Genomic DNA, 252,520 nt, shown 5'->3' on the forward strand with positions numbered 1-252,520 from the left:
AAAATACAATTAAAATGTGATAAATACATGAAGTGCAGTCAGTTTGTAGAAGCCCCAAGTCAGTTGGATTTAAAATGCCTTTGTGAACAATAGTGTCTTCAGGTGTTTTTTAAAGGTCTCTACTGAGTCCATGGACCGTAGGTGTGGGGGGGGTCAGTCCAGAGACACAGCGCCACAGCTTTAAAAGACCTGTCAGCCCGTGGGCTAAAACAAGTGCAGGTGCGGCCCTGAGGACCTCAGGCTGAGAGCCGAGCTGTATGTGACTTCTACCAGTAATCAATAGGAACTAGACTAATATCTGGAACCATTTACATGTTAGAAACCATCAGAATATGGATCATTAGAAGGAAAGGAACAGTTTTAATATTTAAAAAATGTGTCCAAATTTCAAAAATCCTAATTTCCAAAAAACCTCTGAGCAAATTTTGTGGACATTGGCCAAAGGAAGATACATATAAAATCTGAAATGAATCGGACCAGTACTTTAAGATGTTTGAAGAAATTGCTAATGAAGTTCATGACAACAAATAAGATGACTTCATGTGTTTATCGGCCGGTGAGCTACAAACACGGATCTGAGAAAGTCCAATAAAATGCCTGATCTCGTACCTTCTGACTGCCACAGATTTGGAGGTGCAGTTGCTGGTGATGATGGGGATGAGCCGTGGGTAATGTGTGTGCTGCAAAAACACAAGAGACTGAAGTCAACACCGGCTCTGAAAGAGCGAAAGACGGTCGATTATGACGACGACGCCGTCAGACTTACTCTGAGGATGAGGCGGATGGCGGCCACGCCCGACGTGGCCATGACTTTGGCACTGTTGGGGACCAGGTTGAGGAGGGCGGGCATGATGGCCTCGGCCGCGTGGTCGAAGCGACCGCCGAGCACCGACGACAGGTGGCTGCAGACGGGAGGGAGGAGCAAAGACTGGAGTTAATGGAGGACGATGGGAGGAGCCACAACACAGGATTCACAGAGCAGACACAGAACCCACTGTGGTCCACAGAAAGGTCTGACGGACGCCTGACACTTCACACTTTCACCATAAAAACCCAAACGTCCACCACAGACCCAGAGCATCTACTGATCTACACTGATCTAAGCTGATCCTAGAATACAGGACTGTCAAAGTCATTTTAGTTCAGTTCCACATTCAACCCAGTATGGTCTGAGGGGGGCAGGACCAGTACAAGAACAACAGTGAAAAAACTAAAATTAAATTATGATAATGTTTACGTCTACAAAAATCTGAATAACAAGAACAACTGGAAACATCTTAAGGAAAACAAGTGCAATTTTACAAATATTATGCCTCAGATTATTAGCTTATCCTTTACACGTGCTTTACAACTTACATTACAATTACAAATGCACAAAACATTTAATAACAGGCAGAATATTGGCACAATTGCAATTACGTATCTTAAGACATTTCGGGTTATTCACATTTTTTGTAAAAGAATAGTTTGTTGATATAGACATTTTCATGTAATTTTACTTTTTTATGCTAAAACAAAGAGAATATTTGCTGTTTTCATTATTTATAGGTTTAATATGATAGTATTTTACTGGTCTGACACACTTGAGATCTAATTGGTCTGTAAGTGGAATCTGAATTAAAATCATGTTGACATCCTTGATTGTTAATATCTTCAGTGCATTTTTTGCAATTTGCACAACTTCATCCTACGGGCCAGATTGGACCCTTTGGTGGGCCGCATTTGGCCCACCAAATTGTGCTTAATTTTCTTTAGACATTTCCTGTTGTTCATATTTGTTCACATTTTATTATTACAGGATAGTTTGTAAATGTCAATATTTTCATAATTTAATGTTATTTTTTTCAGTAAAACAAAGACAAACACTTGAAGTTGTCATTATTTATAGGCATAATGTAATAAAAAATTTTTCTCATCAAATCAAGAAGAAAATCTGCAGTCATTATTCTTTTGTAGGTTCTTCTGTTCTTATTTGACTGTAGATCATATTGGTCTGAATGTAGAACCTGAACTAAAACCAGTTCCACGGCCTTGACTGTGGAGGTTTTACAATTTGTAAATTCGTCCCACGGGCCGGATTCGAACCTTTGGGGGGCCGCATTTGGGCCCCGGGCTGCATGTTTGACACCCCTGCTTCAGAGGGTTCATACAGATCCTGATCCTGCTCAGTCCAGTCTCTTCCTGTGCTTTTAACCCCTTCAGCGCTCTTACCCCAGTGTGATGCAGGCCTCTCTCACCACCTGAGAGCGCAGGTCTTTGACGGACAGCTTGAACGGCGCCTCCATGAGTCGCAGCTGCTGCAGGAAACCGTCAAACTCCACAGCGCCGGCCAGGAGCAGCGAACGCACCTTCTTCAGCTGGAGGAAAAGTTAAAACAAAAAACAAACAAACAAAAAAAAACCCAAAACATTTAAATAACAGCCACAGCCGACCAGTGTATTCGGGCATGAGCACATGTGGACGTGGAGGCTTACGGCGGCCACTCGTAGCTCCCAGTCACGCTTATCGTCCGAAAGAACGTCTCGAATTTTGGTCATGGTCTCCTCCACCTCCCTGTTGGAGTAGATCTGGAGGAGAGAGGATGGAGGAGTTAGCATGGTATGTGTGGGAAGAAGAAGACTAAAAAGGAGGAGGAGAAGGGAAAGGAGGAGAATTAGACGTAGTCATAGTGGTGGTAGTAGTAGCAGTCGTACTAGAAGTAGTAGTAGTAGTGTTACTACATGTAGTTGTGGTACTAGTACTAGCAGTTGTAGTATTAGTACTCGTAGGTCATACCTGCAGCGTAGGCACATCGTCAAAGGACTGGATGAAGTCTTGTTCGTCCACGGCTCCAGCTCCACCTCCATCCCTCCCTGTAGACATTTAACCCAGTGTGAAACCATTGATCATGTGACCCAGCCAATGATCCAATGAACCAATGATCCAATGGACCAATGAACCAATGACAAAATGAACCAATGAATCAATGAACCAATGGACCAATGAACCAATGAATCAATAAAGCAATGAACCAATGAATCGATGGACCAATGATCCAATGACTCAATGATCCAGTTGGTCCACTGGTCCAGTGTGGTTTATTCAGATGAAGGAGGGTGGAGGAGGACGCTGCTGTGGTTCTGACCTGCAGATGTGGAGGTGGGCCGGCGGAACGAGCCCATGCTCACCGTCTTCCTCCCGGACAGCGAGGCTCCTTTGGACGACGACGAGGAGCGTCCGCCGTCCACTGAGTCGTCATCCTCGAAGGTTTTGTCTGGAGGACAGAGACGCAGACACACAGAGTACTGGTTAAACTGAGCCGACACCACGCCGAAACATCCCAGAAATGTGGAGTGGGCAGACGGACTCGGACATTTCTGCATTCTACCGTTCAGCTGAGTGGGACCACACGCATTCCAGCATGACGAGTTAACACCGTAAAAAAACAGAAAAAAAACCTGACAGTGAACGCAACACGATGGGACCAGGGTTCATTCCCACATGAGCCAGATTTAGATAAAAATGACAAATGACTCAATAAAAAAAGACGCAAAAACTCAGAAAGACCGAAACTGTCAGGAACACAACCAGACGAAACAATGTAAAAGAAGGAAAATGACATAAAAGATAAGAAAAAAATACAGTTACAACAAGGCAAAAGCAACATAAAAAATGCAAAAAGACAAAAATGACCTACAATACAGAAAAGATGAACAAAACAAAACAAAAAGATGACAAGAACTAAGTCATTAAGACAGCTAGTAAAAACAGTGGACACATAAGACGCATAAAGAAAACAATGGAGTAAAATCTAATGAGACGAAAAAGGCAAAAGATGTTAATGACGTAAAAACATTAAAAAAAACAAGATGTAAAAACACATAAAAAGACCAAAATGACATCACTAACAGACAAAAACAATAGAAAAAGATGAAAACAAAGAAAAAGGTGAAAATGACCCATCCAAAAAATGTAACAAAACAAAAATAAGATGAAATCCATAACACAAAAGCAAAATATATGACGGAAAAGACAGAAATTATGTAAAGTACAGAAAAAAACAACAAATAACAAAAAGATGTATAAGATAAAAACATCACAATCACAACCAGACAAAAAAAAAACGTTCAAGGATGAAAAATGACATAAAACGCAAAAAAGATGTATAAAGACATAAACACAAAAAAATGTCACAGACAAAATCAATATAAAAGATGAAAACTATATAAAAGACATGAGACAAAAGACACAAAAAGAAAAAAACCCAAAATAAAACATGTAAAAAGAACAAAAATGACAAACAATCTTGTGGAAGATGAAAACATGACAACACAAAGACATAAAAATGCATAAAAAGGCAAAAAGCGTGACGGCAAACCAAAGAAAAACACGTTAAACGATGAAAACAACATAAAGGATGTAAAAAGAAAAACGACATAAAACATGTAAAGAGACAAAAATGACATAAAAGACAAAAGATATGTTAAAAGACATGACAGGCTGTGCATCAGCAAGAATCTGTCGATACGATACAAATCACAACACTACGATTGCGATACAATATATCATGATATATCATGATAATGTTAAAAAGGCAATTTTTTTGTTTCTTTCTTTTTTTTAAAAGATTTCCTGAATTACACCTGAAATCTGCCCAAATACTAAACACATTTTTATTTGATCACAACAGGATGTAATGCTATATCATAAAATGTTCGTGTGTTCAAACTTCATTTATGTTTTATTACAGTTTAAGATCCTGTTCAAATGTTCATATTCTATTAGTTCAGAACTAACATCATAATATGATTTTTGTGCAATCCCCAAAAAAACTTAACATCTTTTAGGATGCTTCAAATTAGAGCTGAAACGATTAATCAACTCAAAGTGATCCAAAAAATCATTCAACCACAATTCTCCTGAGTCAAAGCTTTGTTTCCTTCATTTCTCTGCTGGTAAACATTGGTTCCACTGTTGTGTTTCACACGGACGCTTATTGTGACGCACATAGAAGCTTCAGTTCAGGAAAACTGCAATAGAATATTTCCCTTCAATCAATTTGAGTCAATTAATCGAATCATGAATTTTTGCATTCGCTTCAAGCACCTAATCGGTTATTTGGTTACAGCTCTACTTCAAATAACCATTATTTAATAAAACAGTGTTAAATGATAATTAATAAGATATAAACAAAGAAAAACAAAAGACAAAAATGATCAAGATACAATATATCAGGATATATCATGATACTGTTTATGTTTGTTTTTTTTATAAAAATGATTATTTCCTGGAAGAATTGAATTACAGCTGCACAAAAACTAAAAACATTTTTATTTGATCACAACAGGATCTAATGCTATATCATAAAATGTTCCTGTGTTAAAACTTAAATTCTGTTTTACAGACATAACAGTTTAAGATCCTGTTCAAATGTTCATATTCTATTAGTTCAGAACTACCATCTGCCTCTCAGACAGTAAAAAGTGCTTTTAGGATGCTTCACATAACCGTTATTTAATAACAGTGTTAAATAATAATAAATAAAATATAAATAAAGAAAACCAAAAAACAAAAATGAACCTCCGCCATATCTGCATTTGAATAAATACTTCAAAATATCGATTCAGTACTTTTCAATATTGATACAATATCATGAAATGAAATATTGCGATATATTGCAGAACCGATATGTTCTAACACCCCGAATGGAAACCACATAAAATAAGTGAAACATTTGGAAAAGAAAGAGAAAAAAAAAAGGTAATAAGACAAAAATTACGTTAAAAATCACCAGGATGTAAAAGATGTAAAGCCACATAAAGGATAAAAATAACAAAGAAATAAAGATAAATTATAATAATGGAGAAAATGACAAAAGGGACGCTAGAAATTAAATTAAATTAAATTAAATAGTGATGTTAGAGTCACTGACGTACAACAAATCCATCAAACCCGTTCTGTGATGTGATTTAAAACTGTCCATAATAACCACTGCTGTTTCACTGTCCGGGGTAAAATACAGAAAACCAAAGCCACGGGCTGTAAAGGCGAACACGTGCACGGTGGAGGACGCCACAGCGCCACCCGAGTCCCCAGAAATCAATCCTCCTCCATTATTCAGAGTTTGTACGTACACACACACACACACACACACACACATCCATCAACCGCCGTTTCAGCTGCACTTTTACCTCCCGTGTCACGAAAAACCAACCAAGGGCAAGGATAGCGTCTCCCGGGGAAACACCTCGATGACATGCACCGAGACCTGAAACATTTCTACAGTTATCCCCATAAACCTACAGAGAATTTAATTACTGTATATTTATGTACAGTAAATACTTAATTATTGGGTGAATTATTAAACTACGACCAGAAAACTATTATTAAATAAGTAGAATGAAATTAACTGTGGATAAAGATTAAAAAAAAACAACAACACAGTTCCAGTGTCCATGTATGTCAGCCTCTGTTCTATGTTTTTTTTTTTTAATAATAATTTCATTTTTCAAGAAAGTTTTACACAGGAAAAAAAAGAAAGAACAGAAAATAAGAACATTTGACAAGGGGTGTACATAATCAATTAAATTACAATAACAATATACAGGGAAATGCACTTCCTGAAAGAAAAAGAATATATAAATGAAAAATAAAAAATAAAATTTTACGTCTGTTCTGTGTTTGAATGTGTGAGGTTGTTCTATGTTCCAGTTCTGTGGTCTGGATGCAGATCAATCTAACTACTGAAGTGGGCGGGACTTTCACTGGAGGAGAACTCAACTCATCCAATCACAGTCCAGATATGACTTCTATCAGTGACCAATAGGAACTAGACTGATATCTGGAACCATTTACATGTTAGAAACCAGCAGAATATGGACCAGTAGAAGGAAAGGAACATTTAGAATATTTCAAGGAAGCTACATATTTTTTTTTCAAATGAATCCGACCAGTAGTTTAAGAGAAAAAGAGGTTTGAAGAAATTGCTATTGAAGACGACGACAAAGACAACAAAGATGAAAAAAAATGACAACAAAGACGATGAAGACGATGGCAAAGATGAAGACGGTGCCAACGAAACGACGATTGTGAAATCAACGATGACAAAAAGACGAAGAAGACAACGAAAGTAACATTAGGGCTAAGTCAAGGTGAAGTTAACGTCTGGTCAAAAAAATTAAATGACAATAATCTACACCACACTTATATTTTTGGGTTGGTAATTACTTATATTTTCAGGAAAATGTATTTTGAAATGAGAAAATTTTGTGGAAAAAAAAAAATGTAAGTAGTTTTCTGAGTGTGAATGTTTGTGAAGTGACACAGTTTTGAGTTCATTTTATAAACTCTATGAATAAACTACATTTATTCCAAATACATCGATATTTGACAATGATATTATTTATGTCACTTTCTAAACAGTGTTTAAAAGTAATACATGCATATATCTATATAAAAATACATTTGAATATAATGTTAATATTATTTGTATGTTGTAAATATTATAAATAAATGTATATGATATTGATAATTGAAATAAAAAGTGTTTAATTAAATATTTCCTTTTGTTGTCCATCTGTGATGCTGACATTTGTCTAAACTCTTTCTATTTAGGTTTGAGCTAATATTTTTTTCCTCTATAACCAATTATTAGGTTTTAAAATAGAGGGTTTAAGGTTTACACCGAATACATTTGAGGAGGAAAATGTCAGAGGAAATTCACCTCAATAAAAAAACCAACTTTTCAATCAAAGAAAAAAAAAGTGTTCAAATGCAATTTTTTGGATCTCAAATATTGTTTTGCATTCAAACACTTTTTTTCTTTGAAAGGTTTTTTTTTAATCGAAGTGAAGTTGTTTTTGATTGATCTTTTTTTTTTGTTTAAGGCAACTTTCCTTTTGATTAAATAATAAAGACACAAATTTACCTTCATACACTAGGCCTCAAAACAAAGCCACACACCAACCAACCAACCAACCAACCAACCAAAAAGCCTGTTTCGACCTTTCCTCAAACATCTGAAATAACCTGCGTCCTCTTCTCTTCCCGTACCTTCCTGACCTTAACTTTCCTCAGACACTGACGACGAGGCTGCATCACATCCCGTGCACCGTCGGCGCAACAAATCAGCTGCAGGAAACCATCCCGCTATGTTTACGCTCACCTCGACACGTTCCTACCGCCACCGCCACCCCCCCACCTCCACGTCCTGCCGTTCATCACTGATTACAAGCTCCAGTGTTTGTCACAGCTGCCGGTACTGGGCGTTCTCTTACAGGAGCAAACCCGCCTGCAGACCAGTTTCCTCAGCATGCCGGTGAAGGATCAGCAGGTCCTCGCATCTTATCCACCGGCTGAAGGCACAAAAGAGGGGAGGGAGGAGTCCCAACACATGCTCCGGTACAATCCTCCCCCTGTCTTCGTCCTCTAGAGCACTACAGGACTAGGATGGAAGAGGAGGGGGAGGGGGAGGAGGGGATGGAGAAAAGTGATGAGGCAGAGCAGGAGGAGAGCGGACCAATGGGAGGGGAGGGGCCGGGTTGGCGACAAACCCAGGAGCTCAGCCTGGAGGCAGAGCTGATGGGTGGAGCTACAGCTACAGGACCACCATGACTCAGGAGAGAGCGGGGGGGGTGGGGGGATGGTCGGAGCCGCCACCTCTTCATCCATCACACTACAGCAGGTGTTTAAACACAGCAAGGTCACAGATGTTCAACACATGCACAGGAATTAAACCCACCGCTGACCAGGAATTAAACCCACCGCTGACCAGGAATTAAACCCACCGGTGACCAGGAAGAAAGCCCACCGGTGACCAGGAAGAAAACCCACTGGTGACCAGGAATTAAACCCACCGCTGACCAGGAATTAAACCCACCGCTGACCAGGAATTAAACCCACCAGTAACCAGGAAGTAAACCCACTGGTGACCAGGAAGAAAGCCCACCGGTGACCAGGAATTAAACCCACCAGTGACCAGGAAGAAAGCCCACCGGTGACCAGGAAGAAAACCCACTGGTGACCAGGAATTAAACCCACCGGTGACAAGGAATTAAACCCACCTGTAACCAGGAAGTAAACCCACCGGTGACCAGGAATTAAACCCACCGGTGACATGGAATTAAACCCACCGGTAACCAGGAAGTAAACCCACCAGTAACCAGGAATTAAACCCACCGGTGACCAGGAATTAAACCCACCGGTGACCAGGAAGAAAGCCCACCGGTGACCGGGAAGAAAACCCACTGGTGACCAGGAATTAAAGCCACTGGTGACCAGGAATTAAAGCCACTGGTGACCAGGAATTAAAGCCACTGGTGACCAGGAATTAAAGCCACCGGTGACCAGGAATTAAACCCACCGGTGACCAGGAAGAAAGCCCACCGGTGACCAGGAATTAAACCCACCGGTGACCAGGAAGTAAACCCACCGGTGACCAGGAAGAAAACCCACCGGTGACCAGGTAATTAAACCCACCGGTGACCAGGAATTAAACCCACCGGTGACCAGGAATTAAACCCACCGGTGACCAGGAAGAAAGCCCACCGGTGACCAGGAATTAAACCCACCGGTGACCAGGAATTAAACCCACCGGTGACCAGGAATTAAAGCCACCGGTGACCAGGAATTAAACCCACCGGTGACCAGGAAGAAAGCCCACTGGTGACCAGGAATTAAACCCACCGGTGACCAGGAAGTAAACCCACCGCTGACCAGGAAGAAAACCCACCGGTGACCAGGTAATTAAACCCACCGCTGACCAGGAATTAAACCCACCGCTGACCAGGAATTAAACCCACCGCTGACCAGGAATTAAACCCACCGCTGACCAGGAATTAAACCCACCAGTAACCAGGAAGTAAACCCACTGGTGACCAGGAAGAAAGCCCACCGGTGACCAGGAATTAAACCCACCGGTGACCAGGAAGAAAGCCCACCGGTGACCAGGAAGAAAACCCACTGGTGACCAGGAATTAAACCCACCGGTGACAAGGAATTAAACCCACCAGTAACCAGGAAGTAAACCCACCGGTGACCAGGAATTAAACCCACCGGTGACAAGGAATTAAACCCACCAGTAACCAGGAAGTAAACCCACCGGTGACCAGGAATTAAACCCACCGGTGACCAGGAAGAAAGCCCACCGGTGACCAGGAAGAAAACCCACTGGTGACCAGGAATTAAACCCACCGGTGACCAGGAATTAAACCCACCGGTGACCAGGAATTAAAGCCACCGGTGACCAGGAATTAAACCCACCGGTGACCAGGAATTAAAGCCACCGCTGACCAGGAATTAAACCCACCAGTAACCAGGAAGTAAACCCACTGGTGACCAGGAAGAAAGCCCACCGGTGACCAGGAATTAAACCCACCGGTGACCAGGAAGAAAGCCCACCGGTGACCAGGAAGAAAACCCACTGGTGACCAGGAATTAAACCCACCGGTGACAAGGAATTAAACCCACCAGTAACCAGGAAGTAAACCCACCGGTGACCAGGAATTAAACCCACCGGTGACAAGGAATCAAACCCACCAGTAACCAGGAAGTAAACCCACCGGTGACCAGGAATTAAACCCACCAGTAACCAGGAATTAAACCCACCGGTGACCAGGAATTAAACCCACCGGTGACCAGGAAGAAAGCCCACCGGTGACCAGGAAGAAAACCCACTGGTGACCAGGAATTAAACCCACCAGTGACCAGGAATTAAAGCCACCGGTGACCAGGAATTAAAGCCACCGGTGACCAGGAAGTAAACCCACCAGTGACCAGGAAGAAAACCCACCGGTGACCAGGTAATTAAACCCACCGCTGACCAGGAATTAAACCCACCGCTGACCAGGAATTAAACCCACCGCTGACCAGGAATTAAACCCACCAGTAACCAGGAAGTAAACCCACCGGTGACCAGGAATTAAACCCACCGGTGACCAGGAAGAAAGCCCACCGGTGACCAGAAAGTAAACCCACTAGTGACCAGGAATTAAACCCACTGGTGACCAGGAATTAAACCCACCGGTGACCAGGAAGAAAACCCACCGGGGACCTGAGTGTGAATGTTTGTAAAGTGACCCAGTTTAGTGCCGTCATTCTGGATTCATTTTATAAACTCTGTAAATAAATTAATTTTTTTCCAAATACATTGATATTTAACCATTTCATTATTTATTTCATATTCTAAACACACAGCGTTTAAAATTAATAAATGCATATATCTATGTAAAAATACATTTGAAAAAATTGTATTATTTGTATGTTGTAAATATTGTAAATAAATGTATATAATATTGATAATTGAAGTAAAAACTGTTTCATTTGATATTTCCTTTTGTTGTCCATCTGTGACACTGACATTTGTTTAAACTCTTTGTGTTTAGGTTTGATCTAATATTTTTTTCCTCTATAACCAATTATTGGGTTGCAAAATAGAGGGTTTAAGGTTTACACTGAATACATTTGAAGAGGAAAATGTCCATCTGTGATGCAGTAGTTTTTGATATTTTTCATTTGAAAATATTGAAAAAGGTAAACGACACGCACATCCACAATAGGAGGTGTGCAGGATCCCAAAAAATTTAACCATGAAAAAATAAAGGAAGGTCCGCACAACCTGTGAGCTACCAAACCATTTATTCAGCGACGTTTCGGGCCTGAAACATCGCTGAATAAATGGTTTGGGAGCTCACAGGTTGTGCGGACCTTCCTTTATTTTTTCATTTGAAAATATTCTAAACTAAACGCTGCCCTTTGAGTCTGTTTCAGATGGCATTTAGACCTTTACAATTATGTGGAATATTTGTCTGAAACTGGTCTGGTTCTAAAGTTATGAATCATAAAGCAGTGGGCGGTCCATCTGGGACACCTGTGACCTCGCCTGTTTGTGGTCAGATACCAGGGTTCCTTCAACCATGAGGTGGTTCTTAGTCTAAAGCAGTAACTCAGTGATGCTTGGATACAGTCTCCATCGTGTAGGTGTGTCTGTTGACCTTGTGTACAGCCGCAGTGGCTGATCCAGAGGTCTGTGTCAGGCTTATTCGGAGCCAGATCAGCCCTGATGTCCACATTTCATCCATCATCAGACTGACAGAGGCCAAACATGAGCCGGGCTTCTACAAACGCTGAAATGGGATAAAGTTACAACAGCGTCCGGCCGGAACTCAACACTGGAACTGTCATGTTCTGTCATAAAGCATACGTAGACATGCACGGAGAGATCAGCTCCTTCCACAAGATGGTGCTGTTGCCACAAGTCTGCACTACCTTACAACCCTCGACATTGTCTTTGTCCAACACATGATGAAACATGGACACACAGCAGACGGTCCTGAAGCTTTGCATTAGGTCAGCAGAGGTTCTCTGCAGCTGGACGCCTTTCAGGAGCGTAAACCACAGCTGAAATCGCACAGCTGCCTCTTATACGTCAAGTCAAAGAGTCGTCCAGCTGTGGAGAATAATCCTCCATCGCAGACTTGGACGGAAACCATGGACAAGTCCTTTATGGTTGGTTATTTAACTCCCAAAGGCCAAATTTAACACGTCTACAAGTTTCATATTTAACATCAGTGAATATTCACAAACTACTGCAGTTCTACCAAGTTGCTGAAAGTGACTTGACAGTTTATAAATGAGCTTTTTGTCCACAATTAGCACAAGTTTTATATCATAACAAGGGTGGTTATGTTTTTAAAAAAAAAAAAAAAGACTAAAACTAGGAGAAAAGAGGACTTTGTTGACTGAAATAAAATAAAGACCCTAGAGATCTTTGGAAATCAGTGGTTTTGTGATTCATATTTGACGACTTGTATTGTTTCATCTGACCATTAAGACGTGAAAAACCAAAAAAATTACCTAAAACTGAACTTCAAATCCAAACCCAAACTGCAAGACCTTAGGAAACTCTCCAGCATCACATGACAAAGCACAGAATACGAGACGAATTTGACTCCTAAACTGACTTTAACGGGTGCGACTGCTCCAGTGACGACAGAATAGTAAAATCGGACATTGTGACTGCAACTAATTCTGCCTCCTGCAGATGCCAAGTCACAAGTTTTCCACCTGCTAGTGTACGATCGTCTTTGTGAGGATGGAGCCTGACGGAGTCTGACAGCTGACCCTCCCCCCTCCCGATGCAAACTCAGGAAAATGACAAAGGAGAGACGAGTTGTTAATAAGGCCCAGTTTACATGACGCTATCGGCTGAAAACAACTAAATATTTTCCCCAGCAGCTCAATTCCTTGGAATCGTTTGTCTGCTTAACAATTCTGCTTATCGATTCTGACGCTGCACTGTTTTAGTTCAGAACAAAGCAAACATGGTGTCGAGGCAGAAACACTCCACAGTCTGTCTATCCTTCTATATTTCTATATTTTGTGCATATTTATGACACATGACTAACCTGTTTCTACCTTATAATTTCATCATGCTTTTAGATGTAAAGCACTTTGGGCTTCTTCATGTTGTTGTAAAGTGCTATATAAATAAACTGTGATTGATTGATTGATTGATTGATTGATTGATTGATTGATTTCAGGTGTAAAGATGACACCAGAGCCACTGGGAACACTGGCAAAGCTTCCATTTCTTCAAAGGGGGAAAACACCTCCGATATGTTCAAATATTTCCAGAGCATGCAATTCATTTACAGAAATGTCCCATATTTGAGATGCTGCTTAGTGACGCTTATGAATCTAGCGGCAGAGTGAACACCAGGGCGTCATCCAGGCCTGGTTCTGGCGGGGGTCCACAGACGTCCTGTTCCTTCAATTAAAAGTTTCCAAAGGTAGGGGAAAGGAAAATGAGGTACACAACAGCAGTAGACAGAGGAATTAGTAAAGCGGATTAAGTTTCAGTTTCACTGCATGCCCCCCCTCCCCGGGTCATCTGTTCTTATTATTTGTGCATACTGTACATGTTATATTTTCTGTGCAGATTTAAATTTAAAAGACAGCTGATGCAAACAAACCCGTTTGTTCTCTTATTCCTTCACCCAATAAGAATCGATAAGGAATCAGATCAATAAGCAAAACAGATAATGGAATCGGAAATCGTTAAATTCTCATCGATTCCCATCCCTAATCAGATGTGCCATTTGTTTAGACAGCAACGGCATTTTGGGGGTTGAAAACACAAAAAAGTGAAACCACCTTCTAGCGTGGAAATCTTAAAAACACTAAAGGGTCGAAAACGCAAAACTGCATTTTCTCGTCGGGTAGAGTTCATCACAGGCATGCGCCAGTACAGGAAAACAACAATATGTGGGATTAGTTCCCTGTGTTGGACCTTCAAGTTGCCCTAACCACTGTAATTTACATCCAAGAGTCGTTTCAGCAATTGTCGCCAATTTTTAAAGACAGCAGTAGAGCAGAGGAGGTACATTGTGATTGTATTTGGCGCTAGCAGAGAACAGGAAGTGGAACAGTTCTTGGTCTTGGTGATGCCACCTGGTGTTCATACTACAGCCATAAATAAGACATTACACACACTTTTGCATCTCTGTCTGCATGCAGATTTTAAGATAAGATATACTTTGTTGTCCCGGGGGGGGAAATTCATAGTAGGCAATAGTGCACAGGGGCTGCAACGCCACACAGAGAACATAGTACAAACAAGAAGACATCTCAGTGCAGACACATAATAATAAACGAGAGGCACTCGGAGAGCGCAGACCTCCGCCAAGGCAGATCAGTGCCCATTCTACATCTGACGGGTCCTTGTCCCAGGTCTGCAGGAGTAAATAATAAACACACCAAACCAGACCGGGGTAAATGAGACGCCCATAGCTTGTTTGGACCTTTTCATGACTGTGTGAATGAGGCTGAAATGGGAAACACCCCGGCCTTTCTGCTGAGCGTTTAACAACAGCGGGAGGGACGTTCCCACAAAAAACAGCAGCAGATTAAACCCGGTCGAGCCATGAAACAAGTGAGTATGAGTGTCAGGTTACTGAAAACGTACAGGTGGGAAAAAAACGTTATCATCAGCCATCAGCCCGGAAAACAAACGGGTCGCAACATTTCACCTGAAACGTGTCGTCTTTGGCTTATGTGAAACAGACTGACTGAACAAATACTGAATACTGATGACATTAACTGTTTGTGCATGTTTAAAGAAAAAGCAGGAAGGAAACAGACGTCTACCTGGTAAAGCTTTAACGGTATTCTATGTAGTACTGATATTCCAAACTCTATGTGTCCACAGACTGTATCAGTCACTGAATAACCTCTGAAGCTCAGTGGTAAAATCTGAATAAAAGACAGCAAAACTACACTACTAAACTACACTAAAATATAGCAAAACCACACTAAGAGATGGTTTCAACAGACTAAAAAATTGGTCAAACTAATATAAAAGATGGTCAAACTGAAATAAAAGGTGGAGAAAACGATCTAAAAAATAATAAAACCAAAATAAAAGATGGTTTAAACAGATTAAAACTTGATAAAACCAGTAAAAAAGATGGTCCAACTACATTAAAACAATAAAGACTGTTCTATTCTATTCTACTCTATTCTGTTCTAGTCTATTCTGCTCTATTCTATTCTGTTCTGTTCTATTTTGTTCGATTCGATACTACTCTATTATATTCTGTTCTATTCTATTCTGTTCTATTCTATTCTATGCCGTTCTGTTGTTCTATTCTATTCTATTCTGTCCTGTTGTTCTGTTCTATTCTATTCTATTCTATTTTGTCCTGTTGTTCTATTCTATTCTATTCTGTTCTATTCTAGTAAATAAAACCTCGGAGCCTCTTCTAAACTAACCCTCCCGTTCCTTTTACTCGGTATCTTCAGATCTCATTAAATTCTTAAGACCAGTTGTGTTTTGTCCCATTTTTAGGGTTTTGTGTCACACTTCCTGTCTGCGTTTCCTGTTTCAGTGGACCGTTTCCTTTTGTCCTTTCCATGGCATCTCGTGTTGTGCAGAGGCTGAAGCCGTTACGCAGCCTCCACACACTTCAGCGTGCACACACACACACACACACACACACACACACACACACACACACACACACACAGGTTGTGCTTGGACTGGAACACCACACAGTCGGGCCTCTGTTGCTGTTGCTCTGTCTGTGTGTTTACCTCATCACCTCTCAGACACACTGCAGCATTGTGTGCTCTGGTCGTCGTGTCTTTTCGCACGGCGTTCATTATTCAGGAGGTTTCCGACTGTGCAACCCAAGCCCTGCCGCCGGCGGGTACCTGCCCAAACCCACGACACACAAACACGCAGCCAAAAGGACGGTCAGCGGCATTCATAAGAGCCGATAACAGTGACAAACGCACCCAGGAAGGCAGTCCGACCTGCATGTACGCAGAAAACATACAAGTGGGCGGTACTTTGACTGGAGGACAACCAATCTGATTAAATACAAGCCCACATGTCACTCAAATCATCATGAACCAGACATGATTAGGGATGTAAACAATTAATCGACTATCAATTAATGCTCGATAAGAATTTGCTCGATTAAATTCTTATTTGTCGGTTAACTGCCCTTTTCCACGGCGGGATTTGTGGTGTCGTCAGTAGGGGGCGCCACGGCCCAAACTAGGCTTCATTGCTGACGTTGAATAACACCATGGCTGGGATAGCCGGTCATGGAACAGGATCGTAGCGTTGATGAGTTTGAACAGGGCTGTCAAACTCATTTTAGTTCAGTTCCACATTCACCCCAATATGATCTCAAGTGGGCTGGACCAGTAAAATAATACCAGTGAAAAAAGTAAAATTACTTTATGATAATGTTTATATCTACACCGTTTCCTTAAAAATCTGAATAACGTGAACAACTTGAAATGTCTTAAGAAAAACAAGTGCAGTTTTAACAACATTCTATATCAGTTTATCATTTACACATGTGCGTTACAACTTACATTACAATTACAAATACACAAAACATTTAGGAACAGGTACAATATTGATAAATTGCATTTACAAGATATTTCTTGTTCATATTTTTTCAGGTTATTCAGTTTTTGTAAAAGGATAGTTTGTTAATGTAAACATTTTCATGTAATTCTTCTTTTTTTTTTTTTTACACTAAAACAAAGATAAAATCTGCAGTTGTCATTATTTATAGGTTATTATGATAGTACTTTTCTAGTCTGACCCAATTGAGATCTAAGTGGTTTATATGTGTCTGTATGGAACCTGAATTCAAACACGTTTGACCCCTGTGACTTAGAATGTCTGTATGGACATGGCGGAGCCAAACACAGATGGGCCCGTCTGTTTGTGGGAGCGGTGCCCCCCCACCTAAATACACGCACTAATGTGGGGTCGGTATCAGACCCTGGAGGTTGGTCTAGTCCACGGTCATCTGGAAGATCTGGGCAGTGAGACAGAAGTTAAAACATCCTCCAGGTTCCTGATCCGGGACACAGGTATGTATAACCCATTTTATGTCCTGCAGTCACCCCAGTGGACATGGGAAAAAAGCAGCGAGGGGGGGGGTGTGTCTCTGCTGAAATCTGGCTCTGTCATGTCAGTGATGCAAAGTCAGAAATGTCCATTCCTTCTAAACTGCCCCTCTTCAGATCCATTTATTTTATTGAATTTCTTTAGTTCTACTCCACAAATGTCATTGTCTGTTCTGTAAACAATGGTTCAGTAAATCAATCATTAAGGAATATGACATGCTTTTTTTTCATGAAGTACAGAAACAATATTTAACTTTTATTCTTATAGACCCTATCGAAAGACAAATTCAGGTTCTCAGGAAAATTGCCGCTTATCAATTAATCAATCGATAAAGTCAACCAACTAACGATTAAGGGATTAATCGATGACTTGCATCCCTAGTGATGTGTCCCAATATTTTTGTCCACGTACTTTATAAACAGCTATATTTCCTTTGAGATTAATGAGAGATTTTTCTTCCGAAGTGGGATGCGACAAAAGTAAAGTAGTAAGAAGTGACGTAAAAACTGTTGTTGAAATCTAGAAAACGGTGACTTTGAGCCTTCAAGGTCACAAAAGGTCAAAGGTCACGGACCCAAATGAAAGTCCATATATGACTTCATTTCACTAGTCACTTTTCCATTGACCCTCAAACTGCACGAATATAAGTGGGCCGGACCAGTAAAATAATACCAGTGAAAAAAGTAAAATGATATTATGATAATGTTTACATCTACATCGTTTCCTTAAAAAACTGAATAACGTGAACAACTTGAAATGTCTTAAGAAAAACAAGTGCAGTTTTAACAACATTCTGCATCACTTTGTCAGTTTATCATTTACACGTGTGCATTACAACTTACATTACAATTACAAATACACAAAACATTTAGTAACAGGTAAATATTGAAAATATTGCATTTACTTTTGTCAAGACATTTCACGTTATTCGTATTTCTTCAGGTTATTCACATTTTTTGTAAAAGGATAGTTTGTTAATGTAAACATTTTCATGTAATTTTACTTTTTTTACTCTAAAACTAAGATAAATCTGCAGTTTTCATTATTTATAGGTTATTATGACTCGGTTGAGATCTAATTGGTTATATGTGTATGTATGGAACCTGAAATAAATGATTTTTACACGAATGATTGATATCTTCAGTGTAATTTTGCATTTCACTAGTTCATCGTACGGGCCAGATTAGACCCTTGGTGGGCTGGATTTGGCCCCCGGGCCCGCATGTTTGACACCTGTGATCTAGACTGATATCTGGAACCGTTTACATGTTATAAACCATCTAAACATGGACCGCTAGAAGGAAGGAACATTTTTAATACTTTCAAAAATTCATCAAAAATCGAATTTGTCAAAACTGTCAACAGACTTTGTCAATGGATGATCCACATAAACTTAGAAACGAATGCGAGCGGTCGTTACTCTCACGTATTTCTATGCATTTCTTCTGGTGTTGTTGGAACTTGAACAGACGCTAACTTTCCTCCTGTTCCATTAGTTCCATGTTTCGTTTGTCGGCTCGTGCTGCGCAATCCATTTTTTTCTCCGACCTTCCAGAACAAATTATTTTTCCCGTCAAACCACATCAGCAGAATTAGGAGATCGACGATAAACAAACAAACACCGCAGACGCCTTTCACAAAAGAGGAGAAACCAGCCTGAACACCAACCCGAGCAGGAAACACGCGAGTCTGGAGGAACACGTTTCCATGGTAACCCAGTTCAGACACACTTGATAATCTTCCTCAAAACCAACCAGAATGAGTCCAGTTCTCTACAGTCAGACTGGTTTAACTGGGAACCATGGCGCAGACGATCAGACCAGGAAAAGTCCCAGTAAAGCTGCACAACCTGCCGCTGATTATGAGAGAACTGGAGCACAGAAACGGTTCCTAAACACACACACACACGCATGCACACACACACACACACACACACACATCAGATCGGTACAGAAGTGTGTTTACCTGCAGCGTCCCGGCCTGTGGATCTACCGGAGGGGGATCAGACTCCAAAAACTCAGCGCTCCGCCTCCTCCCTCCCACTAAAACCTGGTCATGTGACTTCAGGGACAACAGCTGATAGGGCTCCTACAAAATAAGAGCCCCGGGCTGCTCAACAGAAGCCTCTATTCACAGATTCTGGTCGTCCTGACTCAGCAGCAGCGGCAGCATGAATAATACTCCTGTAACCTGACAGACACAACTCAGGCCATATTTGCTCATTTTTCTTTGTTGGTTTCTGATCACTTTGTCTGTTACAGCTCATAGTATTAATATACACTGGATGTTTTCTCATATCATCTATATGTTTGATCTCAGTTACTCTTACAGGTCTATTATATACAACAGTGTAAATGCAAAAATGTGCAGTAAAAGCATCATATATTAATATTTTTGGGGCATGAATCTCTTAAACCACATCAGCTCTGCTCAAAACCAAAACCAAATCGTCGATAATTTTCAGGTTTTTAAAGATCATCAATTAAACTAATTTCATTGTATCAGTAGTTTCTAAATGAGATTTTAAAAAAATGGTATGAATGCAGTGAAATCAGTGTTGTTGCTGATGTCTGACGTGTCCACCACTCTGCAAAACCATGTATTAAATGGAAAGTATCTTTAATCTTTGTTGTTTTTTAATAAAACACGTGGCATCGTGTACTCAAACTGGCACCGAAAAGGTTAAAACCCTGAAAACCACTGAACTGTTTATTTTGTTTAGAGCAGAGCTGAACAGATTTAAGTGGTTTAACTACGGTTAACTTTACTTTTTTTTTTTCATCATAATTACTTCTTCTGGGTGTTTTCATTTTGTTCATGATTTTGTAAATTTTTGTTGCTTATTGCGTTCATTTTTTCCTCCTTTTGTTGATTATTTTGTACTTTTTTTCATTTTAAGTTTGGTTTGACAGTTATTTTGGGTTTTTTTGTACATTTTGATGATTATTTTGAGGATTTTTCCTAATCTTATTTAAAATTTTCTTTCTTTTGTTGATAACTTTGTACATTTTGTTCCATTTTAAGTTCATTTTGACAGTTATTTTGTTTATTTTCGCACATTTTGGTGATTATTTTGTAAATTTTTCCTAATTTTATTTATACTTTTTCTTTATTTTGTTGATTATTTTGTACTTTTTTTCCATTTTAAGTTCATTTTGACAGTTATTTTGCTTATTTTTGTATATTTTGATGATTATTTTGTATATTTTTCCTAATTTCATTGATTATTTTTCTTCCTTTTATTGATTATTTTGTATGTTTTTTTCATTGTAAGTTCTTTCTGATGGTTATTTTGTGTAGTTTTGTATATTTTAATGAAAATTTTGTTAATTTTTCTAAAATTTATTAATAATTTTCCCGCGACCCGGCCCCGGATAAGCGGTGGATAATGGATGGATGGATGGATATTAATAATTTTTCTTTCTTTTGTTGATTATTTTGCATGTTTTTTTTCATTGTAAGTTCATTTTGACAGATATTTTGTTTATTTTTGTACATTTTGATGATTATTTTGTATATTTTTCCTAATTTTATTGATTATTTTTATTCCTTTTGTTGATTATTTTGTATATTTTTCCTAATTTGTTGATTATTTTTCTTCCTTTTGTTGACTATTTTGTATGTTTTTTCATTGTAAGTTGATTTGGACAGCCATTTTGTTTATTTTTGTACATTTTGATGATTATTTTGTAAATTTTTCCTAATTTCATTTATAATTTTTCTTCCTTTTGTTGATTGCTTTGTAAGTTCTTTTCATTTTAACTTTATCTTGACAGTTATTTTGTTTATTTCTGTACATTTTGATGATGCAGATCCACAAAGATGAGGCAGTGACACTTTCCTCCGGACCAGGCCTTTCCGTCCTGCTCGGTTCTTTGAGCCTTCATGCTCCATTGTGGTGTTAAAATCTCCCACGTCCCCCTTTCATTCCAGGTCAATAATTGTGAGGCCTCGGTTTTAAAAGCCCCCCTCCCGCTCAGGTGACATCCACAGACATAAACCGTCTCTGAAGCTCCGCCCCTCCTGTCAGATGGTCTCTGTGATGGATCGGGTTTGTTTCTTCACAGGATGGGGGTCTCTTTTTTTTTTTTTTTCCTCCTAAGCCGAGGGGCCCTTTGAGGTGAAAGCTGATCCTCGTGACCACAGCGACTGTCAACATTCGAGCGCTGCGTAACACATCACATGATTTAACCGTGTACAGAAGGAGGCGGATACTTTGCCTACGCTTACACTTTATGAGGCCATTTTTACAACTTCAGAAACTGTTTCAGCAAAAAAACCTAGTCTCCAGTGTTCCTGTATGTGGTCGTCCTGTTCTACGTGAACCAGTCCCAGTTGAATGTGTGACGTCATCCAATCACAGTCCATATATGACTTCTATCAGCGATCAATAGGAACTAGACTGATATCTGGAACCATTTACATGTTAGAAACCATCAAAAACATGGACCGGAGATTGTTTATTAGTTCATTTTCTTCAATTTTCTTCATCATTTGCTTGATTTTTGTTCAATTTCTTTCATAATTGCTACATTTTTTGTTTGTTTTTGGTGCTTATTTTGTTAATTTTCTTCAGCACTTGCTTCATTTTTGTCCTTTTGGTAGTTTAATTTACTTAATTTTCTTCAGCATTTGCTTAATTTTTGTTGTTTTTTTCTGTTATTCTATTAATGTTCTTCAGTATTTGATTCATTTTTCTCATTTTAGTGTTTATTTTGTTAATTTTCTTCAACATTTGCTTCATTTTTGTCGTTTTTAGTGTTTGGGTTTTTTTTTTATTTTCTTCAGCATTTGCTTCATTTTTGCTGTTTTTACTGTTTATTTTGTTAATTTTCTTTAGCATTTGCTTCATTTTGTTGTTTTGGTGTTTATTTTGTTAATTTTCTTTAGCATTTGCTTCATTTTTGTTGTTTTTTTTTCTGTTATTCTGTTAATGTTCTTTAGCATTTGCTTCATTTTTCCCATTTTTAGTATTTTTTTTGTTAATTTTCTTCAGCATTTGCTTATTTTGTTATTGTTAGTGTTGTTTTGTAATTTTCTTCAGCACTTGCTTCATTTTTGTCCTTTTTGGTGTTAATTTACTTCATTTTCTTCAGCATTTGTTTCATTTTTGTTGTTTTTTTCTGTTATTCTATTAATGTTCTTCAGTGTTTGCTTCGTTTTTGTCATTTTAGTGTTTATTTTGTCAATTTTCTTCACCATTTGCTTCTTTTTTGTTGTTTTTAGCATTTGTTTTGATAATTTTCTTCAGCATTTGCTTCATTTTTGTTGTTTTTAGTGTTATTTGTTAATTTCTACAGCATTTGCTTCATTTTTTGGTGTTTTTATTTTTATTTTGTTAATTTTCTTCAGTATTTGCTCCATATTTTTTGTTTTTGCTCTTATTCTGTTAATTTTCCTCAATTTCAGAAGTCCAAATATGACTTCTATCATTGATCAATGGGCACTATATTGATATCTGGAAGCATTTACATGTTATAAACCATCAAAATATGGAAGGAAATATTTAACTTTTCTCAAAACTGTGAACAAACTTTGTGGACGTTTACCAAAAGAAGCTACATATAAACATCTCATCTCCTCCTCTTGGGTTCCGGTTCCTTATAAATCCATCCACTACCATCTGAAGTGACGAATGCTCCGGATATTTACAACAATAAAAGCTGAACAAATCGATTTAGGCTGAAGTTGAGGGTTTCGGTTTTAATCTTTCAGCTGTGCTTCTGTATGTTTCCAGTCGTTAAACGGACTGAGCTGCAGGTGGTATCGGATCACGTCATGTTCACAGAGGAATATTATGACACGGTGGAGATCCTTGTCTGCTAATCAGAGGCTTGTTTTCCAGCACGGACCAATCAGACAAATCAGATAAATCAGATAAATCACTGCTTGGAGGACTTCTTGGCAAGAACAAAAAGTGCAGAAATTCCCCCGACTAACATCCCTTCCAGGTTATAATCAGTTATTCTGTTGGAGCTGTTGGGAAATCCCACCCTTTTACACTCGTACAAAACCACATTTCATATCTTAGATTCATTTCATATGATGCATTTAGAGTTAAATAAATTAAGTGGGTATTTTCTTCTTTATATATTAGGACTAAATTCCTTCTTTGTGAGAACAATCCGTCCATTATGGCTCAGAACAGAAACACAAAAAAAAAAACAAAAAAAGCCAAAAACAATCTGTCAGGACATAAGATGACTGTCAGCTGATTTTAGTTACCACCATCAGAACAGGCCTAGATTCCATGGTGTTGTTTTTGCAATAAGTGTGTCAGAAAATGTCTTATTTTTTTGCATTTGTCTTTTGCACCTTTTTGTATCTTTCTATCTGTACATCAATTATCATTATTATATTAATAAATGCTTAAAACGGTATGTTACAGTAAAAAAAAAAAAGAACTTGAATTTTATCATATTTGTTATGAAAAACAACTGTAAATGTTCAGAACAAAATCTGATGAGATTATAGAAATAAACTTTCAACTATTCTGTCAACTATTGTGATAACTATTCTGTGTCCATGTTGTTGTTGTTCTTTTTTTTGGTTCTTTGGTGTCATTTGGATTCTGTGTGATCGCCCTGTGTTCACTTCCTGTCTAGTTGTAGACAGAGCCCCTCATTTCACTGACAAAAACATCCATCATCTGATTCAAACACACACACTGCATCTGTCTATGCCCTGGATAGATCTGCACAGAGATTTACACATATATACAAATATAAAGACATTTATAGAATATTTACAGATGAAACGATCAACTATACGAACCAGAAAAATACAAATGAAACAGCAACAAAACAACAACAAATCTCGACAAAAACATGTTAAAACACTAGTAGAACACTCCAAAACAGCACTATCACTATTATATACAATTATTTACAAGAATTCGGCACAAAAAACGCTGCTAAATGTAATAAAAATGTTCCATGTCTCTCTCACCGACTGCACTCTGCTGCTCTAAGCTCCGCCCACTTCCACCCCTCCACCCTAATGTGTTCCAGACCAATAGAAAGAATCCGATCTCAGCTAAAAGATGGCGTTTGGGTTTAAACGTTCAGGAGTAACAGTCACTTAAATGACAGTGGATGTAAAAACGTGACGCCGGCGGACACCTTCGTCTGAAAACGGTTCATAAATCAGCTGATGTGTGCTTTTGTTGTCAAACACTGAGCCTGTTTACATCCACACCAACATTCCCATCATTACCCGATTTATGGAGTTATCCAATTATTCCAGTGATCATGTAAACAGGACAATCTGATCGGCTTCATAAGATAACAGCAGTAATCTGATTATGAGAAACGGATTAACACACCTAGATTTGTCCCCACACTTCACACATGGACACAGGTTAATCTGATTTACTTGGTTTTACCTCCGCTAGGAGGTATTGTGATCACTTTGCTTTGTGTTGTTTGTGTGCGTGCGTGCATGTTTGCGTTTTTGTTAGCAAGATAACTCAAAAACTTATGGACAGATTTTCATGAAATTTTCAGGAAATGTTGATACTGGCACAAGAACGAAATGATTACATTTTGGTGGTGATCGGGGGGGGGGGGGGGGGGGGGGGGGTTGCAGATCTGTCTTGGTGGAGGTCTGTGCTCTCCAAGTGCTTTTCTTGTTTCACATCTGCGCATGTGTAAAAAAAAAAAAAAATATATATATATATATATATATATATATATATATATAATATATATATATATATACAGTACAGGCCAAAAGTTTGGACACACCTTCTCATTCTTCGCATTTTCTTTATTTTCTGACTATTTTCATTGTAGATTCTCACTGAAGGCATCAAAACTATGAATGGAACACATGTGGAATTATGTACTTTAACAAAAAAGTGGTGAAATAACTGAAAACATCTCTTATATTCTAGTTTCTTCAAAGTAGCCACCCTTAGCTCTGATGGCTGCCTTGCACACCCTTGGCATTCTCTTGATGAGCTTCCAGAGGTAGTCACCTGAAATGGTTTCCACTTCATAGCTGTGCCTCGTCAGGGTTACTTAGTGGAATTTCTTGCCTTATTGATGGGGTTGGGACCATCAGTTGTGTTGTGCAGAAGTCAGGTTGATGCACAGCTGACAGCCCTATTGGACAACTGTTGAATGCATATTATGGCGAGAACCAATCAGCTAAGTAAAGACAAACGAGTGGCCATCATTACTTTAAGAAATGAAGGTCAGTCAGTCTAGAAAATTTCAAAAACTTTGAATGTGTCCCCAAGTGCAGTCGCAAAAACCAGCAAGCGCTCCAACCAAACTGGCTCACATGAGGACCGCCCCAGGAAAGGAAGACCAAGAGTCACCTCTGATGCTGCAGATAAGTTCATCTGAGTCACCAGCCTCAGAAATCGCAAATTAACAGCAGCTCAGATTAGAGACAGGGGCCTCATGTACAAAGACTTGCGTGGATTTCATACTGAAACCTGCTCTACGCCCAAATCCAGAAAAGTCCGAACGCACAAAAAAATCCAGATGTATGAAACTGTGCGTACGCCCGAATCCAAGTACATTTCCTTTATACATCCCAATCAGCGTGGAATTGAGCGCATATGTTGGAGTACCTGACTCCTCCCTCTCCACGCCCACATTTAAATATGCAAATCAGCATAAAACGGGGTCTGCAGGTGGGGTTCCCTCTGGGATTCCCCTGTCTGCAGGATCAGACGATGACGTCAAGGTGGACGCGAAGCGGAGGACGAAACAGGCGGAAGAAGAAAAGAGACGAACTGAGACTGTTTGAGGAAAGAGTCGCCGATACTGTGACACTTTTCTCACAGGGCTGATGCGGATCACCCCCAAGATAAATATATATTTAGTATTAGTGTAAGTCACACATTAGTTCATTCTACGGGTCCTACACAGTCTGATCACAGACAAACAGGATACAGGTTCATGTGTGATCATGTCAGGAAATCAAAGAGGAAATCAAGACTGTGACTCATGTTTAATCACTCAAATTATTATTTCCAACAATGAGACAGCAGACAGTCAGACCCAGGCCATCCTCCTGTCCCAGAGGCTCCTGTTGCCTCCCCAGTGTTAGCCGGTCCTCCGGTCCGCCACAGCCCACTGCTGGTGCCCGTCCGACCGACATGGGTCTGTACTGACCCGAGTCACAAGAGGATATCGTGAGGACAATCGGCGGAGTCAATGAGCGACTGGACCGACTAATAAATGTTCTCACAGACATGAACACTATATTTATCAACCAATGAATTTTATGTCCTTGTCTCTTTGCTGTTGCTGAATGTCCATCCGGACAGGATTGGCATTGATGGATACAGGGTCTAATTGGTTCTGGTTCTGGTGGTGGATGTGCTGCTCTGACAGTAGGATGACGTGCCGGTGTGTTTATTGTTCTTCTGTGTATCTCTGATGTGCACATCAATTCGGAGGAATGACCTTTTCCACATTATTAACAGTTTCTCAGTGTCACCTCTAAGTGTCGCCAATGGTTCCAAAGCACTAGAAACGTGCGTACGCCAGCTATGGACTTGGCGTGAAGGACCGCACATTTCCACGGTCATTTCAGTCTTTATACATCTGAACGTGAGCGTGGAAAAGGGCGTACGCCGGGTTTTTGTGCGTACGCACGCTTCATACATGAGGCCCCAGATGAATACCACACAGAGCTCTAGCAGCAGACACATCTCTACAACAACTGTTAAGAGGAGAGCTGCGTGAATCAGGCCTTCATGGTCAAACAGCTGCTAGGAAACCACTGCTCAGGAGAGGCAACAAACACAAGAGATTTATTTGGGCCAAGAAACCCAAGGAATGGACATTAGACCAGTGGAAATCTGTGCTTTGGTCTGATGAGTCCAAATTTCAGATCTTTGGATCAAACCCGCCGTGTCTTTGTGCGACGCAGAAAAGGTGAACGGATGGAGCTACATGCCTGGTTCCCACCGTGAAGCATGGAGGGGGAGGTGTGATGTGATGGTGTGGGGTGCTTTGCTGGTGACGCTGTTGGGGATTTATTCAAGATTGAAGGCAACCTGAAGCAGCATGGCTACCACAGCATCCTGAAGTGACATGCCATTCCATCCGGTCTGCGTTTAGTTGGACCATCATTTATGTTTCAACAGGACAATGACCCCAAACACACCTCCAGGCTGTGTGAGGGATATTTGACCAAGAAGGAGAGTGATGGAGTGCTGCGCCAGATGACCTGGCCTCCACAGTCACCGGACTTGAACCCAATCGAGATGGTTTGGTTGAGCTGGACCGCAGAGTGAAGGCAAAAGGGCCAACAAGTGCTAAGCATCTGTGGGAACTTCTTCAAGACTGTTAGGAAACCATTTCAGGTGACTACCTCTGGAAGCTCATCAAGAGAATGGCAAGAGTGTGCAAACAGTCATCAGAGCTAAGGGTGGCTACTTTGAAGAAACTAGAATATAAGAGATGTTTTCAGTTATTTCACACTTTTTTGTTAAGTACATAATTCACATGTGTTCATTCATAGTTTTGTGCCTTCAGTGAGAATCTACAATGAAAATAGTCATGAAAATAAAGAAAATGCAAAGAATGAGAAGGTGTGTCCAAACTTTTGGCCTGTACTGTATATATTATATATATATATATATAATATATTATATATATATATATATAAAAGTTACGCAGCGGACACCATGAGTCCAAAGGAAAAAGGTAAACAAACAATAGTCTCTTTCCATCGGACATCTGCACAAAACTTTACCGATATTTACAAATGGTCAAAAAAAAAACAGCAGTGCATAATGTCGGTTTTTCCATTAAATCACAAATGCAATGATTTGTTTATCTATATCGTGAGACGACACGAGAAGTCGTTCCATAAACATGGCGACAAAAGTAAATATGGTGTTGATTTACAGATATATTCCTTATTATTATTATTATTATATATTACCCCTCTATCTCCTAATAAATGATAAAATGATTGGGTTTCCTGGTGTGTGCACACATACCGACACGTTTCTTTTAAAACTCTTCTTCTCTTGTTGTAACGTCCGTCAACATCTGTTTGTTTTTTTGTTTCAATTCACATGATTCTAGTTGTGGAAAAAGGTCTTTCCACTGCAGTTTTGTGTGATATACCATTTGCGCTTCGCCCAAAAAAACACCTTTTACCAGCACAACTTTTAATCAAAAAATGAGAGATTGGGTGGAATTGTGGTTTTTCCATTAGGTAAATTTATATATTCTATCCATACAAGTTATATTTGCGCAATTTGAGGGTCAATGTAAAAGTGACTATTGTCATTGTGTACTGGACCATTTGGCCGGTTTTGGCCGTCAGACCGTATGTTATTATTAGGTAAATGTTTATGCGCAAGTTATATTCACACACTTTGAGGGTCAATGGAAAAGCGTCTAGTGAACTGAAATGAAGGACAGCAGCAACATGTGACCTATTTTGTAGTCTTATTAGCTCCTCCCACGTTAGGACAGCTAGTGCTGACACTGTAGGCGTTGCCATGGTAACCAGACAAGACCGGATGTTTTGAAAATGACTGGAAGCGTACGTCTTACGTCGTAACGTACGCACATACTCCGACAGAACTCGAATAATGGACTGAAACATGGAAACCAGGGTTTTAAGATGATCACATTTCTGAAGTGCATGTATCGGATTAGTCCCACTTATGGGATGTTTACGGTCATGTAAACGGGCTCAGTGATGCGTTTGAGGAGTCAACAGGTAAGTCTCACCTGACAACGGCGACAGCACCATGTTCCCCGACCTCTGCACCTCGTCGAATCTGCTGAAGATGACGTTTAACCTGAACGGCAGAACGGACGCAGATGAGACCACGCCACAGCGACGGGATTAAACACACAATCACACACTTCCATTTATGAGCACCTGAACGCACCGTGACTGAGGCAGGCCTTTCTTCCCCAGGTCCATCCGCACTCGTTCGCCCACATGGCGGTAAATTTCTACGAGGCAGTTCATGGCTCCGTCACGCACCTAAACATCCAAGAAAAAAACACACAAATGTGAAAATGATCTGACCAGTCAAATAATAACATAATAATAATAATAATAACATAGAAATAAGGAGTATCCCAAATGTTTCAAAAGTCAAATTAAATTATGAAAATACTTACATCTACAAGCTATTTTTACACAAAAACTATGAATACCTGAAAAATTTTATAATGCTACAGAATAAAAAGTGAATTTTAATATTTCACCTCATTTATGTGCATTAGAGTATGTATGATAAAATAATCAACACTAATTCCACATCATAACGAAGAAAATAAGCAAGAACAATAAACTAAAGAATACACAAAAATGGAAAAATACAACAAAATAATCTAAATAAAAATGAAAAATGAGAACAATAACATACAAAACTCAACAAAGTACTGAATGAAAAGAGAGAATTGAACCAAATAATCATCAAAATGAAGACATATTAACAAGGAAATGAAGAAATTAACAAAAATAATCATCAAAATGTACAAAAATAATTGTCAAAATGAACTTAAAATGAAGGAAAATGAACAAAATCCTTAAAATTTGTAAAAATTAATGAAATAATAATGAAAATGTACAAATAGTAACGAAATAATTGTCAAAACAAACTTAAAATAGAAAAAAAAAAAGAATGACAGTCTTAACAAAAAAAAGGTAAATAAAGAAATTAACAAAATAATGAACAAAATTAAAACATGGGACATGGTAATCGTCATAAGGAGAGAAAAAAATTAAGAAAAATTGACAAAAAAACCCAACAAAAATAAACTAAATAGATGTTGAAATAAGTCTAAATAAAAACAATAAAATAATAAAATTCAAAAATGGGGGGAAAAAAATCCAAAGTATCATGAAAATGAACAAAATAATGAATAAAAACAGAAAAAAAGAACAAGATAATCCTTACAATTAGCAAAAATGATATTGTTTAAATGAATTTTGATCAATTCTTTACAATGATTTTCAAAGTAAATAAACTACAACAATAAAATATAACAATATAATTTATTTAATGGGGTTTTTAAGACCTTTGAGTGTCTGATTTAAGGATTAATTATCAGTTCTAAGGTAAATGTTCAATGGATGAAAATGAAATAAATTGAAAAATTTACAAAATAATGAACAAAATTAAAGTACGGGATAAAGTAACCATCATAATGAAAAAAAAATTAAGAAAAACTTACAAAATAAATTTAAAAAATTAAATAATTCCAAAAATAAAACAAAATAATTAATGAAATTGGTTACAATGAAAAAACAAAATAAAAAAAAAAATGAAAAAGTAAATAAATGATCACAGTAGATGAAAATGCAAAATTAACAAAATAAGCAGCAAAAGTAAACAGAACAGTCAACAAAATGAACATAAGACACAAAAATGAACTAAAAATAAAACAAAAATGGAGAAAAAATAAGCCAAAATAATCAGTGAAATTAGAAAAAATAATAAAAACTGTTAACTGAACTTGACTAATTTTTTACAAAAATTCCAAAGAAAATATAATAATTTCATGTATTTATTAGGATTTTTAAGACTTTGAGTGTCAGATTTAAGGATTGCCATCAGTTGAAGGATAATTCAGGCCGTAGATAAAAGGTTTGACAGGACGCTCGGCCTCCCTGAGTAAACCTGACATATTTAATCCATCTGAGTCAGACAGACTGTGGTGGAATCCTTCAGTCCGCTCTGACACTGACAGATGAGGAAAACCACCGGTGTTCGACACAGGAATGTGTGCGTTCAGGAAGTGCACTTCCTTCCGTGGGCGGGGCTTCCTGTGACTACGGCGCGACAGACTCATGGTTTGGCCTGAACCTGCTGAGCTGTAACGCCTACATCTGACCAGCGGGGGGCAGTGTGAGGCAGCATACTACACACTGTATCTGCTCGTGTGTGGTGTGTGTGTGTGGGCGTGTGCGTGTGTGAGTGTGTGTGTGGTGGGTGTGTGTGTGTGGGTGGGTGGGTGTGGTGTGTGTGTGGTGTGTGGGTGTGTGTGCATGTGTGTGGGCGTGTGGGTGTTGTTTGTCTGCCTGTTTTAATTAGTGTTTCAGTGGTTTAGTGGTGTTTCAGCAGTGTTTAATGGAGTTTCAGCGGTGTTTCAGCGGTGTTTCAGTTGTTTCAGCGGTGTTTAATGGTGTTTCAGTGGTGTTTTAATGGCATTTCAGTGGTGTTTCAGCAGTGTTTAATGGTGTTTCGGTGGTGTTTCAGCAGTGTTTCAGCGGTGTTTCGGTGGTGTTTCAGCGGTGTTTCAGTGGGTTTCAGCGGTGTTCAGCGTGTTTCAGAGGTGTTTCAGAGGTGTTTCGTGGGTGTTTCAGCGGTGTTTCACTGGTGTTTCAGCGGTGTTCAGTGGTGTTTCAGCAGTGTTTCGGTGTGTTTCAGCGGTGTTTCGGTGGTGTTCAGCAGTGTTTCAGCAGTGTCAGAGGTGTTTCAGTGGTGTTTCAGCGGTGTTTCAGCGGTGTTTCAGTGGTGTTTCAATGGTTTTTAGTGGTTGTTTAGTGGTGTTCAGTGGGTTTCAGCAGTGTTCAGAGGTGTTTCAGCTTCAGCTGTGTTTCAGCGGTGTTTCAGCTGTGTTTCAGCGGGTTTCAGCTGTGTTTCAATGGTTTTTAGTGGTTGTTGTTTAGTGGTGTTTCAGTGGTGTTTCAGTGGTGTTTCAGCAGTGTTTCAGAGGTGTTTCAGCAGTGTTTCAGAGGTGTTTCAGTGGTGTTTCAGCTGTGTTTCAGCGGTGTTTCAGCTGTGTTTCAATGGTTTTAGTGGTTGTTTAGTGGTGTTTCAGTGGTGTTCAGTGGTGTTTCAGCAGTGTTCAGCGGTGTTTCAGTGGTGTTCAATGGTTTTTAGTGGTTGTTTAGTGGTGTTTCAGTGGTGTTTCAGCAGTGTTTCAGAGGTGTTTCAGAGGTGTTTCAGTGGTGTTTCAGCGGTGTTTCAGCGGTGTTTCAGTGGTGTTTCAATGGTTTTTAGTGGTTGTTTAGTGGTGTTTCAGTGGTGTTTCAGCAGTGTTTCAGTGGTGTTTCAGCGGTGTTTCAGCGGTGTTTCAGCTGTGTTTCAATGGTTTTTAGTGGTTGTTTAGTGGTGTTTCAGTGGTGTTTTAATGGCGTTTCGGCGGTGTTTAGTTAGTTGAGTTAGTTGTGTGGCACTAGTTGCTGGTAGTTCTTCCAGCAGTGGCGTGGACAGAGCCACAGGTCAGTAAATGGACACTCAGCTCAGATACTGACACCACCCCAGAGTCAGTCCTTTTACTGACTTGACTTCGACTTTTACTGCTCGTACCTGACTGGTCGGATCTCCAGGAGGTTACAGATGTGAGGGACTATTTTACTCAGCGTCAGACTGGGACCCAAACCTGAAACGACAAAAACAAACATGTGGAACCCGAATGCAACACGGGGCAGAGGAAAACCACGGCACGGTCTGGAACATGTGATCCAGGGTTCAGTCGTTAGTCTAGAATGGCCTCCACACGTCTCACTGTAACGGACCTGGAACCTCCTGCAGCTGAGACAAAACAACAAAGAAAGCCTCCTGTCCATAACCCAACTGATCCTGCACCTACAGCTGTGTTTTTAATCCATTTTTTTTTTTGCTTTAACCTCTGACGTGTCTGTGGTGAGCGTTCTGAATGTATGATTTACTTTAAATATTCATAAAAATTCCACCGTTTGCTCAATGAGAAAAATATCAAATAATGCTGACAGAACAGACCTTGTTCTTTCCATAGACATGAGCATGCTCAGTGCACACCCCGCCGCCTGTATAAATGGGGGGGGGTGGGCAAAACACAGAGCAGTGAGTGAGATTACTGGCGTTTCCATTGGACATCTGTGCAAAACTTTACCAATATTTACTAAGTCGAAAAAACAGAGGTGCATAATGTGGGTTTTTCCATTAAATCACAAATGCGATGATTTGTTTATTATTGCAAGATGACACGAGAAGTCGTTCCATAAACATGGTGACAAACGTAAATATGGTGTATGTATGTGTGCACCTGCCCCCCCCAAAAAAAGACTGTAAATGAAAACATGGGAAAAAGTAATCGTAATGAAAAAAAAACAAAAAGGAAAATAACAATTACTAAAAAAAATAAAATTAAAAAAAACACTAAACACATGAGGAACAAAAAATATTACACGATAACAGATAAAACAAGATACTGAGAACGATAAGATCCAAAAATGGAAAAGAGTGGATGCTAACGTACACGTTCAGAGTTGCGATGAGGCACAGACACAGTCCTTCTCTGGTCCGGTTGTTTTGTGTTTAAACCTCCCATCATTCGCTCCCACACGAACTGAAAACACACAGACCAGCAGGGGTTCACTGTCACTCACAGCTTTAAGGGGGACATCAAAGAAAACAGCCTATCAGTAGATTAGGATGACAACTGTCACATTTATTAAAAAAAAAAAATATATATATATATATATATATATATATATATATAATATATATATAGAGAGAGAGAGAGAGGAGAGAGAGAGAGAGAGAGATATGACTGTTACTTCGATGTGGACTGTGTTACTGGGATGTGGACTGTGTGTTACTGGGGTGGACTGTGTTACTGGGATGGACTGTGTTACTGGGATGTGGACTGTGTTACTGGGATGTGGACTGTGTGTTACTGGGATGTGGACTGTGTTACTGGGATGTGGACTGTGTTACTGGGATGTGGACTGTGTTACTGGGATGTGGACTGTGTTACTGGGATGTGGACTGTGTGTTACTGGGATGTGGACTGTGTTACTGGGATGTGGACTGTGTTACTGGGATGTGGACTGTGTGTTGCTGGGATGTGGACTGTGTTACTGGGATGTGGACTGTGTGTTGCTGTGGACCTGTGGGTTTGCAGCCTGGTCCATGATCTTCAACAGAAGTGCTTGGTCCTGGTCCGGACTTGGTCCTTGGCGTCTCCTAACACGGTCGATGAGGCTCGGCAGAACTGAGCCGACACACAAACACAAATTTAACTTGAATGATGAAGGTGATAAAACATCATTTCAAAACTAGCAGGAATATAAACATAAAAGGTGAACAAAAAGGCAAAGACAAATGTCAAATTTAGACGGAACACTCCGGATATTGAGGCAATAAGTTACTCGCAACAAGTGGAAAGTGGGCAGAGCTTACTAATAGCCCCGCCCAGTTGCTCAACACTTGCCCTCCTCCTCACTGACGACCCAGGGATTCATTTAGGCTCCGTTCAGACTGCAGGTCTTCATGCAAAAGTCAGATTTTTTGGGGTGAAATCTGATTTTTTGTGTGGTTTGTTCATATTCCACATGAAATGCGACTTCTATCAGTTCTGAGTCTGAACTGAATGCGACCCTGAAGTGACCCACATGCGCAGAGAGGTCCTGATGTAATAGTGACCACGCAGACACACACTGTGATTAAGCTCCTCCTCTGGGATTCAGAATTGTAACGTTTGTCGCATTTCAATGACGTAAAGGTCGGAATAAACGCAAGCCTGGTCGTTCAGACTGAAGTGACATTGGAAAATATCAGACATGTATCAGATTTAGGACCACATATGAAAGTGGGTCGGGTGGTCCAGTGCGTCCACAGATGGACCGCCCACTACTGTTGGATTCATAACTGTTGAACCAGACCAGTTTCAGACAAATATTCACATCATTGTAAAGGTCTAATGCATCTGAACAGACTCAAAGGACAACATTTAGGTTAGATATTTTTAAATGAAAAATATCAGAACTACTTGCGTCACGGTTGACACAAAATTAATGCATATTTTTTACCAGAATTCCAAAGTTTCCAAAGTGAAGTTCCTCTGACATTTCATTTTCAAATGTATCTTCAGCGTAAACCTAAACCCTTTATTTTACAACCCAATAATTGGTTAAGGAAAAAAATATTGATCAAACCTAAATAGAAAGAGTTTAGACAAATGTCAGCGTCACAGATGGACAACAAAAGTAAATATCAAATTAAACATGTTTATTTCAATTATCAATATCATTTACATTTATTTACAATAATAACAACATACTAATAAGATTAACATTATATTTAAATGCATTCATTTTGCATAGATTATATGCATTTATTAATTTTAAACACTGTGTTAGAATATGACATAAATAATATAACAGTCAAATATCAATGTATTTGGAATAAATGTGGTTATTTGTAGAGTATATAAAATGAACCCAGAATGACGGCACTAAACTGGGTCACTTCACAAACATTCACACTCAGAAAACTACACACGTTTTTTCCACTAATTTTTTTCTCATTTCAAAATACTTTTTTCTGAAATATAAGTAAATAGAGACCCAAAAATAAGTTTGGTGTAGATTATTACCTCCGCCAAGGAGGTTATGTTTCTGCCGGCGTTGGTTTGTCTGTCTGTCTGTCCATGTTCAAAACAACTCAAAAAGTTATGGACGGATTGGATGAAATTTCAGGATATGTTGATACTGGCACAAGGAACAAATGATTAAATTTTGGTGGTGGTGGGGAGACGCCTGATCTGCCTTGGGGAGGTCTGCGCTCTCTGAGTGCTTTTCTAGTTGTTATTTAATTTTTCTGATCAGAATGTTAACCTTTCCTCGACTTCGCCCTTGAAAAAAATTGGCTTGTGCTGTTCAAACTGTCTTTAACAGATCGCATACAGGTCTCATACAGTATGGGCAAAAAAAAAAGTTGGATTTGGGCCACGTTCGCCTGCAGTCTGAACGGAGCCTTTGAGTCTTAACTTTGAATCTTTTTAAAACCTTTCATATATTTGTAAAAACACAATAAAAAATTAATAAACGTGTTGGAATTTGAAGAGGCTGGTGAATAATGTGCAGAGAAATAGAAATCAGTCGGACAAACATCTGGGACAAGACAGAACTCCTGGTGTACCTGGGCGGGCTGGGGGTATAGCTTAGACCGATTATTAAATATGGGATATTAAGGCTGTGTTCATGTCGAGCAGATTGAAATAATGAGTCCAAAAACTGGGCACAGATATTCTCAGGTGGGCGTGTCCTACGATTGTTCAGAAAGGGTTAAATGACCACGTACCTGTTCCCACCTGGGTCCTGAATCTGTCCTGGGTCGGCTGACCAGAGCAGACAGAAGGTCCATTCCAACAAAACCACCTGAACACACCAGGTCAAAGGAAAGATCGCACAATATTACCACATTTAAACAAAGTCCTGCACAAAGACAAGAGTTAAACACACAAGATAAACTACATGGACAAAAGTATTGGGACACATGTCTACAGCCGGAAGATGTCCTGTTCATGAGGATCTGACATAAAAACATTAATATTTCCTTAACCCTTAAAGACCCAAACATCCACCGTCGGCCAAAACCATCTACTGATCTAAACTATTTAATACCTGTTGATCCACTAATCCTATTAAACCGTGCCAATAACTGGTGTAAAATACATTTATTCATCTGTTCATGGTCATCAGATATGACCCATAAATGTCATAAATGATAAGCCACAAACTGAACTAAAGTGACGAAAACTACTTTAAAAAGTAAAGCAAAATAATAAAATGTACAAAAGCGAAAAAGAAAATGTACAAAATAATAAATAACAGAGAGAAAAATAAGCAATAAATGAATAAAAATGTAAACATTGATTCCCCAGTAAAACTCATGGAGTTGGATCAATGACAGTGGATAAAATGAACAAAAATTAAAAAAAAAAAAAAAAAAAACAACAACTACAAAATAATAAATGTCATAAATGATATGCCACAAACTGAACTAAAGTGAAGAAAACTATTTTAAAAAGTAAATGAGTAAAATAAAATCAACAAAATGTACAAAAGCGAAAAAGAAAATGTACAAAATAATAAATAGCGTGGAGAAAATAAGCAATAAAATGAATGAAAAACTGAAGCATTGATTCACCAGTAAAACCCATGGAGATGAATCAATGACAGTGGATAAAATGTACAAAAATGACAAAAAATTTGAAAAAATAAGCAAAGCAAAATGAACTAAAAGAAGCAGCAAAATGAAAAAAAAAAACAGCCTAAAATAATGAATAACATGAACAAAAACTAACAATCAATCAACAATGTACTAAGTAGCATGAACAAAATAAGCCACAAACTGAACAAAATTGAAGAAAAAAATTACAGACGTGTATGGACACACTGGGTTTCTGTTCACTTAATGATATATTTTACTGAAAAAGTCACTTTTTTCTTCAGTTTTCTCTGTTTCTGATCAAACAGCCGTGAATTTACTCCCAGCTTTTATGAACATTTACATGATCAGTGAATTAAATATGCAAAAGCACCTGATTTTCATTGAAAAAACACAAAATAAAGAGGAGGATATGACAATAAATGGTGATAAATCACTTAAGAAAAGTCAAATACGGAGAAAAATTCATTTGCGAAGTGCCACATATGTAGCTCTGGGTCTGTGTGAGTTAAAGTTTAATGGGCTGGTCTGGTTTTGTTTTTTTTATCTGTTTCTTGTCTATGTGTTTTTTTTTGTGGTTTTTTTTCTCTGTATATTCTGTCCATTGTCTTTTTTTGTCTACCGTCTTGGTTTCGTCTATTGTCATTTATCAGTTTTGGGAGGTTTTTGTTTTTCCCTCGTCTGTTTTTTTTTTTTTTTTGTTATTGTTTTGTTTTTTTTTATTTCTGGTGACTTGTAGTTTATTGTTGTGATTTTGTAAGTAAAAATAAAAACAATTATATTATTATTATTATTTTATATATTATTATATTATTATTATATAGTTATTATTTATTCTTAAGAAGAAGAAGAAGAACTATAATAAAAAGTTTAAAGGTAGATTTTTCTTCCTCAGTGAGATGTGAAGAAAGTCCATTGTCGTAAAAATAAATAAATAAATAAATAAATAAATAAATAAATATTTACAATCAGAGCAGGAATATATTTTAGAAATTTAGAGGAAAAACATTTAAAATCAGAGTCATGGATGGAAAAAAAAATTAAACTTGATATAAATTTACTGTAAACCATCTCTGAGTCATTTTAGAAGCAAAGATAACAATTTACCTCAAATTAACCAATGTAATGATATTTATCCCATAATATAAAACTATATTCTGACATTAGTTCTTATTGTTGTGTATCCCAGACCCATTAGAAAAGAAACACCTGAACTCAACGTGTCCACATACTTTTGTCCATATCGTGTATGTTAAAAATATAAAAAAGAATCAGAATAAATGTAAGACGTACTGAAACTGATAAAAACAGATCCACAATAATCGAATAAACTGCATCTAAAACACACCCAGAACATAAAACACATAAAAGTCACACATTTGCATTAAAGCCAGTACATCTTTATAAAAAAAAAAAACAAAACACAACTTTACACACCCTGAAACCATAAAACACAGCAAACGAGGCTCCTCCAATAGATTTCAATGTGAGCTGCAAAGGATTATGGGTAATCAGGATACAGTGCTGGTTTTCCTTTAAAAACACACAAACCGAGTGACGCAGCTGAGTATAAAACGGTGAAACGTGTTTGTAATCATTTGCTGATGTGTTCTGAACAGAAAAGCCACGACCGTCACCCCCCACCCTGACTGAGGGAGGGGGCCACATGTTACATAGTGGAGTGGACATATATACGTATAGCTTTCCTTGTCATGGGGTGGCGTGGGCGGCCCAATGAACGCGTAGTGAGGGTTCCCCTGCTGACACCATATCAACACAGAAGCACCACCAGAGCCCTGTGCTCTGGAACGGTGCAATTTTTGGAAACTCTCTTCATGTCTGAGAGAAAAGTCTGTGAAACGGTGAACGAAAGAAGCGCCCCCTGCCGCCATCTGCTGGACATAGACCGGTACTACACCCATAGAACGCATGCGTATCACAGTCAGTACAGTTCAGGATCCAACGTTCAGGAGGGTCGGACCAGTAAACAACATCCAAGCCTTTGGGCATCGTGGTCTCTACAGTGGACTGCTCGTCTGCAGCTGTTCTCTTGCTTTTGTTGTTTTATTTGCAACATCACCAACACACTCAAAACACAGTAAACGTCCCTCAGAGAGCAAACTTAACTGATCGCCACTTCAACATTTATGGCAGTATAAAGTATGCTCCTTGTTTTGGAAAAATCGCTTATGTCCAACTGAAGCACAGGTGTTAAAACATGCGGCCCAGGGGGCCAAAGCGGCCCGCCAAAGGTTCCAATCTGGCCCGCAGGATGAATTTACAAAGTGCAAAAATGCAAAATTACCCTGAAGATGTTAACAGTCACGGGCATCGAACTCAAAAATAACAGCATAATACCGAGAAATGACTGACTCCGAATTTTCTTGTTGGTTAATGTGAGAAAAATAATATGACATTATGCCTGTTAATGATGGCAACGCCAATTTTTTCTTTTTGATTTATTGCAAAGAACATAGATTCTGATCTCCTTAACAAAAAAATGTCAATAACCTGAACAAATATGAACAACCTGAAAATGTCTAATGAAAAACAGGTGCAATTTTAATAATATTCTGCCTGTTTTGTGTCTTTGTAGATCTGATCTGTAATGCATGTGTGGAAAATCTTACTTGAGGCATAATATTGATAAAATTGTACTATTTTCTTCAGAAATTTCAGTTTTTCCAGTTATTCACATCTTTTTTTTTGTTTGGATAGAATAGTTTCATCATTTAATGTTATTTTTTGCAGCTAAAAAATTTGGAGTTGTCATTATTTATAGATTATTCTGTTATTATTTACTGGTCCGGCCCGCTGCAGGTCAAATTGGGCTGAATATGGCCCCTGAAAGAAATGAGTTTGAACATCTGTGAACTAAAGCAAAAATGAATTTGAAAGTAAAAATGTGGGTCATTTAGCAACACCATCAGAGAGATTTCAAATACTGTTCTGACCCTTTAAATGCATCATCCCATACACGCAATTCACACCATGACTGCAGCTTCCTGTTGCTTGATGAACCTGATCTGCACTGACATATTTGAGTGTAAATAAATGTATAATTGTTGTCAGACTGTAATTAACATGTTTTTTTTTGTTTTGTTTTTTCACAAAAAGTTGTTTTTTTTTTTTGTTGCATATTAATCTGAGTGAGTAATAAATAGTATTATAGTTTGTTAAAAATGTGAGGAAAACATCAGATAGCAGCATTTTTAAAAACTTATTTCATAGTTTCAGTAAATGCATGTTTCTTTGCTTCAAAAATTCAACATATCGTGTCCAGTTGAGTGGACATTTTTGTAAACTCCATGAAAAATTGATTCATAAAAAACATTTCAGTCACATTGTTTTCTTCATGCATAAAGAGAAATAAAAACGAACAGGAATAAAAAATCTTGAATGAGGTTCTGATATTCATGCATGAAAGGGTTTAAAAAAACATTAAAATGATGAAACTACAATTTGTTTTCTTTGTTTTAATGTGAAACAAGTAACATTATATGAAAATAATTACATTTACAAACTATCCTTTAACAAAGAATGTGAATAACCTGAACTAGGGATGTAACGATTACCAGTATAACGATAAACCGTGGTAACATTGCCAATGGTTAGTATTACCGTTTAAATTCTAATTCTCATGATAACCGTGTTTGATTACTGCACTTTTTCAGGGAAAATACCTATGTAAAGATCTGCTTTTATGTCAAATATTTGAGTATAGTTTTTATTTATTACAATTTTAATTTTCTATACCTAATATTTGGAACCAATATTCACTTTTAAAGTCTGTGAAAGGTTCGTTAAGCATCTGTGTGTTATTTATGCAATACATTATATACATTTTTCAAATCAAATTTTATATATTTTTTGTGTCTTTTCTGTCCTTTTATGTTTTTATAGTAGGTTAAAGTGAAAAAATAATAGACAGATGATACAGATGAAGTTGTGCTGAAAAAACAGATCCAAACATGGGTATAGTAAACATTTGTTTCTATAGTATATAAAGGCCAAATCAAAAGAACTGAAAAACAGACAGAATAGACTCAGACCACTAAGGGTTAATATTGGAATGGTTCTGACACAGAAGGGACATTGGGACTATTATTTATTTATTTATTATTTATTTATTATTTTCAAAATACAACTTGGTAAATTATTTCAGTGTGTGTATCAGTACTTTTTGAACATTTTGAGCACAATTGCAATAATACTGCGATAATAATGATAACCGTGATAATTTTGGTCATAATAACTGTGATATTAAATTTTCATATCGTTGCATCCCTAACCTGAACAAATATGAAAAACCTGAAATGTCCTAAAGATAAATAAGTGTAATTTTAACTTCGTTTGTTAATTGTAATGAAAATAATGTGAATATGTTTAAACTCTAATTCATATAAATACTACATTTCTTATCTTTCCTTTATATTTTACTCTCACTTGTGGTTTTTTCCACCTGTCTTTCTCTTGCACTGGTGTGTTGTTTGTTGCTGCTGTCAACTGGGAAATTTCCCCGTGGTGGGATCAATAAAGTCTTATCTTATCTTATCTTAATGTTTCTCACATTTGTGTTCAGTTTTGTACACATTTTGTTCTTGTTATTCTTTATTTTGTTCATATTTGTTTTGTTTTTTTTCTGTTAATTCTGTTCATGTTTCTCAAACTTCTCAACATTACTAAATGTTCGGTGTATTTGTAGATCCGCTGTGATCTGTGCGTTCTAATGTACACGTGTAAATGATAAACAGAGGCAGAACATTGTTAAAATTACACTTATTTTTCATAATAAATTTCAGTTTTTTTCATGGTTGTTCTTGTAGATGTACACAATTATGTCGCGTTATTTTCCTTTTTTCACTGTAAAACACAGAGAAAAGTTTGGAGTTGACATTATTTATAATTTGTGATGTTATTATTTGACTGGTCTGGTCCACTTTAGGAACAGGAAGTGCACCCCCACCCCACCCGTCCTGCTTTGCACTGTCTTGGTCGCACACGGGGACTGAAACTGGGCTAATGGCGCTGGTAAAATAAGCTCACATCCACCATGTTCGCCTGGGAGCCTCGTCCCCATTACAGCCCCGCAGATAACGCCGGCACCAGGGGGTGGGAGGCCGCGTTTCCATGGCAACGCAGGAAGCTGCCGCGTGATTGCTGTATGTGCAGGGATGTGTCGACAGATGTCGGGTCAGCGCGCGGCTTCATTCCAGTCCCTTTTAAAATGATCTGAACATAACGGTGCCTTCATGTGCTGTGGGAATGACGGTAAATACTAGCTACGAACTTGAAAAACGGCACATGAACGCCCCGTCGTATTTTCCATCGGAGAACTAGGGAAAAAGTTTGATGTAATGAACGCAGAGTAACGAGGGAACCACGGGCGACCATGAACGATGCTTTTACTGACGTTCTGCTGCTGTTCGCTGATGGTGTTTGCACATTTATAACGTACACAATTTATGAACAAAAACAATGAAAGATGCCGTCATCGCTGAATTAACACAGTCTAAACTGTCGTGTGAACTGTGTGTCAGTCATTTGTCATTCTGCTACGACAACAAAAGCACTTGAACACAACGCACTTGCCATTTTGAATTCACAAGGAAAAAAGGTTTGTTTTTCCGACAGCACCTGAAAGCAGCATAAAACTCATGGTTGCTTTATTCACCCATTCATTTGGAACAGGTTTTTTTCTTTTCTTTCAAATCCTGTACTGATGCACATTCTACTCCATCAACGCAAATACAAAAATAAATATGATATGAATAAATATGATAGAAACATGAATACATGCAAATATATCTAATATATATCAGTTTATTCATTTAGGTTATTATTCTTTCACTTTAAAGGCCTTTCCTCATCCTGTTTACATGCACACTAATAATCCAATCATTATTAGCTTTCTGGAGTTATCAGATTATTCAAGGGATTGTGAATAATCATAATAACCGTTGAATTTACTCTGTGATTCAATGAACATCTACATGATCAGTCAGTTAAAAATGGGGAAAAACCCAACATTTACACAAAAAAAAAGCAAAATACACAGGATAATATTAGAATAAATGGTGATGAAGGGTTAAATAGATAGAAAAATTGATTTGGGAACTGACATGAAAGTATCACTGGGTCTTTATGGGTTAAAATACGTTACTGATCAAACATGTGGAGGCCACGCCCACCTTGAAGTTGCTGGAGTTGACCCAGGATCCGGCCACCGTGTCCACCATCCTGTCCAGCAGGGTCTGGTCCTGCTCCAGCTCGGGGAACTTGTCCTGGTCCGGGATCAGCTCCAGGATCTCCTGGCCCACTTGGATCCTCCTGCCCAGGTCCTTGTGCATGAGCTGCTCCAGCAGATCCTCCATGTTCAGGTCCATGGCTGCAGCTCGGACAGGAAACCCCCAGACCCTGGTCCACAACACACGGCTGCGTCCCTCTGCTGGCGATGCGTCCGAACACTCACAGATACGACGCCCCGTTTATTTATGCTGTTACAACGACAACGATAAAGCTCATTTCAAACATATAGTTCTGATGTTAAACTACAATTGGGATCAATATTGGATCAAAATGTGTAAATGATCCGTTTTGATGAACACAAATCTGTTGCGATACGAAGACCGCAGTACAGTCGTCAGAATAAAAGACTGAGTGGAACTAAAACACTACAAATATGATCATAAACTGTTCTTAAACAGACATATTACAACTGAAGCTATATAGTGGAGCATATCTGACTAATAACTGGATTGGACAGAACCTTTGAATGTTCATGTGCTGTTGAAGAATTAGTTCAACAGATTCACAGACTGAAAATATCACTGATACAAGAACAAATATTATTATTAAAGTTAATAGTACATTTACATATATGAGTGTGGAACAAATATTATTATTCAAGTAGGGATGTAACGATTACCAGTATAACGATAAACCGCAGTAAAATTGCAGACGGTTAGTATTACCGTTTAAATTCTAATTCTCATGATAACCGTGTTTGATTACTGCACTTTTCTGGAGAAAACGCTTATGTAAAGACATGCTTTTATGTCAAATATATGAGTATAGTTTTAATTTATTACAATTTTAATTGTATATACCTAATATTTGGAACCAATATTCACTTTTAAAGTCTTTGAAAAGGTTCATTAAGCATCTGTGTGTTATTTATGCAATAAATTATATACATTTTTCAAATCGGATTTTATATATTTTTTTGTGTTTTCTGTCCTTTTATGTTTTTATAGTAGGTTAAAGTGAAAAAATAATAGACAGATGATATAAATGAAGTTGTGCTGAAAAAAAAAAAAAAAGATACCAAACATGGGTATAGTAAACATTTCTGTCTATAGTATATAAAGGCAAAATCAAAAGGACTGAAAAACAGCAAAAATAGGTTTTAGACCACTAAGGGTTAATATTTGAATGTTTCTGCCCAGAGAAAGTGCATTGTACCAATTATTTTGTTTTTGTTGTTGTTGTTTTTTGTTTTTTTAAATACAACTTGGTTAAATTATTTCAGTGTGTGTACTAATACTTTTTGAACATTTTGAGCACAATTTCAACAATACCACGATAATAATGATAACTGTGATATGACATTTTCATATCGTTACATCCCTATATTAAAGTTAATAGTGCATTTACATATATGAGTCTGGAACAAATACTATTATTCAAGTTAATGGAGCATTTACATCTATGTCAGAAGTATACCTTTGCATAATTATATATTTTTTTTCTTCCAGAGATACAGGACTTTTGTAAACAGTTCCATAAATAGAATTGTAAAGCTAAAAAATGAGTCTATTTGAGAAACTGATTCTTTTTGACACTGATGTTGACTTTAACTGGATCTGATGTAAACCAGTGCATGTATGTGAGACTAGGTTACTGGTGTTCATGGATTCATACCAGGCTGGGCTGAAGGTGTGGGTCTGTCTGTGGGTCTGTCTGTGGGTCTGTCTGTAGGTCTGTCTGTGGACCTGTCTGTGGGTCTGTCTGTGGGTCTGTCTGTGGACCTGTCTGTGGGTCTGTCTGTGGGTCTGTCTGTGGGTCTGTCTGTGGACCTGTCCGTGGGTCTGTCCGTGGGTCTGTCTGTGGGTCTGTCTGTGGACCTGTCTGTGGACCTGTCTGTGGGTCTGTCTGTGGACCTGTCTGTGGGTCTGTCTGTGGGTCTGTCTGTGGGTCTGTCTGTGGACCTGTCTGTGGGTCTGTCTGTGGGTCTGTCTGTGGGTCTGTCCGTGGGTCTGTCTGTGGACCTGTCTGTGGGTCTGTCTGTGGACCTGTCTGTGGGTCTGTCTGTGGGTCTGTCTGTGGACCTGTCCGTGGGTCTGTCCGTGGGTCTGTCCGTGGACCTGTCTGTGGGTCTGTCTGTGGGTCTGTCTGTAGGTCTGTCTGTGGACCTGTCCGTGGGTCTGTCTGTGGGTCTGTCTGTGGGTCTGTCTGTGGACCTGTCCGTGGGTCTGTCCGTGGGTCTGTCCGTGGACCTGTCTGTGGGTCTGTCTGTGGGTCTGTCTGTGGACCTGTCTGTGGGTCTGTCTGTGGGTCTGTCTGTGGGTCTGTCCGTGGACCTGTCCGTGGGTCTGTCTGTGGGTCTGTCTGTGGACCTGTCTGTGGACCTGTCCGTGGGTCTGTCTGTGGACCTGTCCGTGGGTCTGTCTGTGGGTCTGTCTGTGGACCTGTCTGTGGACCTGTCCGTGGGTCTGTCCGTGGACCTGTCTGTGGGTCTGTCTGTAGGTCTGTCTGTGGGTCTGTCCGTGGACCTGTCTGTGGGTCTGTCTGTGGGTCTGTCTGTGGACCTGTCCGTGGGTCTGTCCGTGGGTCTGTCTGTGGACCTGTCTGTGGGTCTGTCTGTGGGTCTGTCCGTGGACCTGTCTGTGGGTCTGTCTGTGGGTCTGTCCGTGGACCTGTCTGTGGGTCTGTCTGTGGACCTGTCCGTGGGTCTGTCTGTGGGTCTGTCTGTGGACCTGTCCGTGGGTCTGTCCGTGGGTCTGTCTGTGGGTCTGTCTGTGGGTCTGTCCGTGGACCTGTCTGTGGGTCTGTCTGTGGACCTGTCCGTGGGTCTGTCTGTGGACCTGTCCGTGGGTCTGTCTGTGGACCTGTCTGTGGGTCTGTCTGTGGGTCTGTCCGTGGACCTGTCTGTGGGTCTGTCTGTGGACCTGTCCGTGGGTCTGTCCGTGGGTCTGTCTGTGGGTCTGTCTGTGGACCTGTCCGTGGGTCTGTCTGTGGGTCTGTCTGTGGGTCTGTCTGTGGACCTGTCCGTGGGTCTGTCCGTGGGTCTGTCTGTGGGTCTGTCTGTGGGTCTGTCTGTGGACCTGTCCGTGGGTCTGTCTGTGGGTCTGTCTGTGGACCTGTCCGTGGACCTGTCTGTAGGTCTGTCTGTGGGTCTGTCTGTAGGTCTGTCTGTGGGTCTGTCTGTGGGTCTGTCCGTGGACCTGTCTGTGGGTCTGTCTGTGGACCTGTCCGTGGGTCTGTCCGTGGGTCTGTCTGTGGGTCTGTCTGTGGGTCTGTCCGTGGACCTGTCTGTGGGTCTGTCTGTGGACCTGTCCGTGGGTCTGTCTGTGGACCTGTCTGTGGGTCTGTCTGTGGGTCTGTCCGTGGACCTGTCTGTGGGTCTGTCTGTGGGTCTGTCTGTGGACCTGTCCGTGGACCTGTCTGTGGGTCTGTCTGTGGACCTGTCCGTGGGTCTGTCTGTGGGTCTGTCTGTGGGTCTGTCCGTGGACCTGTCTGTGGGTCTGTCTGTGGGTCTGTCCGTGGACCTGTCTGTGGGTCTGTCTGTGGACCTGTCTGTGGGTCTGTCTGTGGGTCTGTCCGTGGACCTGTCTGTGGGTCTGTCTGTGGGTCTGTCCGTGGACCTGTCTGTGGGTCTGTCTGTGGACCTGTCCGTGGGTCTGTCTGTGGGTCTGTCTGTGGGTCTGTCTGTAGGTCTGTCTGTGGAGCTCCTCATTCTCCTGTTGGAATCAAACAAACACAAAAAAGGCGAAGTTTACCCAGATGTTCACCCCAGACTGTTGACTTTCAGGAGCCCCTCCTCACCTGCTCCTTCGTAGCTCAGTTTTCAGCCTAACTCGGCTCCCTCTGCCGCACCTACCTGCTCCTTTACCGGTTTCTTATTATTAAATAAACTACTGCAGCTTCATGTTCAAATATTCCAACCGTTTCTGTAGCCGTTAGCTTTAGTTGCTAGCTCCAGGCTCCTGTTATCCAGTGCACGCGCAGCTGTTAGCCAAACTAGCTAAGTTCGGTTCGGCGCTCACCTGGTCAGCGGCGGCTAACGGTACGCGTGACGTCACTCACCTGTTTCTGTCAGTTTAATTGATCGGTTATTGATCCGGTGACCGGTCACGGAATCACTCACCGGATGCACCGAGTAGCTTCGTGTCCGCCGCCACAAACTGACGCCAACTATTTCACGCCGCAGTCCCAAACTTCCATGTTTAATCCCGGGGGAATGTTCCGCGTGAAGCCGGCACCTGGACACAGCCGGGTCATCCGAACTGAACCCAGGGCGCACAGCCGTCAATAACCGCAGGAAGACCACGTGTGTCCCATCACGGCCACCGTACAGCCCGCAGCCACAGGCAGACGCCGCAGAAAGACGACACCTGGTGGCGACAGTGGTGTACTGGACCTACAATAGGAACACAATGACAGCAGCAGAACAAGGGTTTAATCAAGTACGGTGGCCCCTAAGGGACACAGCGGAAACAAATGACGGGTGACAAAAAGAAAAGCAACTTCTGTGAACTCTCACAAAAGTCGCTCTTTTCTTTTTTCGTAATAAATAAATCAACAAAAGCAACAACAAAAAATTAATTAAAAATACGTTATTAAAAATACGTTAAGTAATAAATAGTAAAATGAAGTAAATAAGATGCATAAACTTCACAATTAACAAAAGTAGTGTTTAATAAAATAAAATGAAGAAAACCAAAGAAAAATGAAGAAAATAAGCCATTAGAAAATCTAACACAAAATGAACAATGTAAGAATAAAATGAAAAAAAGTAAAAATAAATAAATAATAATAATAATAATGAAATAGCCTACATAAAATTAACAAGAATGAGAAAAATAATTACTCATAAATTAGTTTTTAATGAAAAAAAACAAAACACAAAATAACCTATTAAAAATAAAAACCCTCAGAACAAAACAGGTTTAATAACATACAAAATTATCAAAATAAGAATAAAATGAATAAAATATATGTTCAGCCCTGCGATGAACTGGCAGCTTGTCCAGGGTGAACCCCGCCTTCGCCCCCATGTAGCTGGGATAGGCTCCAAGAGACCCCCCTGACCCTGGTGAGGATAAAGCAGGTTCAGAAAATGAATGAACAAATGAATGAATGAATAAAATTGTAAAAAATAAATAAATAAAAAAGAACATTAATTAAACATAAATGTTGAGAATACAATTATAAAAGTCATTTAACCAAATAAGAGCTAAAGTAACAGACTGTAAAGTGCTGCTGTGTTCCAGTTTAAACTCACTGTCTTTTTACTGCTGTGTGTTTTACAGATCAGTGGTTTTCAAAGAGGGGGGTGCAGCCCCCTGAGGGGCTACCAGGGGGCAGTAGAGAGACCTCAGAAAATTGGAGGAAAGATGAGAAAAAAAAAAGCAAAACAACATAAAAACATGCTAATTATCAGTGATTATTAAGAATATACAGTGTGTAAACATTAGTTTAATATACTTACGCTAAACAAAGGTCATAATTATTGTAAAGTGAATTAAAGTAAGAAAACACATTCTAAAAGTCAATTGTCGCTTTTCCATTGGACATCTGCACAAAAACTTTACCAAATTTTACTTAATATCGAAAAAACAGAAGTGCGTTATGTGGGTTTTTCCATTAAATCACAAATGCGATGATGTGTTTATTTATTATCACGGGATGACATGAGAAGTCGTTCCATAAACATGGAGACAAACGTAAATATGGTGTTGATTTACAGATATATTCATTATTATATATTACTCCTCTATCTTGTACTAAATTAAAAATGATTCTAATTCCTGGTGTGTCCACATATACAGACATGTTTCTTCTCTTGTTGTAACGTCCGTCAACAACCTTTTTTTTTTTTTTCACCTGACTCTAGTTGCAAAACAGGTCTTTCCATTGCAGTTTTGTGTGATATACCAGTTGCACTACACCTGAAAAACCACCTCTTGCCAGCGCAAAAAAAAAGTTTTGGTGAAATTGTCGATTTTCCATTAGGTAAATTTTTATGCATAAGTTATATTTGTGCAATTTGAGAGTCAATGGAAAAGTGACTGGTGTTTCTTTACATATTTAATAGTATTGTGGATGAATTAAAAAAAAAAAAAAAAATTAAATTAAAAATAAAATAAAAATAAATAAATAATATTTTCAAAATAAAATAAAAATTAAAAAATTTATTTAAACAAATAAATAAAAATAAATAAATAATAAAAGAAATTATTTATTTATTTATTTAAAAATATCATTTAAAAAAATTTAAAAATTGTATTGTGGATGGGTTTGCCGGGGGGGGGGGGGGGGCCCGGCCAGAGGCTAATGACGTTGGGGGGTTGTGGCTTGGAAGCGTTTGGGAACCCCTGTGGTAGATGATGACAGGTGTGTGTTTGTGTCCGCTCAGACAAACAGGCTCATGCAGATGCTGTTGAACTGACCGTCCTCTACATTTCCCATCATCCCCCTCCCTTTACAGCGGAAATGCCCATATTTGGGGGGTGAACGCTGCTGCACTAAGCTGCCGTTGGACGGTGGGGGAGGTCCTTCTGTCAGCCGCAGGTGTCGGAAAACACACTTAAGGAAAACCTGTCGGCGTCAACAGGTTCATTTTCATTTGTGGGGCATGCCGCGTCCCCCAGGCTCCGCCATGACCACCAAAATCATCCACTTTCTGGTTAACGGACGACTGGAGCAGGCCGAGCTGGCGTCCGACTGCTCTGCTGCAGAGGTCAAAGGTAAGCGCTGGTGTCCACCACAGACTGAGGTTCATCTGCAGAGTCTCAGCTCTGAGCGCTGCTGCAGGTTCTGGACGACACCTGACCTCCATGTGGATCTGACAGCTCCACAGGATTATGGGGCTCCTGGAAAATCATGTGACGACCAGAACCAGGACCTTCAGACACCAAAATGGTTGTTATTTCCACATGAAATCTGTGCAGCGCAGGTTTAAATGATTTAGGTTTAATGACGTGTGAAGTAAATGCATGAACTTATGTTCATTATATAGATGAAGTCATGAAAACAGTTCCTTTACTTCATATATTTTAATCTGTAACTTCCACAACATGAATATTCTGAACAGCAGTGGAAGGAAACACGGCGAAAAACTGCAGCTTCTTTGGCTGAGTTTAGGATTTTAGGTTTTATTGCAAACTTTTTACTAAAATACGATTTTTCTGGTCATATTTATTTAATAAATACAGTCAAACCCAAAGATTTCACGTAAAGATAAGTTTTTTTGGGGAGTCATAATTATATCATAAATATAGCCAAAATCAGACTTCACATTAAAGATTAGATATTTTTTTAATATATATATTTATGTTATAAATACAGCTAAAAATCAGACTTCACAATAAAAATAAGATATTTTTTGGTCATATTTATATTATAAATACAGTCAAATCGACTTCTCATCAAAGATTAGATTTTTTTTTCTTTTTGTCATATTTATTTTATAAATCTGGACAAAATCAGACTTTAAATCAAAGATAAGCTTGGATTTTTGTTTTGTTTTTTTTTCCATGTCATGTTTATGTTGTAAACACACCCAAACTCACGGCTCTAAATCCACAAACCTATTTCCTTCTCATAACTCTGGACTGTCTGTCGGTCAGATCTGTTCCGGGCGGCGGCGGAGGCGGGGCCTCACCACATCCTGAAGATGTACGACACCAACGGCAGCGTGATGAACATCTCCCCGTGGCTGGAGGCCAACAGCCAGGACTCGTACTACAGGCTGGAGGTGGTGGCGGTGGACGTTCAGAGTGAGTGGACTGACGCCTCAACTCTTCTCGAAACCGTCCAGGTGATCACGCTGTTCCCGCTGTTTTTGACCAGGTGTTGCCATGCCGACGGAGCTGGATAACATGGAGTGCCGGCTGCATCATCTGGAGTCCAAGGTGATCGAGGGCGTGGGAAAAGCTCCGGACCTCATCTACGAACTGAAGAGTCAAGTGGAGTCGTTCAAGAGGAAACTGGAGGTGGGTCATGAGTTGGAAAAGAGCCAAGAATCAGAGGAACCAGGTTTAGAGCTGGACCTCTGTGGACATGTTCTCTGTGTGATGAGAGCTGCAGCTGAAGGAACCCTGTGTGGTCCTGGCAGAGCGTGGAGCACCTGAGCTGGATGGGGCTGTTCAGGGACGACGGGGAGCGCCACCTTCAGGCCAAGTTCACCTCCAAACTCCAGAGCCCTCCGATGAGTCTGCAGGAGGAGCGACAGAAAGTCCGCATGCAGTTCCTCAACATGAGGTCAGCCACGCCCACTGCACACGGAAAAAATAAAATAAAATAAAAAATTTCATAAATGAAATAATAAATTCATAAATTTTTCCTTTGACATTTGTAGAATAAAACATTTTATGTCCAAAATCAATCCTTTTAAGTATCATTTCTCCTGAACATGTAGTCACTCCATATACGGACATATTTAAAAATGTACAGTATGGACAAAAGTATTGGGACATGTTGAATTCAGGTGTTTCTTTTCTCACTGAGGACAAAAAAATCTCCTATTGGTGTTTCTAAACTATATGGACATAAATATTGGGACACATGTCTACAACTGTAAGGTTTCCTGTTCATGAGGATTGGACATAAAAACATCAGAATTTCACGAAAGTTTAAGTGAGATGTGAAGAAAGTAGATGGTTAGTTGTGATAGAAAATTATTATTTACAGCCAGAGCAGGAAAAATATTTTACAAATTTAGAGGAAGAACATTTAAAATCAGAGTTATGGATGGAAAAAAAAAATAAACTTGATATAAATTTAGTCTAAACCATCTCTGAGACATTTTAGAAGCAAAGATAACAATTTACCCCAAATTAACCAATGCAATGATATTTATCCCAGAATATAAAACTATATTCTGACATTAGTCATTATTGTTGAATCCCAGAAACACCTGGATTCAACGTGTCCACATACTTTTGTCCACATCATGTCCTTTTGTTGTCCTTTGTGTTGCCATAGTTCGCTGCAGGTGACAGAAGAAGTCAGAGAGCACCTGAAAACTCCCATTTTTGACAACTGGTGAGTATAAGCACACACACACACCTGGGTTGACCAAGCCCCGCCCACACCTGTGCTCCCGTGGCGTCGTCCCCAGGCAGTGGGAGGAGGCGGAGATGCTGGTTCTCCTCCAGGTGATGTACACCGACCTGGACTTCATGACGGCCTTCCACATCGAGCTGGACGTCCTGCAGAACTTCCTGTTTGAGGTTTACTGTCACTACAACAACATCCCCTTCCACAACTTCAAACACTGCTTCTGCGTCACCCAGATGGTACGAACCGAAATAACACACACACACACACACACACACACAATAAGTCAGTATCACATTAAATTATACAAATATTTACATTTACAAATTATCCTTCAACAATAAAATGTGAAGAACCTGAAATGTCTCAAGAAAATAAAGTGCAATTTTCACAATATTCTGCCTTTTTCTAAATATTTGTGCCTTTGCAGAACCGATCCATAATGCACATGTATAAATGATAAGATGAGGCAGAATATTGTTAAAAATACACTTATTTTTCTTAAGAAATTTCAGTTTATTCAGTTTATTCATATATTATTTGTTTGGATAGTTTGTGGATGTAAATATTTTCATAATTTAATGGGGGTTTTTGTTGTTTTTTTCACATTAAAACAAAGAGATAAAAGAGGAGTTATCATTATTTCTAAGTTACGATGCTATTATTTTCCTGGTCTGACCCACTTGGGGTTAAATCGTTCTGAATGTGGAACCTGAACTAAACCAGTTCAACACCACTGACTGTTTATGTCTTCACTGGTCGCTTTTCCATTGACCCTCAAATTGCACGAATATAACTTGTGCATAAAAATGTCCCTGCTGGTAAAACGACAATTTTGCCAAAAATCTCATTTTTCGATTAACAGAGGTGTTTTTTTGGGCACAGCGCAAATGGTATATCCAGGGTGCAATTTGTCAAAAAAAAACAAAAACAAAAACAGAGGAAGGGGATGATTTTTTCTTTCTTTTTTTTGTCGGAGCTGGGGGGGCAGTTATATACATGGGGGTGCAGTCCATAACTAACACTGGTGTGAAACTTTATATACTTTCAACGTCCGACTCCCAGCTTCTATTCCTCTATTATTCAGTGAATCATACACAAAATTTTCACACTTTCTCGCCTGTATCCCCTGGACACACAAATGCTGGGCCCCATGAATTTGTCACATTTACCCCCCCCCCCCCCCCCCTTTACAGCACCAAAGTGCATGGGGACGTTTGTGAATTCTGAGACTGCCGACAGTTGGGTTCAGGAGAATGTTAGTATCAGTAATGTAGAAAATAGGTGGTTGGTTGTAAGGGTGTAAAAAAAACCAAAAAAAAAAACACCGCCCCCCAAGACATCGCACCCTGGGTATATCACACAAAACTGGAATGGAAAGATCTTTTTCTGCAACTAGAGTCACATGAGTTTAAAAAAATTAATGTTGACAGATGTTACAAGAGAAGAAGAAGAGTTTTAAAACAAACACTTTATTTTTATTTATTTTTATTTTCTTTTTTTTTTAATTGATACCTAATACTATTAAATGTGTCAATAAACACCAATCACTTTTCCATTGACTCTCAAATTGCGCAAATATAAGTTTTGCATAAAAATCTACCTAATGGAAAATCAACAATTTCGCCAAAACTCGTTTTTCAATTAAAAGTTCTTGCGCTGGCAAGAGGTGGTTTTTCAGGCGTAGTGCAAATGGTATATATATTTTTTGCAACTAGAGTCATGTGAATAAAAAAAAAAACAAAAAAAAAAAAAGAATGTTAACGGACGATACATCAAGAGAAGAAGAAGAGTTTTAAAACAAACGTGTGTCGGTATGTGTGGACACACCAGGAAACTGAATCATTTATTAATTTAGTAGGAGACAGAGGGCTAATATATAATAATAACAAATATATCTGTAAATAAACACCATATTTACATTCATCGCCATATTCATGGAATGACTTCTTGTGTCATCTCGCGATATACAAATAAATCATCACATTTGTGATTTCATGGAAAACCCGACATTACGCACTTCTGTTTTTTCGACATTTAGTAAAAATGGGTAAAGTTTTGCGCAGATGTCCGATGGAAAAGCGACTAGTGTAATTTTACATTGAAGGGCCAGATTGGACTCTCTTGTGCGTCCAGTTCTGGCCCGTGGACCGTATGTTTGACAGCCCAGTGGTTCTGTCACTGCAGATGTACGGGCTCATCTGGCTCACGGACCTCAGGAACAAACTGAGCAGAATCGACCTGCTCATCATGTTGACCTCCGCCCTGTGCCATGACCTCGACCACCCCGGATACAATAACGTCTACCAGGTCTGTGGCTCCGCCCATCCGCCATCTGCCCCCCAGGGGGGCGTCGGCTCATCTGTCACCTTTTATCTCCACGCAGATCAACGCTCAGACCGACTTGGCTCTCCGCTACAACGACATCTCGCCTCTGGAAAACCACCACTGCGCCGTCGCCTTCGGGATCCTGTCCAAGGTACGGATTTAAGAGCGACAAATCATCACGTCATTCAAGTTTAAAGCCGAGAGAGAGTTGAAGAAACTCAAGGGTTATTCATGGTTTAAAACAATTTATAAAAAAGGAAAATGAAATGAAACTTTAACCCTTTAAGACCCAGTGACACTTTTGTTTCAGTTCCCAAATGAATTTTTGTCTCTATAAAACAACCAAAAAGACACAACATAAATAAAGATGCAAAAAGGTGAAAAAACACAAAAGAATGTTTAAATGTCACTTTATTTATTATTATTATTGCTATTTTTTGTCATTTTTTGTCACTTTAACAAATTTTTATATTTTGTGTCTTTTTTTGTTTTTCTATTGTATTTGATGTTTATTGTTTTGTGCTGCCGTACATTTAAATTTCCCCCTTGGGAGATCAATAAAGTATATCCAATCTTATCTTATAAGTCATGAAAATAAATACAACATGAATACCACAAAAAAATGAAACAACAGAAAGACAAAAACAACATTTAAGACCCAACTATAGAAAAATGACATTAAAGATGTACATGATGTGAAGGATGAAAGATGGAGGGGATGCAGAAAGACGCAAAAAACAAGCAAAAAGACCAAAGATGTGAAAGGATGTAAAAGATGAAACAGACTCAAGTAGATAAACGTGGTGTAAAATACACAAAAAGGCTAAAAAAACAAAATAAAACATAGTTAAAAAGACACAAGGACAACAATGTTAATGATGCAATAAAGTCCCACAAACCAAGTTAAAAACAAACTAAAAAAAAAAATAGATACAAATGTCAACCATCAGGTTTATTTTATCACCTGGATCAATTTGAGGTTATCATAAAAAAATGGTGAAACCAGAACGGTGCCACGGTTTCCATGGCGACTGACAGACTCCATCCCTGTGACCCATCTGCAGCCGGAGTGCAACATCCTGAAGAACCTGACCTGTGATCAGTACAAGCACATCAGAGGAGGAATGATCAAGTAAGACGCCACCCCCGCTTTAGCTCCGCCCACAGCAGCCACGCCTCCGCTTTACCCGCCCTGTTGATCCTCGCTTCCAGGTGCATCCTGGCCACCGACATGGCGAGACACAACGAAATCCTCAACAAGTTCAAAGTCATGCAGCCGGTGTTCGACTTCACCAACAAGGACCACAAAGAAGTGGTGACGACACCGACAACCCTCGCAAACACAAACCCCCCCGAAAACGCTGACAAACTAATATGAACATCATGTTACATTTGATTTTCAACAATTTTCAGAGGATTTGGAATAAATTCAACACTTTTGGATGGAAACTTCGTTACTTTCTGGAGAAATGATCACAATGACAGGAGTTGGGTTTCCATCCAAATGTATCACAAATTGTAACAGAATTATCAGGACATTAGCAACAGAAAATGCTAACAGATCCTTCAGAATTCTAACTGCTAATGCTAGTGGATGCTTAAAAATGCTAACTGCTATTGCTAAGCGATCCTCAAAAATCCTCACAACTAATGCTAACGAATCCTCAAAAATGCTCACTGCTAATGCTAGCGGATCCTCCAAAATCCTCACTTCTAATGCTAACAGATCCTCAAAAATGCTCACTGGTAATGCTAACGGATTCTCCAAAATCCTCACTTCTAATGCTAAAAGTTCATCAAAAATGCTCCCTGCTAATGCTAATGAATCCTCAAAAATGCTCCCTGCTAATGCTAACGGATCCTCAAAGATACTCACTACTAATGCTAATGGATCTTTAAAAATACTCACTGCTAATGCTAACAGTTCCTCAAAAATGCTTACTGCTAATGGTAACGGATCCTCAAAAATGCTCACTGCTAATGCTAACAGATCCTCAAAAATGCTCATTGCTAACGCTAACAGATCCTCAAAAATGCTCATTGCTAACGCTAACAGATCCTCAAAAATGCTCACTGCTCATGCTAACAGATCCTCAAAAATGCTCACTGCTCATGCTAACAGATCCTCAAAAATGCTCACTGCTAATGCTAATGGATCTTTAAAAATGCTCACTGCCAATGCTAACAGATTCTCAAAGATACTAATTGCTAATGCTAACAGGTCCTCAAAAAAATCTAACTGCTAATGCTAACAAATGCTCCAAAATCCCCTTGGGTTTTTTTCTGTGAATTAAAGCTGTGAATGAAGTCGTTGTATTTTTATGTTTTTGGGATAACGCCGCTCTGTTCTTACCTGTGTCTACCTGTGCCTCGTCGAGTCCAGCTGATGAAGATCATGGTGAAGGTGAGCGACATCTCCAACGAGGCCAGGCCCATGGCGGTGGCTGAGCCCTGGCTGGACTGTCTTCTGCAGGAGTTCTTCAACCAGGTTTTTACTGTCAGTTTACTCAGTAATACGCAGGAAGCGGCTGCGTTCAGCTGCGAACAGAACTGTCACCCTTCTGTAGAAACAGGACACACCGGACTGGAAGGAAAACCCTGACACGAGTACCTGTTGGTGTTCTGTCTGCAGAGCGACTCTGAGAAACTCAAAGGGCTGCCGGTGACCCCGTTCATGGACCGAGACAAAGTGTCCAAACCGTCCTCTCAGACCAACTTCATCAGATTCGTTCTGCTGCCTCTGTTCACCGAGCTCACCAAGCTGTTCCCCTGTTTGGAGGTAAAAGGTCACGGCGGCAAAATAAACTGCAGGTCCAAGGTCACTGGACAAAGGCTCCAACCGTGAGCAGTGGCTGAATGAGTTACAAAAGTATGAGGACGCGTTGAATTCAGGTGTTTTCAGGAAATCTGAGGAAAAAGGTTCTCAGAACAAGTGCAGTATCTGTCCATGCAGCAAGATCATTTCACTAGAATTCAGACTGATAAATCTAGAAATAAGCATGTCTACAGATGTATGCACACTTAAAATATGAACTCTTAAAACAAGATAAAATCACACACTTCTAAATCTGAGGTTTTTTTTCAGTTTGGGAAGAACTAAATAATTTGCAGTGTATGTGACCCCCTTAGAACATCACTAATTTCTGGTGACCCCAGACATTTTTTTACTAAAATTAATTTGTTTTTGATCATGTAATAGTTTACTATACTATGGGGTGTACAGTGACAGTGAAACTACAGACTCTTTACTAATGCCTCTGTTACTGCATTTCCACTACGTGGAACCGGTTCGACTCTGCTCGTTTCCTGCTGTTGTGCACCTCATTTCCTTTACCCTTCCTTCAGAAACTTGTATTTGAGGGGGGACGATGTTTGTCGACCGCACTGGAACCAGAACTGGGCCCAGATGACGGCCTGGTGTTCACTCTGCCGCTAGATTCACAAACACCGCTGAGTAGAGAATCAAATGAATCACATGTGGACAAATGTTGGAGCAGATTGGAGGGATTCCACCTTTAGAAGAAATGGAAGCTTTGACAGAGTTCAACTGGACCTGGTGTGGTCTGTTTGGTCTGTTTGGACCTGGTGTGGTCTGTTTGGACCTGGTGTGGTCTGTTTAGACCTGGTGTGGTCTGTTTGGACCTGGTGTGGTCTGTGTGGTCTGTTTAGACCTGGTGTGGTCTGTTTAGACCTGGTGTGGTCTGTTTGGACCTGGTGTGGTCTGTTTGGACCTGGTGTGGTCTGTTTGGACCTGGTGTGGTCTGTTTAGACCTGGTGTGGTCTGTTTGGACCTGGTGTGGTCTGTTTGGACCTGGTGTGGTCTGTTTAGACCTGGTGTGGTCTGTTTGGACCTGGTGTGGTCTGTTTAGTTCGTTTCTGCCTCAACACTATGTTGTCTTCGTTCTGACCAAAACAACGCAGTGTACGTGTGACATCATCGCGCTTGCACAATGAAGGCGGACTCCATAAGCAGACTCGTTAAGCAGGCAGGCAAATGATTCCAAGGAATCGAACTACTGGGATCCGGTTCTCAAAAAGAACCAGTTCTCAGTTCCCATCCCTACACACAGTACAATCAAAACTGTTCAATGCCTGACTGTTTGTCTCGTGTGTGGAGTCTGGAACAGACAGAACATCTCTTCAGACTGAGAACATCCTTCTGTGTTTACCCCGCCTTAGACGAGAACACATTGAGTTCATTTGCCTTCTACATCGCAGGACCTGCGATGTGACTACAGCGCATACGTACACTGCGATGACGATGCTCAAATGATATATTGTGCAGTTTTAGTCCAAATACACAAATAAATGAACCACAGACTAACAAAAGTGGGTTTAGCTAAATATGAGCCCTTTAAGTCCACTTTGTTATTCCTTCATATCCAACCTCTGCCCTCTGACCTTTGACCTCCTCCTTCTGAGCTTTATCCTCATTAGCAACTTCACGGCCGTTAGAGCACAGGTCCAGCCGCCTTCTGCCTGCACATCTGAATGCACTTCCATGTCTCCTGTACTTTTGTACCTGCTCTAATACAGTTTTCTTGCAGCAACATATTTTGGAGCCAGTGCGCCGGGCGTTGGACTATTACTCCACCATGGAACGAGCCACTAAAGGGGAGGAAGACACAACCAAAGCATGAGCGAGCGTCATCTACAACAATGTGTTCAAACATAGACGAGAACAGTGAGTGAACGACCTGGAAAATGATATTATTTGGTCTTTTTGTTTGTGATGAAAGTTATTACCGCTAGAAGAAGTTCACATATGTTGGTTTGATCTGATAATCACTGGTCTTTGGACTTTTTGGACTCTTTTCTAAAATGTTTATCATCGTTTTAAATGTTGTTAAATTCCAGTTCTTCAATGTTGTGGCGTTTATGTCTATGTTACACCAGTATTAATAAGCTAAACACATGTTAACCCTTAAAGACCCAAACAGCCACTAGCAGCAAACATCTACTGATACACAATGTTTAATATCTGTTGATCCACTAATCAGATCAATCCATGTCAATAACTGGTGTCAAATACAGTTCTTCATCTTTTCATGGCCATCAGATATGACCCATTTGGACATTCAGAGGCTCCGTAGTTACCATGGAAACGCCGTCATCTACTACAACACTGATTCACTAGTAAAACCCATGGAGTTGGATCACTGAGCCCGTTTACGTCCACATCAACACTCCAATCATTATCCTGTTTCTGGAGTTCTCAGATTATTCATGTAAACAGCATAATCTGATCAAATTTAACCCATAACGGCAGTAATCGGATTATGAGAAATCAGATTAACACACCTAGATTTCCCCCCAATACTCCGATGTCTTCACGCATGTTTACAGGTTCATCTGATTTCTTGTGTAAAAATAAATAAATAAATACATACATACATACATATGTAAATGGAAGTTACAAAGCAACACCATGAGCCTAAGGAAAAAGGTAAACAAACAATGAAATCAAATGAAGGATAGCAGCAACATGTGACCGGTTTTGTAGTCTTATGAGCTCCTCCCACATTAGGACAGCTAACGCTGACACCGTAGGCATTGCCATGGTAACAAGACAAGACCGGATGTTTTGAAAATGACAGGAAGTGTACGTCTTACGTCATAACATACGTACATTCTCCGAAAGAAATCAAATAATGTAATGAAACATGTAAACCAGGGTTTTTCAATTATCGCATTTCTGAAGTACGTGTAAACGCATCACATCTGATTACAGCAATTATCGGATTTCTCCCAGTTATCGGATTTTTGTAGTCATGGAAACGGGCTCAGTGACAGAAGTTGTGAATGTTTGTTTTTATGTTCATTGTTATCCTTTCTGAATGTCATGTTTTCTTCAGTTTTCTCTGTTTTGATAAAATAACCTTTGAATTTACCCGGAGCTTTTATGAACATTTACATGATCATTGAATTAAATATAGGAAAATACATGATTTACACTGAAAAAATGCAAAATACAGAGGATAATATTATAATAAATGATGATAAAGCACTTAAGAAATGTTAAATTCATTTGGGAACTGCCAAAAAAGTAACACTGGGTCTTTATGGGTTAAGACACTAAAGATACTAAAATCAAACAGAAATTAATCAAAGATGGTCAAGATCTGTAAAAATCAAAGAATAAAGCTGAGTATTATGGTTTTCATCAGGTTTTAAAGAATCCTGTTTTTGTGTTTGTGCCTACAAACGTCACATCCCTGATTCAAAATCCCAGATAAATCTTTAAAGGGTGATATGTTGTATTTGTAAAATATTAAAAATGAACTAAAATCATCACCAGAGTGTTTAGAATAAAGAGCTCTGAAGTTCTGCCAGAGATGCAGATGGACTGGATTATAGAGATACGAACGGAATTTATTAACAGTGATGAGCCGGGGATTTATGTGACCACTAGAGGGAGCAGTGAGTCACTCCAATGGTGAGGAAAGCTAACACCACAGGGCCTTTGACCAAAACATCAGAGTGACCAGAAGGAATCAGGTCCATTATAAATAAAAGCAAAGTTCATAAAAATTCAAAAATCTAAATGCCTCAAAACTGTGAACCAACTTTGTAAATATTGTCCCAAGGAAGATAAGATATAAAATTAAAAATGAATCCGACCAGTAGATTCAGAGAAGAACATCTAGACATTAACCTTGAAGGGTCAAACTCAAGGTCACCAAAGGTCCTGGACCCAAATCAAAGGCTGTTTCTCAACATCAAGAATGCAGAGTGTGGTCTTGCGAACTCAGTGAGTACGGTTTAGGTCAGAACGGTCCCAGAGAACAGACTTCCTAAGAACCACAGTCTATCTGTAATTGATCGGCTGGTACTTGCGACCTTTTCTTCCCGTCTCTGCTGTATTTCCGTCATTGGCTCCCAAACGTATTTCCTTCAAATCACCACAGTGTCACTCGATGATAATAAAGATGTATTTCTCGCAATTCTGCCTCTCGCTCGTGTTCTAACATTACATCACATCATCTATCTCGTTACGTTCATTTCTGAACTAAGTTTTGACAGAAGCTGCAATTAGCATTCGAGAGTAGGACGAAGTAATGTGATATCATGAACTGTGTACAGATAACATGCCATTTTTAATTGGCGTGTTATCTGTATGCATTATAAGTTTTCCGTGTATATGTTTATGCCGCGTAAAATAACACGATTAGTTGTTAGGGTTAAGAAGATTAGTGGCTAGCGCATTGACACGCCATCAGATGGCATTGAATAACAGGCAAAAGGATAAAAATGCGTACATATAGCACACCAAATGCAATAAACTGGCATGACATACAACACGATTTCATGAGATCAGTCTGTACGAAGTGCATCTTGGGACATTTTCACAGCCAGGTCTACACAAGTCACCAACCAGTGCATCTGTGGTTTAAGCTAGCAGACAAGAACAACATCCGGGTACTCCTTGCATTCTTGGTTTATGCAAACTTTCAAATGGAACAGTGCTTGGGCTGCCACTGATGACTTTTCACGAAAACAGAAGAACAGACAAGAACGCGTACTGAGAAACGGCCAAAGTCCATATATGACCTCTATCAGTGATCAATAGGAACTATACCGATAGCTGTAAGCATTTACATGTTATAAACCATCAAAATATGGACCATTAGAAGGAAAGGAACATTTAGAATATTTCAAAAGTTCGTCAAAATTGCAAAAATCCAAATTTGTCAAAACTGTGAACAAATTTTGTTAGCATCGTCTCAAGGAATCTACGCAAAAAATGGAAATGAATCCAACCAGTAGTTTCATGGGAGAAGATGTTTGAAGAAATTGCTAATGAAGATGACGAAGAAAGCGATATCGGACACAACAGCTCATGACCGATCGGCCGGTGAAATAAGAAGGAATTCCATGACTTATCCAAAAATGTAATCTGATTTCATGGCTTTTAATCACCACCTCGGGGAGTTAACGACTGAACAAACACCATCAGCTCTGAACGTCAACAAAAACAAAACCGAGTCTTTTTCATGTCCAAAAGTGGATTTATTTGTCAAGGTGCAACCATCTGTCCTCTGTTCCATAAATATTTAGTTAAAAATAAAAAAAGGAGGACAACACAGGGGTCAGCATTAGTGTTACACACAAAATGAGATTAAATTAAAAAAACTTCACAGAAATCATCCATATACACAAATGGTTTAAATACATTCTTTTGGCATTAAAAGAAAAAACATATGATTCAATAAGGAATGTGTGCATGTTGTACTTTTCTAACTCAAGTTTCCAGTCTAACAAAATGTTAAATACCACCGAACAGGAAATGACAACAGGGATGAAAACACTGGACATTTTGCTTTTTTTTTCCCTTCTTCACTTTATCATCCATGTTTGTAGTTTTTAGAGTTAACAAACCAACTTCCTGTCCTTTTCCTACAGTTCAGTTAAAGCAGGTTTGATTCGGTTAAATGTGAATCAGACGAAACTCCACGGATTCACATTTTGAGGCTCGACAATTAGACACAGAAACCTAACAGTACTGCTCAATACATAATATTTAGTGTTCGTGAATAAAAAACCTAAAAATCATTGACACAGGCAGCTGTGAAACAAACATGGCAGCAGGGCCAGGCGGATAATCTGATGACGCCGGATCGAGGAGAACCACGATAAGGACTGACGCCGAAAAAACCATGGTTGATTTATTAACAGAGGCTCACATTTACAGTCATGACGGCGTTTTCAGGTGACGCAAAAGTCTAATTAACAATGAGCATCCTTAACAATACAGCATCTTCGACTCCATGTCCTCAAATAATGCCTAGGCCTTTAAGTCTGTAACGTCCAGGAGGTACCAGGCCTTCATCAGGAGGTCTAGGTTTGTATTAGTCTGGCCTTCATCAGGAGGTCTAGGTTTGTGTTAGTCTGGCCTTCATTAGGAGGTCTAGGTCTGTATTAGTCTGGCCTTCATTAGGAGGTCTAGGTTTGTATTAGAGTCTGGCCTTCATTAGGAGGTCTAGGTTTGTATTAGTCTGGCCTTCATTAGGAGGTCTAGGTTTGTATTAGTCTGGCCTTCATCAGGAGGTCTAGGTTTGTATTAGTCTGGCCTTCATTAGGAGGTCTAGGTTTGTATTAGTCTGGCCTTCATTAGGAGGTCTAGGTTTGTATTAGTCTGGCCTTCATTAGGAGGTCTAAGGTTTGTATTAGTCTGGCCTTCATTAGGAGGTCTAGGTTTGTATTAGAGTCTGGCCTTCATCAGGAGGTCTAGGTTTGTATTAGTCTGGCCTTCATCAGGAGGTCTAGGCTTGTATTAGTCTGGCCTTCATTAGGAGGTCTAGGCTTGTATTAGTCTGGCCTTCATTAGGAGGTCTAGGTCTGTATTAGTCTGGCCTTCATTAGGAGGTCTAGGTTTGTATTAGAGTCTGGCCTTCATCAGGAGGTCTAGGCTTGTATTAGTCTGGCCTTCATTAGGAGGTCTAGGTTTGTATTAGTCTGGCCTTCATTAGGAGGTCTAGGTTTGTATTAGTCTGGCCTTCATTAGGAGGTCTAGGTTTGTATTAGTCTGGCCTTCATTAGGAGGTCTAGGTTTGTATTAGTCTGGCCTTCATCAGGAGGTCTAGGCTTGTATTGGTCTGGCCTTCATTAGGAGGTCTAGGCTTGTATTAGTCTGGCCTTCATCAGGAGGTCTAGGCTTGTATTAGTCTGGCCTTCATTAGGAGGTCTAGGCTTGTATTAGTCTGGCCTTCATCAGGAGGTCTAGGTTTGTATTAGTCTGGCCTTCATTAGGAGGTCTAGGCTTGTATTAGTCTGGCCTTCATTAGGAGGTCTAGGCTTGTATTAGTCTGGCCTTCATTAGGAGGTCTAGGTTTGTATTAGAGTCTGGCCTTCATCAGGAGGTCTAGGCTTGTATTAGTCTGGCCTTCATTAGGAGGTCTAGGTTTGTATTAGTCTGGCCTTCATTAGGAGGTCTAGGTTTGTATTAGTCTGGCCTTCATTAGGAGGTCTAGGTTTGTATTAGTCTGGCCTTCATTAGGAGGTCTAGGTTTGTTTTAGTGTCTGGCCTTCATTAGGAGGTCTAGGTTTGTTTTAGTGTCTGGCCTTCATTAGGAGGTCTAGGTTTGTATTAGTCTGGCCTTCATCAGGAGGTCTAGGTCTGTATTAGTCTGGCCTTCACCAGGAGGTCTAGGTCTGTATTAGTCTGGCCTTCACCAGGAGGTCTAGGTTTGTATTAGTCTGGCCTTCACCAGGAGGTCTAGGTCTGTATTAGTCTGGCCTTCATCAGGAGGTCTAGGTCTGTATTAGTCTGGCCTTCATCAGGAGGTCTAGGTCTGTATTAGTCTGGCCTTCATCAGGAGGTCTAGGTTTGTATTAGTAGTCATCTGTAGTTGCCACACTTGTCGTCCCTCCATCTTTTCTGATGTTCCTCTGAAAGATTTAATATTGTTCTTTGCCTGAACATTTATGCTATATTACGATATGATCCTCGTGAATTTCCACATAAAAACAAGTTTAACCCTTTGGTGTATCATCAACAGAGTAGTCTCCATCATCCTCAAACAGGAAACAGGCTGAATAAATGCATGGAGGAAACAAAAACATTTGGCAAATTACAGAAAATTAAAAACGCTGTTTTGCTCTGGACTAAAGGCAGGGTCATTTGTGATGGATGTTTTACTTTGTAATCACTGCTGAGGTGGTCTGACCTTAATCTCATTTGGTTTATCCATGTTTCTAATTTTCAAAAAAGCAGATGTTCACAGGTAACACTGACCTCCTCCCAATAGGACTGGAGCCCTGACCTTCTGTGGTTCTTATAAAAGACACACACCTGCAGCGGCTGAAATTAGAAACTGTCATTTCAGATAAGAATTACAGAACTACAACGTGTCAAAAATAGCAGCATTATATTATTGAATGTATTAAATTAAAGTTGTGGAAACAGCAAACCCAGCTTGTACTTGAGGAAACCCAGTAGGTTATGAAAAGACAGTTTCATAAACTAATCATTTAACATCTATTAGAACACAGGGCTGTCCCGCCCATTAGAGGGTTTAAGTTGAGCACACAAACCAAAAGTAACATCAGCTTTAAAGATGCTCTTCATTTGTCAAGTCCTGTTTGGAGCGGACACTAATGACCCTTTCAGCAGTCTACGAGTCATCGACTACTGCTCCGCTGGTCACTAGTGCACATGTGCAACAAAGGTTTGGGAAAAGTGACACAATGTCTCACTCTGACTTCAATTGGCTACAGTGAAATGTTGTTTAGCTTAGAATTGTACGCTGTGGAAACACGTGATGATGTCACTAAGGACCCGTCGACTACTAAATTAGTCATCAACTAATTTTGCCGTTGACTAGTCGTTGTAGCAGCAAATGTTTAACACAGATATTAAGGTTGCACCGATCCGATATTAGGATTGGATATTGGCGCCGATATCAACATTTTAGCTGGATCGGGGATCTGTAAAAGCAACCGATCCATAAGACTGACCCTTCCCCTTTAAAGTCTGGCAACACAGGTGACATCATGCATGCCGAACATGATTCTAAAAGGAACGCGATGGAACTGTATGTGGAGGAAGTCAAAGTGAGCTCCCCTCACCTTACCACTGACTACCTGCCAATGGGGGGGGGGTGAAGACAGTATACAACAGTAGTCGCCAACGCACCCGCGGTAGAATGTCTGTAGAACCTCTGCTCTAAACCAACAATGATATTGGATCGGTATTGGATATCGACTGATATGCTAGGCCCTGGCATCAGAACTGAAAAAGTTGGATCGGTGCATCCCTAACAGATATGATGATAATAATTAACGATTCTATTAAATGAAATCTTTCACATGGAAAACACACTACTCTCTTGTGGTAGGACCTCCAAAAATGTGCCTAAATCTTTCACAAAAATTTTTAATTCTACAGAAAAAAAAAGGAAAGGAACCCTCTGAAAACCAAGAGAAATCCCTGGAACATCTGAGAATCACGATCCAGGGAAATACGAAAACCTTCATGACTACCGCAGGATAGATCTTCATTTCAAGGTGCACCTGAATGCACTGTGACGTCCCCATCTTAGTGTGTTTTATACTTAAAAATAACAGAAGCAGCACACTGGTAAAATAAAAAAAAACACTATTCACCAGTGGAAAATGTACCTGGGCGTCCTGTTCAACACCTGGCTGAAGTCATCTTTAAACGGGATTGGGATAAATTTACCGCCCAGCCCTACGTGGCAACAAGAAACAAACAAACAAAACAAAACAAAAACAACTGTTGGCCCAAACACAAAGTGCAGCATTCCCAACGTGTCCCATGTTCTATTAAATCTTTGACAGTAACAGCAGGACTCCTCTACGACACATGATAATAGCAGCTGACATTTCACCAGCACATGCAGCTGATCTTTTCTGTTTCAGTTGTGGTGCAGAAACATTTTAGGTTCATTTTCTGATTTATAAACCTACCCATCCTCTGCCTTTCACTGGATTTTCTTAGGCTCCGTATTATCATTTTAGGAACTAAATGTATGACTGTCCGGAGTGCTTTTCTTTCCAATTTAGAAACGTTAAAATATTTTCAAGTTAAACCCACAGGCCTCATGCAAGACACTGCCACAGACCGCAGACTTGTGTAAATGTTGTGTTTGAGTCTGCGTTTTCGTTTCCTGTAGAAGCCAAAGCGACTGAAACGGTCTTCCTCAGTTGTCATGTCATCCGAACGTTTCAGTTAAGAATTCTACCGAAATGAAAACAGAATCTCTTTATTTCCGCTAACGCGATTACCGCAGCTCATTTCACATACATCATTTAAAAGTAATTTTAGTGAATAAAACTTCACTTTAGGGCAGGTTTCAGTTCAGGTTCCACATACAGACCAATGTGATCTAAAGTCAAACAGCATAATAACCTACGAATAATGACAACTCCAAAATATGGTCTTCACTTTAAGCCCGAATGTCAAATATACTTAAAATAAATTAATTAGAAAGCACTTAAAAATATAAGTTTGATGATATTCAGTATAGTCAACTCATTTGTAGATATAGTCGAATATGTGAATAAATTTAAGTTAAATGGATTTAAATTAATACGTTTTAGTTTGAACCACACCTCTTTTTCTTTTGAACATGACTGTATGCACATGCCAGTCTCAGCGCTTTCGGTAAACAGTCGCTGCTATCGGAGTTTCGGTGCGTTTCATTCAAGGTACAACTCAAAAAGTTCTAAGCGGCTGTCGACAATTGTTTGTTTTAACGGTGACAGGAATGTTTTGTTTTATTGTCCACCAGTTTCATCAACCTGTTCCACAAACATTTTCTCTTAGCTAGGTGTCCGCTATCGGACTTACTACTTTTCTTAGTGAGGGAGGCTGTACACTGTCAGCCCGGATAAGTTGAGTTTACTTTAAAAAAATTGAGAAAAAAAAAAAAAGTAATGATTAATGAATTTTTTAAGTACATTTAACTTAAAAGCATAAATTAAAAAAATAAAATACATAAATAAAAACAAAAATAAAAAATAAATTAAAAAATTTAAAAACTAAAATATAATAAAAAGTTTCAAAAAGTACATTTAACTTAAACTTTTTTTTTTTTTTTTTTATTTTTAGTTAAATCAACTTGGAATTTATTGCACTGAACTTAATTATTTAAGTGCAATAACTATGTCAAGTACTTGATATCGCAAAAGATTTTAAGTTAAAAGTAATTAAACAGTTCCCTAATCAGTACTTAATTTTTTAAAGGCAACCACTTTTCTCAATTTTTTAAGTAAACTCAACTTATCTGGGCTTACAGTGTTGGTTTAATGTGAAAAAAGTAAAATTACATTAGGGAAATATTTACATTTACAAACTATCCTTTCACAATAAAATATGAACCTGAACAAATATGAAGAACCTGAAATGTCTAAAGATCAGTGTAATTTGACCAATATTCCGCCTGTTATTAAATGTTGTGTATTTGTAGATCGTTTGAACACTATTAATAAACTGAGACATAATATTGTTGAAATTAACTTATTTTTCTTAAGCAGCATCAGGCTGTTCATGGTTGTTCAGGTTATTCACATCCTAATGTAAATGTACTTTTTTCACACATAAAAAACAGATTATTATTTAGAGGTTCTTCTGTAACTGTTGTACTGGTCCAGTCCACTTCAGATGATCCTGGGCTGAATGTGGAACCTGAGCTGATCTGAGTTGAGATATGAGACTCTTCCTGAACGTCAGGCGGACAGAACAGGCACTAACTACCACTATGACACTGCGGATGTTCTTGCATGAGGCGTGATGTGTGGCTGCAAAAGCGTCTCAAACACATGGAAGCTGCTGCAGTGGCTGCAGGTCGAGGACTTGCCTGACAGGAAGTGGGGGGGCAGCTGACAGGAAGTGTGTGTGTGGGGGGGCTGACAGGTTGCAGTACAGTAGATTTGCACCGGCTTTGCCTATTTACAACTGACGGAGTTAATTGAACATGATGGACTCCGGGTCCTGGTTCATCATCTGAGCCATGTGGCGTAAGACGTCCTTCTTGGTGATGATGCCCAGCAGACGCCTGCAGGGACACAGGAAAAGGTCAAAGGTCAAACCAGGTCTGCCTGGCAACTCTTGTGACAGCGCTAAGGACTGGATTTTGTTGTTGTAGTTTGTGATACAGTGACTTCCTCCTCCTATCTGTCCTCCTCTCTCCTCCTCTCTCCTCCTCTCTCCTCCTCTCTCCTCCTCCTCCTGTCTGTCCTCCTCTCTGCTCCTCCTCCTGTCTGTCCTCCTCTCTCCTCCTCCTCCTGTCTGTCCTCCTCTCTGCTCCTCCTCCTGTCTGTCCTCCTCTCTCCTCCTCCTCCTGTCTGTCCTCCTCTCTGCTCCTCCTCCTGTCTGTCCTCCTCTCTCCTCCTCTCTCCTCCTCTCTCCTCCTGTCTGTCCTCCTCTCTGCTCCTCCTCCTGTCTGTCCTCCTCTCTCCTCCTCTCTCCTCCTCCTCCTGTCTGTCCTCCTCTCTGCTCCTCCTCCTGTCTGTCCTCCTCTCTGCTCCTCCTCCTCTCTCCTCCTCTCTCCTCCTCCTCCTGTCTGTCCTCCTCTCTGCTCCTCCTCCTGTCTGTCCTCCTCTCTCCTCCTCCTCCTGTCTGTCCTCCTCTCTGCTCCTCCTCCTGTCTGTCCTCCTCTCTCCTCCTCCTCCTGTCTGTCCTCCTGTCTGTCCTCCTCTCTGCTCCTCCTCCTGTCTGTCCTCCTCTCTCCTCCTCTCTCCTCCTCCTCCTGTCTGTCCTCCTCTCTGCTCCTCCTCCTGTCTGTCCTCCTCTCTCCTCCTCTCTCCTCCTCCTCCTGTCTGTCCTCCTCTCTGCTCCTCCTCCTGTCTGTCCTCCTCTCTCCTCCTCTCTCCTCCTCCTCCTGTCTGTCCTCCTCTCTGCTCCTCCTCCTGTCTGTCCTCCTCTCTCCTCCTCCTCCTGTCTGTCCTCCTCTCTGCTCCTCCTCCTGTCTGTCCTCCTCTCTCCTCCTCTCTCCTCCTCCTCCTGTCTGTCCTCCTCTCTGCTCCTCCTCCTGTCTGTCCTCCTCTCTCCTCCTCCTCCTGTCTGTCCTCCTCTCTGCTCCTCCTCCTGTCTGTCCTCCTCTCTCCTCCTCCTCCTGTCTGTCCTCCTGTCTGTCCTCCTCTCTGCTCCTCCTCCTGTCTGTCCTCCTCTCTCCTCCTCTCTCCTCCTCCTCCTGTCTGTCCTCCTCTCTCCTCCTCTCTCCTCCTCCTCCTGTCTGTCCTCCTCTCTGCTCCTCCTCCTGTCTGTCCTCCTCTCTGCTCCTCCTCCTCTCTCCTCCTCTCTCCTCCTCCTCCTGTCTGTCCTCCTCTCTGCTCCTCCTCCTGTCTGTCCTCCTCTCTCCTCCTCCTCCTGTCTGTCCTCCTCTCTGCTCCTCCTCCTGTCTGTCCTCCTCTCTCCTCCTCCTCCTGTCTGTCCTCCTGTCTGTCCTCCTCTCTGCTCCTCCTCCTGTCTGTCCTCCTCTCTCCTCCTCTCTCCTCCTCCTCCTGTCTGTCCTCCTCTCTGCTCCTCCTCCTGTCTGTCCTCCTCTCTCCTCCTCTCTCCTCCTCCTCCTGTCTGTCCTCCTCTCTGCTCCTCCTCCTGTCTGTCCTCCTCTCTGCTCCTCCTCCTGTCTGTCCTCCTCTCTCCTCCTCTCTCCTCCTCCTCCTGTCTGTCCTCCTCTCTGCTCCTCCTCCTGTCTGTCCTCCTCTCTCCTCCTCCTCCTGTCTGTCCTCCTCTCTGCTCCTCCTCCTGTCTGTCCTCCTCTCTGCTCCTCTTCTTCTCTGCTCCTCCATCATCATCATTCATTTATCCACATAGTTGTGATAGTATTTATTATACAGTTCCATAGATGGTACAGGTTTATAGTATTTGTACTAACAGCTGCAGTAGTAGTATATCCACCGTTAGTACTTGCATTTGGAGTAGTAGTAGTAGTATATCCACAGTTAGTACTTGTATTTGTCGTAGTATATCCAGTGTTAATACTAGTATTTGTAATAGTACTATATCCACTGTTAGTACTTGCATTTGTAGTAGTAGTAGTATATCCACTGTTAACACTAGTATTTGTAGTAGTGGTACAGGGGTTGGACAAAATAATGGAAACACCTTAAAAAATCAACAAAATATAATTTCATATGGTGTACGTCTGCTTTTTGCGGCAATTACAGCCTCAATTCTCTGAGGTATTGATTCATACAACTTGTGAATTGTTTCCAAAGGAATTTGAAGCCATTCTTCAGTTAGAATACCCTCCAACTCTTTTAGAGACGATGGCGGTGGAAATCGACGTCTTACTTGAATCTCTAAAACTGACCATAAATGCTCAATAATGTTGAGGTCTGGGGACTGTGCCGGCCATACGAGATGCTCAACTTCATTAGAATGTTCCTCATGCCATTCTTTAACAATTCTAGCTGTATGGACTGGGGCATTATCATCTTGAGGTGAAGGTGTTTCCATTATTTTGTCCAACCCCTGTATGTCCACTGTTAACACTAGTATTTGTAGTAGTAGTATTAACAGTTCTGGGTATTTGTACTAGTTAGTGGTAGTTATACTAGTAGCAGTAGTTGTAGTTCAGTTTGCTGTGCATCCATGTGTGTTAGACCTGCTCTAAAAGTGTCATGTGATCACCTTTTTTCTGATGTGACGCTCTCTAAATAAATTTGACTGACTGATCGATCATACCCGCTCCTGGTGACCAGACACTGGCGCAGGCCCAGCTTGCGGAAGATGTCCACCACCGTCTCCATGGGCGTGTGGTCGGTGACGGTGAAGGGGCTGAGGTTGAGGATGCGGCGGAGCTTCAGCGGCTGCGGGTTACTGGCCGGCAGCTGCGGCGCGTCCTCGGTGAAGTAGACCACCGAGCTGCTCACCACGCCGTCCTGCTTCTGACGGGCGTTCTCTGAAAACAAGGGCGGAGACGCCGTCAGGTGGGTGGAGCCCCACATTTAGACGAGGACTGTCCCCCAGAACAAATATGAAGAACATCAGAGGTGTTCAGGTCCCACATACAGACTAATATGACCTCAAGAGGATCAGACCAGACCAATCAGAACAGAATAACATTTATATATACATAGAGTGCATAGTATAATATTATAACATAAGTTACTTAATTATTTAATAGTATTTATTATTATTTCTACGAGTACTTTCTGATGCACTATTGCCTGGTTTTTCACCACTGTTTTTATAGTTATTGTTACTGTTTTCTTGTAATATTTCTTATGTGTACATTAGTTGTGCTGATACTGGAACCTCAATTTCCTGAGGGATCAATAAAGATCTAATCTAATCTAATCTATTCTAACCTGATCTAATATAATCTGATCTGATCTAATCTGATGTGACCTAATCTAATCTGATCTAATCTAATATAATCTAGTCTAATCTGATCTCATCTAATCTAATCTGGTTTGATCTAGGCTAATCTGATCTAGTCTAATCTGATCTAATCCAGTTGCAACAGTAATAATGTTTTTTGGACTCATTTGATTGACGCCTGCATGCTCAGTATGAACATCTAATGAAGTAAAGGGTTCATCAGGGTCATGACCGTCGTACATAAACCAGGGCGTTACAGGTTTTCATTATTTAAAACAACAGGATAAAAAAAGTCCCATCAACTACTGCCGAACTGGGCGGGGCCAGGAGCTTTTCACGCTGCGTTCAGGTGTTCTTTATCAGGAGGTAAAGGTAAAAGGACGTCACCCCCGTACCTGGACTCCAGACTCTGGACCCTTGGACAATGAACCATCATGAACTGGTCTGAGGGACTTACTGATGGCCAGAGTCAGGTCTCGGCGCTGGACGAAGCCGATGAGCCTCTCCGACTCCCGGGAGACGACCACCGGGAAGCCGTTGTAGTCGGTGTCTTTGATGAGCGTCTCCACGTCCTCCACCGTGGTGGTGTCCTGGGTGAGGACGGCCAGAGGGGGGTCGTTCCTGCGGGGTCTCATCACGTCGGTGGCCAGCGTGCGGTGGGTGAACTCGTCCCTGACGTCCAGGTAGGGGTACCCGTTCAGCTGGATGTGGGACTCGTAGATGCCCTCTTTACCGAAGGCGTCCGCCACCCACTTACTGGTGACAGCGGCGGCCATCAGGGGGACGATGTACTCCAACCCGCCGGTGAGCTCGAACATGATGACCACCAGGGAGACGGTCATCCTGGTCACACCGCCTGAGGGGTCACAGTCACAGGTCCTTTAAACAGTCCACACTGAACTACTGACACTGACCAACACAGCAGACACACACTGGATCATCTATCTATCTATCTATCTATCTATCTATCTATCTATCTATCTATCTATCTATCTATCTATCTATCTATCTATCTATCTATCTATCTATCTATCTATCTATCTATCCATCCATCCATCCATCCATCCATCCATCCATCCATCCATCCATCCATCCATCCATCCATCCACCCACCCACCCATTTCAGGGACGTCAAACTCATTTTAGTTCAGGTTCCACATTCAGCTCAATATGATCTAAAGTGGATCAGAACCAGTGAAATACTAACACTGGTCTACAAGTCAAATGCTTCTAGAATAAAAGTAATTAAACTTAATCAAATTTGAGTCACTAATAAACAAAAATTCTGTCCAAAGTGCTGTTTGGTTGTACTTTCACAGATACAGTCTTGGGCCAAAAGGTGAAATTCTGAGAATTAATGTGAGACTGAGTTTTATTCAAAAGAAATATCAGTGTCAGACCTACCAGATCTACTTCAAAACACTGTGTGCACATGACAATACATTCACTGTACAGGTTCTATCAGTGGAACATTTATAAATCTACTGGATAAATGGACGTAAACCAGTAAATATGTGGAGGAACACACCATCATATATACTGAAAACATAAGCTACACAGCATTTTGGTCATTTGTTTTCTAATTCACCTTATTCAAATATGTGGGATTGAGCCCATTTAATGTCTGAAGCAGATAATTTCTAAGACATTGTAGAACAGTCTAACATAATATAAAATGTGAACAAATATGAACAACCTGAAATATTAAAGAAATGAAGTGTAACCGGACTAATATTCTGCCTCTTATTAAATGTTTTGTTCCTTTGTAGATCTGATCTGTAATGTACATGTAGAACTGATGAACTGAGATGGAATATTGTTAAAATTATGCTTATTGTTCTGAGAAAATGTTATTCACACCTTTTTTGTTTGGATAGTTTGAAAATGTACATATTTTCATAATTCAGTGTTACTTTTTTGCACTAAAACAAGGAGAAACATTTACACCCAATCATTTAATAATTTCGTATGAGATAGAGGAGCAATATATAAAAATAATGACTATATCTGTAAATCAACACCATATTTACATTGGTCACCATGTTTATGGAATGACTTCTCATGTCATTTCGCGACAATGAACAAATCATGGCATTTCTGATTTAATGGAAAAACCGACTTTACACACTTCTGTTTTTTCAACATTTAGTAAATATCTGTAAAGTTTTGTGCATATGTCCGATGGAAAAGCAACTAGTTTTTCACAAATTTCTTCATTAGGAAACAAATTAAAATGTACAATAATGCACTGAAAGAGAGAAAACAAGCCTGATGCGAAGATTCAGTGATGAATTATTTTGTTTTTAGGTCAAACGCTACCATCTAGTGGACAAACTGCATTACTGCCATCATTTCTTTAAATTAAAACATTGGATTTCAATTAAAACACGAGTATCAACAGCAAAGGGGTTGTTTCCCTGAGCCGTCTCAGCACACACCACCTTATGTTTCCATGGAAACCCAGTGAATGAGGGTGACTCACTCACCGAGGCAGGCGGCCGCTCCCACCATGGCGTAGAGTCCAGGTGTGACGCAGTCCGCACCGGGACGACACCAGTTCTTAAAGATGATCCAGTCGTGGTGGTGATACGCCATCTGCTCCACGGCGATGCCGACGATCCGCCCGGCGATGGCGCCCACCGCCATACTGGGAATGAACAGACCGGACGGGATCTGAGGAAACGTCCGAGGAAGACAGAAGGACAACGACCACATCAAATCAGAAACCATTAAACAGCAACTACACCCAAACACAATAAACCCTGTATTATTTATTTACTCCTTTGTCTCTACCAATACTTCTATCCTGTGATTATTTAAATAAATATATAAATATAAATATATATATATATATATATATATATACACACACACACACACATCTACATACTGTGCATACTATAATATTATAACATGATAAGTTATTTCTTATAATTATTATAATTATCACTACTACTTTGCCACTTGTTTCTGTTAGTACTTTCCAATGTGCAATGGTGTTTTTTTCACTACTGTTTTTTATAGTTTTATGTTATTGTATTAGTTTTTTTCTCATGGGGTTTCTCATGTGCATGCTCAGTGTTGAGCTAATGTTGGAACCTCAATTTCCTGAGGGCTCTGCCCAAAGGATCAATAAAGTTCTATCTAATCTAATTTAGTTTTTTATATACGTTTTTAGTTTAGTATTTTATGTATGTTTTCAGTTTAGTGTTTTATGTATGTTTTTAGTTGAGTGTTTTATGTATGCTCTTAGTGTGGATGTGCGGTTGAAATCCCTATTGTCTGTAGTTTGTGCTTCTGCTGTCTTTGTCACCTTCCAGTCCAATCCAACTTTATTTGTAAAGCACTTTAAAACAACTGCAGTGGACCAAAGTGGTGTACAGAAGAATAAATGAAAACCAAATTAAAAGAATAAAATACAAGAACAGATAGAAGACATAGAACTGTACAAAAAAAGAAAGAAAGAAAAAGGACCTTGACAATTCTTTTTTCCTGGTTAAATAAAGTCTAAATAAAATAATGATTGTACTGGTCTGACCTTTCGGGTTCATACTGGTCTGACCTTTCGGGTTCATACTGGTCTGACCCTTTTGGGTTCATACCGGTCTGAATGTGGATCTGAACTAATAATAATAATAATAATAATAATCTTTATTTATATAGCACTTTTCATACATTAAAAACTGTAGCACAAAGTGCTTTACATATCAGTTTAAAAATCAGTACCGCCCCCCACCCACACCCACCCACTCACCCGCACACACACACACACACACACACACACACACACACATATACATGCAAACCCACAAGCTCACACATACTTAAGAAGACAGCTAAGGTGGGTTCCACAGCCGTGGGTTAAAGTGTTTGTTTTCTGGCGTCTTTCTAATTTCAAAGTACATCTCACCTTCATGCCGAAGGTGAATATGGTGATGACGATCTTGAAGATGAGTGCGAGGGCGAGCTGCCACAGGGCGTTGTAGACCCCTGGTCCCGCCGGTCGGTCTGGGATGTCGTCGACGGGTCGGCTCATGTTGGGGTTGTTGATGTAGTCGCAGAGCTGCGACGACTCCAGGGCGCCGCAGTCGTTGAACAGCTCCGAGATCAGCTCGCTGGTGCTGCGGCGCGTGTACGGGTTGGGGTACGCCAAGACGGCGGTGATCCCTGTCACGGCGATGACCTCCAGGACCGGGTACTTCCCCAGCTGGGTGGTCTTCCTCCGCCGGCACCAGGCGATGTTGGCCCGGATGAACAGAGTCCCCCAGAGACCTCCGAACACGCCCAGGAGGATGAAGGGCACCAGCTCGGCCATGTACCACGGCGTATGGTACTCCACGTAGAACAGCACCAGGCGGCTGTTTCCGAACGGGTTGATGGAGCGCAGGGTGAAGGCGGCCACCAGAGCGGCGAAGAAGGAACGCCACAGGGTCTTCAGAGGGAAATAATAACTGACCTGGAGGACATAGAAACCGTTAGGACCTGGAACAGACAGGAACCCTGGAGAACAGGGTCCCAGTCAGGTTAGTCCAGGTTCCAGTCAGACCAGTATGATCTAAAGTGGATCAGAACCAGTAACATAAGAACAGAATAACCTAGAAATAATGACAAATACACACTTCTGTCCATGTTTTAGAGTCAAAAAAAAAAAAAAAAAAATTTTATGAAGAAAATGTTTACATCTATAAACTACCCATTAAACAATGTGAACATCACCAACCTGAAATGTCTTAGAGAAATAAGTGTAATTTTAACAATATTCTGCCTCCATTTATCATTTCCACATGTATGTTATAATGTACAGATCACAGTGGATCTACAAATGCAGCATTTAATAACAGATAATTACACTGACTTCCCTTTAGACGTGTAAAAGTATTTTTTGTAAATGTAAACATTTACTTTTTTTTTTTTTACACTAAAACAAAGAGAACAAGTTGGAGTTGTCATTATTTATAGGTTATTCTGTTATTGTGTTACTGGTTCTGATCCACTTTAGATCATACTGGTCTGAAAGTGGAACCTGAAATAAAATATATTTACCATAATTTATTGTTAATATCTTCAGTGTTATTTTTCCATTTTATTAATTCATCCCAGGGGCCGGACTGGACCCTTCAGGGCACTGGTTTTGACCTGCGGGCCGTATGTTTGACACCCCTGCTGTAGAGGCACATGACTAAGGCTACGTTCACATAACAGGTCTTAATGCACAATTCAGATTTTTTTGGGAAATCTGATTTTTTTTGTGTGCTCATTCATATTACACATTAAATCATATTTATCAGTTTGATAGAAGTGACCCACATGCACTAAAGAGGTCCTGATGTAATACGAGACCACGCAGGCACACACTGTGTTTACAGAAGGAAATATTATTTTTCCCGCCGTTCCGCCTCCTGGGACGCAGAATTGTGATGTTTGTCACATTTCAATGATGTGAAGACCAAGGTTATTATCGTTAACGAAAACTAACGAAATGACGAAAACTAGAATTGTAAAAGCATTTTCGTTAACTGAAATGAATAAAAATTATAATTAAAAGAAAAAAAACAATAACTAACTGAAACTGTATTGTGTGTTTCGAAAACTAAGTAAAACATAAAAATTATGGATAAAATTCCCTTCGTTTTCGTCTTTGTCAAAGTCGGATTGCTACGAAATCGATTAATTTCCCTCAAGCAATTTTAGCTGCTGGCACCGTATGATATTTAAGGGTCCGTCACTTGTGGTTTCCAGTCGTCTTCTGGTCCCCACTCTACCTGGAAACATGGAGACTAAAGTTGGGAGAAAGCAGCAGAGTCCTGTCTGGGATTTATTGGAATACGACGGAGAGGAAGAGAAAGATATAAAGAAACAAAAACTAAACTAAAATAAGCATTTAGAAAATAATGAAAGCTAACAAAAACTATCAAACCTGCTCTAAAAACGAACTAAAACTAACTGAATTAGAGAAAAAAAAAAGTCAAAACTAAATAAAACTATAGTGAAAAATCCAAAACTATTAGAACTTTGGTGAAGACGCAACCTCATTCACAATATAGCCGAGACAAAACTAAACATTTGAAATATACAATGAACATATCAGGAAAACAGAAAAGTAAAAGTAACAAAGACAAATTAAAAACAGAGGAGTCTCAGATAAACACGACCTGGCCGTTCAGATTGAAGTCTCATCGCAAAATATCAGATTCGTATCAGATTCAGGACCATATATGAAGGTGCCCCGGGTCAGATTTGAAAAAAATCGGCTTTGTGCTGTTCAAACTGTCTTTAACAGATCAGATACAGGTCACATATGGTTAAAAAAAAAAAAAAAATCGGAATTGGGCCACATTTGTCTGCAGTCTGAATGGAGCCTCAACTGTTCCGTCCAGTTTCAGAACGAACCTCTTCTAAGCTGAACAGGACTCCTCCGATGGGCGCTCCAAAGGCCACTGACACCCCAGCAGCCGCAGCCGCCGACAGCACCTGAAACAAGAAGACATGAACAGGGACGATCCACGACTAAAGGAACGACGACCAAACGGTTTCAAGCCCAATGAAGGTAGACAGAAACTAAAAGGTGAACCTCTCTCCTTTTTCCCTCATTCTTGCTGTATTTGGAGAAGAGGCTGCAGAAGAGGTTTCCACAGCAACAGGCCACGTGCACCAGAGGCCCCTCCTTCCCCAGACTGAGACCCGACGACACCGCCAGGACCAGGGTGACCGTCTTTATCAGCAGGGTCCACTTCCCCAGGTAGCCCCGGATGATGAAGCCACTGAGGATCGTCTTGATCTGCAGAGAAACACAAAACAGTCCCAGCTGAATGTGTGAGGCTGTCAGGTTCTGTCTCCATGTTCCAGTCCTGTGGTCTCAAACGAACTATACAAGTGGGCGGGACTTTCACTGGAGGAGAACTCAACTCCAAGTGGAGGAGTTTAAGTATCTCGGGGTCTTGTTCACGAGTGAGGGAAGGATGGAGCGTGAGATTGACAGACGGATTGGTGCAGCGTCTGCAGTGATGCAGTCGCTGTACCGGTCGGTTGTGGTAAAGAAGGAGCTGAGCCGAGAGGCGAAGCTCTCGATTTACCGGTCAATCTACGTTCCTACCCTCACCTATGGTCATGAGCTTTGGGTCATGACCGAAAGGACAAGATCCCGGATACAAGCGGTCGAAATGAGTTTCCTCCGTCGGGTGGCTGGGCGCACCCTTAGGGATAGGGTGAGGAGCTCAGTCACCAGGGAGGAGCTCGGAGTAGAGCCGCTGCTCCTCCGCGTCGAGAGGGGCCAGCTGAGGTGGCTCGGGCATCTGTTTCGGATGCCTCCTGGACTCCTCCCTGGGGAGGTGTTCCGGGCATGTCCCACCGGGAGGAGACCTCGGGGAAGACCCAGGACACGTTGGAGAGACTATGTCTCTCGGCTGGCCTGGGAACGCCTCGGGATCCCCCCGGAAGAGCTGGAGGAGGAGTCTGAGGAGAGGGAAGTCTGGGCATCCCTGCTTAGACTGTTACCCCCGCGACCCGGCCCCGGATAAGCGGAAGAGAATGGATGGATGGATGGAGAACTCAACTCATCCAATCACAGTCCATATCCATACCCAATCCACATTTATTGCTGGTATTATTTGTGCTGTCGTTCATGATATTTAGTTCATGTTTTCCTTTTCTTATATCTCTCATTTAATACGTGTTATTTACTTCATTTCATTGTAATTTCTTGTTTTTTCTCTTCTGCCCAGTTTACTCAGTTCTGGTTCTAGTTATTGTTAACATTATAATTACCATCATGGCTGTTATTGTTGGTATAGTTAATATTCTCTTGTGAGGATCTTCACCATCTTTTTCCCCTTCACTCTTTCCTTCTCTTCTCCCCCTTTCTTCTCCATCCTCCTATTCCTACGCCAGGTCCGACATCGAAATGTGGTTCAACAAAACTCAAAATAAAGACAGCAGAATATCAAGGGAAGCCTCATATACATTATGAAGTTTCCTTTGGCAAAACAAAGTTGTTTAGCACCAAAAGGGCGCCAGACCACCATTCTGCTGTTATGATGATGGACAAGACAAGTAAAAAAAAAAAATGAAAAAACAATCACAGTCCATATATGACTTCTATCAGCGATCAGTAGGAACTAGACTGATATCTGGAACCATTTACATGTTAGAAACCAGCAGAATATGGACCAGTAGAAGGAAAAGAACACTCAGAGTATTTAAAAAAATTCTGTAAAAATAAAAATAAAAAAATCTAAATTTTGGAAAACTGTGATCAAACTTTATAGACATTGCCCCAAAGAAGACAAATATTAAACTGAACCGAGTCCGACCAGTAGTTTCATCAGAGAAGATGACATCACACGACAGAACAAACAGGAAGGATCGACTGAAACGAGACTCAAGTGTGAAATACTGATGATGAGGATTTCTAACCTCAGGGATTCCAGATCCACAGGCGTACGGAGCAAACACTCGCACCAACGACACGGCCAGAAAGGAGAACAGCAACGCCCACAAAATGTACAGGAAGTAGTTCAACACGTACGCTCCAGCGCCCTGAAACACACACACAGAAAACACACACACACACACACACAGAAAAAACACAAACACACAGAGAACACACACACAGAAAACACACACACACAGAGAACACACACACACAGAGAAAACACACACACAGAGAACACACACACACCATTAATGCTAGGACTACTACTTGTACTACTACTACTACTACCACTACTATTACCACTACTAGGACTACTACCACTACTACCACTATTTCTACTACTACTATTACTATTACTACTACTATTTCTACTACTACTATTACTACAACTACTAGGACTACTATTACTACTACTAGGACTACTATTATTATATTACTACTACTCCTGCTACTACTACTAGTGCTACAACTACTACTACTACAACAATTACTAATAATACTATCACTACTACCACTAGTACTATTACTACTATCACTAGAACTATTACTACTACTACTTCTACTGCTGCTACTAGTAGTAGTAGTAGTAGTACTAATAGTACTAGTGGTAGTAGTAGTAGTAGTAGTAGTACTACCACTACTACTGCTGCTGCTGCTGCTACTACTACTACTATTAGTACTACTACTACTACTACCACTAGTACTATTACTACTACCACTAGTACTACTACTATTACTCCTACATCATAGTTGCACTCAGACTGTGTCCTGTAAGAACATTTATCACGTTAAACTTTCTCGATGCTGAATAATTGCGATAACGATGACGTTTCAGGCTGTTTGTCCTTTGTTTTGTTTTTTTTCTAGTTTGCTAATCGACAAATGCATCTCAACACGCGTTCCTGTTCTGACCTCAGCGTGGCCCGTCATAAGCTCCGCCCACTTCTGCCACTGCGGACACTTGTCTCTGTCGTCGAAGGTCGTCTCGTTGGACGTCCAGCAGCACTGCTCGTGGCTGTACCAGAACGCCGACAAGCACACGCCCTCCTTCAGGTCCGTCATCCAATCCACGGCCAGGTCGATCACACCCGCCAGCGTACCTGAGCAGACAGTACACCAGATTACCCAGAATCCTCGGCTGAGGACACGATTTCAGTTTAGGTCCATCTCAGACCTTCACAATATGGACAAAAGTATGTGGACACATTGAATTCAGGTGTTTCTTTTCTAACAGGGGTCTGGGATACAAAACAATAAGGACTAATGTCAGAGTATATACTTTTATATTATGGGATAGCTATCAGTGCATTGGTTAGTTTGGGTTAAACTGTTATCTTTGTTTCCAAAATGACTCAGACATTTTGGATTTCATTTAACGCAACATTGATTTTTTTTTTTTTTTTTTATCAATGACTGATTTTAAATGTTCTACCTCTAAATCTTCCATCAAACTTTAGGGAAATATTGATGTTTCTAAACTATATGGACATAAATATTGGGACACATTATGTCCACAGCTGTAAGATGTCCTGTTTATGAGGATTACAGATAAAAACATCAATACTTCCTTAAACTTTAAGTGAGATGTGAAGAAAGAAGATGGTAAGTTGTGGTAGAAAATTATTATTTACAGTCAGAGCATGAAAAATATTTTAGAAATTTAGAGAAAGAACATGTAAAATTATAGTTACGGATTAAAAAAAAAAAAATCAATGTTGAAAGAAATTAAATAAAAAACATCTCTGGGGCATTTTAGAAGCGAAGATAACAACTGAAACCAAACGAACCAACGCAATGATATTTATCCCATAATATAAAACTATATTATGACAATAAAGAAACACCTGAATTCAATGTGTCCACACACTTTTGTCCATATAGTGTATCTCTTATGGAGTTTCATTTATGGTCCAATAACATTTTATTCTTGGGGAACGAAAAAAGTTGCTGTTACCTGAATTCTACTACATGACACTTTGTGTCCCGTCTTAAATGTAATGTTTATTTCTGTTTCAGTAACCATCAGAATTCTGTCATTTCCATTCAGTTTGTGTCACATAAATAACTTAGTCTTCAGTCAGTGGTGAGGTGGTGGGAAATAAAGCCCATGTGTCATAAATGAAAGGCAGAATTTAGCACTTTTTACAATTGACACAATAAAAAAAAACAGTTTAAATTTACTGAGTGTGAAAAGTTTCATGTTAATTTGTTTTATTGGAGTGTTTCCATTTTGCTGAAGGTCGGTTCACCTGTGTTTTCTACTTCTGTCATGTCAAAACTGGTGCGAAGGTCTGAATGTTTGCGTGACCCACCTGAGAGGAGTCCGATGAGCAGCATCACCACCCACCCCGACCAGGCGTCCAGCAGGCTTTTGATCAGCTCCCAGATGGACTCTTTACTCTTACTGGTGATCTGAGCCAGACCCAACACAAACATCACACATTCAGCCTGTGCCACTGGGAAAAGCCACGATGAGTAAAGAACAGCACCGGGTACGGCAAAATCACCTTTTCAATTCACCTGAATTCTCATTCCTTCCATTTTGTCTGTTCTTTTTTTGTTACTGGTTCACAGTTAAGTGGAAGCTTAAGTAATGGAATTCACTAAACCACGGCTAGTACAGAAGAACCTCGCAGTACCAGTACACCAATGTACAAGTAAAGGCCCGTTCATGGTCTACGTTAAGGACACGTACGGATATGGGCGGAGCCTTCTGTCTGTCCTCTGTGTTCATTATGTCTGTATTTCTGTCCATCCTCTGTGTTCATTATGTCTGTATTTCTGTCCGTCCTCTGTGTTCATTATGTCTGTATTTCTGTCCGTCCTCTGTGTTCATTATGTCTGTATTTCCGTCCGTCCTCTGTGTTCATTATGTCTGTATTTCTGTCCGTCCTCTGTGTTCATTATGTCTGTATTTCCGTCCGTCCTCTGTGTTCATTATGTCTGTATTTCCGTCCGTCCTCTGTGTTCATTATGTCTGTATTTCTGTCCGTCCTCTGTGTTCATTATGTCTGTATTTCTGTCCGTCCTCTGTGTTCATTATGTCTGTATTTCTGTCCGTCCTCTGTGTTCATTATGTCTGTATTTCTGTCCGTCCTCTGTGTTCATTATGTCTGTATTTCTGTCTGTCCTCTGTGTTCATTATGTCTGTATTTCTGTCCGTCCTCTGTGTTCATTATGTCTGTATTTCTGTCCGTCGTCTCGGAGTTTGCAGATGTGAACCCAAACAAATGTGGTTCCTACAGGTTTCTACAAGTTAAATTTAACACTTTTTAAGACCTTTTTAAGACGACTTAGAACAGAATTTAATGCCCATTTCACAGCAATACTAGAATTTAGGAAAATGTATTTATTTACTCTGACGCCTTGATTCCCGCCCTTCCGAGTCATTTCTCACTGGGGGCTGCGAAGTTAGCGATAATTGGTTCCTAATTTCAATATAAATCGTCAGGTTGGAACTGAGTCGACTAACGTTATTTTCTTTGCAGCTTGGACATTTAAACACAATGCATCAAACACGTTTATGGCAACATAACTTAAGACCTATCATATCAAATTTAATACCTTTTAAAGACTTTTAAGACTTTTTAAGACCCCACGGGAACCCTGAACACAGAATACATTGCAGTAAAACCTGGAACCATAGAGAGCAGTGTGGAGATTTGAAGAGAATCATTTCCAGAAAGATCCAAAGCTTTTCAAAGAATGATCGTGTGAGTTAGTGAAAAACTACCGACATATTTACAACAATTACCGTTCTAAAAACCAACATTAGGACCACATTAGTAAAACTTCCTCTGTCATTACTGTGTTGGTTATTATTGAGTTTCTTCTTCTTCTCAACACTCTTTACTTTTCTTCGCGGTATTCGGCCGGTATGTTAAAATCAGAGCAGCGCCTCCTGGTGGATTGACTGATAAACGTTCACACACACACACAGTGGACACATCTGAGTATGAAGGAAGTGTTGGTTGACACCGTTTGAAATGGACAAACCTATTTATGTATGTAAAGCGAACATGAATGAGCCTGAATTTACTTTATAAGCTGCAGCTTGTGAGCGTTTTGGTTCTCGAAATACACATAGAAATCCATCGTACGAGAGAGCTTCACACTAGCCTCCTCCTCCTCCTCCTCAGATCGTCTCATCTTTAAGGTATATAAGTTAATAAAACCAGTTTATTTCTGTTGCGTTCTCTTTTAGAATTTTTAGTTTCTTTCCATTGGGCTCTATGTACAGTCCCTGAACTCAAGGCAGCTCCTTTATTTCTATTTCCTGTCTTTCATTATTGGACACACTGTTTAATCCAGGTGTGTCTGACCACAGTAGTCACAACAACTAGTATCAGTGTGTCCAATAATGACAGACAGGAAATAAAGGAGCCATCTGAAGTTCAGGAAGTAATGGGACTGAGCATAGAGCCAATTGCACTTTTCCTGTTTTAAAAACCCTTAAAAAGGGATTTTGGATGTTTTTTGGGGCTAGAATTTATTAATTATATTTCAATTAATTTCAGTGGGGAAAACTGATTTGTAAAATGAGTAAATCACAAATTCAGCACAGTCACAGAACAAATTAAACTCATACTGCGAGGTTCTCAGTGAGTTGTTGATGTAAAGTGGCCCCACTTTGAGCTGATGAGTGAGATGACAGGCCTTCCCGTCAAATGTCTAAATGAGTGAAATCTTTTTGTAAATACTGTACAAAGTAAGTTATCGCACCTTGCGGTGGCGGTCTGTGTCTCTGGATTTCTCCCTCAGCCAGTCGATGGTGTGAAAGTCTTCATATGTGCTGACGTCTGGAAAGGGTTCATCTAAAAAATCCATCAGATTTCCTGCTCCGTTCATCTCCTCTGTGGGCGTGGCACTGCTGACACCTGTTCAGAACACAAACACATGGACACACTGAGCTCAGACAGGTACATTTTCATTAGCTGTCTTGTCTTTTTTTTTTTAAAAACAAAAAGGAAAACCAGCAGAGTGCTTCAATCAGCTGAACACCATAGAGTAGAAATTAATTGCGAGAAATACTTGTTGACAGTGGACTACTTCCTCAGCCCATTACAAGATATGAAAATAAAATAATATGGCTGTAGATACGCCCCAGAGTCCTACATGAATCATGATCAGATTGAATGTTTCGTTATGTCTGGCCAAAAAGCAAAACCTCAAAATGTCTAATTCACTGAAAACATACAACCGGGAAAATCAACAAGATCTCATATTTCATTTGAACATGAACGCTATGAAAACCTTGAAAGTGCACAAAATCAATAAAGTCTTCTAATATAATACCATGCGGCTACTTTGTTTAATATCAATCTCATTTGTGTTTCATTGACACAAAGACACACTATATATGTTTATTAGTTACATGACTTTAATTTTTTAGTTGTCCCATAAACAGTAGATAGATTGATTCAATGAGACTGAAATATTTTGATATTTTTCGATCCAATTTCAGACTGATCCTGTTTTATCCTTTTCTTATTCAGACACTGCAGGTAAACATACAGGTAGATGGCTGCAGGCAGAGGCAGGTTTAGTGCAGATATGTGACTAGTTCTGAGCATAAATATAGAGTTAACATTGATTAGAAATGTAGACCCTACTGATTTCGCATGGGTTGTAAACAGATTCGTAATACCTATCAGTCTGACTCAAATCCAGGCGACATTTAATGAATTTATTCACCACAAAAACACAGGTGTTCGAACATGTTAGTTATATCAACTCCTTTTAGAAAAACCAAAGTTAATTCAGTATATTTCAATATTTCTCCACTGTGTTGGCTCACCCGACTTTTTAAAAGATATTAACTGATCTGTAGTGCCCAAAGTCTGTTAAATAAAACCACTTCTACTTAAAAGAGTAATTTAATAAGAAATCCTGCAGATTCGTCCTGTGTGAACGTTAGCATGCTAAAGCTAACGTTAGCATGCTGCTAACACTCAGAACCCGCATTACGTCCCTGTGCTTCCTTTTACCTTCTCCAGCCTCCATGTTTCCGCTCCGTCCTGGCAGTTTTAGGGAGCAAATGTGTCTTTTATTCCGGTGATTTACCCAAGGTACACTGGTTCGGTCATTTTCGCTTCGGTAAAACGATAAATTGGCCTTTAAATAACAAGAAATAAACAGACAGCGTCAGAGATTGCGTCCTTCTTCTTCGTTGGTGACGCGCACGAGCGTGTTGCTGTCCCCTATTGTTTCCTGTTCATACTACAGCCTGCAGAGCCCAGTTCACTGCAGGTCTATCCTCCTGAGACCCAGCAAAGGGAACAGCTGGGCTTTGTTACAGGAAACAGTTGTCTTTACTGGAATCTGCATATATTTTATACATTTTTTAAAAATTACATCTATTTATTTATTTTTTAATAGAATATCCTTTGCAATGGACTGCATTTTTCAAAGTAAAACTGACAAACTTTTCTCTCTTACAGAAGACAGAAATACATTTCTGGGTCTCAGGAGGATATTTATGGAAGAGGACTATGTCCACTGGGAAAAAAAAAAAAAGGTCCAATATAAATGTATATTTTTTTTATTATTATCATCATGAGAAAAAAGTCAGAATTCAGACTGTTTTAAATATTTTTTTTATTATTGTTTTGAGATTAAAGTCAGAATTCTGAGGAAAAAAAGTCTGAATTCTGACTTTTTTCTCAAATTCTGACTTTTTGTTTTCATTTGTTTTCATGGGAATAATAAGTGTTAAAACAGAACAGCTACAATTAGTCCCATGTACGCAAGACAAAGACAAGGTAAAATGAGATGACTGATTGATTGATTGGTTGATTGATTGGTGTGTATTTGGTGTTTTTTTGATGAATGTGTATTTGTCTGTTTTTGATTGATGCGTATTTATCTTTTATTGGCGGTGGCTTCTTTCCTGCGTTCATAATTGATGGAACATTTGGCTGTTCATCGACCGTCTCTGACTAAATGTGGCCGTTGTCGTGGACTGAAGTGCTTTGACTCGTTAAAACGTCTCAGTCTGTTTGGCGGTGGTCGTCCGTGGCCCGAGCTCCGTCCGAGGTAATGGACTGAGCGGAGGTTCAAGGCCGACGCGGCTCTAATGGCTTTGGATTCTCCGTCGGTTCCATTAGACAAAGTCAGAGTCCATTAACCCTTTAGAGACGTTCATGGACCTCAGTGAGTCAGCCCTTCATATTCACAGGCCACGCCGCTTCATGGACCCTAACCCTACAAACGCCCCAGCTGGGGGACGGCCATGACGACGGGGACGACGGGGACGGCGACAACGGGGACGATGATTACAATGGGGATGACGGAGACAGCAAGTACAGGGACGATGGTGACGACGAGGATGACGGGGACGGCAATGACGCGGACGATGATGATGATGGGGATGACGGGGACGGCAACAACAGGGATGGGGACGACAATGGCAACAGGGACAATGATGACAGAGAAGACAACTGCTGCGACAATGACAGAGACGATGACAACAGACACGACAATGACAACAGCGACGATGACGACAGGGACGATAAGGACCACGACAGGGACAATGACCATGGGGACGACAACAACAATACAGAACATAATAGGGACGACAACGATGGGAACGACAATGACAACGGTGATGATGACGACGGGAACGACAACAACGATAAGGACCAAGATAGGGACGACAATAACATGGACGACAACAACGATAAGGACCACGATAAGGACCACGATGAAAACTGCAACAGGGACAATGATGACATCGACAGCGACACTTGCGACAAAGACGAAGACAGGGACGGCCACAGTGATAAAGACGACAACAAGGACGACAATGACCGGGATGACGACAACAGGGCTGAACTTTATTATTGATCGACTCATTGATGATTCAGTCTTTGACGCGTCCTGCTGAAGTCGGTCCACATCCTGACTCCGCCCCCTCGTCCTGACGCTCAGGTATTAACTGAACCCGGCTCCATGTAAAACCTGTAACCGGAGCCTCGTCCTTTTGTGTGGACGGTGGCGGCAGGTGGCGTTCGGCGGTGACCCCGCCCACCTGTCGGGTCCGTGTTAATCTGAGGAAGCGGCGTCCTGACCTTTACAGACAGAGGGCGAGTTTCAGGGGGATTTAGAAGAACCTGCCGCACGCCGACGTCTGTACGCCAGACCGTAACCATGACAACCGCACGGACGGATGGCGGGAGACGACCAACAGCGACATTAACACACACACAACGATACAACAGCAATGACACAATGACACAACAGCACAACAATGACACAACAGCAACAACACAATGACACAACAGCAACGACACGAAGACAAAACAGCAACGACACAATGACACAACAGCAACGACACAATACCAACAACACAATGACATAACAGCAACACCACAGCAACAACACAAAAGCACAACAACAACAACACAATGACACAACAGCACAACAATGACACAACAGCAACAACACGAAGACAAAACAGCAACGACACGAAGACAAAACAGCAACGACACAATGACACAACAGCAACGACACAATACCAACAACACAATGACACAACAGCAACACCACAGCAACAACACAAAAGCACAACAACACAACAACAGCAACACAACAGCAATGAAATGACAGCAACAATACAACAGCACAACACAACAGCAACACAACAATATAACAGGAATGAAACAACAGCACAATAAAGACACAAAAGCACAACAACAACAACAACAACACAATCAATCAAATGAATTAAATTGCATTTCTATAGCGCCACATAATAACAGAAGTGATCAGATGAAACGTTCCATTTAGAGCCGGAGTAGACCCCAACTGTGGAGGACGGACCACTGACATGACCAGTTAGAAGGTTAAAAGTGTGTGTGTGTGTGTGGGGGGGGGGGGTTAAAGAGAGGAAGAGAAAACAATTAATACAACAACAACACCACACAGTAGTACAGTACAGTATTTAACAGCAGTTGAACTTTATTTAATGGGACTTTTTTAAAACTCATTAACAGTATTTGACTTTAAATGTGCCTGTGTGTGTGTTTGTGTGTGTGTGTGTTTGTGTTTGTGTGTCTGCGTGGGTGGAGGCAGTCGCTCATCGATTGTCCGTCTTCATGCTGCTTTTTGTGTTTGCAGGTGGATGACGTGTGTGTGTCCGTCCATCCGTCCGTCTGTGTGTGTGTGTTGTTTGTGTGTTTGTGTGTTGCGTGTCCTTGGCGTGTGGTATAAAAGTCCATGCGATGTCGGAGTCGACAGAACAGGAGGCGAAGTAACTGAAAGCTCCGACAAACGACCCAACGACGCCAAAACACCAGCAATAAGACGGTGGACGCCGAAGGACAGAAGGGTGAGGACGGATCCACCTGCATTCACTCACACATTTACACAAGAACCACCAGAACCACTAGAACCACCAGAACCACTAGAACCACTAGAACCACCAGAACCACCAGAACCACTAGAACCACTAGAACCACATCCAGTCTGAACTAGTCTTAATGACAACTTTAATTAACTGACACTAATTAAAATGTCTAATCTACGCCATTGTATCACTTTGTCACTTTGTTTCCAGACTTAACTACGACAGACATTTTTTTAATTTTATTTTTTTATTAACAGTGCGACATTTCTCCATTCACTCACCTTTGTGTCGTCGTCTCTGATTGGTCGGCAGGAGAATGTGTCCCGTGTGGCTATTGGTAGCTGTGGTGGTTGTGGGCGGAGCCAGAGGAGCTGTCAGTCAGTGCTGGGAGCATCCGAGCTGTCAGGAGGTGGAGTCAGAGAGCGGCATGATGGTAAATTAACAAAAAAAAAAAAAAAAACACACACATGCACAAAAAATATATATTTACGACAAAAACAACGGTGAAACGACAACTTCCTAACCTGTGACTTGTCTGTGGACTGTGTAATTAGGGGCGTGGCCACTTTGACAGACATGGATAAAATACATTTAATAGTCATACTAACAAATTTGCCAATATTTTATCACAATACATAAACTGTTAGTGTAATTTTACAACATCGGCTAATGTTGGCATTGATTTGGTATTGTATTACACTGTGTTTTAACTAGCATGCTAATTAGTGCTTTGTAAAAAGACTGCGGAAACTTGCTTTGAAAATGCATCAATGAAAAAATGCTAATTTTAGATATGACATCTGCTAATGTTCGCTGTTTTAGATGTTAAAGTTCAATAATTTTACATGTAGTCTATGGATAAACTGGCATAACGTATCGATTAACTGTGTTTTAAAGAGTGGATGGAGAGATAGCTAGCAACTAATGATACCGAATGTTAATGTGGGTGAGAGACAAAAGTGTAATATATTTTTATGATATGATGGGATTTATTGTTTAATTTAAAAATAAATAAATAAATAAAATTAAAACCCAGAATCAGAACTTGCAGAAAAACTCAAATGACAGTATTTTCACTTTGGTTGAGTTCTGTTTTGATGTTTGGGGTTATGTTCAAAAGATATTAAATTCAATTCTTTAAAAATTAGAATATTTGATGTTCAACGTGAGTCGAAGTGGTCCATGTTTTCAGTAATCTCTAACTCACTAACTCTGGTCCAATTCTCCATATTTGGAGAAAAGGGGCGGAGCTTAAGGACTGCAAGGAGTCACGGGTGAGTTATTGCTAACTGTTAGTTAATGGTAAAACCGTGAAAAATGAAGGTTTTTCATAAAAAGCCATTGAATTTGTTGTTTGTGCGACAAGTCAGGCTGTTTTTGAGGAAAACATAAATAATTAAGTCCAATCCCTCCCAAATGAATGATGTCGAAGCTTCTACTCAAAGGCCCGATTCACAAAACCCGATGACTTATCACCGAGTCCAAATGACACCGACTCGACCATAATGGTAATAAAAGAGCATTAGTTGAGTACTGTGTAAGTCTCTGGGCTTTAGGAGCAGCCCCTAGTGGCCGTCAGTGGAATTACAGTCATTTCAAACTCAGACTCTTCACTCCTTTGACTCGTCTTCGTCTTTTGCAGGAGTGTATCCAGCTCTGCCGTTCAGACCTCACTGCTGAAACACCAATCATTCCAGGCTCCGCCCACCTCCAACCCCCTCCTCCCTCAGACCCCTCCTCCTCCTCCTCCTCCTCCTCCTCCTCCTCCTCTTCATCTCCTCAGGCCAAGCGCTCCTACTCCATGGAGCACTTCCGTTGGGGGAAACCCGTGGGCAGAAAACGCCGCCCTGTCAAAGTTTACACCTCCAACGGCGTGGAGGAGGAGTCAGCTGAGGTGTTCCCCGGAGAGATGAGGAGGCGGGATCTGGCCAATGAGCTGCTGGCGGCGGCGGCGGCAGCAGCGGAGGAGGAGGAGGCTCAGGAGGTGACGGAGGAGGAGCAGCAGCAGCTCCTGGACAAGAAGGACGGCTCGTACAAGATGAAACACTTCCGCTGGAGCGCTCCGGCCGCCAGCAAACGCTACGGCGGCTTCATGAAGAGCTGGGACGAGCGCAGCCAGAGGCCGCTGCTCACACTCTTCAAGAACGTCATCAACAAAGACGGACAGCAGCAGGTGTGACCGCTGCCGGCCAATCGGAAGACGGCGCCCGCCCCCCAGGTGACGCCGCAACCAATAAAAGCTTAGAAACTGCGGTGAAGGTGGATGTTGAATGACTGCCGAGAGGAGGAGGTTTTGATATTTATTGATCTGTGTAAATATGTGTACATTAAACGGAAACATAAAGACGTATTTGCAAGCAGCCGGTGGTTGTGTTTTTATGTGTGTTCGATACGTACGTCAGTTAACGGCCAATGACTCCATAAACCCATGAACGACACAGAAGTGCAGGTTTATTTTCAGTCACTACATGAGTCTGAAATCATACAAATACACTGGTTTGATTCTTTTCAGGAACGGAACAAACAGAACCCACAAAACCAACTCAGATTATACGATAAAAACTCTGCTTCATGGTCTCCTCTCTTACCTTCCTCGTTTCCCCCTCTCTTCCTTTCCTCTCTTATATCCTTGTTTCCTTTCGTTGTTTGCTCTCCTCCTTTCCTCTCCTTTAGCTATGATCTCTTTTATCTCCTTTCTTCCTGTTTTCTCCTCTGTTTCCTTGCCTCCTCATTTCCTCCCTTATCTCCTTATTTCCTCATCTACTACCTCCTTTACTTCCTTTACTTCCTTGCCTCCTCATTTCCTTGTTTCCTCATTTCCTCTTTCATCACCTCCTTTCCTTTCCTCTCTCATCTCCTCATTTCCTTCTTCCTGTCCACAGGGAACATGTCACATGACTTCAGGGGGTGTCTGGTGTCATGATCGGACACAGAACGTAGTGGGCGTATACTGATTATTGATTATCGATAGATTGTCTAATAGACACACAGGTCGGGGAACTTCATCTCATAGATCGGCGTGGATCGAGGCGGCGAGTTTCCGGACGGAGACGGAGGAGGACGAATGATCAGATCGAAGACCTGGTCCAGTTTGGACTGAAGCTGCGACGTCTGGGTTGAGGACACAAAGATGACGATCTGTTATTGATTAGCGATGGTAACTGAGAGCAGACATCTGATTGGTTGTGCATTAGTGACTCACTCTGGCTCCGCAGTGCGCCGCAATCTCTTCGAACGGCGCCGTCTGAAACCTCTGGACCAGCTGCATCCTCCTCCTTCGGTCCTCGTCCTCGACTCCTCCTCTGTCCTCTGCAACAAAAAGGCACTTTAATGTCTCAAAGTTCCAAACCGGAGACAATTTAAGGCATTTAAATAATGTTTCCTGTGCTTTTATCAGTTAATATTAGCAAGTGAGCTAACAGCAGCTAGCATTAGGTACTGATTTAGCAATGGTTAAGATAGCTTAATGTTAACATTATGTGAGCTAATGTGAGCCAAGCTTAGAAGGTAATATTAAATATCTTGTTAGCTACCAAGATATGGCTAATATTTCTGTGGAAGCTAACAATGAATAATATTAACTAGTGAGAAAACATTAGCTACACTAGCTATCTAGCTAAGATAAATATTGATAGTTTGGAAGGAAGGCTTAAAAACATTTGGAAGCAAGCTAACAGAAGCTAACATTAGCTAATAAGCTAAGAGAAAATACTATTTGTTATCCTCTACTTCAATCACACTGATGTAAAATGTCAAAATGTATTAAATATATATATATATATATATATATATATATATATATATATATATATATTTTTTTTTTTTTTTTTTTTTTTACAAAGCATTTGTTAAATTAAAAAAGAAAATGTAACTCATGTTATCACCATAGGTTACACGAGGAAAAGTTGAAATTATTTAATAAAGACAAACTGAATGTTTGACTGACTCTGGGTTGAACTTATTCATCAAAATTTTAAAAAGCATAAATCGATCCGGGTGTGAAAGTCACCAGTTTGTCGTTTTTACTGGCATGTATTTACTGACGTTAATCAGCCTAAACATTGATTTCTCTTTGTATTTTCTTGTTGACTTTCTGCTCTGAAACCCTGGGCAGATCTGTCTAAAGGCTCGTTGTTCTACTGTAGCACTGATACTTTTAATTTGAAGCCTAAAGCAGATGGTTCTCCTCTTACCGATGGCGTTCTTCAACGTCTCAAAGGTGATCTGCTCTGTTTGTGGTTTCTATGGAGACACAGTGATACATCAGATCACAGCCTGAACATAATCATTTGATGACATTAGACCAGCCTGGTTCGTCTGTGGCTTCACGTACCTGCTGTTGGTCAGGACCGAACTGAGGATCCATGTCCATCTGCACAGAAACCACATCTCCGATGCTCTTCCTCCTGGACAGGTGATCTTCATCTGAAACACACATGAATGTTCGCTCAGTGTTTCATCCAGTCTCTGGACCACCGAGACATCGCTGCAGGTCGTTACCTGTTAGCTGAGGCGTGTACGCTGTGTTGAAGCGGTCGGCGTGTGCGCTGTAGCTGCTTCCCATCAGAGCTTCGCTGATCTTTGATTGGACGAACAGACAGGCCTCATCCACCTTCAGCTCACCTTCTGGAAGACTGTAGCAGATGCAGAAACATCACATATCCATTCATCCCCACCAGAAAAAATAAATCAATACACAAATGACAGCTGACAAAACACACAAACACATTTACCTCGGCGAATCACAGAGAGCGACTTCTGGAAGGAGGTACGCAGCATCTGTCCGACGACTCTCGACCACCTCAGCACAAATACATTTCAGTCACATCATGTTTACCACAATCACAGGTGTCTTCAGGTGTGTTCAGAAGTATCAGGTGTGTTTATGGTGTATTCAGGTGTGTTCAGGTGTATTCAGAAATAGCAGCTGTATTCAGGTGTATTCATGGTGTCTTCATGGTGTGTTTAGGTGTATTCCGAAATATCAGGTGTGTTCATGGTGAGTTCAGGGTGAGTTCAGGTGCATTCCGGGTCAGTTCAGGATGCATTCAGGTGCATCCAGGGCATTACCTGTGTGACGTATTGCCTCAGGGCCGGAGGCGGGCCGAGTTCCGAGAGCAGGTGGAGGAAAGTGGCGCAGACGGCGTGAACACCACAACGGTTGAACGTCGACAGACTGTCCTGATTGGACAACGCCAGGTCCTGAACAGCCAATCACAGAGCAGACGTCACCCACCAGGACCAGGACCAGGACCAGGAGTTTTACCATCAATATGACACAGACCCACCTGCAGGGCCAGGAGCAGTCGAATCAGGTCCACCACCACCTCCTCATTGGCCAGTTCCAGACTGATAACAGCCAATAGGATGAAGAGAGCCTGGTAGTGGCTCCGCCCACTGTTCTCCTCCTTACAGGCCAGGTAGACGTGTCTGTAGAGACGCTGAGCATGCTGCGCACAAACACAACAATGCACGTTAACACACGTCACCCTGGGGCTGTTTAAAGTCTACGCAGACCCCTGGAAACAGCCAAAACCACAGCTACCAAATCTGCCTCATCTACGTCAAACCACACACAGGAGCTGAAGTTTAGACATTACCAGGGGGCGCTACTGAGTCATAACAGCAAAACTTTTCCATTTTCAACACAAGTAAAGTTGTGTGAGTGTGTGAGCTTGTGTTTGGTGACGCTGTTGGACGTCCAGGGCTGAAGAACGGAGAGTTAAACTGAACATGAGCTCTAACGGTTCGTCCAGGTGGAGTTAGGCTGACCTTCCTGGTGAAGAGGTTGTCCTGTCGGGAGCATCCATCCTCCTTCAGCTCCAACACCGACACATCGAACACAACACTGTGGACGCACAAACACCAGTATCACAAACACCAGTATCACTAACACACACTCAGAGGGGAGGGGCTAAGGGGGAGGGCTGTTTGACCCTCCAAACAGAGATTTTTCAGGACCACACTCCACATGTGGGGGGGGGCATGAGAAATCTCCCATAATTCTGTTCAAATCATCAGCAAGACAGAGGTAAACACAGCAAAAAAGTACAGCAGTGTGATGAAAGAAACACACAAATGTATGCGTTTTCTTCGTAAACAACGTAATCATTTCATCGACCATTTAATGCTGTTTCAATGTGTTTTAGATCGTAGTTTCTGCAGTTTGAGGTTGATAGCCTCAAAAAGATGCCCAAAGCCCATGGAACAGACGGTTATGGGTATGGGGAATTCTTTCGGAAACAAAGTTGTCACATCTGTTTATTGCAACATTGATGACTGCTGATGACGTAACAGGTCTGGGAGGGTTGGACCATTTCATAAGGGAATGTTCCAACCACCACCCCTTAGAACTCCATTTCAAGAGGTAGTAGCAAGTGTATGGGCCAAGGGGGAGGGGCCAAGGGGTGAATTGAGACTGAAGCCTAATGTCTGGAAAATTGAAACTGAGACTAAAGGAAACTCCAGCTCAACCTCGTTTTCTACAACTAAACTGAAATCAAAGCCTACACTCAAAGACTCCATACAAATAACAGCTGGGCGAAGGTTGCTTTGCGTGTTTGACCTGTTGGCGTTGAGTCTGGCGGCGTTGTGATGTCGGTCGATGAGTGAGGTGAGGATGGACAGAACCAGGAGGCGGATCTCGGGATCCTCCATCAGAGTGAACGACAGCAGAGGCTCCAGGAAGGACGAGGGCAGAGCCGTCAGCAGGTTGGTGCTTTCATAACACTCCGACACCTGGAACCGGACACAGGAAGGCAGTGCATCAGCTGCTTGTACAGTCTTTTATCAGGGTTCCTACAGGTTCCTACAGGTTAAATTTAAGTCTTTTTAAGTCCGTTTTAAGACTACTTAGAACAGAATTTAATGCCCATTCCACGGCCTATATTGAATATTATCAAAAGACTGACGGCAATAAGTATGGAAATAAGTCTGTCTCACCAGATTTTGAATTATAAAAGCCATTGAAATTCTAGCACTGAATTTTTTTGCACTGAAATTAAGCATCTGAATTTTTTGTCTCTGAAGTCAACTACGATAATAAATTTATAATAAAAAAAAATTCAGATGCAAAAAATTCAGATCACACATCTGCGCTGACCGTCTTCCTGCATCGGCGTCACTTGACCAACCTAATGTAACTTGATTAGCTGGCTGTTGGTTCGACTTGAGATAGAATCGATTGTTTATCCTTGGTGTCCCAGATGTGTAATCTGAATTTTTTGCTTCTGAATTTTTTGCTTCTGAATTTTTTGCATTTGAAATTTTGCATCTGACTTTTTTTTATTCAAAATTTATGAACATAGTTAAAGTGAGAGACAAAAAATTCAGATACTTAATTTCAGATGCAAAAAATTCAGTTGCAAAAAATTCAGATCACACATCCGGGACACCAAGGATACATTATGGATTCTATCTCAAGTCGAGCTGACAGCCAGCCAATCGAGTTACATTAGGTTGGTCAAGTGACGCCAATGCAGGAAGATGGTCAGCGTGGATGTGTGATCTGAATTTTTTGCATCTGAATTTTTTTAACATAAATTTATGATCATAGTTGACTTCAGAGACAAAAAATTCAGATGCTTAATTTCAGTGCAAAAAAATTCAGTGCTAGAAATTCAACGGCTTTTATAATTCAAAATCTGGTGAGACAGACTTATTTCCATAAATAAGGATTAAAAAACAAAACTCATTGCAAAGTTGGATTTCCAAGATGATTCAACAGCTTTTCACCCAAAGCTGACGGTCAGAGTGGATTTCCCTACGAGTTCCCTGAGATCTCACCTGCAGAAGAGACTTGAGCAGCATCACCTGGATCATCCTACTACCTTCAAACCTGAAACACACAACACAACCTCTGTCACCTGGACCTGTACGTTTCTGTATCATGGGCGTCATGTTTCATACACAAAATAAGGCTTCAAAAAGGTTAATACAGGAGTCTCACCAATAAGACTAAAGCTATCAGCTATATTAAGTGATTTATAAAGGGTGTTCTACTCATTCTCTCACTCCAGAATCAAAATAAATCACGTTTCACTCGAAATGAGACAAAGTTCCTACTTTTATCCAGCAGAGGGCAACACGCAGATGTTGAAATAAACCTCACAGATGTTGAAATAAACCTCACAGATGTTGAAATAAACCTCACAGATGTTGAAATAAACCTCACAGATGCGATGTGCTGTGAATCCAGACCGTAAACGTTGACCAGATGTTTGTGTAGATCATTAATATAAATCATTCTGTGCGTTACCCGGCATTGGGTGAACCCAGGGCAGGGTAGATCCCAGGAACCGGGATCTTCCCCATGATGAACAGCATGACCTCTGACCTCTGATACACAGGAAGGGTGTTGGCAAAGGATCCTGAAAAGGTGAGACCAGGCCACGTTAGAAGTTTCCAACCCAAAACTTCAGTGAAGCTCCGTATGTGGTGGCGAAACTCAAACCGATGGTCCTGATGACGGCGTCCTGCAGAGTCTTCTCCTCCGTAGAGGTGGTCTTGTGTTTGCCGGCGATGTCATAGTAACCGGTCAGCTGGTAGTCGACGCTCTGCCGGAGCTGTCGCAGTAAGGTGTTGAAGACCTCGAGCACGGTGGGACCTGCGTACAGGGTCATGTGACCGTCACATGACGTAACTCAGACTGTAAATAGACAAACAGACGGCTGAGCGACTGACCTACGGATCCGGTGGCTTCGATCACGGCCGCCTCGGACAGAACCTCCACGATCCCGGCTCGGACCGAAGCCGGACTGCGGCTGTTGGCGTCCAGGTGACCCAACAGCTGCTGGATGACCAGGTGGGAATGCTGCGACTGAGCACAGGTCCAGGACAGGGGTTACATAAGAAATAAAAGGGTAAAATACCCATAAGAATGCAGAAATAAAAGGGTAAAATACCCATAAGAATGCAGAAATAAAAGGGTTAAATACCCATGAGAATATAGAAATAAAAGGGTAAAATACCCATGAGAATATAGAAATAAAAGGGTAAAATACCCATAAGAATGCAGAAATAAAAGGGTAAAATACCCATGAGAATATAGAAATAAAAGGGTAAAATACCCATAAGAATGCAGAAATAAAAGGGTAAAATACCCATGAGAATATAGAAATAAAAGGGTAAAATACCCATGAGAATATAGAAATAAAAGGGTAAAATACCCATGAGAATATAGAAATAAAAGGGTAAAATACCCATGAGAATATAGAAATAAAAGGGTAAAATACCCATGAGAATATAGAAATAAAAGGGTAAAATACCCATGAGAATATAGAAATAAAAGAGCCTGCAGGATTCCCAAAAAATATAAAAAAAAAAGAAAACTAAAAAAACACCTGTGCATTTGAATAAATACCTAAAACATGTCTACAGTATTTTATTTCTTTTTTTAAATAGTTAGTCGGTAACTACCGGTCACCTGGTTCATCTAAACTGTCCATCGGTGTGAATGTGACCGTGACTGGTTCGTCTTTGTGTCCAGGTCGTTATTGAAAATGAGAATCAGTTCTCTACGAACTTACCTGATTAAATAAATAATATCCATTCAGTATCGTGAAATGAAATATCGCAATATATCACAGAACTGATATTTTCTGAGACGAACCCAGAACAAAGACGGATGTGGATCCAGTACTGGACTGACCTGGATGGAATACATGATGATCTGGAAACAGCCGACGGCGAAGCTTCGACCTTCCCACAGACTGTGACTGTCCAGATGCCTGGAAGAACACAAGACAAGTACAAATACACAGCAGAAGTACAAATACACAGCAGAAGTACAAATACACAGCAGAAGTACAAATACAAGACAGAAGTACAAATACAGGACAGAAGTACAAATACAGGACAGAAGTACAAATACACAGCAGAAGTACAAATACAAGACAGAAGTACAAATACACAGCAGAAGTACAAATACAAGACAGAAGTACAAATACACAGCAGAAGTACAATTACAAGACAGAAGTACAAATACACAGCAGAAGTACATATACAAGACAGAAGTACAAATACACAGCAGAAGTACAAATACAAGACAGAAGTACAAATACAGGACAGAAGTACAAATACACAGCAGAAGTACAAATACAAGACAGAAGTACAAATACACAGCAGAAGTACAAATACAAGACAGAAGTACAAATACACAACATAAATAGAAGTACACGACAGAAGTATAAATACACGACAGAAGTACAAATATGCAACAGAAGTACAAATACAGGACAGGAGTACAAATAGTGTACTCCTGGGCGGAGGAGCCCCTGGTTTCTGTTTTGTTTTTGTTTTTTTACGTCTTACATCAGAACAGGTTTGATGGCGTTGTTGATGTGTCCGTAAGCGGCTCGGCCCAGCAGTTCTCGGAAACACACCTCTGTCTGTTCGGACGGAGATTCACTGCAACAGAAACAGGAAGCTGAAGCGGCGGCGGCGCTCCGACCCGACGGCCGGTCTGTGGACCGGGTACAAACCTGTGGGTGTGGTTGCGATGCTGCAGGTTGACCAGCAGGGCCGGGATGATCTGCTCCATGTGCCGAGGTTCCCAGATGTTCACCTGCAGCTCGTCGTCCACCGTCTTCCGGACCACGCCCTGCAGGCCCCGGATACCCGACACGCGGATCCTAAGCCGACGCCAACACAGAGGGAGTCCGTGACCTCGTGACCTTTGACCCCGCTCAGGTGACAGAGGAGCAGACTGACCTGTTCTGGATTTCGGCGTCTTCGTGATCAGAGTGACACATCTCACTGAAGCGGGACACGAAGGAGTCGTAGCTGCGATGATACGACGGCGTGTCCTCCTCGATGTTCGCAAACTTCACGAACTAGAGAAAAACGGCACATGATCGGAATTATGGCGTTAAATACATGAGTCCACCAGCGGTCTGAGGAAACATCACAACAGCGGCAGTTGAGGATCTTTGGACCTGTGGGTGATGGGGTTGATCTTCTAGACCTGTGAGTGATCGAGGTGATCTTCTAAACCTGTGGGTGATGGGAGTGATCTTCTAAACCTGTGGGTGATAGGGTTGACCTTCTAAACCTGTGGGTGATAGGGTTGATCTTCTAAACCTGTGGGTGATGGGAGTGATCTTCTAAACCTGTGGGTGAAGGGGCTGATCTTCTAAACCTGTGGGTGAAGGGGCTGATCTTCTAAACCTGTGGGTGAAGGGGCTGATCTTCTAAACCTGTGGGTGAAGGGGCTGATCTTCTAAACCTGTGGGTGAAGGGGCTGATCTTCTAAACCTGTGGGTGATAGGGTTGATCTTCTAAACATATGGATGTAGCGGTTCCTTACGTACAGAGTTGGTTGCCAGGATGTGAAGGTGTGGTTTGTCGGTTTCCAGCAGCAGTTTCAGCGTACTGAGGAAACTCTCCACCAGCAGGTTGATGCTCTGACAGTGACAGGCCAACAGCAGCTGCTCCAGCGCCTCCATGGCGATGCACACATACCTCAACACACAGGAAACGGGTACGTCAGACCCGGGTATGTTCGACCCACATCGGTCCGTCAGACCCGGGTATGTTCGACCCACATCCGTACGTCAGACCCGGGTATGTTCGACCCACATCGGTCCGTCAGACCCGGGTATGTTCGACCCACATCGGTACATCAGACCCGGGTATGTTTGACCCACATCGGTACGTCAGACCCGGGTATGTTCGACCCACATCAGTCCGTCAGACCCGGGTATGTTCGACCCACATCGGTACATCAGACCCGGGTATGTTTGACCCACATCGGTACGTCAGACCCGGGTATGTTCGACCCACATCGGTCCGTCAGACCCGGGTATGTTCGACCCACATCGGTACGTCAGACCCGGGTATGTTCGACCCACATCCGTACGTCAGACCCGGGTATGTTCGACCCACATCGGTCCGTCAGACCCGGGTATGTTCGACCCACATCCGTACGTCAGACCCGGGTATGTTCGACCCACATCGGTCCGTCAGACCCGGGTATGTTCGACCCACATCGGTACATCAGACCCGGGTATGTTTGACCCACATCGGTACGTCAGACCCGGGTATGTTCGACCCACATCAGTCCGTCAGACCCGGGTATGTTCGACCCACATCGGTACATCAGACCCGGGTATGTTTGACCCACATCGGTACGTCAGACCCGGGTATGTTCGACCCACATCGGTCCGTCAGACCCGGGTATGTTCGACCCACATCGGTACGTCAGACCCGGGTATGTTCGACCCACATCCGTACGTCAGACCCGGGTATGTTCGACCCACATCGGTACGTCAGACCCGGGTATGTTCGACCCACATCGGTCCGTCAGACCCGGGTATGTTCGACCCACATCCGTACGTCAGACCCGGGTATGTTTGACCCACATCGGTACGTCAGACCCGGTCAGGTTTTGGCGTGCCTTACCCGTAGCGGTGTCGGTTCAGTTCCCGGGTCAGGCGTTCTGACAGGTACGCAGCGATCCGGTCCAGTTTCTCCGGCGCCGACAGAGCGAAGAACGTCAGCTTCTCCATGTTGGCTTTGACCAGACCGTCCTTAAACACAACACGTGGATTAGAGCGTCTTTAGTCAAACTGTAGTAGATTTAATTAACCTGGAAGCTCTCATGGAGATTAAACCTCAGGGATTTTCTCCATTTTTACTCACTTTCTTAACCTGGTTCTGCAAAATAAGACAAAACCTGAGAGTTTTATACCCAAATCTCAGGCCTGTGTCGGTCCTGGTTCACTGTAGACACAGATAATTCAGCCCAAATGATGAAAGTTTGATGTCAGATGAGTGAAAAGGTTCAAATCTGTGGTGAAAACACACCTTCACTCATGTGGACCGAGTGTTTGGGAGTTAAAACGGAACAACGCTGACGAGAGCATGAGGAGTTGTCAAAATTCCCAGCAGCCTCAAACGCATCAGCTCATAACGCCATATTGCATTTGGTTTTCACTGATTTCTTGTTTTCAGTGAAGAAGTTCCACAAAATACAGAGACATTTTTGCTCATTTTCTTGATGAATTAACTAACTGTCTTGAATATTTTATTTGTTTTTGTTTTTTTCCTTGATTATTTGGGTTATTTTTGTCCATTTGTCTTATATGTGTCAATTTTCCTCACTTTTTAGTTAACTTTCTGGATATTTTGACAGCCTTCTTGATTGCTGCTTTGTTCACATTTGTTCATTTTCTAGATTATTTTGTTTTTTTGCCCATTTTCATTTTTTGGTTTAGTTTTACCACAGTCTGAGCTTCACAGAAGTAGTGGAATATATTAATAAAATAATAAGTGAGAGTGGAAACTATGCGTAAAATGACATTTTGTAATATAACTTTTTTTTTAATCATAATAAATATAGTGTGTTCTATTTTCACCAAATGTTTCTAAAATGAATAAATGAGGCTGAATAATAACTTCATATCAACATTTATACGATGTGTAGAAATGACAAAATATACTTTTTATTTAATTGTATTTTATTATTTCCATGCTGTAGGTTCTTTTTTTTTCTTTTTTTTTTTTAATAAATAAAACAGTTCATGTCTCCAGATTAAACTGAAATAGGGCGGGGCTTAGTGATTCCATTGCTCTGTGATTGGCTTTAGTTCCAGCTGTCAATCATGTGGGACATCAATGTAGTTTGAACCACTTTTCTACAGCGGAAAATGACTAAACTATGAATTAAACATAGTGGAACTGTGGTGAAAACAGGCCTTAGAGGGTTTCAAAATTATAATATTTCAGCTTTTAAAGATGAAGAAATGCATTTTGGGAGGAAGCAGCAAAAACAAACGCCCTGATCGTACTTTAGGCCATGACAATAAAAAAAAGATTAATGATGTGTATTTGAAAGTAAGTTAACGTGATAAACAACAGTAGCGGTTAAAGGTCACATGGACCAACGACAGGAACAGAAGTGTTTACCTCAGGGTCTTCTGGGAAAATATTGTCCACCAGCCGTTTGTAGCGAGGACGAAGCGCCCAACAGCAGCTGCACAAACCTGCAGAGACACCGACGTCAGAGTTATCAACATGCAGAAAGACAAAGTCACAGTCAGAGGAGGACCAACCAGAGGAGGACCAACCAGAGGAGGACCAATCAGAGGAGGACCAACCAGAGGAGGACCAATCAGAGGAGGACCAACCAGAGGAGGACCAACCAGAGGAGGACCAACCAGAGGAGGCCCAATCAGAGGAGGCCCAACCAGAGGAGGCCCAACCAGAGGAGGCCCAACCAGAGGAGGACCAACCAGAGGAGGACCAACCAGAGGAGGACCAATCAGAGGAGGACCAACCAGAGGAGGACCAACCAGAGGAGGACCAATCAGAGGAGGCCCAACCAGAGGAGGACCAACCAGAGGAGGACCAATCAGAGGAGGACCAACCAGAGGAGGACCAACCAGAGGAGGCCCAACCAGAGGAGGACCAACCAGAGGAGGACCAACCAGAGGAGGCCCAACCAGAGGCGGACCAACCAGAGGAGGACCAACCAGAGGAGGCCCAACCAGAGGAGGACCAACCAGAGGAGGACCAACCAGAGGAGGACCAATCAGAGGAGGACCAACCAGAGGAGGCCCAACCAGAGGAGGACCAACCAGAGGAGGACCAATCAGAGGAGGACCAACCAGAGGAGGACCAACCAGAGGAGGACCAATCAGAGGAGGACCAACCAGAGGAGGACCAATCAGAGGAGGACCAACCAGAGGAGGACCAACCAGAGGAGGACCAATCAGAGGAGGACCAACCAGAGGAGGACCAACCAGAGGAGGACCAATCAGAGGAGGACCAATCAGAGGAGGACCAACCAGAGGAGGACCAACCAGAGGAGGACCAATCAGAGGAGGACCAACCAGAGGAGGACCAATCAGAGGAGGCCATGCTTCAGACCACAGAGGAGCTGAGCGTCTGTCCGTCCTGTCGTCAAAGCCTGCGTCTGCGATGGTCTTTTTTCATTTTGTATTTTTTCATCTTATTGCATCTTTTTTAGTCTTACTGCATCTTTTATCACGTTATTGCGGTTTTTTTGTCTTGTATTTTTTTCAGCTTACATTTTTTTCATCTTGTATTTTTTTTGTCTTATTGCATCATTTTTCCTGTTACTGCATCTTTTCTCATTTTGTATTTTTTATCTCATTGCATCTTTTTTCAAGTTACTGCCTCTTTTTTCATTTTGTATTTTTTCATCTTATTGCGTCTTTGTCTTACTGCATCTTTTTTCATGTTACTGCGTCTTTTTCCACTTTGTATTTTTTTCATCTTGTTTCATCTTTTTCATCAAGTTGTCCTTTCACGAACAGTTAAACATGAATAAATGATACATGTTCAGCCTTTGACAAAATCCTTACAAATATACTGGAAAAAGACACAAACGCATTAGAAACAATAAAAATCTGATTAAAACATTTAAAGTATTAATATTAACATGATGCAATAACTGTAAAAACAATAAGGTGAAACTGAAAAAGATAAAACTATTAAACAGTAAAAATGTTCAACAAATGGTTTTATACGTTTTAACTGACATGGCAGGAAAATAAACTATAACGTAAAAAATAAAATCATGTCATTAGTCACCGTTTAATATGAAATGAATGAATATATGTCCATTTATGTGGATTTCATATGGATTCTTATTTATACTCTGACTTTTTAAAAATTATTTCTTGAATTGATTTCTATTTTTTCTGTTGTTAAAGAAGAGATGTTTCACAGTGGAAACATCAGAGACATTTTACTGCATCTAATTCACAATCATGTCCTGTTTTTTGTTTTGTTTTTTCAAATGTTTCCTTTTCTCAGTGGAAACCTTGCTTTTCTGCACTGAATTAAGCAGGAGCTGATGAGATTTGTATGATTAGATGAGCTTTGTATGATTAGATGAGCTGAAGCTGTTTGTTTTTCTTCTTTTTTTAAATTTTTTTTTTTTTAGTGGTCAATGGTTGGAAGTGCCAGCAGGGGGCAGCAGAGAGCCAGGTCTGATGATTCACTGTCCAGATTTGGGTGTTTTTTATCATGTGTCCAGCATCGAAGGGTTAAGGATTAAAGGCGACCGTGCACATGTTACCTCCCAGACGGACACACCAGAGTACCACGCAGTAATACCACGCAGTAATACCACGCAGTAATACGTGGTCCTCATCAGTAATCCTCAGCTGCAGCTTGTATCATATCTGGACATTATTCTGTTTTTCACTCAGTGCTCATCTTTCACCCTTAAAGGCCCAAACATCCAACATCGACCAAAACCATCTACTGATGTAAACCGTTTAATACCCGCTGATCCACTAATCCTATCAATACATGTAAATAATTGTTGTAAAATACAGTTCATCACTTTTTCATAGTCATCAGATATGACCCATTTGGACGTTCAGAGGGTCCGTAGTTACCGTGGCAACACCGTCATCATCTACCACATCGATTCACCAGTCAAACCCATGGAGTTGGATCAATGACAGTGGAAGGAGACGCCAGGTTTATGTTCAGATAATGAGAAATTTGACTGAAAAAGACACTTTTTCTTCAGTTTTTGCCGTTTTTGATACAGTAACGTTCAGCTTTAATCTGAGCTGTTATGTACTGAAGAGGATTAGAGCCACTGGAAAAAAGAAAAAAAGGTCCAATATATTTTTTTATTATTACTATTCTGAGAAAAAAAAAGGTCAGAATTCTGAGGAAAAAAGTCAGAATTCTTAGGAAAAAAATCTAAATTCTGAGAAAAAAGCTAAAAACTCTGAGATTAAAGTCAGAATTTTGAGGAAAAAAAGTGGGAATTCTGAGGAAAAAAGCTGAATTCTTAGAAAAAAGTCAAAATTCTGAGGAAAAAAGTCACAATTCTGAGATTAAAGTCAGAATTCTGAGGGGAAAAAGTCAGAATTCTGAGGAAAAAAGTGAAAATTCTGAAATTAAAGTCAGAATTCTGAGGAAAAAAAAGTCATAATTCCGAGGAAAAAAGTTGAATTCTTAGAAAAAAGTCAAAATTGAGAGAAAAAAAAGGTCAAAATTCTGAGATTAAAGTCAAAATTCTGAGGAAAAAAAAAAATCAAAATTCTGAGATTAAATTCAGAATTCTGAGAAAAAAATCAAATTTTGAGGAAAAAAAGGTCAGAATTCAGAGGAAAAAGTCAGAATTCTGAGGGGAAAAAAAGTCAAAATGCTGAGATTAAAGTCGAATTCTGAGAAAAAAAAGTCAGAATTCTGAGAAAAAACATTAAAATTCTGACGTTTTTCTCGGAATAATAATAAAATAGCTATAAATAGGTATATTGGACTTTTTTTTTTCTTCCATTGACCCTAATCGTCTTCTGTATTTATGAACATCTCCCTCATCAGAACATTAAATATAGAAAAATACCTGATGTTCTCCAAAATAAAATAGAGCAAAATATAGAGGATAATGTTGCAATAAATGCTGATAAATCACTTATGAAAAGGTAAATATAGAGAAAAAAATGTTTTGGAACTGCCACAAAGGTGGCGCTGGGTCTTTATGGGTTAAGGATCACCTGTTTGTATCGAACCATCATCATTTCAGATGTTATTTCATTAAATCATCCCCAGAACAAAACAAGTTTGATACTTTGCATAAATCAGTTCCATATACGATGAATAGTTCTGGGCCCAACCCTGACCCCTGGGGGACGCCACATACAACGTCCACATACCAACAACAGCACTTACCCAACTTATGTCATACCTTTGGTTTTTTATTAATTTGTTCTGGTTTATTGTATCAGATGTTTTCTTTTTTTTTTTCTTTTTAATTAAGTCTCTGCTAATACATGTTTCCACAGTTGAATCCAGAAATGCCAGTGATGTTAACCTATTCAACTTCCAGATGACGGTGAATTTACGAAGGCGCAAACTGTTTACATTTTGGAGTTAAAATGAGTTGCACATCTTTGACCGTTAGTATCTTCATTAGTCGCTTTTCCATTGGACATCTGCGCAAAACTTTTCCGATATTTACGAAATATCGAAAAAACAGAAGTGTGTAATGGCGGTTTTTCCATTAAATGACAAATGCGATAATTTCTTTGTTTATTATCGCAAGATGACACAAGAAGTCGTTTGAAAAACATGGTGACAAATGTAAATATGGTATTTATTCACAGATATATTTATTATTGTTATATATTAGCTTCCTCTATCTCGTACTAAATTACAAAATGATTGGGTTTCCTGGTGTGTCCACACACACAAACTCTTCTTCGCTTGTTGTAACGTCCATCAACATCTGTTTCTTTGGTTCATGTGACTCTGGTTGTGGAAAAAGGTCTTTCCATTGTAGTTTTGTGCAATATACCAACGCCCAAAAAACCACCCCCTGCCAGCGCAAAAACTTTTAATGGAAAAATGAGAGTTTTGGCAAAACTGTCGTTTTTGCCATTAGGCAAATTTTTATGCGCAAGTTATATCAACGCAATTTCAGAGTCAATGGAAAAGAGACTACTGTCATCTTTGCACTGTAATCTGGCAAAATGGGATGTACAGGGAGTTCAAATACTTGATTACTTCAGTATCTGTACTTTCTACTTCTGTCTCAGGTGGATTATCCCTGATTTTCATTTCAGTCTCAGTCTGGCCTTGGGTCGTTCTACTTCCACCTGTTTTTCCTGGGTGTCAGTTCCATCTGATCGGTCTGATTTGACAGATCAGCTGTTCGTTCTGTTCGTTCTGTTCATCCCTCCCTTTAACATTAACATTAATTTAAAAACATGAAGCTTTAACGCGACACAGAAGGAAGTAAATGAGCAGGATTCTCACCGTACATGAAGACGACCGGGTCAGATCACATCCATCACACACATGTGGCTGTTTAATCCCCTGAACACACCACGGGGACGTGACTCCGCCCCCCCTCCATATCATCACAGCCACAGAGGTGGATCACCATCTGATCCTCCTGACCACGCCCCTTTATCTGTACAATCTGTCAAAACGACTCCCAACTCGACATACTGACTTTAAAGGTATCATATGATGACATCACCATCACGTCCATCAGAACAGACACTGTGTTGGACCTTGAACGCACCGTCTGAAGGTCACAGTAGAACATCCAATCAAAACAGAGACGACTGGATTCAGTCTGAACCTGATGTGACCTTTGACCTGAGGCAGACACAGGAAGAGACGTCCAACAGAACCAGGACCGGAGTCCAACAGAACCAGGACCTGGTGGATTTATTCATTATTACAGTGTATATTTTTATTTTTTTAGTTTTTTTGTTGTAAATTCTTGTAAAAACTCGTTCAACTTTAATCAAATAAATCAAATGGAAAAACATTGACATCGTTATTTTACATTAATTTGTTTTTTCTGTTTCTTGCTGTAATTTTATTTTTGTTTGAATGTTTCAGATTAAGAATTGGATTTACTCAGAACCTCCAAGGTTTGTCTGTGTGCAATTGTGTGTCTGTAATGGTTGTGTGTGTCTGTGTGTTTGTGTGTTGTATATCTGTATCTGTATTGGTTGTGTGTGTGTTGTGTGTCTGTGTGCATCTGTGTTGGTTGTGTGCGTTGCGTATCTCTGTGTCTGTATTGGCTGTGTGTGTGTGTGTGTTGTGTATCTGTGTATGTCTGTATTGGTTGTGTGTGTGTGTGTGTGTGTGTTGTGTGTTTCTGATCCGGTCCATGTGAACCAGCTCAGCTCTATAATCTGCTCTGGGTTTATTTATGGGTTTATTCATCATCGTTCCAACTCAAACACAGACATAAATGTGAAGCGTTCAGTCAGAATGAGCTGAAAACGCACACGTCTGTATCAGCTTCATTTTTAATTATTTACGTCTTTTAAACAGTCTCATCTAAAAACCTATTTTACATCATTTAATCATTATTATATAATTATGACTTTTATCATATCATATGATTTACATCATAACGGCTGAGAACAATGGGAAAGTAATAACAACAATAATAATAATAATAATAACAATGAATACATTTTTTTCTCAACCATCATTGCTCTTTCCCTCATTGGTTGATCTGAGAGGAGGCGGAGTCTGACCAGATTATTTACGCTCAAGTGAGAAATGGAGTTGTTCAGCATATTTTAGATCATTTTCCTCTTGTTGCGTCTTTCACCCTTCACTCAGGTGAGCTGAAGTTGAAGCTACAGCTCCTACTCTGGTATGTAACACTCTGTGACTGGATGTTCGTGAAATGCATCCTGGGAGTTGTAGTCCACCTTAGTATTTTCCAATAAATGACAGTGGTGTAAATTAGATTTTCACCTGGAGGCGTCTGATGGTCCACCATGGAGCAGCAGTCCTGCAGCAGCCTCCGAGGAGCCTGGGATACGGTCGGCATGGCGACGGCCCTCGGCAGCGACATCCCTCTGGGCAGGCTGGGGATGTTCATGCTGGGAAGACTGGGCATGGTGAGGCCCCTGGGTAGACTGGGTAGACTGGGTAAACCGGGCAGACTGGGTAGACTGGGTAGACTGGGGGGGCTGACCACACCTCTGGGCAGGGACGGCATGGTCATCACCCCCCGCGGCAAGCTGGGAAACCTGGGAAGAGTACCCGGCATCTTGGAGAGGACGTCCTGAAGAATGGATGAAGGTGAAGGAACAGAAGTAGTGACTGAAAAGACCCCAGTCCTGCAAACATTCCACTGAGTATTAACCCAGAAAACACGGAAACACACCAACAGTCCACCCCAAAACCAAAATATACAGCAGGTTTAAAGGAACAGTCCACCCCAAAACCAAAATATACAGCAGGTTTAAAGGAACAGTCCACCCCAAAACCAAAATATACAGCAGGTTTAAAGGAACAGTCCACCCCAAAACCAAAATATACAGCAGGTTTAAAGGAACAGTCCACCCCAAAACCAAAATATACAGCAGGTTTAAAGAAACAGTCCACCCCAAAACCAAAATATACAGCAGGTTTAAAGAAACAGTCCACACCAAAACCAAAATATACAGCAGGTTTAAAGGAACAGTCCACCCCAAAACCAAAATATACAGCAGGTTTAAAGAAACAGTCCACACCAAAACCAAAATATACAGCAGGTTTAAAGAAACAGTCCACCCCAAAACCAAAATATACAGCGGGTTTAAAGGAACAGTCCACCCCAAAACCAAAATATACAGCGGGTTTAAAGAAACAGTCCACCCCAAAACCAAAATATACAGCGGGTTTAAAGGAACAGTCCACCCCAAAACCAAAATATACAGCAGGTTTAAAGAAACAGTCCACCCCAAAACCAAACTATACAGCGGGTTTAAAGAAACAGTCCACCCCAAAACCAAAATATACCGCAGATTTAAAGGAACAGTCCACCCCAAAACCAAAATATACACCGGGTTTAAAGGAACAGTCCACCCCAAAACCAAAATATACAGCGGGTTTAATGGAACAGTCCACCTCAAAACCAAAATATACAGCGGGTTTAAAGAAACAGTCCACCCCAAAACCAAACTATACAGCGGGTTTAAAGAAACAGTCCACCCCAAAACCAAAATATACCGCAGATTTAAAGGAACAGTCCACCCCAAAACCAAACTATACAGCAGGTTTAAAGGAACAGTCCACCCCAAAACCAAAATATACAGCAGGTTTAAAGGAACAGTCCACCTCAAAACCAAAATATATAGCAGATTAAAAGGAACAGTCCACCCCAAAACCAAAATATACCGCAGGTTTAAAGGAACAGTCCACCCCAAAACCAAACTATACAGCGGGTTTAAAGAAACAGTCCACCCCAAAACCAAAATATACAGCAGGTTTAAAGGAACAGTCCACCTCAAAACCAAAATATACAGCAGGTTTAAAGAAACAGTCCACCTCAAAACCAAACTATACAGCGGGTTTAAAGAAACAGTCCACCCCAAACCAAAATATACCGCAGATTTAAAGGAACAGTCCACCCCAAAACCAAACTATACACCGGGTTTAAAGGAACAGTCCACCCCCAAACCAAAATATACAGCGGGTTTAATGGAACAGTCCACCCCAAAACCAAAATATACAGCGGGTTTAAAGGAACAGTCCACCCCAAAACCAAAATATACAGCGGGTTTAAAGGAACAGTCCACCCCAAAACCAAAATATACACCGGGTTTAAAGGAACAGTCCACCCCAAAACCAAAAATACACCAGGGTTTCAGGGAAAGATTTTAATGATTTGAGGAACTGACTGAGACTCAGAAGCTTCTGTTTGAGGATGTCATCAAAGGGAAATCTCATTTTCTGTGATCAAGTGGGAAAAGTAGCGGGAATCACCATTGCAACCATATATAAAGGGTGGGAATCACCATAGCAACCATGCTGTAATGGGGTCTTTATCTGCTGAGTTCATCTTTCCATCTTTAATTAAAATAATTGTCAGACATATTATGGTTTTTCTTCTCAAAATAAACTTTTTAAAAGGCTTGGATTAGAAGGAAAATGCAGATAATAGTTATAAATATATTAATAGACGTCGTTAAACACATTATTAGGAAAGTTTAAGACCAAGACCATATGTTTCCATAATCACATGATGAGTTTTTACTATAAAATATAAAATATAGTATATGAAGAAGGTACAAACTTGGCAGGTTATGGATGTGAAAATGAATCTAATTAATATGTAAACTTTTTAGACATAAATCTGTCAAAATCAATAGAAATAAATGTTCATGTTGCTGTTGTTGATAAATGTTTTAATTTTGTGAACATATTGTGAATATATTTACTTCTTTGTTGTGTATCAGTCATATTAATGCAGGTCTTTAACAAAATCGTCTGTATGATAAGAAACATTCTGTTATTAGGGCAGTTTTCATAAGTCACCAGTGTTTGAAGTCAAATAAGGCTAAAGACGAACGCATTCTGAATAAAAACAACAGGAAACAGATCTCACCTGTTCGTTTCCAGCGTTGTGATGTGGCTGTTTCCTCTGACAAACGGCAGATTACATAAGTCCTGCTGAGCCTCTGGCAGCTCCAATCAATAATCGATGACAGTATTGATCGATGGGCGTCACAGCTCAGTCTGTGGAGACAAACTCTGAAAACAAACTGCATTAACACTTGACAAGAAGGTTAAACCAGAAATATAAAACATCACACCTGGGAGTTAAAGGTCGCAGTCTGACCCAAAAAACAAGAAAAAAAAAAAAAAAAAAAAACAGCACTCAGTCTTGCATCTGAGTAGAAATGTCTCCCTCTGCTGGTGCATGAATGGTACTGCAGCATAAAAGCCACAGAGAAAAAAAATGCTCCTGAAATCTAAGAAATAAACAGTTCCAGTGTCCCTGTACGTCAGCGTCTGTTCTATGTGTTCTATGGTTCTCAGGTTCTGTCTCTATGTTCCAGTCCTGTGGTCTGGATGCACATCAATCTAACTATACAAGTGGGCGGGACTTTCACTGGAGGAGAACTCAACTCATCCAATCACAGTACAGATATGACTTTTATCAGTGACCAATAGGAACTAGACTGAAATCTGGAACCATTTACATGTTAGAAACCAGCAGAATATGGATCAGTAGAAGGAAAGGAACATTTTAAAGAAAAAGAAAAATGAAAAAAAAAAAATAAAAGGAAAAAAAAAAAGAAGAAAAGGCACATTTTAAATATTTCCAAAATTCATAAAAAATTCAAAAATCTAAATTTCTCAAAACCATGAACAAACTTCATAGACATTGTCCAAAATGAAGATGCATATAAAATTTTAAATGAATCCGAATAGCTTCACTGGAGAAGATGTTTGAGGAAAATTGTTAACAAACATGACAACTACGATGAAGACGGACACAGCGCCTTCACAACAGCTCATGGCCGATCAGCCAGTTAAATATAAGACAGATTTAGTGCGGACGATGGAATTCATACAAGGACAAACAAGAGTAAAATGTATAAAAATACAGCTTTATTTTAACAGACTGACCAAAAATCGTCTGTTAAAGTCAATGAAGCTTAAAACTGGTCGATGAAAGTACAAAATAAACCTATTACAGATTCAAACAGGAATATGAACATATGAAGAGAAATAAATAAAAGAATAAATGAGTACAAAGAAAAGTGGAAACATCAACAGCAACACAAAAGAACAAGTGACAAATAGAAAAAAATAAAACAAAACATATTACTGAAAATTTGAACAGTAAAAAATTTGAGGAAAAAATGAAAAATATACATAAAACAGAAACCCAAAAACTAATGAAAAGAACAGATGGAAAAAACAGAACAACTAAGTGGAAAAAAAAGAAAAAAGAAAACTGACCGAAAACAGAATGATTACAAAACTACAGACAAGCTCTACAGTTCACTGGTTAAACTCACTGGTTAAACTATCTCCACTCAAACTTTAGAACTTTATTTTCTACAAATCAGCGATTGGATCGATTTAACTTCATCTCTCACTGTGTAGGTCAAAGGTCACCCCTTCCGTTGCCCCTCCCACATACAGTCCTCCAAGCTCCGCCTCCAGCCCCTCCACGTGGGCGGGACCCAACAGGTCGGCTTCGTCTGCGTTTCCCAGCGTCCTCCACCAGGGCAGCCGGTGCGCCTGCAGCATTGCATTGTGGGCATCCCGGGCTCGAGTGGCGACAGGACCTGAGAGGCTCAAGAAGGAGTCGGCTTCTGCTGCCGTGACGACTGACAGGGGAGGGGCATCTGTGGGAAAAGGAGAGGGAGTGAGAAGGAGTGAGTGGGTTTATATGTTTTAGAACACAACCGCTGAAAAAAACATCCTTCAGTCCGGAGAGGGGGCGGAGTCTGAACACTTTGTTTGGAAACAAAAATATTTTACTGATGACCTCTGACCTCATCCAGCTGGATGTTGACCTGTGACCTTGTCCAGCTGGGTGTTGACCTATGACCTCTGACCTTGACCAGCTGGGTGTTGACCTGTGACCTCTGACCTATGACCTCTGATCTTGTCCAGCTGGGTGTTGACCTGTGACCTCTGACCTGTGATCTTGTCCAGCTGGGTGTTGACCTGTGACCTCTGACCTGTGATCTTATCCAGCTGGGTGTTGACCTATGACCTCTGACCTTGACCAGCTGGGTGTTGACCTGTGACCTCTGACCTCTGATCTTGTCCAGCTGGGTGTTGACCTGTGACCTCTGACCTGTGATCTTGTCCAGCTGGGTGTTGACCTGTGACCTCTGACCTGTGATCTTGTCCAGCTGGGTGTTGATGTGGGCCATCAGAGCGTCCCTCCTCGTCTCCTCCCTCCTCCTCTCGTCTCCTTTCTGGAGCTCCGACAGTAACAGCAGCTGAACCTCCTCATGAAGACGCTCACACTCCTGATGGGACACGGCACGCGACTGCACACACAAACGCATGAACACATCAACATATGAACACATGAATACACTTCAGACGTCAGCTGATGGTTTTACTGTGACTCCTTACCGGATGCATGCTGATGTAATCCTGCACCTGTTTCTGTAGCTCCGCCCTCCGAATGTCTGTCAAACCCTTCTGACCAATCCAGAAATGGGAGATGGGCGGACCTTTAGCTGCTCGACGTCGCTGCAGGAACAGACGCACCTGAAAGAAAAGAGGGAGTGGTCAATAGATTATCTGTGATGTGTAGTAGTATGTGTCAGTACCTGTTAGTATGTGCTAGTATGTTGTAGTATGTGTTGATCTGTGTATATTTACCGCCCTCTGCAGCGTCATGGCGGCCTCCTGCTGAGCGCGAGTCGGTCCTGGCGTGCATCGCCGGTTCTCGTAACGACGTCTTTCTCTGAAGCCTCTCCAGTGGCTCTGGATGACCACGGCGGCGCGGCGCTCACACTCCTGCAGGTACGACTGCACCTGGTCTGTGACACAACAGAAGGACGTCAAGGACCCATCCAGACCGCGGGTCCGAGCACCGGTCATGTGACAACCATGTCTGGACCTGGGGGCAGCAGCTGCAGCAGTCGTCGCTGTTTCAGGTGGAACTTCCTCCTCGCCTGCTGACGCCGCAAACACACCTGAAACAAACCACGCCCCCAGAGTCAGCAGTGTTTCCCAGGTACAGTCGTGGTCAGACTGAACATAAAGACACCTGGTACTGGATCTCCTCGTCCAACCGCTGAGCCTCCTGCTGCCGCCGCCGCTGCGTCCTCAGAGCCCTGATGAGCACACACACGTGTCAGAACGTCCAATCACAGCCTGAGCCCAGGTCACCTGACTCCGACTCCTACCTGTACTTCCTCTGCAGTTTGCTCACAGCTCGGTTCAGGTTTCTGACTCGCCGTCGGGTCTGATATGACCTCCAGGCCGCCTGGATCACGCAGGCTGCCCGCACACGCTCAGTGCATGCCTAGGCAGAGGTCAGAGGTCAGAGCTGTAGCAGACATAAGCTGACCTGACTTGTATGAATCTCCTGTGACAGACTCACCAGGTCTTCACTGGACTGGATGACCCTGATCAGCTGATCAACTTCCTTATCAAAGCCCCGCCCTCTCCAGTCTTTGTTCAAAAGACTATCCAAACCTGCAGAGACACTGACCTTTGACCTTTCAGCTCACAGTGACATAATCCATGAATGAATGAATGAATGAATGAATGAAGTGACCTCTGAAGCTGAGCAGAAGGCGCTGAAGGCGAAGGCCCAGCTGATTGGCCATGAGGAGGATCAGTTTGACAGAAACCCCGCCCACTGCAGAGTCACAGCTCACAGCCAATTGGCTGATGGCATCGTTTAGTAGCAACGAGACAGAGTCATCACCCAGCTCGGTCAAGAAGTCCCTGAAGACAAAGGGGAACAGGACTTAACCCTCAGGTATTTATCACAGTCTGGACTGGGTCTGGACCAGATCAGGGTCTGGACCAGACCCGGTCCTGGACTGGGTCAGGTGTGCTGTTTACCTGGTGCTGGTGCAGGTGCAGGTGTGGAGCCACATCTGGACACAGAACAGGGACACTGAGACGTTGTCAGTCATCTGGATCTGCTCATAGTCGACTGAACTGAGAACTGGACACGGACACAAGGATAAACAGTATGGATCTGTGGTACAAGTATTGATCTTTGATAGACATATTGACCTGTGACAGACGTATTGATCTGACAGACGTATTGATCTGACAGACGTATTGATCTGACAGACGTATTGATCTGGGATAGATGCGTTGATGTCTGACCGTGCGCTGTCAGATGTGTGTGTCCTCTGATCATCCAGCCGACTGACTCCATCACCGTCCTGAACGCAGACTCACACTCCGCCCTCCTCGTCAGCTCAGCGGCCAATCGCAGCAGGCCGTCCACCACCGACGGCAGGAACAGCCTATGGAAGGCCTCGGAGTGTTGTCCAGGCTCCGCCCCCACACAACAGGAACTGGAAGAGAGACAAGATGTCACCCACTCATTTTGGGCAGGAATCGCCATGGTAACGACCCATTCCTCTGTGTCTTGTACCTGATGAGCTGGGCGAGCGTGGCCATGGCACTCCAGTTGGCCCGCTGCATTCTGGGATTGAGACAGCGGACGCAGTGGTTCAGAACTCCACTGTGATACAACAGAGACTTCAGACGGGTCAAAGTGGAGCCGTCGGGCTGGACCGCAGCCATTTTGAGGACATCTGAGACCAAAAAGACACTGTTAAAGAAACGTCCACATTTATGCGACAAAAGGAGAATGGGTCGTCATATACAGTGGAACCTCGCAGCACAAATTCAATTTGTGCCATGACTGTGCTCGTTTTGTGAATTACTTTTACCAATCAGTTTTCCTCATTGAAATGGAATGAAATATAATTAATCTGTTCCAACCCCCAAAAAACAACCAAAAATCCTTCTTAAGGGTTTTTCAAACAGAAAAAGTGCAGTTACGAAGAAAATAACAATTATAAAAACAAATAAAGTGGTTTTAACTTATTTACCTTTAAGATGAGACAATCTGGACATGAGGAGGAGGAGGGTTTATTTGGAAAGAAAAGCACAGAAATACCTGGTTTTTCTTCACTTAAAAAAAACAACAACAGTTAAATGAAATGAACGTTAACTAGTTTTAAGTTGAAATGTTGAACTATGAAGGTGAATGAATTTATTTTATTCTGTATGAACTGAACTTGGAACTAGTTCAAGTGAAGTATAAACTTACACAACACTGTCACTGATTGGACTTTACTATTCACGATAAAATGAGAATGGAAACAAAGACAGTTCATCTCCTTACAAATTTACAATAGATTTGACCCCATATAAATGTAATCATCTTGGTTTAAATACAGACTTAGCTTATCTTGCTAAGAAGTTAGCTCGCGCTAACATGGACTGTACCAGCCTCAGTGGAACTAAGATACATAAGTAAACAGATAAAGACACCAGCCTGCATCCATAAACGAACAAAATACTTAAATAAGGTTGGAAAATAATACATCCTAACAGCTGAACCGAATTTACCTGAAAACCCCTGTCACTGACATTTACTCTGGAGAATAAACCAAGTTAAAGTTCATTTTAGCGCCGCCGTGGTTAAAATGGTACAGTCCACAGTGGGGGTGTCTGAAACTATTATACATGAAACTGTTCCCACACTAAGAATGGCAGTGGACTTGTATTATTTTTATTATTTTCCCATAAAATCTGAAGTATTACCTGACCCCCTAAAAACTGATATTTTTGTCTCTTTAAGGGGTCTGAGTCCCCCCCCCCCCCCCCCCCCCGTAATTTGAACTATGACCTCACCTTCATCTGTCTGATGTTTTTCTGCTAAATCTGAAACCTCTGCCCACTTTGCCAACACTTCTTTAACTTTACCTGTAGATATACCCTCCTCCACTACAGGGAATGCCGTTATGAATCCAAACATGGGTTAATAAAAACACATGAACACTGGTACCTGTCCATGAGTTCAGCGCGTGCGTGACACACGGACCTGTCGTGCTTTACCTGTGACTCTTAAAGGCAGCGACACCGTAAATAATGGAACTAATAACAGGTTCATAACAGGCCTCGTTGGGGAATTTCGTCATCTCCTCCACTTCAGATGCTCCTGAAGGTTTTTTTTTTTTTTTTTACATTTGATTTTCATATTTTTATTGATAGATTTTCTTATAATTCTATCCTGTTGTATCACTGGAAAATGCTTAACCCTTTCATGCATGAATTATGAGAACCTTAAGCAATTTTTTGTTTTTCCTCAGTGATTTTTTTCCTCTTTAGACATGAAAAAAAAACAAAAAAACAATGTGATTAAATTTTTTGTGAACCTAACCCAAAAATGTCCACTCAGTTGGACACCATGTGTTTAATTTTTTTAAGCAAAGAAACATGCATTTATTGACAAACTGTGTGAAAACTATGAAATAAAAACATTTCTAAATGCTGCTGATCTGATGTTTTCTCACATTTTAACCTACTATATTACCAGTTATTACTCACTCAGATAATATGCAAAAAACTCCCCAACTTTTTGTTTAAAAAAACAAAAAAACAAAACTTAATTACAGTCTAATAACAATTAACAATTGATTTACACTCAAATATGTGACTGCAGTTCAGGTTTATCAAGAACAGGAAAGTTACAGTACTGGTATGAATTGCAGTGTATGAAATGATGCAGAAGTGTTCACTGTGTCGGCTGATATGCAACTAAAACCACAAAACCCATGAATATACAAGAGAACAGCTGTAGAATAACTGTCCACTGTAGTGACCAGTATGCATGAAAGGGTTAATGGGTGGAGGGAAAAAAAACAAAACAAAACAAAACAATAAAAAGTGTGTTACAAAAAAGATGCCCCTGAATGTGAAGTGCATCTTTTGGAGGAAAACCTGTTCACAGCCCATTTACACTCGAATTGGAGACTAAACTTATCAGAACTGCGTGCACTCGTACTGTTAGGTTCCACTGTTTTCATTTTATTAACATCTACTGAAAATTCAGTGACTCTGACCTCTGACATATGCATATTTCATGATTTCAGAGTATCCCCTGTCGTTATTAGGCCATTCTAGACTACTAATTACTGGAAATCATTAAAATTATCACCAAAAAAAAAAAAAGCTTTTTTCAGATTTGACGGTTGACTTTTAATAATGAGTACAATTAGTTTTAATTTTCCTTTAACAAACGCGGTTAAACATAATGGAACCTCGAAAACAGACAAAAAATGTTAAAATAATTCACTCAAATAGATGTATTAATCCAGACAATAGTCAACAGAAAATAGTCCATACCTGCAGTTCTAATTACAAATCCTGCTCCTCTTGACAATACATAAAAAAACTCTAGAGTAGGGGTGTCCAACATACGGCTCGTGGACCAAAACCGGCCACCAAAGGGTCCAATCCACCCATGGCATGAAAATTAGACTGAAGACATGAACAATCTGTGGTGTTCCATTCATTTTAGTTCAGGTTCCACATTCAGATCAGTATGACCTAAAATGGGTCAGACTAGTAAAATATAATCTTAATAACCTATAAATAATAACAATTCTAAATTTTTCTCTTTGTTTTAGTGTAAAAAAAAAAGTTAAATTAAATAAAAATGTTTACATTTAGAAACTTTCCTATCACAAATGTGAATAATATGAACAAATACATAAAACCTAAAACGTCTTTAAAAAATCAGTGTAAATGTATCAATATTCTGCCTGTTACTAAACGTTTTGTATATTTGTAGATCCACTGTGATCTGTAAGTTCTAATGCACATGTGTAAGAGATTAACTGAGACAGAATATTGTTAAAATCAAACTCATTTTCCTTAAGACATTTTAGGTTGTTCATGGTTGTAAATGCTATTCACATTTTTCCACATTCAAATGTTTGTAGATATTTTTTTTTTCTAATCTAACACAGATACGTTTGAAGATAGAAGTTTGTAGCCATCATTATTTCTAGGTTTATTTTATTATTATTGTACTTTACTGGTTCAGTTAACTAGAATGTGATTCTGAACCATAATGAATCTGATATCATCTAGTTTGATGGAAAACAAGAAAAAACTGTTATAAATGTATAAAATATTAAGTAAAAAGCTAAACTAACTTAAAGTCTCATTTGCTCAATGTTGAAAACAAGGCAGTTACCGGAGGAAACCCACGGTCTCACCTAAAAGGACCAGACTTCAGTGGAACTCAGCTGACTCCTCAGACTCACCGTTTAGGCCGGAGTTCACCACCCTGAGCCTCTGCTCCGGCTTCAGGTCTTCATCCTCCAGCTGCCTCTTCAGCTCCGCCACTAGACCCTCCACATCCACCGGCTCCATCCCAGCTTTAACCCCACAGAACGTCCCGGTTCGGTGGGCACCCGCGTGTCAATCTGCCGGTGTAGCCGCTAGCATTCTACCGCTGGCAGACTCCGCAGACCGAGGCTGCGTGGGCTCAAAGTGTCCGTTAAAGCACGTCTGGTGGCGGTGACCGCACTCACTGGGCCGTAACCGTCAACTTATTTCGACTAAACCGGTAAAAGACAAGTTAGAGCGACGACGAACGCAGGCTCCTTTCGCTCTGACAGCTAGCTTAGCGTTAGCATCGCACAGGCAGACGCTCCGCTGTTTCTACGGTAACGTGACGTAACGACGTCGTGACGTAAGGCGTACGGCGCGGCGGACGACTGCACCAAAACGTGGAGCGAGGGAATGAATGAATGAATGAATGAATACCTTGAGTAAATTGATCTGCCATTTCATATTGTGATATTATTTTTCTTTCCTTTTCTAACTCTAACTTTATTTATTGTTCGATCTTCATTTTTATTCTCTTTAATTTATTCATTTATTTATATTTGCCTATATATGTTTTTTTGTTTTTTTTTGTTTTTTTATTCTTGTAGTTTTTATGTCTTCTTATTATTAGTTTATGGTTATTATGGCTTGGATTGTCTGATGTTTTGTATATTCTTGTTATTTTCTATTTTTTAGTCTGTTCTATCAATGAATAATAAACAAATTCTTGAGGGAAAAAAGGAAAGTGTGAAGAATAAATATATTCTTGAATGGAAAAAAGAAAAACAAAAAAGAAGGAATGAATGAAATGAATGAATAAAAACCATACAAGAAAGTAAACAAATGCAATTAAATTATTTTAAAAAGATGATAGATTCATAAAAAATAAACCCATAAAAGAAAATGAATTAATTCCAATTACTGAAAAATAGCAAAACAAGTAAAGAAAAAAAGAAAAACAAATAGGATATCAAGTAAAATGAGCCATTTAAGGTTTGAGTCTCTTAGCTCTTTAAATTTGAAATGTCAATGAATGCAAATGACTTCAAATTGTTGCCACATCTGTACTTGACAAAACAGAACTGATTGGATTGGTGTGTGGTCTGTTTTCTGTGGTGGGTGTATGACGGCCTCACATCCAGCCTGCTGAGGAGAACTGAGGAAAGTGGTCTGGCAGAGCAGCCGGACTTTAAAAGGATAAGGTGGATAGATCATTACAGGTGTACATTAGTGTATATCTATGAAACACCATGTATCAGATGTGTTGTGACCGTCTGCATAAGATGTAATGTAACATTTTTGCTTATCTGTTTTTTTTTTTTTTATGGAATTTTTTTTTTATGCTGGTTTATTTTACCTTAATGTATTCAGCTAAATTGAGCCATCCTCAGACTTGTATTTTAGCTAATATTTTGATGGTTCCATTCATACTGTACACGTGTGTATAGATTTGTGTATATAGGTGTACGTCTGAGGATCTCCCCTGTCCAACCTGTGGCATGTTCAGCATGTGCACAGCAGCTGTAAACAGTATTTAGAGCTTTTTTCATTTGTTGGTCACATCTTTATTTCCTATGGTGTATCTGTTGGTTGTGCTGACTGAATGCTCTTTTACTCTTGTGTGCTTTGTTGTACTCCACTCTGCTGCTTTAAATTTGGAATTTCCCCTTGTGGGACTAATAAAGGAATTCATTCATTCATTCATTCTCTGAACCCGCTTTATCGTCACCAGGGTCACGGGGGTCACTGGAGCCTATCCCAGCTACTTAAGGGCTAAGGCGGGGTTCACTCTGGACATGTTGCCAGTTCTAATAAAGGAATATCTTATCTTAGTAAAATGCATTATTTTAATGATATATGAATGTGTTTGAGCATATCTTACATGCCTTATGTGCAGCTGGCCTTCCATATGCATCACAGAACCAGATTATGGGCTGCTCGTGCAGGGTCTGCAACCCGGGGATGCAGAAACCTGAAGTCCTGTCAGCTGTAAGGGCTGCAGGACACAACAAACTAAAGGTCATGCAGTGGTTCCAGGACTAGGAGGACTTACTCTGCATGTTTGGCCTTCAGGGTATTCCATTTCATCTCTGGAACTGCAGTGAGTCCGGTCTCCAAGACCAGTTCACATGAGCTAAGGTGGTCAGATAGGTTGGACCCCCACACATGGGGGTCTGCTCAGAGAAGGGCAGCACACACTGGAACCAAGAGGGACGGAGGTGGTCCAGTTAAAGCTGCCACAGTCTGAGCTGGTTTTCTTTTTTTTGTGAGGACCATGGCTTTGTCAGGACTGCCTGTAAAAACCAGCCCCCGTGCAGACCAGAGGAGGAGCCCCCACCTCATATCCATACACACAATGGTACTCATCGATTCAGTTCAGTATAAAGTCATTATGGATTACTAAGGTATGATAATATGTTAATATAATGGGTCATCTGTGTTTTAACATTAAAGTTAATTTGATTGTTTTATGAATAATTACTCTGGTGTGCTTTGGAACTTCAGTGGCTGATTTTAGCTGAAGACAGCTCATGTGAAAAATGTGGGACAGCTGATGTTACATAAGCTACAGGACCTGAACAATTCTATTTTATTTCATCAATTCTACATAAGAATATTTAATACCTTCCTTATTTCCTACAAAAACATAATTCAGTGAATACATAGCTTTTTAAAATTTTTCTAAGCAATTAACCAAAAAGTGGCCCAATTCAGCTGATGTCAGGCTAAAATGAATAATAAACACCAAAAAATTCATTGAATAAATACAAATAAACAAAAACTATACAAGAAAAAATGGATGGAATTAAATTAAAATATTAAAATAAAAAGTATACATGAAAATGAAAGGATGGAATTATATTAATTTAAAAACAAGCAAAAGAAAAAATAAAAATAATAATTTCACCCCAAATGTAAAAATAACAAACTACTTTAGTAAATTTCACTTTATTTGGATTTTTAAAACTACACAGTGAATGGGGGTAGAAATAATAGGGGTGTGAAACCAGCACACTGCATACTGCACCAAATTTAGTGCACATGTGCAACAAAGGCGGAAGTACAAAATAAAACGGGGTAAAAGTTGTCCCACCACCTGTCCCATCAGAGACAGATGTACCAGATGTATATGAATGTCATTTAACTACTACATATTTACTAAAGTTTCATTTTAATCAGAAATGACAAAATCAGATTCACTTTAAAGCGACTGTAGATGAAACCGGTCAGTGGACCTGGACGAGGACCTGGATGTGGACTTGGGTATGACGATCGACTTGGAGGTCCATTTGGTCGGTTCCATGTCATTTCACCGATCACTGTAAAGTGTTTACATGAAACCAGAACCACACTGGGTCACTAAGGTCTTCAACCCACATGGTGGACTTCCTGTTGGGTTTAGTGTTCAGGCCTGGGAGTCTTTCGTGCGTCTGGACCTGGTTTGTCTGGACCGGACCGAACCTGCAGTGGGTTCCAGACTCATGAACTAAAACATTTTTGCAGAGTCATGTGAGTTCTGGAGAAGGTTCAGTCCTCGGAGACTTGGAGGACATGGTTGGTCGTGAATGAAACAGCTCTGAGAGCTGACTCCTGATTGGAGCCCCCCCCCCCCCCCAGTGTGCCTACTGCAACTGCTGCTGCAGTATCTACAGCATCGTCCAGTCCACCACAAACACCTAAATGTACAACCCACAGCTCTATGAGCCAACTTCTGCAAAAGTCTGTGACCCCAGCAGACAGAACACAACTGAAGAAGAACTGGTTCAAATGATGGCATGTGATTTCCAACCAGTTTCAGTTCATTTATATTTTGTTGTGTGATTCTGAAAGCTTCTGTGTGTTGTTTGTTTTTAAACTTGTTTAGTAGTAAAGAGCTAAAAGTTTAAAATAGTTCAAAGTTAGTAAAGGTCATTTGTAAATAGTAAAGAGTTTCTTTTTGCACTTTCTAATTCATTTTTTTAATCACTCTGGAGAGTGTAGAAATAAAGGTATAGTTATTTAATAAACATTTGATATAGTACATGTTTTTTTACATCAGTAACTCATATTGCTCATAACTTTACATTATTGTTGGTAATAAATTAATTTAAGCGCCAAAAAATCTGAAGAGCCACTTGCGAGCCGAAAGAGCCGGCTCTTTTTAGTGAGCCGAGCCAAAAGAGCCGGTTCTCTAGAAAGAGCCGGAATTCCTACCACTACAGGAGGATAATGATGGTACTGGTAGAGGTTGTAGACCCGGTCTGGACCTGGTATGGACCCTGTCCTACCTGGTCTAGGCCTGTTGTGGACCCTGTCTTGACCCGGGTTAGACCTGTTCAGGACACAGTCTTGGTCTGGACCTGGTTTGGACCCAGTCTGGACCCTGTCTTCACATGGTTGAACTTGGTCTAGACCTGGTCTAGACCTGGGGTAGACCTGGTCTTGACCCGGTCCGGGCACAAGGTGCGACCCGCGGCGTGACCGCTGACACGCGGTCCGTGGAACCGGGAGGGCGGGGTGTGCGTTCATCGGCGCAGCAGCTGCAGCAGCCCTCGTGCACAGCGCCCCTCGGTCCACGGTGCGCCTGCGTGCTGGAACACACACCGACCGACCGACCGACCGTCCGTCCGCTTCCCGAGGCCGGCGGGAGGAGAGCCACACCGACCGGGGGCCGCTGAAGGAGCCGAGCCGAGCCGAGTGGAGCCGAGCCGAGCTAACGGGACCGGGAACGGTGACGTGATGTGATGCGATACCGCACGGGATCACGGTAACGTAAGAGCAGCAGCAGCGGCGGAAGCGGCGGAGGAGCGTCGAGGCTGAAGCCGAGGAGGATGCAGCACTGATCGGATCCGACACCGCAGCCTGCACCGCTACGCCCGCCGCGGGGATGGACGGGTAAAGGGCAGGGAGGAGGAGGAGGAGGAGGAGGACGGAGCACCGGAGCGACCGACGGACGCAGCAGAACGGAGGAGAGAGCGCGAGCAACGGGAGGAGGGGACGGAGGGAGGCGCGAGGAGGGGAGCGAGGCGGCGGAGGGAGGATGAATCCGGCGGATGGAGGAGGAGAAGCGGGCCCGGACGGCCTGGCCGCGGCGGGTACGGCCTCGGGGGTCCGTGTGTGTGCGTGTGTGTGCGTGTGTGTGCGCGCTCATGTGTGTAGTGGGAGCTGCTGTCGCCATGATGCCTCCACATCCGCCCATTGACTCTGGAAGTGTGTGTGATGGGGGTGGAGGGTCCTGCCAAGGAGGATTGTGGGAAGGCCTGCTGCTCCGTGGGTGTGATGTAATTTGTGAATGTGGACGGGCCGTTAATTGTACCTTAACCCGCTCTCTGATTGGCCCGCACGCGTCAATTAGAACGGTTCTGGTGTAAATATCCCGGTCCGAGATGAGGCTGGTAACCATGGCAACAGCGCTGGTCCTCGAGGCCCGGTACTAGTCGGTAGTACTAGTCAACGGCCGAGGACCGGAGATGTTCCACTGCTCACTGGTCCAGGAGTGGACAGCTGTGGTCAGCCCAGAACCCATTTAACAGTAATGAGAGAACTGGAGGATGTTCTGGAAGGGAAGTCAAACAGAACAAACCAGGGTGTATGGTTCTGGGCTGGAGATGTCCACATCAGTGGACGGACACTGAGGAATACTGGCACAGAAATAATCAAATACAATAGGACTGTGTTCAAACAGCCAGTTAAAATGTCAGCTGGTCCCAGTGACAGTGGTTTATTCACTTTGAACGGGAAATGAGGGTGAATCAGTGAGTGGTACAAGCATTCTGTCAGAAATCTGACCAGAACCACCGGGGTTCCATGGGTGGAGATGACGGTTAAGTTTACTGTAAATGTGCTGATTTTACAGTTTCTGTTCCTCAGATTTTTTATCACTGGGCACTTTACACAGATGTTAAGTAATAATAATAATAATAATAATAATAATAATAATAATAATAGGACAATGGCTGCTGCCACAGTACTGTGGAATGAAATATGGGTTTGTCTACTGCCACAGAGCCAATCAAATGATCTGAATTCTGCCCTCTGAACGTAGTCCCAGTGGCTCATTTATATTCATCATAAACTCGGGCAAATTCCTCATATGAGGTAAAACAGTCGCTGTGTTTCCTGTTGTTTGGCTGCATGATGAAACTGAAAGTGTGAATTGGCACAAACCAGCCTCTGCTAACCGGTCCCTGATCCTGTTCCTGGACCCGGATAGGCCCATGGCATGTGTGATGGTTCTGTCCACAGGACTGTGTCAGCAGGGGGACAGGGTACCAGTCTACCCAGGACAGAACCAGGACAGAACCAGGGTGCTGATTGGCTCTGAGGGAACAGACACATGACACAGGCAGTCCCACAGGACTGTGGACACAGACACTTTGTAAAAAACGTAATTACAGTAACAGACTAATAATAGAGATGGCAAATGCACGGTATATTATGGAGTCTACTATGAAGACATTTATTGAGGCTTTTATTGTGAAAGAATCAAAGTTGTAGAGCACAGGTGTCAAACATGTGGCCCGGGGGCCAAAACCAGCCCGCTAAAGGCTCCAGTCTGGCCCCAGGATGAATTTGTGAAATGCAGAAATTACACTTAAGATATATTATGGGTGACACGCTGGTGCAGTGGTTAGCACTGGTGCCTCACAGACAGAAGGTCCTGGATTCAATTCCAACACCAGTCGACAGGGGGTGGGACCTTTCTGTGTGGAGTTTGCATGTCCTCCCCATGTCTGCGTGGGTACTCCGGCTTCCTCCCACCATCCAAACACATGCACTGATAGGTTAACTGGTTAATCTAAATTGCCCATAGGTGTGAATGTGAGAGTGCTTGTTTGTCTCTATATGTTCAGCCCTGAGATGAACTGGAGACTTGTCCAGGGTGTACCCCGCCTTCGCCCCTATGTAGCTGGGATAGGCTCCATGAGACCCCTGTGACCCTAGTGAGGATAAAGCGGGTTCAGAAAATGAATGAATGAATTAATATTAACATTCAAGGATGTTCAAATAATTTTAGGTCAGTTCAACCTAAAGTGGGTCAGACCAGTAAAATACTATCACAATAACCTATGAATAATTAAAACTGCAAAAAAAAAAATCACAAAAATGGTTACATTTACAGATTAGTCTTTTACAAACAAAATGTAATAACCTGAACAAATATGAATAACTTCAAATGTCTTATGAGAAGTATGTGGAATTTTACCAATATTCTACCTGTTACTAAATGTTTTGTGTATTTGTAGATCCACTGTGATCTGTATGTCATAATGCATATGTATAAATGATAAACTAAGGCGAAGTATTGTTAAAATTGCACTTATTTTTCTTAAAAATTTCCAGGTTCATATTGGTCATGTTATGTTCAAGTACAGTTCATAGATGTAAACATTTTCATTACGGAATTTTACTTTTTCCACTCAAAAACCTACAGAAAACATTGGAGTTGACATTATTTATAAGTTCTTATCCTATTATTTATATTATTTTACTGGTCCGGCCCACTTTAGATCACATTCGGCTGGATGTGGAACTGAACTAAAATGTTTGACAGCCCTGTTGTAGAGTGTAGACCTTTACAGTGAAGGAACTAAACAGAGGTGTACTGTGAAGAAGTTTGAGGCTTTTTGAAGGACTTGAAGTTTTTTACCATGAAAGATTTACACACTGTCACTGATTAGAGTTTGGAAGCTTTTACTCTGGAGTGTTAGGCTTTTATTGTGAAGGCTTTGGAGGCGTTCAAGGCCCTGCAGGTGACTGACTGTCAGTGGGTTTGATTTGTCCTGTATTACCGTGGACAGTAGGTGGCGTACGTGTCCCTGTTGGAGCCTCATGACCTGGACGTTCCTCTGAAGGTGTTTCATTCTGTTTTTCTGGAGTCACAGGGTTTTATTCCACTCATCGGGGTGGATATCCCTCCTCCGTCAGATGGACATCTGATTCAGGATCAGTCAGCCTGATGGACGGCTGACTGGGGATCAGTCAAACTCCTAATTGACTGTTGTGAGTAGACGAACGACTCATCAGCCACTGCAGCCTCTTATTCAGGCCACATCAAACACTGTGGTTTGGAAAATACCCCAGTCTCTATTAAATAAGGTTTTCAATGTTATTTTAAGGAAAACTCAAACATTCTGGTTCGTTTCTAGTCTGACTGGCTTTATTTTGTGTCATATAATTTCATGTTTTATCCCACTTTCTCCTGATTGGCCGTCTTGTAAAATTTTGCCTAACAGCGCACAGCTCCTGTAAACTCCGCCCCATTCTTCTGCCGACGCTGAAAACAAACAGCAGAAGAAGAATCATACTTCTGTTTGTAGTTCTTTGTGTTAAAATCGGCAACTTCAAAAAAAAAAAAAAAACTGAAAGATGAATAAATGGGAGTTCAACGTTGAAACATGTTTGTCGTGAGTAAAGTAATTCAGTTTGAACCAGTAACTGAAACAGTGGTTTGTTTGATATTGAACCGAGGAACACGTTTTTCTTCTGGTAAAAGTGAAACATTTACTCTGAAGGATTTGGAATCTGTTACTGGAGGTCTTATTGTGAAGAGTTTGGAGGATTTTATTGTGAAGGGGTTGGAGGCTTTCACTGGGGCTTTTATTGTGAAGGGCTTGGAGGCTTTCACTGGGGCTTTTATTGTGAAGGGCTTGGAGGCTTTCACTGGGGCTTTTATTGTGAAGGGCTTGGAGGCTTTCACTGGGGCTTTTATAGTGAAGGGCTTGGAGGCTTTCACTGGGAAGGTTTGGAGGTTTTTTTGGAGGTTCAATGTGTTAGTCCAGAATGAGGATGGTGTTGGTTCAGGACCCAGTTTGAGACTCTGAACCAGCAGTAGCACCAGTCCACATCCAGGACCAGAACCAGACATCCAAATTACAGAGCTTAAGGCTGAGTTAGATGACAACATACAGATAATTGGTTCATGATGTAACCATGACGACACTTTTCGCCTGCAACAGTTTAGCAGTGTATGGAATTCTCTAAAGCTTTGATTGGCGTCTGCACAGAAACTGCAGCTGATTGGTCAGAAATTTAAACATACAGCCAGAGCCCTATAAAGAGAGTTACGACACGCTTTGATGTCACTGCTCCGGTGATCACATGGTTCATGTAAATCTGAATAGTTCCAAACGAACTGAGCACTCCCATGTTCTTCTATGGGACGGACAGCAGTGAGCATGGTAAATCTGAAAATAAACTACACACAACTGTTGTGTCACTACTGTATGTACTGTTGTGTGTGTTCTACTTTTGAGTAGTGGGGTTGACCACTGAAAGGACTGACTTTATTACTGAGAAAACTTAAATTATGGGGGGAAGGTTGGTGTTAGCTTGGATAGGCTACGTGAGTGGTGCTAACTTTACCATTTCATTCATTCTTCAGTTGTACTGTACTGGTACGGAGATAGACAAGTTACCGTTTTTAAATTTTCCTATTCCAGGACTGTGGTCCAATCAGAAAACAGTGTTTATCTGTGAACACTGTGTGTCTGCCCAGCTCTGCTCTGAGAACACACACAAACAACCCTAACCAGTGGATAGCATGGCAGCTAACTTAGCATGTTAGCGTTAGCACAGACGCTAAACTCATTAAAAATTCAACAGAATTGTTATAGGATAAGTTGGATCTTACAAACATCAAGTTACAGAAGTTTCTCCTCCTTTAACTCATGAATAATAACTTTAATGAACTTTTATTGATCAGAGCTCAGCTCTACAGCAGCTCTCTTAATGATCACATGACCTCAGCTGACACGCTTATCCAAACACCACCAGGTTCAGCAAACAGCTAAAATAAAACCCACTGAGAACAACATTTGTACTAATGTTACCTTATCTTAAAAACTCCATAGTTTGTGGTTCTAGTGGTTAAATCTCAACAGCTGGACAAGTCAAGCTAGCTAACTATAGGACTACGGCTGAAAATCCAACAGAACAGTAGTTTAAGATATAAATGTATACAAACGCTAACACATACCAAAGAAAACAGAATTTACAACATAAATGTTACTAATACAGGAAATACACTCAATCATTTCAAAGATGATGATCTCTTATTAACTTAGCACTGGAATTCCTAGATCAGCTGCAACAGAAATGAATGTGTTTCAACGGTGTTACACTCAGTGTTTGGAACTATTGGCCCCTCTGTAACCCGGAAGTCGGTCCATATTTTGTCCGCCATTTTTTTACAATGGGGGTTTATGGAAGTGTCGTAACTCTGTCATGCCAAAGGCTCTGCATACAGCCAAACAGACAACTGTAGCAGCAGCTGAGGCTCATGGGTACTGTAGTATTTAGACAGATTAGATATCAGCACATTCATGCTGGAGACCAAACCCTTAGAACGTCTGCTTAACCTCTTGTTTTCCTGTGTGTTCCGGGTTCAGGTTCCGGTAAAACCGAGTCCGTCCGTGCGGTTGACGTCCTCACGGTACTCAGAGAGAAAGTGGCCTTCGTGTCAGGTAACGGTACATTTACACCTGTCTGTGCACGTCATGTGACCCTGTGTATAACCAACTGTGTTTCATTTCAAGGTGGGCGTGACAAACGAGGTGGACCAATCCTGACCTTCCCTGCCAGGACCAATCATGATCGAATAAAGCAGGAAGACCTCAGTCGATTGGTCACGTACCTGTCGACCATACCCAGGTACGGCCCACCGGGTTCAAGGGGAATCTGTATGTACTGAGCAGCTGAAAAGCCTAGAATGTGAGATTTGATCACAACTTGGTGCTGTTACTCTTCCTGTGTTTCATGCTGTACTTTATCTACTCTGTCAGAACAAGTTTTACTCAACAGAGGAGTGAAATATGGCTCATGTGAAGTACAGTCACATAACATCCAGCATCTTTGATTTGGTCCTCAACATCAGTGAATTTGGGCACTTATCGTTAAATCCAAAGCACCTTCTTTTGCTGACGCTAACCGAGTGTCTGTGCACGGCAGTGAGGACGTCCGTGCCCGAGGCTTCACCGTGGTGGTGGACATGCGCGGCAGTAAGTGGGACAGCGTCAAGCCGGTTCTGAGGACGTTACAGGAGTCGTTTTCCTCCAACATCCACACAGCGCTGCTCATCAAACCGGACACATTCTGGCAGAAACACAAGACCAACCTGGGCAGCGCCAAGCTCAGCTTTGAGGTACGAATACTGTAGTAGTCCTGCTGAAATACTGCAGTACTACTGCTGGAATACTACAGTACCACTGAAATACTACAGTACTACTGCTGAAATACAGCAACACTACCATGAGAATACTGCAGTACTACTGCCAGACCACTGCAGTACTACTGCTGGAATACTGCAGTACTACTGCCGGACTACTGCAGTACTACAGCTGGAATACTGCAGTACTACTGCTGGAATACTGCAGTACTACTGCCAGACCACTGCAGTACTACTGCTGGAATACTGCAGTACTACTGCCGGACTACTGCAGTACTACAGCTGGAATACTGCAGTACTACTGCTGGAATACTGCAGTACTACTGTTGGAATACTGCAGTACTACCATTAGAATACTGCAGTACTACTGCTGGAATACTGCAGTACTACCATCAGAATACTGTAGTACCACCACTGAAATACTGCAGTACGACCATTAGAATACTGCAGTACTACCATTGGAATACTGCAGTACTACCATAAGAATACTGTAGTACCACCACTGGAACACTGTGGTACTACCTCTGGAATACTGCAGTACTACCATAAGAATACTGTAGTACCACCACTGGAACACTGTGGTACTACCTCTGGAATACTGCAGTACTACCACCAGACCATTGAAGTACAGTTACTGAAATACCACAGTAACTCCACCAGAGTACTGCATTAAACTACTCCAGTACTGCAGTAGTGTCAGTGGGCGGTGCCTGAGGTTCAATACTAACGTTCTAATTGGTTGGTTAAATCTGTATGTGAATTGAAACTACAGTATGTGGAATGCAGTAACTGAACTACTTCTGTGTACAAGCACTTCACCTGCACACTCTGTGATTCATTTATCTGTGTATTTGGACCCTAATAGTTCATACAGTTCGAATTTGAACCCTCTAGGTGTCACAAAGCTATCTTTATATTCATTTTTGCGAAAATCTAGCGGATTTCTACAACCTGTTTTAATTCCTGCTTAATTTGTTACATTTTATAACTAGTTACATCACGACATTTGCACATATAAGGTCCAGACTTCAGACGAACTTTTCTCCAGTTCGACATAATTGTCAGCAGCAGCGGTTGTAGTCCACACTGAAAATATGTCCAAACTTGCAAAAAAATTACCCAAAATGTTCAGTTGTTGTTTGAACGGGACAGAGCAGCACAGCCAACAACCTGGAGGGGGCGGGGCCTGAAGTGTCTCCTGTGCATTTAAAGGGCCAGCGTTCCAAACCACCTTTCTGGAGTCATTAGTCAGAAATAGGGTTGAAGATGGACCTGTGGAGTTGAATTAATGTGAATTCAGACCCCAGCAGAGCATTTACAGTTTGTGGAGACCACAGGGAAATGTTGGAAAATGAAGAATTCCATTTAAAAAAACAAAATATCACTCCTTTAATGGTCAGCTACATTATTACTGCTGCGAACTGAACTTGTACTATAGAAGTGTTATGAGAGCTGAACCTCTTCTTGCCAACCTTTAGTGTACTGAATCCTACTAGTAATCCTGAAGCTGGCATGCATTACTGTTGTACTATATTACTGTATTACTGTAGTACTGTAGTATTGTAAGTGCAGTCTGCTTGTGTACACAGACCAGCCTGGTGTCAGTGGAGGGCCTCTCGCGGCTCGTCGACCCCTCCCAGCTGACCTCTGACCTGGGCGGCTCGTTGGAGTACGACCATGTGGAGTGGACCGAGCTGCGTCTGGGTCTGGAGGAGTTCTCGGGGGCCGCCACTCAGCTGCTGGCCCAGCTGGAGCAGCTGGAGACCGGGCTGAACCGCATCCCGGAACCCCAGGACGTGGACGAGGCCCGCAAGTCAGTGTTTGACCCCGCCCCCACACATTCAAACACACACAACAACAGCGGCTGTTCCGCTGAGTCGTTTCTAACCAGTTTCACCATATTCACTACAGATAGAGCTGCGTTCGCCCTCTTTCAGACGGTGTTTGGACCAAAGCTCAGTGACTTAAATATAATCTGAACTATGAGCCTTAATGTGACAGGGGTTCCATCCAAGTGACCATGAACCCATAAAGACCCAAACATGCACTGATCAAACCTGTTTAATACCTGCTGATCCAATCCTATCAATACATGTCAATAATTGGTGTCAAATACTGTTCTTCATCTTTTCGTGGTCATCAGATATGACCCATTTGGACATTCAAAGGCTCTGTAGTTACCGTGGAAACACCATCATCTTCTACAACATTAATTCACCAGTAAAACCCATGGAGTTGGATCAATGACAGTGGATGGACACACTGGGTTTATGTTCAGTTACAGACCAAAGACAGTCCAGACCAAGACAAGATTGAGACCAAATGAGTGGAATCTGTGACAAGACCGAGACCACAAAAAACTGTTCTTAAGACCAGTTTTGAGACCTACATCACTATTAAAAGATAACATGTCTACTAACCGTTCTGATGTTGTTCTTTTTGTGATTTCTACACTTTTTCTGTCCAGACTTCTCGAAGAACACGGTCGTCTTCGTAACACTATCGCCACAGCGCCGGTCGACAGCCTTGAACGAGAGGGGCGGAGCTTGCTCCAGCGCATGCGCCTTGGCCCGTCCCACAGCGACACCTCTAATGAAGGCGGTGGCAGTAGCAGCGGAGGCGGCGGAGGCGGCGGTGGCGGCGGTAGCCATGGCAGCTGGCTGTCGGGCGGGGCTGACTTCCAAAGTGTGGCGCCCAAGGTTTCGTCTCTGCTGGACCGACTGCAGGCGGCTCGAAGCCACCTGCTGCAGAGCTGGAGCGACAGGAAGCTGCACCTGGACCAGGCGCTACAGCTGCACCTGTTTGAACAGGACGCCACCAAGGTGAGGTCAAACATTTACAGCGTAGACGTGACAGGACGGCGTGGAGCTGGAGCACTAAGGCTCAGGTGTTTTATTGTCGGTGTCATCGTAATATTCTGCTTCTGTTTTTGTGTTAGATGTCGGAGTGGATCGCTCACAGTAAAGAGTTATTCCTTCAGAGTCTGGCAGAGGTCGGACTGAACCACCAGCACGCCGTCGACCTCCAGACACAACACCAGCACTTCACCGCCAACTGCATGGTACCACCTCCGTTTACTGTTATTATAAAGGCAGAGAAAAAACACATACAAATACAGCGGAAACACAAGTCATTTATTACAAACCAACCCAGCACTGACCTTTGACCCTCTGTGTGTGTGTGTGTTTGTATATGTGTAGAACGGCAGCGTGAATGTGGACAGCGTCGTTACCGTGGCAGCGAGACTCGCGGAGGCTGGTCACTACGGCGCTGAGCGGATTGCGAACGTGTCGTCGCGGTTACAGGAAGACTGGAAGTCCCTGACGACAGCGCTGGAGGAGCGCAGCAACACGCTCGCTATGGCAACGGGGTTCCATCAGGGGGCAGAACAGGTTAGTGGTGCACCTGGAGTACGTCAAGATGTCTGTATGAGGAGGACAACATACATGATACATACATGTTGACTCACCTGTCAACCAGGTGTCCCGTCTGTCCTGCTCACACGCCAAACTGACAATGAGTTCTATTCATGTGGTGTAATGGACAAGCATGAGCATAATGTCTTTGTCCATCTGTCCACTTGTCCACTTGTCCATCAGTTCCTGCTCAGAGTGGAGGGCTGGGTCCAGGTTTGCTCTGAGGGCTTGTTGCCATCGGCAACAGCAGAGCTGGAAGCAGCTAATAAGAAGCATCAGGAGCTGAATGAGGAGATCTCTGCGAACTACACTCAGGTACGAGTTGAACTACGTTTACAGACAAAGAGGTGTCATAAGACGATGGTGATCACATAAAGTGATTATGACACTGGTGTTAAAACCAGATAAAAGTAATGAAGCCCTGGTACAAATATAAGATACGGCTGTTGTGTCTGCAGATTAGTGAAAGTGGTAAAGCCTTATTGGACGTGCTCCAGCGTGTCCCGGCAACCGATTCTGAAGACTCAGCCACCAAACCAGACTTCACCGCTGCCACGCATGGCATCATGGGAGTCCTACACCAGGTCATGCAGGTACGTGAGGCTGACCTTTGCCGGGCTGGCGTCTGTCAGGTCAGAGGTCACAGATGAACTCAATGGGCTCTGTTCTGTTCCAGGGTCATCATGAGGTGGAGGGGGCGTGGCAGCACCGTAAGCTCCGCCTCCACCAGCGTCTGCAGCTCTGTGTGTTCCAGCAGGATGTGAGACAGGTAATCCTCATTTAAATCTTTTGACTGTTGGGTTTGTCTTCTCCATCGTACCCATGAGCACAGAAGATCCGCAAAAAAAAAAAAAAGACCAAATAAAAGCCCTGAATTCCATTTCACCTCCAAACTCCATCTTTGAATCGAGGTCAATATTTTCTGCCTGTTTTTTGTCATTCTGTCTTAGGTATCAATCCTGTTTCTTACCAGAGTTTCCAATCCAGCTGGGATAGAACTGTTTTGGTTCTTCTCATAGGCTTTGGGGTGCCTCAGGGCTCTGTTCTTGGGACTAACCCTGTTTCCTGTATTTATTGGTCTGGGTGGCTGTGGCTCAGTTGGTAGAGTGTATGAGCATGTGCGTGAATGTGAGGCTTTGATAAAGCGCTTCAGGCACCATGAAACTGGAAAAGCACTATAAAGTACTGACCATTTACCATTTATTGTGTCCTGGGTTCCATTTTTAGAAAACACAACATCCAATGTTATTGTTTTGCAGATGATGTGCAAATCTACTTACCCCTTAGAGTCAGTGTTTCTCAAATTGGGGGGTAGGTCCCCTGGGGGGCGGGGCACTTTTTTTCCTTCTGGTTGAAGTAACTATTTTTGCACAGTTTGTACAGTTTACACTTTACTGTTCTAAGAATATGTTCAACGTAAAACAGGCTCATTGGAGCCACTGATACTGTTAAAATATTCATATTTGTTAAATGTTTGTTCTAAAAAAAATGACTCTAGTGTTATAGTTCTAACAACATAATTACACATTTCATATTTTCATTTGGTAAACTACTGTTGAGTTTAAGAAGAAATTAAACTTTGTTTTAATTAACATAAGAAATTATTCACAGAAAAGCAAAAAGAATAATTAGAATGTGTTTCTTTCAGTTGAAGTATTTGAAACACTGGAACAGTTGTGTTGCCTTCATGTAAATATTAAAGCGTGTGTCCAGGTCCTGTTGGAGCGTCTACAGGACGGCCAACCTTAGATGAAACCAAACACCCTGAGGTTAAATCAGCTGAAATCATTGTGTTTGACAGCCACAGGGTTTTAGTTCAGTTCAACAGGACCGTGGACCCAGTGGCCTCTGTCACTCCTTCAGGACTCTGATCTTCCAGAATAATTGATGTGTTTGTTAGATTGTGGATCCATGGTTATAGATGTGAGACCCTCTCACCTGTTTGTCCAGGTGTTGGACTGGGTGGAGCAACATGGTGAGGTTTTCCTCAACAAACACAGCGGTGTCGGGAAATCACTGCATCGAGCACGAGCTCTGCAGAAACGGCATGACGACTTCCAGCAGGTCGCACAGGTAACACACCTGGACACACCTGGACAGAAGGAGGGATATTTGATCAGATGATGTGTTGAAATAACTTTACCTTTGTGGTTCAGAACACGTACACCAACGCCGAGAAGCTTCTAGAAGCAGCAGATCAACTGGCTCAGTCTGGAGAATGTGAGGAGGAGGAGATCTACCAGGCCGCCAGAGACCTGGAACTACGTATGCAGGTAAGACCTGTTCACCTGTATGTGAACACCTGTTTACCTGTATGTGGACACCTGTTTACGAACACCTGTTCACCTGTACGTGAACACCTGTTCACCTGTATGTGAACACCTGTTCACCTGTATACGAACACCTGTTCACCTGTATGTGAACACCGGTTTATGAACACCTGTTCACCTGTATGTGGACACCTGTTCACCTGTATGTGGACACCTGTTCACCTGTATACGAACACCTGTTCACCTGTATGTGAACACCTGTTCACCTGTATACAAACACCTGTTCACCTGTATGTGAACACCTGTTCACCTGTATGTGGACACCTGTTCACCTGTATACGAACACCTGTTCACCTGTATGTGAACACCTGTTCACCTGTATACAAACACCTGTTCACCTGTATGTGAACACCTGTTCACCTGTATGTGAACACCTGTTCACCTGTATGTGAACACCTGTTCACCTGTATACGAACACCTGTTCACCTGTATACGAACACCTGTTCACCTGTACGTGGACACCTGTTCACCTGTATACGAACACCTGTTCACCTGTATGTGGACACCTGTTCACCTGTACGTGGACACCTGTTCACCTGTATACGAACACCTGTTCACCTGTATGTGGACACCTGTTCACCTGTATACGAACACCTGTTCACCTGTACGTGGACACCTGTTCACCTGTATACGAACACCTGTTCACCTGTATGTGGACACCTGTTCACCTGTATACGAATACCTGTTCACCTGTATGTGAACACCTGTTCACCTGTATACGAACACCTGTTCACCTGTACGTGGACACCTGTTCACCTGTATACGAACACCTGTTCACCTGTATACGAACACCTGTTCACCTGTATACGAACACCTGTTCACCTGTACGTGGACACCTGTTCACCTGTATGTGGACACCTGTTCACCTGTATACGAACACCTGTTCACCTGTATACGAACACCTGTTCACCTGTATGTGGACACCTGTTCACCTGTATGTGGACACCTGTTGTAGTTCCTCTGACCAGCAGATGTTCTTGTTTGTTCAGGCTTTTATCCAACGTGTGGAACAGAGGAAGTTGCTGTTGGACGTCGCTGTGTCCTTCTACACTCACACCAAAGAGGTAACCAATACTGTCACCATCACACTCCTCTATCTGATCTTCATCCACATTCTTCCTCCTCTTTGTTGGTGTTTTCATCCTCTGTCTGCTTTCTTTGATGTTCCTCTTCCTCCTCCTCCTCCTCAGCTGTCGGTGTGGATGGACGGCCTCCAGAAGCAGCTCTCGTCTGACCTGTGCGTTTGTCCGGACACCGTCGAGGCTCTGCAGGCTCTGATCAGCCAACAGCAGCAGCAGCAGGCCAACACACAGGTACCCGCTGACCTTTGACCTCTCACTTCCACTACTCTAACCCAGTCATAACAGCCTAACCAGCCCACCCCGCCCCTCCTGTGCGACCTTTGACCCCTCACTCCTAACCCCCCCACTAACCCTGGCTCTAACCCTGACCCACAGGAGGCTGCGATGAGTGTCATCCGGGAAGGAGAAGACCTCATCCTTCAGCTCAGGTACAGTTTGGTGTGAACCCCAGGGCTCCGTCTTCACACCATGAACATTCATCACCACAAACAACCCACGTCGCGTTGTTTATTTTGCATTTTAACATCTGTTACATCGTTTTCCTCTTGTTGATTCATGTTTGTTGGTGTTTTCTTCCATATGATGAAACAGGAAAACATGTCAAGAGTAAAGTCATAAGGTTGTAAATATCAGGAAAAAATCCTATTACTATATGTAATAGATTTCATTTTAGGTATTGAAAAAGTCATCAAAATAAGAGGTGGGAAAGTCCAATCAGGGATGGGAGTTGCAAATGAGCTAAATGCTATATACTCTTTATGTAGGACATCAGATGTTCTTTATGTTTAATATATAAATAAATGAGTGTAATGACAGAACATTTTGGAAAAACTTGTAATATTAAGTATAAATATTAATTATTTCTCATAGAAAACATTTTTTTCCTAACTTAGTTGGGATTTTTTCTGGCAAAACCCCAACTTTTTTTTTGTCTGTATCAATTTTTTGTCTTAATCTTAAAACCTTGCACTATATATTTTAGTTAAATACTTTATTAATCAAAAGAAAATTCCATTATTTAGCTGCTTAATTACACTCTTTCACCACACTTTCTCACAATGTGAGGTTAAATAAATAGCAATAGAATATGATGTATTAAATATAAATCTAAAAGCTGAGATCTACATTATGCAGACAGTGCATTTATTTGCTCATCTCTCTTAATGTAGCATTGAAAAGTCTTATGGCTCTATTTATATCATTTATATTTTCACTTGTTATTCATGGGATTCGAAATAGAAAAAATATGACAGAATTCTGTGAAAACGTTCAGCCTGGTTCATCAATCTTAAGTTTTCCTCTTTTAATTGTGTATTTGTTCTTTTTATTGTGTCTTATGGTTTTATTGATTTTACTGTGATGATTTTTACATCCTGTCTTGTAGCAAAAATTATTATTCGTCATTGTTGCATTGCAGAGAAACTCTGTGAGCCTGATTACATGACCATAAATATCAAATGACTGTTTTTAATCAGATTATTGTAATAATCAGAGGTGATGCGTTTACATACACCTCAGAAATACGATAATCGATAAACCCTGGTTTAGACGTTTCAGTCCATTATTAGATTTCTAACAGAGTTCGTTCATACATAGTGACAGGAGAATCAGACCTCCTGTTGTTGTCTTCAATGTCACGTCTGTTTTCTATTATTTAATGGTTTTTCCACATGTTCAGATGTAAAAGAACTAAATAAATCAGATTAACCTGAACACATTCATGAAGACATCAGAGTATTGGGGACAAATCCAGGTGTGTTAATCTGATTTCTCATAATCAGGTTACTGCTGTTATCTGATAAACAGATCAGATTATGCTGTTTACATGATCAATAATAATCTGCTGCTGATCAGAGCACTCATGTGGATGTAAACAGACTCATCGTTGGTCATATAAACGTTGATAAACCAGCTTCTGTGGGTTTCGGGTGCGTATTACCATTAGAAGGCATCTGTGGGCTGTGGTTTGATGGTGCTTCGGTCCATGTGGGTGCGTTTGTTTTCTGGGCGGTGCATCCCCGTGTGGGTGTGGTGGTTTGACGGTTCTTCTTGGGTGCGTTTGTTTCAGGCCTCAGGGCAGCTCCGTGGCCCACGTGGAGTCGGTTCTGCAGCAGCTGGAGGAGTCTCACGTTCAGCTGGAGGAACTGTTTCACCAGAGGAAGATTCGACTGGACGTTTACCTGCAGCTCCGCATCCTGCAGCAGTGCACGCTGGAGGTACGATCACACCCCACCGAAGCCTCACTGGGACATTTACCGGCCTCTAGTGGTGAAACAGCGAACAGCAACTGACTGAAATCAAATGAATGAAAACATAACTGTGATTTTTGCCCCCCCGCCCCCCGAAGGGGAGGCAAGGAGGATGTTTTTTTATTTAGATTGTTTGGTTGTTAACACTCTAGCAGCAAAACTATTAGTTGAATTCATACCAAATTACATGTGGTTACATTTTGGGAAAAGTAGGTCAAAGTTAAAAATTTTTATGAATTTTAAATGTTTTTTTTCTTCTCCTTTTTACTTATAATGGGTGAAATTTAAAATGTGTGTCACAGTAAAACTTTTAGTTGAATTCATACCAAATTGGGTTTATAGATTGCCAGTGACCCAGAATAGATGCAGTGACATTTTGTGAAAAGTAGATCAAAGTTAAAATTTTTATGAATCTTAAAGTATTTTTTTCTTCTCCCATTCACTTAAAATGGGCAAAATTTCACATCTATAAAAACATCAATATTGTTTCAATTTACTTCAGACTTGGCACATATATAGAGGCAACTGATATGATGACATCAGCACATGCATAGACATGATGACAGCTGGATCCGTGATAAAATAAGCTACAATACATGGGAGGGGCGGGGTTTGTTGTGCCTGGAACCACTTGTTTGTTTGTTTGTTAACACTCAAGCAGCAAAACTATAAGTTGAATTCATACCAAATAAGGTTTATAGATTGCCAGTGACCCAGAATAGATGTGGTTATATTTTGGGAAAAGTAGGTTAAAGTTCTAATTTTTTATGAATATTTTAATTCTTTTTTTCTTCTCTCATTTACTTAAAATGGGTGAAATTTCACATCTATAAAAACATCAATTTTGTTTCCATTTACTTCAAACTTGGCACATATATAGAGGCAACTGATATGATGACATCAGCAAATGCATAGACATGATGACATCAGCTGGATTTGATGTCACAATAATATATAATATGTGCAAGGGGCGGGGTTTGTTGTGCCTGGAATCACTTATTTTCAGTATTTTCATGCTTTGTTCTAGACAAAAAAACGACAGTGACAGTGAGTGACAACAGTCAGCGGTCCTACGAAACTAATAAAAGCACATCATAGCATCATGTAAAATCTGAGTTCTAATGTTTTAGAAAAAGCTAAAAAAAAAAAAAAACAAGAAAAGTCCAACATTTTTTCATCAACAGACAAAAAGTCTAATTAATGAGATAAAACTGTTGACTTAATGTCTGGTGGTTTGTGTTTCCTAGGTAACCGGGGAGATGGACGCCTGGAAGCAGGACCTCCAGAAACAGTCCCAGGACTTTTCAGCGGAGAAACTGGCCTCTCCGCGGCTGACAGACGCCAACCAGGACAAGCTGAGCCAGGACAAACTGGCCCTGGGCCAGTCCCGGCTGGTGGAGGCCAGTCCTGAGGCGCTAACGCTAGCACAACAGCGCATCCACAGGTAACGAACGAACCGCGATCGCGTCGAATAGTACAGTGAGGTCAAAGGGTTTAAGACATCTGATTGGTCCACAGGCACATGGAGCGGCGGCTGGCTATGAACAACATGATCTACGAAGTGATCCAGCAGGGTCACGACCTTCAGCAGTACATCACCGAGGTCCAGGCGTCAGGTGAGACTCCACGGCACAGGTTCAGGTCAAAGGTCAAGCAAGGCAACACATTTAAAACACAACACAGACTGATGAATGGATCCAGACTTTATGACCCCAGCAGCACACTGCAGATTGTCACTTCTCTTGCCAACCAATCAAAATCATGGGGGGTGGGGCTTAGCATAGCAACAACAATGATGGAGCAGAAAATCACTGACAAGCTGATCATTTATGATTACACGTACGTATAATGTACTGTATAATGTACCATAAAATGCACTGTATATTGACCAGTTTTTCAGGATCAGGATCAACTTTTTTGTCCCATACGGGAAATTTGTTTTGGACAACAGTGTTACACACAGCTGCATTCACATTCAGACACATATAGTAAACAAAACACATCCAGTCACAAGGTTTTGGAGTGAGGATAACCACAGTTAGGTAATATGTACATCTAATGTATGTATGACACCTTCCTCTACAAGAAGATAAAAAAAATAGAACAAATACAATTAATTAAAGCAACAAATTAATTTAAAAAGATGAGAGTAATTCCACTCCTTAAAAACATTCCTTATTTTCAATAATGTACTGTATATTTACCGTATATTTACCATATATTTACAGTATAATGCAGCGTATATTTGCCGTATATTTACCATGTAATGCACTGTATATTTATCATATATTTACCACATAATGTTCCATGTATTTACTGTATATTAACCGTATTTACTGTATAATGCACCATATATTTACCATATATTTACGATATAATGTACCTTACATTTACTGTATATTAACTGTATATTTACCATATGTTTACCATATAATGTACCATGTATTTACTGTATATTTACCATATAATGTTCCATGTATTTACCGTATATTTACCGTATATTGAATCGTATATTTATCGCATAATGTACACTGTATTTACAGTATATTAACTGCATATTTACTGTATAATGTACCATGTACTTACCGTATATTAACTATATAATGCACCATATATTTACCATATATTTACCACGTAATGCACTGTATATTTATTGTATATTGTACCATGTGATGCACACATTCAGTCTGTCCATAGTGGTGGTTGTGGGGAAAAAGGGGGGCAGCGAGCATGAAGGGGGGGAGGGGGAAAGGGGATGTTGCTATGGAAACTGCTCTCTGAAGCACTCAGCTGGTCACCATGGAAACCAACATATTGAATTTGCCATAGAGACACACACACACACACACACACACAGAGTCCTGGTTTATGGCTGTACCTCTGAGGACGTTCACATCCAGATGTCCCCACTTTGATGCTTCAGACCCATCAGTGTGTACCCCCAGGGCTGCAGAGGCTGTGACACACCAGTTCTGTATCTTGAAACACAAATATGCCAAATTAGACTGACTGAACGTCCATTCAGCCAATCACAGCCAGAGAAGAGGAGGTTATTCAAACCCAGGTTGAATTAAAACTGTTCCATGTATAAGAATATGACTCGTGGGTTTGTTCAGTCAGTCGGATCCTGCTCTGTGTTAACCTCAGCAGGTCCTGTTCATATTCAACCCATCTATTACTGTTATTACTGTTATGCAAACATTGTGCAATAACGTCCCACTGTTGTTCATTTACATTTCTTAGACATTTCAGAACTGTTATTACAGATATTTCCTATTATTTCCTCAAGAGTATCTGATGTGTTTCTGTTCATTTCTATTATGTCATAAACTAACAGAAAAACACCATCAACACTTCATCAAATTTAAATACACACATTATTTGGATTTATGTTGATTTCATTTTGTTGTCTTTTACATCATATCCTTCTAGTTTGTTATTATTTTTAGTCTGTTAGTGTGTCCATGGTCACTGAGTTTGTGTTTGTGTGGTTCAGGGATTGAGTTTTCTGAAACTGAGGGCGGGCTCACGGCTCAAGTGGAGGAGCTACAGCACCTCCTGCAGGACAAACAGAAGGAGCTGCAGCAGATCGCAGATCATACGCATACTCACCTGGAGCAGAACCTGCAGCTACGACACCTGCAGAGTCAGGTCAAACAGGTAAAAACACCTGCAGTCAGATTAAACAGGTAAAAACACCTGCAGAGTCAGATTAAACAGGTAAAAACACCTGCAGAGTCAGGTAAAACAGGTAAAAACACCTGCAGAGTCAGATTAAACAGGTAAAAACACCTGCAGAGTCAGATTAAACAGGTAAAAACACCTGCAGAGTCAGGTAAAACAGGTAAAAACACCTGCAGAGTCAGATTAAACAGGTAAAAACACCTGCAGAGTCAGGTAAAACAGGTAAAAACACCTGCAGAGTCAGGTAAAACAGGTAAAAACACCTGCAGAGTCAGATTAAACAGGTAAAAACACCTGCAGAGTCAGGTAAAACAGGTAAAAACACCTGCAGAGTCAGATTAAACAGGTAAAAACACCTGCAGAGTCAGATTAAACAGGTAAAAACACCTGCAGAGTCAGGTAAAACAGGTAAAAACACCTGCAGAGTCAGATTAAACAGGTAAAAACACCTGCAGAGTCAGGTAAAACAGGTAAAAACACCTGCAGAGTCAGATTAAACAGGTAAAAACACCTGCAGAGTCAGGTAAAACAGGTAAAAACACCTGCAGAGTCAGATTAAACAGGTAAAAACACCTGCAGAGTCAGGTAAAACAGGTAAAAACACCTGCAGAGTCAGATTAAACAGGTAAAAACACCTGCAGAGTCAGATTAAACAGGTAAAAACACCTGCAGTCAGATTAAACAGGTAAAAACACCTGCAGAGTCAGATTAAACAGGTAAAAACACCTGCAGAGTCAGATTAAACAGGTAAAAACACCTGCAGAGTCATTTTCATTTGTATTTTTCTTGTCGTTTTCATCTTGTTTGACCTTTTACATAGTTTTCGTCTGGTTTTGCCCTCATGTCGCTTTGTTCATGTCATGTACGTCGTACGTCCTCATGGACCGCCGTCTCTCTTCCTGTCTCAGGTTCTCGGTTGGATCTCCGAGGGGGAGGTGATGCTGTCGTCCTGTATGTTGAACTCCAGCTGTTTATCTGAGGCAGAGCAGCTGCAGAGGGAGCACGAACGCCTCCAACAGGCCATTGAGGTTACTGCACACACACACATACATATTATATAGATAATATACAGTGTGAAGGTTGCCACGGCTACAGATACCCAAACCCTTGGGTCTCAGAGTAAACCCCCGTGTGTTGGTGTTCCAGGCTCTTCTTCATGCCGACTCTCTGCAGAGGACTCACCAGGTGGCGCTGGCTCTGCAGCAGAGAGCTGAGCTGCTCGTCAGGTCAGTAAACGTCTCATTCCCAATAATCGGAACATGACTTGGACCTCCTTGTCCTGAAACTGTGACCTCTGACCTCGTCGCTCAGGTCAGGACACTATGACCCGGATGCTGTGAGGTCTTGTGCCCAGACGGTGGCGCTGCACTGGCAGACTCTGATGCTGAGGATCGAAGACCGGCTCAAACTGGTCAATGCTTCGGCCGCCTTCTACAGGACGTCCCAGCAGGTACCGCCTCAAGCCCAACCTTCAAACATGTAGGAATAGTGTGTGTGAACCCTGACGCTGAGGACGTACCTGTGTGTTCAGGTGTGTGGGGTTCTGGAGAGTCTGGAGCAGGAGTACCGCAGGGAGGAGGACTGGTGTGGGGGAGGAGACCGGCAGCCGGAGCAGCTGCTGCCTCTCATCAACAAGCACATGGAGCAGAAGGAGGCCTTTCTGAAGGTCTGAATTTAGAAATCGGATCAACGGGTAAAAGTAGTTCACGCAGCCTGGACTGTATTAACAAACGGTACGTCTTGTTTCCATGACAACAGGCCTGCACTCTGGCCCGACGCAATGCTGAGGTCTTCCTAAAGTACATCCACCGCAACAGCGTCACCATGGCGAACATCTCCGGCCACAGCGTCACCGTCTCTGGGGTCACCGAGGTCACGGGGCACTCGAGGGTACCGGAGCAGCAGGTCAAAGGTGAAAGAAGTTTAATTCAAGGAGAGAAGTGAACTGGAGCCAGGACAGAACCCTGAGGAACTCCACTTATTTAGTTTGATGTGCTTTCCTTTCATTTTTGTAGGTTTTTCATTTGTAACTTACCTTTCATGTTTTTTTTTTCAGTTCATTGTACTTTTAGTCGTACACTGTCTACGTCAGTGGTTCCCAACGTTTTTTGGCTTGTGACCCCATTGTGACATCACAAATTTCTGGTGACCCCAAAACGGCTACTTTTTTTTTTTTGCTAAAATTAATTTGTTTTTGATCATGTAATACTTTGCTTTACTATGTTGTAAATATGCATGAATTTTAGAGGACATTTAGTCTATATAATGCATATTATTGTGGACAGAGGCAGTAAATCCAGGTGTAGATTACTGCACAAAGTGAGAATTTTATTTTCCTTGGTCAGGATATGTACAGTCAGTCCAGCTGTGATTTACAAGGAGGACAATTAGTAGTGAACAAACAAGAACTCACACTTTGAATTATGAAAGAGCTGCAGCATCTGAAACTGACCACAATGAACGTTTGACAGATAAACAGAACCACAGTGCTGCAGTTTCAGCTTCAGAGTTTGTCTTGTCTTTTATGTTTTGTGATTGTCTCTCTCAACTCACCATATATTTTTTTATTGGTAAGTTTTTCTTATTTTTTTTTTATCAATTACTAGAATTTTCAGGTGACCCCATTTGAATTCCAGGCGACCCCACGTGGGGTCCCGACCCAGAGGTTGAAAAACACTGGTCTATGTAGTCCATAGATAGTTTTGCTGACTCAGGTGTTTCATTTTCCTGTAGGTATCCTCAGCGAGTTACTCCAAAGGGAAAACAGAGTCCTTCATTTTTGGACCCTGAAGAAACGTCGACTGGACCAGTGTCAGCAGTACCTGATGTTTCAGAGCCACGCCCATCAGGTGACCACACCCCCACTTAAATGTTGCGCTGATAGAAAACAGACGTAAATGACCTTTTGGAGATCGCGGAGGAGGGGTACTCCTACCGGAAAGAGAGGTTGAAATGATGTGAGCAGATAAAAATGATGTACAAGATTATTTTTTTTTATTGCAGGCTTTGGATTGGCTGCAGCAGTCAGGTGACCACTACCTGGCCACACACACGTCACCAGGGGCAACACTATCCGAGACACAGGAGCTTCTTACTCAGCACAGAGAGTTCTGTGTTTCAGCCAAGGTGAGAAACACACAAATAAAACCAACCAACTGTCAATCAGAAAACTACTGACCTGACTCCGCCTCCGTTTCCTCAGCACACACAGGAAAAAGTCCACCTGCTCATCCAATTGGCTGAGAGTATGCTGGCTAAAGGCCACGCCCACCGCACAGAGCTCCGCCGCTGCGTTTCCACAGTTGATAAACGTTACCGCGACTTCACCGTCAGGATGGGCCAGTACCGCCACCTGCTGGAGACGGCGCTGGGAGGATGTTCACAGGTAAGAAACAACCAGAACGGAACTTGACCTGAGGACAAAGAAACACCTGGACACAGATTTAGAGTTCATAGATCAGTTATGAATGATCCTTTAAACCACGAACACTGGACTCACCAGGGGCAACTAAATACTTCCAGTCCGTTGTGTCATCAGTTGGATTCTGGTCTGGTTCATGAGTCCATCATTCCAGTCCAGATGGTCCACATGAAGGTCCCAGCTCAGACATGATCTAAGTCTTGTCTCCTTCTTAAAAGTTTCACAGTTTACTTCATGGGCAGTAAAACGTGGTCGTTTCTGATTCCATCAGGACAACAAGGACCTGGAGCTGGAGCTGATCCCCAACAGTCTGTCCGACTCCGACCCTGAGGTCAACCTATCAGACCCAAGCCACCAGGTCAGCGACGAGAAGAGACGCTCCGCCCGCAAGAAAGAGTGAGTAGCAGTCAGTACTTCTGTGGTAGTACTGTGGTATTACTGTGGTATTACTGTGGTACTTCTGTGGTTATTCTGTGGTAGTACTGTGGTAGTACTGTGGTACTTCTGTGGTAATTCTGTGATAGTACTGTGGTACTTCTGTGATAATTCTGTGGTACCTCTGTGGTACTTCTGTGGTAATTCTGAGGTACGTCTGTGGTATTACTGTGGTACTTCTGAGGTACTTCTGTAGTATTACTGTGGTACTTCTGTGGTAGTACTGTGGTACTTCTGTGGTATTATTGTGCTACTTTGGTGGTATTTCTGTGGTATTACTGTGGCAGTACTGTGGTACTTCTGTGGTGTTACTGTGCTACTTCTGTGGTACTTCTGTGGTATTACTGTGGTACTGCTGTGGTACTTCCGTAGTATTACTGTGGTACTTCTGAGGTGGTTCTGTAGTATTGCTGTGGTACTTCTGTGGTATTACTGTGGTATTACTGTGGTACTTCTGTGGTATTACTGTGATATTATTGTGGTAATTCTGTAGTATTACTGTGGTACTATGGTAGTACTGTGGTACTTCTGTGGTATTACTGTGGTACTTCTGTGGTATTTCTGTGGTACTACTGTGGTATTACTGTGGTAGTACAGTGATACTTCTGTGGTACTACTGAAGTCTCAGTTGGTAACAACTGTATGTTTGTGTCTTCAGGTACATCATGGCTGAGCTGCTTCAGACTGAGAGAGTCTATGTCAGAGACCTGCAAGAGTGTATCGAGGTACCCAACACTGCAGTCCTGGTGCATGTAGTACTACTGTACATTCAAATGTGTAGTACCTTTTGATAGTTACACTTTGTCCTGGTGCAGACGTACCTGTGGGAGATGACGAGCGGCTCCGAGGACGTCCCTCCTGGACTCGCCAACAAGGACGACATTGTGTTCGGAAACATCCAGGACATCTATGAGTTCCACAACAGGTACTATGAAAGTACTACGCAAATGCAGTGAAATGTACCACAGACAGAGGTACTATAAAGCCACTGAAAGTACTGTTATTAAATACAAAGCAGTTCTCTTGACTCTGCATGTACTGTTTTGTAGTACTACTGCTGATGATAAAAACTACTGCTGTAGTACTGGTAGTACTTTGAATGTAGTAAGGCTGTACTCATCTCGTTCTCGTTTGTAGTATTTTCCTGAAGGAGCTGGAAAACTACGAACAGCTTCCTGAAGATGTCGGACACTGCTTTGTGACCTGGGTGAGTCTGAATTCAATGAACGTCCAAAGTACAGACGAAAACAGTTGAAACCCTGAAATGAACGTGTCCCGTGTTGGTTCCAGGCCGATAAGTTCCACATGTACGTGACCTACTGCAGGAACAAACCGGACTCCAGTCTTCTGATCCAGCAGCACGGCGTCGGATTCTTTGAGGTCGGTCCATGTAGACTCAGTTTAAAGTAGTTCTAATGTGAGTCAATGTGGCCTGAACCCAATAATAGCTTCTGACTGTGATGTGTTTGCATTAACTCTGCAGGAGGTCCAGAGGAGACATGGTCTTGCAAACTCCATTTCTTCAGCTCTGATTAAACCGGTTCAGAGGATCACCAAATACCAACTGCTGCTCAAGGTTGTGTTATTTATCGTCTTATTTCATATTCTTTACAAATGCAGATTCCATTCGTCAGTAAATATTTGATGGAGTTTGGTGTTTTGTCTCTGCAGGAGCTGTTGGCATGCTGCGAGGAGGGAAAAGGCGAGATAAAGGAAGGTCTGGACGTGATGCTGAGTGTCCCCAAGAGAGCTAATGATGCTATGCACGTTAGCATGTTGGAAGGTACGCATGTGGCACGTGGACTTGGGGTTTGACTTTGAACGTGTTGTAGAATTTTTAAACATTAAGCTGGTCTTGGTGCTTTCAGGTCTGGAGGAGGGTTTGGAGGTCCAGGGTGAGCTCCTCCTGCAGGACTCCTTCCTGGTCTGGGAGCCGAAGTCTCTGATCCGAAAAGGGCGGGATCGACACCTCTTCCTGTTTGAGCTGTCACTCATCTTCAGCAAAGAGATTAAAGACTCATCAGGTCGAACCAAATACCTGTACAAGAGTCGACTCAGGGTAAGGACGCACCTGTCCCCTGGGAAGTCCAATGAGGACAAGAGTCTTAAATGGGACGAAAAAGTCCAGACAATGAGATGAAAAGCCCAAAGTTGAAAAGTCTGCTTCTTGTCCATGTCTTTTTGTCTCGTGTCCATCCTGTTCTCACATCGTCCTGTCTTCTGTCCCAGACATCGGAGCTGGGGGTAACGGAGCACATCGAGGGAGATCCCTGTAAGTTCGCTCTGTGGGTTGGACGAACGCCGACATCTGACAATAAGACTGTCCTGAAGGTAGGTCCACAGCTGTGGTCATGTGTTCACATACTGCCGTCCCCTTAGGGTCAGGGTTAGGGTCTCCACTGGTTCACCTGGACATTAATCCCACCCCCAGGCGGCGTCCCTGGAGCTGAAACAGGAGTGGGTCCGCAGCATCCGTCAGGTGATCCAGGAGAGGCGGGGCCACCTGCGGGGGGCGCTGAGGGAGCCCATCCCCCTCCCCAAAACCCCCAACCCCACACTAGGACGCCAACGCAGCATCAGCCGCAGGTCAGTGCCGCTGCCTTCGCGTTGTATCACAGCTGATGACGTTTACAACAAACTCGCTGTGTTTGCGTCTATTTTAGGGAGACGAGTGAGGATGCAGACAGTCTGGGAGACGCCAGCAGTCAACCGGACACCGTGTCCATCGCATCCAGAACTTCACAGAACACGGCCGACAGCGACAAGGTAACAACCAGACAACGCATACGGTGACAAAACTGATAAAAATTGACAAAAACAGTTGTTTGAAGATGAAAATGAGCTTAACCTTAGAACCATGATGTCAGATGTTGGTTCCTGAGGCCAGTAGTTTGTGTTTTGATTGTAAACATGTTGGCTTTTTGGAGACAGAAGTGACCATATTTGGACAAAATGGGCAGAGATGCGGTGGCACAAAGGATCACGGATAAGCTAATGCTAAGCACAAGGTTCAGGGTTCAATGCTCAGTTGGACCAAAGCCTGTGATGAGTTTAAAATGGGTTTATTTGGGTTAATGGACCCTGACCACAGTTCTGATGGAGAAGGCTAATGCTAATGCTAATGCTAGGTACTGTGTGTATTATGGGTAAAATTAATTTCCTTCAGGAACAATAAAGCGAGTTAAACTTTAAAAACTGTGAACCTCTTCCAAGGTCAAAGTCTGGAAGGTTCAACTGAGACCAACACTGGAAAAAAAGCCCCTCTCAAAACAAGTAAAAAAAATGTGTACAAGATATTTTTGCTTGATTAAGCAAAAAATCTGCCAATGGAACAAGTGAAAACGATCTTGGTCAGATTTCTTGAAATCAGATTTTCCAGATCTATTTTCTATAAATCAGTTCTTATATCTCACTCAAAAGTTCCTCTTTAGGTGATTGTGTCTGATTTTAAGTGTGATGAGATATTTGGACTAGAAATGAGAAAAATACACTTGGTCAGATTTAGATTTTTTCCAGTGAATGATCTGATTAATGGAGGAAAAACTCCCAGATCAAACCAGAGACCAGAACCAGAACTAGTCCCGGATTTACACAGTGGTTCAGTATGAGACAACAGGCCCTTTACACCAACCTTCACAGGAACTTTTATTACAAGGTATTTCGACTTGACGTCCTGCTGAATTTATTTTGAGTGCGTTTAGTAAATACACTCAGAAGTGTTTGGATGTTGTGCACTAAAATCCACTAAAATACATTAAAATACACTATAATACACAAAAATACACTAATTTTGTTGTCGTTTACGTCTCGTACCTTCTCTTATTTTGCTCCATTTTCCAAAAGATCAAAACACAAACCAAGTGAATCTTGCAGAAATAGGTCATATATGGGGGGTGAAGTGGAAATATAGGTCTTCAACACATAGCCCCGCCCCAATGAATTCCAGGAATCTGAAAAGTCCAAGTTTGGGTTTGAGGGAAAGTTTTTTACCGTGTGATTTAGGTGGAAACTGGAAACATGCCAAAGTTTTTCAGAATCCAGAGTAAAGTTAAAGTTCCCGTGTTGGGAAGGGGTTTATGGGAGTTGGTGTTTGTGGAGAAGCCTCTAGTGGGCGTCAGTGGAACTACACCTTCAGCTGATGCAGGTCCATGTGCTCACACTCACACGTTGGACGAGGAGGGTGTGTCGACTCAGAGCAGCATGAGCTCATCACTGCAGCTGCTGGGTGTGTGTGTGTGTGTGTGTGTTTGTGTGTGTGTGTGTGTGTGTGTGCGGTGTTGTGCGTCTCTGGGAGTTTCCTCTCCTCGTCGTCCCTTTCCTTCCACTAACTGTCCTCAGACGTGTGCTTCTCCTCTGCTTGTCTGATCAGGTACGTTGGGTTCGTTCACCTGCTGCTGCTGGGGTCGGTCAGAGTTAGTGACGTGACCTCTGACCTGTGTGTGTTCTTCTGCCGTGTTTTGACTCTTGTTGTGAGCTCAGGAACTTTCATGTGGATGTGTTTTCCAGTTTGTCGTCTTCTTCCAGATGTGTCTGATTTGGAAACACCCTTTTTTCCCCACAGACAGACTTTTTCTTTTTATGCTTAAACTCACTTTTAGTTTTGTTACTTTTGGTTCAGGTTCATGTTTACGTTTCCTTGTTGCTACACTTTTAACACAGTTGAGACACTAGTAACCATAGAAACCAACAGGTCACATGATGTTTTGCGTTCCTCTGCAGCCAATCAGACATTTAGTTGATGGAGACAGTCGCTGATTTCATTTCTTTGATCTTCTTGTCAGATTTTTCATGTCATTTTAACGTCACACTGGGTTTCTGATGAATAACCTGCGTCTCCACCCGTCCACTTGTCCACAGCTGTCTGGAGGCTGCGAGTTAGTGGTGGTGTTGTTGGATTTCTCCTCCGGAGCAACTGGGGAGCTGAGCGTCCGTTGTGGTCAGACCGTGGAGCTGGTGGAGCGTTCGGCCGAGCGGCCCGGGTGGTGTCTGGTGAGAACCACGGACCAGACACCGCAACAGGTGAGCAAATCAAACGCAGCTACAGAGGAGCAGGAACAACCAAACGCACCTTCAGGTCAGAAAATCAAACACACCACCCATAGAAAAACAACAAATCAAGCACAACTATGAAGAAACAAAAAAAAAAAACAAACGTTCCTACAGGTGAATGAATCAGACGCTCAGGTAGATTGAAAATGCTCCAACCTGACTCCGCCCCCATTTCAGTTTGAACACCTATCCATGCAGCGTCTCAGACTAAGCCCCGCCCATGCCTGTGTTTCCTGCAGGAGGGGCTGCTGCCCATGAGCGCTCTCTGCCTGTCCCACTCCCACAGCGCCGCCGACATGGAGGGTCTGATCCCGCCCTCCACCTCCTCGTCCGGGGCCTCGTCCACCTGCACCGCCACCTCCAGCACCTGTAACTCCACCCCCGCCACGGCCACGCCCTCCAGCATCACCAACAACTCCCAATCCACAGGGGGCGGAGCCAGAGGTGAGACCCACAGCAGCACACATTGACACACCTGGTGGTTTCACGCCGCCGCAGCGGTCTCGAGGTGAACTCATCTTCCTGCCGCCGCCGCAGGACTTCCTGTGTTTCCTCGATGTTGCGTCCTGTTTAACCAGAGCGACCTTAAACATCCTGTGTTAGACGGCGTCCGACTTCCTGTCCACCTCGGCCGCCACCGCCGCGTTTGTCTAAATGTTTAAACCCTGATGTTTGACATCCAAACACCACAGATAAAAATACGCATTCGGTCACCTGGAAACACCTGCTGTCACCTGATTGGACGACACAGACACACAACGCACACACTGACACAAAACGCACACACTGACACGCAACACACACACAGACATGAAACGCACACACAGACACACAACGCACACACAGACACGAAACGCACACACAGACACACAACGCACACACAGACACACAACGCACACACAGACACGAAACACACACACAGACACGAAACGCACACGCAGACACACAACGCACACACAGACACGCTACACACACACAGACACGAAACGCACACACAGACACGAAACACACACGCAGACACACAACGCACACACTGACACGCAACGCACACACAGACACGCTACGCACACACAGACACGAAACGCACACACAGATACGAAACACACACGCAGACACACAACGCACATACTGACACGCAACGCACACACAGACACGCTACGCACACACAGACAGACAACGCACACACAGACACACAACGCACACACTGACAGGCAACGCACACAGACACGCAATGCTCACACAGATACGCAACGCACACACGCACACACAGACATGCAATGCACACACACATTCAGACACACAACGCACACACAGACACGCAACACACACTGCCACACAATGCATACACAGACATGCAACACACACACACAGCCGTGCAACACACACAGATGCACACGCAGACACACAAGATACACACAGCCATGCAACGCACACACAGTCACACAACGCACACACAGACACACAACGCACACACAGACACAACCCCAGTCTGGGTCCAGAGGTGAAACAGGTTAACCACTTCTACATAAAATCAACTTCTTAAATATTTTTATCATTTATTTATTTGTTCTTTTTGTGTTTTATTTCATTCTTTTTAATCCAGATTATTTCTTTTATTTTTCCCAGTTGCACTACATGTGTTTGTTACTGTGTCATATTTTGATTTATTTGCACTTTCCTCTTTTTCTGATATAAAGACCCATAAATTATGTTATTCTGTGCATTTTATTATTTTTTATTTATTTTTCCTTCTTTTTTCTTTTAATATTAAATCCATGTTTTTGTTGTAGATTTTGTTTCATCATATTTCATCTACTTCCTGTTCCTCTACATTGTTTACACCCGTTCTGTTTTTCACACTTCATTTCATTCATTAACCTGGTAGCCACGCCCCTCCCTTAGCTGGCCCCTCCCTTCCCCTGCTTGCCCCGCCCCCTGACCTCCTGCTCCGGTCTCAGTCGGTTCAGGTCTTGGACTCCTTCAGACCTCTTTCTTCTTCTTTGCTGTATTTTCTGTCGTTTTGTGAATGGACTGACTCTGGGAAGCATGCGGAGCAGCAGAGGTGCATGCTGGGATTGTTCCGCCGTCTGGGAGGGATTGTGGGAGAGGACGATCGAGGTGGGTTTAATGAGAGAGAGGAGCAGGAGTTGGTTTAATGAACGACTGAAGGTCAAACTGAGTTCAGCAGAAACAATCGACTCCTTTAGTTTCACTGTTTTGTCCACAACTAATCAAACGCCTTTATTACAAATGTTTCTTAAGTTTTCTTTTCATATTTTTGTTTGTTTTTGTGTTTTGTTACACTTTTTAAACATTAGTGTGTGTTTTATTTTACATTCTAGCATAATTTGTTTTTTTTTCTAGTTTGTTACATTTGTTTTACTTTTTAATAATAGTGACATTTGTTACATTTTAACATCATTTGAGTTTTCAGTTTTAAAGTTTTTTGTTACGTTTATTTTCTACGTTTTTTTAAGTTTTTAAACAGTTCATAAAATATTTTTTTGTTATATTTTGACATAAGTTATTTTCTAGTTTTTAAAGATTTTTTGCAACATTTCTTTCTTTTTAAAGGTTTTTTTTTTTTTTAAAGTTTGTTACATTTTAACTGTTTGTTTCTTTTGTTTAAGTTTTATTTATTTTGTTACATTTTAAGTTAGTTTTTTTTCCACATTTTTAAAGTTTTTTTCTACGTCTCTTTTTAAGTTTTGTTTTTTTAATTTGTTACATTTAAACATTTGTTCGTGTTTCCTCTTTTTAAAGTTTCTTTACTTTTGTTTCTTAAACTTTTTTGTTGGTTTTTAATTTTTTTTTTGTTTTTCTTACATTTTAACATTTGTTTTTTCTGTTTTCCAAGTTTGTTAGATTTGTTTTATTTTTTAATGACAGTTACGTTTGTTACATTTTAACATCATATTCACGTTTTCAGTTTTAATGTTTCTTTGTGACATTTGTTTATTTTCTACATTTTTTTTATTTTAAAACTTTTTTTTTTAAAGTTTTGTTATATTTTGACATCATTTGTTTTCCCATTTTTAAAGATTTTTTGCATCATCTGTTTCTTTTTAGGTTTTTTAAGGGTTTTTTTTGTAAAGTTTTTTGTATTTTAACTGAATTTGTTTGTGTTTTCAGTTTTTAAAATTTCTTTTCTTACATTTCTTTAAGGTTTTGTTACATTTTCATATCATTTGTTTTTCTATTTTTTAAGATTTTGTCACATTTGTTTCTTTTTGTTTTTAAGTTTTATTTCTTAATATTTTGTTGCATTTTAAGATAATTAGCTTTTTCCCCATTTTTAAAGTTTTTTGCTAGATCTTTTAATTTTTATTTTTGTGTTACATTTTAACATTACTTGTTTATGTTTTCACTTTTTACTTTCATTTGTTTCTCAATGTTTTTTGTTAGTTTTTAAATTCGTTTTTTAAAATGTTTTTCTTACATTTTAACATTTGTTTGTTTTTTAAAGTTTCTTGTTACATTAGTTTCTTTTTTATATATATTTCTATTTTTTCTTTTTACATTTTTTCAATTTTTTTTTTTTTTTTTTACATTTTTACATAATTAGATTTTTTTGTTATTTCTTTAGCTACATTTGTTTCTTTTTTATTTGTAAGGTAAATTGTAAGGTTTATGGTGTTTGCTCTGAGTGACCCAGGTCTGAGTGATCCTTGTGGTTCTGTTTGTCTGCAGAGTCCAGTCTCTATGGTTCTGACGGTCCAGGACTTCAAACTCAGACCAGCGGCCAAAGTGAGTCTCAGAACGTCACTGTTTCTACGCACCGGACTGTAAGTGAACTCACCACTCGTTGCTTGTTTCCCGCCTCAGGTGCAACGTCGCCCACCGTTTGCGGAGTGGGCGTGACTCCAGGGGGCGCCGCTGGATCCCCTGGACCCAAACGCAGTGGCTCCGGAACTGGAAACACCCTGAAGGTAAGAGTGGGCCGTCCTGAAAACAACAATATCCTCATGGGTCATTCTGGTCTTAAATGGGTCATTCTGGTGTTTATGGGTTGTTCTGGGTTGTCCTTTTTTGGTTCTGGGTTCATCTGTACCATCATGAGGTCCTTACTGGCCTTTCTAGGACCTCAATGGGTCACTGGTACTGATGGGCCATGGTTCTGGGTCATTCTGGGTCCAATGTGGACCTTCTAGATGTTCCTGAACCCAGTGTGACATTAAATCTTTTACAGCGCTGGTTGACGAGTCCGGTCCGAAGGCTGAGCCAGGGCAAAGCTGATGGACAGAAAAAACCTCCAATCAGAATGAGGAGGCGGGACAACAGAGCAGAGCTGGCCACGCCCCTTGCCGGAAACGCACAGACGGTACTTGAGTTTACCGACAGAACGACTGAAAACATGAAGGAACCTGGAGTCACTTTGTTTCTGTGTGTTTGTAGAAGGCAAGGAAGGAGGAGGCGGGGCAAAGCGGAGGGGAGGAGGAGCCTGAGGAGGAAAGCCACACCCCCCTGCCACCCCCTATGCAGATCATCAAAGACCCCAACAACCCTGAGGTGAGTGAGGGCGGGGCTTGTGGTTTTTCTGTCCGTTTGGTCTCCAGCTCATGGTTCTAACCTGACGCATCTGTTGATCCAGGCTCTGGACTCGGATCAGGGTTCCAACGAGTCGGACACCGAGCAACGCAACAAGGCTCTGAGAGGACGAATGTAAGGCAACCAGACACGGAGCAACATCAGAAACATCAGCAATGACAACAACAACACCATCAGTAACATCAGCAGCAACAACAGCAACAGCAGTAACAACAACAAACAACAGCAGAAACAACAGCAACATCAGTAACAACAGCAGTATTAACAGCAGTTGCAACAGCAGTTACAACAACAGCAACATCAGAAACAACATCAGAAACTATAGCAACAGCAGTTACAACAGCAACATCAGAAACAACAGCAACAGCAGTTACAGCAACAGCAGAAAAAACAACAGCAACAGCAGTTACAACAACAGCAACATCAGAAATAACAGCAACATCAGAAACATCAGAAACAGCAACATCAGAAACAATGTCAGAAACAACAGCAACATCAGTAACATAAGCAACAGCAATATCGTCCTCTCCTTCCCCTTTTCATTCTCCTTTTCTTCTTCCTCTTCTTCCTCCTCTCCTTCCTCTTCCTCCTCCTTTTCCTCCCCCTCTTCCTCCTCTCCTTCTTCCTTCTCCTCCTCCTCTTCCTCCTCCTCTGACCTCTTCTTTCTGTTCTGTTTGTTTCTCCAGGTTCGTGGTCAGTGAGATGGTCCAATCTGAGAAGGACTATGTGAAGGACTTGGGCGTCATCGTAGAGGTTGGATATTTGTTGGATGTTTGGATTTCACTTGGGTTTAGATGAAACTATCAACAGTTGCGGTGACCTTTGACTCCGCCCCCTTCCTTCAGGGCTTCATGTCCAGGTTGGAGGTCCGAGGGATTCCAGAGGACATGAGAGGAAAAGACAAGATTGTCTTTGGAAACATCCAGCAGATCTACGACTGGCACCGCGAGTACGAACATACGATAAATAAGTAAACAAATAAACAAACAGGTGGGCGTGTGGTCGACTCACTCTGGGTTCTGGTTCTAGTTTCTTCCTGGTCGAGTTGGAGCGATGTGTCCAGAACCACGACCTGTTGGCGGACCTGTTCATCCGACATGTGAGTACTACATGCAACAGTCAGCTGCACAGGGGGGCAACCACGGCAACCGCAACTACAACAAAAAAATGACGACAACAACAATGACGTCAACGACAACAAATTGGCAACAGCAATAACCACGGCAACCACAACCATAACAAAAAAATTATGACCACAACAATGACAACCATTGGCAACAGCAATGACCAATAACCACGGCAACCACAACCATGACAAAAAAAATTATGACCACAACAATGACAACCATTGGCAACAGCAGTGACCATGGCAACCACAACCATGACAAAAAAGTTATGACGACAACATCGATGACAACCATTGGCTACACAAGGATGCAACCACAGCAACCGTAACCATGACAACAACAAAAAAATAACAATGACGACAAATTGGCAACGACAATGACCAATAACCACGGCAACCACAACCATGACAAAAAAATTATGACAATAAAATTGATGACAATAACAACCATTGGCTACACAAGGAGGCAACCACGGCAAATGTAACCACGACAACAAAAAAAATGATGACGACAACAATGACAACCACTGGCAACAGCAATAACCAATAACCATAGCAACGACAAAAATATGATGACAATGACAACAATGACATCAATGACAATGACAACCATTGGCTGCACGGGAGCCAACCATGGCAACTGCAGCGATGGCAACCTTGACAAAAAAATGATAACTAAAATGACAACAGTGACAATGACAACCATCGGCTATGCAGGGATGCAACCACAGCAACCACGACAACAAAAAAATGATGAAGACGACAATAACATCAGTGACAATGATGACAATGACAACCGTTGGCAGCACAGGGATGCAACCACAGCAACTATGACAACAAAACAATGATGACAAAGACAAAAATGACGACAAAGACAAAAATGACAACAATGACTACCATCAGCTGCACAGGGAGCCAACCATGGCAACTGCAACCATGACAACAGTGATCACAACAATAACCATGATGACAACTAGTGCTACAACAATGAATTCATTAAATTGATTCAAATCGAAACAAATTCGTCGGTTGATTCGTTGGGTTTTGATCGTGTTAGTATTGAGGCATGTGCACACTGTGTAACAGAGGAAAACAGATCAGCTGAGGCCGGGACACATTTTGAAAGCTAGGTTCACATTCTGTTCCTGGTGTCCACAGCAGCCCCATTTGGACTAAACGTAGTGCACCGTTTATGGAACAAAACCTGAATATGGAGAAAAAATGGCCAAAATGCCACAGTGCACTACATTTTGGGCAAACAGGGCTGTCGTGGCCAAAGGGAACATAATGTAAACCTAGCTTTTTATTTATTTGTTTATTTATTTTTTAACTTTTCTTGTCCATCATCCTAACAGCAGAATGGCAGTCTGACTTCTTTTGGTGCGGAACAAATTTGTTTTGCCAAAGGAAACTTCATAAAGTATATGAGGCTTCCCTTGATATTCTACTGTCTTTATTATGAGTTTTGTTGAACCACATTTCGATGCCGGACCTGACATAGAGGGGAGTGGGGTTGGGGGGACAAGGAAGAAGAAGGTAGCAAAGACCCTCACAAGAAAATATTAACAATACAAACAATAACAACCATGGTGATAACTATAATAGTGACACTAACTATAACAAGAAAAGCACTCAGAGAGCACAGACCTCTGCCAAGACAGATCTGTCCCCCCCCACCCCACCCCCGATCACCACCAAAATTTAATAATTTCTTCCTTGTGCCAGTATCAACATTTCCTGAAAATTTCATGAAAATCTGTCCATAACTTTTTGAGTTATCCTGCTAACAAACAAACCAACACGCAAACACGCAAAGCAATGACAATACCTCCTGGCGGAGGTAACTAGAACTGAGTAAACTGGGCAGAAGAGAAAGAAAAAAACGATTACAATAAAATAAAATAAACGGATTACAATAAAATAAAATAAATAAGACCTATTAAATGAGGCATATAAGAAAAGAAAGCATGAACAGAATATCATAAACGACTGCCCAAATAATACCAGAAGCAAATCTACACAACATCAGTTGTTCACATTAATCTGCTGTGACAGAGTGACTGCATCAGAGGAAAGAAGAAGAACAAGGAAAAGACTGAGGTGACCTCAGTGATGAACAACCTAGCTTAAGATAGCCTATGTGTTGTGATTACTTTAGCCTGCTAGCTAGTTATTGAACACTATTGTCGTAATTTCAACGTTTTCATCCATCTCCGTTTATCAGGCCACCAGACTAACGTTACCTATCGGTGAGTGGAACTAATCCATCCAACACTAGTTTGACAGACTACAACTGGAGCTGGGTGAAGACTATATCGTACTAGTCTCTAGCCATAACCGGTCTAGGTAGTGGGCTAGTGCTTGCTAACTAAACCTGAAGCCTATATCGCTTTGGGTTAAATACTGATCTTTGACAATTGAGTTTTTTGTGTTTATCCAATGAATCGATTAATTAAAATAATCTACAGATTAATCACTTATTAAATTCATCGTTAGTTGCAGCCCTAATGACAACATATCGTGGTTGAGTTGACTTAACAGTGTTTTTCTGCAGGAGCGTCGTCTGCACATGTACGTGGTTTACTGTCAGAACAAACCCAGGTCAGAGTTCATCGTCATCGAGTACGAGACCTTCTTCGAGGTAATGTTGGGTTTCTGCTTCAGTCTTTGTTGAATTCATCGTCAGAATCGTTGAATAAATTGATGACTCTTTTCTTCTGTAGGAGATTCAAAATGAGATCAGCTGCCGGATGTCGATCAGCGATTACCTGATCAAACCCATTCAGAGAATCACCAAATACCAGCTGCTGCTCAAGGTCTGGACCTGCGGTAGTTCAGGTGACATCACCGCGGCGCCTCGTTTCCACGCCCACTCATGGTTTTTGTGTTTTCTAGGACTTCCTGAAGTACACGTCCAAAGCAGGACTGGACTGTGACGAGGTGGAGGTGAGTTCCACACCCGACCCGCGACGTTCATGATCTAATGAAGCCACCGTCCAGTTATTAATCAGCCGTGTCTCTATGTTTTGTAGAAAGCGGTGGAGCTGATGTCGCTGGTTCCAAAACGCTGTAACGACATGATGAACCTGGGCCGTCTCCAGGGATACGAGGTCAGTTTACGCAAACTCACACCGAATCCAGCCCACAAAACCAGGACTCTTTAAGTCTGCCTAGCAACAGCACTCAGTAAGCCCCGCCCCTGTTCTCTGATTGGCTTCAGAAACAAAAGAAAAAGAATTGGGTCTTTTTTGGTTTATTCTGTTGTTTTTTCATCTTTTGTCTTATTTTGTCTTTTTTTCATTTAGTTGTGTCTTTTTCACTGTTGTTTGTGTTTTTGAATCTTGTGTCTTTTTGTTTTGTGTATTTATGTAAAAAAAAAAAACAAAAAAAAAACAAAAAAGTTTTTATAATTTATGCAGTTTTTAATCAGTGTATGACTTACTCCATCTGTAGTAACATGTGTGACATCAGTGATGAGAACTGTTTTTGATTTGATTTCCAAAACAGAAGCTTTGTTTAGTTTTAGCAACACGTAATGTACATGTTGTACGACTGGAACCTGGATCAGCTCTTGGGTCCTGGTCCTGGTCCAGGTCCCAGTCTCGGTCCTGGTCCAGGTCCTGATGCAGTCCCTGTGTGTCCAGGGGAAGCTGTCGTCTCATGGGAAGCTGCTGCAGCAGGAGACGTTCTGTGTTTGGGAACAGGACGGAGGAGTTCTGTCTCGGAGCAAAGAGAGGAGGGTGTTCCTGTTCGAACAGATCGTCATCTTCAGTGAACTGCTCCGGAAGGGATCCGGTAACCATGGGTACCAGTTCAAGAACAGCATCAAGGTGAGACCAGGTCATAACAGAGCCAAGATCAGACCGGGTCAGATTTTAGAACTATTTAGATCAGTTTAGTTAAGTTAAAGTACAAGTGTTTATTTCTCACAGGTTTATGACTTTCATTATCAGTCTAAACCGGTCTAAACTGGTCCAACCTGGTCTTTACCAGTCTAAACTGGTCTATCTGCTCTTACTCAGGTCAGTTACCTGGCCATGCAGGACAGTGTTGATGGCGACCCCTGTAAGTTCGTATTGTGGTCTCGAGGCTCCGCCGAGCGCTTCACGCTACAGGCGTCATCCGCAGCCGTTAAGATGACGTGGGTGGAGACTGTCGCCGCCCTGCTGGATGCTCAGAATAACTTCCTGTCGGGTGAGAAGACGCTGGAGCTGGAACATTTGACAAATGCACCTCAAAACCTGAAAAGTCCAATCACATCCTGTTTCTCGTGTCTCCTAAAGCTCTCCAGTCTCCTATTGAGTACCAGAGAAAGGAGGGCGGGATCTCTGTGACCCGCCCACTGTCATCAGGGCGACCGCCATCAGCCCCACCCACGCCTAATGGCCACGCCCCTCAGCCTCCGCCTGACAACGAACAGGATGACCAGGTTCGGAAACACTGAGCACTCACTTCAACTGTTTGTAGATGACGCTGTGGTTTGACTAATAATAATAATAATAATAATAACAATAATAATCATCATCATCATCATCTGACAAATTTAATTTTCTTGAACTAATTATTTGGATAAAACTGAAATATATTGGAATGGATGGTTCTTGTTTCAAACCTGTGACATGTTTGTTTGTAAACTTGACCTCTGACCTTTGACCCTCAGGAGCTGGTGCTGGTTCTGCAGGACTTCGTGGCGGTCCGAGAAGACGAGATCTCTGTGTTTCGAGGGGAGAAGGTTCAGATTCTGGCGTCGAACCAGCAGGGTCAGAGCCTGGTTTACCGACCGGCCAATAGCGACTCGCCGGCGGCCGAGGGCTGGGTGCCACGGAGCGTGCTCAGTACACACTGACACACACATACACAAACACACACACATGTACACACCGATGGCAGGTCAGAGTCTGGTTTACGACAACACACAAACACTGACATGGACCGCAAACTGCACCACAATGAGGCCAGAGGCATGCTGGGAAAGTAGGTGTGTGATGTCAGCCTGTTGAACATTATGACTAAAACAAGGTGAAGACAAACGATGAAGTCAACGAAAACCTTCAACACAAAAGATGAAACTCACCAGAACAGCAGCAGTTGACATGTCAGCGTCACCAGGATGTAGTTACTGGGAATTAAACAAAAGGATTGAACATGTAACCGCTAGGCTTTACAGATATTACATCCAACATTCAACTGTTTCTCACTGAAGAAACATTTTTCTTGTTTTTGTAAAGAACAAGAAAACGCTGTAATAAACACAAAGATTAGCTACAGGCACATACTTACCAAATATAATCTTGTTTTTTTTAATAATTCCACCTTTTTGTCTTTTCTGCTCAGGAAATGGTTAAAGCAGATGATTAGCTTGTTACCTAACATTAGCCAGTGTTAGAGTGACAGCAAATGCTAGCTGCTATATGTCTAATCTTAAACGGTTAAACATTTTATTAAGCCCTATTGGCGGGCCTAAAAAATTATGTTAATATTCATCTACTATAAAAATATAATAAATCAGGACAATGAAAGTTTTTTTCAACTTTTGCTCAAAGTTTAGACCCTAATGTTAGTAAAAGTACATCAAAAGTGTATTTTAGTGCAAACTTTAATGTTCAAACATGATTTTTAATCTTTGTGGGGTGAAATATACGCAATTAAAAATCTGACACGAACAATTAATTTATGCATATCATCGTCAATCCAGCCAAAAAAAAAAAAAACAGTAGAGGATAAAAAAAATTCTAATTCCTCTTTTAGTTTGTTACAGTTTACTCAGGCATAGTAACAGATACAATATTTAGACAATGGGAATAGATTCTGTGAAGTCTGTAAATGTCCATAGACACCAAGAACATCCATATGAACCTTATTATTGTGAAGTAATTCTTCATTTACTTTGGGTATGTCTGTTTAGGCGTTTTTCCCCTGAAAATATGGTCAGGGTTAAACAGGTTAATGTTTAACCCTAATGTTTAGTTTTTGTGAGGAATGTCTAATATGACACAAATGGAAATACACTTTCTTTCCAGAAATTTGATGTTGGCTGGCTAACAGTAGCAGTGCGTAGCTAATATTAGCTACTGTGCATTCTTAAATTCCGACATTTTTCTCGTTTTCTTGGTGCATCAGTGAAAAAGAATAAAACAGGAACCTAACATTAGTGACTGCCTCAGATAATCACAGGTTAACATTAGCCACTGTTAGCTTGGTACTTCATGTTAGCTGTTGTTGAAGATTAAACATTATTTTATGTGAAAATGTGAAATAATGAAACAAGAAAAATGTCTTTTTTTCTTGTATTATAAAGAGTTTAACGGTTTAATTGAAACAGAATGTCCATTAAGCAAGGCAGGTTTATTCATATAGCACAGTTCATGCGCAAGACAATTCAAAGTGTTTACATAAAACATTAAAAGCTAATTAAGCTACAGTTTGCTAGCTAACATTAGCTGCAGTTAGCTCACTAGCTAACACTAGCTGAGGTGACTTTGAAAAACACGTTAACCTCCTTTTCATACCTTGAAAAACCAATGGTAACATTATTTTATGTAGAAAAATTGGAGCATTAACTGCATTTTTAAACATGTCACAGTCATGAATTAGTTTTTACCGTCGCATTTGAATGCAAATACCGGATAAATCAACAACAGTAATTTGATGTTAACACTGCTCTGAGGTCAGTTTCAGGTCGTTTTTCTGCTGAATTCCTCAATAATTAAACACGTTAATTTTGCAGGAGTAAAAACTGACGAGTTTTATGAAGAATCATGAAGATCCTGAAGGAAACATTTGATGGTCGTGTTGAAATGAGCATCGTTTGGCCTCATTAAAGTGTCAGTAGAAACACAAACACACAACAGACACACAACCACACCCTCCAGCAGGTACTGTTAGCGTCCTCCCTCCGTCCTGGTGCTTCAACATCCAGCCTCATGCATCCTCCGGTTGATTTACTGCCCGACCACAACGACCCCACCGGCAGACTGTGGGTCACGGAGGGAGGGGGATCACATGACCACACCCTCCTCATCGCCGCTGTCTCCGCCTCCGAACCGACAGGAAGCGACAGGAGACAGTCTAAAAAATAAAAGCTTCTGTGAGCGGAGACGAGGCGGCTCCCATCGTCCAATCAGAACTCTGCGTCATCCTGTGAATAGTGTGTATAAACAGACTGAGGACACACCCACCGCACACACACCCCCGCCGCTACATCGACCCCCACAAAGATGATGAAGATGAAGATGACTATGATGATTATGATAATTAATAATAATAGAGTCTGTTTTTCACCTCAATAGAAACTGTTTGTCATATTAATGTTCGTGTGACGGAGAGAGCGTGTGCGTGTGTTTGTGACGATGTCCCGTGCGTGTGCGTTTTTCCACGAACAGTTAGGCGGTGTCCCGGTGTAGCGTTGCCATGACGACTCGTGTTTGCGGTGACACCTGATTATTTTGTCTTTTTGGCTAACCAGAGCCGCTCTCCCCGTTTCCTTTTTCTGTTAACCGACGGATCTTCTCCGTCTCCTGCCGCCCGATGTTACCGCAGCAACCGGTGACGGGCGGAGCCAACGCGGTAGCGGTTCTGGTTGGTTTGGATATTCTGATTATGCATCTCGTTTCTGTAAATAGACCAGACGTCCAACAGCTCCAACACTAACTGTGTCCGTCTGACAGACTCCACCTACTGTGACCGTCTGTTTCCAATGACGAAAACACTCCGGACACGCCCACATGTGACCGTTTACTGAAAACATGCCACAGGACGCACTGAGCATGTGCAAAACAGAACCAGAACGCAACACCGGAGCAGTAACCTGACCCGAACTGGAAGAACATGTCCTGAAGTAGAAGTTAAAATAAAATTCAAACCTGTAGAGTTGAGCTTAACGTTGGTCATTTGAAATATTTCCATCTTTACATCGGTTTTTGTAAAGTTTTTTCATATTCTACCAGTTATGAAATAGAAGATTCTACTTTTCATTAAATAAGTCACTGCTAAATATTAACAGTGGGCTATGAAGCTAACATTAACTACCATGTTTAATGTTTTTAAAATAGCTTCATCTCTGTGACTTAGCCACCGTTAGCCTGTTAGCTGACTTTGGCACCTGTCAACAACTTCCAAAATATCACATCCTCTTTTGTTTACATTGTCTAATATGTGGCACTAAAGACAGTATTCCACCCCAACTCTATTCCATACGACAGCTAATGTTAGCTTCGGCGCTATCATTAGCTGCTAAATTTTACTACATGCAAATATTTATTATTAAGTAAATATAGTTTTCTTGTCTTTGTAAAGCATGCCTAATGTCAAGTGTAATGAAACTGTGGTTAGCTCAATAGCCAACATTAGTATGAAATGACAGTGTTTGAGCACAGATGTGAAAAAAAAAAAAAAAATTATCAAATAAGAAAATTATAAACCTTCTATTTCATAACTACAAGGACAGGTGCATTAGCTAAATTATCATCAATGTGTCATAGCTTATAAGTAGCCTTAGCCAGAATTTGTTAACTTCAGTTTTGTCAGCGAGCTAACATTAGCCACAGTTAGCATGGTAGATAACATCAGCTACAGTCTAATTCTACAAAAGTCGACATTTTCTTATTAATTGAACCCTTTTTTTTTGTTTGTTTTTCCAAAGACTGTAGTGTTACAGCAGTGAAACTGAATTTTGGCGGTGGTTACCTCTGTAGCTAACATTAGCCAGTTTGATCTGAATGATGGATTTGTTGCGTCCAATCCAGTATTTCTGGTGTTTGCTTATTTTTCTGAACAGATAAATGTCCATTGTTTGGGTTGGGTCTGGTTACCATGACGCTGGTGGGTTCGGTTCCGTGGTCTTTTCGGTAAACGGGTCCGTGTCGTGGCGTTCTTCGCTCTCTACTGTCTCTCTGCCTGTCTCTCTCTCTACCTCTCTGTCTCTCTCTCTGTTTCTCTGGTGCCATTCTCAGACAACACCCCGGTCCTTAAGGAGTTAAGTGCACTGCAGAGGGCGGAGTCAACTTGCATGCAACCACGCCCACAAACAGGAAGTGACGATTTAACCTGTGAACAAGTCCTTCTGGTTCCTTCCACTCAAACACACCGGCGGCTGGCTGAAAACATGGATTAAGATATACTACATTTGTGCAAATCCCAACAAATATTTACTGTCACACCAATGCGACAACGCAAAGTAGCAAAAAAAAAACAGTCAATACTAAAAATGTCATTATTAGTTCTGTAATTTAAAGGTTGAATTTAGGTTCAACAAAACTAAAATAACAGAATAAGATGAAGTGATCAAGCTAACGGTATTTATTGGATACAGATGTAGTTGCGATGTGCATTTTATCGTAGAATCTAGTCGTCAGTTTTGCTTGAACATCTCTCCTTTAGTGTTAGCGATTGGCCAACCGAAGCTAATGTTCACAGATTTCCTGTTTTGTTCTTAGACGTAAAACATTTCACGTGTAAACTCTGAGGCCTTAAGTACACAAAATGAAGCTAAAACCTGCAGTTCCTCCTGAGGCCGACTGCGTAAAGAACGTCATCTGTTGGTTCGTGGTGATGGCGTCCTGAACAGCGGTTTGCATCGTTTACAACCAAATGTTAGCATTTCCTTTTGGTGATTCTGTTCCTACTTCAGAAATGATGACAGCAAAACTTTTAACTTTTACAAAAAATGTCCGGTCATGTTTTTGTGGAGGGAACCGAAGCGATGCTAGCCTCGGCGTTACATCGATAAGGTTCTATGCAGTGCACTGATGAGGCTGCAGGGAGAGAATAACAAACGTTAAAGGGTTAAAGGTGGATTTCTGCCTCCGTATGAAGCTCAAGTGACTGGAATTACTATTCAAGTCCCAACGAATCCCTGGTCGGCAGCTCTGGTTGTCGTGTGCAACAAGTTAAGAATAGGATGATGCTGCGTTCACGTCATGTACGACTTCTGGAAAATCGGACACTGGTTTTACGGAATCACTAAAAGAAAAAACTGTAACACCCAGTGGTTTTGGGAATTAAAACATCCAGTACAACGTTGATGGTGGGAATTGGGCTCTAAGGTTAGGAACGTATTGGTGTTAGATAAACAAAACAAAATCCAGCCCAAGAAATGAGTAAAAAACATGTTAAAATGTCTTCAATTTTAAACAAAACTAAATTCCAATAAGAAATATTATCATTTTGGAATTTAATCCTGGAAAATCCTCATTCTTCTACCTGTGTTGGTTTACAGAAGTGATAGAGGAAAGGGGTGGGGCTTAGAAGCTCTGTGAAAGCTGACCAATCACAACACAGTATGTAATTTAACAAAATTCAGTTGTTTGTAAATTGTATACATGTTTTAACTCACAATTCCACAAAACAAGTAACAAATGTAAAAATGTCCAACTTCCAATGTAACGTGAACGCAGCACCCATCACGTAAAAGAAGCTAAAAGCTAACGCAGCCTCGTTCTCATGTCAAAAATATAAAAGAAGTGAAAATATAAGGTCAGTGTTGAGCCACATGTCGTATTTCTACGAACTCGGAATGCACTACATAGACGGTCGATCGATTATCAGTGAAACCTGAAACCAACGCAGAGTAAAAATTAAAAAAAACTGATGTGAAATATGACGTAAAACTGTTGAAAAGTCAAGTATTTTAGCATGTTAGCATGCTAGGTAACATTAACTATTTGAGAAAAAAATGTTGAACTCTGGGTCCGATAATCGGTCGACCTCTGGAGGTGGCGGTAGCGTCCTGAAGGTCAAAGGTCGTGCATTATGAAGAGTTAAATTTTAGCACATGATCAGATGAGTATTGTTGGAAGTGTCAAGGCTTTAGGGTGGGTGGAAGCCCGCTCTGAAGGGTGGAGGTGGTGCACGTCGGAGCGTTTACGGCGGCTTCGGTTGGATTTCGTGCGCCACCGAGGGCGTCGGGTGCTGTTTGAGACCCCGCCTTGTTGCCGATCGGCGAACTCAACTAACCAATCAGACAGTGTTATTTGTACAGAACTAACAGCTGCTAACTGACCGCTAACAGCTCTCTGTCGTTGTTTGTAATAAACTTCATTTTTCATCCAAAATGGCCGACTGTGGGTTTTATTTGTGTCTCCGTCGACAGTTTCAGCCTTTTATTGACTGTTTTTACTGTTTCAGAGGAAAAACTAATAACTGTTTTGTTTAAGAACAAACAGTGAAGTCGAAGCTAAGACAACAATATTCCCTGTTTTATAAGGTTTAATGGATAAACATCGTCACTGTAACTCAACGACATAAAATTCACTGACTCACAAAACCAACAGCTGTGTTTGTCTTCCTACATTTTCTGTCATTTACATTTCTGTTTTCAACTTTTTGCAACATTTTGTTTCATCACATTTATTTATTTATTTATTTTTTACAACTTTTCAACTTGTTTCACTTTTTGGGACATTTTCATTTTGTTGTAGTTTGTAATAAGTTTGTCTCATCTCTTCTGCACCATTTTTGTCTTGCATATTTTGTAACATTTCATTCTGTTGTATCATTTGCAGCGATGAAAATATTGCACAACATATTTTCATTGCTTTGAATCTTTTTCAATATCAACATCATTGCATCTTCCGTTTTCATTTTGTCTGAAACATTTTCATCTCATGTTTTGTACATCTTGTGTCTTCTGTGCCCTTTTTGTCACATTTTCAACTTGTTGCACTTTTTGGGACATTTTTGTTTTCTCTTTTGCGATCTCTTGTCTTGTCTCTGGTCATCTTGTTACATCTTTTCAATATTTACATTTCATCTTTTTGCATCTTTTATGTTTCTGTCTCGTTACATATTTTGCAGCTTTTCCATTGTGTTGCATCTTTTGTGATGTTTCTTTCTGTTGTCTTTTGAACATTTTCATCATTTTGCATTTTTTGCAACTTTTCATTTTTTTGCCTCTTTTGCGACATCTTGTTTCAGTTGACAATAATTGTTTCTCTTCTGTGACATTTTCATCCTGTTGTATCTTTTCAGTATTTATGTTGTCATATCTTCTATGTTTTCATCTTTTTGCATCTTTTACGGTTTGTCAACTTGCAAATTTTGCAGTGTTTTTATCGTGTTGCATCTTGGAAGATATTCCTTTTTAGTCGTCTTTTGTAACATTTTCATCTTTTTTCATTTCTTGCAACTTTTCTTTTTGTTACGTCTCTTGTGACATTTTGTCTTGATCCAGTTTTCAGTATTTTTGTCTTCTGCAAAGTTTTTATGCAGTTGTATCTTTTACGACATTTTACCTTATATTTAAATGCTGTTGCAACTTTTATGTTTTAATCTTGTCTCTGTCACATTTTTACCTGGTTCTATTTTTTACGTCTTTTGTCTTTCATTTCATCTTGTTGCGTCTTGTACGTTTCCGTCTTTGACATCATTTATGTCCAGTTTCAGGACTAAAACTCAGGCTTAAACTTTCCAGTTTGGATGGTTTTGATGGTGATATTAACGTTAACCCCTGGTGTTTTGTTTGGTCTCTGTCTGTAACTGATGTGATACGACACATTATCTCTAAGTCCATGGACGTTATGTGGATTATTTAAAGTGGTTTGTAGGACATGATGTTGGCATTTCTCGTTATGCAACTGCGACCTGTGAGGGAATCCTGATAAATGGCGCAGTAAAACCGTAAACTGATTAAACCAATTACAGATAAAGACACGAGTCTGAAGTTCAGACGCTGACGCTCAGATCCACGAGTCGTAAAAATGTAAAGAATCAACAGCAGCCGTGACGATACTGAAGGAACTCAGACACGAAGACGGCCTTTTAGAACCGGAGTGTCTGTTTTAGAACCACAGTGCGATAATGACGTGAATCCACCGAATGTTTTACATCGTGTTTAAAAACCAGAGTGCTGTGGTTATCGTCGTCGTCCTGTTCAGCCGGTTATCGTCTGTTCGGAGATAACCATCGTCTTCATTGTCACGTTCGAGGTCGAGGTGCAAATCCACCTTCAGAGTAAGAGTCCAAGCAGGTGTAGATCTACAGCAGAGGGGATGATGGGAAAATGAACAGAGGGAGAAAAAAAACAGGAGGATCGCAGTAAAACGTTGGACTTCCTGTTGGTTTTTGGACCTGGTTCGTGTCGTGTTTCTGCCAAATCTGGATGTTCAGCCTCAAACCGACCTTAAAAATAAAGTTCTTCTAAATCACGGGCCGTATCCACCAACTTTAATCGTAAATCCAGAATAATCCCAGTGGAACATTGTTACTGTACTGGTTTCACTGGTTCAAACGGTCAAACCTCGGTGCTTTTATGGTGAAGGTCTGAGTGAAGTCCATCCTGTTACATAAGCTGGTCTGTGGGTGTTCACTGACACTGACCGAGCCCACATAAAACCAGGCCCCGGCTCCATCAGCAGCAGTGTGATCCGCACGCTGCACAGGTGCACTCTGGGAAATCCACCGCATCGACATGCAGACGATTTTTGGGAAAAATGGAACGGAGACTCCAGAGCCGGTGAAAGCCCAGGTCAAAGGTAAAAAAAAAAACAAAAACCGTGATCTGAATAATGATCATTATAATCTGTGGAAACTAAGAAAACATGCAACATGTGATTCTCATTAAATTCTTCAGTTTTACTTTAAATGATTAATACTATTTACTAACGACAAACACAACAAAAGTATTTATTGGACTGAAAGAACAAATAACTTTATAATCGTACAGTATTAACTTTATTCTTACTCACATTGTTCCATTAATTAACATTTAGTGAATGCATTAATTAGCTTCATCTACACCTTATTAACGATTAACCATCTGTTAACAGGTTGTTTAGTGACTAATATAATATGCACTGATTAGCATTAGTTAATGTGTTCAAGTTAACTAAGATGGAAACTATTTCATCCTTAACAGATGCTTCTGACGTTTGTTTGTTTGTTTGTTTGTTTGTTTGTTTGGCAGGGCCAATGCAGTCAAAAATAGTTGCAGCTAAGTCTAATGACATTCATTTTGTCTTCTGTTAATGTAATTATACTTTTTTTTTCCTTTTGTTCAGACCAAGGTTCTAATAGTCTTGGATTTTTCATTGTAGTTTGGTTTTATTTAGTTTAGACTTGTTTTCTGTAATTCAGTTAGTGTAAAGTCAAACTGGTTTTAATTCACTGTGGGAAAAAACAGAGGAAGGAGAAAAAGGAAAACCATGAGTGTGTGAGATTCAGAGGCCACAGGTCAGGTCAGTTCAGTCAGGTCCACACTGGGCTCAGTTGTGCGCTCATCATGCACACTGCTGAAGGCTGCAGGTGTCTCCAATGAGGCAGCGCTGCAACTGATAAAAGGGCGGAGCAGACACCGCTGCAGCTCCTGTACAGACCACAGACTGCTGACAACAGACGTTTGGAAAGTGTGGAGGGGCAGCCGCTCAGACTGTCTGTGAAATGTGTAGTTTCTGTGCTGCACTAGAACTGCCATCATGTGATCCTAGTGATAGTCTGACATGAATGTGCTGTTGTGTGTGAGCGCCAACGGGCTTTAAAGGGTTCAACTTAAAGCTGCCTGTTTGGAACTGCAGCGGTGGGTGGTTTTTGGTAAACAGGTGGGTTATTTGTGCTTTATATTAAATATGAAAATTATTTTAAATGTAAACTTGCTGGGCACAGGATTTCAGTTGTCTAATTACGTCAGTTAATTATAGTTACAGTAGTGAGTGTTGGGTTTAAATATTGTCAGTTGAGTGTAATTAATTGGATTTTCTGTTTCTGCTTATTCCATTTATTCAGACGTGTTAAATATATTATATATTTCTTGTTAATCAATTTAAATTAAACAGTTTTTGTATTGTATTTTATCTACATGTAAATATCTATTTTCCTATATAATGGTGATTTTGTTTTTATAGCATTTTGCACTTATTGGTTAATTAATTATTTGTTTCTGCGTTGTTTATTGTTTAAAGGTTTTCCACCTAAAGATTAAAAACCTTTACTGCATTCAGTGTATGTGCATCCAAACCACCTGTGCCTCTGAACTTTAATAAAAGAAAAAAAGAGGAAAAAGTCATCCTGGGAATCTTTGGAGTGAAGTCCAGTTGTCCAAACGTTTGTGCCTTTATTCAAGTTAGGGCAAACAGCAAAGATCAAACAAACCAGGACAACTTGCCAGTTAGTTTTAATTAGGTTTTAGAGCAGGTTTGCTAGTTTTTAATTATTTTCTAAATGCTTAGTTTGAGGGTTTTTTTTTTTTTTTTATCTTTTCTCTTCTTCTGTCGTTGTATTCAAATCAATCCCAGACAGGACTCTGCTGCTTTAGTCTCCATGTTTCCAGGTAGAGTGGGGACCAGAAGACGACTGGAAACCACAAGTGACGGACCCTTAAATATCATATGATGACAGCGGCTAAAATTGCTTGAGGGAAATCAATTTTATATCAATCCGACATTGACAAAGACAAAAACGAAGGGAATTTTATCCATAATTTTTATACGTTTTAGTTAGTTTTGTAAACACACAATACAGTTTCAGTTATCGTTTTTTTCTTTTATTTATAGTTTTATTTAATTCAGTTAACAAAAATGTTTTTACAGTTCTAGTTTTCGTTAACGATAATAACCTTGGTTCAGACAACGTATAGTTTTTAGATGTTACCTGTTTGACAGTGTACTTTTTCTGAACAAAAGAATAAAGACAAGTATAATTATAGTACTTATAGCTGCAGCTGATGTGATGCGTATAGAGTTTATAGTCGGTGCTGATGCTCAGCTCCAGTCCCTGGTGGGACTCTTCCACAACACTGCAGTACAATATCAAACACACATCATTTAAAACTAACATACCATACAATTCAATAATCCAGTGTTGCATTTATGAAATGAGGCATTCACTCACTCACTCTCCCACACAATATTTACATTGTTTATTCCTGAGTAATAGTTAATTACCTGTTAATTACCTGTTAGTACTTCTTATTGTATTAACTCATGTTCATGTGTCAGAACTGTGCTGTATTTGTATTTACTGCTGTTTCTATTAAAATGAGTCTTCACATGTGCAGCCACACTGGACACACAGGACCTGACCTCTGACCATGTGACCTCTGACCATGTGACCTCTGACCTCTGACCATGTGACCTCTGACCTCAGGCTCAGTCCCGTCCTGGCTCCAGGGGACGCTGTTGAGGAACGGACCGGGGAAGTTCAGTGTCGGCGAATCCGAGTACAAGCACTGGTTCGATGGGATGTCACTGATCCACAGCTTCACCTTCAGCAACGGTCAGAGCCGGGACACGCAACACGGCAACGACACGTCACCATGTCAACAATGTGTCAATAAGGCATCAACACATCAACAACATGTCAACATATCAACACGCCAATAACATGTCAACAATGCGTCAACAATGCCTCAACATGGCAATAACACATTTTCACCAACATAACGCATGAACAACGCATCAACATAACAAGTCGACAACTTGTCAATAACAGGTCGACATGTCAACAGTGTCAACAACACAACACGTAAAAAATGCATCAACACGTTAATGCATCAACACTGCATCAACTTCATCACAACACATCTCACCACATCAACAACACGTCAATAATACATCAACAATGAATCAACATGTCAACAACGCGCCAACATGTCAACAATGCATCAACATGGCAACAACACATTGTCAACAAAATAACATCAGCAATGCATCAACATATCAATAAGTCGACAACATGTCAACAATTCATCAACATGTCGACAGTGTGTCAACAACACGTAAAAAAAATGCATCAACATGTTAATGCGTCAACATTGCATCAACTTCATCACAACACATCAACAACATGTCAACAACACATCAACATGTAAACATATAAACAATGTGACACAACTGGAAACAGGTCATTACAGTTTCATGTTGATTCTGGTTTTGGAAATAACTGTGTTTGAGTTCTGTTTCAGTTCCAGGGCGGTTGTGTGTGTTTTTACCGTTTGTCGTCTGCTTTTCAGGTGAAGTGACGTACCGAAGTAAATTTCTGAAGAGCGACACGTACAAGAGGAACGTCAAGGCCGACAGGATCGTGGTGTCGGAGTTCGGGACCATGATCTACCCCGACCCCTGCAAAAACATCTTCTCCAGGTCAGACGTCGGTTCAGACCAACAGCAGTGAGTTGACGTTGTGTCAGAACTGGGTCACTTTTAAATGTCTGTTTCCACCAGAGCCTTCACTCACCTGTGCAACGCCATCCCCGACTTCACCGACAACAACCTGATCAACATCATCCGCTACGGTCAGGACTACTACGCCGCCTCCGAGATCAACTACATCAACCAGATCGACCCTGTTACCCTGGAGACCGTGGGCAGGGTCAGTCCCATTGTGCACTGAAATTTAGTATCTGAACTTTTTTTACACTGAAATCAAGTATCTGATTTTATTTTATTTTTGCACTGAAATGAAGTATCTCAATTGTTTGTCTCTGAATTCATCTATGTTCATAAATTTAGAAATAAAAAAATTCAGATGCAATAAATTCAGGTGCAAAAAATTCAGATAGTTAATTTCAGTGCAAAAAAAAAAAAAAAATCAGTGCTAGAAATTCAATGGCTTTTATAATTCAAAATCTGATGACGCAGATCTACTTCCAGAAGTCCAACATGCGGCCCGTGGACCAAAACCAGCCCTTCAGAGGGTCCAATCCCACCCACGGGATAAAATTACACTGAAGATATTAACAGTCGATGGTGTTCAACTCATTTTAGTTCAGGTTCCATTCAACACATTGATACCACCTGCCATCCTCCAGGACACACCCCCTTGAGACTGTCGCCATGACTTCAAATAATCAGACAGTGATATTAGCTCCACCCACAGACTTCTTTAACACCGCAGTAGTGTAAAAACAACACCCACATCAACACAACTCTGAAACCCACGTCCACATACACACATTTTAAAGACAATATGAGGGAACAGACGGAGGGAACGTTCTGGTGGACCCGCTCCTCAGACTCCTGGTGTTCTTCCATCCAGGTGAACTACAGGAACCACATCGCCCTGAACCTGGCAACGGCTCATCCTCACTACGACAGTGAAGGCAACACGTACAACATGGGCACCGCCATCATGGGTTTGGGACTTCCCAAGTACGTCATCTTCAAGGTCCCAGCCAACGCCTCCGGTACGTGTTCAGAAGCACATGTCCAACGGGTTCTGAGCGGTCCACATACTTCAGGTCACATGGTGCATATGAGATAATCCAGAGGTAATTTGGAGTTGACCCAGGTGTCTTTATCAGTCTTGTCGTTATCAACTCTCAGTGTAATTGGTTTATGATCAGATGTGTCAAACTGACTTGGGAAGCGACTTCCTCCACCTGGACCAAACATTACATAAGTGTTACCAAACACACTTTAAGGTGATAAATGTCATCTTGTCTGGTGTTCTGTATCTGATATAAGCCTGAACAGTTTGACCCACAGCTGTTCACTCACCTGCTCAACACGACGAGCCTGTGACGTGTCCGAACTATTAATGTGTATTTTTAACCTCATTTTGTCAGAATTACATGTGATGTTACATGGCCTAGGATTGACCAAAAGTGCATCCAGATGTTCCCCAAGTGCCCATTTTAGCATCGATTAAATAATTTAGGTTAATTATTTCCGAACCTGGTGAGCCGACTCCATCTCTACATGTGATTTTGTTCATTTTTGTTTCAGATGAAGAGCATAAGAAGCCAGTGCTGAGGAAAGTCCAGCAGATCTGTTCCATCCCATTTCGATCCACTCTGTATCCGAGCTACTTCCACAGCTTCGGAATGACCGAGAACTACATCGTATTCGTGGAGCAGCCTTTCAAACTGGACATCATCAAACTGGCAACGGCATATTTCAGAGGAGTCAACTGGGGAAGCTGCCTCAAGTTCGACAAGGACGACATCGTAAGGTTCAGCACAGTCACATGAAGAACCTCCACAAAACATCGACTAAAACAGAAACTGTCAACAAACTGTCGATTAGAGACATAAACCAACAACAGACGGTCAACTAAAGACAAACCGTCAACAAAATGGCGATTAGAGATATAAACTTCAACAGTCAACTAGAGACATAAACTGACAACAGTTGACTAGAGACATAAACCGACAAAAAACAGTTGATTGGAGATGTAAACCTTCAAACTGTTGACTGCTAACGTGCTAGCGTACTCTGTCCTTTGCAGACATTGTTCCACGTCATCAACAGAAAGACGGGTAAGGCCGTCTCCACCCGTTACTACGGCGATGCTCTGGTGGTTTTCCATCACCTCAATGCCTACGAGGACCAGGACCACCTGGTGTTCGACCTGATCAGCTACAAGAACAGCAACCTGTACGACATGTTCTACATGCACAACATGCGGCAGGAGACCAGTGACTTCATCCAGTCCAACCAGCACTTCAGTCCACCGGTCTGCCAGAGGTTCGTCCTGCCGCTCAACATCCACAAGGTACGACAGTGAAAACAGACCAGAGTCCTGGACGATCAAACTCTAATTGTTGCACCTTTCACATGTTTGACTTGAAGCCTTTTGTACGTTTTGTCTTCTTTAGTTTTGTCTCATCTTTTACCATGTTTCCTCCACATTCTGTCTTTTAAATCCATTGTGTTTTCTTCGTTTTTACGTCGTCTTTACCGTCTTATTGTGTGATCTGTTTTCTTTATTTTCCACAGTCATTAAAAGAGTAGAAGAAACGTTAGGACTTCTGTGTTTGTTTGAATCAGCTGGTACTGAGGACACTGGATGGAAGGACTCTTCTTACCACTCTGCCTGGTCACAGTTTATTCTACTTTTTCTTTCATTCTCCTTCCATCTCTTTTCCCAAAGCCTTCGTGTCATTTTAAAGGAAGCATTAAACGGAATCCCAAACTCTTTATACCAGATTTAAAACACTGATGTGGACTGTGGACCATATTTTAAGTCATGACCTCTGGAGGAACGCCGCCTCCTTTGCAGGATCAAAACTGACCAAACTCCTTTAAGGAAAGTTCATTCCTAAGTAAGAAAGTCTTGAACTAAAATGAACTTTCAACTCTGCTGTTTTTGGTCTTGAACAGTTTTCTTAAATGAATATTTTCTTTTATTGGTCTTTTTATCCATCTCTCATTTGTATCAGAACTAATTAATAATCAATTTTGATATTAGTAAAACATATCGTACAGTGTAATCAGGACGATTAGAAGGATTTGAGTTGGGAGGAGTTTTCTGTGGCCGTGGTAGAAATAGTCTTAGCAGTAGTTGTAGTAATACTCCTACCATGGCCTCAGGGTTCCTTCTTGGTCCGTCCTTGGTACCATTTGATTCAATCAGGTTATCATGTTCACGTACTCTTTTTTTTTTTGTAAAATCACTGTTATTCCGACTAATAACCGAGTTGACGTGGACTCAACAGGACTCGGTTCGAGGGTCCAACCTGGTGACTCTGACAGACACCACGGCCCAGGCACTGGTCCAGGAAGACGGATCCGTCTACTGTCAACCTGACGACATATTCCAAGGTTGGTTGACGACCGGTTCGTCAGTTTGACTCAACCCAAACCTCCGACCCTCACACGTCTGAATCCCTTCAGGTCTGGAGCTGCCGGGAATCAACTACAACTTCAACACCAAGAAGTACCGGTACTTCTACGGGTCCAGGGTGGAGTGGACGCCCCACGCCAACAAGGTCAAACACTCGGACAAAATCAGCTAAAACACAGACGACCTGACTTCATCTGTTTTCAACACCCAGTCTAATCACATACAGTTCAATATTCAACATGTGCAACAATTCACCTCAGGAAACTTGAATTACAGACAAAACCCCTGTTACTGTAATTAAAGCCTGCTAATACTACACCTGCTACTACTACTACCACTCCTAGTAATAATACTTCTTAGTACTACTACTCCTAGTCAGGGGTCGTACACATTTTTCAAGGTCAAATTCAAGCACTTTTCAGGGTCGTTCTCAAATTTGTCCAGCACAGTACCTTATCACTGCAGTGAAATTATCTCAGGATCTTTTTTTTTTCCCACTTTTTATCAAAATGATATACGCTGTATTATGCTATAAACATCTAAAATTATGTTTTATTATAGCAAAAAGTTTTGGAATGAAAGGAGAACTAAGTTTGATCCAAAACTCACTTGGTGTTCTTCAGACACACTCACACGAGACAAAGATTAAAATAAAAATTTGACATTAGATTTTTTTTTCTAAATGTATGACCTTCGTGAATAGCTTTGGTTTAGCATCCAACCTGACAGAGTTAATAAATAAAAAAATGATTAATTAATCCCATCACAGAGTTAGAATTACAAGTACTTAAACTACAATTCAAACACTTTTCAGACCTTGAAAACACAACAGTGGAATTCAAGGATTTTCAAGGATTTCAAGCACTGTGCAAACCCTGCATAATACTACTACAACTACTACCACTACTCCTAGTACTATTACCACTTCTCCTCCTAGTACTACTGCCACTGCTGCTAGTACTACTACCGCTACTCCTCTTACTACCACTGCTACTCCTACTAGTACTATTACAACCACTACTCCTAGTACTACTACCAACATCTTGAAGTCTGGTTCTTCCTCTCCATCATGTTCTTTTTAACATCTACTTTCTGTTTTTCTGCTTTTGTCATTTTCAATTATAACGTCCACCTACTTCCTGTGATTGGTGTAAAAGCTGTTTTCATCTCGGTTCTACTTGAACCAAACTGGACCGAGACCTAAGACCAGATGTCTGGTTCAGATCAAAGTCCGAGTTAAACAAAGCTGAAAGTGAAACATTTGACGGAAACTGAACTATTCGATAAAACTGAAGCACGGAGTACAAAGAAAACCCACCCTCTTCAGTAGCTGCTGCAGCAGTTTTTGACATTCTAAGATTCGTTGACCTCTGACCTCTGAGTCTCCTCCCACAGATCGCCAAAATCGACATCGAGTCCAGAACTCACATGGAGTGGCAGGAGGAGAACTGCTACCCTTCAGAACCGGTGTTCGTAGCTTCGCCAGGAGCCGTGGACGAAGACGACGGTAATGACTTCAGTCTTTGGTCTTTAATCGTTTTCATCGCGTTCCGTCGCCTTCATGTCGTTTTCCTGCTTTTCTTCCTCCAGGGGTGATCCTGTCGTCCGTCATCTCTCCAGATCCCAACATTTCTCCATTCATGCTCATCCTAAACGCCAAAACCTTCGAGGAAATCGGCAGAGCCTCGATCCCCGCCAGCGTCCACATGGACCTTCACGGACACTTCATTCCCGCCAACGTCTGACTCCGTACCGACGTCCGCAGTCAAATTCTTTATACCTACGGATCGCAAAGGTTCATCGTTCACCCCGTTAAGACCAAAGAATTGTCTGAAAACAGTCTTTGTCAATGGGTTAAATGTGTGTTTCAGGTTCTTTTTTACTTTTCAATGTTCTATATGAACTTTAGAACACAACATCCAGGAAATAGACTGTACCAGACACTGGCTTTAGTTCTTGGAGAAACAGTTGATCTGAGCTCCAGTTCCTGACGGTTCAAGACCAAAATACTGATTAAATCCTGGACAAAAAGAGCTGTCATCTGTGGTTACACAACATCAGTTCATTCCACTGTAGCTGTTCCATCTTTAGAACATTGCTTATGTAACACAGTTCATCATTTTGCACCAAAGTTCTATTTTTTTGTGATTTCTGACTCACAGATTTACATAAAAATGCAGCTTTTATCATGGACCTATTTTTCCAAAATCATGAAAAACTGTTACGGTGAAAACTGTTGGTATTAAAATGTGTTTAGAGTAAATATTCTACAGATAAAAAACTAAATTATATCTGAATTATCTTACTTTCTGCCCCGTTTGTCTGAAAATAGCTCAAAGTTAAGGATTAAATGGAGTAAATTTAGATCCTGTTTGATATAAACAGAACAAAGGTGCTTCCATTGGTCTAATCTTAGCAACAACGAATGACGTGGTTTAATTTGATCTGGATTTTCAGGACGAGTATTAAAAACCCCAAACCACTGAGGAGTTTCAAGTGTTGTGTCCATTTGTTTTGTGCAAATTTCATTTACTCGAATTGGAAATGAGGCGTGGATGTGTTTTACTGTCCTTGAACGCACCATCAGAGATTCTTCAAACTGTATCACCATGACGACACAGTGTGATGAGGAAGGAGGCGAGCTGATTTTCGCATCTTAATGATAAATCGGCAGGAAAATAAAACAAAAACAGCCAAACTGCGCCGATCTAAAGGTCAGTTCGGCGGTCGTCAATACTTGTTTTCATTGTGTCATTTCATTAAGTGATTTTTTTCTATTGTTTTTGATCCCAATTACACAAAGACGCTGTTTGAACTGAACTAGAACTCAACAAAAATAAAGTGACAACATGTCACATTTAAGACCAGAACCATTCATCTTTAACCTCCGAAGACCCAGCTATAGGTTTCACAACTTTATACAAAAAAACCCCAAAACTGTCCACCACAAAGGATATTCCATAAAAATTTTAAAAACCACATCTGAAAAAACTGTTGTTGTCATGATGTTTCCAATAAAGGCACTTATTAAATAAAAAAACAAAAAAAGTTTGGACTTTGCCGACATTTCCTGGGTCTCAGGAGGTTAAGCTGAATTTTATCACATTCAAGAAAAAAATACTGATATTTACACCAAGTCTAATACGATGAGAGGGTTAGTTTTTTTTGTTGTTTTTTTTTAGCAGAAAATGGCAAAAATATTTAACAACTAAAAAAGTCCAGTTCCCATCTGAGGTTTGACCGACATGATTTTGGTCTATTTTCAATCATTAGTTCTTTCATTTCAGTAGCTGTTCTCATTATTGCTGGAAAATAGGTTTAGTTTTCCTTAATTCAAGCAGTAATTAGTCATTTTAGCAGACCTGTCATTTTATTAGTCTGTCTGTCCATTCAACGACAGGCGATGTATCTGTTGGCAATTGGATTTTCTGTTCAGAAACAAAACAAAAACTAGTGGTGAATTGATTTTTGTTTTAAAATAGAATTAAATTGAATTTCAAGGTTTTTTCTTTTTCAGTGTCAAAACAGATAAACCAAATGTGCAAAAAAAAGACTGATTTTCGCTTTCTCTTCCTAATAAAAAACAAAGTTACTACCGGACAGAAATGGAATGGTTCATAGACATTCTTGGAGGGAGCATGTCTACGATGTCCAGATTTCATATAAACTGGAGGATTCGTACAAACCCATCGTTCGTAAGAATCTTTGTGATGGCATTAGCGCTCTTTCCTTAAAAGTGACAACATCCGGTCTCAGAAAATAGAGAAAAAAATAGGCATTTTTGCTCCGTTTTACCATTTCTGTCTGGTAGTAACTTTCTTTTTTGTTATTAGAGAAAATGAAAATCTATCCATTTTTTTAAAATCTGGTTCATCCGTTTTGACACTGAAAAAGAAAAATGCCTTGAAATTTTATTTGAATTCTTCTATTTTAAAGCAAAAGTCAATTAACCACTTGTTGTTCTTTTGTTTCTGAAAAAGAAAATCCAATTCCCAACAGATCCACTGACTCAGGGACGTGGTCAGGTTACCATTTGCTTGACTGTTGTTTATTTTCATATTCAACACATTCTGTAAAGTGACCTTGTTGTGATATTGGGCTCTACAAATAAAACTGAATTGAAAAATTGAATTTTCTGAAGAATGCATTGAGATTATCTGCACCACAAATAAACTGTGGATGATCTTTGCACGGAACAGAAGAATATTAAAAACAGGTGACCTTGACCTACTTTTTCAGGGTCAAATGGCGACGCGTCTCTTCTACGATATAAGCTGTTCTATATGTTCTGTTGTGTTTTGACTGTTGTTGGCAAATTGCTGATTCAACTTTATTTCAGCAGCGGTTATGATTATTTTTCAGGGTTCCTACAGTTTTCTACAAATAAAATTTAAGTACTTTTACAACGACTTAGAACAGAATTTACACCCATTTCAGAGCCTATTTCAGACATACTGGCAAAAATTCATGACTCCTACAATTTAGGAAAATGTATTTATTTACTCCGATGTCTTGATTCCAATCGTTCCGAGTCATTTCTCACCAGGGGCTGCAAACTTAGCGATGACAGGTTCCTAATTTCAATATAAATCGTCAGGTTGAAACTGATGGAGTCGCCTAACGTTACTGTCTTTGCAGCTCGGACATTTAACAGACACATTTAAACACAACACAGCATGTTTATGGAAACACAACTTAACACCTGCCACATCCAATTTAATACCCTTTAAAGACTTTTTTAAAGTATTAAATACAGATTTGTAAATTCTAGACTTTCCCAGACCCAGTGCAAACCCTGCTTCGTCATGGTTGGATAGTGTGCTCACAGACGCTCGTGTGCAGGTTTCATCAGAATCAGGGGAATTTATTACATCAGCAGTTGCAGCAGAAACAGTTTCAATCTTTCAGTCACATCTGTTTTTTCACACCCACTGTCTGACATGCCCGACCCCTCCCACCCCCGACCCCGTCATGTCTGATAAACCAAAGTCGAGCCGTTGCTGCTGCCTCTGCGATTTGTTGTTTGGTGAAAAGAAAAAACCAGAAAACCATGTCTCCTCCAGCCCCGGTGCTCGTCAAAAACAATCCCAGCACGCACCTGGTGGGCCTCGTTTGGCTCGTTAGCCTCAGTCTGGAGCGGAGAGGGGCGGAGCCTGTGACACGAAGCAGCAGCCACCAATCAGAGCAGAGAGGAAGAAAAATAATAATAACACAACGTTGATGCTGAAGAACAGGCACGTTGGAATACTGTGTTAATGTGTCTAAACTATCACTGTTTACAACAGTGGAAAAACTGTTCGTTTCTCACAGAAAAACTCTTTCTCTTTTCTTTTGTCATCCCTCCGTCGCCGCCTCGTCGCCTGAGGAGGATGTGTGTCTGTCCATCAGTGTGTGTTGATGTGTGTTCTGTGTGTGTGTGATGTGTGTGTGTGTCCTCAGATGATCTCGAAGGTCTTCTTCAGCTCCATGATCAGCTGCCAATCCGATTTCTGCATCTCGTCTCTGAACCAGTTCTTCAGAGCGTCGATGGACGCTCGAGTGATCTGACAAACGACACGGCCAACGGTCAGAAGAACAAATCCAACAGCGTGTTCATGCATCAACAGAACCAAAGCCTCAACAACTCAGACGCTCTGTTTTCAACTCAGCCGTTTGGTTTGAAGATCGGCCGGTAAAATGTGTCGCATCAACACTCGACATATGACCTGTTCTGATCGACCGCACTGGAATACATGTACGTCCAAGAAATCTGTCAATAACCATTAAAAATATGAACCCCCCACCCACCCACCCCATAGCCAGATTAATTTAAATTGATTCATATAAACTCAAAACAGATAATAACTGATACAAATACATTATTACAAATATTAAATTATTTAACTCATTGCTGTACTGTGCTTGCCTCCACCCTACAATAATATTAGCAAATTAGGCTACTGGTATTATTATTACATATGTTTGTATTATTATAACAATTCTTATTTTCCCCCTCACTCCCCCCTTTCTCTTTCTCTCTTTCATTCACACCCCCCCTTCCCCTTTTCCCTATCGCCCCTAACCAAGCTATACTGTTTAGTTGCTATTTACATTTATAATCTTTTTCACTGTAATATGATGTTGTTGTTGTTTGTCAATACACCATCGTTGTTGTTGTTTTTGGTTTGTTTGTTTATTTGTTTGATTTTCCTTTTGTTTATGTGTTGTTGTTTTTCTGTCCACGATGTCTTGTTAACTATCACTAATACAAAAAAAAGTGTAGATAATAAACACAGTTCCTTGAATATCAGCAGTAATATGAAACAAACACTGTAAAATGAATCCACAAATATAACATAAAAAGGAGAAAAGGTGAAAAGGATAGGAAAAAAATAAGCTTTTGCTTCTAGCCTATTCCTTTTTTTGGTTTTTGTGTTTATTGTGGTTGTTGTGCTGTGTGCGGCGATGAATGTACAAACCAAAAATAAACCATTCATTCATAAAAAAAAAAAAAAAAAAATCTGAACCTGAGTTAACCGATGAGGGTGGAACACACCTGCAGGTCTTCGCTCTGTTTGATTCATATTTCAGTTTTCAAACACTTCGGTGAACGGAGAAGCTCCTGTTTCCATTAACCCTCCATTGTTGTCCCATGTGATTGACAGTCAGAGTTAGAGCCAATCATAGATCAATGGAATCACTAAGGCCCGCCCTATTCCAGTTTAATCTGGAGACGTGAACTGTTTTACTCAATAGGAAAAAAAAAACTAATGAGTATAGAGTATGAATATAATATAATATATGTAGTCATATTCAGCCTCATTTATTCACATTCAAGACATCTGGTGAAAATACAACATTTATGATCAAAAAATGACTTTTTTACCCATTTTCTGCACTGCCCTATTATTTCATTCCTATATTCCACTACTTCAGTGAACCTCAGACTCTGTTCAACCTATTTCAACCCAAACACTGGAGTCCACATAAGTGAAGGTGTGTTTTCACAACAGATTTGAACATTTCCACTGATCTGACGTCAAACCTTCAGCATTTGGGCTGAATTATCTGTGTCTACAGTGAACTAGGACACAAATAAACCTCAGTTCCATAAAACTGAGACTGACCTGAACATTTAGATCAAAAGGATGTTTTGTGTTATTTGAAAGACACTTAAAAAGGTGAATTTAAATGTAAAAAGTGAGTTATTTCAGTTCATTTTCTAATTTCCTTTATTTGATGTTTGTTTAGACGAAAATGTCTGGAATTAAAAACTGATTCGTGTGGGCGTGGCCTCACCTTGCTGACGATGATGTCGGTGGCTTCAAAATGGCGGCCGTACATTTTGGGCGACTCTCCGGGAATGGGTTCGATCTTGATGCAGATCTCTTGGCCTTTCTTGGCGACTTCGACCGGTTTGTGGTTGATCTCAATGCTCGTCACCACGCCGATGTCCACGAACTGCAAACGCACACAGGACCGTGTTAAGGAGAGGCGTTTACCAAAACCACGTCAAGCATCAGGCTAAGAGTGGCCGTGGCTCTGGAGGTAGAGCCCTTTGCCCAATAACCAAAGGGTTGGTGGTTCAAATCCTGCTCTGTCCTAGTCATGTGCCACTCACACTGGTGCATGCGGGGTTTGTAAATATTTTTTAAGGTCAAATTCAAGCACTTTTAAGGGTCATTTTCACTTCATCACTGGGGTCAAATCCACATCTACAGGAATACATGCACTCAGAACGATTTTTGTCACTTTTTCATCACAGCGATGTACTTTGTATTATGTATAAACATCTAAAATTATGTTTCATAAGAGCAAAAGTTTAGAAATTGAAGAACACAAATCATTATCAATAAAAGGGAAGCCACTTGGCGTTCTTCAGACACACTTGGACCGAGACAAAGTTTAAAGCCCTGTCCACATGAAGACGGTTTCAGTCGTATCGGCAAAAGTTTGATATCAAATAGACCCTGTCATCCACATGAAACCGGCGTTTTCAGTCACTGAAACTGCAACTTTTTGAAACTGGGTCCCAGAGTGGATACATTTGAAAACACCAGTTTCGCGTCTTCGTTTGTACGACCAAACCGCAATTTTTCTAAAATGATGATGTCATAGCCCCAGCTCTCTAACCTTTCACCCTGGAAGCAAGACGCCACTTCGCAGCAACAACAACAACAACAACAACAACAGCGGCGGCGGCCCACAGAGCAGTGCTGGTGCTACAACAGCTATTGAGCTCATTAGAAATATTGAACCCAAATCTTTGCCTCCTCTTTCTTCACAATGAGCAACAAACAACCACAGCAACAATATTCACTCCATGCTCTTGGATCGACCGCCGAGAGTTGTTGTTTCTACTTCTGTGGTCTATGGTTTGTGCACAGCACACAAGCTTTCTGCACATGCTCCACAAGTTCTTCTGTTTTTTGCCAGAGCATTACAACGCCACCTACAGGCCTGGCATTTGGACTACATCGTTTTCAGTGGTTTGGTGTGGACGCAGATATTTCCTGAAACGACTGTGTTTGAGGAGCACTTTCTTGAAAACGACAACGAAAAAGATCAGACAGAAAAAGATGCGGTTTCATGTGGACATGACCTAAGATAGAAATGTACCTGGAGTCGACCTGAGAACACCCGGAAATGTACTTTTTTAACAGTTTTATTTTCCAAAATATATCACCTTTCTTTAAGTAGCTTTGGTTTTAACAGCAAGAACTTTCAAGCCCTTAAAACTAAAATTGAAGCACTTTTCAGACCTTGAAAACACAACATTGAAATTCAAACATTTTCAAGGACTTCAAGCACCTGTCTGAACCCTGTGTTTGACTGCGTATGAATGTTTGGTGGTGGTGGGAGGGGCCGTTTGGTGTGGACTGGCAGCCATACTTCCTTCAGTCTGCCCCAGAGCAGCTGTGGATGCAGATGTGGTTTACCACCGCCACAGTGAATATGAGAGCCAATGAATAATGGATCAGTACTGTAAAGAGCTCTGGGTGCCTTAAAAAGCACTGAAGAAATCTAATGTATTATTATTATAATTTTTACTAGCCGGGGCGTGTCCTCACCGCTTTGCTGGGGACGCAGAGCGGCGTTCCCTGCCTCAGGACTCCGGCCTCCACGGACACTCCCATGACGATGGGGTCTCTGGAGTTAAAGATGAACTGAGGGAGAACACGGATCTTCGCGGGGAAAACCGCCACATGTCTGAAAACACAAACAAACATGAGTCAGGACGTAAAAACCAAAGGTCCTGGACCTCCTGGACGTTAGCTATTAGTCATCTGGTCACGTTTCACGTCATCACTACATCTCATCTTTAATGTTGGATTCATATTGTGTCTGAGTCGTGTGGTGATATTTTGGCGTTTTGTCGTACTTGAACTCCTCCTGCTTGGCCTTCTTGTAGTCTTCTCTGTACTTGGTGAAGGCGTCGAACAGATGGTAGATGATTTCGGCCGAGAAGATGCGAACTCCCAGGCTGTCGGCCATCTCCTGACTCTCCCGTTCCACCTTCACGTCAAACGCCAGGATGACGGCGTACCTGTCCAGAAGAACCACACGGTCAGCCTCTGTTTATCGCTGTTGTCATAGTAACCAAACACCACATAGTTCACGTACTGTGGATCATGCTCCAACATGGTGGACGCCTTCATCACGTCCTTCTTATGGACTGGACCAATGTTGATTCCGGCGTACTGTAAAGACGTACAGGTCATTAATTATTCCGTTTCAGAGCCGTAATGTACAAAACCGAGTGGCGTGTACTCACAGGGACTTTGGAGGTCCGGAGGAACTCCAGCAGAGCCTCCAGGGATCCCAGGGTGGACGCCTGGACATAAACTCCCTTCTCCTCCAGTTTGATGGAGCTCAGAGTCTGTTTGAGCTCCCGTACCAGGTCATCCTGAAAACCAAAACCTTCAGTCACCAACGACTCACCTTCGACATGAATATCATCAAATCCTGTTGGTGTTTTACCCTCAGGACTGGGATCTCGTCGTCCTTATGAGCCACCAGCAGGGGGAGCCCTGCCAACGCCTTCTCCAGGTCTTTACCCAGAATCTTCACACCCTGAGACGTCGACACCTCCTTGTGCTTCTCGTACTGATTCTGCATCAAAGATCCACTGATCAGTTAATCGATCAAACAGACAGGATTTGTTGTTGCTTCTTTTCTTTATGCTGCTAACCTTGACTCTGAGCTCCTTAAGGGGCGGCGGCAGCAGAAGCCCCCTGATCTGCGTTACGATTGGTCCTTCCACTCCGGGGACGATGATGGTCTCTCCTTCCCGAAGTCGTCCGTTGATCAGGATGACGTCTATCGTGGTTCCCATTCCAGGCAGAGCTTTCACCTGGACAAATACACCGTCAGATACCAGAAGTAAAACCACCCCCAGGGATCGGTGAGTTCATGAAGACAGTCCTCACCTCCATGACCTGAGCTCGCAGTTCATCGCAGTGCGCTAGTCGCCGGGCTAACATCGTCTGGGTCAGCTCCACCAATAGCGCAATGAGGTTTCCCATCCCGTCACCACTGTGGGCTGAGGTGGGAACCAACGAGACGAACGTCCTTGGGTCTTTGTTCTCGTAGAACAAGGCGGCGTTAAGACCCTGAAGAACAAACCAACAGTGAGCTGTGGAGTTCCACAGGGCTCTGTATTCCATCCTATATTGTTTGTATTTAAACTGTTTTTCTCTATATACTTATTTTGTCAACTTTCATTCAGGAACTGAAAACACGTAAAACGTGCAAAGTTCTGATTCAATGACACTTTTTCAATTTAAGTAAGAATTAAATGATTGTCCCTGGTAATCATTTGACAATCAACAGCAACAGATGAAACCAAAGGAAAATGTGTAAAAATGCTCAGTGTAATTCTAAAGTTTACTATGGTTTTGTTTTTATAAGGTGTGTTTTGTGTTATCTCTTTTACAGATTTTATAGTTATTCAACAAAAAAAAAAAAAAAAAGTGTCAAAACTTTTTCTGGTGTAAAATGTATTTTAGTCTTAAATTGAAACTCAGGTGTTGTAAGAGCGACTGGTGAGTGATGACTTAATGTTCAATACCTGCTGAGCAAACTCTACGATGACGGCCTTGGCTCGCTCGTCAAACTCGTCCTTGGTGTTCTTCTTCTGTTTCTTCAGTGTGGCCACGACGTCTGTGTCTGGGCTTTTCTTCCAGTCGTACAGACGATCGATCTGATGAACAACAACTGTCAGTAAAAAGTAGAAGGCGACAAAACCGGGTCAAACGGGACATGGGACCGACCTTGTTGAGGGCGACGATGAAGGGACACTTCTTCTCCTTCAGGAGGTTGATGGACTCGAGCGTCTGAGGCTCCAAACCGTGCATAATGTCCACAACCAGGATGGCGATGTCGCACAGGGAACTGCCTCGGTTCCTCAGGTTACTGGGACACAGAACCAGACATACTGGTTAAAGATGCAGAACAGAAAAGCTCTACCAGAGCATCGTAACACTGCGCCTTCGAGCTGAGTTTACCTGAAGGACTCGTGTCCAGGTGTGTCGATGATTAACATGCCAGGGATCTTCAGGTTTTCTTTGTCGAACTGCACAAACAACACCCATGTTTATCAAAGATCAGTGCGATTAAATAATTGAATCTGTGCGAGTTTTAGAAGAGAAAGTGTTCGTACATTTTTGACCATCTTCGTCTGCTCCTCGATCGTCTCCCTTGGGACATTTGTTGCTCCAATCTGCTGCGTGATTCCTCCAGCCTCGCCGTCCTGAACGTGAGTGTGTCGTAGCTACACGGGAAGAGGAAACACAACAGCAGCGTTACCATGGTGACACTGGAACACAACACCACGACGCAGCATCGTCAACAAACACCTCCAGCCTCGTATCCGCCGGTCAGCCTCTCACCTTGTCCAGGATCTTGGTCTTGCCGGTGTCGACGTGTCCGAGCACACAGACCACCGGAGCCCTCAGCCGCTCCAAGTCGATGTTCTTCAGGTTCTCCACCCTCCGTTTCTAAGGAGACACACAGAGGCGGGGTCAGAGACAGGCGTAGAGCACACACGCTCTTGGTCCTCCTTCATTTCCGTTCTCACCTCGATCCTCCTCTTGGCTCGGTCGTACAGACGTTCCTCCTTCGTCCGCCCGTCATCGTCGTCGCTCTCACTGCTGTCGTCATCGCTCTCCTTCGCCGCCGGCTTCCTCTTGGCCTGACCCACCGCCGTCACCTCCTTCTCCTCCACCTCCTCCTCCTCGCTCTCCTCCTCATCCTCGTCGTCCTCCTCCTCCTCCTCGTCTTCGTCCTCCTCTTCTTCGCTGCCGGTCGGCTGAGGAGGAGCCGCCATCTCCTCTTTCACCTCGATGTGGACTTTCTTCAACTCTGAAAACACATTTACTTCTGTCCACCTGTCCTTTGCTGTTGTTTAATCAGTTTTATTCACGCTGTCGTCTCACCTTTCTCTTCATCGCTGGCGATGGCCTCCCAGTTGTCAACGGCGGCATCCGGCTTCACCTCTGGACGCAGTAAAAACACCAACACGTCATCCTCTGTTCTGATGACTGGAGGTTAAATCCAAGTCACCTCTGCCTGTTTCTCACCTGGTTCTGTGGCTGGCGTCTCCGCCTCTGTCTCCATGGCAACAGGCTCTGGGGTCTCCGACGTTGGAGAAGTGACTTCGGACGTTTCTGAGATGAAAGGATGAGTAAACAATCAATCAGTTGCTGGTGGAGGTTGTACTGATGGTGGGTGTGGGTGTGCCAGTACGTCAGTTATTACATTCATCATGATGTGACGACTCGATTATTTATTTCTAAAGACACTTTATTTGTTTTCCTAAAAAAATGTGGACTTCATTGTACCAAAGTATTTTTTGTACTGTTAATAGGTATATATTTTTAAAAGTCTTGCTTTTGACACAGTAAAGGTTTTGCAGGTAACTGGAAATCTGTATCTGTGAATAAGAGCAGCTGTGACTGTATCTGCCACTGCTGCCTTTGGCCTGGTGGTTTCCTGGTGGAAAATATGTTGGATCATTCAGTGGTTTTGACACAAATAAAAGATAATGGAGGCAAATTGGTTTAATTACTTGAATTTAAAGGTACTGACAAATATACCTCATTTAAAAGTATGAAGTAGACACAGAGGGAGAAAAAAATCCTGAATGGGGAAAAAAGACGCATCGAAAATCATTATAATTGTAATAATCGTTATTATCGTGAAAAAGGTTGATTAATTGAATCGTAATTGAATTGAATCGTGAGGTGCCTTCGATGGCACGCCCCTAGTGGTGGGTGTGGTGCTGGTGGGGGTGGGGGTGGGTGGCGCTGGTACCTTCAGGACTCTGAGCGTTGGGCTTCTTCTTCCTCTTGTCTCCATAAACCGGTTTCTTCTTTGGCACAGAGTCTTTGGATGGCACTTCCACACCTTCGACACAAACGGCACAACATGAAGCTCTGTGACCGGACTCTGCCGCTGAAATGCATTCTGGGAGCTGTCGTCCCACACTCACCCTGAGCCTGCAGCATCTTGAGCGTGGCCTCAGCCCGGGCCTTAGCCTCCCTCTGGGTTTTGGTCAACAACTTCCCCTCCCTCTTCAGACGCTCCTTCCTCTCCTTGTCCTTCTGCTTCTTCTTCTCCTTCCTCTCCTGCTCCAGACGCTCCTGGATGAGGCAGGGTCAGAGGTCAGGGGTCAGGGGTCAGAGGTCAGGGGTCAGTGTTGGGTTGTGTTTTACCTGTTCCAGCCTCTGCTTCTCCAGCTCCTCCAGCCTCCTCTGGCGCTCCTCCTCCTCCCTCTTCAACCGTTCCTCCTCCTGGAAACCAAACATCAGACATGTTCACACCTGAGCACTACACCTCCCATCATGCCCCACTCCTCCCATCATGCCTCACCTCCTTCATCTTGGCTAGAGCCTCCTGCATGGCCTTCACCGTGGCCTTACTCGGGCCTTTCTTCTTCTCCTTCTCCTCCTTCTCTCCTTTCTTCTTCTTCTTGTCTTTCTTCTTCTTGTCTCCTTCTGCCTCCTCTGCAAAAACAAACATTTTCCTTCGTACGTCTGCGTTTCCATGACAACATGATGGACTTTGGAGTAAAACTGACCTTCTGCCGCCGGCTCTGCCTCTTCCTGCTCCTCCGCGGCAGCAGCGGCGGCGGTGGCGGCGGCTACGGGAGGAGGCGGTGCTGTCTGAGTGGGCGTGGCCTCTGTCTTCTTCTCTTGCTCCTTCTCCTTCATCTTCTTCTGCTTCAGCCTCTCCTCCTCCTTCTTCTTGCGGTCCCTCTCCTTCTTCTCCGCCTTCTTCTGCGCCGCCGTCTTCATTTTGAAGCCTCCGTCCTCCTCCGGCTCCTCCTCCTCGTCGCTGTCCGCCTTCGCCTTGCCTTTGTTCTTCTTCTTCTTGTCTCTCCTGGAGGTGAACTCGTCTTCGTCTTCATCCCCGTCCCCATCGTCCTCCTTACCTCCTCCTTTTTTCAGACCTTCATCGTGGTCGTCCTCGTCGTCGTCGGATGCAGGAGCCTTCTTGCCTCCTTTCTTTCCTTCTTTGGTTTTGAGGCGGGGCTGTGACCCGCTGTCATCGTCCGAGTCAGAAGGCGGAGTCTGGACAATGACAAGGACGCAGGTAAAGACACTGTGGACATCTGAGACCGTCTGGGTCTCCTCAGGCTCAAACTCACCTTCTTCTGCTCTTTCTGTTCTCCGTTCCTCTCGTTTACCGCCTGAGCTTCACCTTCATCCCCCTCCTCATCCTCAGGACTAGCGCCGCCCTTCTTGCCCTTCCTGGTCTTCTTCTTCTCTGGTTTTGGAGGCTCGATGCTCTCCACCTCCTCAGCGGGGTCAGGTTGCTGCAGGAGAAAACAACAAACAGAACTTTGAGGAAGACCCGATGGAGTTTCCTACAAACAAAAGTCGACCCGAGGACTATTTCAGTCGTAGCGGTTCAGGTCCAACCTTTCCTCCATGAGTCTCCAGAGACAGTTCCTCCAGTTCCTTCAGGATGTCATCTTCACTGCAAAGACACAAGGAACAGGTTCAAACATCCATCAAACACGAACATCAACAGCAGAAAACCTCCAGATGAACACAGCTGGAGGGCCTGGTTTTCGTTTAGTAGTATTTATTTACTAAACATCATCTTAATAATGTTCATGGACGTTCATAAGGATCTGAACCGTTGGCGTTTTCCTACAGGATTTTAAATGATGAAATATTAAAGTTACACTCAGTGTCAAAGTAGGAGATAAAGAGTTAAAGGTTAACTCTAAACTCACTGGTGGATGGAGTTTAGCTCAGGAAACTGGTTACACATAAAACTGTTATTATCACACTGTTAGATTTTTTGATATATTATTGGATTTTTTTTTTTAATAAATTGTTGGATTTCATTTTTATAAACTGTTGGACTTTTTGATAAACTGTAGATTTGCATGACAAATTGCTGGGTTTTTTTCCCCAAGTAATGGAGTTAACATAAACTGTTGGATTTTTATGGCAAACTGTTGGATTATTTTTTTGTTGTTGTTAAATTGTTGGATTTTTAATCAAAATTTGTTTTTTCCAAGCAGCGGACTTATCATGAACTGTTTTTATGTTAAACTGTTGAGTTTCTAATCCAGCTCTTGGGTTTTATGATCAACACTTGGATTTTTGTTGTTAAATTGTTGGATTTTTATGGGTAAATGCTCGTGTCATTATCATAAATTGTATTTTTCTGATAAACTGCTGGCTTTTTGTGTCCAACTGCTGTTTTTCTATAAAACCTGTTGTACAAAGTGACGCCAAACCTTTGAGAGGCTGAAGGTGTAGTTGTTCTTCAGGGACAGAAACTCAAACCACGATTCTCTGAAACACTTTATTTAGGGTTTTTAGCTGCTTCATCATCTAAAAATAAACGTCACTATCAGCTGGAGTTTGCTGAAACTTTCCTGCCGTCAGACAGTTTTCCCATGAACTGAGGCAGTGAAGTGACTCCACTGATAACAGTTTGGAGCAACAAAAATATGACCAACCCAACGAAATCTCACAAAGATGACATGTTCATACTGCTGTAACTCAATGTAATGAAAGGGAATAAATCTGAATCAAACACACAAAGAAAATCATCAATGTAGGAACGACCCTTTGACTGAGTGTAAAAATTCTCAAGTGAAGCCAATTTTATCCTTTATTTCATTTTATTTCATACCAATAAGCCTGACTGTAGCACTGATTATTGGGTTTGTCTCAGAGAATCGAATGAATCCTGGTTGACTGACAGATTGGCCCTGGTAGTTTTTTATTTACTTGGCGTTCACTGACTGATTATCGTTGAGTTTCATCATCATTTCCAGGTTAAACTGGATGATACCCGGCTGCAAGTGGATAAAGAGGAACAAGACCATCATTAAAATGAGCCAGAGTCGTACTCAAAGTCGTCTTTTTTGGCTCCTTTCTTCTTCTTCTTCCCTTTCGTCTCCTTGGAGGCTCCGGCTCCTTCGATCTCGGCCGCCAAAGCATCGATGTCAACGCTGTCGTCTTTGGCACTGTGGAAAAACCACATCAACAGCCAATCAATGACCAGCGTACGGGCCCGTCAGTCAGCGGGGACAGACTCTACAGCAGACCGGCGGCGTCCAACACTGCTGACACTGCAGAGGCTTTTATTTCCCATCAGCCCTTTGACACGGAGGCTCAGGCCTCTACGGACCCTTCAACAGCTTTAAAAGAAACATTACGTGACAGTCTATGTCCATTTATGCCAACAAAGAGTGAAACGACACCAGATCTGAACCGACACCAGGTTAAATTTATGACACATAATGACTGAAACATTTAAAAACAATTTCTTCAAAATAATGTCATAAAAGAAGACAATATATGGGCAAAAAATGTAAGAATTTACATCTTATTGGATTAAAAAACTGAAATGGCATATTCAACTGTAAACCTATCAGCACAAGTTAGTTTTCCTGTTTCTACATCAATTATTTGTGACTTTTGTTCTTTCTCACATATTTAAACATTTTCAACATTAGATCAAATGTTTGTTCTGATAAATGGACTCTTTCATCAGACACTTGGGCTTTTTCTGGTAAATTTAAAGCTCAATTCTGAGAAAGTCCACTGTATATTGTCTTCATTTAATACATAAACAATTCGTTTTCCATAAAAAATTAAGAACGCGTTTTAGAGCGTGTGGTCACGTGACCCCCGCACACACCTGGGCAGGTAAAGCACCGGGAGCTGGACGTTACATCAGACGGCTAACACCGGAGCTAACCTTTAGCATCGGGGCTAACCCGCCGTTCCAGCCGCTGTTATCGGCTCATGTTAGCATGTGGCCGCCGGCCGGCCTCCACGGGTCACCGCTGCCCGGGTTAGAGGCTCGTGCTCCGGCGTCACCCGTTACATGATGCCGCTGTTTGAGCCGGTGATCCGCTGCTGAGCGAACAGCTGCTGCCGACCGACTCCGGTGGGGCTAACGTCGGCTAACGGGCGCCAACACGAACACCGGAGCCGAGTCTAGCCCGTCTCGGCCCGCTCTGACCCGATTTGACCCAGTTTAACCCGGGTTAGCCCGTTTTGTGGAGGTTTAAACACCTGGCTCTGACTCGTGGTTTAGCATCCGCTGCTAGCCGCTAAGCTAACGCCATAAAGAGGCGGCTAACGGCCCGGTTGTGCGGCTCTGACGGGCCGGTTCCGCCGGCAGCCGGACGGTGACAGACCCCCTCGGTACCGGCGGGCGGCGGCCGGGCTCTTCCGTACCTGTCCTCCCCGGATTTCTTCTGTTTCTTCCCCATCCTGCCGCTGCCGTTTCTCCGGTTCGACTCCACTCCACGACGGTCACATCGGTCGAAGATCGTGTCCGCACTGAGCCGCGCAGAGCACCCACTCCGACTGGTTTACGCAGACTCTGTGAGAGGACTGGCCGTTACCATGGCAACACAACTGTCAATTAACTGGTCAGATCTTTAACTTTAATGACCTTTAACGATTATCATATATATATATATATATATATATATATATATATATACTACGCACAACCCGGGACTGATTACTATTACTATTTATTACTTACATGTGTTCTGTATCGATTAAACATGTGATACTTATAATTGAACCATAGTTTTGTGATTAATTCCATGCATTTAAATCCATTTAATAAAACGTTTTATTGATTTACATTTCATTACACGCAGCTACCTATGCATCAATAACCAGAATAAACGCTTTTCTGTCTTGAGAACTAAATCAGAGTGAGCCCTCTATTTTGTGTCTCTGATCTCTGAGCAGCAGCATGGTTCTCGTGGGCGCATGCGTACTGCGACATGATAGTATATCCGTTATAAATTATGATAAACAATTTGTTAGATGTGTGTTAAACTCTTGGGTTATTACCTCAAACTGTTATAAAACTGTTTTGTTTCTATGACAAATTGGACTTTTATGACCCTGTGAATCTGTTTTTAACAAAACAACCATCAGTTTAATTTCATTCAACACAGATCAACAGAAGTGAAACATTGCTCATCAAAGTGATTTAAAAGTTAAAATAGATGAAAATTAAAAATAATATGTACTGAAATATTTTTTATTCAGGTTTTAACCGTGATCTGTTAAAAGCTGATACGAGGTGGATGTTCGGTTTTCATTTCAGTCTCATGAGTTGTTTTGAGTTTTAATGTGTCTTCGTATCATGAGTATCTTGATTGAAAGAAGCTGAAAAAGATCCAATTAAAGAACATATGACATCAAATCTGATTCATAAAACCATTATTTATTCCACTTTATGCTCCAGAGTTCGTTGTCTGTCTTTAGTTTCCATGTTTGTGATGGATTTTCATTTTTCTTCTTCCATTAATGGACGTCCTCAGACCTGGTCCTCGTCTGCAGTTTCCCCATGTGTCCACCAAGGGCAGCAAACTCAGCCCATCGCCCTCAGCACCGCCTTGCTCAGTTCCTCCAGCCGGCCGCCCGTCCCGTCCAATCGGAGCAGAGTGCTGACAGCAGCGGCGGCGGCCCCGTGTCGGCAGAAGCGCTCCCCGACCAGGACCTGGCTCAGCTGGTCAGCCAGGCTCTGGGGGATCCAGTCCGGAGGAACCAGGACTTGGCAGGACGCCACCAGCCCGTTTTTCACCTCCAGGTGGAGCTGAGCCGAGCGGTGCTCCGACAGATCCAGAACTGTCCGGACGCTGAATTTAGGAGTTTTACCAAACGTCCACTCCCAGCTGCTCAGCTCCGACACAAAAAGACCGATTCCAGGAAACGAAGCCTCATCTGACGGATCGATGGACGTCAACGCAGATGTACAGCCGAATTCTAGAAGAAGGAGGAGGAAACGAGGAGTAAAACAAACACCACATTCTGTCAAAACAAAATCCATTAAAAACTGAACCAGAACCTTCATTGTACTGGTCAACCAGAGCCTCCAGTAGCTCCTCCCACTGCAGCGTGGGGGCGTGGTCCACCAGGTTGGCCACAGGTGAGGGGACGCTGGGTGTTGCATTGCTATGGATACCGGAAGTGGAGGGGCGGAGCACAGCGGAGAGGGCGGAACGATCAGCAGAGTGGAGGAGGGTACAATGATGGTAGGAGGAGTCCCTGCGGAGTCTGGATGCAGTGCCTGCAGTAAACAACAATGTAAACAACAACAACAATGTAAGCAATATATGAAAACCTGGGTCAATATCATAAACCATGTAAACAGCACATACAAAAACAATGTAAACAACAGTGTAAAAAGTATAAACAACAATAAAAACAACAGAAATAATCATACAAAAACACAACATAAACAACAATAAACAAAACACACACAATAATGAAAACAATGTGAATAATGTAAACAAACTCATAAGCCATGTCAACAACAAAACAAACAACAGAAACGATGTTATGTATCAGAAATGGAAACAATGGAAATTTTGTAAAAACAACAGAAACAATGTAAACAACAGAAACTGACACAAATGTAATAATGTAAACAAAGTAAACAAAAATAGAAACAATGTAAACAAAGTAAACGACATAAATAATGTGAATAATTTAAATGATTTAAAGAACAGATATTGTCATAAACCACAAAGTAAACAATGTAAACAATGAAAACAACAACCAGGCCAATACCAACAGATGTGGAATCTACATCACCATCTCAGTCTGTGTTTATGTCACTGAAAAGGTCAGCATCATTTGTGACAACTGACAGGCCACGCCCCCTCCCCATCACTCACCTGAAATCTTCAGGTGTCCGTTGAGTACGATGTCCAGTCTGTCGGTGGCCTGGACGTCCAGCTCCGGCCGCACCCTCCTCAGGGCGTCAGTGATCATCTTCAGGTTCCGCCGCCGGTCGTAGTTCTTCTTGGAGGTGAAGAAGGTCAGGTTCAGGTTCCCCAGGTCGTGGAAGACGGTCCCGCCTCCGCTCCGCCTCCGGGCCACGTGGATCCCGGCCTTCGTGGCCGCTTGTAGGTCGCACTCGGTCCAGGGGTTCTGGTGTCGGCCAATGACCACGGCCGGTCGGTTCCTCCACAGCAGCAGGACGCCGCGCTGCCGCAGGTCCACGTTGGCCTCGATCCAGTCCTCCAGGGCCAGGTTCTGGAACACATCTGTGGACCGGGACTGCAGGACCAGCCCCGCCCCACTGGTCCAGGTGTGAACCGGGCAGGTCCTGGTCCGACAAACACCTGTCCACAATTTAAAGGGATAAGACTCAGGTGAGCGTGGTTACCTGCAGCAGTTTTAGGTCTGACTCGGTCCAGAACATGGTCAGAGTCACAAAAACACTTGTTTAAATTAGAAACTTGACAGATTAAACCTTTAAAGAGCGACACCATCCGTCTGACGTTTGACATCATGGTGTTTGAAGATGGACGTCACCTTCTCATGATGGAAACATCTGACAATAAAAAATAAATAAATTAGATAAAAATGAATTAAATAGACAAACAAACACAATAATGCACTGCTGAAAATACTAACATTTATCAGCCACAAACCTTATTCAAGCTGGTATTTATAGTTTTATTTTTATTTTTAATAACCTAATTTTATTGGCTCAACATTAGTTTTAACATTGTTTTTATTCATCAAACTGAACTTCACAAGTTTTCAACTCCAAACATGATGAAACAAGATAAACTATTTTGTGAATTCATGAATAAACATGTGTTTTACACAAATCCCTGGTATTTACTTCAAGTTTTAATATTAACTTCCAGGACATGAAGTAGGAGAAGTTCTGAAATTTGTGACTTTATGTGAAATATTCACATTTAACTCACCTGTTAGCTTTAGCTTAAACTGGCCAACAAACGGCATTCATTTTAATTCGCTGTCTTTAAACGACATTTTTATCCCCTTTACGTTACTGTAAATGACGGCGTTAAATCCGAGCCGAACCGACCTGAGCCGAAGTACGACCGGAACCAACCGAAGTTACACGACTACAAAGGAAGCTCAACTTCCGCCATCTTGGACCGGTCAAACGCATAAAAGCCGTAGTATACCTGTGTTTACGAGTTGTGCTCTACACGACGTTTGCTTAAACACAAAATCAACAAAGACATTAAGCGTGATGTAAAACTGAAAACCCGCAGCACCTCCGTTAACTTCTGCGTGTTTAGACGAATGACCGGTCCAAAATGGCGGACATGTATGACCGCGAACACAGCGATTTACGCCGAAAACAGACGTAAAATGATGAACGTATGAGATGTGCATTCACGTCACGGGCTCACGCCATAGGAAAAACACATTATTAATACTTAATGATGCCTAAATACTTGAAAACATACCTAAATTCACCACCGGAGGTTTCTTATTAACGTGACCGTGTGTTTGGGTCAGACCCGGTCCGTCACTGTAAAGGTTCCGCATGGAACCACGACCCGGCAAACAACTGTTCCACCCACCGCTGAGGCCGTTACTAAACGTTTTACTGACCCCACTGTGAATACAAGGTGAAACCATATGTTATGAGCAAAAACACAGACAAAAATGTTTAAAGAGATGTAGAGAAATGAAAAAATACAAGTACTTCAGTAGAAGTACTACTGAGTAAAACATAATACTTCCATTTGTTTCAAAGCACAGATGAGCTTTAAAACATGATGAGAGACTCAAATGGAATTTAAATGTCAAAGTGTTGGATTTATTTGACACAATGACAAGTTATCGGATCAGAATTAAACTAGACAAAACCACGAGGAAGAGGCAGAGACGAGCAGAGAGGAAGAAAATGTGACCACATCCTGATGACAGCGCACACAGACACACAAACAGACCCACACAGATACAGACGAGGACGGAGACGAAGACGATGCTTCAGGTGAGGAGATACTTTAACTTTAAACTCAATTCTTCACCTCTGGTTATATTTACAGTTCTCACTTCATCACATTTAACTCCATAAATGTATCATTTAAGGTTTTATCACAGTTTCACAATAAGTTTTAAAATGTAAAGAGGAAATAACCATTATACGTTATCAACAAGTTTAATCTGATCAACATATCTTAAACAAATAACTTCAGAATTTCCACGTATAAACAGTAGAAATCGATCATCTCCACTTGAGTTTTTCACTTCGATGCCACTTTGAGTGAATGAGAAAGACAAAGTCATTTACAGCTTCAGTTTTTACTACACACCAACATTAAAACCTGCTCAACGTACTAATATCACAGTATTTGTACTTTTACTGTAGTAAAGGTTCTGAGGTTTTGTTTCTTTGTGGTAACAACAACTGACCCACATTCAAGTCAAATGAAAGAGAATAAAACATGTCATGTGACGTGGGAGTTTATGGGTAATGGGACTTCCTGTTTCTACAGGTGGTCCTTGAACACACCGTCACCTAAACGAACAGTGTTACCACAGTGTGTTAATTTGATATGATGTCTGACATGTGGGCGTTTCCCTCCTGTTCGTCACCTCCCATCATGCACCAGGTGGTCAGAAACCATGGTAACCATCATCTCACCCAGGTGTGTGTTTAGATTTAACCATTCAAGTGTCACTATCGTTCCATAACCTAACAGCGACACCTTTAAACGTCCCCAGGTTTCATCCCCTCAGCTCCTCCCATCCTGCCTTGCTCAGGGTCCTGGTCTGGAAAACGCAGACTGGACCCGGTCTCAGCTCCCCTCTCAGTTTCCCAGCATGCCCAGCGGCTACACCTACTGCGACCAGGTGAGATCTGAAACAAGAGCGTGAGATGTTCATGGTTCGACCTGGACCAGCTCATCGTTCTAATCTCTTTCTCTCTGACGTGAACCAGAACCAGGACCTGGATCACCTGGATCTCCACCTGCAGACCCACACCCAGACCCAGACCCAGTTCGGTTGCGGTCTGAGCTGTGACCCCCTCCAGTCCGAGGTCTTCTCTTTTCCAGATCCACAATGTCTCCTGTCCACCGGTCCAGACGTAGACCCCTGGGGGGCCTTGGAGCCGGTTCAGACCCAGGGGCAGAGCTCTGGTCTGGGCTCGGTGTCGGGAGAAGTAGACCCAATAAGGTGGAGGTCCACGGAGTTCAGCTCAGGACTGACCGACAACTTCTACAACCCTTTGTCAGAGGTAACGAACAACCGACACCGACATTTTAACACAAGTATCTGGAATCACGTCCAAAACCACTTTGGTTTTTATGCATCTGATGTGAATTATCTATTATTTTAGTTTAGCAACAAACGCAACAAAAAATACATAAAAGTCACAATAAGACGTACACGACATAAAAGATGTAACAAAACAAAAATTAGGTAAAAGTCGCAACAGAACTAAAACGATGTAAAAGTTGCAGCAAGACAAAAATGATCTAATACCTGTATCTAATCCAATCCAATCTATTCTAATCTAATCTAGTCTAATCTAGTCTAGTCTAGTCTAGTCTAGTCTAGTCTAGTCTAGTGTAATCTAATCTAATCTAGTCTAATCTAATCTATTCTAATCTAATCTAGTCTAATCTAGTCTAGTCTAGTCTAGTCTAGTGTAATCTAATCTAATCTAATCTAATCTAGTCTAATATAATCTAGTCTAATCTAATCTAATCTAATCTACGATACTGAATCTTTCCTTGTCTTTTGGTTCTGGTTCCAGTTCTACCCCAACAGTTACCATGACGATGGCGCCACCCAGCCCTTCTGCAGCCCGTCGACCCCAGGGCCCAGTCCACATTACCCACAAGCCCCGTTCGTCTCCAGTCCCGGTCCTCGGATCAGCCCCGCCTTCCACACACAAGACACGACCCTCCCCTTCCCCATGACCTCCAACCCCGGCCGCCATCGCCTGCCGCCGATCCAGGACCGGGCGGGGCCGAGGTGGAGCGATGGCGGAGGCGAAGCGGACTGGACGGGGGTCTGTAGATACACTGTATGTGGATAATGGTGTTCATTCACACACGGCTGCAGTTAACTGTGCTGTTTTGTTCAGATCCGTGGTGGAAGCGCTGGATCCGAAGCCGCCGACTGCAGGTAAACAGTGTTTCAGATGTGGGACTGCTCCTGTTGAAAGCCTTCTCAGGCGTGTTGTGTTGTTGTGTTGTGTCAGGTTGTTGTGTTCGGTGTGTAACCGTGACTTCCACAGCCTCCCGGCGTTGAACGGTCACATGCGATCCCACGGCGGTTGTCGATCCACGTCCAGGACCAACCAGGTCACCACTACACCACCCATCCTCCATCCAGTCATGTTTGATTTGACATCATCTTAACTCCAGATACTCCTTCTACCATCCAGAACCAGGACACGCCCCCACCTGTACCTGTGCCCACGCCTACGCCCATGCCCACGCCCCTGCCTGCCCCCACCCCGGCCCCCGTCTCCGTGGTGATGCCGGTCTCAGTGCCAGTTCGCTCCAAAAGGGGTGGCGGTTGCGTCCAGAGGAGGCGGAGTCGTGCAGCTTCAGTGGGCGGCGCTGTTCTGTACAGCAGCCTCATGCGCTGTCTCATCTCTGAGGAAGAAGGGGGCGGGCTGGACGGTACACTCCGCCCCCCATGCTGAGCCCCCTGAGGGCAGGGCCAGGGCTGTACTGGTCTGTGAACGCCACCAATAGGGGACAGCAGAGACCACCAAGACCACCAGCTCACAGAAAACAGAAGGACGATTCCTCAAGGACGACGTCTTCTGGTAAACGTCGACATGATCGGACCAGAAAAGTTCATTTTACATTTTACTCACAAATACATCAGTTATGTTGAATATTTGCATGTTTTCATCAGGATCTGTGTCTAAAACTCAAGTATTTCAACCACTTTGTGCACAATATTTTCTTATTTCGAGCAAGAAAAGACAATAAATAAAATAAACCACGTGTTAACTTTTACCACCTGGTCCTTAACTCCTCCCACCTGATCATTAACCCCTCCCACCTAGTTGTGCATTGTTTTGACCTGATGTGAACTTCAGTGTATCTGATTGGCAGATGGATCCAGTCACCCTGTCGCCATGGAAACAGCTCCTCCTCCTTCAGGAACACTAATGTCAGGAATCAACACACCGTGAGTAATGCGATGTCCGACTCATTGTCAAGAAAAAATGTTTGAAATAGACGCAAAAAGAAAAACATGATAAAAGATGCAACAAGACAAACACAGCAGTTTAAGGCCCTCCTCCTCTGTCAATCACAGGCGCATCAATATAGGGCGGGACTTCCAGGCTGAGATCCCGCCTCTGCTAGACCTAAAATATGTCCACTCTGACTCCCACAATGCACTGCTGCTGTGGGCGCCATGGGCGGAGCTGGAATATGTCGCCAATCAACAGAGAGGTAAGAAGTCCCGCCCATGGTCCACTTATTCAGTGGTAACCATGACGATGTGACACAGATGGAGGTGTGTCTTTCAGTGGAGGCCATGCTGATGCTGACCCGGTCCAGTGTGGTCCCAGGGGGCGGAGCCAGTCTAGAGTACGTCCTCCAGCTCCTATCAGAGAGCAGAGGAGACTTCCTGGTAATGGATCATACGGGTTCTGATCCAGTTCCGATCTGGTTCTGATCCGGTTCTTGTTCTCATGGTTGGTATTATGTTGTAGGTGACGTTGGACAAGCTGTTGTCGAATCCTGAACCAAACAACACGAAGCAAAGAGGTACAAGACCTCAAACGCAACACGAAAACCACGAACACAACACAAAAAACACAAACGCAACACCAAAAGGAAGAATGTAACACGAAGAGCAGGAATGCAACACAAAACCAACAATGCAGCACCAAAACCATGAACGCAACACGAAAACCACAAACACAACACAAACACAACACAAAAACCAACAATGCAGCACCAAAACCATGAACGCAACATGAAAAGAACAAATGTAACACGGCAACCATGAATGCACCATGAAAACCATGAGTGAGAAAAGACCTGGTGCTGTTCTGGTGTTCCTGTTGTTTTTGTGTCATCTGTTATTTCTGTTGTGTTCTTGTTGTGTCGGTAGGGGGTCAGTGGAGTCCATCAGAGTCCAGGTCCTTGGTTCAGTCTCTTCAGCTCCATCAGAAGGACTTCACCAGTGTCCAAAGAGACGTGAGTCCAGCGTCAGTCACATCTCAGATCAGTGGGTCCAGGTCTGGGTCCTGCTCCAAGTCTGGGACCTGTTCCTTGTCCAGGTCCTGGTCCTGGTCCTGGTCTGGGGGGTAACTGGGTTGGTTGTGTTTGACTGGTTTCAGGTGCAGACAAAGACGTTGCCTCAGTGCGTTGAGTTCTATTACCTGTGGAAGAAGAAGCTGAATCTGAGGATCAGGACCCGGACCGGGCTGACCGTCACCCTGCCCAACACCAATGCAGGACCGGGGACGGGGTCAAGGCCAGGACCGGGATTGTGACCAGGAGCCGACTTCATCAATATCCGAAGGAAGCGGGTGAGGAGGTGTAAAAGCCTTCAGGTGTTCGTCTTTTTGTGGGTTTCTTATTTGACTCGACCTCATCTTTAACATCATTTTCTTCTTTCCTGTTTGGAAAATCTGTAAGTGTCGTGGTTGGTTCTGTTCTATTTGGGACCATTTCAAACTCATGTTCTGAAAAATACAAGAACTGACAAGTGTTAAATACATTTGAGAAGCTGCCTGTGACTTTCAGACCACAAATATGACATCATAGCAGCACCGTTGGATGTGATGTCATGCACACATGACCAAACACTAAAACCTTACTGAAGGTTCTGTTGGGTTTTGGTTGGCCTACAGGAGGTAAAACCTGCTGAAACTGAACCACGCAGTTTCAGGTCAGTCCCTTTGGTCGTAAAAGAGATTACACCCTCCATGAATAAAAACCACTTCCTGTCAGAGGCGTCACTTCCTGAACAAACGGTGACTCGACACTTCAGTCGTCAGAGTGTTTGCGGTGGATGAGTCAACGTTTCCATCTGATGAACTTCGTGATAGTTGACGGTTTTATCCTGTAGATTCAGATCACTTTGATCCTCTTCGGTTTTTTATGACACTGTTGGAGCTGCTTCGTTTGTTTGTGTCGTCAGTTTGGTGTTCAGCTCGAGGTCAGACCCTGGTTGATGTTTATAGGTTTCAGTTTGACACAGTTTTCATTCAGAACCAGTCAAAACCACCATCTGTCCAGTCAGGTCTAAAAACCACATCCAGAAAGACCCAAAACCTCCACCAGAAGAACCAGAGTCTTCCATCAAGACCAAAAACCAAAGACTCACAACAAACAAACTAAACCAAAAAGGTTCCAGATAAAACTTTGCAGTATTAACCTTTAGGCGCAGTGTTCTGGGGTTTTTTCAAAAAACATTCAAAGTAGATTTTTTGAATTTCTAAAAGCTGTCGGTTTCATTCCGTTATGTTGCAGCTTTGGTGTTTAAAGGGTTAAAGACAGACCAACACATGAACAGTCAATGAAAACCAAAGAACTAAAGTCAAAACCAAAACAAACCGTGAGCTCAAAGTTCAACCTGTCGACGTCTGGATTAACACCAGCTGAATGTTTACATCCAGATTACAGACCCCGTTTGACTCCTCCTCGTCTCCTTTGTGTGTGCAGGGTCAAAGGTCATGAGGACGCTGGACGCCAAGGCTTCACACTACAACAACAGACACACTTTAACAGGGACAAACTGGATCCAGGACCCCCGCCCTGACCCCCATCCTGAGGCTTGTCCTGACCACTTCTGACCCCCCCGCCCAATTCCAGACCCTGTCCTGACCAGTGTCCTCCTGACTCTAGACCCTGTCCTGACCCCTGTTCTGACTCTAGACCCTGTCCTGACCCCTGTTCTGACTCTAGACCCTGTCCTGACCCCTGTTCTGACTCTAGACCCTGTCCTGACCCCTGACCCCTGTTCTGACTCTAGACCCTGTCCTGACCCCTGTTCTGACTCTAGACCCTGTCCTGACCCCTGTTCTGACTCTAGACCCTGTCCTGACCCCCGTCCTGACTTCAGACCCTGTCCTGAACCTTGTCCTCCTGACTCCAGACCCTGTCCGGACCCCTGTTCTGAGTCCAGACCCTGTCCGGACCCCTGTTCTGAGTCCAGACCCTGTCCGGACCCCTGTTCTGAGTCCAGACCCTGTCCGGACCCTCCGCTCCGTTCATGGTGTTGTAATCCTGAACCAGGTGTCATTAAAGACCAGTTTGGACATTTGCTTTGGTTCCAACGTGTCTTTTCTTTGTCTCATCTTGTTTTAGTTTCAGGAGGTTTTTCTTTTCCAACATAATCCCTGGTCTTTCCTTCGTCTCCTGAACCTCAGCTTATTACAGGATAAAACCAGAGTCCAGGACGCCTCAGGCAGCTCAGGTCCAAGAACCTAGTCCAGGTCCAGGACTTTATTCAATATGAGAGTTTAACATCTCTGTTACCGTGGGAATAATATCCAGGTCCTTATATGGACATCCTGGGGGTGTGTTTACTGGTCCCATCTGCAGGTTTTATAAAATGCATTTATTCTTCTTTGAAATCTGAGCAGTGATCATTTTAAAAACCCTCTGAGGTCTGTTTTTACCACGGTTTCACTATGTTTTATTAATGCTTCAGTCATTTTACGTCATAGAAAAGGGGTTCAAATATTTTGGCTTTATCTCACATCTGAGACGTTTAGTGAAAATAGAACAGACAACATTTATGACCAAAACATGTGATTTTAGTCACGTTTTCTACACTTGAACCATTATTTTGTTCATATTTTCAACATTTGTGAAGCTCAGACTCACTCAAAAAGGAACGGGTCAAGTAGACCAGGTCTCAGTTGGACCGGGTCTCAGGTGGACCCATTCAGGTGACCAGGTCTCAGTTGGACCAGGTCTCAGGTGGTTTGTGGGGTGGTGGTGTGTTTTCGGTGGTGACTCAGTGGGTCAAAGGTCAGTGTGTGTTTACTGAAACTACTGCAGTGGCTCAAACGTTCAGGTACGAACAACAACAGCCTCCACATTCTTCTTCTAATCCCAGTGTTTCCTGAGCTTCGAGCAACTCATAAACGCAGACTCCGCCTCCGTCCAAAGGTCCTGGTGCTTCCGAACAGACACAGACCAGGAGGACGGCGACGGCGGCAAGACGAGAAAACCACCACCAGAGACAGTGATGGACCCTGAGGACGAGACGACCGACGCTCTTCCAGGAACGAAGACCAGGCAGAAGACGTCCAAGGACGTCCACTTCAGTTTCCTGCCCGAAAAATATGAACCTCTGATCGAAGACGAGGACGAACGAGAGACGCAGGAGACGAGAAGGAGGAAGGAGGAGAAGAAGAAGAGGAAGAAGAGGAGGTACAAGAAGTACAGGAAGGTAAGAACACGCAGAACCGCAAGGTCCTGAAGAACCTTAGTGCTGATTCTTAGAACCCAGTAGAACCTGAATACTGACAGGTAGAACCAAGTAGAACCTGAATATGACAGGTAGAACCCAGTAGAACCTGAGTATGACAGGTAGAACCCAGTAGAACCTGAATATGACAGGTAGAACCTGAACACTGACAGATGGGCCCCAGTAGAACCTGAATATTGACAGTTGGACCCCAGTGGAACTTGAATACTGACAGGTAGAACCCAGTAGAACCTGAATAGGACAGGTAGAACCCAGTAGAACCTGAATACGATGGGTAGAACCCAGTAGAACCCGAATACTGACAGATAGAACCCAGTAGAACCTGAACACGACAGGTAGAACCCAGTAGAACCCGGATACTGACAGGTAGAACCCAGTAGAACCTGAATAGGACAGGTAGAACCCAGTAGAACCTGAATACGATGGGTAGAACCCAGTAGAACCCGAATACTGACAGATAGAACCCAGTAGAACCTGAATACGACAGGTAGAACCCAGTAGAACCTGAATACTGACAGGTAGAACCCAGTAGAACCTGAATACGACAGTTAGAACCCAGTAGAACCCAAATACTGACAGTTAGAACCCAGTAGAACCTGAATACGACAGTTAGAACCCAGTAGAACCTGAATACGACAGTTAGAACCCAGTAGAACCTGAATACGACAGGTAGAACGTAGTAGAACCTGAATACGACAGGTAGAACCCAGTAGAACCTGAATACGACAGGTAGAACCCAGTAGAGCCTGAATACGACAGGTAGAACCCAGTAGAACCTGAATACGACAGGTAGAACCCAGTAGAACCTGAATACGACAGGTAGAACCCAGTAGAACCTGAATACGACAGGTAGAACCCAGTAGAGCCTGAATACGACAGGTAGAACCCAGTAGAACCTGAATACGACAGGTTCTGTAGGTTCTTCAGGTCCAAATCCTTGCTGATGTCTGTGTTGCAGAACATGGGGAAGGCGTTGCGGTTCACCTGGCGATGCCTGGTTGCCGGGTTACAGAACATGATGTCTGCCTACTCTACGCCGGTCGCCGCTGCTGTGTCGGTGGCGACTGCCGCTCACAAGGCATGATGGGAAATGGACGAGTCCAGAGAGATGAAGGATGATGAAGTTTTATTTATTCATCACCAAAATGTGAACTTTTTTCTCCTATTTTTTTATTATTATTGTAGAAGGATCCAGTGTTGTGAATGACTTTGTCCATTTTCCTGTTGTTTTTTTTTTAATTCTGTGACTTTTACTCTGTTTGTTTACTTAATGACGCCACATGAACAAACATTACAGGGCTGAAAAGGACTCTTAATCTGAAAACCTTGGTTTTCATGTCTGGTCTGGTTTTCATCATCAGTTTGTCTTTTCTCAAATGTATGAAATGTCTTTGTCTTTAATAAACATCTAAACTTGTGTTTATGACTCAGTTTGGAATGAAACTCCACAGGACGCTGATGTTTGACGCCCTCTAACGGTCACTGCTCAGCCCCGCCCCCTTCAGGTACACATGGGACCATCTCAGGTCATCTTATTATTTATGTTCATTTTATCAATTTAGTTTCTTTTTATTATTTTTTTGTAAAGTGTTGGACCAATTTGACCATCTAGTACATATTTTATGTATGTTTGTTTTTGTTCATTTTATAGATGTCCTTTTTTGGGGTTAATTTTACATAACACTTTTACTTTTTTGTGACTATTTTGTTCATTTGTGTTTACTTGGAGCTCATGTTGTTCATATTTTCTGTCTTCATTGATGATTTTATTCATATTTTGTTCTTTTTGCTCATATTTTGTTCATGTTCTGTTTGTTCTTTGACATTTAAATGGTTATTTTGTTCCTTTTCTGTTTATTTTTTGTTCATTTTGTGACTATTGTGTCTATTTGTGTTTACTTGGTCCTCATATCGTTCACATTTTCTTTGTTTTTGCTCATTTTACTGATTCTGTTGGTCATATTTGTAGATGTTATTGACTGTTCAGATTGTATTCATTCTATTCTTTCTACAGTGGCTGCAGTTCATTAAATGACCACTGGGAGGAGCTGTGTTTGTGTTCCTGAAGGCCAGTTTAGGTCCAAAGGGGCGGGGCCGGGTAGGTCCATGGGGCGGGGCCAGGGCGGGTTCATGTTCGCGACAGAGGCCAGTAGAGGGGCGTGTCTGTGGCCATAAATGGGCGTGTTCGTGTCTATAAGGGGGCGGGTCCTGTGTCCGGTCCTGTGCCCTGTGAGCCGGTGACTCCTCCCTCCGTCCTCCAGTCGGAGCCCCGGGCCCCGCAGACCCTGAGCCCAGACTCTGTGCACCTCTCCCCCGCTGGACCCTCCGCTCGGTCCCGGCCCACCGCGCCATGGAGCGGCTGTAGCCCGGTTCGGTTCGGCCCGGCATGTCTCCGCTGCAGGTGTCCGTGCTGTGGCGCCTCGCGCTCGTCTTCTTCTTCTCCTCGTTCCTCTTCTTCCTTGACATCTTCACCGCCGCTGTGGCCGCCGACACCTGTCGCCATGACAACGGCACCGGCGGCTCGGTCCCGGACGCGGCCGGCAACCAATCAGGATCCGTCGGGTTTCCAGTCCGCAACGCTGATTGGACGATGAAGCGCGGGACCGGAGACGTGAGTTAAAAGCACTTTGACCGTTTTCTGTCAAGTTTTAAGACCGATTTTACAATATAAATATCATCTACACGTCAATATGTGTAAAAACGGACAAATATTAGACATTAAACAAAAACCTGAAAAAGTTAAAAAAAATAAAAAATAAAAAAAATAAAATAAAACATCATTAAATAAAAGTCCTGAAAAAGACTAAATAACACCTGACATTTTAAACCATCTCCCGAAATATTTACCCCATAAATATAATTTCTACAAAGATAAAAACCATTAACATGAATACAATGTATAAATAATGGGTAGAATTTCTAATTTTATCTGTAATTAACTGCAAAAAGTAAAGTTTTCCTAAACATTTACACTATAAACATCCTCCGTATGTATAAAAGTGGATGAATATTATTGGTCAACCAGACTGAAGTCAGTGGATAAATAAAGTTAAAGGATGTTAATTCATAACCTGAACGTGTTAATATTAGTTTAGTTTTAACTCATGTCTGTGAACAGTTAAAAGAAAAGAAAACAGACTTTGCACAATCTCATAAAAAAAAAACCTTATTTTTCATTTTTAAATATTTCATTGATGTTTTTCTTTATCATTAATTTTGTGACGTTCAGTCCTTTTGTGTTCACTTAGTGCTCATTTTGTTCATATTTAATAGATTTTTATTGACTTTATTGATGACTTTGTCCATGTTTGGTTTTGTTTTTTTAGTGGTTGTTATCTGTGATCATCCTGACTGTTGTGTAGTTTTAGTGCAGTGTTGTGGGTCTGTGTGTGCGTCACTCATGCCTGGTGTTTGTGTGTCAGTCAGTGTGTGCGTGGACAGACTGGTTGTCGTATGGTCAGACCTTCTTCATGGGGGGTTTACTGCTGGGGTCTCTGATTGGAGGAGCCCTGTCCGACAGGTATGGACTGGACACAAAGGTCACATCACTGGTTTCAAATCAATCAGCGTCAAAGACACAACAATAAGTGACTAGACAACACACACCTTTAGCCTCTGGTTTTGTTATTTAAAGCAGATTTTCTTTTTTTTTTTTGTTATTGAATCAGAATCAAGACAATGTAAGTTGAACCAGGCTTACGCTGTTGGTGGTCGATAGCAGTGGTATATCCCCAAAATCCCCCCAATCCTCTGCAATGTAATAAAGTAAATAAACAAAACACAATGTACAAAAGATACCAACTTAATTTTAGATGATCGATATGAACCAAATTTGAGTTTGATTGGCCTACTACATTTACTAATAATGTCCAAAAAACAGATTTTTCAACAGAAGTGCCCCCAACTATTTGGATGCCCCCCCAGTGTCCAAATATGACATCATGTAAACTCAAGGTAGTGGCATGAATAAAGAGAACTGTTCGACAATAGATATGAACTCAGTTTGAGCTACATGGACCTGATAATGGCAGAATAATGGTCACAGAACCAATTTTTCCCCACAAAACTCCACCTAGTGAATGAACATGACCCCATATGAACTCTGGACGGTCGACAGAACATGGACATCTGGAAGACCATCAATAGGAACCACATTTGATCTCAATCGTCCAATTAATGCTCGATTTATGTCCAAAAAACTGATTTTCAACTACAGCGCCCCCATGTGGACGACTGATAATACTCATAGAGAAGCTGAAATCGATAAGGTTCTTCCACTAGGGGTCCACTGTGTTGGTCATCAAGGAGAAGAAATCCAACCAAATTTGTCCTAATTATTGAGTTCACACCCAGGAGATCCAGATCCAGCAGATCTGACAGCGGCGTTCAGGGTAAAACCAGCAGATCCCCCAAACTCCATTTCAGGGATATAATAATTCAACCAAACTAATCCAACCTGTGTTGTCTTGTTGTTGCATTGCCATGTTGCCCTGTTGTCATGTTGTCGTTGCAGGTATGGGAAGCGTCCCGTGCTCTTGGCGTGTGTCTCCATCCACGCCGTCTGCGGTGTCCTGCCCGCCATCCTTCCTCAGCCGCTGGTCTTTGTTGCTGTTCGTTGCCTGACAGGCGTCTGCTGTTGCTGCATCAACATCTGCTCCTTCAGCCTTGGTACGAACCCCGTTAGCATAGCTTAGCATAAAGTCTGTTAGTGGTTAGAACTCTTGGTGAAGTTTTGCTTAAAAACTATTTATATAGATTTGCATAAAAACTGTTAGCATAGCTTAGCATGAAAACTGTTATTGGGGCTGCATGAAGACTGTTAGCATAGCTTAGCATGAAAACTGTTATTGGGACTACATGACGACTGTTAGCATAGCTTAGCATGAAAACTGTTATTGGGGCTACATGAAGACTGTTAGCATAGCTTAGCATGAAAACTGTTATTGGGGCTACATGAAGACTGTTAGCATAGCTTAGCATGAAAACTGTTATTGGGGCTACATGAAGACTGTTAGCATAGTTTAGCATGAAAACTGTTATTGGGGCTACATGAAGACTGTTAGCATAGCGTGGTGTGTATTAGTTCCTTCATCTGCTGATTTCATCATAAGTGGTTTTATTTGTATTTTTGACTTGTTTTAGTTGTTTTTCTGTAGTTTTTCCATACTTTCAGTCTTCTGCCTCTCCTCCTACATTAGACGTAGACCTACACAGTTACCTGGGTAACCATCCGGTTGATGTTTTGAATCCCATGAAGCTACAGGTTAAGTCATCGTTGAGGAGGATCCACACAGATTTTACAGACACATGGGTGGAGTTTGGTGTTTCTAGTTTAATGGGTGTAGTTTGAGGGGTGTATCCTGAGGGTTCGGTTGACTCTGACTGGACGACAGCAGGACACAGCTGATGAAGACCATGTGACACTGATGAAGCAGAGGATTAATGAAGCAGGACAGCATCCAGCAGAGACCTGGACCAGGAAGCAGAACCACAAGGAGACCAGCACCAGGGTCATCAGAACCTCAAACCCACTGGAGAATACACCAGCACTCTGATAGAACTGGCAGAACCACCTAGAACTGGATCATTTATTCAACGAAAAGTCATCTGGTCTAACTGGTCTAACTGGTCTGGTCTAATGTTCTGGTCTAACTGGTCTAATGTTCTGGTCTAACTGGTCTAATGTTCTGGTCTAACTGGTCTAATGTTCTGGTCTAACTGGTCTGGTCTAACTGGTCTAACTTGTCTGGTCTAACCATTGGTGTAGCGGTGGAGTGGACTCCGCCCACCGTCCGTCTGTGGCCGCCAGCCTTCCTACCGTTCTGCTTCAGCCTTGGGACGATGGGCGGGGCTCCACTGGCATGGCTCAGCCCCACCTGGAGGTGGCTCCACCTATCACTGTCTCTGCCACAGCTCGTCTGCCTGCCGCTCTACCTGTACGTACCCCACCTGCACTAGGGTGTCCACTACATGTCCACTATATGTCCATTATATGTCCACTATATGTCCACTGTATGTCCACTACATGTCCATTATATGTCCACTACATGTCCATTATATGTCCACTATATGTCCACTGTATGTCCACTATATGGCCACTACATGTCCATTATATGTCCACTGTATGTCCACTATATGTCCACTGTATGTCCACTATATGTCCACTACATGTCCATTATATGTCCACTGTATGTCCATTATATGTCCACTATATGTCCACTGTATGTCCACTATATGGCCACTACATGTCCATTATATGTCCACTGTATGTCCACTATATGTCCACTGTATGTCCACTATATGGCCACTACATGTCCATTATATGTCCATTATATGTCCACTATATGTCCACTGTATGTCCACTATATGTCCACTATATGTCCACTGTATGTCCATTATATGTCCACTATATGTCCACTGTATGTCCACTATATGTCTATTATATGTCCACTGTATGTCCACTATATATCCACTGTATGTCCACTATATGTCTGCTGTATGTCCATTATATGTCCACTATATGTCCACTGTATGTCCACTATATGTCCACTGTATGTCCATTATATGTCCACTATATGTCCACTGTATGTCCACTATATGTCCACTGTATGTCCATTATATGTCCACTGTATGTCCACTGTATGTCCATTATATGTCCACTATATGTCCACTGTATGTCCACTATATGTCCACTGTATGTCCATTGTGTGTCCACTATATGTCCACTGTATGTCCACTACATGTCCATTGTGTGTCCACTATATGTCCACTATGTCCAGTTTTTCTGTGCGTCTGACATAGAACGGTGTGTGTTCAGCCTTTAGCTGCCGTCCCTTCACTGATGTCCCTTCGTTCGTCCAGGTCCATCCCAGAATCTCCTCGCTGGTTGTTGTTGAAGAAGAGGATGGATGTTCTGGACCGTTACCGTAGCAACAGCAAAGCAGATAAACAGTGTCTGGACCTGGTAAAAACACACTTTATTTTAAGTCTGATCAAATGTTCAGTAAAATACTCAAAGGTGTTGACATGGCGTTTCACTTTGGTGTTTTAGCGCCGGGTGGTGGTGGACGGTTATTTAGACCTTTTTCGTTTTAGTTTAGGACAAAACTTAGTGAGGAGGTTGACTGGAAACCAACGGACCTTTGGACCAATCGCAGGACGTCGGGTTAGGTTATCATCAAAAAACAACAGAAGAAGAAAAACAACACGTCAAAGCCAGACTCAGCCACGAAGGCGACGGGACGGATTAGTCTGATCCAGAATGACGGACCGTGAACCCGGGTTCAGACCCCCCCACAACTTAAATAACTTAAACAACCAATGGCTAATTAGCAACGACATCTCAGTAGGAGCCCTCGTTAAAGGGGCCCCGTGTCCTCACTGGAGGACAGAGTGGACGGATGCTTTAGTTCCATCAGAGACAGATTTCAGTTCCAGTCGTACAGTTTGTCGTGTGTTCACGGTTGGATTTGAAGGTGTTTTCAGTTCCACCGTCGGTCTGAGGTGCTTCTACACTGTGCTCATGTGGACCTGAGGTGTTTAGTCCACATCTGAATCTGTGAACGTTCAATTTCATACACTTTGTGTTTGAGAAATAGGTCCAGGTCCTGGTTTTGACCGGGGTTCTGTGGTCCTTTTGGATCCAGGTCCTGGTTTTGACCGGGGTTCTGTGGTCCTTTTGGATCCAGGTCCTGGTTTTGACCGGGGTTCTGTGGTCCTTTTGGATCCAGGTCCTGGTTTTGACCAGGGTTCTGTGGTGCGTTTGGGTCCAGGCCCTGATTTTGACCGGGTTCTGTGGTGCGTTTGGGTCCAGGTTCTGACTGGGTTCTGTTTGGGTTTACAGCTGCTGGACTCGGCCTGGTCTGACCTTCAGAAAGCCACTGAGGCTCAGGATGACCAGACACCTGGAGGACACGCCTCCTGTGACATCATCCACCTGCGGCACCCCACCGTCCTGCTGCGGCTGTCAATCATGGGTTACCTGAGGTACACGTTTCATGAACTCTGGAGTAAATTCTGGAGAACGACGCCCACATTTCGGTTTGATCTTGTCAGTCATGGGGGGTGGGGCCAGTAGGCGGCGGTCTGGACATTGTCCTGTGGAGTCACTTCAAGTGTGAACGGGCCTGAGATACCAAACGATTATGTCATCAGGTGACCTTATCGCCGGCCTCTGATTGGCCGGCTGCTTCACTCTGAGCATGTGCAAAGTTAAACATTATCAACAGTGTCATGAACTGATGGAACATTTACAAAGTACAACATGTACACAGGCTAACGAAGTAACTTAGTACAAATACTCCACTGCGGTACTTGAGGTTTGAGTGCCAACAGTGTTTCTTTTTACTTCCTACATTTTAACATAAATCCATGTTATTTTTACTCATGTTTTCAGAGCAGCTTTTATTTTTATGTGATGATCACATCTAATCGAGTCCTTATTAAACTTTTCTTCCAGTGTTGCGTCAGCGTTAACCTACTTTGGGATATGTATGAACATCGGCTCCTTTGGCGTTGGCGTATACTCCGCCCAGTTCTTTTCCGGCCTATCAGAGGCTCCGTGCCTGCTCGTCCCATTGGTTCGCCTCGGACGTCGGGCAATCAGCATGCTTGCTCTGTTCCTGAGCGGCACCGCCTGCTTCCTGTCGTTACTGCTGTCCAGACACAACGGTGACATGTTAACAACTTTAGCCATTAATGCTAACAACATTAACTGTCCACGCTAACGACATTAGGCATTAATACTAATAACTTTAACCATTAATGTTAACAGCATTAACCTGTCAATGCTAACATTAACTGCCTTAGCACCTAACAGTGACACGCTAACAACAATAACTGTTAATGCTAACAACATTTACTGACTCACCTGTTTACAGTCTAACAACATTTTAGCATCTTTAGCATGCTTAGTCATCTTTATACTCATCAAATACATTAACAACAATATGCTAATGTAGTTTGATTTTTATAGCAATTTAGCCCAAATACTTGCAGTTTCAAATGTTATAGCATTAGCATAATTTTTATCTCAGGCTAGGCTTTAGCATTAGCAAAAGAGAACTGCTAGCATCAGTTTCCTAATGTAATTACAACTTTAACTCCGTTTATTCTAGAAAATAGACTTAAATAGACTTAATAATTCAGTCGGTTATGTTTAGACGTCTATCATTTCTCAGATTCAGAACCAGCTGATATCAGTATTGATCAGTGATCAGGTTTTATTTTCTGTTGACTGTTTTCAGCTGAACCTGTTGTGGTGATGAGTTTAGCGCTGCTGGGAAAACTCTGCATCCTGGCGGCAACTTTCATCTCCACATTGTACAGCATCGAGTTGTTCCCCACCGTCGTCAGGTATGAACGAACGTGCAACGAGATGACGATGAAACGATGACAAAAGACGCAACAAAACAATGACGCAATGGGGCGACAATGACAAAAGACGCAATGAGACGACGTCAATGCTATGGGACGATGACATGACAATGACAGAAGACGACAACAGTGCAAAGGGAGGATGACGAGACGCCAATGATAAAAGACGCAACAAGACAACAATGGCGCAACAAGACGACAACACTAACAAAAGACACAAGACAACACAATGGCACGACAATGACTGAAGAGGCAACAAGACGACAACTTCAACACACGCAAAGAGACATCGATGACACAATGGGATGAAAACAAGATGACAACGACAAAAAACGCAATGAGATGAAAACGGCAAAGACCAAACAAGATGAATATGACATTTTAAACATTAGACAAAATTTAGATTAAAGATGCAACGAGACGAAAACGACAAAGACACAAATGGAGGAAAACGACGTAAAAGATGCAACTAGCTGAAATCTGAGCCGCTAACTGTCCTTGTTGTCCTTGAACAGACAACGTTGCATGTCACTCGTTAACCTGTGTTTCCGAATCGGTTGCCTGGCCAACACCTTGGTCCCACCCAACCCCAACGGAGCCATCTCATTGGCTGCCATGCTGGTCTACAGCAGCGGACCAATTGTAGGCTGCGGTCTGTGTCTGCTGCTGCCAGAGACCAGCGGCGTCCCGCTTCCTGATTCGGTGGAGGACTGTGACAGACAGCCGAGGCCCCGCCCACCCAGCTGGAGCGCCCTCTGGAGGAAGCGGTGAGGAAGCAGCTGCTCCATTTATTCCGATAAATCCTAGGGTTTATAGTAGACTGTGTAAAAAACATTTCCACCGCAGTATTTGGTAAGTTTTTATCAAAATTGACAGTATATCGTCAAAATGAAATGCTAATTTCTGTCTTTCTGATCTCTGCTGTTGCTAATGGTTGCTTCCTTCAGCTCTCATCTGTCAAATTAACAATTACTCTGACTAATTTACTGATTATTACATCACATCACAGATCGCAAATAAATCCAATTTTGGTCACATAACAGCAGCTTCTTAAAATTTTAACCACTTTTTTCATATTTCATATTTTAATTTTAAAATATTCCACCTTTTTGATTTTAAATTGAACATTTGAAGAAAATGCTGAATGGAAACACAAGGATGAAATATAACATTTTCTGTAGGTTTTGTAAAAGGCCACACTTCAGATTTAACTGTTGATTCCATCGGGTCTCATCTGTCAGATACACATTAAACAGCAGGTCAAAGGTTGTCAGACACAAGTAGACAAACTACAAGCTAACAGCTAAACACTGGATCATAAGAATACAAACTACAGGCTCATTGCTATAAAGGCTGTCAGGTTAGAGAATACATATATATATATATTTTTAATATTTTATATTGCAGTTCTCAGTTATGTTAAAACACAAAAACAAAGGCTCAGATGTGTGTAATAACTCATTAATTAACGAACCAGTTCTCAGAGAAAGAGGAGCAGAGGCAGAGGACAGTCACTGGTAAATGCAGATACAATCAGGTTTGACAATGTTTAGATGAACACATTGGTTTTGACGTTTTGCCGTAAACGTAGGTGATTGTGTGTTTTTCTTGGTTTCCAGGACATTGGACGTCGCCGTTGCAGAAAAAGACGATGCCCAAACTCCGACGTCGCAGACAGGACTGATCTGATTTTACTGAATCAATTCCATTTGTTTGATTAAATACAAGATGTATGTGGGTTTAAACATGAAGACGGTCGTTTTTACCTCTCGGACAGCATTTTGTGGCTTAAATTTACTGTAGATTGTTTTGCATTTACTTGGTTTTGTGTTTTTAACTAAGTGAATCGGTTGTTGTCATCGTTTGGACAATAAAGATCAGTTCCAACTTCACAGATGATCCTTGTCATCCTTATTCAGCTCTAAACGCTACTTTACTGTAGTCACAGTTTACTTTTACATACACAGGTCTGTATCGTCTTTACATTGAACCATAAACTTTTAACCATCCATAACTGTGTTCACCCTGATCTGAGCTGTACTTTAATGTCAGCCTTAATAAAACATTTGACCTTATTCACTCTAAATTGTATTTTAACAGTGATGACAGGGGAAGGAGGAAGCATTTGACTCTTCTGTTTAGCTGAACATTAGTGCACTAAAAAAAAAAAAAAAAAAAAGCACTATAAGCTATAATTTCATTCACAAACACTGCATAAAATATAAGCTATAGGCTAATAGCACATAAAAATGTAAACTACAGGATAATAGCTAAACATTAGCGCACAAAAATATAAACTATAGGCTAATGGCTAAATGTTAGCACAAAAAAACAACAGCATAATATTAGTACATAAAATTATAAACTCCAGAATAATGGCCATTACTATCTGACAATATTCAACATTATTTAACTAAATAAGAATAGGTCAAATCCTTAACACATGCAAAAACCTAAATAACAGTGACTCGTCTACAAATAAAACACTTAAGTGAAACAGATTTGCCACATGACAAACAGCAGTTAGCATATAGCATCTGTTCAGCTAACGGTACAAGGTTTAACTAAATAAAAGGAGCAGGTAAAGACTCATCTTTAAAAGGCCAAAAAAAAAAAAAAGATCACAACATAAAAATGTCCATTACAAGATTTTAAGTGAAAGTAATGAGGCTGAAGCTGAAATCATTGTATTATGGTTTTTAATAAAAATATACTCACATTATTCTAATTTCTTATCTGTTTTAATCCACATGAGGTCATTAAATAAATTACCTAAAACTGAAAGATGTACATATACTTCAATAATAATTCTGTTTTATTTTTTACTTATGTATTTAATCTGAATATAATTAAATACGTTTTTATTTCATCGTCTTCCCTTTCAGTCACTGTGTAGGTTTTTAGGCCGCTGGCTCCATCTTCAGGACAAACAATGAACTGCAGCCTAAAATCCACAGATTTGTCATGAAACGGTGTTTAAACGACTGAAATCTCTCATGAAACCAGAATTTTAATGACATAAAATGCATTTCTGGTCAATAATTAAAAAAATGAATACAGAAGAATAAAGCACAGAGATAATGGTTAAGGATTTATTGATTAATTAAAGTAACAAAAGTTCTGATGATGTGTTAAAATAAAATCATCAAAACAAAACACTGTAACAGAAAATGTTTAATGTAACTGAGATATTCCATTAGTGCAGAAAAAACACCTAAAAATGTCACATTTTCCTCCAAAACTTCACCAGAAATCAATAAATCAGTAGGTTTGTCATGTGTTTAAGTTGCTCTTTTAGTTTATTCATATAAATAAAAATAAAACTACTTCATTTGATCTATTTTATCTACACTATAAATTCAGATGTATTTCTTTCAAAGCTAAAACAACAGTGAAAGGTATTGATCGCATTAGCATCGACTAAATTCACCACAACCTGTTAAATATCAAACGCCACCAGATTCTAGATTAGGGAAGCGCTGACATTTCCCACAGTCTTAAGGTCCTGAATGCAACACCCAACCACCAGCTATTATTTAAAGTTGTCACATTATTTCTTTTTTTTCCTCTCTCTTCAGTTCAATATTTCAAACTTGTGATTTTTTTTCTTATACATTTTGGTTTTTAATCTGAGAATTTCTTCTTTCTTCTCAGATTCGTGACTTCATAATCGTACGGATTTTTTTTTTACTCAAATTTAATCTTGAATACGTTTTTTCACTTGAATTTCTTCCTTTTTTTTTACAATTGTTTTCTGTAAATGTTCGACTTTGTGTGGAATCCTTCAAGTTTTTTTCTTCCTTTTTTTCTGTTGTATCTTGTAGTTTTAATAAAAGCTGAATATAATCTGTTTCTGGATTCATTCCTGAAATAATAAATGAATGACAATTAAATTCACGTTAAATGAAAAAGAAGAAAATCCCTGTTTTTATGACTAATCATCATCACCATTATGACAAAGCCGTTTATTCGGAGTCAAACCCGTCAATCATGAACTTTGACCCCTCCTGCAGTCCCGCCTCTGGCCACCTGGCGGCGTCACCGTCAGTATGTAACAAAGTTTGCGGGGAAGATGCCCACACGGCCGTCGTCCGTTTGCCCCTCCCACCAGTCGTACTGCGACTCGGTCCGGGTGGTGACGGTGATGCGGTCACCGGGGCTGAAGCTCAGGTCGCCGGGCTGCTGACCGGTGAAGGGGTGGGTCGCCGTGACAACCAGTGCCGCGCTGGCTCCACCCTCTGACGAAGCCCCGCCTTCGGAAGAAAATAGAAAACGAAACAGAATCAGAACAAAACAAAAATACGATTCATAGCTTCGTGTTGAACTAAAAACAACTTTATTGCTAATTTGAATTTGATTTAATTATTTATTTACTGATCATTAAAAACTTTGTCAATAATTTAAATAATAAGGATTTCATTACATAAGACTTTATATAAAAAACATACATATCAGAACAACTTTATCACATTTTAGTGACATTATAAAACCTTTTTAAGTAGTTCTTTGTGTACGTTTTATCATAAAAGTGTCAGAAATGGATTTAAGGGCATTATCTTCTACTATTACATTGTGAAACATCTAAAACACAGCGAGAATCAATGAAAATGAGACAAAAGCGAACAAAAAAAAAAAAACCCACAAACTTGTACATTTACAAGAAAAATTAGGAACAATTTACAAAAAAAAATATCAGAAATTCACAATTTGGGATTAAACGTGTGAAAAAAAATCTAATTCAGATCATGTCTGAGATTATAGTCATAAATGTGAGAACAAATACAATATTCTCAGACGTTTGTACGCTTCTGATATTTTTATTTAATAAAATGCTCACAAACGACTGAAAATAAAGTAAAACAATCAAATCTGGCATTTTATTATAGATTACATTTATTTACCTACAATTATTCCTATTAATGTAAAATTAGTTTTTAATCCTTAATGTTTTTAATTTACTCGATGTGTTTTCATTTCAGTATTTTTAGATTAAAAAAGCCTGATTGATATGATTTACTGTTTGAAATGTAAAATAAACATTAACATATTAAGACAATGTTTAAAAGACTTTATTTTCTGTTTTACATATTAAACAAAAAAGGCCTCCTACCGTGGTCGTTGTTTCTGGACTTGAACTGACCTGGAATCAGAAGCGAACACAAACACATGTTGAGGTGTTGAAGCGTGCGTCCACCAGGTGGAGCTGCATGACATCTGCATGAACCAATGAAAGGCCTCCAAACACTCACCTGATGTTTCAGATTTATACACAGACACACTCGGATACAGACGGTTTACAGGCTCTGAGGACGAAACAACGCATCGGTTATTGAAGCAGAAGAGGTCTTTTATTGAGAATGTTTTGGTCGTTCATCGTTGAATTTTCTGGTCAGTTATGGTTGAATGGTTTGGTCGTTTACTGTGACTGTTTTGGGCGTTTGACGAATGTTTTGGTCGTTTATCATGAATCTTTTGGTCAGTTATGGTTGAATGTTTTGGTCTTTTACTGTGAATGTTTTGGTCATTTGTCAGTAAATGTTTGGGTCCTTTATCATGAACGTTTTGGTCATTTATTGTGAATGTTTTGGTCGTTTGTCAGTAAATGTTTTGGTCGTTTATGGTAAACATTTTGGTCATTTATTGTGAATCTTTTGGTCATTTGTCAGTAAATGTTTGGGTCCTTTATCATGAACGTTTTGGTCATTTATTGTGAATGTTTTGGTCTTTTATCGGGAATGTTTGGTTATTTACTTGTAGTTTTAGTCGTTCAGCTAAGGTTGTGGTCATTTCCTGGTGTTCCTTACTGTTGCTGGTTGCCGGTGGTGCTTGGTAACTGGTTGCCGGTGGTTGGTAACTGGGCGGTGGAGGTTGGTAACTGGTTGCTGGTCTCTGCTGAGAAGGGGCTGGAGGTCTGGATGGTGGAATCGATGACTGCAATACGACAGAACTCAATCATCCATATCCCCTTTTATAAAAAAACCCAACCCTCGCCCAGTGACATGTGACGGGTTCCACACCTTGACGTTCAGGTGCTTGCTGGTCCAGTCGGCGGTGTAGGCCTCGGTGTAGGCCTCCAGGATGTGGTACAGGTCGTAACACTCCGACGGAGGCTCCACGTCACCGTTCAAAATGGCCGACGCTCGGATGTCTTGAGAGTAGAACCTGAAACCGGGCAGAAAATCAACCTCACCAAACTGGTATCTACGTCAACAGATCCCAGTGGGCGTGGCCGGGCCGCGGACGTACTTGCGGTTGGTTTCTTTGCGTTCGATGAGGTACGATCCCTCCAGAGAAATACCAGCAAACAACCCTCTGGATCTGCAGTAGGTGAAGACGGCGGCTGTGCTGCGTAGCGCCACATCCGCCTCCACATTCCTAAACAACAAACATAAAGGTCTTTAAGGTTCAGACCTGGGTGGTGTTCCACAGGGCATCACCCTTGATCCTCTGTTATTCTCTGTTTTTGGACATTTAACTTTTTTTTTTTTTTATTTCTATTTTATTTGAGGATGTCTAGCTTGTATTTCGCTTTAGTTTTTAGTTTCTCTATATAACATGTACAAAATTTTAAACTTATTTTATCTTGTCTTTTTAGCTTCTCTGTTGGATTTTCAGACTTTTTTAACCTGTCTTTTAACTTCTGTCTGTAAAAGTCAAAGAGTTTTTAGCTTCTTTGTGTTATATTTACAAAGTGTTTAACTTGTATTTAGCTTCTCTCTGCAAACTTTCATGAGTTTATAGCTTATTTTATTCATTGATTTATAGATTTTTAGCTTGTTTTAGCTTTTTTCTATTAAAATATAATAAGGTTTTAGCCTTTCTGTGTTAAATTTAGAGGCGGCGTTCCACAGGGCCACACCCTAGGTCCTCTACTGTTCTCTGTTTTTAATAATTTGACTTATTTTAGAGGAAGAAGAACAGATAGAAATGATGGTATTTTCTGGTTCTTTAAGAGGGTTCACTGCAAATAAAAATTACTTCTAATGATAGTATTTATTTCGTATAGAATTACAACTTTACTGCCATTATCTCTGAATTCTTTGGGTGATGTTTTACCATTTTCACTTAATTTTGAATGAAAACTCAGAAATATACAATAAATACTTCACAAAAAAACCCAATCTAAGCTTAATTTTAGACATATTTTTAAGATTTTAGTTCAATAATAAAGTAAACTATAAACTACAGCTGTTATTTGTCAACGGTAACACACATCTATTGTGACGTCACTATTTACCTGTGAGTCAAACATCTGGCCCCGCCCACCTCCCCCTTTCAAACACGAGCTGAAACCTGTCGGATGGCCCTAAACACCACATCCCTGTGATTCTAAAATTAACAGTCTGAGGTAAATCTCTGCTGACGGGTGAACAGACATCGACTTCATGTCAGTTTGTGTTTTTGCTTCAGGCTTCAAAACACAGACTGTCATTAAACGCCTCATAAATCATTAAAACATCAGCTATAAGTTACATCACAGGCTCCAACTACAGACATTATACCTGTTTTTGAATGATGAAAGTTTTAGTTTGTATTTAATCTGCCTCGCTTAGAGATCGAGACTGATTTGACTCCATATTGACCCAGTTTCGACCCTTTTCTGACTCAGTTTCAACCCTGTTTTGATTTGGTTTTGATACAATTTTAACTCTTTTTGGACCCTATTTTGACCCAGTTCCGACTCCGTTTGGCCCAATTTGGACCTGGTTTCGAACCGGTCCAGACTCAGAACCGGTCCCACCTGCCCATGGGTCCCACGGCCACTGTACAGTTCCCACCCAGCGTCAGGTTTCCTCCTTTGGTGAAGGCCTCAATGGCTCGCCGCTGGTTCAGGATGATGACCAGGTCCGACACCTGATGGGTTTCACAGACAAAACATTCAGAGGTCAGGGGTCGTCCACAGGAAACACCAGAACCGAAGAGACACCACTGATGTGAGCAACAAGTAAATAAACACAGAACCTGCCGGGGAGGACGACACAGATTTACAGCATTAAATGTGGGATTTCAGACAGTGGAGCGAGGACTTGAACACATCGTCTGTTTTAACGAATGAAACGTGACGAACAGGAAGTAAAATAAAAGGCAGATACTCTGAAGCTCCACCCACCTCCACTCCAATCTCGAAGCCTCCGCCCAGACCGGCGATGCCAATGGCTGATGGCGCCGACCAGCCTGAAAACACACATTCCATCGACAACAACATCAGAACCCCTGAAGAAGAACAGCAGAGGTCATGTGACCACGTCAAATGACTGAGCTCGACTGCAGGGGATGTGGTCTGTTACCACGGCAATGCAGATGTTAAGTTTAGAGAAAAAATAAACTGATTCTATGGTTAAAGAGGAAGATGAACACCAACAAAAACAAGATTAAATGACTTTTAGGGGCTTATTTTAGCTTCTATCTACCAAATTTAACCAGTTTGTAGTTTCTGTCTGTCAAAGTTAAAAGCTTTTTAGCTTATATTTAGCTTCTGGAAGTAAAAATGTATCCATTTTTAACTCATTTATAGCTTCTGCTGGTCAAAAGTAAAATGCTATTGGATTATTTAAGCTTCTGTTTGTAAAATTTGAGCTTGTTTTTAGCTTCTGTCAATAAAAATGAATCTGTTTATTTTTAGTTTCTGCCCATAGAATTTAATCAGTTTCAGCTTATTTTAGCTTCTGTGTATAGAAGGTAAAAGGTTTTTAAGTTAAAATGACTTGGTCCATTCAATTATTTTAGCTTCTACTCATTGAATTTTCCAGTTATTAGAGTATTTTAGCTTCTATCTGGAAAATGTTATCAGTATTTTAGGTTTTGGATTTTTTTTTTTTTTTTTTACATATAAAACACTTCTCATAAACAGTGTAAATACAGTACAGGCCAAAAGTTTGGACACACCTTCTCATCCTTCGCATTTTCTTTATTTTCATGACTATTTTCTTTGTAGATTCTCACTGAAGGCATCAAAACTATGAATGAACACATGTGGAATTATGTACTTAACAAAAAAGTGTGAAATAACTGAAAACATCTCTTATATTCTAGTTTCTTCAAAGTATCCACCCTTAGCTCTGATGACTGCTTTGCACACTCTTGCCATTCTCTTGATGAGCCTCCAGAGGTAGTCACCTGAAATGGTTTCCTAACAGTCTTGAAGAAGTTCCCACAGATGCTTAGCACTTGTTGGTCCTTTTGCCTTCACTCTGTGGTCCAGCTCACCCCAAACCATCTCGATCGGGTTCAGGTCCGGTGACTGTGGAGGCCAGGTCATCTGGCGCAGCACTCCATCACTCTCCTTCTTGGTCAAATATCCCTCACACAGCCTGGAGGTGTGTTTGGGGTCATTGTCCTGTTGAAACATAAATGATGGTCCAACTAAACGCAGACCGGATGGAATGGCATGTCACTTCAGGATGCTGTGGTAGCCATGCTGCTTCAGGTTGCCTTCAATTTTGAATAAATCCCCAACAGCGTCACCAGCAAAGCACCCCCACACCATCACACCTCCCCCTCCATGCTTCACGGTGGGAACCAGGCATGTAGCATCCATCCGTTCACCTTTTCTGCGTCGCACAAAGACACGGCGGTTGGATCCAAAGATCTGAAATTTGGACTCATCAGACCAAAGCACAGATTTCCACTGGTCTAATGTCCATTCCTTGGGTTTCTTGGCCCAAATAAATCTCTTGTGTTTGTTGCCTCTCCTGAGCAGTGGTTTCCTAGCAGCTGTTTGACCATGAAGGCCTGATTCACGCAGTCTCCTCTTAACAGTTGTTGTAGAGATGTGTCTGCTGCTAGAGCTCTGTGTGGTATTCATCTGGTCTCTAATCTGAGCTGCTGTTAATTTGCGATTTCTGAGGCTGGTGACTCAGATGAACTTATCTTCAGCATCAGAGGTGACTCTTGGTCTTCCTTTCCTGGGGCGGTCCTCATGTGAGCCAGTTTCGTTGGAGCGCTTGATGGTTTTTGCGACTGCACTTGGGGACACATTCAAAGTTTTTGAAATTTTCTAGACTGACTGACCTTCATTTCTTAAAGTAATGATGGCCACTCGTTTGTCTTTACTTAGCTGATTGGTTCTCGCCATAATATGCATTCTAACAGTTGTCCAATAGGGCTGTCAGCTGTGCATCAACCTGACTTCTGCACAACACAACTGATGGTCCCAACCCCATCAATAAGGCAAGAAATTCCACTAAGTAACCCTGACAAGGCACAGCTATGAAGTGGAAACCATTTCAGGTGACTACCTCTGGAAGCTCATCAAGAGAATGCCAAGGGTGTGCAAGGCAGTCATCAGAGCTAAGGGTGGATACTTTGAAGAAACTAGAATATAAGAGATGTTTTCAGTTATTTCACACTTTTTTGTTAAGTACATAATTCCACATGTGTTCATTCATAGTTTTGATGCCTTCAGTGAGAATCTACAATGAAAATAGTCATGAAAATAAAGAAAATGCGAAGAATGAGAAGGTGTGTCCAAACTTTTGGACTGTACTGTATGTACAAACAAGTGTAAAATGATGGTGCCCCCCAGTGGATGAGTGTGGTGGTGGGTTTATGTCTTACGTCTGTCGGCGAGTCGGGCGATGACGATGCCACTTCCTCCTCGGGCCGTGATCATGAATCCAGCCTTGATGACAGAGATGATGGCCAGACCCTCAGCCTTGGCGATGACGTGAGCTGCACAGCACCACAAAAACACACCAAAAACATGCTGTAAACATGAAAAAACACACAAAACAAACAAAAAACACACCAAAAAAGGACAGAAACACACCAAAAACATGCCAAAAACAAACAAAGCACACAAAAAATATACCAAAAAGAAATCAGACCAATGGTCCTGTAGCTTACCGGCCAAATTAAAAACTTTGGGAAATGTATCCAGATGCCATTTATTCTCCCCCAGTTCTGTGTATTTATTCTATTACAGAAATAGTCCATGTTTTGCTCATATTCCAATCAGATCTGTAAAAAATTCAAATTCACACTTGATATCATTGATACTGTTTTATTGGATCAATCCACTTCCTATCTGTTATAATGGGAACATTTTTCAAAGTCACACCAAATCCAGAATCAGATCCAGATCCAAATAATTGCAATCCCTTGTGTTGACATCATCATAAAGAAGCTGTATACCAAGTTTGAAGTCAATCGGAATTGTAGTTTTGGAGAAGACGACGATTGAAAGTTTTGTGACGGACGCCGCCGCCGGACGCTGCATGACGACAATAGTTTACAGCCTGTCGGCCAGTAAGCTAAAAAGGACAGAAACACACCAAAAACACACCAAAAACACACTAAAAACATGAAAAAAAACACACAAAGCACACAAAAAACACACCAAAAAAGCACAGAAACACACCAAAAACACGCCAAAAATGCACAAAAGCCATAAAACAGATGAAGTTATTCTTGCTGCCTCCACCAGAAGGTCATAAGAATAATATGTCTCACTTTGCTTTGTGTGTTTGTGCGTTTGTTTGTTTGTTTGTTTGTTTGTTTGTTAGCAGGATAACTCAAAAAGCTATGGATGGATTTTCATGAAATTTTCAGGAAATGTTGATACTGGCACAGGGAAGAAATGATTAAATTTTGGCGGTAATTGGGGGAGGGGGGGCAGATCTGTCTTGGCGGAGGTCTGCGCTCTCCGAGTGCTTTTCTTGTTTATCACATAAAATCCAAAAGTCAACATACGAACCACAGTTCAACATACGAGTGAATGTATGGAACCATTTGGAGGAGGTGAAAAAAATTATACAATAAAATGCATCGAAAATATTAAATAATAACAACAATGAGAATTTACAGTTGGTCTGCTTAGTAAATATAATATAAAAGACTTGAGTTTGTGGTATTTGGTTTATATATATTTAATTCATTTTCTGTTTTTGTTTCCTGGTGGGTTTTTTCATATTTTACTGATTTTTGTGGATTTTCTGGTGGTTTTGTTCATATTTTGTTTATTTCCTTGAAGGCTCTGTTGGTATTTTGTTTATTTTCTGATTGTTCTGTTGGTATTTTGTTTATTTTCTGATGGTTCTGTTGGTATTTTGTTTATTTTCTGATGGTTCTGTTGGTATTTTGTTTATTTCCCTGATGGTTCTGTTGGTATTTTGTTTATTTCCCTGATGGTTCTGTTGGTATTTTGTTTATTTTCTGATGGTTCTGTTGGTATTTTGTTTATTTTCTGATGGTTCTGTTGGTATTTTGTTTATTTTCTGATGGTTCTGTTGGTATTTTGTTCATTTCCCTGATGGTTCTGTTGGTATTTTGTTTATTTTCTGATGGTTCTGTTGGTATTTTGTTTATTTTCTGATGGTTCTGTTGGTATTTTGTTTATTTCCTTGATGGTTCTGTTGGTATTTTGTTTATTTCCCTGATGGTTCTGTTGGTATTTTGTTTATTTTCTGATGGTTCTGTTGGTATTTTGTTTATTTTCTGATGGTTCTGTTGGTATTTTGTTTATTTTCTGATGATTCTGTTGGTATTTTGTTTATTTTCTGATGGTTCTGTTGGTATTTTGTTTATTTCCTTGATGGTTCTGTTGGTATTTTGTTTATTTTCTGATGGTTCTGTTGGTATTTTGTTTATTTCCTTGATGGTTCTGTTGGTATTTTGTTTATTTCCTTGATGGTTCTGTTGGTATTTTGTTCATTTCCCTGATGGTTCTGTTGGTATTTTGTTTATTTTCTGATGGTTCTGTTGGTATTTTGTTTATTTCCTTGATGGTTCTGTTGGTATTTTGTTTATTTTCTGATGGTTCTGTTGGTATTTTGTTTATTTCCTTGATGGTTCTGTTGGTATTTTGTTTATTTCCTTGATGGTTCTGTTGGTATTTTGTTCATTTCCCTGATGGTTCTGTTGGTATTTTGTTTATTTTCTGATGGTTCTGTTGGTATTTTGTTTATTTCCTTGATGGTTCTGTTGGTATTTTGTTTATTTTCTGATGGTTCTGTTGGTATTTTGTTTATTTTCTGATGGTTCTGTTGGTATTTTGTTTATTTTCTGATGGTTCTGTTGGTATTTTGTTTATTTCCCTGATGGTTCTGTTGGTATTTTGTTTATTTCCTTGATGGTTCTGTTGGTATTTTGTTTATTTCCTTGATGGTTCTGTTGGTATTTTGTTCATTTCCCTGATGGTTCTGTTGGTATTTTGTTTATTTCCTTGATGGTTCTGTTGGTATTTTGTTTATTTTCTGATGGTTCTGTTGGTATTTTGTTTATTTCCTTGATGGTTCTGTTGGTATTTTGTTTATTTTCTGATGGTTCTGTTGGTATTTTGTTTATTTCCTTGATGGTTCTGTTGGTATTTTGTTTATTTCCTTGATGGTTCTGTTGGTATTTTGTTTATTTTCTGATGGTTCTGTTGGTATTTTGTTTATTTCCCTGATAGTTCTGTTGGTATTTTGTTTATTTTCTGATGATTCTGTTGGTATTTTGTTTATTTCCTTGATGGTTCTGTTGGTATTTTGTTTATTTCCTTGATGGTTCTGTTGGTATTTTGTTTATTTTCTGATGGTTCTGTTGGTATTTTGTTTATTTTCTGATGGTTCTGTTGGTATTTTGTTTATTTCCTTGATGGTTCTGTTGGTATTTTGTTTATTTTCTGATGGTTCTGTTGGTATTTTGTTTATTTCCTTGATGGTTCTGTTGGTATTTTGTTTATTTCCTTGATGGTTCTGTTGGTATTTTTTTCATTTCCCTGATGGTTCTGTTGGTATTTTGTTTATTTTCTGATGGTTCTGTTGGTATTTTGTTTATTTCCTTGATGGTTCTGTTGGTATTTTGTTTATTTCCTTGATGGTTCTGTTGGTATTTTGTTTATTTCCTTGATGGTTCTGTTGGTATTTTGTTCATTTCCCTGATGGTTCTGTTGGTATTTTGTTTATTTCCTTGATGGTTCTGTTGGTATTTTGTTTATTTTCTGATGGTTCTGTTGGTATTTTGTTTATTTTCTGATGGTTCTGTTGGTATTTTGTTTATTTTCTGATGGTTCTGTTGGTATTTTGTTTATTTTCTGATGGTTCTGTTGGTATTTTGTTTATTTCCTTGATGGTTCTGTTGGTATTTTGTTTATTTCCTTGATGGTTCTGTTGGTATTTTGTTTATTTCCTTGATGGTTCTGTTGGTATTTTGTTTATTTCCTTGATGGTTCTGTTGGTATTTTGTTTATTTCCCTGATGGTTCTGTTGGTATTTTGTTTATTTCCCTGATGGTTCTGTTGGTATTTTGTTTATTTCCCTGATGGTTCTGTTGGTATTTTGTTTATTTCCTTGATGGTTCTGTTGGTATTTTGTTTATTTCCCTGATGGTTCTGTTGGTATTTTGTTTATTTTCTGATGGTTCTGTTGGTATTTTGTTTATTTTCTGATGGTTCTGTTGGTATTTTGTTTATTTCCTTGATGGTTCTGTTGGTATTTTGTTTATTTTCTGATGGTTCTGTTGGTATTTTGTTTATTTCCTTGATGGTTCTGTTGGTTTTTTGTTCATTTCCCTGATGGTTCTGTTGGTATTTTGTTCATTTCCCTGATGGTTCTGTTGGTATTTTGTTTATTTTCTGATGGTTCTGTTGGTATTTTGTTTATTTCCCTGATAGTTCTGTTGGTATTTTGTTTATTTCCTTGATGGTTCTGTTGGTATTTTGTTTATTTCCCTGATGGTTCTGTTGGTATTTGGTACCGGGGATGAGTTTGTCGGGTCCGTTGCGGTTGGAGATCTCGGTGAAGTCCCTCAGGATCTTGGCGGCCTTCTTGGCCTCAGACTTCAGATTGGACGGGATGGGATTACTCACTACAAAAACACAGAACACACACATTTCACGCTTTTTCCGCCATCAAAAACCCAGTGTTGACTTTTCTAATCTTATCTTCATCTTTCCCCCGGAGACGTTTCCTGGTCTAGAAAAGCTGTGATTGTGTCCGACATGAAGCAGAAACATTTATTACAGTCACCCGAACACATCATAAAACACCATTAACGGACAAAAACACTGAACATTGAGTCTGTTAGAAGAAAAACAGCAGAGGGTTTCACTCCATAAATCCACTCTGAGGGAAAACTGGATCTGATTCAGGATCCATCCATCATTAAATGTTAGAAAAATCACAGAAGAAGCAGAAATACGACCATTTATCCATGAGGTTGAATTTAACATGTGAAAACAAGAAGAGTTGCAACTACTAATCAACAAGAAAATGACATGAAAGGTACGACGTGATGAAAATGTAAAAAAAACCTCAACAATAAGCCACAAAAAAAGATGCAACAAGAAGAAAATTATGCAAAAATCACAGGACGACATATAAACAAAAGACAGAAAAGATTCAACAAGGCAAAAAACAACAAAATAAAACATGAAAAAGACACAATGATGATTAAAAAGCTGACATAATCCTGGGATCATCAAACCGAACCCGTTATCAGTGAATAATGAAACGTCACGAATGTAGAAACGTACATCGATGTGTTCACACGGCCACGCCTCCATGTGATCAGCGTCGCCGTGGAAACGCCACCACATCAGCACATTCCACACATGACACAAAAAACACAACACAAACCAGGAGAAACCACCACCGTGGGGGGGCGGGGCCTAGTGCGGAGGGGGAGGGGTTGAGCGTGGAGAGGGTGGGGCAGGGTTCAGAGGGGGAGGGGCTGATCCCAGAGTGGACGGACTGGATGGATCAGACAGGAAATGGGTTTCGGTCGATACCCCAACAATCTGGAAGCTCATCAACCAATGAGAAATGCAGAAAAACACCACATGACAACAGAAAAATTTGTAAAAAAACAAAAAAACAAAAACAAAAAAACACAACAAATATGAAGAACAGAAAAATTAACAAAAATTTAACAAAAATGAAAAGTATGAAAAAAGAATCAAAAAATTATAACGTAAACAAAAAATGAAAAAAAGGAAAAAGGCCCCCCAAAAAAACAACAAAGACAATGAGAAACAATAATAAACAATGAATCAAATGAATCAAAATCATTAGAAAAATGGAGAAAATTAACAATATGAACTAAAAACAAAACAAACAATAAAAAAAAAATACAAAACAGAAATGAGTAAAATACACAAAAAAAAACATTAACTCAATTTTTTTTTTTTCATTGAAAGGGAAAAAAAGATGCAGGAAAAAAAGAAAAATGAGCAAGAAATTTAAAAAATAAACAAAAATATAATAAAATAATGAACAACATGAACAAAAAAATATCTTAAAAATTAGGCAAGTAAATAAATACATAGATGAAATTCTTAAAAAATAAGAAAATTCAACTAAATGAACCAAACTGGGAAATAAATCAATAAAATGAACCAATAAATTGAACAAAATCCGGAAGAAATAAAACAAGTATGAAAAATTGAACAAAAAAATGAATAGAATGAACAAAAATGGAAAAACTTAAAACAAACTAATGAAAATACAAAATAGTAGGAACTACAAGGGAAGAAGAGTAAATACAAACCCACAAACAACATTATAAAGTAACAAAAAACAGCCAACAACTGAATAAAAAAGAAAAGACAAAACAACAGTAAAGAAGGAAATAAGTCCGTTTGGACAGGAGTTCAACTTCCCCTTATGAAGCCACGAGGCTCGTGTAAACAACAGGTAAACAACAGGTAAACAACAGGTAAACACCTGTAAACACGGGTACACCCATGCCTAACAGTCTGCTGTGAACACGAGCCTCCATTAAAGTCAATACCCTTACTTTTCTCCTTCTTCTTCTTCTTCTTCACCTGCTCCAGGTGAGCTCCGTCTCCACTCTCTCCACTTCCGCCTCACACGAAGCCGCGCGCACACGCGCAGAGCTTTGACCCAGAGTCATGTGACCCGGTGACTGGGAAGGGCGGGGCTACAGGAGGAAAAACCACCGGGTAAATTTAAAGGACCAGACTGGAACGCGTTGTCATGGAGACCGGCCCGGCGGAGGGGCGGGGCCTGTGAGGGCAGAGAAGAGAGAGAGAACTGTTGAAGTGAACACTGGGGCGGGGCATGCATGTTTAATGTTTTACCAGTGGGATGGGGAAGTTTACATTAAGTGATTGCATGTTGTTAATTTAGTTATTATTATTAATAATAATAATAAATTATTATTATTGCTCACATTACTTATTTAGTTATATATCATTATTATAACTACTATTACCACTTTATTATTATTGTTAGCATTATTTAGAGTATTGTAAAAAAAAAAAAAACATATATATTTGTATATATTACAATATTCTAACATAATTATGTATTATTATTATTATTATTATTATTATTATTATTATTATTATTATACATTATTGTGGCAATTATATTATTTATTATTCCTAGTGTTTCTAATGTGTAATTGCCTGTTCTTACTACTGTTTCAAAATTAATTGTTGTCATCATTATTTTCTCATTTTCATTTTTTACTGGAACCTGAATTACCTGAAGTTATATCTAATCTAATCTAATCTAATCTAATCTAATCTAATCTAATCTAAATAAAACTAATGAAGACCTAAACAGCAAAAAAAAAAGAAAGAAAAACAAAGAAAAACAAACAAAACAAAAAAAACAACAACTAGATAATAATAAATAAACAACTAAAACAAATAAAAACTAATTTCCATATGCAATAATGGGTGGAGCCCCTCTCCACCTGCTCAGGTGTTCTGTCTCATGTTCTTGAAAAGCGCTCACACCTGCAGGTTGGCAGTGACAGACACACCTGGGTGGAGCTGACCCCACCCCCCAGCTGTCACTCACTAGAACCTGCCCAGGTATGGCAGGTATGTGATGGAGGTTGGCACGACGACAGTATTTATTTAATACCTGTAAGCACGAACTGGACAGATGAGTCATCACCTGAGACTCATCTGGGTTCACTGTGTTTTATCTGACTTCAACCTAAATAATAAAACAATAACATACAAAAGAACGTTCAACAATCCACCAGTTCTAAATATTCACACACTGTATAAATAATGTTAGAAACTTAAGCCATGTGCATTAACGTCAGCTGTTTATAGATCGCTCATAGGACGGGGACAAAGCTGCGAATTCTACGATGAAACAGCTAAATATAGACAAAACAAACTAAATATAAACAAAACAAACTAAATATAAACAAAACAAACTAAATATAGACAAAACATATTAAATATAGACAAAACAAACTAAATATAGACAAACTAAATATAGACAAAATGAGTAAAAACAAACTAAATATAGACAAAACAAACTAAATATAGACAAAACATATTAAATATAAACAAAACAAGCTAAATATAGACAAAACATATTAAATATAAACAAAATGAGTAAAAAGAAACTAAATAGAGACAAAATGAGTTAAAAGAAACTAAATAGAGACAAAATGAGTTAAAAGAAACTAAATAACTAAATATAGACAAAATGAGCTAAAACAAACACAAACCTGTTAAATGTACAATAAAACAAGCTGCATATCAGCCTAAAAAAGAGTTGAATGAGTTTTCAGTTGGAGTCCATGTCATTTCCTGACAGTTTGAGGTATGAGTGGACGTCCTGACCTCTGACAGGTGCAGGTCCTGAACCCGGTCCTGGACCAGGTGCAGGTCCTGAACCCGGTCCTGGACCAGGTGCAGGTCCTGAACCCGGTCCTGGACCAGGACTACTCATTGTGTTTATTTGCGGTCCAACCAGCTCGGCTGCAGCTTTGGCACTGACTTTCCATCTCACACACCTTCTACAGTTCGTCTAATTACTAGAAATGACTCCAAGCCATATTTTAGGCGTTCGGAGCCAAACAACTCAGACGCATCATTACTTCGTCAACGGGTAATTATATCCTGGGTATCATAAGTAGAGCGGTTGCTGTGGTAACAGCCATGCTGAAGCGGCGGTGTGGCAACCGCGGCGGCATTCGCTTCAAAAATGAATCACGTGTGACAAATCAACGTCAGGTCGACGTGTTAAAGGTGATCAGTTTGGTTTCATGACAGGCTCGAGGGCACAAAGGAAATATTGAGTTTAAACATGAACTGGAGCAGAAGCCAAAGTCAACAGAGCTGAAATGTGGTTGAGCCTGTCAGAGACACGACGACTGGCAACGAGTCCACGAACTGGAGGACTGAACCGGGTTCAGGTCCTCACCCCCATCCACCACACATATGTAGACGTACACATAGAACAGACGAAATTGATGAAATATGAGCTAAAACAAGATGAAGATGAGCTACAATGAGCTAAAACTGGCCAAATATGAGATAAAATTAAAATAAGCTGAGATAAATTAATGAGATAATGAGCCAAATATGACATAATGTGAGATAAAATGAGCTACAAATGAGTTAAAAAGAGCTAAAACAAGCTGAATACGGAATAACATGAGCTAAAATGAACTAAATATGACATAAAATCAGATAAAACAAGCTAAAAGTATACTCAAACAAGCTAAATATGAGGAAAAATGAAGAAAAGTCAAAAAAGGGCTAACATTTTACAGAAAATGAAACTAACATTCTGCAAATTCTACCAAGAGAAGCTAAAAACTAAATGTTTCAAACACATTCTACAGCGATAAGTTATAAAAACACAACATAAAAAGTGTAGATTTGACAGAACACGTCCACAGGTCAGGTTTATATGCAGGAAGCAGGAGTGGATTCACAGCTGAGTAACACAAGTTAAAGATGAGATAAAACGAGTAAAAATGAGTTCAATACAGACACAGAAACAGAGAAAACAGAAGCCGCTGACTAGTTCTGTTTGTTCAGTGTTTTTGGAGGATCAGACAAAGGCAGCGTCTCTGTGACAGACGACTTTATTTGTGTTTGTACACGATGAACGGAGAGCAGCAGCTTGTGCACGAGTGACGGCAGCTTGAACATAAATACACATGAACACCAGTGGGAGCATCAGAGTCCACATCAGAGTCCACATCAGGGTCCACATCAGGGTCCACATCAGAGTCCACATCAGGGTCCACATCAGGGTCCACATCAGAGTCCACATCAGGGTCCACATCAGGGTCCACATCAGAGTCCACATCAGAGTCCACATCAGGGTCCACATCAGAGTCCACATCAGGGTCCACATCAGGGTCCACATCAGGGTCCACATCAGAGTCCACATCAGAGTCCACATCAGGGTCCACATCAGGGTCCACATCAGAGTCCACATCAGAGTCCACATCAGAGTCCACATCAGAGTCCGGCTCAGGGGTCGGCCATTTCCTCTTAAGGCTTTAAACGAACACGTCCGTCCTCTGAAAAAGACAAAACACTTTTGGTCCAAAACGTGGCTGAAAAACCATCGGTCCGAGTCTTTGAAGGAACGGAAGACGATTCTGTCTGTTTGTACGAAAGTTCCAGAAGAACGACCACACCTGACGCACCACTAGAAACCAGTACGAGGACCACTAGAGTCCAGCACAGACCACTACAGACCACTAGAGTCCAGCAGAGACCAGTACAGACCAGTAGGGACGGGTAGAGACCGGTACTGACCAGTAGAGACCAGTAGAGTCCAGGAGAGACCGGTACAGACCAGTAGAGACCACTAGAGTCCAATAGAGTCCAGTAGAGACCGGTACAGACCATTAGAGACCGGTAGAGTCCAAGAGAGACCAGTACAGACCAGTTGAGTCCAGTAGAGACCAGTAGATACCAATACAGACTAGTAGAGACTGGAAGGGTCCAGTAGAGACCGGTACAGTCCAGTAGAGACCAGTAGAGTTCAGGAAATGGATCTGAAGAAGGACGGACAAGAGTCGATTGCTGGAGACGGACCATCCAACCTGGCGGACGGAAACTGGATTAATGCACAAATCCACAAGGCACTGCAATAGAATAGAATAGAATAGAATAGAACAGAACAGAACAGAACAGAACAGAACAGGATGGAGTGGGCTCTGCTGGTGGCTCAGTCGTTCCAAAGGCGTCGGACGTGAAAAACCTGAAAAAGACCAAGAGAAAAAATGGTTTCAATAAGATGAACCGTTTCTTTAACAAAGGGCGTAAACGGGCCGTCCGTCAGACTCTGAGTTCAACGGCGAGGTCTCCGTGTTCTTCTGCCGTGTTCCAGGGTGATGTCAGCCGTCTGTTTGGTCGCCGTGACATCATGGAACACATTTAACATCTTTATTATAAGCAACACCGTGGAGGAGGCTAAGTGGTCTGAGCTCCAGCCCATCGGTGGTCACATGACTCGGGGCCTGGTGTTGACACAGTGGAGGGGATGGGGGGGGGTCTGGATGTCTGGTAATGATTAAAGTGAATTGTGTGTCCACTGGGATTCCACATCTGCTGACATATGACGCCTGATATTTACTTTATGTTACAATTTTACAGGTGAAGCCTGGTGTTACAAATGAAAAGGAACCGTTTACCTGCAAAATGTATTTAATGAGACTGAAAAACACGGTGTTTTTAAAACGGACCAGGATGTTCTCCTAAAGCAAACAGAGAAATTATCTCTGATTTCCGGTCGTCATCCTTTTACAACCCAGAACTCACCTCCTTGGTAAATGTAACAGTTGTTATTGGACTGACTGGTTAAAAAGAAATGTCCTGAAGTTGATGAGGTTTTAGAAATACTTCAATATGTATCTGATATATTTTAATATACATAAACATCTGAAAACTAGGACTAAAGCACACAAAGTTTGATTAAACATGTAATTATTGTACTTCTGTGCGCAGGTGTGTGGTTGCTATGGTGATTCCTGCCCTCTCAACCTGTTGCTATGGTGATTCCCGCCCTTTCTACCTGTTGCTACGGTGATGTCATCAGTGAAGCACATCCACATGTCAGTGAGTTCCTCGAACTGAGGCTTCTGAGTCACCAACAGTTTCTGAAATCACCAAAATCTCGGACATTTGAGACAAAATCGCATTGATGTAGATTTTACGTAGGTTAAATGTAAACTGCGTAAAAATCAACGATGTAGAAACAGGAGTTTATGAAGATTTAAAGGGAAACTGAACCTGCTGTTCAAAGATCTGTTTGTTGTTGTTTGTAGTTGTTGCTTGATGTCATTTACTGTTTTCTGTTATTCTTTACTGTTGTTGTTGTTTACAGTTACTGTTTACTGTTTGTCATTTATTACTGTTGTTTATTGCTGCTTGTTATTTGCTGCTGTTGTTGGTTGTGTTTACTGTTGCTGCTATTAGCTGTTTGTTGGTATTTGCTGTGAATGATTGTTGTTTGCTGTTGTTTGTTGTTGATTATTGTTGTTTGCTGTTGTCTGTTGTTTACTGTCATTTGTTGCTATTGTTAACTGTTGTTTGTTGCTGTTGTTTACTGTTGTTTGTTGTTTACTATTGTTTGTTGGTTGCTGTTGTTGCTGTTTTTGTTTTACTGTTTGTTGTTTAATGTTGGTTGTTTTTTTTTTTACTGTTGTTTGTTGCTGTTTTTTTTTTTATAGTGGTTTGTTGATTACCATTGTTTGTTGTTGTTGCTGTTGTTTACTGCTGTTTGTTGTACTGTTGGTTGTTGCTGTTGTTGTTTGTGTTTGTGCGTCTGCCCTTACCGTCCTCCACCCGTTCATCTTTCCATGCACCGGGGGCTGTTGGCCAGTCGAGTCAGCAGACGAGCACATCGTTTATAATCTGCACACGACACAAACACATTTCATTCATCATGTCATTATTGGCGACATCTTCAGTTTAGTTTTATTTGATGAACTGACTCGTTGTAGTTTGACTTTTTCTGGTTTTTTGCACAAAGCGGGGGTTTCCAACTGTCCTGCTTGTTGTTTTTGTCTTGTTTTCTTTCAGGTTTTAAACTTTTTTTAATCTTATCTCAGTGTTTCCATCCTGTTCAGTCTTTAATCTTCATGTTCTGTGAACCGTCTGGTTTCAGGTGAGTTTTTGGCTTCAGTCTTTCAGTTTTCCAGGTCTTACTTAGGGTGTTAATAACTGAACAGACGTCAGTTTAATGTATTTAATGTATACCAGCAGTTGTTGATTTACAGAAGTGTTATTTATTAAAGGTCCAGGTTTGTGCGAAGGCGTTTTGTTCCTGTTGAACCGTTAACCCCGTGTTTGGACGCGGTCGTGTCTGAACAGCGCTTCCATTAAATCATGCATGGAGCTCAATGTTTACTTAATATCTGAAGTGTGTGAACAGAAACAAGTCGCGTCCTGTTTTTATTCCAGTCGAGCTCCTGCAGTAACAGCAGCCCAGAGGGGAATACAACCGACAACCGCATCCGGCAGCGGCGGCGGTACTCACAGGCTGGGATGGTGCAGTCTCTGGTGCTGTGGTACAGTCGGTTGAAATGTTTTCTGCACTTTGGGTTGAAGTAAAGAGGACCTGGAAGACAAAACCCATGTGACTCACTGGATAGAGCACTACACTTCCCATGAGCACCTGCTGATGAAGCCATGACACTCACCTGTCAGGTGTCTGATGAACTTCTCTTTGTGTCGCGGATCTGAAAAGACAAACACAGTTCCATTAACCCTTAAAGACCCAAACAGCCGCCGGTGAATCGAACTATCTGCTGATCTGAAGTGTTTAAACCCTGTTCATCCACTGATCCAATTGATTCATGTCAATAAATACAGTTCTTCATCTGTTCATGGTCATCAGATATGACCCATCTGGACGTTCAGAGGCTCCGTAGTTACCGTGGAAACACCATCATCCTCTACAACACTGATTCACCAGTAAAACCCATGTATTTCGATAAATGACAGTTGTTGGAGATTCGTGTTTTTACTTTGAGTTAATGATAGATTTTAGTGGAAAAGACACTTTTTCTTCAGTTTTCTCTGGTTTTGATGTAATTACCCTCAAATGTAATCTCAGAATGATGATTAAAGTTATCTGTGTGGAGTTTGCATGTTCTCCCCATGTCTGCGTGGGTTCTCTCTGGGTACTATGGCCCCTCCCACCATCCAAACACATGCACTGATAGGTTAATGGGTGAATCTAAATCGCCCATAGGTGTGAATGTGAGAGTGGTCGTTTGTCTCTAAATGTTCAACCCTGTGATGAACTGGTCACATGTCCACGGTGAACCCCGCCTTTACCCATGAGTAGCTGGGATAGGCTCCAGCGACACCCCCCCACCCCCACCCCACCCTAGTGAGGATAAAGAGGGTTCCAAAAATGAAGGAATGAATGAATGATTAACCCATGAAGACCCAAACAACCACTGACAAACAAAATCACCTACTAATATAAAATGTTTAATAACTAACCGTGTCAATATGTGTCAATAATTGGTGTAAAATACAGTTCTTCATCTTTTCATGGTCATCAGATATGACCCATTTGGACATTCAAAGGCTCTGTAGTTACCATGGAAACAATGTCATCTTCTACAACATTGATTCACCACTAAAACCCATGGAGTTGGATCAATGACAGTGGATGGACACACTGCGTTTATGTTCAGTTAATGAGAAATTTTGTTGAAAAAGTCACATTTTCTTAATTTTTCTGTTTTTGATATTATGACAATTAACTTTAATCTGAACTTTTACGAACACCTACATGATCAGTGAATTAAATATGGGAAAATACCTGATTTTTATTGAAGAAACACAAAATACAGATAGATAATATTATAATAAATCACTTCAGAAAAGTTAAATAGATAGAAAAAAATCATTTGGGAACTGCTGAAAAAAGAACCCTGGGTCTTTATGGGTTTAAGTACATGATTTGTAAATCAAAAACAGGAAAATACCCAATATTTACCAAAAAAATGCAAAAATACAGAGGATTATACGATAATAAATGGTGATAAATCACTTAAGAAAAGGTTTTGGGAACTGACACAAAAGTAGCTCTGGGTGTTTATGGGTTAAAATAAGTGGAGGTGACTTCATGTAGGACGTGTAAACAGAAACCAGGGATGAAACCGTGTCCGGGTTCTTGGCGGTATCAACTGGACTGATGTTCCAGACGGTCCACAACTCAAACGCCTCAAACCTCACGTCCACATTTCCTGTGACACAGTGGAAATATGTGAAGGAAATACTTAATGGTACAACGTCCTCATCTATTAGAGAAACATCTACATGGTGTGGATTCTTTCCAGACCACGGCAGTAGGACGTCACCTTGACTCTGGTTTGCGAAAAAGTTGACTTGGTTCTGACACTCGTACAGGACAACGTGGTACAAAGCAAAACGTTTCGGAAGCAACGCAAATGGACTCTTTCCTTAAATGTGATTTATTTGTCTTGAAAAGTCTCTGGAACATATGAAATTCTTCTAATTGTTCTTTAATTTTTCTCGAAAAACAAATGTGTCACCGCTCAAACAAAGGCTACGTTCAGACGGCAGGTCTTGATGCACAAATCAGATTTTTTTGGTGAAATCCGATTTTTTTTTGTGTGCTCATTCATATTCCACATTAAATGTGACTTCTATCAGTTTTGAGTCTGAACTAAATGCGACCCTGAAGTGACCCACATGCGCAGAAGACGTCCTAACGGAACACATGACCACGCAGACACACACTGTGTTTACAGAAGTAACACTCCTGGGACGCAAAATTGTGACGTTTGTTGCGTTTCAGTGACGTAAAGGTCGGATAAATGCGACCCGGCTGTTTAGACTGAAGTCACATTGCAAAATAGCAGATATCAGATTCAGGACCACATATGAAAGTGGTCTGAGTCAGATTCGTGCTGTTCCAACTGTCTTTAACAGATCGGATAAGAGTCTAAGAGGGTTCAAGGTTTTAACTTCAGCTCCGATTCTTCTCATGTTTTCTGTTCCAGTTGATTCCTGAAGGTTTAACGAGCCGGATGTGGAAGGTGCTGGAGATCTTCAGTGTTCGTTGATGTGAGGAGGACGTCTGGAGGCGTGTCCTTGGATATGAGCACCAGCTCTGAGGTGGACCTGTTCGGCGTTGGCATCCTGTAGCCTTGAGGAAAGTCCACATGTTTGTCCTCCTCATCACCTTTGACCTCCCTCACATGTCCTCCCATCTCTGTCACATGTTTGGCCTTCAGCACATACAGAAAACACTGTTTCTGTTGGAAACGTTGGGGTAAAACTACAAATACGAATAAAAAGTACAAACACGTCACGGTCAAAATGATCAATAAACGAACCCACAGTGGGCTGGACGAAAAACAGGGAATGTGATCGACTTCTCACACATTTTCTACTGAAAACATCCAACATCGTAACGAGTCCATGATGATTCCACCTGGACTCATCTGCTGTTCCTGACCTTTGACCCCTTCAGTTACTTTCACCGGTCACATGACCCACTTTTACGCAGAGATCCCAAAGCAGTACCAGAGGTGAGACAGGCTGGACTTTTACACAGCAGACTTGCGTTCACCAATCAAAGGGGTGGTGACGCAACGGATAGTGGGACGTATAAGTTGCGCGTCGGAAATGCCCCGAACATAGCGGTGTTGCTAACCTCTCCAGAGTCGTCCCGTCTTTCACTATTCCAGAAATGTCAGCATGGATAGCCGGCAGATCTCGGCGTCTCCCCAGTTCAACATCTTTCGGGTCGCATTGATATGTTTGTTTACTGTACACTAGGGGTGTTAGAAAATATCGGCTCTGCAATATATCGCAAAATTTCCTTTCACAATACTGTATCAATATTAAAAAGTACTGTATCGATATTTTTAGGTATTTCTTCAAATGTAGATATTGTGGAGGTTCATTTTTGTTTTTTGGTTTTCTTTATTGTTTGTATCTTATTTATTATTATTTAACACTGTTTTATCAAATAATGGTAATTTGTAGCATCCTAATTTTTTTACTGTCTGAGAGGCAGATGGTAGTTCCTTAGGAAACTAGGAGAATTAGAAACATTTTGTGATAGAACATTAGATCCTGTTGTGATCAAATAAAAATGTGTTTAGTATTTGTGCACATTTCTGGTGTAATTCAACTCTTCCAGGAAATAATCGTTTTTAAAAAAGAAACAAAGAAAAAATTGCCTTTTTAACAGTATCATGATATAATGTAATATATCGTATTGTGATCCTAGTATTGTGATTTGTATCGTATCGCCAGATTCTTGCCGACACACAGCCCTACTGTACACGGCCCACGCTCATTTTTAAATCCCCCCGGTGTGTGTGTGTGTGTGTGTGTGTGTGGGGGGGGGGTCGCACACGCAATACGTCATGAAAACCTCACACTTTGGTTGAGGAACGACAGGTGTTCCTGTTACACAGTGTTCCTTTATCAGGGCTCTGTTCCTACCTCCAGAGCTGTGACAGAGGTGGAACAGACGTCGTTCTGGAATAAAAGTGGAATATTCCCGGAACAGAAGTGATGCGGAAAAGGGTTTATGTATCTGACGCCGTCTTTTTGTCGACAGTTGAATTTATTTCATCTGTTCTGGGTTTTTTTCTTTTCTTCATTGTGTCTGAACTGGTCCAGGACCCTGTGATGGTTTGGACCAGTCCTCTGCACAAATGGATAAAACTCATCCCAACAAGACCAGAACCACAACCACACCTGGAACCCACACCAGAACCAGAACCAGGACCAGGACCAGAACCAGAACCAGAACCAGGACCAGGACAGTGAGCTTTACAACAGTCCGTTACAGCTCAGGTATGAACTGAGCTCCATCAGCGAAGCCGCCACGTTATCAGCGGATAAGGTTTGTTATCTTGTGCAAACACCATGAGATGTCGATCCTTTTCACACTGAATACGACGTGTTTGCACAAGATACTGCGAACTATGTGGAATCAGAATAATAAAGGGCTACGTGAAAAAAAATGACTGAATGTTAGACTAATTAATCAATTACAGATGTTGAATTCCACTGGAGACGTTGGCAGACATTACCTTAGAGTTCCACCACAAAAATGGCCCTTATGTGTCTGAGCTGCACACGGTACCAGGACTTTATTTATAACTGACTGTTTAACAGGCACAAAAGGGTCAAACATCTTATTTGAAGACGCTCCTGTCACCATAGCACTTCCTGTAAATGTTTCAAATTAAAAGCCCTCAAATGTTTGAGTGGACAGACACCCACGTCTTTATCTTTAGTCTAAACTCTTTATTTAAGGCGTTTCTTTATAGTTTACTCTATTGAATATGTACATAGTGGTCAAATATTTTTGTAGGAGCTGCTCTCAATTACACAGCATTTCCTGTAAATGTTTCAAATTAAAAGCCCTAAAATATCTTTACTTTACAAACGCCTTTATCTTTAGTCTAAACTCTTTATTTAAGGCGTTTCTTTATAGTTTACTCTATTAAATATGTACATAGTGGTCAAATATTTTTGTAGGAGCTGCTCTCAATTACACAGCACTTCCCGTAAATATTTCAAACTAAAAGCCCTCGAAAGTTTAACTGGCTACAAACCCAGGCCTTTATTTTTATTGTTGACCCCAGGTCTTTATTTATAGTTTATGCTGTTTAATAAGCTGAATATCTCATTTGGAGCTGCTCCGGTTTATGCAACACTTCCTGTAGTCATTTCAAATTAAAAGCCTTCAAGTGTTTCAGTGGATATAAACCTGGGCCTTTATTTGAGATCCTGCTCATAAGAGAATGCTGGTTTTTACTTAAAGACATACAGTAAATGCATTGACCCTGTCCGTCACTGGTTAGCCGGATGCTAACAGAATGTGGTTACCAGGGAAAGCTCCACCCACTTCTGGACCCGCCTCCATCGACCCTGACAGACTAAACCAAATACTACAGCAGGCGCAGATTTAATATAGGATGAAATTAAAATGTTGCCTAATTTGTTCTTTTCTTTTTTTCTTTTCTTTGTGTTTTTGTACATTGTTTGAAGTCTTTTGTAAACAGTCGTATTATTTTCTATCTGTTCGGTTTCTTTGACTTAAATTTTTAAAAAAGAAAAAAATGGTGCAGAGTGTGACCAGAGGATCTAATACCGGGTTAACATGACGGGAAGTGACGTCAAATGGCATTTCCATCCCAAACGGTCCAAACATCTGCACACCCGTGTCATCACAGACCCGTCTCCATGGTACCAGCTGTACCCGCGGTACTGACCCAGTCCATGTGCAGACCTGGTGTCCCTCTCCAGGTGTCTCTGTCCCGGTCCCGGTCCCGTCTCGGTCCTGGTCCTCGGGTTCCGGCCCAACAGCTCCAGGGCTTCGGTTCGCGTGGCGGAGCTCCGGCGCCGGGCGGCCGCGGTGCAGCGACCGGCGGCCAGCAGCAGAACCAGGAGCACCGGAACCAGCATCACAGTGGACCTGCAGAGACCGGAACAAGGCGGTGTGGGTCTGAGGAGGATTATCAGAACAACAGAGTTCATGACCCTCAGATAAGAAGACCAGAGGAAATCCACCTCCAGGAACCGGACCCTGAGACCTGGATCCGGGTTCGTGTGGGTTCTGAACGAACCGGATTAACGGAGGCTGCTATGTTTGAAGGTCTTGTGAAAACCTGAACCCAAGCCGGTGTGAGACAGTGAGGCAGGACAGATGTTATGTGGAAACACACCACCGGGACCTGGACCAGGACCGGGTCCGGGTCCGGGATGCGGAGGTTTCAGAGTCAAACCACAGACGGGTTCGTTAGAGGGGTTAGTCAGAGTTATTAAAGCAGTTTTCGGGTTAGTCCTGCTGGAGTTAAACCCATCCCGGGTCAGGGTCCTCGTGTCCTCACCTGTAACGGACGCTGTTCGGTTCCGGTCCAAGTGCCGTTTGCGGCTGTTACCTGCGCGGACTCTGCGGCTCCAGGAGCGGCTCTGCGCGCCTCTCCTCCCCGCCTCTCGGTGCTCTGTCCCCGGCCTCCTGTCCCGCCTCCTCCCGGGGCTCCGTCTCCGTCGGGTTGAACCTCCCTCCCTCGTGCGTCTTTATCCCGGGTTGGTCCGGGTCCGAGCCGCGTGCGGGGGGCCGTGGGCTCGTGGGCAGATGTCCTCCTTCATCCTCCTCCTCCTCCTCCTCCTCCTCAGTCCTCCGCAGCTGTCAGACCACCGGACGGAGTCATGTCCCAGATCCGGATCAGACCGGGACCCGATCAGTGTAATCGATCGGCCCTGTGCAGCGCGCGCTCCGTCCTCAGGTCCTGGTCCTGGGACAGATCCGCGCGGACTGGAGCTGATCCGGAAATGAAGGAGGACCAGGACCTGGACCAGGTTCCTGGTCTTTCACTCCCTCTTAGCGGACGGAAAGAAAAACAGGTTCAGTCAAACCCACAAACCGGATCCGGAACCTGAGGGACTCTGTCTGTCACTGATACGGGATCAATCTGGGCCCCAGACCCTCTCATCCGGTCCAGAATGAAAAAGTGGTCCACCCAGAAGGGAGGTCTGCAGGTTCAGGGTCTTTCCTCTGTGATCCACATAGAATGTCCTCTGGGTTCATCTGCACCCGGGTCCTAGACTGGGTCCGGGTGCAGCAGGGGCTGATGGGAGCCTGCGGGCCCCAGGAGCTCCACCCGTATTTGTTCAGGACCAGGATCAGATAACGTGTAAACACAGCTCCTTACGGGGACCAGGTCTACAGCAATCCACATCCATCAAGACCACGTGGGCCTTAATGGTGTTTAGTCAGGATTTAAGAGGACCTGGATCTGAGCCCGGACACATTAACCCCCTCTGGAATGGATTCAGGCCTGCAGCAGAACTGGACTGCCTCCAGGACCCTCAAGGCCCAACAAAAACACGTCCTCAGGAAGACCTCAGACCGGCAGAGACCAGAAACCTCCAAAGAGGTCACTTCAGACCAGTTAAAACCAAGTCCATGTCAACGGTATCAAGACCACTTTAGAACAGTTAAAGCCACTAAGACCACATCAGGGGCCTGAACGGTATCCAGCCCACCTTAGACCTGTTAAAACTACATCAGGGACCCGAAAGTCATTGAGACCACTTTAGACCTATATAAACCACGTCAGGGACCTGAACGGTATCCAGCCCACCTCAGACCTGCTCAGACCACGTCAGACACGGCCCTGTCAGTCCGAGTGTCTGATTGGTCGGTTCGGAGTCGCTGACACAAACCAAACACGTTCCGTTCCGCCATGTTGGACTGTTTTCATTCCACACATCTTCTACACACATCCTCCACACACCCGGTGAGCTGATGCCAACAACAACAGCAGCGGGTCTCCGGTCGTCACGGGTACACAGGCGGCTGTTCACAGCTGATGCAGAGGCTGACCTTTGACCCCTGTGGTGACTCTAAGGGCTGTAAATGTGACGACACGCGCTGATGACTTTGGCTCCGAAATCAGAACCACAGGGTTCGAGCCAAAGGTCAGAGGTCAGACAGGGCCTTGACAACTATGTGTCTGGTCTGGGTCCATCTGGTCCGGATCTGTCTGGTCTGGGTCCGGTTTGTGGTCTGTGTTCGAACCAACGTCCTGAGAACCCAGAACCCATCCAACACTTCCAGAACTCTGGCTGGTCACATGACCAGGAGCCGCAGGCACAGTCTGAATAAAACAGTCAGTTAAAATGACAGTTTTAGCAGAAATTAAACTAAACATTCACAGTGTCGATTCAGAATTCAGTTAAAATGTACAAGTTCATCTGAGACTCCACACACTGTCAGTGTTAGCTTCTGTTAGCTCGCCATGTTAGCATGATGTTCCACCAGTGAATATTAGCTAATGTTAGCTCATGGCCATTAGCTGCTGTTAGCATGTTCTGGTGAAAAATGATGTAAAGTGGTTGAGACAGGCTAATGTTAGCGACAAACAGACATTTTTTGTATAATATATATAAATATAAATGTAAACTGTGTGTGTGTGTATGTGTGTATACATATACATATGTATGTATGTAGATAGATAGATAGATAGATAGATAGATAGATAGATAGATAGATAGATAGATAGATAGATAGATAGATAGATAGATATTTTAACAGACCGGATCTCCGTACACATCTACTCATTTATATTTATTTTATATGTTGTTGAACCCATTGCTGTCCTTGTTTCCAGTGGAATGTTTGTTTATTTTGTGTTTAAGTCGTGTGTTCGTGTTTATGTTGAAATTGTAAGACATGAGCGAAGAAAAACCAAAGCCAAATTCCTTGTACGTGTTCACATACTTGGCCAATAAAGCTGATTCTGAAAATCAGGACTAAAGAACATTCAGTTTTGTCTTTGATACTGATCCTCCATGAACTGGTGCTCAGTGAAACCATGTAAACTTTGGGTAAATGTCACCGGGCTGAACCGGTTCTGACCCGAGGCCGTGCATGTTCTGTTTACAGCCCAACAACTTTAAATATTAACCCAAAATAATCGTCATAAATAACCCGTGTCCTGTTTGCTGGTGTTTGGAGGCAGAAAAACAGACTCAGTCCAATAAACAACATTTGAGTGTGTTTGTCCTCCAGGACAAAGCAACCGCCTCATCCTGACAAACGGACCAATCAGATGCCGCCGCCAGCGTTTCTCACAAAAACAGTTTGTTCCATCGGAGGCTTCATTACAGCATGAAACAAGGCTGTGGTTGGATTCATTCATGACATTTTCACTGACTCATTCTTTTACAAAGAAACACAGTAAAATATCAACATTCTCCTTCTTTAGCTCTGAATATTTCAGCTAAAACTAAAACTGAACGATAAAAACATACACATCAGTGGATTCTAATACAGCTCAGAATCTCATTCTAAATAAATTATTTATTTCCAGATAAAATGAATAAAAAGATACAATAAAACTACGTGTGAAATGACATTTTATCACAAAAATATGATTACTGTAAGAATAATATAAATATTTCAGTGTAAATTTAGATACACATTTATATGCTAATGTTAACTGACATTTTCCAACGGTGGGATCAATAAAGTCATATCTTCTCTCATCATATAAAAAAATATGTGCACATATGTTAAGTCTATAGTTGTGCATAAATAAAATCATGCATAAATTATACTGTGTATATTTTCACTGAGAAAAGCAACTCAAAGTTCCAACTTTACTAAACTAAATCAGAGACTGGAAACAAGTCTGATCTGAATACATTTACCTG

General features: G+C 41.6%; 14 protein-coding genes, 1 long non-coding RNA gene and 1 other non-coding gene across 20 annotated transcripts in view; 8 read left to right on the forward strand and 8 right to left on the reverse strand.

The window, feature by feature from the left end:
* The window catches only part of LOC115432942 (CLIP-associating protein 1-B-like), a 97,109-nt gene extending 49,199 nt beyond the window's left edge, over nucleotides 1-47,910 (reverse strand). The window contains 17 exon segments of the mRNA XM_030154055.1: nucleotides 610-680; nucleotides 767-902; nucleotides 2,212-2,357; nucleotides 2,475-2,567; nucleotides 2,776-2,852; nucleotides 3,125-3,253; nucleotides 29,125-29,195; nucleotides 29,289-29,386; nucleotides 32,667-32,686; nucleotides 32,689-32,726; nucleotides 33,598-33,654; nucleotides 33,656-33,687; nucleotides 34,232-34,335; nucleotides 36,426-36,458; nucleotides 36,461-36,502; nucleotides 43,468-43,792; nucleotides 47,665-47,910. Coding sequence (XP_030009915.1) covers nucleotides 610-680; nucleotides 767-902; nucleotides 2,212-2,357; nucleotides 2,475-2,567; nucleotides 2,776-2,852; nucleotides 3,125-3,253; nucleotides 29,125-29,195; nucleotides 29,289-29,386; nucleotides 32,667-32,686; nucleotides 32,689-32,726; nucleotides 33,598-33,654; nucleotides 33,656-33,687; nucleotides 34,232-34,335; nucleotides 36,426-36,458; nucleotides 36,461-36,502; nucleotides 43,468-43,681 — 1,361 coding nt within the window. The 5' untranslated portion in view covers nucleotides 43,682-43,792; nucleotides 47,665-47,910.
* On the forward strand, nucleotides 38,996-39,123 carry LOC115436637 (U4atac minor spliceosomal RNA). Its single transcript, XR_003937855.1, has one exon. It is a non-coding gene; the product is annotated as a U4atac minor spliceosomal RNA (small nuclear RNA).
* A 3,202-nt stretch (nucleotides 47,911-51,112) lies between the features above and the next one.
* On the forward strand, nucleotides 51,113-59,839 carry LOC115432468 (high affinity cGMP-specific 3',5'-cyclic phosphodiesterase 9A-like). The gene is made up of 12 exons (XM_030153321.1): nucleotides 51,113-51,298; nucleotides 51,372-51,514; nucleotides 51,637-51,782; nucleotides 52,506-52,565; nucleotides 52,642-52,819; nucleotides 54,768-54,890; nucleotides 54,967-55,059; nucleotides 55,973-56,040; nucleotides 56,121-56,223; nucleotides 57,292-57,396; nucleotides 57,541-57,687; nucleotides 59,456-59,839. Exons 1-12 carry the CDS (start codon nucleotides 51,196-51,198, stop codon nucleotides 59,546-59,548), a joined length of 1,362 nt encoding a protein of 453 aa, XP_030009181.1. The 5' UTR covers nucleotides 51,113-51,195; the 3' UTR covers nucleotides 59,549-59,839.
* A 3,390-nt stretch (nucleotides 59,840-63,229) lies between these two features.
* Nucleotides 63,230-68,280, reverse strand: LOC115432967 (uncharacterized). The gene is made up of 2 exons (XR_003937273.1): nucleotides 66,004-68,280; nucleotides 63,230-65,886 (listed from the first exon to the last, which is right to left on the reverse strand). It is a non-coding gene; the product is annotated as an uncharacterized LOC115432967 (long non-coding RNA).
* Nucleotides 68,281-68,884: 604 nt separating this feature from the next.
* Nucleotides 68,885-87,299, reverse strand: clcn4 (chloride channel, voltage-sensitive 4). The gene is made up of 12 exons (XM_030152950.1): nucleotides 87,118-87,299; nucleotides 85,853-86,007; nucleotides 83,443-83,542; nucleotides 82,043-82,230; nucleotides 81,112-81,234; nucleotides 79,271-79,477; nucleotides 79,090-79,170; nucleotides 76,610-77,155; nucleotides 75,186-75,372; nucleotides 73,157-73,555; nucleotides 72,061-72,277; nucleotides 68,885-69,427 (listed from the first exon to the last, which is right to left on the reverse strand). Exons 1-12 carry the CDS (start codon nucleotides 87,131-87,133, stop codon nucleotides 69,337-69,339), a joined length of 2,310 nt encoding a protein of 769 aa, XP_030008810.1. The 5' UTR covers nucleotides 87,134-87,299; the 3' UTR covers nucleotides 68,885-69,336.
* Nucleotides 87,300-90,792: 3,493 nt separating this feature from the next.
* On the forward strand, nucleotides 90,793-93,188 carry pomca (proopiomelanocortin a). Its single transcript, XM_030153660.1, has 2 exons — nucleotides 90,793-90,909; nucleotides 92,119-93,188. Exons 1-2 carry the CDS (start codon nucleotides 90,793-90,795, stop codon nucleotides 92,653-92,655), a joined length of 654 nt encoding a protein of 217 aa, XP_030009520.1. The 3' UTR covers nucleotides 92,656-93,188.
* A 120-nt stretch (nucleotides 93,189-93,308) lies between these two features.
* On the reverse strand, nucleotides 93,309-113,545 carry LOC115432014 (protein EFR3 homolog B-like). The gene is made up of 23 exons (XM_030152779.1): nucleotides 113,317-113,545; nucleotides 110,697-111,009; nucleotides 104,382-104,458; nucleotides 102,876-103,003; nucleotides 101,786-101,936; nucleotides 101,187-101,308; nucleotides 100,958-101,107; nucleotides 100,788-100,883; nucleotides 100,126-100,204; nucleotides 99,159-99,294; nucleotides 98,929-99,081; nucleotides 98,734-98,845; nucleotides 98,262-98,313; nucleotides 97,042-97,214; nucleotides 96,249-96,324; nucleotides 95,765-95,926; nucleotides 95,547-95,678; nucleotides 95,210-95,277; nucleotides 94,977-95,110; nucleotides 94,810-94,901; nucleotides 94,670-94,718; nucleotides 93,679-93,785; nucleotides 93,309-93,587 (listed from the first exon to the last, which is right to left on the reverse strand). Exons 2-23 carry the CDS (start codon nucleotides 110,992-110,994, stop codon nucleotides 93,453-93,455), a joined length of 2,682 nt encoding a protein of 893 aa, XP_030008639.1. The 5' UTR covers nucleotides 110,995-111,009; nucleotides 113,317-113,545; the 3' UTR covers nucleotides 93,309-93,452.
* A 759-nt stretch (nucleotides 113,546-114,304) lies between these two features.
* iqcb1 (IQ motif containing B1) lies at nucleotides 114,305-135,267 on the reverse strand. 2 transcript variants are annotated; one of them, XM_030153152.1, is made up of 13 exons: nucleotides 135,138-135,267; nucleotides 117,814-117,976; nucleotides 117,540-117,733; nucleotides 117,267-117,372; nucleotides 116,974-117,146; nucleotides 116,797-116,891; nucleotides 116,600-116,718; nucleotides 116,461-116,527; nucleotides 116,311-116,386; nucleotides 116,070-116,230; nucleotides 115,818-115,955; nucleotides 115,573-115,729; nucleotides 114,305-115,072 (listed from the first exon to the last, which is right to left on the reverse strand). In XM_030153152.1, the coding sequence occupies exons 2-13, from the start codon at nucleotides 117,963-117,965 to the stop codon at nucleotides 114,810-114,812; spliced, it is 1,701 nt and encodes a 566-aa protein (XP_030009012.1). In that variant the 5' UTR covers nucleotides 117,966-117,976; nucleotides 135,138-135,267; the 3' UTR covers nucleotides 114,305-114,809. The 2 variants fall into 2 exon arrangements, with proteins under 2 accessions (XP_030009012.1, XP_030009003.1); XM_030153143.1 differs by lacking the exon at nucleotides 135,138-135,267 and adding an exon at nucleotides 121,505-122,161.
* On the forward strand, nucleotides 126,168-165,496 carry LOC115431835 (kalirin-like). 2 transcript variants are annotated; one of them, XM_030152496.1, is made up of 57 exons: nucleotides 126,168-126,646; nucleotides 131,942-132,016; nucleotides 132,089-132,203; nucleotides 132,501-132,693; nucleotides 134,307-134,530; nucleotides 135,185-135,539; nucleotides 135,656-135,778; nucleotides 135,918-136,109; nucleotides 136,317-136,448; nucleotides 136,592-136,726; nucleotides 136,810-136,902; nucleotides 138,084-138,206; nucleotides 138,290-138,406; nucleotides 139,453-139,527; nucleotides 139,654-139,776; nucleotides 139,921-139,973; nucleotides 141,614-141,761; nucleotides 143,042-143,238; nucleotides 143,313-143,410; nucleotides 145,291-145,454; nucleotides 146,387-146,506; nucleotides 146,625-146,704; nucleotides 146,790-146,928; nucleotides 147,010-147,144; nucleotides 147,237-147,390; nucleotides 148,212-148,327; nucleotides 148,482-148,604; nucleotides 148,681-148,863; nucleotides 149,171-149,295; nucleotides 149,993-150,059; nucleotides 150,150-150,259; nucleotides 150,472-150,541; nucleotides 150,625-150,714; nucleotides 150,818-150,910; nucleotides 151,006-151,117; nucleotides 151,203-151,393; nucleotides 151,564-151,665; nucleotides 151,766-151,920; nucleotides 151,998-152,100; nucleotides 154,192-154,353; nucleotides 154,623-154,827; nucleotides 158,074-158,130; nucleotides 158,209-158,312; nucleotides 158,573-158,704; nucleotides 158,779-158,892; nucleotides 158,975-159,045; nucleotides 159,618-159,684; nucleotides 159,777-159,880; nucleotides 159,961-160,030; nucleotides 162,612-162,698; nucleotides 162,781-162,873; nucleotides 162,953-163,003; nucleotides 163,090-163,167; nucleotides 163,702-163,887; nucleotides 164,080-164,251; nucleotides 164,341-164,486; nucleotides 164,718-165,496. In XM_030152496.1, the coding sequence occupies exons 1-57, from the start codon at nucleotides 126,592-126,594 to the stop codon at nucleotides 164,901-164,903; spliced, it is 7,143 nt and encodes a 2,380-aa protein (XP_030008356.1). In that variant the 5' UTR covers nucleotides 126,168-126,591; the 3' UTR covers nucleotides 164,904-165,496. The 2 variants fall into 2 exon arrangements, with proteins under 2 accessions (XP_030008356.1, XP_030008365.1); XM_030152505.1 differs by having other exon boundaries at nucleotides 126,592-126,646; nucleotides 158,782-158,892.
* A 7,829-nt stretch (nucleotides 165,497-173,325) lies between these two features.
* On the forward strand, nucleotides 173,326-183,258 carry bco1l (beta-carotene oxygenase 1, like). Its single transcript, XM_030153189.1, has 11 exons — nucleotides 173,326-173,526; nucleotides 176,132-176,260; nucleotides 176,997-177,126; nucleotides 177,208-177,355; nucleotides 178,022-178,169; nucleotides 178,711-178,931; nucleotides 179,213-179,479; nucleotides 180,423-180,528; nucleotides 180,601-180,695; nucleotides 181,946-182,057; nucleotides 182,141-183,258. The coding sequence occupies exons 1-11, from the start codon at nucleotides 173,463-173,465 to the stop codon at nucleotides 182,293-182,295; spliced, it is 1,575 nt and encodes a 524-aa protein (XP_030009049.1). The 5' UTR covers nucleotides 173,326-173,462; the 3' UTR covers nucleotides 182,296-183,258.
* Nucleotides 183,259-185,387: 2,129 nt separating this feature from the next.
* On the reverse strand, nucleotides 185,388-198,362 carry eif5b (eukaryotic translation initiation factor 5B). The gene is made up of 26 exons (XM_030152663.1): nucleotides 198,247-198,362; nucleotides 196,908-197,024; nucleotides 195,454-195,511; nucleotides 195,180-195,347; nucleotides 194,610-195,102; nucleotides 194,402-194,535; nucleotides 194,245-194,322; nucleotides 194,022-194,172; nucleotides 193,844-193,936; nucleotides 193,111-193,197; nucleotides 192,967-193,026; nucleotides 192,609-192,892; nucleotides 192,421-192,528; nucleotides 192,192-192,302; nucleotides 192,037-192,104; nucleotides 191,803-191,944; nucleotides 191,601-191,732; nucleotides 190,960-191,142; nucleotides 190,722-190,883; nucleotides 190,511-190,642; nucleotides 190,305-190,436; nucleotides 190,154-190,230; nucleotides 189,912-190,076; nucleotides 189,601-189,739; nucleotides 187,829-187,990; nucleotides 185,388-186,093 (listed from the first exon to the last, which is right to left on the reverse strand). The coding sequence occupies exons 1-26, from the start codon at nucleotides 198,279-198,281 to the stop codon at nucleotides 185,986-185,988; spliced, it is 3,579 nt and encodes a 1,192-aa protein (XP_030008523.1). The 5' UTR covers nucleotides 198,282-198,362; the 3' UTR covers nucleotides 185,388-185,985.
* A 335-nt stretch (nucleotides 198,363-198,697) lies between these two features.
* lipt1 (lipoyltransferase 1) lies at nucleotides 198,698-214,816 on the reverse strand. The gene is made up of 6 exons (XM_030153456.1): nucleotides 214,706-214,816; nucleotides 202,278-202,429; nucleotides 201,299-201,379; nucleotides 200,718-201,167; nucleotides 199,886-200,107; nucleotides 198,698-199,803 (listed from the first exon to the last, which is right to left on the reverse strand). The coding sequence occupies exons 3-6, from the start codon at nucleotides 201,336-201,338 to the stop codon at nucleotides 199,409-199,411; spliced, it is 1,107 nt and encodes a 368-aa protein (XP_030009316.1). The 5' UTR covers nucleotides 201,339-201,379; nucleotides 202,278-202,429; nucleotides 214,706-214,816; the 3' UTR covers nucleotides 198,698-199,408.
* Nucleotides 202,732-205,977, forward strand: LOC115432524 (uncharacterized). Of its 2 annotated transcripts, none has more exons than XM_030153399.1 (9): nucleotides 202,732-202,810; nucleotides 203,316-203,468; nucleotides 203,545-203,673; nucleotides 203,762-204,058; nucleotides 204,581-204,838; nucleotides 204,914-204,954; nucleotides 205,031-205,133; nucleotides 205,217-205,606; nucleotides 205,902-205,977. In XM_030153399.1, exons 2-8 carry the CDS (start codon nucleotides 203,376-203,378, stop codon nucleotides 205,478-205,480), a joined length of 1,185 nt encoding a protein of 394 aa, XP_030009259.1. In that variant the 5' UTR covers nucleotides 202,732-202,810; nucleotides 203,316-203,375; the 3' UTR covers nucleotides 205,481-205,606; nucleotides 205,902-205,977. The 2 variants fall into 2 exon arrangements, with proteins under 2 accessions (XP_030009259.1, XP_030009268.1); XM_030153408.1 differs by having other exon boundaries at nucleotides 205,067-205,133.
* LOC115432866 (uncharacterized protein C1orf115) lies at nucleotides 209,671-211,668 on the forward strand. The gene is made up of 3 exons (XM_030153928.1): nucleotides 209,671-209,832; nucleotides 209,928-210,210; nucleotides 211,208-211,668. Exons 2-3 carry the CDS (start codon nucleotides 210,007-210,009, stop codon nucleotides 211,331-211,333), a joined length of 330 nt encoding a protein of 109 aa, XP_030009788.1. The 5' UTR covers nucleotides 209,671-209,832; nucleotides 209,928-210,006; the 3' UTR covers nucleotides 211,334-211,668.
* LOC115432363 (solute carrier family 22 member 6) lies at nucleotides 212,487-221,516 on the forward strand. The gene is made up of 10 exons (XM_030153192.1): nucleotides 212,487-212,860; nucleotides 213,672-213,769; nucleotides 214,763-214,917; nucleotides 216,017-216,185; nucleotides 217,111-217,213; nucleotides 218,093-218,235; nucleotides 218,708-218,919; nucleotides 219,495-219,603; nucleotides 220,140-220,391; nucleotides 221,244-221,516. Exons 1-10 carry the CDS (start codon nucleotides 212,636-212,638, stop codon nucleotides 221,311-221,313), a joined length of 1,536 nt encoding a protein of 511 aa, XP_030009052.1. The 5' UTR covers nucleotides 212,487-212,635; the 3' UTR covers nucleotides 221,314-221,516.
* Nucleotides 221,517-222,705: 1,189 nt separating this feature from the next.
* On the reverse strand, nucleotides 222,706-236,488 carry sh3yl1 (SH3 and SYLF domain containing 1). Of its 2 annotated transcripts, XM_030153468.1 has the most exons (11): nucleotides 236,341-236,488; nucleotides 234,301-234,411; nucleotides 230,182-230,295; nucleotides 227,735-227,799; nucleotides 227,366-227,478; nucleotides 225,871-225,999; nucleotides 225,642-225,786; nucleotides 225,429-225,555; nucleotides 224,874-224,927; nucleotides 224,735-224,764; nucleotides 222,706-223,877 (listed from the first exon to the last, which is right to left on the reverse strand). In XM_030153468.1, coding segments are annotated over exons 1-11 (1,098 nt in total). In that variant the 5' UTR covers nucleotides 236,342-236,488; the 3' UTR covers nucleotides 222,706-223,668. The 2 variants fall into 2 exon arrangements, with proteins under 2 accessions (XP_030009328.1, XP_030009336.1); XM_030153476.1 differs by lacking the exon at nucleotides 224,735-224,764.
* Between the last annotated feature and the right edge of the window lie 16,032 nt (nucleotides 236,489-252,520).

This window comes from Sphaeramia orbicularis, chromosome 2 (assembly GCF_902148855.1).
Source record: "Sphaeramia orbicularis chromosome 2, fSphaOr1.1, whole genome shotgun sequence".
NCBI classification, from domain to species: Eukaryota; Metazoa; Chordata; class Actinopteri; order Kurtiformes; family Apogonidae; genus Sphaeramia; species Sphaeramia orbicularis.

Bases quoted from the DNA above. Each gene is read 5' to 3' on its own strand.
- pomca (XM_030153660.1), top strand. From the start codon at position 90,793: ATGTGTCCCGTGTGGCTATTGGTAGCTGTGGTGGTTGTGGGCGGAGCC. The intron at 90,910-92,118 runs GTAAATTAACAA...CGTCTTTTGCAG, and splicing joins AGTCAGAGAGCGGCATGATG to GAGTGTATCCAGCTCTGCCG.
- LOC115432524 (XM_030153399.1), top strand. From the start codon at position 203,376: ATGATGTCTGACATGTGGGCGTTTCCCTCCTGTTCGTCACCTCCCATC. The intron at 203,469-203,544 runs GTGTGTGTTTAG...AAACGTCCCCAG, and splicing joins GTAACCATCATCTCACCCAG to GTTTCATCCCCTCAGCTCCT. The intron at 204,839-204,913 runs GTCTGTAGATAC...TGTTTTGTTCAG, and splicing joins GCGAAGCGGACTGGACGGGG to ATCCGTGGTGGAAGCGCTGG.
- LOC115432363 (XM_030153192.1), top strand. From the start codon at position 212,636: ATGTCTCCGCTGCAGGTGTCCGTGCTGTGGCGCCTCGCGCTCGTCTTC. The intron at 213,770-214,762 runs GTATGGACTGGA...TTGTCGTTGCAG, and splicing joins GGAGGAGCCCTGTCCGACAG to GTATGGGAAGCGTCCCGTGC. The intron at 218,236-218,707 runs GTACACGTTTCA...CTTTTCTTCCAG, and splicing joins TCAATCATGGGTTACCTGAG to TGTTGCGTCAGCGTTAACCT.
- bco1l (XM_030153189.1), top strand. From the start codon at position 173,463: ATGCAGACGATTTTTGGGAAAAATGGAACGGAGACTCCAGAGCCGGTG. The intron at 177,356-178,021 runs GTCAGTCCCATT...TCTTCCATCCAG, and splicing joins CCCTGGAGACCGTGGGCAGG to GTGAACTACAGGAACCACAT. The intron at 178,170-178,710 runs GTACGTGTTCAG...TTTTTGTTTCAG, and splicing joins GGTCCCAGCCAACGCCTCCG to ATGAAGAGCATAAGAAGCCA.
- eif5b (XM_030152663.1), bottom strand. From the start codon at position 198,281: ATGGGGAAGAAACAGAAGAAATCCGGGGAGGACAG. The intron at 191,143-191,600 runs GTATTGAACATT...TTTGTTCTTCAG, and splicing joins TCGTAGAGTTTGCTCAGCAG to GGTCTTAACGCCGCCTTGTT. The intron at 190,077-190,153 runs GTACGTGAACTA...TCTTCTGGACAG, and splicing joins ATGTTGGAGCATGATCCACA to GTACGCCGTCATCCTGGCGT.
- LOC115432866 (XM_030153928.1), top strand. From the start codon at position 210,007: ATGGACCCTGAGGACGAGACGACCGACGCTCTTCCAGGAACGAAGACC. The intron at 210,211-211,207 runs GTAAGAACACGC...TCTGTGTTGCAG, and splicing joins GGTACAAGAAGTACAGGAAG to AACATGGGGAAGGCGTTGCG.
- sh3yl1 (XM_030153468.1), bottom strand. The intron at 230,296-234,300 runs GTACCAAATACC...GGTGCTGTGCAG, and splicing joins ACCCGACAAACTCATCCCCG to CTCACGTCATCGCCAAGGCT. The intron at 224,928-225,428 runs GTAAGGAACACC...TTTCGTCCTCAG, and splicing joins ACCACCGGCAACCAGCAACA to AGCCTGTAAACCGTCTGTAT.
- lipt1 (XM_030153456.1), bottom strand. From the start codon at position 201,338: ATGATGTCAAACGTCAGACGGATGGTGTCGCTCTTTAAAG. The intron at 201,168-201,298 runs GTTTAATCTGTC...AATTGTGGACAG, and splicing joins GATGGTGTCGCTCTTTAAAG to GTGTTTGTCGGACCAGGACC. The intron at 200,108-200,717 runs GTGAGTGATGGG...TGTTTACTGCAG, and splicing joins CGGACACCTGAAGATTTCAG to GCACTGCATCCAGACTCCGC.
- LOC115432014 (XM_030152779.1), bottom strand. From the start codon at position 110,994: ATGCCGGGTACTCTTCCCAGGTTTCCCAGCTTGCCGCGGGGGGTGATG. The intron at 98,846-98,928 runs GTTTGAGTTTCG...TCACCTTTTCAG, and splicing joins CGCCGTCATCAGGACCATCG to GATCCTTTGCCAACACCCTT. The intron at 95,278-95,546 runs GTAATGCCCTGG...ATTTGTGCTGAG, and splicing joins TGAGGCAATACGTCACACAG to GTGGTCGAGAGTCGTCGGAC.
- LOC115431835 (XM_030152496.1), top strand. From the start codon at position 126,592: ATGAATCCGGCGGATGGAGGAGGAGAAGCGGGCCCGGACGGCCTGGCC. The intron at 151,118-151,202 runs GTACGCATGTGG...TGGTGCTTTCAG, and splicing joins GCACGTTAGCATGTTGGAAG to GTCTGGAGGAGGGTTTGGAG. The intron at 151,394-151,563 runs GTAAGGACGCAC...CTTCTGTCCCAG, and splicing joins TGTACAAGAGTCGACTCAGG to ACATCGGAGCTGGGGGTAAC.
- iqcb1 (XM_030153143.1), bottom strand. From the start codon at position 121,613: ATGGAGCCGGTGGATGTGGAGGGTCTAGTGGCGGAGCTGAAGAGGCAG. The intron at 117,373-117,539 runs GTCAGACATCAA...GTCCGTGTCCAG, and splicing joins CACACATCTGACAGCGCACG to TTCTCAGTTCAGTCGACTAT. The intron at 116,719-116,796 runs GTGAGTCTGTCA...ACCTCTGCCTAG, and splicing joins TCCAGTCCAGTGAAGACCTG to GCATGCACTGAGCGTGTGCG.
- LOC115432468 (XM_030153321.1), top strand. From the start codon at position 51,196: ATGTACGACACCAACGGCAGCGTGATGAACATCTCCCCGTGGCTGGAG. The intron at 54,891-54,966 runs GTCTGTGGCTCC...ATCTCCACGCAG, and splicing joins GATACAATAACGTCTACCAG to ATCAACGCTCAGACCGACTT. The intron at 55,060-55,972 runs GTACGGATTTAA...ACCCATCTGCAG, and splicing joins CCTTCGGGATCCTGTCCAAG to CCGGAGTGCAACATCCTGAA.
- clcn4 (XM_030152950.1), bottom strand. The intron at 77,156-79,089 runs GTTCGTTCTGAA...TATGTCCTCCAG, and splicing joins TCCTGTTCAGCTTAGAAGAG to GTCAGTTATTATTTCCCTCT. The intron at 73,556-75,185 runs GTGAGTGAGTCA...GTGACCCCTCAG, and splicing joins GGGAGCGGCCGCCTGCCTCG to GCGGTGTGACCAGGATGACC.